The following is a 245,101-nucleotide window of genomic DNA, read 5'->3' as shown; positions in this document are numbered from 1 at the left end:
ATATCGATAAATGAAACTAAATTGCCGAGTAACTTCACACTAAATATATGTAGAGACAAGTAAGTACGAAAGTTTCGAAATTTGCTAATCCAACAACGGCACCAACTCACACTCGCCGATGTTCTTCTGCATTACGATTTATATTAGCTTAAGTAGCGTGAAATGCTGTGAATTATAATTCCCAACCGGTTTCGGAATAAAAATGATGCTGCAATGCAGGGTATTTGCACAGCATTAAAACTGGTATATCCAGAAATCGAGTCGATCCTCCTCACCTTTGACCTCTTGGTTGTCATTTTGGGTCACGTTACGGTTACACGCCAGGAAGACCACGGTATTTTTTTGTACATAAGAAAGTGGAAAAGGAAATGGGGCGAGGCTGTTCATTTTATTGTGTCTAGAATATATATTTGAAGACAAACGTCTGAGCGGTGATTATAACGCTTACCCGTCTCGCCGAAGAAGGGTTTACCGTAAGGCGTGAATTATGTAGGCATATATACGGACGACGGACCGACGGAGCATTTGTCAAGTTATTTCTGACGTCGTGTAGGCACATTATATGTTATGTGTATACATACCGTGGTTCGGCCTTATGGGCAACAGGAAACTGCCCAAGACGTTGGTAGCATGTAAATTGCTGGAGGTGACATAACTCAACCCGCCTCCACGGCATATTTTACACCCATACTTTAAAGGATAAACTTATATCGAAATTGGAAATGAATCGACCTTGAGTTCATCTCGACAGTTTGGTATGCGCAATTTTTGTTTACGTTTGATTTTGCCCGCGCATACCGTAACCGAGGAACTTATGTAATGACCGTAGTTTAAATTATGTAATTTATCATTATTAATGAAGCTTGTAATTTGAGGAATTTTTATTCTGAACGATAATTCATAATACAGCTTACTAGTGATACTTTAATATTTCAACGTGTGATACTTATCGTGCAGAAAGGGCGACGCGAAAATTGACACGGTGCAGTTTGGCAACTTGAACCGCAAGCGTCAATTATTTGATAATAGAGCTGGTGGTGTTGTGCAGATTTATAATGATCTCTCTCATCGTCGACGACGTTTCAGGCATATCCGGTGTTGTTGAACTCCAACACGACAATCAGTGCTACAAGGAGATAGGTAACGTTCAATGAAGGAAACCAGACGGAAACGCGTCATGCGCAATCCTTCGAAAAAAGCTGCATGCACGGAACCCTGGAGATTTATTATGGTAAGTAGATATGAAGTATGGTATCGGTATGACGGTATGACTTTGAAAATTTCAGGTGAAATACATGGTATTGATGTAATACAACAACAATTTTTATTGGTCCAAACTCCATTATTTGCTTGGCTTCCATGTTCCGCGTACTATTTAACGAGTAAGTTAAAATTTGTATGATTATGAACGATTTCAGTTTTACGATGTAATCGAATTACGTATCTTCGACGATTCAAAAATCACAATATATTGTTATCTATTAATGATAAAAATGCGATAATGACAAACGTTGAATGGTGAAAACGTAGAGAATGCGTAAAATTTAATTCGGTGGATCGGTCGATTACTCCTAGAACCGTTTATAATTGCAGATATCAGTATAGATATATTCATAAATAGCCAGGTTACGGGCACATTCCTGAATTTCAATGAGCCGTCGTAAAATTATCAGGAAAAACCGTTGATTTTATTCACGTCTCTGAGATTCATTAATGAAATGAAAAAAAAAGAATCGACAATTTTATAGTCCCACTTACCCACCGAGATGACAAGGTAACAGTAACGAGTGGCGCCTGGATGTTGCACGCGGTGCTACATTTATGTATAACTGGTTGCCGTCATTCTGATCGTACATGCCTCGCACGTTGACTGAAGACACTGAATACTATACCTCGCAATTCGATTCATTAGAAATAAATAATACTTTCGTTAAGACAAGTCATGTTGAACATTTTTTGAAAAATTACATGTGACATGATTGTAAAGAAAATGGAATCATTCTTTAGTTTTCATTTAAATATTGCGAAAATTACAAAAAACCGCCTGTACGGCTACGCTTAATTAATCAACTTCAGAACTATGGGGAAGAGCAGTTTACGCTATTGCCGTGATTACCAAAATCAAACAAATCTCAAAATATAAAATTACTAGCCATTATCGGTTTGGAATTCGATTTATTCTGCTAAATTTCACTATTTTCTGCAAATTTATTTTTTCAATCAGAGCGATTTCAGCGGAAATTGGTGGGAGGTATATTTACGTAACAACCTCTCCCTCCGCGAGTCGGCAGTTCTACCGGTCTTATTGGGAATCAAAGTTTCTTGGTTAGAAAATCATGGCGTTGGTTTCTGCTAGAGCAATTTTCAGTCCAGGTAAGTTGCAAATTTCGAAATGTTGTTAAACATCGTTGACAGCTGATGAAAGTAATTAGCTGGCTGCTGCTGATGAGCCTGGGCGCCGAGTGTCACGAAACTTAACCTCGTCAAACCGTCATTTCGTCAGACGGCCAATTCTTCAGAGGTTATGGCCGTTTCTGTGCCTGATACTCGCGTCTGACTTACAAAGATGACCCTCTAGTTATCAATTAGTACGAACAGTTATTTTTCTTGTGTTACAGTTCTCCGGCTGACGGTGAAACAAATTATCGGGAACCGTCAACTGACCAAATACGTAAGTGTAATTTTGACTGTTCTGCTATGCTTAGTTTGAATTGAATTACTGGCTGTGATTACTGAAAACTCGTTTCATTCTTACCCTCTAATAGCGACATGGCCGGCTCTGTGCAAGACTTTTATTACCCACAGTAACAGCCCAGCGATTTTATGCCGAGAAAAAAGTATTTCTTAGGGACAAGCCGCATTGCAATGTTGGAACCATTGGCCACGTTGATCATGGCAAAACCACACTCACCGCAGCCATCACCAAAGGTCGGAAGATGCGTTTTTGATTGACGAATTTGAACCTCGTAAATTATCACTTGCAATCGAAGTAGTCTAATAATTAGTTAGTTGTAACAAAGTTTGTAAAGTTAGAGAACTTGATGTATTCCAAAAATGGTTGCAGTCTACCTAGCACATGTGTGTTTTTTCAACCGAATGACCCTGCAATATGGATCACTTGTAATATTTGTTTTCCACAGTACTCGCTGAGAAGGAAATGGCCACCGCAAAGGCGTACAATGAGATCGACAATGCGCCGGAGGAAAAGGCACGTGGAATTACTATTAATGTAGCCCACATTGAGTACCAAACTGAGAATCGTCATTATTCACACACGGACTGCCCTGGACACGCCGATTACATAAAAAATATGATCACTGGGACCTCTCAGATGGATGGTGCCATTCTCGTCGTCGCTGCCACCGATGGTGCCATGCCCCAGACAAGGGAACACTTGCTTCTCGCTAAACAAATCGGCATCAACTACATTGTCATTTTTATCAACAAGGTAGGGTTTACATTCCTCATTCAGAGAAGTTCAAAAAAATTTCATTACATATCTGTTTGCTAAAATGTGGCATTGACAATGTTTGAAATGTAGTAGTATCAAACTAACATAATGAAAGTTGTTCTAAAAACACTTAGAATCATAATATAAAACTTCATCGGAATTCCTTGCTAAACAGCTTTGTTCTGTACGATTCGAAGGAATCCTTTTTTCTCTTCAAATATTCAACAATGTTCTTACTTATCAAAGGTTGACGCAGCTGATGAGGAAATGGTTGAGTTGGTGGAGATGGAAATTCGCGAACTCATGACAGAGATGGGATATGACGGAGAAAATGCGCCGATCATAAAGGGAAGCGCACTCTGTGCTCTTGAAGGAAAAAAACCTGAAATTGGGTCTGAATCAATTACAAAGCTCCTCGAGGAAGTAGACAGGTACATTCCTACTCCTGTTCGCGACCTGGATAAGCCATTCCTACTTCCAGTCGAACAAACCTATTCCATACCGGGCCGAGGGACTGTTGTAACAGGTCGATTAGAGCGTGGAGTCCTGAAGAAGGGAAATGAGTGCGAGTTGGTTGGTTATGGTAAAGTTCTTAAAACTGTGGTAACAGGAGTAGAAATGTTCCGACAAATATTGGAAGAGGCTCAGGCGGGAGATCAGCTTGGAGCTCTTATCCGAGGTGTTAAGAGGGATGATGTTAGAAGAGGCATGATACTTGCGAAACCTGGAACCGTCAAAGCACAGGATCAGGTTGAGGCTCAAATTTACGTTCTCAGCAAGGAAGAAGGGGGCAGGGCTAAGCCAGTTCTCAACTTCATGCAATTACAAATGTTTTCAAAAACGTGGGATTGTGCTACCCAAGTGCAAATCCTTGAGAAGGATATGGTCATGCCAGGAGAGGACACAAAGTAAGATTTCACACGTTTCGGTACATGCCACTTTGGGTAAAAACTTTTCATTTATTTTTCCATCTTTTTCCCATATATTTATTATTTTTATCATCCACAGGCTTCTACTGAAACTATTTAAGCCAATGGTATGCGAACAAGGTCAACGGTTTACGATACGAGATGGAATTGTAACTCTGGGAACAGGTGTCATTACAAAAATATTGCCACCTCTGAATGAAACCGAAAGGTTGGCACTTACTGAAGGAAAGAAGGCCCGTGAGAAGAAATTAGCGAAAGCGAATTAATTTAGCAGTAATACCGAACACACATTCACATTGTTATCACTTTAAAGCTCGAAGGCAATCCTAAAGGTAAAGGAGATATTGACCCATCTGCCCGTTTCCATTGTAGTCTGTTGGTGTTGTTAATGATCAGTATAACGATTACCCAACACTCAGTAATAATGTAACAGAAGAGCATCTTTAGCTAATTGATTTCTCTCAAAAGTTCGATCACGATTTTTTAAAGCAAAATTAAACAATACATCAATTAACGACATTAATATGCCTTCTAGTTATACGTTTTACATGCATTTCACTTTAAGGTTTCGTGTTCTGTCAGCGCGTATAACTGATATTCCAAAAAAATGTGATTCTCGAGAGTGACATTCGTACCATTGAACTTTGGAAGAATGGTAAAGCATGACGCCAATTATACCATGAAACATGAACCGAATGTTGTTACTTTGAAGCTCCAGATGTCCAGCCGCTTTTTTTTTTTTTTTTTTTTTACATTTTCTTGTAAGTAAAACCATTTTAATTATCATACCGCTAGTGTAAGTAGTACCTGTAGATATTGTCGTCAATAAAATTGAGAAGAAAATGTTCGGATCGGTTTTCCTCAGCGAATTTTTCATTCAACCACAGCAAGCAACATCTAAATACTGAAATAACAATAAATGGTAAACGAAAATGAAAAACGCAGAAGAATCAGTTTCATTGTTGATTTATTTATTTCACATGTATTAGCGGTGTAATTTTCTCTTCGCATAAATCCTTCTCTATTGATTGATAACGAAAGGAAGAATTGATCGAAATTACAACGTTCAAAAATTCAATACTACTACATAATGTAATGTTTAAAGTGATGTTAACATTGTTACAAAAAGAAGTAATCGAAATTTTCCACACAGTTTGTGAAAAGAAGTCTGTCACACAAATTTTCTATTTACGTTAATCAAAGAAAATAAAAATAAAAAACGAATAGAATAAATTAACTGGTTCGAGTACAGAAGAAAAAAGAACTGTAGGTAATTTTTGTTACAATTTAAATTCAAGCCGAACAAAGCATACATACACTTTCGCTTATAAAAATAGTAAACAGTCCTCAAGAACGTGGAAAGACGCAAACATACTCTGTCCATACGAGTACAATTCATGGAACGATATTACATAGTTTAGTAATTATTTATTAATAATCTACCCTTTCAAGCACACACTCGCAGACAACAGACAATCCCTAAAGTAGCCGGTTACTCCCAATAAATACCATTGTTACTTTTTTTTTTGAACCATTCTTCTTGTAATTTTAAATTCAGTTTAGTTCACAGTGAGCTAACACGCATTCTTATGCAATCGAAGGACTTTTTCTTTGCAAAAGTATCTTTCGTGTATATTACGATTCATGTTATAATTAATCCTTGTCATTAAAAATAAGTCAAGAATTTAACACATGTTTCAGTATACGGTTCTAATTTTGAAAATAAAGCAAAACCATTGATTATTAAATAAGTTAAATGTATTTTAGTATCCACAAATACAACAATTGTAACCAGCATACAAGAAAAAAAATGATTGCAGAAAAAAGTAGACGTTAAAAATTATGCAGTCGATGCATTATTCACAATAAAAAATTTTAAAGTGAACAATCACAAAAATATCCAACTTTAAAACGCGCTAATTTCATAATCGAATAACTACAATGTTATCAGAATACTTAAAAAAAAAAAATTTCTATTTAGTTGGATACTCAAGTAATGCGATATGAATTACAAAGAAAAATGATAAAGGAATTTTCATAAAAGGAAAGTTCCTTCGACCGATATTTATATAATTATTTTATTCGCATTAAACATTTAAGGGCGAGCACATGACGTGCAGTAAGGCGCTCGCCAAGACCTCGCAGTAAGGCCTTCAGCATTGATTGATGGTAATGAAACTAAAGGTCCTCATCGTCTTCCGGGAGCGCTGTCTCCTGAGCTTCTTTGAGATCCTTTTCAATTTGTTGCTGCCATTGTGGGTCCATTGTGACTTCAGGTGGCAGGAGAGCCGGCATAGCGACGAACTCCAAGTTAGGATCTCCGATCAGTTTGCGAGCCAGCCACAAGAACGGTTTCTCAAAGTTGTAATTACTCTTCGCACTGATGTCGTAATACTGTTAAAATCAAATGCAAAATATCAACAAATTGCATTTTTCTACATTTCAAGTATCAAAATTATTTTAAACAGTTTGCACAGATGTTCGAACACAACAGAAGCAGCTATGAGATCGAGGTAGGGAGTCTGCGTAAATTTGCATCAACAGAAAGAACAACATACCTGAAGATTCTTCTTCCTGTGAAATACGATGCTCTTGGCTTTGACTTTTCTGTCCTTGATGTCAACCTTGTTGCCGCATAGTACGATAGGAATGTTTTCGCAGACTCTAACTAAATCTCTGTGCCAGTTTGGTACATTTTTATAGGTGACACGAGATGTTACGTCAAACATGATAACGGCGCATTGTCCCTGGATATAGTAACCGTCTCGAAGACCTCCGAATTTCTCCTGCCCAGCAGTGTCCCAAACGTTGAATCTGATCGGCCCTCTATTCGTGTGAAATATCAAGGGATGGACTTCGACGCCCAGTGTCGCAACGTACTTCTTTTCAAATTCACCCGTCAAGTGCCTCTTGACGAAGGTCGTTTTGCCCGTACCTCCGTCGCCGACGAGGACGCACTTGAAGGTGGGCATATCGGGTTCCTGAGTCATCTTGGCTGATATTGTTCCAACGTTCCTGCCTCACTGTGAACAATATTATCCAAGGATTAAAGGAGGTAAAATACAGGGCGGAAGCGAAGATCCGCGTGGCGAGAAATAACTATAACGAAATATTCGTCTACGTGGGACAATCACGCGCGAGAAACGTGACTTGTTAATCCAACCTCTATATATGTATCATCGGTACAGACAGTGACGCTGACTATGAAGACGGATCGAGGATCGCGATGATGCCTAACCGAAAGCCAAACGCCGGCCTGAACTTTCGGAGTTTATCGCGACACAGAGATGCCGGTCGGTTCGGTTTCCGCCGCGTGCGTTCCACGCCGGCATTAAACGGTCGAGAAATGATCTCGTTAAGCGTAGAAATGGCGCCGCTCGGTTGTATCAAGGGAAATTGATGTTAAAAGACCGGTATCGCCGAGAAGCGGTAACCGACTCAAGTTCAACGTTTTTCGAAATATATCCGTGCTCCGTTGGTGAAAAATGTCGAATATTTCAGAGCGGCAAGGGAATTTCCCGGTATAATACGATGTACGTGAAAATGGGCGATAAAACTCACCGTCTCGCACAGTCGTTATGGTTCACAATGGCGTTCCTCAGGGTAGGCGAACGGCGGTAGAGGACCTCGTCATTCGTCGGACGCGAGGGTCGATAGGTTGTGAATGAAAGTGGTGCGGTTAGAAGCGAAAAAATAAGAAAACAATTATGAACAGGGTGTGTTTGCAAAATAAAAAACGGTACGGTTGTGCTGATGAGAAATAAATCGGCGAAGCGACATCTGACGTGCGCCGTTTTGACGTCAGCTGCGCATGCGCACTAATCGGCGACGGCACTGCAGAAGCAGGCGAATCGCGAGACGTATCGATTTTATGATCGTGTCTCGCGGTTAGTGTGTCCGTTTCCTTAGTTTTTAGTGGCTGTGCATCCTCCTCTTACATGGATAAAATCGTGAATGGGATTATTTACTAGGTGGATTTTGCTCTACGCCCAGTGACTCGCGACACGTGATAAAACATGACCAAGGATAGATTAGCGGCCCTCGTCGCGGTGAGTTTATACACAATTACACGCACCTCGCTCCTGCTGCCGAGCCGCTAGACAACCGTTCACAACCTCGTAACGTGTTACATTACGTACGAATATACGATGCCAGTCGAGATACGCTTGTCACGGCTCGACCCACCCCGATAGTGCGGTTGCCGGATGAAAAACAATGCGTCGAATTGAGCCCGATAGGTTAACGTCGTTTTAAACGTGCAAAAATCGCTCCAGGACACTTATCACCTACGTCCTGGCAACCGCTTCGCCGGTATCCTTAGGTGACAGGTGTCTATGGTCCGCGTCATCGGCCTATTTCAGCTGCTGACTGACTTCTCTCCTTCTCTCTCTCTCTATATATATATATATATCTCCATATATCTCTATGATGCAGCCAGTGAGCTGTCATCTTATCTGCCTATGCCCCACCCCTTTGTCGCTTTCATTACCTGTCAATCTCGTAACAAAAGATATTTTCCTTCTTCCGTTTTTTATTCTCTTCCTCCCACTGTCAAACCGTATTAGGAAACGACGCTTAGTTCTCTCCATATCGAGTCGGCTCTAATCAGATCTCGAATCAGATTCGTCTCTTCTCTTTTTTTTTTGTATTCTTTTGATTGTAGCAATTTCCGGCTAATTCACCGAATCCAATCAATTGGCAGGAAAATGTTCGTAAATATCGTTTACTACGAAAGTACGAACGGTTTTCGTCGTATTGACACAGTGCGCGTACACATCTGTACACAGAGCTGTATTATCTCACATTTGTACACAGTACCGTTGATTACTCAATCGTTCCGTTATTCCGAGTACAATACCTAGTGTCCAGATATTTTTTCACCCCTCCGATTTGTTGAATATCTGTAAAAATTACAAAACAACAACGCTAGATCAGTAGATGAAAAACTTTGCGTCATTTATATCGGTGATTCGCACGGTACTGCAGCGAAGAAACAACTTGTGTACTTTGATTACGCATCGAGAGAAAGAGTCACGATGAAAAACAACCCTGTGCTAACTCGAATGTCAAATCCTCCGAGAAGGCCGTCGGCACATTCTTCCGTCCTTCAAAAGCTGTTCCACATACCCGACGGCGTCACAAATACACAGTAAACTTGTCAGTTTTATCACTGAAACGATAATAGCTCCGGGATATCATTTTATCGTATTATTCGTGCGCATTGGGTTAGAAATATTAGGCATTCGTTTGGCAGGGTTTTCCGAGTATGATTCTCGTATCCTTTTCCGTACGAAAAATGTGAAATCAGTTCTTGACTTGACCGGAAACTGATTATCGGTTGAGAATTCTTATCACCGGTTACTCGGCTGGTTGTTGCGTGAGCGAATCGAGCTTCCTCTTCTTCGCAATACCTTGAAAAATTTTCTCCGCAGAGACGTTGAAGTGACAGTTTTTACGTATTTAAAATGCACGTGTACGTTATGACGATAATTGAAAATTTTTACTTTTTTCACAGGCTCAGTCGGACGATGACGACGTGGCGGACGAGGTGTCCGTCAACGTGGGAGGGCAGGATGATTTCATGACGGAATTCTTCGCGGAGGTGAGTTTGAAAAATTCGCATTAAAGAGGAATGGAAGAGAAATCGACGAATCGAAAGTATACGATTATACACATGAAGCTTTCCGTGACATCTCGATCAAGATTCTACGTCGATGTCTCAGATTGGCTTTGTGATTTTTTTGTGTCTAAATACATGACGAAAAATGCGATCGCAATTTTTTTCAGAATTTTTCGACCCAGAGTATCTCAATTATGATTTAAAAAGTTGAAACGAAAACTCCCGATTTAGACACCTATTAGAAGTTGGAGATTTCATAACTTCAAAAGATAAATGAGAATAATAAAAAATTGTTATTATTCGATTGCATTTTTGATATAAGATTGAACACAAAATTGTGCATTATTAATAATAATAATATAATTTTGAGAATGATAATTTTTTGTCATTTCTTTTACTTATCTTTTGAAATCGTGTCATCTCCAACTTCTACGCTACTGAAATCGACGTAGAATCTTGATCGAGATGTCACAGAATGCCCCATATGTACATATGTGATGAATGAACGCCGATCCACGATTCGCCTTTTCGTCGAGTTGACAATGCCGTAATAAATGTACTTAACTATCTTCAAAACTCTTATCGCAATGATGAGAAAGAATATTTCTATATCATAGGTACAATGATTGTTACACATTCTTGTCGCACACTTATACTATATACCTTTACGTAATTTTTAACCTCTGATTGCACGTAATCGAGGGATATTTTTTTTTTATCAGTTTATTATCACAGATTGCAAATCTACAACCGGCGGTCGGATAATCCGGCGCGTTTACTTACTCGCAGTGTTAAAAAAAAAATCGTAGCAAGACTTGAGAAACGTTATCCCGTATCTACGCGATATATCGAAAAGTTTATGTATACGTGGATAATAATTGAATTACGATAAATTAGTAAACGTATTAAAGGTTGTTGACAAATAACTCTCGTGTTCTAGTTGGTCTAATTTTATTCTTTTATTTGCCGTATGCTTTTTCCTCCTGAACACGATTCAAGCGAAAGTAAAAATAAACACAAGAAAGTTCTGAACCACAACACTCGAAAAAAAAATAATTTTCCAAGCCACGCGGGAAATATCTGCCGATTTTACGCAAAAGCTTTCTTCCCGTATAGAAAGAAAGTTAGGTTTAATTTTAGCGTTATTATACACTTATATGTAGCAATAATTATAGGGCGGTATAGGTATCAGCAGGTGTCGTTACGATTTATTTTCTTCTATAATTACGTATCTGGTTCAGATCGCTGTGCTCGGTATAAAGTATAGAACCTTGTATATATCTGAGCCGACAGTCGGCATATGATAAGAGCTTTTATTGTCGCAAGGTCAGCAATTAAGCATCATGATTCATAACGATAGTGGGACGTATTATATTTTACTCACATATAATAGCCGTTTAATGGACGTGTCTCTTAAAAAAATATCGTGTTATACTCAATAGTATTCATGTTCGCTCGATTATCCGTCAACTTTTTCTTATCTTCGGTCCAATCTACGTAAATATAATTATCGCCGGCAATTGTTGGATGAACGCGTGTTCAGAATACGTCATAATTGATTCGTACGTTAAGGAAAACAAACAGGTCATTCAACCGTCTTAGTCCGTAGAAAATAGACAATTTGTACAGGGTCTGTACCGCTCCTTAAATATCCTTAAATATCGTTAAATCCTGGAATTATCCTGGCAAACAGATATTGCTCCTTAAGTCGTGGAAAAGTTGACGTAATACATTTTTGATTGAAAACCGCGACATTTCATTTTTAATATACGGCCGTGAATGCGTTCAATTTTAGCAGACGGACCATTTGATCGTTAGCAATTTTCTCTCTACATAAACAGCTATATAATTTTCTTTTGATTCAACATGTAACCAGCTAATCTTATCCTTGAAAATTCATTAGAAAAAACAAATTGCGAAAACACAAAAAAAAAAAAGACATATTTTAGCGGTCGGTTCAATGAGACGATAAAACCGCGCAGAAATAACTAGCAAGTATGATGGTAGAAAGTTCGAATAATTTAAATCAAAGTGCGCGATAAAAGAAAATCAAAAAAAAAAAAAAAAGTAAAAAACCGGTGCATTCGACTCGAGGTCCTGGCACTTTGCCACTCCGAAAACATCCCCCCGGTCCTGTGATCCTCGAGCCGGTTTGCAACGGCATCATGGTCGTCCTTTTCCTCCTCCTTCTTTCCAACTATGTGTTACACGGTAGTTAAAACTCCCGGAATCAGCCAGTCTTTTTCCCCCTCACCTTCAACCGCTGTAAGCGGTTGGTTTCGGAGTGAAAAGCGATCAAAGGAAAACTTCCGGGTGAAAAAGAAATTTTCTAAAAGCTTCTGGAGCCGGTTAAATTACTATATGTAGGTATATATATGTATATATATATCACACCTTTTAGCACCGCATATATCGTGTGTGTTTCTTCGCGTTTAATACGCTGTGCAGCCGCAAAACATTGCACCAGGAGCATACAGGTATACTTGAATTGAAGAGCGGAGAGAAAAAGGAAGGATTCATCCGATTTTTATCGTAAATTTTTATCTCACGATTAATTTTTCGCGATTATTATTCCGTTCGCCGAAAAATTTGCCGCATACCGCCGTTATCGATGAAAAAACTTCCCGAATATAAGTATTTATTTTTTTCCATTTTTCTTTCATTAATTTTCATGTTGCTAACGATTGATTTTATATTCGTAGTTAATACGAATACTCTATAGGTACATGGTTCTCTATTGACATTAAATTGCAAAAATTTATTCCATCTTCTAATATTGTTTTCTGTATAAAGATGATTGCATTCTTCAGAATCGTTCAGTCCACACGTAATGCAGCACAGACGTTTCCATGAGTTTTCTTTATCTCTGTACAACACTAAACGTAGGGATTTCTAAAATCTGTGGCAACAAATCGTCCGATAATTACGTTTATTTTAGTACTACTATGGCAGTTGTGGAACTTTCTACGCCGCCAGGTCCCTCCCTCCCTCTCTGCCTGTATCATAGTATCTATTATCGGTTTAACCGACCGTTATCACGTAAAACGAGTTGGGTATGATACTTCATTCGTTAAATATAGCCTGAAACCCCGTGCGGCAACTGCGGACAAAACAGGGTGCAATTTTGCCTCGTATATATCCGGGCGAACGAACCTCTCGTGAATCGTCCCTGCATGAAAGTTGTACGTGTAATATGTATCGCTGGTCCGGAGAAAAACTACGCAACTTGTGTTTCTTTGCTCGTTATTTGTTTGTTTTTTCTTCTCTGTTATTTACCACATATTTACAACCGTTTGGAACCCTTCATTTCTAATCGCAAATTTTCTCATCAATTATTATTGCAACCAAATGATAGCAAGAATGATGAAAACGCGTGTACGTCTGTAGCTTGTTCGTATGTTAAGTTGAAAAACAAATTTATACCGTGTTGAATCATGTTTTAGCTTTTTTACTTAGCTTCGTACACAGCTTTCAAACTTTTTCAATGTCATGCTTAAGTCATCGCTGCACGCGCCTCTTTTTTTATCCATCTATATAGAAAGCAAGCCCATGGCACCATGTCTGTATACCCGTATATAATACATACATACATGTGTATGAATATCGTATGAATATAACGCATTTACGTTTCGAAGGCAAGCGACGATAGTAAAAAAAGCTCTTTTTCACTCGTCACCCTGTGTATGGATTATTTATGACTGAAATTTCACCATTCCAAAATCTCTACATTGAGATTTCAATTTCTCAAGTCCAAGTTTTTCACATTTGTTGCGGATGTCGACAAATTTTATGATACGCATATACTGTTTTTCATTTATATTTATTATACATGTATATGTATATATGTCATATAGTGTTACGGTATTGAAATGGAATTTTATATTTGAGAAAAGAATTTGAACCGAAAAAATTTGGCTGCATCTAAATCACTTAAAACACAATATATATCATCTTTGTGACGAAGATTTATTTTCTTTTATTTCGAAGTATACGTGCAAAAATTTTTCCGATGAGAAAATTGTGATTTCATCCACGGAATATTACATATTTATATACGATGCCACTGAAAAGGGGACAAGGGAAATTACGTCGCACGCTATGTACGCATTTGTACGATTATTATACGTCATGCAAAGGTAATCTGTTCTTGGTAAGATAAGAACGAGCAAAAAAATTAAAAAAAAAACTAACCGATAGAGAGGAAAGGAAAGAACTAAAACGTGTAGTAATATAGTCATAACCGTAATGAATTAGGCGATGATTAAAACAAAAGACAGTACACACCGTGTATGGTGAAGTGAAAATATTGAAGAGGGAATAATAAATGCCCACAAATTTCTATGAAATTCGGTAAAATTCTAGTCAGTCTCTCTATTGTATAGAAGTCGGATCAATCTCCGAGAGAAGAAGGTTATATTTTAGGGTGATGTACTCCGTAATATGCTTACGTCACGTCATGACACCCCGTATATTCATGGCCCATGATTCAGGAATAATCGATCCGTCCTGGAATATATTGTGTAACTGTTGGCGTAAAGTATACTATATACATATATATATATATTATATAATTATGCGGTAACTGGTATCGAATGCTTGATGGAGAGGGAGAGGGATGAAAAACATCTTTACAGTCAACAAGCGTGGTTATTATACAATTTTAATGAAAAGAAATTGAAGAACGAAAGGCGGAAGACAAATTTTCGATACGAATACTACGAATATACAGCAGCGTGTATCTACACAGCAGGGTCATGGTTTTCTTTATAACCTTTTTCTTCTCACGTACCCTTCGAAAAGTTAGCTTTTAGCCTGAAACGAAGCCTCGTGAAAACGGGACTTGGTAGCAATATTCTAAAAGGTAACTCATCCGGTTTGTATTTTTCAAACACTCTAACCGAAATATCTCGAAAACTATACAAATTGGGAAGCTGTTTTTAATTTCATTTTGTAGATAAACAAATTTCCTATAAAAAAAAATTTTAAGACTGCTGTACACCTAAATGTTAATCTTGTATTTGATACGAACTTGCATAAGCATCTTCATTCGTTTAATCAATGCACTCAACTTTAAATGTTCGTATCGAATACAAGATTAACATTTAGGTGTACAGTAGTCTCGGAGTTTTTTTTTTTTTTTTTTTTTTTTAGAGTAATTTTGATTATTTATAAAATGAAACGAAAAACAGCTTCCCAACTTGTACAGTTTTCGAGATATTTCGTTCATAGTGTTTGAAAAATTCAAACCGTTCGAGGCACCTTTTAGAATTTTATCACCGAGTTCCGATTTCGCGAGCCTTCGTTTGAGGCTAAAAACTAAATTTTCGAAGGGTACGTGAGAAGAAAAAAGAAGAAGAGTTGAAAAAAAAAAAACCACCCCAGTATACAGGTACACACGAGCATTGTACATACCTATAATTCTAACACAAGAGGCGTAGCTTATCTCGCGGAACTATCCTACGTATACATGGCGTTGTCAGATGCCGTCGACGTCGAGTCGCTGTAGAGAGAAGTTCATTAGGAGCCAGGAGACAATATGCATGCTCTTTGGTTAACGACGTCAGGAATCCCTGAGAAATTATCAGAGTCATTAGCCAACCGGTGGATGTGATGCGATGCGATGGCGTATCCTATTTATATATATATATATATATATATATATATAAATGCAATTCCAGCCTAGCAGTCGAACCTTTTGTTTTTGCCCTATCGTTCTTCATTCCCTTTCGCAAATTAATCCCGGTTGTAAAATAATAATGATCACGACAATGGTAGTAATGATTTTAATTTACGAGGGCGAAAAACAAGTTTAAAAAAAAATAAATAAATAAATAAAATTAAAGTCCATAACCGTTGTTGTAATGTTCGAAAATTTGGACAAATTTCAAATTGAAAAAAAAAGTACGCTTCACTTTTTATGTATATATATATATATATGTAATACGTCCGTTGTAAATCGTCGTCGTAAAATTTTGCTGCTCGTCGAGAAATCAGGAAACATGTATAAACTTCGCGCCTAGTTCAGGTCTCTCTTCTCCCCCTCTATCTTCCTGGTTCCCCTCTTTCGCCTCCGCCACTCTGCTTCAATCGCACGTCGAGCGAACGGACGGAGGTAATTTGGCAAAGGGTGTATACGCACACAGAGATACCTACCCGATGTAGGTATGTTCGTGACCTAGCGTAACCCTAGACAAATCTGCAACCACGTGGATCCATCCGATCGTACCGGATTTATACCGGCGTAGGCGTAACGCTTGATGATGAATTTGCGTTTGCGCGATGAGAATTAGCTTTATAACTTGAAATATCATTAAATCCTTGCACGTGCCTACAATCATATAATTTACACGTAATTTACACCGTGCGTATTATGGAGTATTATACGCGAAAAGCGGGATCGGTTTTGACCGATGGTCAAGGAACTTGACGTACGGCCGGAATCCCGTTTCCTTCGGTGCCGAATAATTTTTTATTCCTCGCAATTTGCGATTGAAGAAATTACCTTTCGATTATACTCGATTCTCGTTTGAAAATTTTACCTAACGTAATTCAAGTTGTTAACAAAGTGTAGTTTTTTTTTTTTTTTTTTTTTCTTTACTTGTTGTTCGCCGATAATAAATTGTTGAAAAAAAAAAAAAATGTTGCGGGATCTTGTCATCGTAGTGGATGTTTTTAAACTCTATTGTATTAACATTCGTTCTTCGAAGCTCTGGCAACGAAAAACTATTGTTTCCAGAATTTTTTTTTATTTTGAATTATATCCATACGTTGACCCCTCCTTCTGTATAATTCTTGTCACTTCGTGCTACCGTAATTTCGTCATTCGTCTCTTTCTCTCTAATCTCGCACTCTCTCTCTTTCTCTCTCTCTCTCTCTCTTGAGAGCCTCTCGACCTAATTATGCGTGCTTTCTTGCCAATCCTTGTATATAACGTGCATATATCTACCCCGAATCTGGACTAGACTTATACTTTCTACACATGTAAGCTGAAGAGTAAACGTATGCAACCATACATTTATATACATATACACCAACTTTCCCATTTACATACGCTTGGAACTTGTTGAGACTGCTACAGTTAAACCGATCTACTTTAAATATGTATGTTCAGATGAACATGCATGTATAGGTATTCGGCACACCTTGTCATAATTTTTTCTTATCGAGTCATTAGAGTTGAAAGAAAAACTTCCCCTAACGATGTACATACATATGTATGCACATGATATTTACATGTCGTATAAAAATTTCAGATTTTCACTTCGAATTCGTTAATCCGACCTGCTCAATCATTGTTTTTTGGTTGTTCAAAACTTTTCGCATTCCTACGAAATTGAGTTTTGTTTTTGTACTCATTACCTCACAAACATTGTCGTCCGTCTATCGACGAGCAGTTGCTGATAATTCTTCATTCTTCCGATTTTCTTTTTTTAATCGTAATTCCAAGGCATGTGCTTTCAGATTATGCTGCGTCGTCGTTGCAAGTACAGTGTATATTTTGACTTATGAAACAATATTTTCAAAAAATTACAGTTTCGTTCATTTCGGCTGAATATTGTAATTATACAATTTCATTCAATCAAATGACGCGTCGGAGATAAATACACAGAGATATCGATTGCATTGAAATGAATTATGTGTATTAGCTATATACGATATATACGTAAACGGGGACATCGGGAACAGGCAAGATACAGTAGCGGCACAGTTGGTTGGCATTTCTGCGGTAGATTGTCCGGTACCTGAAATAGAATGTAAATTCGTCGTCTGTTTATATACTCGTGTGTACATGTACGTGCATGTAATACCATTCGATATCATGTACCATGTACACGCCATATGCGTCGACACATCGCTGTTACAGGGTGCGGTTGCAACGCTCGCTTCGCGGTTGCGATGACACGATAAATCCTCTTCGTTGATCCTGGATGCATTCCGCCGCATATGCTGCAATAATTACGCGCCTCGCGTAGCAACGGCAATACGAATGAAAGACGGTAGCTGGAGAAAACAATGCTCTTTCATTACGCGCTATTGAAAAGCACACGGGACAATGAAAGAGAAAAGACGGTGTACGACGAAAAATTTTGTTTATTTAGGTGTAAAGATAGAACGCCGGTACGATGATCGCATGCCGATGTGATACAGATTATGTGCTGCAGGTGAAACAATAACTTCATAAAAAAAATGTAGATTTTTGATGAGAGTGTGATCGCTGTGTTGTTTGTTTATTTACTTGTATTCTTTTCTTTTCTTTTTTTTCTCTTCTTCAATATTTTTCACTCATAATCCTTTGAATAAACCATCAATTAACGAAGATGTTCTTTGTATCGGTATTTTTCTGCAGGTACCGATCGTTGTATAAAAAAAAAAAAAAAAGAAGTCAAAATTTTACAGCGTGTGATGGAAAACAAGTTTAAAGAAGTTTTTGGTGAAAATAAAATGAATGTTGAAATAAAAAATTTAAATTCATGGACAATCATGAATATTCGAAACTTCGTTACTATTTTTTATATTGAATACTGCTGTTACATTAACACTTGACACTGAAGGACGAAAATGTGTACTTGCAAAGTTGAAAATTCGCGTACAACGTCTGACAGAGTTTTTATAACACGACGATGAACCGGGACAAGCTTCGCTCGGCTTGAGTCATCCTTCGGTTTCAAGTTTTGTTTAACGAGAGTATAGGAAGGTGTAATCATAGAGTTAGTCATCCATTATTAAGGAAAACGTATAGCACGGCACACGTTTAATTGTAAAATCAGAAGAAGTCACCGTTGCTGTAGGAATTTATTGGAAATCGAGATTGCCTGGTACGAGCATCGTACATTTGGATAACCATCTCGAATCGATCAATTTGGAAAAAGAAAAAGAAACGAAGAAAGTAAAAAAAGTCGATTGAACGAGCGTAGTGACTCTCAATAAGATATCAAATCTCCGAAAACGTAGAACGACATCGTTACACGTCACTCGTAACATGTTCACGTAGATACCCATAACTTTTGAAGCGATCGTCGATACGATATTGCTGCAATTGCAGCCAAGTGAGGCGCAAACGGCGTTACTGGCACGATTTCATTGGCTGTGTTATACGGGGAAAGTGTGAATCGTCTCGTATATATCACACTGTTGGAAAAATTTAACCAGACATAATCTGACAACGAGTCCAATTTATATTTGTGTTACTTGTTACAATTCTGTTAGTGAATATGACACATATTTTTGTGATTTTAACACTTGAATTGTCATATCAACATTTAATTTGTAATTTTCGTTTGCTTTTTTTTTTTTTTTCATGAGCTAAAATGAAAAGAAAAAATCAATCTGTTGCTTGTGAACAATTTTTATACTTACAACTCAATATGGGAACAAAAACACGTACGTTGTATATTAAAACACTTGTATTTCGCAAAACCATAATTTTTACGGCTTAATCGAGTACAGATATCGACGGTATACCTCCGTTCATCCGATAATAATTTTATCCTACATTTGGTTGAAAATATAAATATCGTTCTCAAGTATGAAATTGATTTTCTCAGTCCACCTGAGTTTATGAAAAAAAAATAATAGTAATAATATTAATTAAAAAACATGGAAAGGTACAAAATATTTTAACCGCCCCCCGACACGTGTCAATATTATTCGAAAATTATTATATTTACAGAAGATTTGTTTTTGTTTTCTATACCTAATAAAAATATGTATCCTTGGAGTGTAATCGAAAAATTTCCCCGACGAAAGCAACGGCCACCTTAGCGTGTGGATCCATAATTCTTCTCTATTTGGTCAGTAGCATGAAAAAATATTGGAACCACCCTGTTTTCACAAAGCTTTCCCCTACTTTCAAACCCCTCGGGAGAAATTCCCGTCAGTCGTCAAATGGTGCTTTGGTGGGCGGTTTTGAACGAGGGAAGAAAAAGAGACTCTCATTAGTACCATCGTGTGTCATTTCTCTGCCCACTATCGCCTATCTCTTTGACGGGCATAAATGTGTATAGGCGAATTTCATTTACGTGGACAAGCGCGTATAACTTACACGTCTCTGTGTACACAATGTCTGAACGTATCCACTGTTTGCATAAGTTGAATACGAGATAGTGCGATCGCGATATATACGTGAAAATCTAATGTATCGTACACTTAGTTATCGGGAAGTGAAGCTTGGCTTGGCAATAATTGTGCGAATCAACTTGGCCGATGCACAGAATCAGCGTTACGTGTTTGGGATGACGTGGAAAGCCTGGTTTTGTCACGCTATAAATTTATATATTGAAAATAAAGTCAAATTTGCGGTATTTTACAACATACCGTACCTATTTTAAAACATGGTCTGCGAATAGAACGTTTAACATTTTGATGATGCATGGCGCTGGACAGGATAGCTTTGACGAATGTGTCCGCTGGTATAATACAAGGTTTTTTTTTTTTGTTATCCTCTTTCGGAAGAGAGTTTACGTGCCAACCTTTTTCGGGTAGTGTATGATCGTTCTAAAATGGCGGGTACGGCGATTTATTTTTCTTCTTTTCCAGTCGGGAATATCTTCGTAACGGTCAATCATATCGTTGTTTTCGGCAATTTCTTCTCTCTGACAAATATGAGGATACGATACGATTATGAATGCGTGTATAAATATTAATCGTGCTAATAATCCCGAAAATTCAACTCTGGTACTTTAATATACTAATTATATTGTTATACCCTGCGGTACGTGCACCGTTTGTTAATTGTTGTAGTCTTTTAATCTTAATGATGGTGGTGAGATTGGCGTGAGAACATATGTAATTGAAAGAGTCTCAATTTTTTCGGAATATGATTGAAGCGATTATTTGCAGCGTAATTCTCCGATGTTCCTGCATTAAAATTTTCTACCGCGCTGGAAACGTTGATCTAAGAGTACAGAGCTAATTAGTACTTATCTATGTAGTTAAAACGCCACATTAGGCTTTTAAAGATTCAATTCGAGCATATCGTTGAAACAAAGATATAATTTCTGAGGATTTTAGTCGTACTCTCAAGATAACGAATTTGAATTCATCCGAATAACTCCAAGGAAATTCAGGAAAATTAATGATTATTTATTTCGAATAAAGAATACTCGTAAAGCTTTCAAACGATTAGGAATAATTGGCGAAATCGTTGCTCCGAAGTCTCGTTCGCAGTTTGCTACTCATGGTACGAAACTCCGGATGACGTCGACTTGATGGAAATTCCAGGTGACTCAAATATCATGTAAAAATATATATATTTATACATATGTATGTATAAGATGCCGAGAGTGTTTTGAAACTGAGTGGCGCGATATTAAAGTAAATAAGTAAGATTTCGCCACGAGGTTGAAGTTGGGCGCAGGGTGAATGTCTGCCTCGGCAATTGAGGCGCAATTTGAAACGCGGCTTCCGAGGGTCCCGAGGCTCTCCTCGGTATGCCAATTTAAGAAAATGACCTAGGAATTTTACGCATAATTTAACATTCTTATCTCCCGTCCGCGCCTCCCAGCCTGACTCATCGTCACATCTCGTATCTCTGCATGTACGTTCTTTAGCAACGTAGACGTATGTAAGTAAGGCAAGAAGTACAGCAGTTGTCGACACGTTTATGACACCCGATTAATGACCCGTTTATTTTTCAAAATTATAAATTTACGGCACAATTTGTGAATTTCTCGACGACTAAAACCAATCTCTAGTGGCTTAGACACTGGAAATTTATTCTTTGGTAATTTTAGAAACAAGGATCGAACAGACACAACCAAAACAGGTCAATAACTGGTACGCTTAACTTTTATCCACACTGCACAGCGTGACTGATAGACGATTCGCAATGGCTTCTTGCTAAAAGTGTGAAGATAAAAGTATGCAATTTGGAAGTAAAAAAAAAAAAAAAAGAAAAAAGATTTCTCCGGTTGAATCTTTTGCGTATGCGTGACGTGACGTCACGTCTCTCTTCTACCGTAACTACTGCAGACAACCCCTCGAGTTTAATATAAAATAATTAATTATCGCGACCGGCAGGGGCGGCGAGTAGGTACCTACACCAAACCACCACCTTCTCCTGATAATAAATTAAGGTTTTGAAAAATATCGCTACATTGTAACAGCACGTGCCGTGTTGTATAATTATGTATTGTACATTACGCGCGTATTTTCAAGGCATAACAAGCGATTTATTAAAAAGTATATTAATTCCAGCGTTGTATTATTCGCTGTATAATGGGAAATGAACCCTGCTTTTAATGGTGATTAATTTTTGTGTAAATCAATTTCAGGTATGATGTATAATGAAAAAATTTCGCAATCAAAAATCGTATAATGTTATGTATGCTGAAAATCAGCGAATTAAATTTCGCTGATAAATTATACATAAAAAAAATAATTTACCGAATAAAATTGGCCGGTATTATGCAATGTAACTTTCAGGTTTAACCACCTTTATACCTATCCCAACTTTCACTTCCGGAACCCGGCTTTGGCGATAAATCGCTGAATTTGCTTCTTTCACGTCGAAGCTTTTCGATGAAGGTGATTATAGTTTTCGGTGCAGCCGAGTGTGATACCACATAATAAATTACCCACCCGATACGATACTTTTGTTCTAAGTATATTATATTACATATATGTATATATATATATACGTATAATATAAGTATACATGTGTATCTATACATAGGTATAAGCATGTATACGCTTCGGTAGACTCGCCCTGCAGGACTCGGAGGTTTTTTCTCGTTCCACCTTCCGAAACAAAAAAAGAAATAATTTATTACCCCTCGGAAATATATAATATATACATATATATATTATATATATAATACACACACATGTTCATATATGCTTACACACATATATATATAATGTATATATTGTATATGGGCGTATGTAAGTATCGAATTTCCTTCATCCCCTACATTTATTACTGTATATATACGTACGTATTGTATACCTGTATACGTTATATTTGCGGACTGGACGCGAACGCCCACGAGTACTGTGCAAAGTCAATTTAACGTCTATCCGTTTTCAGCTCTTACAGACTCTCGAGCTTTTCCTGCAGATCCTCGAAACCTTCGCTCAAAGAAACAAACAGCCCTCTGTCAATTTTCCCAATTTTTCTCGGCCGATTTTCATCTCAATTTTATAGCAAACGTATTTTCGACGTTGTTTCTTTTTTAATTGCTCAGATATTACGCAGTTGCGAATCAGCTGTTGAAAGCGTTCCAATTTCTTTTTTTTTTTCATGCCTCGCGACACAATTTCTAGCGAACCTGCAATAGGTATACATCGTGTATTTTGCATGAGAAAATTTTGACAAACATTGAAGAATTTCGCGCGTGCAGCGTGTACCTTATACTTAATGAATTTGCGTAGAAAGATTCGCGCAAAGTTGTATCAGTACTGTATACGTAACATGTTTATAACTCTGCCTCTGCGAGTTTAATTCAGCACTCACCGACTAATTCGCGAGTCACCAGGCTTTTAATTAATCCAAATGACGTTCGTGTAACAACTTGGCAACGTGAACTAAAACACTAATCACATATGTACATATACGTACACAGTTGTAACAAATCTAGGTGCTGCTAATGTAACTCTTTTTCAAACCGACAAATTATTGCTCACATTATTCGTTTAGCTAGTATCCTTCGTACGATTACATAGTCAATTACTATAACCTTCTATTTCAAGAACTTACCGTAATCGTAACTTCGAAAGCTTTCATTTGTTGTAAACCTTGTTTCAAACCGCTTTTCTCTTCCATATATACAAGACATATGGATAATTGAGGAGAAAGTTGAAAAATTCTTTGAACAATATTGTAGGAGGAAACTTGTGAAAATAGAACAAAGAATTTTCATAAATACACTTCGATATTATGTACTTTTTGAATCAAAAAAATACAGTGCAACTTAGATTTGCATCTCCTCGAATGTGAGTTCAGTTCGTTCATATAATTTTGGTTCAATTGACGCGGCGTTCGAATCGATTTTAGATTTCTGATAAGGAATTTACGTACACGTCAAAATCACTTTCCGTGATAATAATTTACCCATACGATACTACAGTATCGGTTACATAGGTGTAAAAATGTCCAAGGTACACATATACGTACGTATCATTGGTATCTATGACGTGATAAATAATTCACAAGGAAATCTCCCCTTCGTGCAACGATTTATTCGCTACAGGTATACATTCTCTGCAGTGTATGCATGTGTGACGTGTCTATCATGCAATATACACGGATGTACATATGCTTAATATCTCGCGGAACGGTGTGAACGACGCGTATGCGTATTGCTCTTATCTTTATTACACGCGGTGGGATCTGCGTAGAAAATTTTGTGTATGTTCGTATCATGAATATAATAAATATCAGTCAACTGTATTAATTTGTCGTCGTTAATTTTTGGCAGTGTAATTGAACCGATAATATATACAACACTTTGATGTACACAGCCCTATAATTAATCACCTTATACGCGACGAGGATATACAAATTATCCGTGGTCATTAAAATATTTATAGAATATGATGATATTTTCATCAAATTTTTCATCGAGTTCCATCAGCATCGGTATCAAATTCTCTTTACCTATTTTGCGTATCCTTGTAGGTATAACTTATGATTTTCAATACTAATACATTAATTCGATCAAATGTCAATAAATAATCGCCCCAACTTCGCTATCGTTATACTAAATTTAAATATACCGAAAGAGACAGGTTTAAATAATAATTCGCACTAGTTTATTCGATTATAAATGTATACGTATTAAAACTCGCAAGTATGCATGCATATGTATATATGTGTAATTTGAAAGGGGCGTAGCGACGCGAACTACACGCGGGACTTTAATTTCATTGAAAGTAATAAATTGACGCTATAAATTCTTACCCCTGTTACTGCTACGTTTTCGGACGCTTTCTCGTTGCTGCGTGTGATAAGCATTATATTACATTGTTTCAATGCGTATACTTGGTATTATTCTCTGATAAAACAAAACAAAACTTCGTTATAGGTACACTGTTTGCACGTGTGTGTATAATTTATATTATATTTCCCCATGATCGATTTAATTTTCTTGCAAATGCGTAAGGATAAGACTCGGTTAATAAATCAAATGTATATATAGCCAGAAATAAAAGAGAATATTGAGAAAGAAAGAAAAAAAGAAAAAAAAACGAAGGAAAATTATGTTTGTAAAATTAATTCTTCTTCCATTTATTTTTTGCGAGCTTTTTATTATCAGTTTTCTTTTTCGGTGGAAAGTAAAAGAACGATATGAAACAGGGAAAGAGAAGGAAAGAGGTGTGTAAGTCGATTTTCTTCATCGCGAGTCGTCGATACCTCGATGTACATACATATGTATGAGTGGATGTATGTATACATATGCATGTATATAGCCGAGGGTTCAGCGATGTTCGACGACGTGTCTAGAGCAGTGCGACGGTGAAATTGAATTTGAACTTTCTTCCTATCAAGTAACTCCGATCAGCATTGGTTTATACCCCTGCATATAATCCATGAGTGTATATTAACAGAAATAACGCCCTCGACTGACTCTCTCTCCTTCTCTCTCTCTCTCTCTGCATTCGGGGGCGTATAATCTCGATCTTTGTCAGGCGATTTACGTATCTCGTTTAACTTTGCGGCTGTGGAAAATAAAATCAACGCTATATCTACTTTATACACTCGAGAGATATTCACGGCGTAATGGAAAATTGCGAATAGGTTGTTTTTTAAAATTTTAATACTCTTTTTAAGTAATATTTTTCAGTTATTTATTATAAATGAAAAAAAAATTTGTTACAGGTGGAGGAAATTCGCGAAATGATAGACAAGATCCAGACGAATGTTGAAGAAGTCAAGAAGAAACACAGCGCCATCCTGTCGGCGCCGCAGACAGATGAAAGTGAGTCTAATGAGCCAAATTTTTGGTCGTTTTAAATAAATCGTCAACTGTTCTTTTCTACTTTTCTCGAAGCTTGAAAATATATTTTACAAAACTCAAAGTATCGAATCATTTGGATGTACGGAAAGAGAACGGAATTGTTAGGTGTTACATGAAAAATACGCTGCAGATGCTGCGGGTTTATAGATATATATATACATCTTTTTTCATTTTCACGTTTTTTATTTTCAACGTGTCAATTTTCGGGACATTGAAATTTCACGTACCTTATCATCTCCACCTACACGTTTCGATAACGTAATCCACATTATATACGGTCTGTTGGATTTTTGTTTGATCGTAGAATAAATGTTGCGTTATTATACGCTATATCACAAGTTGCTATCATTGATGGATTTACGCTTTTTTTTTTTAAAAATTTAACCCTTGTTTATTCTCTTTTTTTTTCTTTAGTTTCTCGGTTCTTACTTTTTAATGCATTACGATACCAGGACATACTTTGCAAATTGGGCAAATTGAACCGATAAAGTTGCGAATTGTTTGCCGAATTTCGTACGTAAAACTGACGTAGTAATTATTGCTATTGTTATTATTATTATTTTCTACAGTAACGTTATAGCCTTGCTTTCGATATTTATGACACACGTTTGAAAAATCAATCGCGAATTTATTCTTAATCAAACTGATGAAATATCGACGAGTGAGAGACGACGTAAGCTCAACGAATAATCGCGTAATCGCTTGTATACGTATACCGACATAAAATTTGGTGAAATGCAAGAAAAATTATGTTTTTTTTTTTTGCGTTCATTTCTCCGGGAATATTGTATAAAATATATATTCTGCGAATAAATACGATAATTCCCATTGTTGCAGTGTCAAATGCGTCGAATTTCTTTTTTACGATTAGCTTTACGTCGCGTCGCTTGCGTGTTAGTAATAAATTGAAAAAATGTAATGAGCGCCTTTGTTACGTTTCTGTTATTTTTATACTGCATGAAAAGAAGAATGAGGGGAAAAAATCGTTAAAAACGATGGGAAATAACCAACGCTGATTATTATGATTCTCAGCAGGAGAAAAACGTACAAAATCGCAAACGATTTTTTCTCATTCCTCTTCTTTTCTTCTCTTCTCTTTCTTTCTCGTTCGTTATCATCGCTATTATCGCGGCAACAGACCATTTCCAATCACTCACCAACACTTTGTACGTACAACATAAGTACCTTCTACATATATCACATATAAATTACAACAGCAGCGTCATTTTTATTTTTTTTTTTTTTTGTATATTTCTCTATATTCGCCTGAACATCTTTCAGTGAATTTTAATTTACCGCTGACGAGATCATTTCAGCTCGATGGAAGAAAATTTGATGTTATCATATATTATTAATTATAATAAGCTCAAATATGTGTAATATTGAGGTTACGAAAATCGTATTTTTAATTGGGAAATATATTTTATATATAAATACATATATACTACTCATCATTGATTCAGACATGAATATTCTTCCACTTCGTATTCTGCACACGCGTTTGTCTCATTTTAAAACGAGGCTGTTTTACAACCACTCTGAAATCAGTTCAAAATTGTAAAATAACATACCAAGCACGAAGTGCAGCGTAAAATGCACGCCGATTTTTCAGCTGATACAGATACCTAGTTTTCAGGTTGGTTTGTTTCATCTAGTTTTTCTCAAAACTCGGTTTCGAATGGTCCGAGGACACTCGCGGTTTGAGAAAAAATTACGAGCCGTCGACGAGGAGCGGGAAAAGCTATAGTTTATCATCGTCCTTGTCCCGGTTAGCCAGCTAGCTCTCTTTTACACCCACATTTTACGTAGGTATGTAACAACAGTAGCTGCTGGATGATGCTTTGAGAGTCGGGGCGGCGGGTGCATTGTTGTCCGGGTTTTGCGATCGACTTTTAACCAACCCTGCAGACTCCTAGTTCTCCCCCTCCCTTACCTCTGCGAAAAAGAGAAAAATAAGGGAGAAATCGTTGGCGAATATACCGCAGGCTTTACAACGAATCACGTGTGCAACTTTGTCGAGCTCTTGTTATTTTCATAGTAGATTTTCATGATCGCTCTGAAACCCTTCCGGTTTTATATCCGTATCCTTAGAACTATATCGTAACCCCGATATAACGACAATCATCGAGACTCACGAACCGCGATTGTTGTCCAAGGATCTGATCGAAGTTGACTCGACTTGTTATGCGTTAACCGTCTTCTCGCCGCAACAGGTTGATTCGATCTGTTATTAATTATTCGATATAAACGCGTCTGTGATAAGAAATCGCGAGTCGTTTCGTAAATTCTTCAACTCACCGCTGCCGATTGTGTGAATAATTTTGTTTTCAGTACGCGTTAGAAAACAAAATCTATTGCCAAGTGAATTTTATCGCTTCTATAATAGTTCAAATGTTATCTAAAGTATACGATCTCAGGGCTCGCACACTCGGGGAAAACTTGGAAAATCGAGATAACTCGGGCAATTTCTTACAGCATGAAAAAGTCAGGGGATTTCGAAAATAAGATTGGAATTTTTAGTCTGTCGAAGAAATAAACTTGTTTTTAAACAAAGTACTATCGATGTAACTGATATCTTAACCGTAACTTATGGTTTTACCAACATTAAATTATCGAAAATTTTTCTCATTGCAGTTTTATTTTCGTGCTCTTTTGCTCGCCGGCGAACTTCTCACCGTACTTTCAATTCCTTGAACTGTATACAATATTAAAATGGTATCATTTTTCCATTTGTTCTATTTCAATCGAATCAATTGATCAGTCGCAATGACCGCGTTCCAATTCACTAATTCTCAATTTTATTTGTTTACTTGTGATCTGAATTTCGCACAGCGGCCTGGAAAAGCTTTAATCATCGCGACATTAATTCTATAAGCTTCCCATCTACAGTAAAACGCGGGCGTTACATGCAACGATTTATGCAAATTACAAAAGTAGAACGCCGACGCCGTGGTTGCCTTGCATATGCATTTTAATAACAATAATTAAACCCCTTTCTTACGTTCCGCATCCGCGTGAATATGCGCTGCAGGTGCGACAAGATTGTGTAATTACGCAACGTCGTTCTTTTTTTCACGTGCGATTGTTCATCACTTATGTACTTTTTTTTTTTCACGTTTCTTTCGTCTTACGGCAGAGATTTTATTTCTTTCACATGCTGCGATTTTTGCAAAACTTGCCTCTAGTTTTGTTTATATATCATTACAATATATGGGTATAAATATCTGGTGGAAATTACATAATTACTTTATAATCCGTGATTTATTCGTACTGTATTGGACGTAATCTATGTAATAATGTGCAGCTTTATAATAATAATAACAACAACAACGATAATAATAATAATCATACCGTGCACCGTGCGATTGTGTCGCGATCTCTCTTACAATCCTTGAGCATGGATCAACAATGAGTTAACAATATACCGTTGTTATATCGCAGCCGATTTTAGGTCATTGACTTTCGTGCACGCGTAAACCTTATTCTTCAGACACGCGATATACGACATAGGATTTAAAATAAAGAGGAATTCAACGCGTTTGATTATTTTTCATCCTCTCTCTTTCCATTTCTCGTAGTTTTAAATAATTCACATTTGCATACTTACCAAGCGTTACATGATATAAATATATCCTGAGCTTATTTTGTTTTTTTTTTTCGTCGCAGGCACACGGATTTCTATATCGGGATTATCTATACGGCCGGAATATTCAATCGATTCGATATTTTTGTAATTTTATATCGCGTCACCCTCACGGATGACGTATATGCGGGGATAAAAGTAAAACCTTGTTCCGACGACCTCTGTACAGTATCACTTTGGTATATTTTATAGGGTGACGGTGTCAGGATTCTGACGTAAGGATTATATATACTCTTCTCCCGTCTTTCAGTATCATTTCCAATTTTTCGCCCCTGTCACTCTCCCTTCTTTATCTTTGCTTTAGCTTCTTCTTCTTCTTCTTCTTCTTCTTCTTCTTTTTCGGCTAACAATAAGCAGAAATTTTTGTACGCGATTCACAAGCTTTGTCAATATGACCAAAAACTCACTTTCTCATAAAAGGAGAAGATGAAGAAGAAGAAGAAGAAGGAAACGCCGCATGCGTGCATATTTCAACTCTTCGCGAATTTTCACCTATACATAAACACGTATCATTGAAAATATCGTGAAATAATTCAAAAACTATTCTTTAGACAATACGCAATCAATTTTTCTCAATATACAAAAAATCTGACAAACAAATCAAAATAAAAAAAAATAGAAAGAAGAAATTTCAGATATTACCGAGTTTCCGTTCGGTGATCTAACACCTACCCATAGTGTGAACATTTGTTACACAACAAACTTTTTTGTAATAATATTTCGATACAAGTTTACATAGTCACAGCATATTCCATATTACGTAACGCGTCGAATTTATCCAGTAAAATTCGAAACCCGTCAACAAAATATAAGTGTGTACCGTAAACGGTAGAAATTCAACGAAAAATTGAAAAAAAAGTAAATAAATAAAAATAAATCGAACATCAGCTCGTCAGAACTCTCGCGCGGTGATTAGAGAAGATCGTTACCATCGCCTGCTGCACATGTGACGTCAACTCTCTCTAAATATGTCATTTATCCAACCACAGCCGCTCTCTCTCTCTCTCTCTCTCTCTCTCCCCCTCTCACCCTCTCGCTCTCTCTCTCTTCCCTGCAGGGACGTCGAAGTCCCGGGGATATATTGATCTTGTACAACGCGACGGGTTGTTATATACCACTTCAGCCTTTACTCTGCGGGTTTTCCACGTTTCATCTCATTTTACTTATAAATTATTAGGTAACAAATATTTGGTGTACGTAAATAGATATAATTTCTGACCGTGTGCGCTAGGGATATGCGTTTCTTCTCATCGACTTATGCACGATGCATATACAGTGTGTGATTATTGTAAAAATATATACATATAACGATGATAGAAAATCTCGCCGTTACTGGAAATTCAATTTTACCGTAGGGGGTTGCATTTTCGCTGTTATACCGCGAAGGGAGGATTAGGTCCTGGAAATCCTCGGTATAGCAGGATATCTACAACTACTAATTGGAAACGTGTCTCTCCCTCTATTCTCGTATATAACTTTGGGAAACTCGGAATCTCGCGTAGATTTCCTGTACGCGGCGAGAAATTACTCATCCTTGTGTTCGGTGGCGCTGCTATTTATTTAATTCTGTACGCAGGATATGTATCCTGCGTTTTATGCGTCCGTTTTTGTACGATACTTATGGTTTAATATTATTATACGCGTAGGTACACTCGGGAGCAATTTATTTCACAATGTTGCATATGTCGTCGACGTTGACTCAGGCAACGTTTGTAATTAACTAACAAAAATATTCGATACAGGTAGATTACATAGAATTACTGTGAGATTGCACGTTTTGCTTTATGCAACTTGATCGTTATCATTTTAATCATCGGTCGTTATACTGAATTTGCGAAAAATTAAGAGGATAGAGAAAGAGATTTTACTACCGCCGTGTGGGGTATAAATCTGTACGTAATACGGATTTTTGAGATTAATGTCGCGGGGAGAATCGAGATGAATTTAAAAAAAGAAACGAAATAATCTCGATTTGTTTATCATACTCTTGATAAAGAGATTTCTTCGTTTAGAGTGTTAGAAAATGAAACTAAATTCAGTGCTTCATCGTCAGTTATATTATAAAATATTGCGCAAGCAATTTTCAAATTTCAAAAAAAAAAAAAATTCCGCGTATGATGTTATACAAATCTTATACACGAATCTCATCGTTTGGAATCACATCTGCTAATATTATCATACATGTATACGAGCATGTATATATATATATATATTAGTACATATATGCATGATAAAAAAGGGAAGTTAATTTTATTACCGTTAAACTTTTTTTTCCTTGCATAACTCGCAATCGGCTGTTGTAATTGCGGCGACGCGACAGAAAAGAAAGAAGAAAAGATGTAATTCCTTATTTAACAAATATGATTTCGACGTAATCGTTCTGCTGCAACTCGATTATATGGTTATGGAGAAATTTAATTTCGCTATTGGATGCGCATGCATGTCGCATACACACACACACACACACATATATATATGTATACGCATAACCTATATCACACACACATGTACTTTGCAGTCTAATTTAGAGGGCGTAGCGTCACAGCTGAGGTAGGCGGTGTCCTGAAGGGGCGGCAGAGCTGATGCAGCCCCCGGGATGCTGGAGGTGCAATTACGCGAGAAATTGAATTTTAACAAATTAATCGCTTTACCGCGGAGGGAAAATTGCGTATACGTCGACGGCGACGACGCCGTGCAAGTTCAACGCCGCGGTTCGTATTATACGTGAATTCTATCGTATAATACACGCTGTTGATGCATATACGCATCGATCACGCACCCTTACCGATATTAATATCATACACACATATGCATATGACCTATTTATGCGTGTAAATCTCCAATTTCATCCTACGATCCAACGGTATCAATACGCGTTGCGATCTCACGTTAATTCGAGTCTAGGCAAAGACGTCCGGAGTGTGAAAAAAAATCTGCCAAGTTATCCAAACCACATCTTGGTTTTTTTGGAAATTAATTGTAAATTCTATAGCGACAAAACGGATCTTATTTTAATGATGTACAAAAATATTTATCTACCATTATTGTCGGTACATTCGTTAACGATTTAAAGCATTTCAAAGAGCAGAAATAGTCTTTCCCACGTTATTTACGTATGATACTTCGTTTACAAAGCCAACTATTTTATCGTTAGAGTTGATGCGGAGAGCTCAAATTTTCAGGGAATTTATTTATTTATTTCATAGCGCTTAAGCCCCCGGGACCATAAAAATTCAAAAACAATCCTGTCGAAGACCACTCTGGTACACACATATGTGAATTACTATTTTTTATAATGGCCCGTTTATTATACGTCATTCCATGTGTATACACGAATCGACGATGCGATGTCGAATTCATCAGGGTGGATGCTGCGGGATATTCATTACTACGTGATCCTTCCTAATTCCGCCTCCTTCTTCTCTTCGTCGACAATCGAAGCCACGTTTTTTCGTCGAAACCGAATAATTCAATCAACTTTGATTGCTTGCCCCGAAATTACATCGAATCGTGGTGAGAGTACGTGCGTGTGCTCTGTAGGCGATATAAACACATTCTGCTGATCAAATTGTACATCTATATATATATATATATATATTATTGTCAACCCGGGCAGGCCGTGACGTCACGCTGTGAAGGATTAGTCTGGTTGAAACGTAATTAATCTCCCTAATATATCCGATTCTTTCGTAATTGCGAAAAACTACTCACGGTTTTGAATAAAACCAAATTGTGCCTTATTCAGAAATTCTAAAGTCTACTTCACTATAACTCGTTACAGTTATCGATTGATCAGAATGAAAGTAGGGGGAAAAAACCAATTGATAAATACCGAATTGTACGTACATATACATGTGTGCAGGATCTAGTTATTTCACGGTGCACGTCGGGTGAAAGTTTCAAGTTCACAACCGGCATAAAAATGCTTTTGGCTTGATTAAAACTATACCGCAGCCAGAAACAGATCACGGAAAATCTCTGTTATATGTATATAGGTAGATATATGCAAAGTTTATATATATTTATACGCATACCTAAAAGGGAAAAATCGTTTCGCTATGCGGCACACGGATTATTGCATATTTATACACATAATATACGTATACATGTATAGGGGATGGCAGGTACGTGCTGTAATACATGGGTCGAGTAGGTGGCTAATACTTGTAAAGTCTACCCTCTAATCTATGAATCGCAAGACACGTAACACGAGATCAACGGCCCTCTTAAGTTTCATAATATCCTCGTCCTATATGTACGGATAAGTATCGGTGTATCACAATAGCTCGAGCTTATGAATAAATTTACTCACCGTTTTCCTTTTCGTTCAATATCCGTATGCATAAATATTATACGTACGCAGTACTTTTTATACAGAGATAAAGCACACGCAAGCACGGTTGCTCTCTCTTTGTCTCTACGATTCGCGTTGTATTAAACAAATTTAGAGTTCCAAAGTTATTCGAATCATTTTTTGGAACTCGAGAATTTTTTTTATTTTTCTCTCTTGTACATTGATTTTTTTGTACGTTTACTTACGTATCTGCATATATACAAGGATCTTTTCTAGATTCGTTTTTAAATTCACACTTGAATTTTTTTTTTTCCTCCGAGAGAAAGCTCTCTTGCCAATCATTCCAAGTCTTTTACTCGGCAAAAATGTCAACCGCATATCACAATTAGATACCTATAACAATGGCCAACAGTGAGATTTTGATGTCAACGACCCTAGGAGCAAGCTTAGTTGTTCTCAAGTGACTGCAGTTACTTATTTTATCGATCCTTTCGTATATGACTCGAAAAAGCAATATTTGTATGAAAAATTAGATTTCAGTTTAACAAAAAAACAAAAATTCTCTTTTCTCAGTTTCTTGAGGTTCCTTTTTTTTAGCATTGCTTTGAAATTTCATCGTTTGAAAATTATTAACTTGAAGTACTTACTGCATGGGACGGGAAGCCGCCTAGTCGTGCACGTTTCGTAAGGTTACGCAATGTTACGCGACACGAACGTGTATAATACAGACGCGTATACACGCAGGCGTAAAATCCCATACGCAGAAAAAAGTGCGTGGATATTTCCTATACCTGTACGAATATACATATATGTACTTTTTTATCTCGAGAAATCAATGCGCGTACCGAATCGAATCACGTCTTCTTACATACCAGCGAATATATTCGCCTCTTGTTCTCTCCCTCTGCGGTATATTTGAAACTCATATTTCGAAGATGTGGGTGAGAAAAAATTTCTTTTCAAATCTGCACTTTCTTCCTTCTCTGTTCTCTTTACGATATAACAATAAATTGGCCTCGTTCTAACTTCCATAAATATGAATATCAGTACGTTATCGCTGACTATATACACAAGGTTCAGAGTGAACGAGATGTGGTTTTGATAATTACGTTATATGCAGAACTAGGTTGCAACGCCATTTAACGATTTAACGATTTAAATTCAAATATTAATTCCGGTTATTGTCTGTAATTTTTGACGTTTTTTTTTTATTTACTTCTTAAACCTTTTGTACCACTTAAATTGCAATATAATCGTGCGTTTAATAACAGTACGTACTGTGAAGTAATGCTGACAACTTTCATGATACAAATTGAACCATAAAAAAACAGAAGCTCGTTCCTCACCTTTTGCCTTCTGCCTTTTACAATTTTTTACTTTTATCTTCTTTACCTTCCATCTTATACAATTGTACGAGCAACTCTTATACCGGTAAAATTGTTGCCTTTCTTGTCACTCGAGTCCTGCTGGGTCTCGTTAACCAAAAATACTTTTGTCTGCAAAGTGACGCTTTTCGCGTCATATTCGTCAACGTCAGCGCTCTAATTACCTGTTCTAACAACCTTCACAAATTGGATCTATCTTTCTACATCCTGTTGTTTTCTATTCTTATTTTTTTTTTTTTTTTTTTTTTTTTTCTCAATTTATTCTTTTCTTGTTGCCGATACTATTATTATTATTATCATCCAGGCGGATTCGGTTTTTTTTTTTTTTTTTTTGCCATAATTTTTTATAGGGCACGTTGACATATTTAATAGCGATTGCAAAGCATTACTTCTAAATACTTGCAAAATTTGAATAAATGCAACACAAAATTGTGAAATTATTTGCAGTATTCGTCTATACAACATACGATAAATCTTTAAACTCTGGGTTTTTATTTTTCGCAACGGCGTTTCAGCGCGTGAAAACCGCGAGATGTGGCTTCTTAACCGTTCAGCGGAAGTTGCCAACTCCAGTTTAATAAGCAGGCCAAACCAGAACTTTTGCATCAATGAAAATAAGAAGAGAAGATGAAATTCCAACCATTTGTCGCTCCGTTGAATGCGAAAAATCTTTACTTATTTATTTCTATTTTTTTCATTTTGACCAGGCGTAAAACTCAATTACTCTACGATATTTTCATTCGTTAGTTTGATTTTCTGATCTAGTCAGTCAATATAGTCTGACAATATAATTCTAAATACGTATTTACGTTTTTCAATCAACGTCAAAGCCGAAAAATGTATCTATGTGTATACAGTGAACAATTTTGGTTTTAGTATCGTAATAGCGACGACATAATCTTACAGGACGACCAGGGTTTGCTCTTATCATCTTTATGGGCGCTTCGCGGGACGCGACGTTAACTATATAAACGATAATAATGTTTTACTCATAGCGTCCAAAAAATTGTTACACATATATAATAGGTAACAAGTTATACCTCCGATGTTAAGTTCTTCGTGTTGAACTATGATAGGTAGTTATATGTACTTTGCGCTTTTCTCGCGCTAATTTTTGACGCGTTAAAAACTATATACTTGAATAAATATTCATTACGTATTCCGACCGAAACGCAGTTTCATGAGACTTTCAATTTAGGTTAGTTCTTGTTCTTTTTTTTTTTTTTTTTTCTCTTTGTGTTTGTTTGTCGACAAACAAACTCTGCGATCTTGTTAAAATTCCAGAATTCAAAATCACGCGAGTCGCAGAGAATGGGATTGAGAAAAATTGTGAGTCTTATTCAATAATACGGGGTTGGAATACGAAGTAGGTACGGTACATACATTTTTTCCAAATATACGCAACTCTATAATATTCCGCTTACTTACCTGCTTATTTTTTTTATTATTTTATCAAGGTAGAAAAAGGTTTATTTGGCATCAGCGCTGCTCGCAATCAGAAAATTCGGAAGGAGCACGTCGAGGGAGGAGAAAGGGGTTATAAAATTAGGGCCTGTAGCCTCCGGCGAGTGAAGAAAGGTTTTTACTGTTCTTTTTATATATATATATATATATGAGCAAAACGAGAGGTGGAAAAGAAATAGGCAGACATTTGGGTATAGGTATAGTAACAGTTGAGGAATTTTGCCTCTACCTTGCCTGGTTGCAATCTTTTAAGAAGAAGAACCCTCGAGGCAATTGTCCCGCGATACGAGATACGAACTCGGCTCTAATATTTGAAAGTTGGACGAACTTGTTATCCGTAATCTTGGTTCCAATATATTTTTTTTCTTTTTTTTTCTTTCTCTTTCTTCACTCTCGTTTTTACGATAATTACTTCACGCTCAATCCGAAAAAAAACCGTTAATCGTATAAAAAATTGTGTTTTCTATTTTTATGATTCTTCTCGTTTCCGTAAGTACGAATTTTTGGTTACAGTATACTTCTCATATCCTATATTTTACGCGTTTAACATCACGTCGCGCTTATTGTCTCTCGGTTTTATTACACCCGCATACCTATGTTTTTTTTTGTCCGTTTTTTTTTTCTCGTTTATATCGCGGCGTCGTATAAGGGCTTACTCCCTTTATAGGGCGGTAATGGTAGGGATTGGTAGCGATTTTCGAGCCGCCATTTTTGATGCCGTCGAGCTACTGCGGTGAGAACAAGTAAGAAAGAGAGAGAGAGGGACATAATTGTTGGAATTACTTCACATTTGTCAACGACTATTTCCGTTCTCCCGTCATACTGTATATATCTACAACCACCTCCAGTTCGTTATAACAATTTTTCCTCCCTCGAGCCACTACGAGTATACGAGTACCTTAAACCGTGCATGGTATACCCGTGTAACACTTATCCATAGTTGAACTGCCTTAGTTTTCCTCCACACACTTGATCGTCCTCTCGTCACCGTCGTCATCGTCGTCATCCTCGTCGATATCGCGTCGAAGCACGAAGGTGCGTGAGGTGTGTTCCTTTTTTTATTTTTATTTTTTCTTCATTCTTCCCTCCCCCCCCCCCCCCCCCCCCATTCTCCGTTCCTTCTTTTCTCTTCTACTCCCCGTTCTCTTCAACGACCATACCAAATTACCTCGGGGCAAGAGACGACTTTGCCGGATGGTTATACGGCCGACGAGGGCGGATCCTCGCATCCCACCCACCCTTATCCACAAGCAACCCTGAAGGAATTTTGGGGGAAACTCTTAGCGAAGTCCTTTTAGGTATTAGGCGCACGGATCCGAGGATCACCACCGTCGTTGATGTAACAAACTTTCGAACTGACTAATTGTTTTTCTTATTACGTGTTGAGCTTTTATACATTTTGTTACACGCAACGCAGTCATGTATATGTCACAAACTCACATCCTGTACACTTGGTACGAGCACTTGTGATATCCATCCCTGCTGGGTAGAATTCTTCACATATTTGAGTATTCTAAAAACGTTGGATGAAAATATTTTTTATGACACAATATACGCTACTCTTTAAATTAACTTTGATTTCTTTTCTCTTTACAGGTGAGTGGATGATTACAAGTTTTGAGAAACCATATGGGGTAATGTATACTCTGCATATACCTGACGAACGTATCGTAGAATGTTATCGCCTTTTCGGGGTGCTCGCAATTGCTCTAGGAAATCAGTTTTTTTTTTTTAAGAAGAAGAAGAATGAAAGAAAAACAGTATAACCGATTTAGTGAATTGATTGTATTCTTTCGCAAACTCTTTTTCAATCTAGTGTATTCGTCTTATTCGTACTGCGAGTGCCCTGAATCAAGGGTGACACGTATTAGGTACATGTTTCAAAATATGATTGTGGAATTTTAATGAAACGTATGAGAGGCAGAGCATCTCTGTGTTTGGTAAATATTTTTCGTACCAATATGCTGTCTGGATTACTTAAAATTGAAAAAGTTTGGGAGCTTCGAAGGTTTCACGGTTCCATGAAAGCTTGAAAAAAGTAACTTGAAAAGTTGGAACGATTTTCGACGTTTTATATTAAAAACGAACGAACGCGCGTAAGTTTCATCGATGATGATTACGATGTCAAGAAAAGGTTTTTGACAAACTATACGGGATACGCTCGGTGTTACCATGAAATAAAAAAGCAGAAGAAGGAAGTCCTTGAGGTCCTGGAAATGTCCTTGAAAGGTTCTGGAAATATCCTTGAATTGTTTGCGTGTCCTGGAAATATTCTATTCTTAAGCTTTGCTGCGAATGATATATTTATTTGTTTTGGCTTGGTAATTGTTTTTAAAAAGTGGGACTCCCACCTCGAATCGCGTTTCTTGGTTTTCCCTACTAACAGGTTGTAGCAGAAATAACGTATTGCGTACAGTGCCGTCTCCATTGGTGTATTTTTATTTATCCTGAATGTTCTTGAATAATCTGAAAATATCCTGGAGACGTCCTCGAATTTTTTACAAATTTTTTACCGAACACCATGGGTTGGCATTTTATCTGAACCTATAGGTGGAGCTGCAAGTTTTAAACATTTATTGAGATCGGAAGTTGAGTCACGAATCGTATCCGTCAGTCATCGTTCAACACGTGTAATTATATATTACACCTACCACTTGAGGTCACGAAATTATGTGGGACCCGCTGCTGCCTCGCCGATTGTACACACAGGCATTGCGCATGTGATTGAAACACAGTGTCGATGATGGGAGAATTTTTATCCAACACAACGCCAGAACCCGGTGAATGACAATTGAAATTTTATGCAGGTACCTCGCGAGGCTCAGAGAATGAATCGATAATTGGCAGACCGACTTGAGGCCGCTTCGATGTCTGCGTGAAAGAGGGTCGAACATTTGTGGAATCGGTACGCTTTAACCTTTTCACGAGGATGAAGATTTCTCTGCAGATGACGAGGTGTTTTAGTTCCCTAGCGTTGGTAGTCAATTTTTATACGGTGAATTTGATTCTGGGTTATCTATTTCGGAAGAAGGATCGCGAGGAGAAAAACGAGTCAACTTCGTTTGTAGTGAAATTTGTCTGCAGATTTTTTATCGGATCATTGGTTTCGAACCGATTACCTTGACTGTTATTCGCAAGTTATTTCGAATGTCCTGAACCGCCTGCGAGAGATATTTAATCTGAAAAGTAGTCGGTAACACCGTCAAAAATAACTTCAACAGAAGTTTGCGATTCGATTGAACAGAGTATAATACATACGATACCAACCGACGAATATTACATATCCTGACGTGAAGTCGATCTTGGAATAAAAAAAAAAAAAAACGAAGCTTTTGTGAAAAGCTACCAAGTTTCGAACCTGTAGTCTATTTTCACAGTGTACAATCAGGAGTGACAGATTGCTCGAAAGGTTCGAGGAGAGGTTAATAATGGCAAGTGTGACCAAATTTAGGATGTCCATTTATAGACTGGCCCGCCGAACAAGCTCACCTAAACCTAAACCTAGCCCAACCTCGGGTTAACCTTAACCTAACCTAAGCCGGGAGGAAAGTCGAGGCATCGGGTGGCAGGATTGAGGAGGATTGAATGGCGAGAGGGTGCGACGTGTCGTGTACGTAGGTAACCAAACTCGTCGACGGGGTTTTGTGACCTTGAGGACGGCCGGGGCTCGCCTTTGGCTGCTGGCTCCTGGCTGCTGGCTGCTCTGTGCTCTGGCTCTGGCGGTCTGGATTTCCCGCTATTGATCCCCGCCGTCGTTGCCGCCCCCGCTGCGTCCGGCCAGGAAGCTACGTACGTCGTTCCGGTTAACCCGCCTCTACCTCCTCCTCTTCCTCTTCCTCTTCCTCTTGCTTTCTTCTCCGTGAATACCTAGGTACCAGTACCATGTTATACCTAAGCGTATAACACACCCGGTGTATTCTTCTTCCACCTCTTCTTCTCAGCAGGTCTGCGTATAAAGAGCAACTTACGAAGATACGAGGTTGACGTACCATTTTTGATCACCTTTAGAAAATCGTCTATTCACTATTTTTATTACAAATCTCTACAATCCTTCGATACGTGACTAAAATCTTTGACTTTGAGCAAATTTTTGGATGCAGGAATTTTGTTCACATCTGGTGTAAAGTTTGTTGGTTGAAAATCAGAGGTCACGTGTCAGATTAAAGTAAGTCTGTGATCACTTGTGGCCACAATCTAAGATTAGACGTAATAAATTTATAACGCGGCCAAAATTGGATCAAACTATGATCGCTGCTGCACGGTAGTTAGGCGACCATGACCGATAAATCTACCCTATCTACCCTTTTGTGTTATCCTTTTGTTTGGCAATTTCTTTGCCTTCTCATGTTCTTCAGGAGTTGTATAATGTACGTGTGCCGAAGTCGATTTCGCGGTGGCGTCAATTGTTGAAGGAAGTGCAACGGACGAACTTTATGATAAAATACGAGTTCTCTTCTCGTTTTCTTTTCTTTACTACAATATTCCGTTTCACTGCTTGATTCTGTTTCCGCTATGCACGTAGGTACCTGAATAGGTATCCGTGATTTCGACTGCGAGGATGGTTACTTCGCGTTTTGCAACGAGCAACACCAGACTCGAGTTTTAATATCCCTGATAATAAATAACCTCGAGCATTGCATTTAGCTGACAAATTATGCAGATGATAATTAAAGTAAGAACGTGATCAACGATTTTCTTCATCTTTTTTCTTATTTCATTCGAAAGAATATTAAAAAGGTACCCGAAACACTAAGAAAGAAAAGAAAGAAAAACCAAATTACCGTCCTCTCTTCAAGCAAAGTTGTAATTTTAGGTACAACATTTACTTGAATAACACTTTGGGTACAATATACGTAGGCAATGATTGGAATTGTTCGCGTCGTCAAAGCGACGCGGTAGATCGTTACAGGGGATCAGAATCCGTGCAGTGGATCGGGGAAATTGCCCTTGCGTTAATTCGGCACCCGATCCTTTTATACCGCGAGCTTAGGTACCTACGTCAAATTGTGGTATGTAACCCAACTCAAACTCTTTGGCGATAAGCCGAGAGCGAGAAAGAGAGAGAGAGAGAGAGAGAGCGCCCTTGGTCGATTAGTATAATCAATGGGGTTTTGCGACATCAATGCGAGGAGGAAGGAGAGGGTATAAAGTTTTAAACACTTTCTAAATTCACCGTGTATAATGGCGGTAGTCGTTTTTAGCTCCTGATCGTTGAACTCAAGTAGAATATTCATTGGGGCTTGAATTTGCGCAGGCATGCCGGGATCTCGGAGCCCCGGGTATAAGTGAAAAATGAGGAGATGAGAGGAGAGGAGAGGCGTCGAGGGGAGAAGCTTTTCGCTCACGGCTCCTCTACTCAACCACCCTGCAATCCTCCTCCCTGTACTCTCTCTCTCTCTCTCTCTCTCTCTCTCTCTCTCTCTCTCTCTCTCTCTCTCTCTCTCTCTCTCTCTCTCTCTCGCTGTAATCTTGCCGCGTAAGCAGTGAATATAAAGCTTTACTAAAGTCGGGCAAAGAATTACCGCGAGCGAGCGACTGGCACGTTTATACGATTTCCATTCTTCCGTTCTTGCTGCCACATTTAGCCGGTCCGTATACTTGAAGAGTCTTCGAGTGTTTTCCTCATTTATAGTTGAATTTCCGAAGAATAAGAAGAAGAAGAAGAAGAAGAATGAATCAAAATTAAATTGCGAACAAAAGTAACAGCTTTTATTTTCTGCCTGTACACAAGAACATTTTTTTCCCCTTTATTGCTCAGTTTCGAATACAATTCATAGGTTCATTATGTTCATTAACTGTAGAAAAAAAATGGCAATGACAGGGAAAGTTTGTCGATGATTCTTTTTCGCATCAGGGTATATTTTTCACTGGAATGGAATATCATAATAATCCACTAATTATACAAGTCGACCCTCGACCTGGAATAAAATAAAACGTGACACCCCGCCGGCTAAAACTCACTTGCACTAGTTTTGTACAATTTTTATAACTATATTCTTGATTTAAATGCCGAAATTATGATAGAACAAAAAATTTTGTCTCTCTATCTCTATCTCTATCTCTCTCTCTCTTGGTCTTCCTCTCTTCTTTCCGAATTATTATTTTTCGAAAATCTTGCAGAGTTCATCCAAAATTGCAGCCTCAAATACTTAATGACGAAAGTCTAAAAACATGACAATTATATAGTTACTGCAATTTTCTTTACCATAGCAGTACAATAAATTTCAGTGAAAAATGCGACCTCATCGACTGATAAAACTACGATGATTGGCTAATCTAAACTGTGCCAAACTGGCATAAGTAAGTACACCAGTCATCGACACGCTTAGACTCAATCATTGACGCCCTTTTATTTTCCAAAATTATAAATTGATGGCACAAATTGTGAATTTTTCGACGACTAAAACCAACTGCTGGAGGATCAGACACTTGAAGTTAATTTTCTTCTTAATTTTAGAACCAAATATCACACAGATGCAACCAAAAAAAGGTCAATAATTGATACAGGGTCAGTAACTGGTACACTCACCTTATACTCTCCATATATTTTTGGTTCCTGTGCGCGATATATCAACAGATGTGAGCCGGCAGAATCGTCGAGGCGTTCTTGTTAATAAACGAGAATATCCCGAAACGTCAAGCCGTCGAAAGCCTCCGGATTTCCTTCCTTTCGCCCGCTCTTCATTCTCTCGATAAACTTGTACCTACTCCGTTCCCCCGCGTCTCGTCTTTTTTCCCTCTCTCACCCCCCTCCCTTCTCTCCGAACCCTCGATTCCACGGTTTTTACTCGTCGCGGTTTCGCTCGAGTGGCGGCAGGTATGCCGGGGGGAATCATTTCGTGAGTGGGATGGTTTAACAGAGTTTTCGAGCCGGATTCGCGAGGACGGATCGCCGCAAAGCCGCCTTGAAAAATCCCCCCCTCATTCATCCTACAGCCCCCGATATAACGCCTCGGGTTTTCCGACCTACCTTTTCGCGAAAACACCGCGACGCCGAGTCCTGCGAGACCTGAGCTCAGGAACTGAATTTCGGGAGGTCGGCTGATAAGGATCAACGCCTGGCTTCCCGGCTTCCCGGCCTCCAGACTTCTCATATTCTCCCGCCGTCATCTCTTCCCTCCTTCTCATCTCTCCTCTTTCTCTTCTCTAATATCACGTATCGCACGGATGTTCGTCAAAGCGAAATGTCAAAAGGACAAAGGAGGGACCGAGGATGCGGATCTAAACCATCTGCGAAATCACCTTGGGATTATAACGGCAAACAGCTAACGCTGCGTTGGCTCCATTTTCGGGACACGTTCCATGCCTAATAGCGATAAGAAATTGCCTCGGGCCGATTAGATTTATCGGGTGCGCAGAAATCAGACCCACGAAACTACCGACGCGACGGTCTGCGGACGGAACGATTTGCGTTTCAGAGTCCCAATTCCATGGGTGGATAATTCCGAGATTATTACATGTTTCGGATAGTCGATGAAATTGTGCCGTTTTTCGTGGGTGTTGGTTTCCCTACGTTGAAATTTAGGAAGTTTCCGAATAAAATACTGCGTAGGTCGTGATTTGGAACGATTATTTGGTCTCTTTTTGATATGTTTGTACATTAAAGCCTGCAGCGAGAGGCGAAATTTGAGGAAAACAAATTTTGCCGATAACGTAAAACATTTTAACCTGCAGGAATGTTGAAATCTGATAGTTTTGCTGAAAATTATCATCTTTGTATCAAAGGTGGAAAATTGACGATGAAATTACCTGTTTTACTACAAGTTGAAAAATGCAGTTTTACTTTTCTTTGCTTCGATTTTACGTATTTTACTTGCTTCGTTTCTCTCGCTGCTACACGGTGAATCCGCGTAAATCACTCTTCGATGATTCTGCATTTGTGCAAACTGTAAGCGTGGACTCAAAAATATCGACTAAGTTTCTCGAGCCAGGAGGCGTATAAATAAGTGAGCGAGGGGCCGACTATCGGATTGGCTCGTCGCTAAGTCAGCGAAATTTCCAACAACCGTATACCTCTTCGAAACCGAACCAATCGCATTAAAGCCGCAATTCCGACATCGTGACAACAATCGGTGAACGTGTCAAGCCTCGACGTTCAGCGTCGGGTGTGGAAATGCAGAGAAACTGCCTGCATCTTAAAACGAAATGCGAATTTTCGCTCACTTCTCTGAACGCTTTTTTTCTTTCCTTCACTTATTTAATAATTTTTTCGTCACTTTCAATAATCATCTTTCGATATTTTGTGAGTTTCACAATATATATGTTCGCTGAGAAGTTACAAAGAAACGGCAAATGTCAGTTTTTCGTAAATTTGTCGACAGCTTTCCAAATTTGAACTATATCCAAAATTTGTCCAATACAATATGTACGCGATTTACGTAAAAAGCTTGTTTTTTCTTTTCCTTATTCTTAATACGTATGATAAAAAAGCGAGATACGATGCTACAGTTTGAGCTGTCGAAAAACGTAGAAGAGTCGGGCAATTTCAAGCTCCATTTTTTTTTTTTTTTTAATCGTAGTATCCTGTTGTTGAAACGTTTAAATGGTGGCCGGTTGCGTAGAGAGAAATAATCAAGAGAGTGCGAAAAGCGGACGGAGAAAAATCCATTTCCTCACGCGAGCTGTGAAGTTGTTACTAGAAATCGTTGTTGCGTCGCAAAAAGCCTCGCATAAGCTTTAAGAGGAGGTAATTTACAACTGAACATCTGGCTCCGAAAGGTTTTCTGCTTACTAGAGCTTTCACTGGGCCTTTCAGTTTCCCTATCCGTATTTTCGACGTCGAACCTTTCCATTATTTTCCCCACCCTATCCGCATCCTAAAAATTGATGAACCTTGTTCCGTCTTTATTTATCCTATCCCACCACTTTGCCTCTCCTTGAATTTCAAACGTGCGTTAGTCGTCCACGCACCTTTAAAGCGAACGTAATCACTCCGGGAATTATTCTATTCTCATAAAATTTCAGCCTATGCTCGTGTAACAATCTACAATCACATCGATATATGCCACATCGTATCAAGTTATTAACTAGCTGAATATGCCTTTATTGTTATTTAACCGCAATGAAATCTCATTAAAATCTAACCACCTACGATCCCTTAATCATACATAGTATTAAAGTTCGAAACCAAATTTTGAATGTTCGGATATTCGGATATTCAGAAAGTGACGTCACCCAAATTTTTTTCTCTCTTGACGTCATCAATCTATAGTAATCGTCGGCGACCAAAATCAGCTAACCGAATTCCTCAGTCTGGAAACAACCGCGCGGTAGAGCGGACGGATGAAAATCGCGCTCCGCAGATTTCGAGTACCAGCGCTCCAAGTCAGCTGCCTGGTGAAACTCGACTTCCAAAACAAGCGCTCCGTAGTTCTGGCTGTCCAGGTCCTCCACCTGGTGGATCTCGACCTCCGGGACAAACGCTCCGTGGTTCCTGAGCTCCAGGTCCACTACCTGGTGAAACTCGTCATCCAAAACAAGCGCTCCGTAGTTCTGGCTGTCCAGGTCCTCCACCTGGTGGATCTCGACCTCCCGAACAAGCGCTCCGTAGTTTCTCTGCTCCAGGTCCACTACCTGGTGAAACTCGACATCCAAAACAAGCGCTCCGTAGTTCTGGCTGTCCAGGTCCTCCACCTGGTGGATCTCGACCTCCGGGACAAACGCTCCGTGGTTCCTGAGCTCCAGGTCCACTACCTGGTGAAACTCGACATCCTTTACCTTGTGGAAACATGTTCACCCGACATCCGAAGCTAACGCAATTCCGAATGAGACTCAAGTTCGTAACGTTAACGTAGCGATACATCCGAAGAAACAATCGTTATTAGGAAATTTTAGGATAAATTTCAAGGATTTGACTTTGCAGAATCAGTGTACATTTTGTTGTTTATAGTAGTTTACCAAGTTTCGGGAAGTCGCAAAGTTGCGAATTTCGCGACTTTTCCTAAACACGCATCGTTACGGTAACGTTACTATAACTTGATGCTCATAATTCCCAAGGGTCGACGTGTACGATCGTTTATATACGCCGTTCCTCGAAACGTGAATGTATTACGTGATGCATGTACCATACCTGACCGCTTTATTTATCGGCATTTTCCTCCGCCGCCGTTAACTTGAATGAATTCATCTTTGGCTGTCAGTGATTCGACGTACGAGCATTCGCGACTTGTATGCACGCCACGCTTCCTCATCCTCCTCCTCCCCGTGTGTCTGTCTATTTCTGTCGAGCCAGCTTTTCTCCCACCGCCGTACCTGTTATACTCACCTCGTTACTTTCCTTACATACAGTTCCTCGTCATGTGCATAATCTACAATGCTGTTCAATATTTATAGACAATATACACATCATGCAGTTTCTGCCGTAGACGATAATAGAAATATCGATATATTCGAGACTATTCTAATCGAACACTTTATGGTTCGTACGTCGATCGTATTCGAAACGTGCGACGTCTCATCGAATGCGTAAAAAACTTATTTCGACTCGAAGCCGTCGTCTTGACGGTGTGAAATGTTTACGTTTTTCTTCATTCGGTTCGACGATTCGAAATTATACGACGAGCGAAAAAGTTCGCCTGTATTTCACCCGGTATAAAATAATAATGCCTGTCGACATAAATCAGAGAGAGAATTTAACTCGTTTCCCTCGACCGAGTTGGTGAAATTTTATTTTATTAAATCCGCGATATTAAATCAGGAAAATTTACATCGATGGATCGAGCAAAGCTGACGGCTGTCTCACTTTTTATTCCACCCCCATAACGCGTTTCGCGTTTGACTGGGATATTTACTCTTGTACATTGTATAATTTCCATTCCCTTATCAATCCCGACATTGCTGTTTAATATCGATAACCTTTTCGCATTCCAAGTAACTTTACCGAACTAATCTCTTGACGTATAATCTGACAGTCATTACGTGATTTTTTAAATATCATTCAAAACTTTACCATCAATTTGTTGTTGTATTTTCGACGATTTTCCTACCCTATTCGGGATACGCGAGCCGGAGTTGGCGATAAATCACAATACATACATGTATACTCATGTACAGGGCGTGCAGACCGCAGACGTCAAAACATCATCGCAATGTTCGCAACAACAGCTGCTGCCACGGGTCACGAACAGCAGCAGCTGGCGCCCGAGGACCGTCCAGGATATTGCATCAAGGGTTGAAAACTGTGGTATTGGTCGGTGGTCCGCTTCCGTTCTCTGTCAATTTGTTCGCTTCCCTATTAGTTTGCTAATTCCGAGGTGACGTAGCATAAAGTCGAACTGTATCGAATTCGTCCCCTTTAATTTGGAATTTCTGCATGGACGTGGAATATTTTTGGCTCGGAGAACGGAAATGCGTTATAGCCGCATATGGCCTTTGAATCAACTAATAGTTTTATCGTGTGCATCGGTTCGTTTTCTTATAGAATTACCGGTACAAAGTGTCGATCGCTTTATCGGCCTGCATGATATCGGAGGGTTCATATTACTATTATTATTATTATTATTATTATTATTATTATTATTATTATTATTATTATTACGTGGTTCTCGGTTATGGCCGTGACATAAAATCGACGTGTGTCACGTACACCGATATATCTGTCCGGAAAATTGACCATTGCATTTTAGTGTACGGTCTGAAGGACTTCGAACCTGATTCAATAACGTTATACGAAAGTTTTAAAGTTCTTACTTTTTGTGAGGATTTTGAAAAGTTCCGCAAATTTTTTTCATCACATTCCGATAGAATCACGATTGAAGTTTCTGATTCTTTTACGGCTTTGAAGATACCCTTTTCCTGCAGAAAATGTTTAAACTTTTTTCTTCTTCGTCGTGAGAGGGTTTAAAGGATAAGAAACTCGGAGTTTTTTCTGTTAAACGTACGAACGAAATCACTTTCTGTACCGGAATATTATCACATTTTAATTTTTTTGACGAATAATGCTTTTTATTATTACAGTTACTGACCGAGGTTATTGTTTTATACACGGTGTAAACTGAGAGAACGTTTCGCGAGTAAATTCTCTCTACCAAATTTTCACGGTAGTTAGACGTTGCCGTACGAGGAAATATTGTCGCCGTACCGGTGAATTTATTGCCATACGTGACACATACTGTTCGGTACATATAACGGAATATTCAAACAATTCCTATTTCCGAAATTCCGTACCAGCAGCCTCACGGCAAACTGTCGTAAATCTGCGTACAGTCGAAGCGTTCCGCTTTGCTCTTACGTGTATTCAGAATATGTAGATTAACGATGCCGTGACCCGAAAACCGTTCGATTTATTGTTCCCACAAATTAGACACAGATTTTTAACTCGCAATCGCTTTCGTTTTTTTTTTTTTTCTCACCCCCTTCAGTAAACCAAATTTGTGTTTTTCACAACTTGTCGTAAGGAATCACGTTGTCAGCCACGAAGCGAGGTTTCGGCCTGAAGAAGATTAATTTTTTAGAGGTATAATAAGTTGATCGGATACCGATAAGTGATAATTGCTTTCGTCAAAAATCATCTTTTCTTATTTCCTTAAATCCTCTAATTCAATTTATCTTCTTGATTACGTAGCCGATAACGATCGTTTGAGAATTGAAATCCTGCTTTTGCGTAATCGCGAAATTTCACGTAGAAAATAGCCGGTCTGCGTATTTTGAAGAAGGAGACGAGAGCCGTACCTTCTATAAACCTTTTTTCCTTTCTTTCCACCCCGCGGCAGAGAGGAAGAAGTTATTGGTATATCATGTATGTATGGAGGATCGACGTACAGTTAGAGAAACGCTACAAACCGAGAGGGATACGGAAATAAGAATTTATATTCGAAACGGTATTGCCGGAGGTTTTTGCTCGCAATACGTGCTGAGATAACGTCGAGAAAACAGAGCGTGTATTATACGTATAGCCGAGGCTTCCTTCCCTCTTCCTTCCCAGGCCTCCGTTTATACACCCATCCATCCCTCCTTTGCGAATCTCTGGGCGTTCACTTCCGTTCAACCGACTAGCAGCTCCTTTTCCCGGGGTTGTACTTGCATTTTATAAGGTACCGATATTATAATACTCGACTCTGTGCAAAGCGTTCGCACGCTTACAGATGCAGCTTGTACATTTATACAAAATCCGAGCTTGCAGCGCGAAGTATATACATTATACATGTAACGGCGACGAAATTTCAAAAGCGCTTTTCCCGTCTCCGTCGAGATGCTGTGTATATAATGTGTATGTACTGCGAAATTCGCTTCGCTGTAGACCTTGTGTATATTTGATCAGTTGAGAGACGAATTTCTCGCCTTCTAACGATCAACTGGAAAATTCACCGAGAAAGTAATGAAGAATTCTCAGTGTCAGTCACCTCTGCAGAGAAACATGATCATCCGTGATTCGGAAGTAACGAGAAGAGGTTCCGTTTTTATCGTTATTATTATCGTTGTATGTGTAATCAAACAGACGGTTTTTTTATTATACATTATTTCAAGGCGGTCACGTACCTGGAAAACCTCAAAAACCTGGAAATATCAAGGAATTTAAAAGAGTTCGCGGAAACCCAGGAATTGTCGGAATTTTTTTTTTGGTCACTGAAGAAACTGAAAATATCATTTTCCCATAATGGGAAATAGAACTGATTTTTTGAAGTGACAAATTCACTTGTCTACAAGCAAACAAAAAAAAAAAAAATTCGCCGAAACCCTACTTTTTTGGACATTATGTATTTTTTATTTCAATTCGAATTGAATTTGAACCGATTACAGAGTCAATAAGCCGTACGATTTAGGTTATTTCAATAACTTACTAGAACTGGGAAGATGTCAGGGAATTTTTTTTCAGATCTCAAAAATAAAAAAAAAAAAAAACGTGTACAATTATACACACATTTACATGTGTGTATCATTATACATTTGCGTGTAAATTGCGAATCGATCCTTATTTCTTATCCTTCCCCGGAAATTTGGCCCCGTTCTTCCGGTCGATTCATCCCTGCCGTCCTAAAGTTACAAGAGCTTCCAGGTTGTTCGGGCTTCAAACGATCCTCCTAGACCGGCGGAATACAAATTGCTCGCCGTATCTACCCTAGCTGTTACTCCAATGGAGCTCAGTCAATTCTGGGGGCGAGGAAACATCCGGCACGTCTGCCAACCGGCTAAGCCATATCAGCCTGCGGTCAGTTTCAATTTTACCCGAATTTCGGAGGACGGACGAGACGCGTGTTTTCTTTAGAAATGTTGCCTCTCTACTTCGCGAGAGCAATTCGACTCGATTATTATCAACGTTCGCGCAACGAGAGTAATTCACGGTTGTGTTACTTGTGTCGAAATAAAATTCGATCCAAGGGTTGTGAGAAAAATGTTTGCATACATGTATTATAGATTTCTTGCAGTTTTTTAGGAAAATAAATCGATTGTAAGAAAAGTTTCTTTTCTCGAATGAAATCATTCGACGCTCCGTTGAATATTCTTGTACGTAGACGCGGTATTTCGTATTCATGCTCGCGCTGCAAGCCGCGGCATATTGTACATATATAATATCTAGTTATAGAATAAAAGTGACCCAATTTACTTTGAGGGAAATAAACTTTTCTTCTGATCGAGTAGCAAGTTTGAGTTGGGCAAATTTTTTACTCTAAAAAATTTAAAAAACATTAATCTTACCCGATTCAACTGCAGATGCAACTGCATAACCTAATTTGTTTGTTACATTCCTCATGAAAATCTACCGTATTATTTTATCAGAATTGTATAAACCAACGCGAGACAGATAAATAAACTGCAAATCCATTTGAACTATAAACTTCGTTAAAATAAACAACGGCTGTTGAGTTTGAAGGGATGTTTTGATTAGTTAGAGAGAGAGAGAGAGAGAGAGAGAGATAAAGGCAAATCCACTTTTCTCTACACAGTTAATATAATCGATTCTTAAATTTTGGTCAACAGCATATTAGCTGTATAATTGTGGCATCCCTGAAAACTGTATAAATCCCCACGTTATATAGACGCAACGAAAGCAAACAGCTTTCACGACGAAAAGTATACAATATAATGTCTATTCATCAAGCTACGCACATACGCGTTAATGTTTTATATCTCGTAACTGTAATAATATACAACTTGTACGTGCCGGCTTAAGGATGTAATGGCCTATATATTCTCAACCAAAAGTGAGCCCCGTCGACAATATTGAATACTTTATGGTAAGACAAAAATCGGAAGAAAATCAACCGCAACAAAAACGATAAGAAAATTGAATTTGAATAACGGTAATGCCCAAATGTTGTCAATAAATCGTTTAAACAAAGCATTGCTTAACAAATTATTGGAGAATTTTTTTTTTTTTTTTTGTCGTGTTAAATGAATTCGTTGATTATTCTGAATACCCAAGAACTTTTAAAGATTTTCAGATTATTTTAAAATTACCGTTTTCGAAAATGAAAGATTTTGATACATGGAGGAAAAATCGTGAGTCTTGGATACGTTTTCGTAAATACAGTCTTTATAAATTTTCAAAAATGGAAATTTGAAAGTAATGAGAAAATTCTTTAAAACTTCTTATGCATTCGGGAAAATGAAAAAATTTATTTCACATAACAAAAAAAAAAATAAATAAATTGCTTAAGAGTTTGATAAACAATACTTTGTTTCAAAAATTTATTGATAACCTTTGGGCATCATCATTATTATTCAAATTTAATTTTCTTATCGCCTTTATTGCGGTTGATTATTTTCAGATTTTTATCTTATCACAAAGTATTCAATATCGCCGACAAGACTCATTTTCGATTGAGAATCTACAGCCAGTACATGCTTTTAACACTTCGAAAAAGTTTAGGTACCTACAACATTGTCGTGATAAATGGGTCACTTTTTACGTAGTGTCATAAATCCTCCAGGATAACAGGTGATGAAAAAAGCTGGGCAATTATCTACCTATCCGTGCAACACGTACTGTATCATGTATGCCTTAGACTTTTTACAACTGGAAAAGTAGCCGCAGTGGTTGACTAGCGAAGAATCGTAAAATGCCCGATTTAGATAAAAACCGTTTCAACGGCTATTCGCGAGAAAATGAACTTTTTCGAGATGGAACAAACCGGTGGAAAATGTGTAACTGGCGGCTACATTTCATTTTCCACATTCGCGCACACACATTCGGAAAATTGTACTTTCAAGTTTCGTCGACGAAACGAGTCGCGCTTTCTACTACCAATCTGCCAGAAGCTCTTACGGTCGCCGTTTCCCTTAATCCCGACGCGACGGGGAAAAACAACGCAAAGTCTCCGTACGTCTCGACGGTTTCTTAATAATTTTCCGATATGGATCCAACGTCCTCTCGAATGTCCGACAACCGGCTGCCGCCAAACCCAAACCAAGGAGCGATGGTCTCCTCGAGGTCTGCGATCTGGAGGGTGGGAAGAAGCTTGGCACCTTTCCACCTCGTATTAACCCAATTTCCCGATTACCGACGTAGACGCGAATAGCAAACTGTGTGTGCCACGCTGTCGATAACCGGATGTCCTTCTACAGTAACCAGTAACAGAATGAAAAAAAAAAAATTAAGAACAAAATTGTTTCTTTTCTATCTATCGGATCGCAGGTACAGCGATATTATTTTCCGCTGCTCTGCATATCCATCCTGTAAAATTCTATCCACCACTCATCCACCATAAAATACGTGGATACATGTACTTGGCGAGCCTTTCTTTTTCCTTCATCTGTCCTTCTGCAGCGGTGAAACGATGCTTCAAACGTTTTTCTTGTCAGTTTTCAATCGGGGTGAAAAAAGGAAGAAGGTAAAATTGTTTTTCTCTGTTTTTTGAACGGTGAAAAAGAAGCGAGGGCCTCGATTCTCGCCCAACACTCAGCTATCAAATAGTTCTTCGATGGTGCAGCACGTTCCTCGGAATCAAGAGGCGCCGTGAAGAGCTACGCAAAGAGGAGGTCGAGAGGTAAAAAATTGTCGAGTGCTGTCTATCGAGATTGATGAAGAAAGAGGACCACGTATAATATACAGAAAGAGAGAGAGGGAGAGAGAAAGTGAGATATATCAATAAAAATAATTATTATTTGGCGCATGAATATTTTTTATGATAAAAACTAAGTCCGACACTTTTTTATGTGATATATCACAAAGAAAAATTTTCATATGGCATTCATATACGTATATTATATCTTTTTAGACTTCGGTTATACTTGGCTATTGCTGGATTTCAATGGGATTTTCAGCCCGGTGTCGAATACGGAAAGGGCCGCGTTCTTTTCTCTTCGCCTCTGGCCCGGTCGACTCATTGTCAATCGATATCAGGAACTGGCTATAGTTTAGCGCCAGACGGAGGGTCGCAAGGTCGCCAGGATGAGCCCCGGGCGGGCGGCTTTCGGATATTCAAATTCATGCCCTAAATACGGGGAATCCATAATTCCACATCTTATTTCTGTCCGATAACTCGTTCAGGGACCGAATCGAATTATCGGTGGGTAACGCGAAGAAGTCGAGCTCTTTATCGAGTAAAACGACTTTGACAAATGAGGGGAAACTGACAGACTCATTGTCCGTCGCGTTGTCGTTATATTTTATAAAGTCGAACGAAATTAGTTACCGCGTGAATCTAAACGTACAAAAATTAGCGATAGAGAGAAAAAAAATCTGTGTTATTATCGTTTCTTTAAATCCATATTTATGAAGAGTCGTTAACTCGAACTGCAGCTTTCATGACTTGAGCGCTTTAACGTTAACGAGCGCTCTGGTTAGTTTGCAATAATGTTCACGCGGAGCAGTAAAATTAGTTTCAACGACTAAAAATAAATTCTCGCTTCACAAATAACCGTAGACATGTGAGAAGCAAAAATTACACATTATAATACGTATATACGTATAACACGGCATATGTTTCGCGAAAAGTTGCGCCATAGCTTAAATTTTTTTGCTTCTACGTATATCATTGCGAAGGCAGCGAAAAGCTCCCCCACCCCATCCCGATGTAAAAGTTGCACAACAGAACACGGAGGGTTGCTCCGGGTGTGCGTGTATCATAGGCGGCCATTAAATTCTGCGTGTATTCCGATAAAATTCCATATATCCGCGGTAGGTATAAAATGTCCGGCTATTATGCCTGGATAAACATCGACCGTTATTAAATTATAAACTGTTGGAAGAGGGTTTGCAGTCTCATACTTTCGGTTTTCACCGCTGCTGCGCGGCTGCGGTAATAACGCCGGAACCTTCGACTACGCTGCACCCTTGTATCCATGCATGCATGTGTATAATGTGCTGAGCCGCCCTCGTCCGGCTCAGTTCGCCAACTCCTTCACCTTGTAGCATCGCCTACTTGCCCCACTGCAGCTTTACTTGTACACTTGCCTCTCGACTTACCCCTGCGAAGAGGAGGAATCCCGCCAGGGAATTGAAAGCTGGCACAATACCCTTCCTCGCCCTGGAAGATATTATAGATGTGTGGATGTGTGTGTGTGTGTGTGTACATATCCACCTTTTCACCCCTCCCTTGAGGGGGTGGGATAATAAGGGTATTTCCTCGATATTATATATACCCTCTGGCAATCTTTCGACGGTGCAACAGAATATTGATCGTTATTGCCGATATTAATATCCGTCGAATGGAACTTCCTCCCCGCATCCCCATCCCTTAGTTTCTTTTTTTTTTTTCTATTTATGCATTATCGTACGGTGATAAAAATTAGATTGAAGAATATTTCCTGTGAATATTAACGATGCCGGCTTATTATCTACACAAGCTTTTATCAAAGACTCTTGAAAGAATAGGTATAACATTTTTCAATGTCGGCATACAATCGATGTTGGGCACTGTTTCTACTGTAATAAAAAAAAAAAGAATTGAATTGAACGACTTTTAAAGCATGACTGTAATAACGATCAATTATAAATGCTGGGTTGTAAAAAAAAAGAATCACGCCATTCGTTATTACTGTTCTTTAATAATATTGCGAGCGAAGGGATGCAGGATTCTTACAAAATAATTGACAAAAAGTTATCCCGTTATTTACGGACAGCTGAATCTCAAAAAAGAAACAGTAGATCGAGCGTAAAGCCGACGTTGTTATTCCCAATCCAATGTAATGAAAAAATTTAAGGTACTTACACGTGTACCGAAATCAAGATAATTGCAAAGAATTGCTGCAGCAGCCGTCTCGTCTCATCTCCCCGATTCGTGACCTGCGGTTGACGAGCGTTCGGGCAAATTAGTAAGGTACTTTAATTACTAATTAGGGTGGGTATCGGAGTCTCCGGAAGACGTCGTCGTCGACGGATTGACGACTATGGTGTGCGAAAGACGAGGAGGGAAGGAGGTCAGAGGGTAAACCTCCGGTAGTTGAGACACGTACCGTGAAACTAATGTAAAGAGCCAATTTATCAGCCCGTTTTCTCTGCCAGTTCGGGTTACAATTCCATACCCTGTGTATACACACGTATGCCTATATATGCATATATATGTGTATGTATATATATAGAGGTGTACACAGACTTGAATTTTCCTTTGTCCTGTTCTTATCTCGGTTCAAAAGTTCCGAATTTCACCCTGAAACCCCTCGACGGTCTCGCTGCTACTGCCCCGTTCAACTTGCGTTTCGAAATCTCTCCCGACCTTCAATACGTCAAAATGTCACCCCAAAAAAAAACTTTTCGAAACTTTTATCTTTTCTTCTCTTCGTTTCCGACTTTGGCTCAACGGGGAGAGGATGAAAAAACAAAGAAAGAGGGAAAAAATTCGAAAAGCAAACTCGATCATTTTTGTTTCACCAATTTTCTCTTCAACCAATATTTATACCGGATCTATAAATCTCTCTCTCTCTCTCTCTCTCTCTCTCTCTCTCTCTCTCTCCATTTATATATATATGTATATTTTTCAGACTGATTAAAATTGCAGATGGTAAAAGGAAAAAGGTGAAACATATGAAAAAGCAGACCTCGTGCCGTGGGTGAAATGGCACTTGTAAAAAATCCACTCGTACATACGAAGTGTAGCTACCCACGACGCACAATGCCCTCTGCACGTTACACACCCGCTATGTACAAGGTATACACGTTTATCCAACCTGACAGAGACGGAGCGGAAGCTTGCTCGTAAATTTGTCACGTGGTAGGCGAGTGTATACGCAAGTGTGTGTGGAAATGCGCGTACGCGTGCGTGCACGTATGTACGTATGTAGAACGCGGCGGAACTCCCAGGCGTGAACCCTGCGCTGCACATCTCGCCCGGGGTTTTCCCCTGACACCCCCTCGTGACGATCTCACTGGTGACCCCGTCATCCGCGCACGCAAGGCTTTGCCCGGTTTCGATAATATATATACACCCTGCATACCGTGCGAGAATTTACGAAATTTTGGTTTATACTCGGTTCTACAGTGCTTTATGCATGTACGCCGGCCATTCCCTGTTAATCGAATGATAAATGGTCGGACGAAAACGCTCGTTTTCATGGACGGAGACTCAGGCGAACCTCTGAGTGAAAAATTTCATTAATTTAAATCACTTTTCAATTTTAGATTACGATTTCTGTTTATGCTTACAGATATATAATATGCGTGTGTGCATGTGTATGTATGGATATATATATTATATATATATATGTGTGTGTGTGTGTACTATATATTTTTCCTTTGAAAGTTATTCGCTGAAAATGGTGGAAAAACGAATTTCCTTAAGAATATTCAAGTCACTCGGATTTCGCTCGCATGAAATTTGTAATATCGTAGGTATACATAAACTTTTTCATCGTCCGTTTGCAGATTAATTGTTTTTTTTTTTTTTTTTTCTTTTTTTCAATGGATTTTCGTATCCTTTCCATTTTTCTCTTTCCCTGCAAACCCTGCAAGTTATAAAAACCAAACAAGCGGGCAGCCGGCCTGAACTTTTTCCTCAACCTGACAGCTGAAAAGAAAATCTGACTCAAAACCATGAATTTGATATCAATACGATGTGTGATAGACATTTTTCTTTCTCCCGTCAAGGTAAATACGAGAGTGCTCTCATCGGTTAAGAAATATCGGAATATTTGAGCGTGGGTGTTGTTTTAATTTTCGGATATACGTGCAAATTATATTTCCACGCATTACGGGTCAGCGATACGCCAAAAGTTTCATGTACGAACGTTTCGAATAAATGGCCAATACTTCGGCTGTGTTTATAATGTATAGGTGATCCCAGATACATGCGAGACTACGTAATGAGGGCAGGATCCTTTGATCCGGGTAATCGGGTAGGTCGCGTGTAATCCCCGAGTTACGATCGTTATTACGGTTTTTTTTCTTTTTTTCTTTTTTGTTTTTTCGCCAAACGCGAGGACGGGCTTAACTCTCGAGTTTCTCTCGTACTACAGCCCGAGTCCATTTCTACAGAATTCTTTTCACCGGGGTGCGAATAATTGCAAAAGTTCGATGTGATCGCTATGCAGGAACGACGACGAGCTAGATTTACTACCGAGATTCAGGGGGCGGAAAAAAAAGGTTGATAGATCAGCAAGTCGTTTTAAACTGGAAGCGCACACTCATTGATCGTTAAACTCAGGTCGCTCTGGGATGTGTGTTCTTCGTTACGTTTAGGTACACTAGAATATTCCAGTAAAGTGGGTATTATTACAACGACGATTCTAATATCGTAAATGTTCATCCAAGTAACTGGTTAGTATAATCGTAGTTGTATTTTCAGTTGAATACGACCTCAACCTCACTTTGTCGTTACAACAACATCGAACCATCGTAATTTTTACAGGAAAATACAGTACGAGTGACTCGTAATCGTCAAACAGAATGGAAAACGGACTATAGATTTTCTGGTTAGAGTTACAACACTCATTTTCAATTTGAATCCAAAACAATATTTTTCGCTTATGGTAAGGAATGAAAATGAGTAAGAATAACGTACGGTAACCACAAACATAGAAATTTCTCTCGGTTACGGTTTAATTTTCACCATTCGTACAGTAAAATAACAATAATAATAATAATAATAAGAAAAACCTGATACAATTTACGAAAAACCGCTGAACCGTATTTGAAATAATTTTTCATTTTCTCAATGTTTACCGAAATGCAAAGTTAACGGAAAAATTGTGGGAAAAAACAACATGCACCGTAAAACACGTGTAGTGCATCGGTGCGGATCCGGAAACAATAGATGAGCACTCTTATATATTTCGACCCAATTCCCTCGCACAACTCGCGGTATATTCAGCGGAGGAACTGAACTGAACTAATCCATAATATAGGTCGTAAAAGGTGTTGCGTCATTTTGGAACCACCCCCGTCCGTATTGAGAATCGTAGCTGGATTGATTTGTGGGGAATAATGAACACTTGATGTAAAGGGAGAGAAATAGAGTGGGGTATAAAAATGGATGAAATGGGTGAAAATGGATGAAAAATAAGCTTCGAAAGCACCGAATGTATGAGTTATTGTTCCATTATTCGCAGTAGGGATCTCGGCCTTGTCCTAAAAGTTCTCCTGCACCGAAGGACTGAATCGATAATCCCTGAGGGTGCAGCAGGGAGACCCCGGGAAGCCGAGGCTATTCCTAGGGATGTTTACGTTTTCTTGAGCCGTTCCTGCGGAGTCGAAGCATCGGTATATTCCCCGAACGAAATCTCTTCCGCAGTTTCGAGCTTCTCCGCGGTTTTTTCCTACCCGCTCTTCTAAACCTCGCTGTTTATCCATACGTGAATTTTACTCTCACTCGTACGAATTTGGATAATTCATCAACAACTTCGCGTTAACAACGGTTCGATATTACCGTTTGAATGCTTAGTGACGAGGTGTTCCGATGAATCCGAATTGAAATCGCAAAGCAATATTCCCGCAGTGCCACGAGGTACAAACAGCTCCTAGTTGATACAGCGTGAAACAAAATTGGCGTCGAGTTGCTACGCGTTGCTTGTAGAAGACAAACGGTGTAGATGTTAATCCCTTAGAGACGCAACTTCCGAAGACCGATTTTCCAATCTCTGACTCCGAATTCACCCGGGATTCGAGAATCGTGTTTACGAGTACCGGTGTGTTTCGTTTTCTTAAGTGCCCTAGGTTGATACTTTGAGCTTTCTTTGCGAACTGTAATCGCTCGCAAGCGGTGTTTACTCTTCGCAATACCTTTTCCCAACTTCGGTTTGGTTGTATATCGATAGATTGAAATCGCTGACCGCCCTCTGATGCACGGACAGAAACCAAGTCCAATCCTCTGCTTTACCTCGACGGATTTCGCCTTTGAACTTGAAATTTTTTCTCTCTTTTATTTTAGACAGTACTTTTCTTAGCGATTGAATAAATTTTGCCGACATGCAAACAGATTCTTAGTAACGGAAAAAACGATAAGCCTGAAAATAATTTTAAAAGTATAGTTGACTGTGAAAATTCTACAGACATTGTTTGTTTCAAGTTACAATTCTCCTGTACTGTTTTTCTTTCTTTTACCAAAGCTTATTAGCTCGACAGATAAGCTCTGGTGTAATTGATATTGGGTAAAAATTAAGTACAGAAATATACGAGAATATAGAATATATAAACGATCAGGCATGGCGAGAGCGACGTGGGGCTTCCGTATACGTATATAATGTAAGTTTATACTTGAAACCATTCAAGATAAATCGATCGAAAAAAGTCCCTTAACGGCGTACGCAATCTGCAAGACGGAAAATACAACAAGTATGGCAAAAGTTGGTATAAGCAATTTTTTAGCTACAAAAATTTTCACGAACAACTTTTTTGTTTCCCTTTTCTTCTAATTCCCTTTTATTTGGCGCCGCGTCGCTAACCAAACGCTTGAATCCTAGTTACGCGTATAATAACTTTTAAGCTCTTGTGTACATATACCGCGGGTGTTTGTAATCGGTACTTAATATTGTTTCGAAATTTATCTGTATATTTTCGTAAGCTTGAAGCCTGCGCCAGGTTTAGAAAACCAACGGCAAAAAAAAAAAAATTAAATAAAAAAATGCTTGAGGATTTGATACGAAATAAAAATTCTTAAACCTTGAACTGTTTTTACCGTTTCCACGATTCCTTCTTCGTATGCATAAGTGTAACGAGTATATCAGACACATTTGTAAAAAATGTTTCAAATCGGTGTCACCCTAATTATACGCGTAAATACGTAGAACCTAAATAGCCGTATGATTGCCTAAACTCAACGAGGTGCAACGATGCGTGAGAGAAACTCACCTGAAAACGCTTTCGGGTTGATTAAATCGGTTGCAACGAATCTTGCGTGATTCCATCAACTTTACAGTTACCTATTTACAATAGTGTTACTTTTACATCGATTGTCACTCTAATTAATTGCGTCACAGAAAGTAATTACACTCGTATCACTAAAATATATTATGTTATTGCCATGTGTGACTCGTTTATATTAAATAACTTTTAAATTCCCCGTATAATTTTGTCAATTTTCGTTCAAGTAAATGTTGAGTGGGTTTTTTTCTGCAATGATTCATCGATGTCTTACACTCCTCCACACGTACGACGATGCGATTAACTTTATCACGTACATACGCCTGTCTAATTATATCCAGGCGTATATTACTTTATCGGCTAATTAATCTCGGTCAACGGATTAACGCAGATACACCGTGTAACATACTGCAATATATTGTTATACGTGCGCAACGTAACAGATAAAAATATTACGGATAAAATTTTATCATTGCTCGTCCTTACTTTCGTTCTTACACCTTTAGTTACCTTTGTGTGTGTGTGTGTTTTTTTTCAAATTTTTTCTTCTACTTTCCAATTCAATTTTACAATTTTTTTTTCTCTCTTGGGGAAAAAAATAGAATCGATCAAACGACCGCGCTGCTTCCGTTTAACCGATATAACACCGCAAACGACGAACAGACGTAGCTATCGAACTGCGGTGTGTCGACATACCTACAATACACACCATTCGCCGTTTGTAGCGCAATGCGGAATTCTTACGTGGCACAAAAGTGGAAATTATATATAAAATACCCTTTCGAAAATTGTTCGGTTTGTCAATTTTTTCAACAGAGAATCAGTATTATGTCATCGCAGCATACAAACAGGTGAATCGGTATCTAAAGAATTTAAATTGGGTAGAATCGCCCTTCCCTTAATACCCCCGAAATTTTAAGTGCGGAGCATTTAAAGCTATCGGGCGATGAAAACCTCGGCGATTACGCTTCAAACACCGTATTAATCCCCATACTTGTTCCTGTACAAAGTAACTGAAAGAGACGGCGATAAGATAATCCTTGTATTTAATTCGCCGGTGGCAGGGATTAGAAAATTAGAACCCGAACCCTGAACTCTACGGCTTCACCGAGAATCTCTCGCGAATGCTCGCGATTTGCGGGCGATGACAAGATAGTTTATACCTATACGGTACAAAGATGACCCGAGGCATCATAATATGCACGTAACGGTGGCACCTAGACGTATGTACTGCAATAAAAAAAATATATATATACCCGCACCAACGGTAATCCGATTTAAAATGTACAAGGTGTGGCAGATGCACGTATACTATTTTTTTTTTTTCTGTTCCGGTTTAAAAAATCTTTTCGACGTTTTATCTCTTAAAAATTATTTGCCGAAGAATATCTATACTTTGATTGTCTTTCTTGATATCTCTTTTCTTTATCTCGCAATTCATCGTATTTATGACGTGTAATCCCGACACGTATATACCGCGGTAATATAATATTTCTATCACGTATTTTTCCATAAATTTAGCGCAGGATATGGGATAGATATATGTGTATATATATTATATATATAGATGTATGTATGAGCGGCATGGGCAGTTTCTTTATATTGGCCTAGCGCGAAAATAGAATCTTGTACATACAACGCAATCCCCCGGAATCCTTTCCGGAACAGAAACCATTTCTTCTTTCTTTCGTCTCTGATTACAGCCCCATCCGCGTCGGTCTTTTGATCCTCTTACATTTATCTCTCTGCAGCGAAAACTCGCGTATGTGTGTGCGTGTGTGTGTATGTATGTGTACAGATGCATGTACAGTATATACATATACATATGGGCTATTCCGCGTCAACCGGATCAGTCATCTCTCAGATATTTTTTTAATTTGGCATGTGGATTGTGTAAGGGGAGTTAGATTTTTGTGCCAAAGCGCGAATCTCATAATGCAAAATTCGATTTTTTATTAACAATAACAAATTAGACTCCCATTTTTTTCAAAAATTCATAACTTCGGCAACAAATTAGATACAATTTTTTTTTTTTTTTCAAATTACGCGGAAAGCTCCATAGAATTTAAAAAAAAATACGAAATGGTAAAAAAAAGTTGTTATCAATTGTTTATTTAACAATTAATTTTTCAAAGATTTTTAAAACAGTGACCGACACGATCAAAAAATTTTTTTAAAATTCTGACATGTTCCTTGAACTGTACTACAACCTGTGAATTAATTCCAGAGGGGTGTTTTTCTTCGTTTTCGAGTAAAAAATCATTAAAGGTGTCGATGCGCATGAAATTGCGGCGCGTCGAGTCTCTACGTAATGGCGGGCGGCCGGTTGCCGTCCACCGCTACCCCGCGGCGGCGTCGCGGCGTTATTTTAGAGTCATTTTCACGATGTAGGACATGATTGAAAAATCTGAAAAAAATACTGTACCTTCACAAGGCCTGCTCAAAGCGATAAGTGAAGTTTCAAGAATGTGTTTTTCACCGTTTTTTTATTACAGAGATTCGAAATTTGTTATGACGCATTATGATTCAAACATGAATTACGAACACAGGTCAAGTGTTGTTCCAGGATATGGAATACCTGCACCTGTGCATGCGTCACCTAAATCCTTCACTATCCAGGTAGTCCAGGTAGGGTCACCACCTCGATTCCGCGAAGGGGTCATTTGGCTAAAGTCAGGTACATTGAATTGCACCTGCATTATGTTAGCCCCATTGGTGGAATTCAAGCAATTAGAAGAGTCGTTGGGTGGGTGAAGCACTATATTCCAGGATATGGAATACGTCCACCTGTGCATGCGTCACCTAAATCCTTCATTATCCAGGTAGTCCGGGTCACCACCTCGATTCCGCGAAGGGGTCATTTGGCTAAAGTCAGGTACATTGAAATGCACCTTCATTATGTTAGCCCCATTGGTGGAATTCAACCAATCAGAAGAGTTGTTGGGTGGGTGAAGCACTATTCTGAACGAGTATAAATTTCGAGCATTTCAAAATGCATAACATTCAATCGAATACCAGTGTAGCGATCAGTGCAATACATCGTCTCATTCTTCACACAAGTAATTCATTTCTGAAAGCAATGTCTACAACAGATGTGAAACGGTGCTGTAATCCTTTCCAAAGAGTTGGCCATAATTGGGTGCGAAATTTGGTAAAGCCAGTGACACCAGCATTACGGAAAAAGTTTCCGGACCTAGGAGAATATGTGTGCATGGATTGTCGAATAAAATTGTACAAATGCAACACAATTACTCCATCTGATAAAAACGAGGTAAGTGATATGAATCATAATTATGCGAGTGGTGACGATCTTGTTTCACCTTCACCAATTAGTGAACAGAGCAGTGTGGAAATGTTTCTTGAGAATGATATCGGGCAAGAATTGTTGTGTGATGTGAAAGAATTGTTTATCAACGCGAAGTGTGTCGCGGACAAAATTAAATATCTCACAATGACTCCTCGTAGTTGGTCCATCAGAGAATTGGAGTTACAATTTGATTGTTCATATAGAATGGCTCGTAAAGCTAAAATATTGCAAAGTGAGCGTGGATTTGGATCCTCCCCAGATCCAAGACCATCTCGCACTCTTTGTGATGATGTTGTCTCTCATGTAGTGGAATTTTACTGTTCTGATGAAATAAGTCGGATCATGCCTGGTCAGAAAGATTTTGTCACTCTTCGCGATGTGGATGGTTCAAAACATCAAGTCCAAAAACGACTTGTTTTGTGTGATCTGAAGGAAGCTTACGCCGCGTTCAAGCAACAGCATCCGAATGATAAAATTGGATTTACAAAATTCGCGGAACTCCGCCCAAAGCAGTGTATTTTAGCTGGACCAACAGGAACACATACAGTTTGTGTTTGCAAAATTCACCAGAATGTGAAACTTATGTTGGTGGCGGTTAGCTCAATTTGTCAGACATTCAAAAGAACGTACCACGATTTGATAAAACAGATATCGTGTGACTCTCCAAATCCTTTGTGCTATCTCGGTGATTGTAGTAGTTGTCCAAGTTTTGATATGGTTACACACGAAATGGAAAGTTTATTCGACGATAATTTCGTAGAAAGTATTAGCTACAAACGGTGGACTCATACGGATCGATCTGTTTTAGAAACGATCACGCAAGAAACGGAAACGTTCCTCGAGACGCTAAAGGAACAGACGATAGCCCTCAAGAAACATGATTTCATTGCTAAACAGCAAAGTGCATATTTGAAAGACAGAAAACATCGTCTACAACCAGGGGAGTTCTTAGTTTTGGGTGACTTTGCTGAAAACTATGCATTTGTTGTTCAAGATGAAATTCAAAGCTTCCACTGGAATAACAATCAAGCTACCATCCATCCTTTTGTTGTGTATTATGTTGAAAATGAGGACTTAAAGCATAAAAGCTTCGTTATCATATCAGAAAATCTACAACATAATACAGTCGCGGTCCATCTGTTTCAGAAGAAACTAATCGGTAAGCTTTTTGAGTTCTTCGGTAGTGAAGTTATCAAGAAAATGATTTATTTTACTGACGGTGCTAGTGCACAATATAAAAATAAAAGCAACTTCATTAATTTGACTCATCATTTTGACGACTTCAATGTCGAGGCTGAATGGCATTTCTTTGCAACGTCACATGGAAAAAGTCCATGTGATGGCATTGGTGGAACTGTGAAAAGATTTGCTGCACGTGCAAGCCTACAGCGGCCCAATGAAAATCTTATTTTGACTCCAAGGCAATTATTCGAATGGAGTGTGAGTGCATTAAAAAATATCGCATTTGACTTCTGCAGCAACAGCGAACACGAAGAACATGAAAAATTATTGAAGCCGCGATTGAACCAAGCAATAACGGTTGAAGGCACTCGACGATTCCATTCATTTTTACCTCTATCTATAAAAACTGTAGAATGTAGGGTTTACTCTTCCTCTGATGAGTCATTTACCCGTAAATCTATGCGCTAAGATAGCCATGTAAGTTATGACGAAAACCTTTGCTCACATTTCTAAGTTTAATGCCCAGTTTGATCAAAGATTAATAGATTGTATCCATAGAATAAGCGATTTATTTGTATGAAATATATAATTGTAAGTGCGTTCATTTCGCAGCTTCCACATATCTTCGGGGGTGATTATAAGTACTAAAATAAGTAGCAAGTTATGTAATTATTATCATTTATGTGCACTCTCATGGTGCGTAACTGTTATTTTGAATCTCTGTAATAAAAAAACGGTGAAAAACACATTCTTGAAACTTCACTTATCGCTTTGAGCAGGCCTTGTGAAGGTACAGTATTTTTTTCAGATTTTTCAATCATGTCCTACATCGTGAAAATGACTCTAAAATAACGCCGCGACGCCGCCGCGGGGTAGCGGTGGACGGCAACCGGCCGCCCGCCATTACGTAGAGACTCGACGCGCCGCAATTTCATGCGCATCGACACCTTTAATGATTTTTGTACTCGAAAACGAAGAAAAACACCCCTCTGGAATTAATTCACAGGTTGTAGTACAGTTCAAGGAACATGTCAGAATTTTAAAAAAATTTTTTGATCGTGTCGGTCACTGTTTTAAAAATCTTTGAAAAATTAATTGTTAAATAAACAATTGATAACAACTTTTTTTTACCATTTCGTATTTTTTTTTAAATTCTATGGAGCTTTCCGCGTAATTTGAAAAAAAAAAAAAAATTGTATCTAATTTGTTGCCGAAGTTATGAATTTTTGAAAAAAATGGGAGTCTAATTTGTTATTGTTAATAAAAAATCGAATTTTGCATTATGAGATTCGCGCTTTGGCACAAAAATCTAACTCCCCTTACACAATCCACATGCCAAATTAAAAAAATATCTGAGAGATGACTGATCCGGTTGACGCGGAATAGCCCATATATATATATATACATATATACATATTGTATTTATTATACATATATACCTAAAGCTTTTCTTTATCGATTCAACGAATGGCGAATATCGGCAATAATTCAACGATTTATACCCACAGTTTTATGGTCTTATTTTTCTGTCCGTTTTGCTTTAAACTCTCATCAGGTGTGCATGAAAAAGCAAGAGCTGCAAAGATTGAAAACTCGAAAATCTCACTGACGATACAATGTGATTATGATATATTTGACAAATATCTTACAAATATCCTTCAATCAGATATCTCTTTCAATCGAATTTCATGCTGATACAGTGTGCAGAAAATCGGGGAAATTCGAGTGGAAAGAAGGCACAGGTTTCGACTAGCTTTACCAAGCTTTACTGGCTTCAGGACTTGATTAACGTCGATCGTCACGTCACGATTAGACGGAACGTCGTTCTCGGATCAATTGACGACGCGCACCATGAACGAAGATAAGAATTTCGATGAAGACGCTGTTGAAAGCTGCTATGTTGAATACGAGGATGAACCGATGCTGTTTAAAACACCGGCCTGCTTTTTCATTCTTATCCGATCGTATCGTGGAGCTTATGAAAATTTTCGTATCATCGATTCTTTGTAATACCTACTTTGTTCTAAAATCGCGGAATATTTCATTTCACGAACAAAAAAAATTTTTTTTTTTTTTTTGTAAGAATACTTTTCCATCACGAAAATGTGATATGTTGTCCTGTCGCTAGTTGGCTCGTTATAATTGATAATATTTATTATTACAAGTTACTACTCAGCTCGTGTATAGTTATTTGGAACGGGTCAATAACTGCTACGGAGATTTTCTATTTCGAATTGAGTAATAGGTAAACCAATAAAGGGTGCCAATTTCGCCGACCCTTCCGTACTCGCGTCTTCTTTCCTTTATTCGTTTCTCCCTTTCGCCCATACTTCGCTTGTTCGTGACGGGCGTTCACCCCCGCAGTAAACTAAATGACCGTAGCTCGTGGTAAACAAACTCGTTGGCCACTTGTGCACCCCATCGATCACGCGAGCGAACTCGCCCTCGGCTCTCTCTCTCTCTCTCTCTCTCTCTCTCACTATCTATTTCTCATTTGCAATTTCGTTAAATTGGATAAAAGCAGACAGAAAATCTTTATGCCTTTCTTTTTCGCTCTCAAAATTACGCAAGTAATGACTGATATTCCCGATCCCCACATACGTACCTGTAACGTGAAACGTAAAAAAAATTCAACAGTTTCATAAATCAAAGTTAGAGATATACGTTATTTTATGTTGAAAATTTTTTTGCCAAACCCTGGAAGAAGGGGAGCTGCTCTTTTACTCCATCTTTAAAATGCGACCGATGTGCTTGGAATCTATATATCATATACAACGAGCCTTATGACGTAGGTAGGTACACTGCGTTATATACCAGCATGTAAGATGCTTCGAGCAATCACATGTCACAAGCATGGGTAAACGTACGAAGAGAACACGTGCTTGCAGCTATGCAAGATTCTATAGACAATATGGAGCATTGTTTTCCTAGATATTCTCAAATTTTAAAGAGCGCGTAGACACTGTGTCCCCTTCGTAAGTTCACAAATTATTGTTTCAAATTTTATTCGCAACGATTTCATTTGATCCAAGTTCAGTTTCTATACACACAGCGTACGCACGAGATGCGCTCCAAGATAAAATATTTATTTAACGGTGACCGATAGCGATATACGGTGGGAAATTAATTTCTCAATGAAAACCGAGATTGGTTTATTTCACATCTGGGCAATTTTCATATTTGAAAGTATTCCGCAGTGTGTCTTTAGGCAAACGTACGCGTATATGTATATGTATATGTGTGTACGTACGTATGTATAACGTATACGTCTATATACCTGCCTAGAAACTCTGCAGAGTTCACAGCATCACGTGCAAGCGAATTAACAACGAACGAGTAATCAAGGCGGCGAGCAATTAAATGCCTTCGCAAATGACAGATACAGGTATACCTGCAGCATCCCTGTCGTGTTAAATTTTCACCACTTTGCTAACTCCGTTACAGTTCTAACGTCGAATAATAAACACTGCCGACTGCACGGACTTCTCCGTCCTATTTTCGATTAAAAAACTCTACGTCTACGACGTGACTTCCATTTTTTCGCCATACCGTCATCGCGTTTGGCAAATTTTTCCAAACCGCGTAACGACGCCGTGTACTTATCGAGGAAGAAGTCGACTGAATTTTCGATTGCGGAAAGATCAAAGAAAGAAAATGATTTTCATTGCAATTGTGCTTCTTTTCTTGGGCTAACTGTGAGAACGAATGACCAAAGGTCAAAAGTTGAACGTTCACGGCGACAGAGGCGTTTCGGGGAGAATTCGAACAGCGCAAGCTTTGTTGAAAGGTAAAATTGCGTGGTAGGTGTCGGAGGAGCTAAACGATGACTGGATGCTTTTACCCCGAGTGAATGCGGTCATAATACTGACCCCTTTTCGTACGATTCGGATATCGAGTGGGCGTTGTGGCAACGAAACAGGGATCCTGCCTGTCCGTCGATGCGGTGACGCTCTAACCTCGAGGTTGATTAATACGTCTGGTTGATGTGGGAGGGAATTTCAGGTGAAAGACACTCGGCGACTCTTTCCGTATAACGAGAGTTGAGGGGAAAACTTGGTCACTTCCGGAATAATATTTTCGCCTCTCTGATGGGGAACTTACGGAGTAATTTATACGGATTTTTGTATCTTCAACGAGTTTTGATCGTTATTTTAATTCCCAAGATGGAAATTTATCAATCGATTTTCCAGCTGGGCAAAGAAGCTTGGCGAGATTGAAATTTTGCTAGAAAACGAATCGAGTCATTCGCAGTCGTTCGTCCGTTACACGTAATAATGATGGCGTGTAACGGAGGTCCGTAATGTTTGAAAAATAACTGTCACGCTGAGTAATGATATCCAGTAACAGCAGAACTATAATGCGTATAGCAACATGTGATGCTGGGTAAGATACGCACGCTGAAAGCATTTTTGCCGTGAGCTTTCGCGATGCAGATATTATTCGTTTATTACACGCTCGGGTAGATAACCGATAAAAATATACCATTCGAATTTCGTCGAAAGTAGTAACTGGGGAAGTATAAGGATTCAAACCTGCTTTCCGCAGGACGTTAACGTTTAAGGGGTGCCGCGTGCTCCCTGAAGTACCTGCTGTAAAATCCTATACCTTACACCGAATACCGGAAATATAATATCCGAGAGTATTGATCCGCAAAAATTTTTCGACGAAATTTCCACTTGGTTCAACATCCATTCGCCCAGTGAGCTTTCTCGTATCGGTTCATTTATTTCTTGTAATCTCTCCGCAAACCAACTATCCTATCGCGATAAAACAAAATTCTCCGAGGAGTATTAATATTGATGGAATAATGATTGGACGATCTTCTAGCTGATTTCATCCTCTAATGGTGAAATAAATTTTTGACCCACTTTAATCACATCACTGAAAGCTCCGGCTATACATTATACAGCGTAACGAATCGATCATGAGAAAAATCTTTGGATTCGTGCTTTGAATGGACTTGCGCGAGCAGTTTGCGATTATTTATCGATTCGCTTTTCATCGCTTTTGTTGCTGTTTTGTTTGAAAAAGGCACACAGGGTTCATTGGTATTCTTTATCACAGCATTCATTTTTTTATTTCAACTATATCTCATGTACGTACATGCCTACATTGTGCATATTATATGTACGATAACGGAAAGAAGCTCTCGGATCGCATTAGCATTTGGAATTAAGCCAAATTGCATTCTTAATTTATACCCAGCTTACACCTTAATTTATGCCCACCTTTTTTTCTCATTGCCGTACTCTTAATCATCCCCTGCATACCTCCGTACCCCGTTAGCCACTCTCATCGGCACCTTTCAAGCAATTTTCAGCTTTGCTTCTCGTTTCTACAAAATTGTAATTACCTTCGTGACACATGGCGAGAAGTTTTTCATGGCGACGAATAATTAATTCGACGATTTCATTTCGAAATTGAAAATTCAATCAACTTAGGTATACGTATATCATATTGTAGGTTATCGATGAAGAATATGAAATCAAATTAATTATTATATAAAAATTTTCATATCTTGGACTCAAGATTACTAATTAACAAATCTCATAGGTTATATAATTCTCGTCGGAACATTGGGTACTCTGAACTTTAATGGGAAGCCCACGAAGAGCCGTAATACCCGACAATATGACATGGAATAATTCCCTCGAGCGAATCACCATTTCACCCTTATATGAGAAATACCAGGAAAATACATACGGCGTGCAGGATTTAAACGAACTTTCTGTATTAAGTATAATATCATCCATTCTATGTATAAAACCGTGTCATTCCTGCGTAACATTGTATACACGTATGAAATGAAAATTGATAAATACGGGAAAACTGTAGATGACTTTTTTCCGAAATTGGCTACCGACGTCTTCTTTTCAAGTGGCGGCAGACCTGTTGTGATGTGAAATGTCCCATATGTTTCTACATGCTCGCAATATTCCGTGCGACACGAGGGGGACGGGCAAAATTTAGGGAATTCCTTGCAGTAGGGAAAAGTCAGGGAATTTCGTAAATAAGATTGGAATTTTGAGTCTGTCGAAGAAGTAAACTCGTTCTTATGCAAAGTACTATCGATCCTGAGAAAAAAATTTCATGTTCCAAAAAAACGTACGAACCTTGGTTTCTTTGTGAAAACTTGCTTTGCCCGTAGTATAATCTCTCAAGTGAAAATTTATAAATAAAAATTGCTCAGTGCCTTAATGCCAATGTTTCTTATTTCCTATTTCAAATGTCATTGGATATATTTTCACGCAGCACGTTGTCCTGAATTTAAATCGAAGTCCTTGCTAGAAACACGAGCACTCCCCCTTTTTTTGTTTATTCATCCTTTTTTTTTTCTCTTTTTTAACCGAGTTCCGTTCCTCGAGTCAGAATTAATCGCGTCCACGTACAACGCGTGGGCCATCTAACGCCCACGGAAAACGTGCTTTGAAAACAGTTTTCATTTCTGTCTTTTCGCCTCTCTCTCCTTCTTGTCCGCAGAATGTGGACCGAAAGGTCGTCGTTACGTGTACAACACGTAAAGAATAAAAATCCGAGCGCACCCTCTTACCTGCGAAAATGCTGCTGCACGTACATACACGCATACGTTTGAAGCTACTCGTCTCATTGTTGGTGCGGAGCTTACACGTCCGAAGGGGTGGGTGACTGTCGTCAACCCCGCGTTGTGTATCGAATATTGACAGCGCGGAGTCAGGGGTGGAAACCTGATGTTAACGGCGAAACGTACCGCAGTAACGGTCAGAGTTCAAACGTGGGCGGCGAACCTCCTTTCATCTACACCAAGTTTACGCCTCTGAAACACCTACGCGATATTAGCGCGTAGATGGCTTATAGAGTACCGTAGAATATCGTAGGTGGTACCGATCCACGATCCTACCGATGTCGAGGTCGAAGGTCAACCATGGCGAACATTCGATCACTCGCATACGAGACTTTAACATCGCCTCGTTAACTTGATGAAATTTCACCCAGATATTCATAGTCCAGTGGAGAGAAAGAGAGAAAACTTTTCTCTTGTAATCGTTCGTGCGTCTCGGTTAGGTACCTAACTGCAAATACAAACGCACTTACCGAAGAACGGATGAACGACGGTCGGTTCGGTTATCTGCGTCGTGGGATTATTGTTATTATAGATCTTTTTTCTCTACTCGGTGATAAATTTTGATGTATGTTTCATCAAGGGCCTTTCGTTACGACCGACCATCTATCTTTGACAAACTTTTTGGTTAGTGGCGATAATTTTCAAGCACGCAACGTTACAAAAACTGGTCGTCGTTTTCTTGAGATAACGCTTAAACTGTCTACCTTGCCAAGTTTCTCAATGCTCGTATCCTCGATGTAGATGTGAGAGAGATTCTGATTAACGCTTAGTCTTCGTACTGAGACAAAGTTTCAATCCCGGTAATCGTCTAAATTAACCGTATTATACGTTACCACTTACCGTTGCATGGCCTTATCGGCTTAGCGTTTATACACAGTACTTGGCTGAATAAGGAGTGTTTTTTCTTCTGACGCAAATTTAATACATCAACATAATAATGCCAAATTTTATTGTATTCGCGTAACTCTGGGATATTCCACGCAACGGGAATTCTCAATCGTGATACAACAAGCCCTTAGCCAATTACTTTCTTTAAATTGATACCAATTAGACAGTCCGGTAATTATTTGTTTTTATCTGTTTCAGAGGTGAAAATGGAACTCGAAGATCTGATGGCTGATATAAAGAAAACTGCCAACAAAGTTCGGGCCAAGTTAAAGGGTGAGTACGATGGCGTATTTATTGATAATCATGCATAGTAGCGGTTATTTGTTCACATGTCATTTCGACGTTTTTTTTTTTTTTTTTTCGATGCACAATAAACTCATAATTATACAAAGCGAGACAACCGACGGAAAGTCGGGACTAGAGATTTTCTGACCGGCATTGGATTTTTAACGGCTTAACGACAATATTCCAGTGATAGAGCAAAACATCGAGCAGGAAGAACATACGAACAAATCGTCGGCAGACCTAAGGATACGCAAGACGCAACATTCGACGTTGTCAAGGAAATTCGTCGAGGTGATGACTGAATACAATCGTACGCAGACCGATTATCGAGAGCGATGTAAGGGAAGGATACAACGGCAGCTTGAAATCAGTAAGTCGTTGTAGAACTCGCTGATATTCGCCCCTGAATCAACACTCTTTAATGTCTTGGAGTGAGAATTCACTCCGATGAAGTTAAAAATCACTAATTGTAAGCGGAGGTCAAAATTGCGCAACTCCAAATCGAGTGAAATTTAGAGTGATTTTATTCGCGCCAAGCGTTTGAAGTGGAAAAATTCACTCTTAAAGAGTGAATATTCTCACTCCGTCATACGAGTCGAGCAGTTTTTGATCCAAGTAAATTTGGAGAGAAGGATTATTATGAAATTACAATCGTCATTTCCAGCGGGGAGAACGACGACTAATGAAGAACTTGAAGAAATGTTGGAACAAGGAAACCCAGCTGTCTTTACGCAGGGGGTAAGTTTCCACTTTATGTTACACATATGTAATAGACGAAAAACTTTGACGAGAGAAAATTTTCATGCTTCCTCGGTAACGAATAATCGGTGTTGTTTCTCTTTGTTTACCACAATACCACGCGTATCCGCAGTGAAGAATCAGATTATAAGATTTAGTTCTGGGCAATCTGGTTTTTTTTTTTTTTTTCAATCTATTCTCGTCTCCGTTTCGAAAGTTGCGTCGCATCGTCACATCGTAACCAGGGTGAAAAGGAAAAAGCAGAGCAATACATAAATTTTCTTATGATCCGTTGCGTCGTGATCATTTAATATTCTCTCCCTCTGAATATTGTTGATGATTGATAAAAATTTCGAACCTCCTAAAATTTTTACGAATGAGTAATGGAAAGGTGTACCAAACTTCGAAAATCTTGAGCCAGATTATACGAGATTTTTGTTTATCCTATCAGTACCTAAGTCGATATTCAGAAGTCTTTTATCTGGAGATATCGAAAATCTCAGTCGAAATATTTTGGGGTCAATACCTAAGGAAAAACTTTTTTCTTCTTTTCCTTGTTTGTCGGCTGTATCTGCCGATCCGCTAATCGCACCGCCTCTAGACTGCGTGAAATCGATTTCTATGACGAAATTACTGCGAAATGGTGCATCAAAGAATTAATTTTAGCATCATTTGAAATCGGCCAAGTTTAGAGCGAAAAAATTAAAAGTTTAAGAAACGATTTGTACGGCCCTAGACTAATCGAGTCCTTAGGAATTGATAAAACACAATCAAAACCTTACGGGATTAATAGATATAGGTTCGATCCGCTGATCGGTATTCCTTGGGAATATCCTTTATCTTTCTAAGTTGAAGATCGGAGATGGTGGTAGCACTAGATGTTTGCCCAGCTCTTTTTTTCACAATGCCTGGTTCTCGCGTTTACCGCACGTATACACAAAATGAAATGTCATCAATCAAATAAACGCTTCTTCCTGGTACAAATTTGCTCAATCAATGATACATCAAACCGTTTCTTTATGTGTATACCGCTAAATTAAACTTATTTGCGATACAGATCATTATGGAGACGCAACAAGCGAAACAGACGCTGGCAGACATCGAAGCTCGACACGCTGACATCATTAAATTAGAAAACTCCATCAGGGAACTCCATGATATGTTCATGGATATGGCTATGTTAGTCGAAAGTCAGGTGAGTCATCTCTTACCGTACGCAATTTACTCAGTATATTCAATCGGTTACTCAAATTTTTTGCGTTCAGGCATCGCGAGATTGGCAAATTAAGTGCAGTAAAGAATGAACCTCACTGTATTATATAAGTTGATTTCAGTATATGATATGAAAATACTTTTTTTCAATGAACATACACTCTGCAAATCGGCTTCTTACTTAAAACTCCAGCTATGGTCGATCTGTGATTTTATTCAGAGTGTCCTTGAATCTTTCAATTTTTGTCAATTCTCCTGGAATCGATCACTTTTCTTTTCCAAACCTAAGATATCATGTAATGCCTGTCCTCTTAAGATTTGAAAAAGACTGAAACGTATTGGAAAATCGTCAAAAAAGTCACCACGCGTCTTGTTAAAAAAGTGTCCATCATTAACGAAGCTACGTATATAATTGCCGAATCTCATTGAAATCGACGCGAAGCTGCCTGGTGTGATTATTCTCCAATACAGTCAGGCATGTAACTGATAATTGTGCGATTGAAATCGTCGCATTGAAATTATTATTCATGATATTACAACGTTCAAGTTGATATCGAAACTGCAATATTCATTTACAGTCGTGAATTCAATTCCACCATACGTTGTTACGAAATTATACTCACACCATTCGTGTGAATGACGCGCATTGAAGTTACGCGTTTTGCATTTGCATCGGAGTTCAGGAGTTTCAGGCAATTTCCATTGAAATTACGTTTCTAAATTACTATTTCAGTTGCCATAATATGTAATAGTGTGACTATTCTCCCCAACAGGTGCTAAAAATTAATTATTTCCCCCTCGCATTTAGAAAGGGAGAGAAATTATTTGAAGTTTGGTAGCAGTGAGCGCTCAACTGGCGTTAAAACAAAAGGGACGGGGGAAGTTTTAATTGCAAATAATATTGACGATTATTATAGCAGCGTGGTAGAGGGTGGTAGCCGGTGATTCTATGCCCGAAACGACGAGGGTTAATTGTATGCGAGAATTAGCCATTTCGTAGAGTGATTGAAGGAGAAGTTGTACGCTTTCTTCGACGATTAAAATCCCTTTCGTAACTCGCTATCGTCGCTGTTTTCATTCCGATCTCGTGTGTCAGACTTTCCTTTATCGTGAGTACAATCGCAGCTCGGTTATATCACGTGTTCACGTCTGATGTTGGAAACGATGAAAATAATCTCACTTTCTCCGAGGGATCCATTCAGCCGGATGAATTTATTTCAGTCTTGTTAATTCGTTCGACATATATAAGCGATAATAACGCGACGCAATTAACCCTTCCTGGTAACTCTTGTATCACTTAATCGTTTAATTCTTAATTTCAAACGGTGATATCTATATTCACGCTAAACTCCTAATTTCCAAAAACATACCAGCTTACGTTGATTCATCTTGTACAGAAAAAAATAGACATGAATATGTACTGGATTTTTGGCATTCGGTAGAATACCACGAATTCCTGAAACAATTCTGACGGTTTATATTTTCGAGTAGTCAACTCGACCCTCCAAGTACTGGTTCAATTTCTGGCTACCCAGATTTAAACAGTATTTTAATTCTCCCTGTTTGACTGAAAAAAATCTACAGTATAACGAATACGTGCAAGATGATGATGACTAGGTTGATAAATCTAACCCATGCTGTTCATACTTTGCACGTTACATTAATTACCATTGTCTGGGATAACATGTAGTTTGAATATCAAATTGCTTTCACCGATGTGTTTCCTCACTCAAATAACTGCGATTTACATTGATTCATTTTTATAAATCCAAAAATTCCTATGATATAATAAAATTGGCGTATCATTGCGATCAAACTGTTGTTGGAAGAAAATGAAATCATCCTTTGAGAGGACAAAACAAGATCGTCGATAATTTCATTCTACGTTTGATTGTACTTTAATATATTCGCCTGCGATTTTGCAGAAGATGCAATCCTGTTACCTCTGCAGTAGACTTCTCGGTACGCATTTTTTTTTTTTTTTGCATTACATTCTGAGTGAGGATACGATCGCAATCATCGAAAGACAATTGGATAATTGTATCTGTTAATAATAAAAAAATCCTAATCCCCACACCTTTTCTTATAATATCGGTCTGTATTGCGGATGCATGAAAAGAAACTGGTTTATTCTAAAACTAACAATATCTTCCCGTTACCGTTGGGTTGCGTCGCGTGCTTTAGGGAGAGATGATAGATCGCATAGAATACCACGTGGAACATGCCGTTGACTACGTTCAGACTGCCACGCAGGACACCAAAAAAGCACTCAAGTATCAAAGCAAAGCTCGACGGGTGAGTCCCTCCCATATTTATAAAAATCACATTCGTGTTCGTACATTTCTAATTGGTCACTTTTTTTTTCTCCTTGTCCGTCTCACCCTTATCCCCATGCGAATCCGTCATTCCCCCGTTTTACGCATCTTCCATTCTCCCGCACCAATTATTCCCACCAACCGTATATTCTTTTTTATTCTCTACACTCCGCATTTCAATACTTAATTAAAAACAACGGATTCTTACCACATTCACTACTCTCGTCGCTTTTTCGTTTCTTCGTTTCATCTTGGGTTTTTTTTTTTTTTTTTTTTTCCCCCACATACTTCACGACTAAACTACTAATCTATATATTATACATTATAATATGTGTGTACGGTGCTTAAAAATGTGACGGTGTTTGTTCTGTTTTTAACATGGGTGTTCTGGTTGTGTCTCTGTCCATTACTGCTCTGACTACTAACTTGAACGCTAACTATACCTATTACCGTACTGCCATCTGTTTATATAAATATACATATACATGTATACCATGTACATATATACGTATGTATGTATATATTTATATATATATCTATATATATGTTACGTAACGACATGCGTATGCGATATAATCATGTATCATCATTGCTGTACTTTATATATCTATATATATAATATGTTTGGTGTTGTATCTATTTGGGGTTGTGTCACATATGTATTATCTCCTCGTCGAGAAAAATTTCACCCATCTTCCTGCTCTTCTTTGGGTTTCCTTTTTCCTCCTTGCTATCCTCTTCCTTTCCCTTTTCGCCTCCCTGCGTACGATGTCGCAGGGTGAATTAGTGGACCGCATTGAATACTGTGTCACGCAAACCGAGGACCACGTTGGTCAAGCACAAGGTCAACTCACCAAAGCAGAAGAATATAGAAGCAAAGCACGTAAGGTAAAATCTGTCAATATAGATAAGTATCAAACCAAAAAGAACGATATCTACGATATGTTTCATATCCCATACATAATTATACGACCGTCAATCATTATACGCAGTTATTTAATAAATCATTTTTATTTTTTTTTTGTTTTCACCCTTCCAATCAGGGTGTATAAGGATAGGGGAGAAAAAGTGAAAGATCGAAGGGGCTTTAGGATTAAGTTTTGTTTGACCAATGCTCAATCGGATCTTCCCTTCTACAAGTATGGTGATGAAAGAAAACAGAATTTCGATTAGTAAATATTACAAGCTATTATTGCTTGATTAATTATTTTTTTTCTTTCTTATCCTATTTGGTTTATTCTACGTAACAGTATTTTAACACGTGCTTTTTGAGTTGTGGCTGATATTTTATCTAGATGCAGTTTATCGAACACGGCTTGAAATTATGTAAGCTATGAATACACGTTATTAATCCATTCTCTAGTTATATAATACACAAAATACTCGCACACGTAACAGTACAATACTGCATAATTACTATTGTTTTTATTACATAACATTTTTTTTTTTTTTCCACTCCGTTATAATCCACACGATTCAAAACTTTGTGACTGGAAAAATAATTCCGTATGCAATTTGATACCGTATTACTTTTTGGTTTGATATATATTATACATATATTTATAAATATTTCATATTCGATTCTACCCTGAGAAAAACCTTTTTATCCAAAATGCCCTAATTTACCCAATCTCTTTAACCGATCCGTGCGTTGTGTGTTTGTACCACTGTGTTAAATCCTATAGTATACATACACAGTGTTATGATATAAAATAAAGAGTAAAATTTGATCTTGACGTTTCCAATTGATTTCACATTTTATTTTCAACAGAAGAAAGTCGAGATTCTCGTATACATGTATTGTGAAATATAGAATAGCTAGTGGTAGTGATATTAAGAAGGGGATGAAGAAGAAAAATGCGAAGAAAAAGAAGACAATTGAACACAAACTGGTTACGAAAATAGGTTGATTGTGAATTCTTACTATTTATCTATACGCTTTTCACTCGTTAATTTTGAAAAATTTTTATTTTAAAAACAATACCTTCACTGACGAGCATAACTGCATTGTAGAAATTTTTGAGAAATTCTTGAGCAAAAAAATAAGTAAATAATTTTTGCATGTATGTAATTAAATATCAATCAGCGCCATTCAGCAGATAAATAAGATATCAACATATGGATTGAATAGTCTAAATTGCACGATTTTCGTTCATCTTTTATCACCCTGACACATTGTTGAAAAAATTTCAATTATCTCTTCTTAATAACATTTCCACAGCCTGGAAAGCATTCCGTCGAAGAAATAAGAAACTGCCACCGACAGTTTTCTCGATTCGTGTAATACGTATGTTATTCCATACTGTATTTAATTTTTTTGTAGCAATGTAGAAACATATATTTTCGAGCACTATTAGGGATTACGTAGCTGCAATGGATAGATGACATGAATCTTCTTTCCTTATCCTCATAAGAGGATCATTGCTTTGATTGTAATATTTTTATTTTTTATTTATTTTTTTTTTTTACTTCTCACTTATGAATTTTTATATACTGTTAGATTTAGTGTGTATGTATACAGGTTTTACAGTGGCACATGTTATGGTAATGAATTTCTTGTACACAAATGCTGTGTCATACAAATAACTCGTAAACGTTACATGTTACACAACATTAAATACTATTAAATTTCCTGGCATTGTCTCAAATAATACTAAACGCAAAACACATAAAACTCAGAACAAAGAATGTATGTAAGTCACCTTTATCCGCAACAAGAGCATGAGCATTAAATCCCCACAGCATCGCACGTCTAGACACACCAATCCTTTAGTTGCAATTCTAAAACACAACTGCAACACCAAACAAATTGCACATCATTATTACACATAACACAGAACACAATCGTCGAGTATAGTATTGCCACAGATAAAACTAAATCCAATGCACATGAAACACAGAACAAACAATTTTTGTAATCAACCTTCTGTACAACAATGACATACGCATAAAAATTTCATAGCACTGCACATTATATATACATTACATTAATACGCTAATTTGCCACAAACACGAATGCCTATACATATGTTATTTTGCCAACGGCACAATCTTCCGAATAATTAGTGCTTCTTAGTTTTGTCATTATTCAAATGCTTTTCACTCATATAAAAATGTATTCCAAGCCATTAAGATTTTAATTATATTTCTAAATATTGGAAAATTAAGTTTAAAGAATGTTTAAAATAGTTGAGCAGAAAAAAAAAATTACATTTCTCATATTGACTATTCGTAATGTGCAATGGAATCGTTTTTGTAAATTCTATTTATTCATTTATTGCCCTTTTGCTCGAAATGTTATGATCAATTATTTATTATATCATAATTCATGCTCAGTAATTAAATTGAACACTATACTTGCAACATTTTATTTAGATTATTATCATTAAACTTTGACGATATAATAACAATTAATTTCTTGATAGGAAACTGACGTCAAAAATTTCTTTTTGTCCACAGAAAATGATCTTCATTATGATCTGCGTGACAATAGCAATCATCATTTTGATTATCATTTTGGTACAAACCATAAAATGAGCGTAACAAATGCACATAAGACATATTTTTTATGTCGTTAGTACTTTATTTAGTAGAAATTTATACGCGATACAAATTTACAGTTAATATTTATATATATATATATATATATATATATATATATATATATATATATATATTTATATATACATATATATATATATATATGTATTATACATAGAGAGAAAGAGAGAGAGAGAGAGAGAGAGATTTGAGGAAGAGTTTCGTCGGGGAAGGTCATTGATTGACACTTGCAAAATTATTTAATTGCAATTTTTTCGACGTTTCGGCTGGGCCCAGCCAGCCATCTTCAGGGTGAAATGATTATCCTAAACGCTTAAGATGTTAGTTGCATGGCGATCGAGAAGGAAGTCATATATATGTATAGAAAGATACAAAGTACAGTACATTCATTTTCGTTATACAATCACTTTGTTTCAGAGTTCTGTAGAAGTTTATTTTGTCGCGTATTATACTGATAACTATAAGATAGGACAAAAAATTATATCCACAAGTCTGGGAAGTTATTCTATTCATGTATGTACGTATTCACCTTGTTTTAAATTTAAACTTGAAATAATGCGGCTTTTACCGTTTAAACTTTAAATCCAACAACATCACGGTACCGGTATTACAGATTCTAAATTCCTATGGAAGTTGATTATTAATCAGCACAATTGTATTGTAAACACGTTTGCGATTTATATAAGTCTTGTGTATACACATGTATTTGGTTACATAAATTACCTAACGATAGCTTAAACGCGATGCATTAATTTTCTCTCGGGTACATATACATATAATTGGGGAGTGCGCAAAGCTTACAATTATGTTTCAATTGGCTATTCTGTCTCAAAATTTCATAGATTTGAACGTTGCTTACACATGGACGTATGATGTTTAAGTAATCGCCCGTGTTTCAATAAAGAACCAGATATTTTCATATCCTTTTACCGAATGATGAAGATTCGGAAATTTTTGTATAAGTAAAAAAAAATGCGACAATTTGTTTCCTTCACAACTATCGATTATCCAAATATCGTAAATCAAAATTATAACAGTGATAATTATTGAATACGAGGGCTTCCAAATTAAAAATTAGAGAAAGGGGGAAAAAGAAACGAAGCAAGTCATTTTGAATCTCTCTTATAACACGTCAAATGTCTGGACTGCGATTTATGGCAAAGCGAATAATCCCAATTCAGCGGGGTTTCAAATAATCAGAGCTATTAACAAAGTTAAGTTCGCGTCACTACGCTTTTCTGTGCAAAATGTGTTGGGTCGCGAAAATCTTGTGATGTTAAAAATATTCGTTACCCTTCTAATAACGCGATGCTCCTAACAATCACGATCGCTATCCTACCTTTCCGTGGCTTAATTCAAAGTCTTCTCAATGTACGACTGCACAGGTATACAAATTTAAACCTTATAGGATACATTGGAAGCAATAAGATTTTCGAACTGACTGTGAAGTGAAAACAAAATCTACTACCGATATACATATGAGGAACGCTTTGACTGGATTTAACGTTTTTGCTTGTTTGCAGAATGACCATCTTCTGTTTTAAATCACGCACGTCCTCGCATCACAATTCTTTATTAAATAGCACACGGATATATTATTATTACTATTGTTCTAATTGTTATGATTATTATAATTAAGTTAATTATTGGCATAACTTCCCAGAAAGTGAGCTTTCAACATAAATCTTTAGTAATTTACTTCGATCCAACATTCTTCAAAATACCAAAGAATGGCATTTACAATTGTATATCTATATGTATATATATAAATATATACAGACATACATGTATTGAGAACAGAAGGAAAAAAAAACCCATAAGAACAACAAAGATACGCATACAAGTAGTTGGCTCAAAATTATCAAGGGGCGGATGATGATGTACTCACCTTTGTGGGTGAAACGCTTTCGGAAATTTTCTTTCTTACGCGAGTAGAAAAATAAATGTTACAAATTGTAAAGCCATCCTTTAATCTAAGATGCGTTACATGTATTTAATTAATACAGAATATCATGAATTTATAGGAATTGTCGAAATATTCGTGCTGATTACAATTACGTACCTCTTTTAATAAATTGCCATTCTTTCGTATACGGTATAGCTATTAGTTTATCGAGAAACGCCTCAAATCTGTCAAGAAACATACTGGACGAAACTTTGGCATTTATCGGACCGCAACTGCATCCTACTTCAACGTAACAACTGCAAGTTCCTTGAATGAAAGAAATAAGGCGCTTCGATCGTAAACATATACATTATTATTATTAAATCCGAATGAAATTATTATTCTTCATCTACGTACGTGTTTCAAAATACTATTATCAATATTAGTCCTAAAACGACAAACAGTCCCATTAATTTTACTTTATATACATACATATATATATATATATATATATAAACCAAGTGGTATTTGATGTAAATGCGAACCTTTCCACGTCGACAAGAAAAATATTGCGATGTATTGTCATTGATTTTTATAGAACCGCAAACTAGTATGTATAAATTTATTGATTCACACGAACAAGAAGTAATTCCACTTCTGAACTACTCTGTACTACGTTCTCTCTATCCAGAAAATATTTTTCAATTTTGTATAGAGCAGGATTTTGGATTTGTAATATTTATATACATATATATATATATATGTATATATACATATATATATTATACTATATGTATTTAGCGATCCGTTTCTTTCACAGTAATAAGGTTCATAATAATTGTCATGCAATACTCTACAAAATTAACAATAATATTAATATTATTGATGATAATAATAACAATAATGATAATAATGATAATAATAATAATAATAACAACAACAACAATAATGATAACGTTAATAATAACCACAAAAATGAATAGATAATTCGTAGTAGTAATAATAATAATAACAATATTGAAGACATTATATGTAGTTGTAATATATAATTAGTGGTTTCTTACATATTTATGAGAATTCAATGTGCTAGAAAATTGAAGAATTATTGTAATTTTCGCAGCTCGATCTTACAATAGTTGCTAATATATATATATATATATATATTAGTATATATTATATATATATGGACAACTTTCTTGGATGTCAGATTGAATTGCAGAAAAATCTGAGTGCAATATATTATACATGTACGTAGTAGGAGCGTGATCGAGATAAATGTAAGTGCGTGTATGTATACAGACGCAAGTGCAGGTGCATATAATCTTGAATATTTATCTAGAAGAAAAGCGAATTTATGAGGCAGCGAAGGACGAAAGAGAGCGAGAGCGAGAGCGAGAGTGAGTGAGAAAGAGAAAGTAGTTGGCAAGTGATTCAAATATGCTATATATTAATATATTGTTGTAAATATCGCGCGCATGAGTCAGGAATTATATATCAAACCGAATGACCCAATTTTTTGCCTATAGGTATGCAGCCTAATATAACGTAGTCCAAAAATATTCATTATACATTATGTGTAACAATTGAGTCCGCTGTATTAAAATGTTTAGCGATTGCGTTTACCTATCTCATAAATTTATCATCATCTTTCAATTCAGTCTGATACGTCTGTTCAAAATTATCCGCGATCGTATAATGTTCTACTTAAAAGGAAGGAGAACAAAAATGACAAAAAAATCAAGAACCCAAAATACTTGACGAAAAAAAATAAATAAAAAATAAAAAAAAGAAAAAAAAAACAAACGTACAAACCAATATTTTAATACTTGTAAAACTGAACTACACTAAATATTATCCGTGCACGAGCTGGTCCATTCGTACGATATCTACGATTAGCCTCTGATAGTTAGGTCTAATTCAGCCTGACAATGAGATAATGTATAATTCATAGAGTTTGCGGATCGAATAAATTCTAATTTCAAATTTTTGCGCGAAGTATGATGCGACTAAATAAATTGGTTACCTTTGCAATTCGATAACGGTATATGCATACCTTCGTCAAGGTATGCACGCGTAACATAGATGCTTGCTATTAATATTTCTGCTATTAATAATAGTGATAAGAATAATAATAATAATAATTAATTAAATGAATAATAATAATAGTGATAATGATAATAATACAAATAATATCACAGAAGGGTACTAATGTCTTAATCCTACAAATCAGCAATTGCTAATAGTTTACGTTTATCTGACGCTGGTTATATGTATACTTACGAATAATTATCGAGGTAAAATCATTCATTCAATCGGATGACCCGGATCTGGGTGACACCGGAGTTGAGCAAAACATCCTGTCCCTAATGTTTCATCAATTCTTAAATGTAATATGAGTCTTAATAGCTTATTTCTACTTTTTCATTAAATATGTAAATTTATTATTACTTTTCATTTCATTTTATCGTATACTTGTTCTTTTTACATCGTCTTTTCTTTTTTAATTTTCTATTCGTATGCACATGTATCAGAAAACTCTCACCGTTCTTATCACTTCACACATCCGCGTATAGAGATGCAATGTAGAACTCCAAGAAAGTCTTCAATATTATGCACTTTGTAGCAGTTGCACATCAATTTCTTTCAAGCAATCTAGTAAGTGAAGACCTATTCAATTTAATTACTTTTTCGTGATTCTACTTTGTTGTCGTTATTACTGTCATTGATGCTGATGTTGTTATTATTGTTACTATTATTATTGTTGTTATTATTATCATTATTATTGTTATTACTATTGTTATTATTATCATTATTATTATTATTGCCGTCGTCGTCTTCATCATCATAATAATCATCATCATCGTCATTTTTGTTGTTGTTGTTGTTATTTCTGGTGTTGTTGTTGTTGTTGTTGTTATTATTATTATTATTATTATTATTATTATTATTATTATTATTATTATTACCGTTATTACTGATTTCTGTAACGAATGTTTGTTATGTCACATAAAATATTATGATTAAGCTTATGCTCATTATGTAAATAAACATTTTTATTTTATAATTTTCGTTTCACTACTTGATTCTGGGACAGTTGAATGTATGTACGTGTCAAGAATATGCTTTATTCTGCTGTACAGTGATTTTGGTGACGATGATAAGGATTGAGAAAATAATACGTTCATAGTTTCTAAACGACAGTTAAAGATAGTTGAATAATTTTAATATTTGTAAGTATCATTTAAGTATGCAAGATACTAGGATTAAAATGTTAGTATATTAAAAACAAAAAAAAAAAGAAAACAATGATATATATGATGGGTATAATAGTTAGTAGTGGACAGAGTGTCACAGAACTGTTGCACCAGACAGAGTTTATAGATAGTTGATCAATCAATATAACTCACAATTTACAAATTTGTTAATGCTGAGAACAGAAGAAGATCATGATTATGATCTGCCTCGCTATCCTCGCGGTCATCGTGGCAACCACCATCGGTGGATACTTTGGGCTGTGAACAACTCTCAGGTAAATTTGTTTATCTTTATTTTTTACTATCACATTGTACAGCTGCTATTCGTATTGTTCCAAACTACATCTCGCGTATCTCTGTGCACACGGTCAAATTTATACAATTCACCACGACGAGTCCAAACGGTTTCTACCTAAGTCAGTATATTTTCATCCTCTGAGGTGTCTCGATGTCGTACGATTTTTTAAACTGAAATAAAAAATAATCCTCCCGTATGAGTATCGGAAAAGTTTTGTCATTTTTTGACACAGAACATGCGCGCGGATGTAGGTACGAGTAGAGATCAAGGAACAACGAAGAAAAATAAATACTCGATTTGTTTCAATTTTGTTTTTTGTTGTTTTTTTTTTCAGAAAAAGCATAGTGCGTCTTAAATGTTTGAGGAGCTGCTGCGTGGATTGTGTTGTAGTCCAAACAAGAGCGACCGTACATTTCGGCGAAGCGTGCATATCAGTATCCCAATACGCCACCGAGACTGCTGAAATCATAATTAATACTAATTTCATTTCATTGCTTATCATTTTTTCAAACACCCGGTCATCACAATGTTATAGAGGGGTAGTATTAGCCTAGTGGTTGTTGAGTTTTGTTGATGATATTTTGTATTGAACGCAGCTTGCAATATTCGGTGGGTCAGCATTTGAGTATATTATAAGTAATAGCGAATTAGTTTATAGGGCACACTTCGTACTATAAAACAATGACGATGAGGCATCGTTACAGCCGGTACTGTTTATACATCGGCCAATCTGATTAACGGCTAGAAAAACATGCCTGAGAGAAAAAATTCCGGGCCGTTATTTAACAATGATGTTTCAGATTTCAATTTTTCTTCGTAATGTAACAGTATACCTCTGTTGATTCAAATTTATTTCTGCAATCATCTTTACTATTTTATTCTCTATACAATGCAAAGAACTTGAATCGATTATTAACATCCTTTCCCTCTGACTTTAAACGTCCGATGATTATTTTTATTATTATTGTTATTAGCTATTGTTGTTACAGATAAATTTCCTGCAAATCCCGAGGAATGATTGAATCTGAAATATGTATACGCGCCGTTGTTTTATCGTGCTGGTCACCATAAATTAAACCTTTTGCTGCAGCAATAATATTATAATATTAGGTGTTATAAATAATATTATTATTAAAGAAAAGAAAAATGAAAAAAAAAAAAAAAATTCAAATGAATGAATAAATATAATAATAATAATAATAATAATAATAATAATCGTATTAACGAGGGAATACAGAGAACTTTTGTGTATTAACTATGATATTCATGTATTAGTTTCTTCAAAAGTTACTGATATATGTGATATCTTACGTATATGATATAGTTACACAGTGATCATTGAAAATCGCAGTGAAATAGAATATCTATTTACCGACGATGATCATAATGATGATGATGATAATAACCAATTTAAACAAATAAAGTGTCATGTTACGTTCTGTTGAGGATATTATATAAACTTTGAGGCGTAATACACTCAAAAAAGAGAGAAGAAGGAAAGAAAAAATAATGATTAATAATTAATAATTAATGATTAATGATTAATAATTAGTAATAATAATTAATAATTAAAAATGATTATGGGTTATTGTTTAAAATTATATAATAATTACAACTATGAAATGATGAAAAATATACGTTATAAATAATTCAATACAATATTATATATCAAGCTCACCTTGCATTGTACAGAAAGTGTAATTGTTAGTCTAGGTAGCTATGTTATTACCTATTATACATATACATGTGTATATATATATATATATGTATATACATATATATGTATATATATATGTATGTGTATGTATACTTATATTCTATCATATGTATTAAATTAAAGTTGAACCACTATCTATCATTACTGTTAGATCAGTCATCACATGAACATAACATATACGGACAGTTCAATACTCCCGGCCGTATAATTCAAATGTTACGTCATGCGAAATTGATAAAGAGAAAATCTGAAAGTTAAATGTGCCGGTAACGTAATATATCTATACAATGGATAATTTTTGGTTAAATGAGTTCAATTTTTCTGTTTTCTACTTAGAACACGTGATCAGGTTCGAAGCACGTAAGCTTCGTGTATACTAGTCATTTTTCTATATGATTGTTTCGTAGGTTCCTTGTAATATTTACACATTTCTTATCCCTCTAAAATTATTGTAATAGTAAAATTTTCAATTGCACCAGAGGCATATTAAAATTTCTATACTAACAAAGAAGCAATTCGTTAAATATATTCTTCGGTGTTCACTATGATATATTATGATATGATATGATGTATAACAACCCATAAGTACAAGTATCTTATTAGCTCTTGAAGGTAAGAATATGCAGTTGCTAGGTCCTAAGAATAAAATAAATATGGAAAGAGCACCGTGATCAGGTCGATTGATACGTTGAAAGGGGAAAAAGTATGAGACGAACCGACAAAGTTTAATAAAATAGAAAGTTCAATCTTGTTCTTCAGTTTTCCGACAGGCTTATAAGTTGTTTTCACACACGTTGATCTTACGGCAGCAGAATTCTCTCAAGGCAGCTTGAGCGAACTCCTTCGTAATCGATTGTGAGATGACAAAGCTCTTTTCCCATTGATTATTTCTTCTGTCAACGTAATTCCGAAATTTTCAAATTCCCGGTGAGTTATCATATATTTTGTGAAATCTAATTAATGCATTATACCTGCCGATTCATAGTGACAAAATATTCAATCTACGGTTATTGAGATAAATTTTCGAATGTGATGAGATCTTACAGGTTAATGCTAAATTTAAAGTTTCAAACTTTGTAAATTTTGAATGTAATTATATTGTATTATTATTCAATTAATAATATTTATTAGAATTCAATGATCATGTTTAGGTAGCGGGCACCAATGGGTATAATAACTCACTTTTATCGAAACTTACCGCAAGAGAATACGTCATTCTGGTTTGTCAGTGATACCTATTTCAAGTGCAGCTGGACAAAAATGTATATTTTCTCATTCTTGCTCGCACACAAATTAAATACGTACCGCGATACACCGCGTGAATTTGAGATTGTTGAAAACAAATATATTTCAACAATTATACGGAATAGAACATTGATGCATAAAATATTTTTGTTGGGACAGACAGACCCAAAAGTTTTTAATAATTTCGGAAGAAACCCAAGAAGTTTTTTCTATACATTAGCAACCAATGGTGCCCTTATACGTATTAAAATACAAATGAAAGGAAGGAAGAAAGAAAGAAAGAAAGAAAGAAAGGCGGAAAGAAAAAATCACATACTAAAAGTTTAGCCAGAGTCCTCTGACAGCCAGAGCTCGAATAGACGGTAAATATATTAGCCTTAATCTCATATATTATAGTTTAGTGTAGTGAAAAATTCATCATATAGGAATTGAGAGAATACGTTACTTTCTTATATCGATAGATAAGTTTACGAGTATAAATATACAATTATTACGTCTATTACATTACATTATCGATGCACAATCACAATTGTGTATTGATGAAAAGTTTGGCCTAAATTTGATTTTTTAAGGTTGATGGTGCGGTGTGTGATTGGGTCGTGAAATTTATTTAGCGTATCGCAGAGTTTAGTCGTAGAATCGGAACTCGAAAATTTTCGCAAGATTAATTCTGCTACCGAACGTTTATCAATCTCAAACCCCTCTTTGTGCGCCGCACGCAATTTTTCATTTCAATCTGATGAATGTTTCCGATTAGTATCTTTTCATTTATAGCTATTGCTCACCTCGTTGTTATTCGCAACTGCAAGATTCTTATCGAATTTCACATCCTTCCATTCTGATGTAATCGTCTAAACGCAATGTATCGGAATCACAAATGTGAATGTTTCTATGACTTCATTGCCCCAACAATACTCCGTGAATAGAACAGGAACAAAATGAAACAACGCTATGTATAGTCTCCAACTGACAGGTGATTTGTCTTCCTTGATCTTATACTTCAGAATGCGTTATAGACGGATAAGTATATCAAATTTTTTTTCTTTTTTTTCTACAAAACCCAATCGTTTTCATCGGATTGTCGTAAACCGAAAAGTGTTTGCAAATGGAAATTAATGCTTAACAATGCCAAGCTGGTAACGAATAAACACAAGAAAATACAAACGAAAATGTAGGTGCAGTCAACCTCTGCACCTCACATTATATTTTATTGCATCATAGTGCATTATGCACTGATACATACGTATTGTTATGTATCGATATAGTGCCGATGCAATACGACCTGTAGTCTCTATTTTAGAAGTGTTTTTTTTTTCTTCTCGGTTACACTCATAGCTACATAAGACAGACGGCTATACATATAATTATTGTAATTGTAAATTAAAGTCGACGTATCCTGATGAGGCCGTCGTGTTTATAACAATAAGTAATCCTACAGTGGTCAAGTCAAAAATGTAAAAAGTGGATCATTTATATATATATATATAAATATATACATATATATATATATATATACACATATATGTTTTATTGCATCCGCACTATTATTCTTGCTATAAAAAGGCTACTTCAATAACCTTATATGCGTGTCAATTCCACTTTCAACTAAAACGTAATTTTTGAAAACGTTAAACAATGAAAATAAAATTTTTAATTAAATTTAAAAGTTAATGAAAAAAAAAGGTTGCATAATACTTTGGTGTTGATGCGACAAAGTGAGATTATTGATTAATTAAAATTTAAAGGGAAACCTAAATTGTAGCATGAAATTAAATAAAAAAAAAATCAAAAAAAAAAAAAAGAATATGAAAAACTTTTTATCGTAGATATTTCATAGATGAATGATTATCAGATGAAAAATAATGATAAAAGAAAATAACAGACGATTTAGAAAATGAAAAAGAGCAAGGAAAATTTCTCAAATAAAAAATACTGTATTAGAAATTACTTCTTAATAATAAATCAATGGTGTTTTCAGCCTAATATATATATTATACATGTACATGTATATATATACATATTATGTCTCGCACCTTCCGGGAGCGAGTATATTATATAAAATTTTTCTCATATAAATCTTTCTTTTCAATGTTATAAATATATATAATATACACTGTACAAAGACGGCAATAATCTTAAAACACTTCCATAATCATTACTTACTTAGGCGATTGATTATGCGCATTCAAAGTAACAATTCTGGTAAATGTCACCCCGTATGACGTCGGCAGATATTACACTTCATATGTAGTCCTCATACGTTTAATACATGTCAAGTATATTATATGTATATCTCTACCCGATACCTCGCGTGCATTACGCAGTCACCGTGTAACACCTCGAATGCTATAATATGTGCATAATTGATAGATTGAAATTACTAGAAACAATTAGGGAAATGTTCGTACAAGAACACCAGGTCAAAGGTGATGATTATGGTAGCTGGTATGTGATCAATTGAATGTGCCCCTTCATCCTGTATCCAGCACAAATTAAAAACCCTGTATGGATAGGTCTCAATTGCCCTGAAACAGGTCGACTGTACTGTAGCTAATGAGATAATACAGCACATTATAGGTATTGAGTTTTTCCTATGGAAATGATAAAATGTCCATCCGTACCTCGTGTAGTTTTCGCAGTCGAAAACGAAAGCGAGCGACCCACGTCTGTTCCACCCCGTCGATCGTCTCAAATTGCTGCACGTTTCGTTGGAACGTAATTTGTCAATTCCATAGAAAAATATTCAATAAATTAGACATCGAAAGACAGAAAATATAAATTTGAAACTCCCAAAATACTATACATACACGAAATAAAGAGATTGTAGAAGTCATTGTAAAATTATATTCTTTTACGTTTCGACTCACTCTTTGCTAGTCACCGTACTATATAATATCTGCTAAATATTTTCCTCTATATACTCGTCATAGATAGAGAAGAACTTACAATTTGAAAGTCTCATTTGATTTTATATAAGTATTGGAAAGTAATTATACAACCGCATTATGGGCGACGTATGAAGGTTTCGGTGCCAGAGTGGCCTCGTCCACATTGTCGATAAGCATAATTTTGAATTAGCTTAGGATAGTTGAAATGAGCCTTATCGGCAATGTGGGTTAGGCTACTCTGGCACTGAACCCTTCACATCTAGACCGCGTTGCATTTACTCGATACGAAGTATGATCTAGCCAAGGGAATTACAAGGGTGCAGTACAGACTATATATACTATATTAATACGGCAGGATGCTGAACGATAATAGTCGAAGCAACGTTGAATCACATCAAAGGCGAAAAAATGTACGACAAATCCAAAGAAACTCATATACGGCGCCTCTGTCTCCTGTCATGACATCCCAGATATTTCATTCGGTATCGAGGCTTCTGCAATGTCTCGTAATTATTGTTTATTATAACTTGACGTAAAGCTTCATCGGGATTCTTTCGGCAAATGATTTCATTTCTGTTTGCAAAATAAAAAACACAACCGCTGCACGAACAAACTGGGCAAGAATGAATAAGATTACGTATGTCATTGAAGAAATTAAAAATTTATCCATACGGTATTATTTCACAGACTTATTACGAGTACGATTCTGAAACGGAGCGACCATGCAGGAGACGAGGTGCCCCTCACTCTGGCGTTGTGACTTGTAGCACATAAGCCCCACATTGCGTACTTTATCTAATTCTTCTTCTTTTTGTGTACTCGGTATGTATTTACGTATGTATGTATGTATATGTACAAATACATACGCGTGTACTTGCGGCAATTGAAAACTTAAAGAAAGGAAAGAAAAGCCAATGAAATCAAAATTAAATATTTGTAATCAATTAGGAAGGGGTATTTTTTACTTCAGAAATTGTAAATTCAACGTAGGTATATATATATGTGTGTGTGTGTGTGTATCTACTGCGAATATTTACGATAAATTGTTTCGAATTTGAATATTGCTTTTGAATTGTAACAAAAATCGTAATATATTTGAAAAGATTTTTGGGTATTCAGAGGAAGATGACGAAAAGTTCACTGTGCTCTGCTGTAACACATATAGTCTTCATATAGTATGCTAATATTAATATGGTTATTACTAACTGTATATACAACAATCACAACAGGCTAATAAACTATATGCAAATCACCACCGATCTATCCATTGAAATCCACGTACTTTGCACGCATATACATTATTTTACCTAATGGTACATAAACACTGAAACATAATTTCCACGAATTGTCAAACCACAATACCCACCACTGGAAGTCAACTGGAAACGCGATATTTTCAAATTGAAATTGCAACGGAAACATAAATGAATGTACACGTTTTGAGAGCTCGCTGGCATTAGTGACAAATGATAATCATGAATTAACTTCCATGCCCATAGCAATTCATATTATTGTTTTGTTTTGAATGTTCGTCATTGAAGTATATATATATATACTTCAGATTAATTTTGACATTAGAATATACATCATATACACATATGTGATCGTCAAATGCTGTATTCGAATCATCAAACGCTCATGATTCTAATACCGTAAAACGAATCCTCATGATCGAGTGTCGAATGAATCAAGTTTGAATGAGTTCAGTTGATCCAAGGCACCTACATGCTATAAATTTATGTAAGAGTTTAAATAGCGAAGTTAGTTGAAGATACTTGTAAATACACAATCTTCAGAATTAGCACATGTCTTCAGCGTTTCGTGAACAATCTCCGTAAAATTGTACTTATTGGATCATTTGCTATTACACTGTCCGTAAGCACCAATTTAATTCAAGATTTGTAGTCTCATGATTGAACTGTATTCCGAGAGTCGAAAGTTGATACATAAAATATACTATACTTCTGTGAAATGTACATTCTGAAATTCGAAGTAAACTCAATCATAATATCTTCGATCAACCGTTTCATCATTTATCCCAAATTACTTTTCATTTCAACCTTGCTGCGCAAAAAACATGCGTCGAAGAAGCGTAATTTTTTATCGCTAACTTTTTAATTCACAATACTAGTTGGGATTCCTTTCCAGGCATTTATTGCTCTTGCTGGATCAACGAAATGTCAGTTTCGACTCAGACCCTGTCTCAACATTTTCAGAAAATCCGAAAGGGTAATCCATACTCTTTGAGCGAAATATTTTCAGTTGCAAGATCGATTTATTGACCCTTTCTAGACTGATAAGACACCACGAAATGCACAAGAGAAATGAATCACAGCAAGGTACCGACGGCAGAGAAATCACCAAGGAATTTCTTCGTTTTTTGGCTGTAACTTTTTATCTGTTACTCCCAGCCCATTGAGACAACGCCCAATCGATTTCTCTCGCAAACTGAAATCATTATACATCATATCATAGCATCATACATCATGCATCTTACATCATATCATACATCATACATGATATTAAAGTTAGAAACCAAACTTTGAATGTTTGGATGTTCGGATGTTCAGAATGTGACGTCACCCAAAATTTTTTTTCTATCGACGTCATCGATCTATATAGACGAAAATCAGCTAGCCGAATTCCTCAGTCTGGAAACAACCGCGCGGTAGTGCGGACGTATGAGAATCGCGCTCCGCAGATTTCGAGTACCGGGTTCTCTACCTCCTGCATCCTGCGCTTCCTGATGAAACTGGACTTCCAGGACAACCGCTCCGTAGTTCCTGCGCTCAACGTCCACTACCTGGTGAAACTTAACTTCCAGGAAAAGCGCTCCGTGGTTCCTGCGCTCCAGGTCCTCTACCCGGCGAAACTCGACTTCAAGAAGAGGACAAAGAGGACCGGGAGGTGGAGAAAGACATGGAGAACAACGAGGACGGGGTGGACGAGGAGGATTTTTCGCGCCAGCCCTAATTCGGTAGCTATCATTGCGCTAATAAAATTTCTATAATTTTTTATAATTTTCTCATAATCTTCTTGGTCAAATCTGTCATTAAAAAAATTATATTTATCCTTACACAATATTTTTCATGTGTTCTAATACTGAAAATATTGAATAGTATTCGAGGTACAACCCGAGGTGGTTACCAGTGGTCTTTGGAGTTGTTTGGTGGTGGTTGTTGGTGATAACGGTGGACGAAGAGGAGGACGAGGACGACGAGGAGAATATGGTGGACGAGGAGGACGAGGATTTGTGAACGGTGAGTAGAAGATTTTCGTAATATTTAATTGCAATTGTTATTATATTTTATCTACAATTTTTCATACTTGTCACGTTTACAATACATCATTTCAATTCATTTTTTACGCAAGCCAGAATTCAGTAGCTCTCAATGCGCTAACAAAATTTCTATAATTTTGATTATTTTCTCGTAATCTTCTTGGTCAAATCTGTCAAGAAAAAATTACATTAATCCTTACACAATATTTTTGATATGTTCTAATATTTAAAATATTTATTAGTATTTGAGGTCTAACCCGAGGTGGGCAGCGGTGGTCATTGGAGGTGGTTGGCAGTGGTTGCAAGTGATCGAGGTGGACGAGCAGGAGGACTAGGAAGAGGAGGACGAGGAAGACGAGAAGAACTAGGTGGACGAGGAGGACGAGGATTTGTGCACGGTGAGTGAAATATTGTTACATTATTGATTGGCAATTGTAATTATATTTTGTCTAAAATTTTTTACACACGTCATGTTTACAATAAATTATTTCAATTCATTTTTCGCGCGAACCAAAATTCAGTCGCTATCAATGCGCTGATAAAATTTCTATAATTTTTTATAATTTTCTCATAATCTTTTTGGTAAAATGTGTCAATCAAAATTTATATTCGTACTAACACAATATTTGTACTGTGTTCTAATTTTTACTGTAAATATTTATCAGGATTCGAGTTGGACCTCGAGTTGGTTAGCGGTCGTCATTGGAGGTGATCGGAGGTGGTTAGGGGTAGCGGACCTGGGCGCGGAAACTATGGAGCGCTTTTCTTGGAAGTTGAGTTTCACTAGGTAGTGGAACTGGAGTGCAGAAACTATGCAGCGCTTGGTCAAGAGTCACCAGATCAAGAACCTGGACAGCCAGAACCACGGACCGCTTGTCCAGGAAGTCGAGTTTCACCAGGTAGCGTACCTGGAGCGTAGGAAGTACTGAGCGCTTGTCCTGGAAAACGAGTTGCACCAAGAAGCCGACCCGGAGTGCAGGATCCAGGAGGAGGAGAACCCGGTACTCGAAATCTGCGAAGCGCGATTCTCATCCGTTCGCTCAACTGCGCCGTTGTTTCCATACTGATGAATTCGGCTAGCTGATATTTCGAGAAAAAAAATTTTGGGTGACGTCACTTTCTAAACAACCGAACTTTGGTTTCGTACTTTAATACTACGTATGATGTATGATGATGTATGATGTATAATGTATGATGTATGATCTATGATGTATGATATGATGTATAATGACTTAGTTTTACCGTTTTGGCCAAGGAATACGCACTTTATCTTTCCTGCCGATTCCAGACTCAAGAGGCTAGGCCCTTCGATGGTCAGCCTTTGACTAAAGACATATTCTTCAGTTAACGGGTTAGCTAATAACGCTGCCGTTCTGCGACAGTTGGATGATAAAAATTTTTGCTTGTACCTATCAAATGTGAATTAAAATACACTCAAAGTTTAAAAAAGCTTCGTTCTATCTCTCCCTATCAAAAAAAAAATCCCAGACAATCACCTTTTTAAGTCTTTAAATCAGGACACTGCGTTGAATACTGTCTCATATGCGGAGCAAAATATTTTGTCTCGGATTCGATTTGCATGACCCTTTCCTGACTAACTGGACCTCCAGGAGCTCAGAAAACGCAGCGAAAAGAGCGTGGGATCAACAGCAGAGAAATGACGAAGGAAAAAGCACCTGCTGAAAAATGTCGAAAATTCAGGTTTTCGTTTTTTGGCCGTAACTTTCGATGCGTTGATCGCAGCGTATTGGGACTGTGCCCAATCGATTTTTCTCGCAAAATTACGTCGGAATAGTGCCTGAGAGAATTGATTCCAGCACTTTTCAAAATCGCGAAAATTTTCGCCAAAAATACAAAGGGGTTAACCTTCCTTTTTTTTTCACCAAAAAATTTTTCGTCTCAGAATTGATTCGTATGACTCTGGCCCGACCAATTGGACCCCAAGGAACTCAGAAAACGCAGCGAAAAGAGCGTGGGATCAACAGCAGAGAAATGACGAAGGAAAAAGCACCTGCTGAAAAATGTCGAAAATTCAGGTTTTCGTTTTTTGGCCGTAACTTTCGATGCGTTGATCGCAGCGTATTGGGACTGTGCCCAATCGATTTTTCTCGCAAAATTACGTCGGAATAGTGCCTGAGAGAATTGATTCCAGCACTTTTCAAAATCGCGAAAATTTTCGCCAAAAATACAAAGGGGTTAACCTTCCTTTTTTTTTCACCAAAAAATTTTTCGTCTCAGAATTGATTCGTATGACTCTGGCCCGACCAATTGGACCCCAAGGAACTCAGAAAACGCAGCGAAAAGAGCGTGGGATCAACAGCAGAGAAATGACGAAGGAAAAAGCACCTGCTGAAAAATGTCGAAAATTCAGGTTTTCGTTTTTTGGCCGTAACTTTCGATGCGTTGATCGCAGCGTATTGGGACTGTGCCCAATCGATTTTTCTCGCAAAATTACGTCGGAATAGTGCCTGAGAGAATTGATTCCAGCACTTTTCAAAATCGCGAAAATTTTCGCCAAAAATACAAAGGGGTTAACCTTCCTTTTTTTTTCACCAAAAAATTTTTCGTCTCAGAATTGATTCGTATGACTCTGGCCCGACCAATTGGACCCCAAGGAACTCAGAAAACGCAGCGAAAAGAGCGTGGGATCAACAGCAGAGAAATGACGAAGGAAAAAGCACCTGCTGAAAAATGTCGAAAATTCAGGTTTTCGTTTTTTGGCCGTAACTTTCGATGCGTTGATCGCAGCGTATTGGGACTGTGCCCAATCGATTTTTCTCGCAAAATTACGTCGGAATAGTGCCTGAGAGAATTGATTCCAGCACTTTTCAAAATCGCGAAAATTTTCGCCAAAAATACAAAGGGGTTAACCTTCCTTTTTTTTTCACCAAAAAATTTTTCGTCTCAGAATTGATTCGTATGACTCTGGCCCGACCAATTGGACCCCAAGGAACTCAGAAAACGCAGCGAAAAGAGCGTGGGATCAACAGCAGAGAAATGACGAAGGAAAAAGCACCTGCTGAAAAATGTCGAAAATTCAGGTTTTCGTTTTTTGGCCGTAACTTTCGATGCGTTGATCGCAGCGTATTGGGACTGTGCCCAATCGATTTTTCTCGCAAAATTACGTCGGAATAGTGCCTGAGAGAATTGATTCCAGCACTTTTCAAAATCGCGAAAATTTTCGCCAAAAATACAAAGGGGTTAACCTTCCTTTTTTTTTCACCAAAAAATTTTTCGTCTCAGAATTGATTCGTATGACTCTGGCCCGACCAATTGGACCCCAAGGAACTCAGAAAACGCAGCGAAAAGAGCGTGGGATCAACAGCAGAGAAATGACGAAGGAAAAAGCACCTGCTGAAAAATGTCGAAAATTCAGGTTTTCGTTTTTTGGCCGTAACTTTCGATGCGTTGATCGCAGCGTATTGGGACTGTGCCCAATCGATTTTTCTCGCAAAATTACGTCGGAATAGTGCCTGAGAGAATTGATTCCAGCACTTTTCAAAATCGCGAAAATTTTCGCCAAAAATACAAAGGGGTTAACCTTCCTTTTTTTTTCACCAAAAAATTTTTCGTCTCAGAATTGATTCGTATGACTCTGGCCCGACCAATTGGACCCCAAGGAACTCAGAAAACGCAGCGAAAAGAGCGTGGGATCAACAGCAGAGAAATGACGAAGGAAAAAGCACCTGCTGAAAAATGTCGAAAATTCAGGTTTTCGTTTTTTGGCCGTAACTTTCGATGCGTTGATCGCAGCGTATTGGGACTGTGCCCAATCGATTTTTCTCGCAAAATTACGTCGGAATAGTGCCTGAGAGAATTGATTCCAGCACTTTTCAAAATCGCGAAAATTTTCGCCAAAAATACAAAGGGGTTAACCTTCCTTTTTTTTTCACCAAAAAATTTTTCGTCTCAGAATTGATTCGTATGACTCTGGCCCGACCAATTGGACCCCAAGGAACTCAGAAAACGCAGCGAAAAGAGCGTGGGATCAACAGCAGAGAAATGACGAAGGAAAAAGCACCTGCTGAAAAATGTCGAAAATTCAGGTTTTCGTTTTTTGGCCGTAACTTTCGATGCGTTGATCGCAGCGTATTGGGACTGTGCCCAATCGATTTTTCTCGCAAAATTACGTCGGAATAGTGCCTGAGAGAATTGATTCCAGCACTTTTCAAAATCGCGAAAATTTTCGCCAAAAATACAAAGGGGTTAACCTTCCTCTTTTTTTCACCAAAAAATTTTTCGTCTCAGAATTGATTCGTATGACTCTGGCCCGACCAATTGGACCCCAAGGAACTCAGAAAACGCAGCGAAAAGAGCGTGGGATCAACAGCAGAGAAATGACGAAGGAAAAAGCACCTGCTGAAAAATGTCGAAAATTCAGGTTTTCGTTTTTTGGCCGTAACTTTCGATGCGTTGATCGCAGCGTATTGGGACTGTGCCCAATCGATTTTTCTCGCAAAATTACGTCGGAATAGTGCCTGAGAGAATTGATTCCAGCACTTTTCAAAATCGCGAAAATTTTCGCCAAAAATACAAAGGGGTTAACCTTCCTTTTTTTTTCACCAAAAAATTTTTCGTCTCAGAATTGATTCGTATGACTCTGGCCCGACCAATTGGACCCCAAGGAACTCAGAAAACGCAGCGAAAAGAGCGTGGGATCAACAGCAGAGAAATGACGAAGGAAAAAGCACCTGCTGAAAAATGTCGAAAATTCAGGTTTTCGTTTTTTGGCCGTAACTTTCGATGCGTTGATCGCAGCGTATTGGGACTGTGCCCAATCGATTTTTCTCGCAAAATTACGTCGCAATAGTGCCTGAAAGAATTGATTCCAGCACTTTTCAAAATCGCGAAAATTTTCGCCAAAAATACAAAGGGGTTAACCTTCCTTTTTTTTTCACCAAAAAATTTTTCGTCTCAGAATTGATTCGTATGACTCTGGCCCGACCAATTGGACCCCAAGGAACTCAGAAAACGCAGCGAAAAGAGCGTGGGATCAACAGCAGAGAAATTACGAAGGAAAAAGCACCTGCTGAAAAATGTCGAAAATTCAGGTTTTCGTTTTTTGGCCGTAACTTTCGATGCGTTGATCGCAGCGTATTGGGACTGTGCCCAATCGATTTTTCTCGCAAAATTACGTCGGAATAGTGCCTGAGAGAATTGATTCCAGCACTTTTCAAAATCGCGAAAATTTTCGCCAAAAATACAAAGGGGTTAACCTTCCTTTTTTTTTCACCAAAAAATTTTTCGTCTCAGAATTGATTCGTATGACTCTGGCCCGACCAATTGGACCCCAAGGAACTCAGAAAACGCAGCGAAAAGAGCGTGGGATCAACAGCAGAGAAATGACGAAGGAAAAAGCACCTGCTGAAAAATGTCGAAAATTCAGGTTTTCGTTTTTTGGCCGTAACTTTCGATGCGTTGATCGCAGCGTATTGGGACTGTGCCCAATCGATTTTTCTCGCAAAATTACGTCGGAATAGTGCCTGAGAGAATTGATTCCAGCACTTTTCAAAATCGCGAAAATTTTCGCCAAAAATACAAAGGGGTTAACCTTCCTTTTTTTTTCACCAAAAAATTTTTCGTCTCAGAATTGATTCGTATGACTCTGGCCCGACCAATTGGACCCCAAGGAACTCAGAAAACGCAGCGAAAAGAGCGTGGGATCAACAGCAGAGAAATGACGAAGGAAAAAGCACCTGCTGAAAAATGTCGAAAATTCAGGTTTTCGTTTTTTGGCCGTAACTTTCGATGCGTTGATCGCAGCGTATTGGGACTGTGCCCAATCGATTTTTCTCGCAAAATTACGTCGGAATAGTGCCTGAGAGAATTGATTCCAGCACTTTTCAAAATCGCGAAAATTTTCGCCAAAAATACAAAGGGGTTAACCTTCCTTTTTTTTTCACCAAAAAATTTTTCGTCTCAGAATTGATTCGTATGACTCTGGCCCGACCAATTGGACCCCAAGGAACTCAGAAAACGCAGCGAAAAGAGCGTGGGATCAACAGCAGAGAAATGACGAAGGAAAAAGCACCTGCTGAAAAATGTCGAAAATTCAGGTTTTCGTTTTTTGGCCGTAACTTTCGATGCGTTGATCGCAGCGTATTGGGACTGTGCCCAATCGATTTTTCTCGCAAAATTACGTCGCAATAGTGCCTGAAAGAATTGATTCCAGCACTTTTCAAAATCGCGAAAATTTTCGCCAAAAATACAAAGGGGTTAACCTTCCTTTTTTTTTCACCAAAAAATTTTTCGTCTCAGAATTGATTCGTATGACTCTGGCCCGACCAATTGGACCCCAAGGAACTCAGAAAACGCAGCGAAAAGAGCGTGGGATCAACAGCAGAGAAATTACGAAGGAAAAAGCACCTGCTGAAAAATGTCGAAAATTCAGGTTTTCGTTTTTTGGCCGTAACTTTCGATGCGTTGATCGCAGCGTATTGGGACTGTGCCCAATCGATTTTTCTCGCAAAATTACGTCGGAATAGTGCCTGAGAGAATTGATTCCAGCACTTTTCAAAATCGCGAAAATTTTCGCCAAAAATACAAAGGGGTTAACCTTCCTCTTTTTTTCACCAAAAAATTTTTCGTCTCAGAATTGATTCGTATGACTCTGGCCCGACCAATTGGACCCCAAGGAACTCAGAAAACGCAGCGAAAAGAGCGTGGGATCAACAGCAGAGAAATGACGAAGGAAAAAGCACCTGCTGAAAAATGTCGAAAATTCAGGTTTTCGTTTTTTGGCCGTAACTTTCGATGCGTTGATCGCAGCGTATTGGGACTGTGCCCAATCGATTTTTCTCGCAAAATTACGTCGGAATAGTGCCTGAGAGAATTGATTCCAGCACTTTTCAAAATCGCGAAAATTTTCGCCAAAAATACAAAGGGGTTAACCTTCCTTTTTTTTTCACCAAAAAATTTTTCGTCTCAGAATTGATTCGTATGACTCTGGCCCGACCAATTGGACCCCAAGGAACTCAGAAAACGCAGCGAAAAGAGCGTGGGATCAACAGCAGAGAAATGACGAAGGAAAAAGCACCTGCTGAAAAATGTCGAAAATTCAGGTTTTCGTTTTTTGGCCGTAACTTTCGATGCGTTGATCGCAGCGTATTGGGACTGTGCCCAATCGATTTTTCTCGCAAAATTACGTCGGAATAGTGCCTGAGAGAATTGATTCCAGCACTTTTCAAAATCGCGAAAATTTTCGCCAAAAATACAAAGGGGTTAACCTTCCTTTTTTTTTCACCAAAAAATTTTTCGTCTCAGAATTGATTCGTATGACTCTGGCCCGACCAATTGGACCCCAAGGAACTCAGAAAACGCAGCGAAAAGAGCGTGGGATCAACAGCAGAGAAATGACGAAGGAAAAAGCACCTGCTGAAAAATGTTGAAAATTCAGGTTTTCGTTTTTTGGCCGTAACTTTCGATGCGTTGATCGCAGCGTATTGGGACTGTGCCCAATCGATTTTTCTCGCAAAATTACGTCGGAATAGTGCCTGAGAGAATTGATTCCAGCACTTTTCAAAATCGCGAAAATTTTCGCCAAAAATACAAAGGGGTTAACCTTCCTTTTTTTTTCACCAAAAAATTTTTCGTCTCAGAATTGATTCGTATGACTCTGGCCCGACCAATTGGACCCCAAGGAACTCAGAAAACGCAGCGAAAAGAGCGTGGGATCAACAGCAGAGAAATGACGAAGGAAAAAGCACCTGCTGAAAAATGTCGAAAATTCAGGTTTTCGTTTTTTGGCCGTAACTTTCGATGCGTTGATCGCAGCGTATTGGGACTGTGCCCAATCGATTTTTCTCGCAAAATTACGTCGGAATAGTGCCTGAGAGAATTGATTCCAGCACTTTTCAAAATCGCGAAAATTTTCGCCAAAAATACAAAGGGGTTAACCTTCCTCTTTTTTTCACCAAAAAATTTTTCGTCTCAGAATTGATTCGTATGACTCTGGCCCGACCAATTGGACCCCAAGGAACTCAGAAAACGCAGCGAAAAGAGCGTGGGATCAACAGCAGAGAAATGACGAAGGAAAAAGCACCTGCTGAAAAATGTCGAAAATTCAGGTTTTCGTTTTTTGGCCGTAACTTTCGATGCGTTGATCGCAGCGTATTGGGACTGTGCCCAATCGATTTTTCTCGCAAAATTACGTCGGAATAGTGCCTGAGAGAATTGATTCCAGCACTTTTCAAAATCGCGAAAATTTTCGCCAAAAATACAAAGGGGTTAACCTTCCTTTTTTTTTCACCAAAAAATTTTTCGTCTCAGAATTGATTCGTATGACTCTGGCCCGACCAATTGGACCCCAAGGAACTCAGAAAACGCAGCGAAAAGAGCGTGGGATCAACAGCAGAGAAATGACGAAGGAAAAAGCACCTGCTGAAAAATGTCGAAAATTCAGGTTTTCGTTTTTTGGCCGTAACTTTCGATGCGTTGATCGCAGCGTATTGGGACTGTGCCCAATCGATTTTTCTCGCAAAATTACGTCGCAATAGTGCCTGAAAGAATTGTTTTCAGCACTTTTCAAAATCGCGAAAATTTTCGCCAAAAATACAAAGGGGTTAACCTTCCTTTTTTTTTTACCTAAAAATTTTTCGTCTCAGAATTGATTCGTATGACTCTGGCCCGACCAATTGGACCCCAAGGAACTCAGAAAACGCAGCGAAAAGAGCGTGGGATCAACAGCAGAGAAATGACGAAGGAAAAAGCACCTGCTGAAAAATGTCGAAAATTCAGGTTTTCGTTTTTTGGCCGTAACTTTCGATCCGTTGATCGCAGCGTATTGGGACTGTGCCCAATCGATTTTTCTCGCAAAATTACGTCGGAATAGTGCCTGAGAGAATTGATTCCAGCACTTTTCAAAATCGCGAAAATTTTCGCCAAAAATACAAAGGGGTTAACCTTCCTTTTTTTTCACCAAAAAATTTTTCGTCTCAGAATTGATTCGTATGACTCTGGCCCGACCAATTGGACCCCAAGGAACTCAGAAAACGCAGCGAAAAGAGCGTGGGATCAACAGCAGAGAAATGACGAAGGAAAAAGCACCTGCTGAAAAATGTCGAAAATTCAGGTTTTCGTTTTTTGGCCGTAACTTTCGATGCGTTGATCGCAGCGTATTGGGACTGTGCCCAATCGATTTTTCTCGCAAAATTACGTCGCAATAGTGCCTGAAAGAATTGATTCCAGCACTTTTCAAAATCGCGAAAATTTTCGCCAAAAATACAAAGGGGTTAACCTTCCTTTTTTTTTCACCAAAAAATTTTTCGTCTCAGAATTGATTCGTATGACTCTGGCCCGACCAATTGGACCCCAAGGAACTCAGAAAACGCAGCGAAAAGAGCGTGGGATCAACAGCAGAGAAATTACGAAGGAAAAAGCACCTGCTGAAAAATGTCGAAAATTCAGGTTTTCGTTTTTTGGCCGTAACTTTCGATGCGTTGATCGCAGCGTATTGGGACTGTGCCCAATCGATTTTTCTCGCAAAATTACGTCGCAATAGTGCCTGAAAGAATTGTTTTCAGCACTTTTCAAAATCGCGAAAATTTTCGCCAAAAATACAAAGGGGTTAACCTTCCTTTTTTTTTCACCAAAAAATTTTTCGTCTCAGAATTGATTCGTATGACTCTGGCCCGACCAATTGGACCCCAAGGAACTCAGAAAACGCAGCGAAAAGAGCGTGGGATCAACAGCAGAGAAATGACGAAGGAAAAAGCACCTGCTGAAAAATGTCGAAAATTCAGGTTTTCGTTTTTTGGCCGTAACTTTCGATGCGTTGATCGCAGCGTATTGGGACTGTGCCCAATCGATTTTTCTCGCAAAATTACGTCGGAATAGTGCCTGAGAGAATTGATTCCAGCACTTTTCAAAATCGCGAAAATTTTCGCCAAAAATACAAAGGGGTTAACCTTCCTTTTTTTTTCACCAAAAAATTTTTCGTCTCAGAATTGATTCGTATGACTCTGGCCCGACCAATTGGACCCCAAGGAACTCAGAAAACGCAGCGAAAAGAGCGTGGGATCAACAGCAGAGAAATGACGAAGGAAAAAGCACCTGCTGAAAAATGTCGAAAATTCAGGTTTTCGTTTTTTGGCCGTAACTTTCGATGCGTTGATCGCAGCGTATTGGGACTGTGCCCAATCGATTTTTCTCGCAAAATTACGTCGGAATAGTGCCTGAGAGAATTGATTCCAGCACTTTTCAAAATCGCGAAAATTTTCGCCAAAAATACAAAGGGGTTAACCTTCCTTTTTTTTTTACCTAAAAATTTTTCGTCTCAGAATTGATTCGTATGACTCTGGCCCGACCAATTGGACCCCAAGGAACTCAGAAAACGCAGCGAAAAGAGCGTGGGATCAACAGCAGAGAAATGACGAAGGAAAAAGCACCTGCTGAAAAATGTCGAAAATTCAGGTTTTCGTTTTTTGGCCGTAACTTTCGATCCGTTGATCGCAGCGTATTGGGACTGTGCCCAATCGATTTTTCTCGCAAAATTACGTCGCAATAGTGCCTGAAAGAATTGATTCCAGCACTTTTCAAAATCGCGAAAATTTTCGCCAAAAATGCAAAGGGGTTAGCCTTTCTTTTTTCTTCATTTTTGGAGCCGAAAATTTGTGGTCTCAGATTCGATTCAAATGACCCTTATTTCCTGACTAATTGGACCCCCAGGAACTCGGAAAAAGCATCAAAAACAGCGTATAGGATCAGCAGCAGAGAAATAATGATGCAAATACAGATAGCAGAAAAATATGAAAAAAGAATTGTTTCGTTTTTCGGCTGTAACTTTAGATATATTGATCGCAGCGTATTGGAACTGCGTCTCATAGATTCCTCTCGGAAAATTACATTTATACAGCGTATCAAAGAATACACTCCAGCATCATTTTAATTATCAAAATTTCAATCAAAATTTAAAAATGCCCATCCCCTAATTCACTGAGCAGGGAATAGACGGTCGAAAAAAGAATTAGTAACAAAGGGAGAACTGTTCCGAATTGACATGAATCATTTATTTTTAACGTCCAAGAGGATACTTTTTAGTGTAAAATCAAAAAAAAATTCTTTATAGGAACATTTTTGAAACGTTTGTAACTAAAAATTATGTAGTTTGCAAAATTTGTTCAAAATATTTGCAGATTAAAGTTGACTTGGTGAAAAACTTTGAAAAAATTCAACTTGAGCGTCTTGGAGATGCTTAATTAGTCGCTTTTTGTTTCCTAACTAGTCGTTTTTTCTCTCTGATATCATAAATATTCGACTCTATGTTGATTTTATTAAAGATTATTTAATGATAATAAGAAAAAAATGAAAATAACTGTTTTCATTTGATTCCTTTTAAATACATGCATAAGTTTGAAAAATTTGTTACGTCACATCAGGGGGAGGGGGTTCTAAAAATGTGACAACCTGTGACAAGGACGGGGGGAGGAGTTTAAAAGTTCTAAAATTCGTGTGACGTAATTTATGGATGGCCCCTTACGCCTAACTTCCAGTAAATTATTTCGACGTGTGTTCGCAATTTGTGAATGTTCAATGTCTGCTTATTTTCAAGCTATCCAAGCTTCCCAAGTTTTTCCATGAAGCATTTCACTCGGTCTGAATTAACCGCGTTTTCCCATTGTCCGTCAGTTTTGAAGTACGTTCCAACGATAACAGCATCTGCTGTAAGGTATTTTTCTAAATTTTCAGTAGTCACACCTGAACCAACGATGACAGGCCCCTTTGCCACCCGCTTCACTTCTGCAATAAAGTATTTCACACAAAATGACAACTCAACACACATCGCAATACGTAGTAGGTATCATCTCATTGACGCTTCCAATTTTGGTTACATTCCATACCCTTTACTTGCGAGGCATCCGCTGGATCACCAGTAGCAGATCCTGTTATGATAACACCATCCGTCAAGAAGAACTCAGCTGCCTTGGCGGTCTCGGATAAAGTTACATCGGATGTAATAGAATGTGCGCTAGAATTAAACTAAAAATATTAGTCATGAAATTCTGATTAGCTAATTGTAATACTCAGCTTTTTACAGTAAGCTGTTATACGTCAAAGAACCTGTACCAACCTATGTTTCTTCTTGATGTCGGAAAATACAAGGATATCTTCGGCGTCTATTTGTTTACGGTATCTCAACAAACTCCCGGCACTAGCGTCCGTGAATCCTTCGTCGGCGATATGCGAGAAAACGAAACCTTCCGCTCTGATAAACTGTAAGTCAGCTGCCTGTGCCACGGCGATTGCCTCTTTATTCGCTCCTGCTAAAACCTTTTTATCATTCGATCGATACGAACATCGTAACGGAGGACCGTTAATCAGATTATAATAAATTGGGGAAGTTTGTTTTCGATACCTGAACCCCACAAGGCACGTGTCGAGGAACAATTTTCCTGACCTCAGAGCAAACTCTCGTCATTAAGGCGGTAGTTTCCGGAAGCAAGTCCTTAGATCGGACGTACGGGATGTCGTGCATATTTTCCACCAGGACGCCATCCTGAAAGACGGATTGATCAAATATTAATAAATGTAAAACGATCATGCACGCCAAGATACTGACCATTTTGCAACTTGCATAAATCGCGGCGTCGTCGAGCGCGTCTGTGATAATTCTCTTAACGCTGCCTCCGTATCGTGGCGTTCCTAAAATAAAATACCGATTGCTTATCGAACGACCTCGAAGTTGGATACCGCGTTAAACTGCATAACGTGCGTTTTTACATTGATTAAACAAACGGCTTGGGAACGAGAAATTTCTAGCATTGTCAATCGCCATTCGAAGTTTTCCCGCCGTCGCCGCGCTGCGCGCACGGCGTCTAAATTACGTCAGACGAGAGCGGAGTGATCGAGGTTAGTTGAATAGCACGTGAAAAAAATCAGTACTCCACCTGGCAATCCGCCCACGTGTATCATCCCTATCGCCGAGCATCCGGTCTTCGTGAATACTTTGCGAAACCTCAACATTTCGGTGAGTCAAAGACGAAAAACACTCTCCGTATTATTTCCCACGTCAATTTGCATCCTCCCACAAATCTGCGTAGGTATATATATATGCATACACGCACGCACGCACCTACATACGTATGTACAACTAATTCGGGATAACTTTAACCCAACCGCCTTCTGTCCGAGACTGTACAATGCACTATTAATATTATAGGGCTTAGCAGGCTTATTTTCTCCCGAAATGCGTGTCGCGTTCGCACTCTTGCAGGTCTATAAACGATGCGAACAGAACTGCTGTCTTCTCCAAATTACACAGCGAAATAAATGTCGTCACGTTCACGTGGTACAGTAATAATTCTTCGACCAGATACGTGGAAACACGATTGAAACGTCAGTAGTTGTTTGCATGTGTGCGTAAGTCGGTTTTGTGGGACTGGACGCCGGCAATCAGACGTTTCAACGGACACGTTAGTGGCTTTCGAATTTATTTCAAAGTTATTAGAAAGCCCAGTCTTCGACTTCACGGTTTATTTAGGCAGTGCAATTTACTTTGTAATGAAAATTTAACGATTTTTTAAATTCCGAATTCTTCAGGGACCAATAAGATATTGGACGATGCCATTTAATGGTAAAAAATTAGTCTCGCTTCAAGAGTAGCATATTTGATGATAAAAGTAATTATTACTTGTAATATTTATTCGCTCCAACTACAATTCCATATCATCAAATAATAGCCAATGACTATAACTAGTTTACTCAGCTAATTATGCTTCTTATTTTTGTGCCTGCACATCGCTTAAACTTGAACGACAAATGTGGCTTGTAAATCTTGTAAGATCTGACGAAGATATTTAATTTATTTCCGCTTGAAAAATCATCGAGTGAACCCAACCGATATTTTTTTAAGTCCTTTCACTCAGTTTCCGTTCTTGCTTTTTTTTTTGTTATTTACCTATAACGAAATTTCAACACAATTATGAATATAATACACTGAGAAAAATAACATGCTTGAGATAGCGATAAGGAATTCAGTAGATGAACAAAGAGATCATTTTAAATCTTTTATTTATGTTTTTATCACATTTTTCATCTCCGCAGAGGAATTTCATTATTTATTATTACAGTCGTACTTTCTTGCGATCTACGAAAAATACAATATATGTATATTACCCTAACACGTATATGAGTTTTTATTCTTATTTTCATTTTTTTCACTTTTCTTTTTTTTTGCATTCATATTCTCCAGTGAGACTATAAGGAGTTAAGTAATTATGTTATTACAATTACGAAAAATGTACAATTATATACGCAAAGTTAATTATAATTCATCATTATATACGATAAATATAATATTAATAATATATCATTCAACTTTTTGTTTGTCTTATTTTTCTTGTTTTCCTTTCCGTTAAACCTTTTGTTATTTAATATTATCGTCATTATTTTAGTTTGTTTTCTTCGTTTAATAATATTTCGCATCTTTTTGTTCACATTATTTCAATCGTTTATTTTTATTCTCTTTAACTTTAAAATAAACTTTGCAATCTGTTGGGCTATGTCACAGCCAGTATATTTTGTTGAATATATGTATGGTACAAACAACATTTTGATACTTGAAAATCAGATCGCTTCTACTACGGACCCGAACGTTATAATATTTTATAATTATTATAATTACAATATACATAATTATTACTTTTGCGAGAATAAATTATTATAATCGATTACATATTTATCGGCTACTTTGTTTACTTATTCGCATGTTTTAATCATTTATATCGCAAATAAATTATACATCTTCTCACAGTTCACACCGATTGCAATGACGTACTTTATACTCGCGTCACAATAATTATAATGTCCAATAATATGTATAATAATAATAATAATAATCTAAGTATATGGTGGCGGAGGAATTAGGGTTGAACACGCTCAGATGGATCGATATATTTATAAAAGATTTTCATTAAATTTTTCGCAATATAAATCTGTGTGCAATCAAATTACGTAATATAATGTACAAATAGTTTTTTCTTGCGCTCTCATCTCTATTCAACCTTTAATAACCTGATTTGATGCAACAAACCTATAATATTTAGTTTTGTCTATAGTCTAGATTTCATTTCTCAATTTACAATCTAAGAACATGTGTATAGTATACATATATATGTATGCACATATTAATTTATTTATTTCACTTATTTTTATTGATTCACAGTCAATCTATCAATCTTAGTATTAGTAGGTAATTAGAGAGCACGAGACAAGTTTCGCTATATAATTTGTCTTCGTTAGTAAGTATTGCTCTTTCAACAATTATTAATGAACTACTTAAGGTGCGTGGTGTGTGTGTGTGTATGTGTGTGTGTGTTTACAATTATAGTTATAACATGTGCACGCCAACTGACATTATTCATATTTCGAACCGTACGGAATTCTTCTCAAACGTGCAAGATAAAACACGCGGTATTTGTTCAACTTATACCACGGTTATATTATACTATTCCACCTTGATGCAACGTGCTTCGTTTTACTTTGAATGACAATTAAAAATAATTTGAATGAAAAAATATATGCATGCTTGTGTACGTTATTGGTAAAATATTCAGCAATTCGTCGAAAAAAGTTTCCAGCTTAATATAGATGTTTATTAAATATATTTTTGACTCGTCAGAATTCATTATTATAACCATGCACAATCATGTAAGGTTTCACAGTAATCGAACGTTGCATTTCCGTTATGTATAGTTGTATCACATTTGAAAATTTATAGTCTAGCTAGCTATTGACTAATTATTAACAAGATGTATCTTATATTATTGAACGAACACAAACTAAGCACAATTTCATTGTGCAACAACATTAAATCGAGCTATGTATGTATCAAATTGATTATAATTCTCTTTATTCTCTTCCTTTGCTTTTTGTTTTTTCACAAACATCAGTGCAAGTATATAAGAATTCATGAGCATACAGTAATTGCTGCGTATCTATGTGATGTATTTAATATACACGTAATTCATTTACTATCAGAATAGTTTATATAATTGAACACGAATGAAGGAAGATCGCACCAGACAAATTGCGAGTGAACAACAAACGGAGAGTTTATGTAATGGGGAAAAAAAAATCGAACTAGAATTTCCTGACTTTATTTATATCAAAACAAAAAAGGGGGCTTTCTCTCCTGAATAAAAATAAGAATGTAACTACATTATTACACGACCCGCGCAAATTAAGAAAAACGCGCAAAAATCGCCATTTACACCAACAATTGTTAATCATGCATCTGCCATTTTTATCCTATCTTCTTATGCTCCGATTCAGGGACGGGTATAAAATAAGCCAATTTATCGGCGTATGAATATATGCATATGCATATCTTGCGCTGAGGTAATTATAAATTTATACACGTACACGAGTGAAAAGAACAAAATTTTTTTAGAGGAACCTGCAATATTTTTCGATAAATAACAATTACGGATAAGATCTATAGATGCAACAGATTAATTATACTATCAATATTTTAGGTAATAGCCGATTTATATTCTTCATTGTCAGATGATTAAAGGGCTCCGCGAAAATACTGCGCTGGTAATGAAAAAATTATTTACCACCGCTGACCATTGTCCGTTTTCATAAATACATTCTTTCAGTTTATTGTTAATATAGCGAGCTAGTATATCCTTTATATCTATTATAGGTTTATGTTACATTTTTATAGGTCTTTTAAACGAGAAAAAGGGAAATCTTTGAATTGGTTCTTTTTCAATTACGGTGAGTACGTCCCTCGCAAAGTATCGAATCCTTCTTTGCTTTATAGTTCAATTGAATGTTAATTCATTTTTAACCTATATTATACGTTCGTCTACAATCCGAATCTCTCAGTTAATAAGTCTGTGTTTATGCGTAATAATTTTCCATCAGATTCGGCTTGTTTAATTGGCAAAGTCGCTCGAAGGAATTGATACAGGCAGTTTTACGGATATGCGGTACGGTGTTTTGCTGTAATGCGAAGTTTTCAGACTGCAAATATACGAAAAGCACCCGCATATCCACATAATGTCATACACGAATTTTCAAGAACCAACAAAAATATCCGCATCTCGCAAAGACTGTGCTCTTACAACTTATGATACAGTACAAATTTTTATCGCAAAATCGATTTGATTCATTCGAATTAAAATTCACTCACGGTAATATCCTCGCATCCATTCTGAGCGTGTTCATCACTTACACACACATGACACAAACCATTATTGGTATGCGTAATGAAAGACTTAATCGTTTACAATATAATGATGAATAATGATTAATAATTAATGAATTCATAAAACTAATAATTAAAAGTTACAATTAGTTGTATAAAATACTTTTATCATTGTTAGGGCCAGGGTGCACACGCTTCTACATACCTACTGTATACCTATATACGTTTCAAACAATGAACAGATATGAGTGAATCGTCAAGCTTTAAACACAAGGTAGATACTTTTTTTTCCTTTCTTTGTCTTTTTCTCAAATTTTCCGTTATCTTTGTGGTCACACACGTTTTTCCTTTCCTGCGAATATTTGCTTCTTTTCTTTTTTTACATCATACACTTTCACATTAGGTATGTATACATGCGTATATATTTATTTTATGCATGAATGTATATATACTCTATGCCGTATATTATATTCCTTTCTAAGACGTGCAGGTTTCATGTTTCTACGTACGACGGCAAAATTTTGAAAAATTATTAATATAAATTTTTTTATTCCACCAAATCAATTTCATTGTCAGTCAACGTTTTCACGAGTTATGTATATTTATTAATAAATATTCCCTGCCTAATGAATCTAACGTGTTTATCCGATGCTTTTTTTTTCATTTCACAAGTTTCACCACAGAAAAAATGCGATACTTGTACGCCGCGAAATTACGTAGATTTCTACGTACGGTATGTTACATATTGTATACACGGATTTTACTTGGGAAGGGTTATAACGGCCTAATCAGTTTTACTGACTTTTTAATTTCTTCTTTCTTTCTTATCTTTCATTCTTTTTCTTCCCCCGGTATTCAGTTATATTATTTTGCAAATAATTATGATTACATCTCCGTTAACACTTGAAGGTTCGTTTCAAAATGCGTACCTTCCGTTAAAAGAAATCTTCCGTAAAATATTATTTACATCAACGATTTGGGGGTGTGGTTAATATTTCAAGATATATTTGCAACTTTGTGCTGTAAATACTCTCTGAAAGTTGGAAAAAAAAAGTGGAAAAAAATGGAAAATTATCTAGTTTGAAACTATTGTAGGAAAACACTTCCCTCGCCGTGAAACAATACGTTGCTATTAGACTATTGAATATTACTGAAATAACAGGGTGATCAAAACCAACCGATCTATACCTAATTATATGTGAAGACGTGATCAGTAATTATAGAGAAAGAAAAGGGTGAGATTATAATTTTTGCGACAGGTAATTGGAAAAGAATCGGACGTTCGTGATACAAGTTAAATCAGTAATCACTGTAATGAAATAAATATTAAATAATCTGTATGAGTAAATATAGTTTGAAAAGAAACGCGCTTTGGAAAAGAAACATAAGAAAGAAAGAAAACTCAACATACCACCTCACAGCAATTTTTCAACACCCTATATATTTCATATATATATATATATATTGCATATATATATCGTATATATAGCTGGCACATTTCCGTGACTCTTCGATTTTCTTTTACTTCTTTTTCCGTTCAAACTATCAATATCGTAATCAGCCGAATACATACGAGCACGGTGAAACACAATAACGGTATAATAAGAATCGTTAATTAAAGTGTAACCAGCCGTAAAAATAATACAGCGATAAAACAAAAGAATGACAATATCCAATAGCGTAACTACCACCACGTGGTCGAGGGGTCAGAGGGCAGGGGAGGATATATATATATCTATATATATATATAGGGGGTTTTGTTGGTGCGAGGGGGGAGGGGGGCTAGAATGCACCCTGGCCTGAGATCAGACGACTAGCACTTGCGATTGTTGTTTGCGCCGCTGTTTTGCTGACGCAGGCGGTCCTGGCGACGGGGACGTTTCCCCTTGCCGCTTGCTACCTCCCTCACCTTGTTGCCACGCTCCATACGGCCACGTTTCAGAACCTGCGCTGCTCGGTTTTCCAGAACCTGGATTCAAACGATTCGATTATTGTTTAAGAAACGATCCTTCCTTCCTTTATTATTATCTTGCTCGAAGTTGAAACCCGCCTGAAAATAGGGACAACCGTGATTTTTGGCACAAATTTTATTCGTTCAATATGAGGAGGTCAGTTTTGTACTCGTTTCAGGGAATGATGTCGGAAATTTGCAAATCAATATTTTATATAATGTTTATAAACTTCGGTCATAATCAACTCGCTATTTTTAGCCATTTTTTTTTTTTTTCAACTACGAACTGGGGAACAGACTTTGTTCACTCGATAATTTCCATCAAATGTAAACGTATGTTTTCGTTTCAAAGACAAGGAATCAAGAATGCACCACAGGTATACGTACTTCAATGATGTGCGGACATAGAGTCGGTGAAATCGGGAAATTTTGGGTAATAGGAGAATGGGAGTGCCTGTAAAATGAAAAATGTAACGAAATTCTAAAATGGTTGTAACGAAATGCGTCTGACGAAAACATACAAAGAAGAGAAGTGCATCGGGAGGCAGAAACTGTTATAGGATTTGGTGTATTACATCGTATGGTAGAGAGGAGCTGGCTAATCGTGAACCCACGACGTCAACGGTTGAAATTCACACAATTAATAGACAAGTATTTGTGAATTTGATACCGACACATTTCACTATTAATTAATATCTTGCTGCATTTGCCATTACAATATCTTTGAAATGGAAAAGCCAAAATTACGAATGTTATGAAAATGTGGATCATAGTTCAGACAGACCATTACCGAGCGATCAAGATTCCAAATGGTGAAAACTCGGAACGTTACGAACCTTCGCAAATACATACGTCATAAAGCGTTTGTCGAAACTGCGAAGAATTGGTAACGTTCGAACTTTTGATCGTTCCGAATTTTGACCGCTTGATCATTCGTCGTCGTAAGAAAAAAAAAAAAAAAAAAAAATGAATAAACGATTTGAAAAAGGCACCTTTTGCGCGATGCGAAGCTGAACAACTCGGGCCTCCTCATCCCTGGCAGGTCTGTGCTCGTGAATGCCGTTCCTGCGTTGCTGATTTTCCTGAATTTGTTCCCCTCGGTTGTGCCTCTGCCTCGGCAAGCTGGAGGCAGGTTCGGCGTCGTTGGGGGGTGTCGGGCTTGGTTCGGACTCCGCTGGGGTGTCGGGCGTCGGCGGGGGAGTCTCCGGGGTAGCCGGGGGAGCCGCTGCCCGATAAACGGACATGCTCGGGTGTTCTATCAGCAGATCCTCGAGCGGCGACGTCTCCACGTGGATGGGGCCCGCCCTCGTGAAACACGCGGGCGGCGTCACGTACCATGACTCCTCAAGCGGCGTTGTGGCCTCAACTGTGTTAAAATGTCATTTCTCGCGTTAGAGATTTACCTTATTTTTCTACTATTTTATCTTAAATAATCCCAACAATTTCCAATCGCCGCCGATCGACGCGGTGCTTATAAGCAATTCGGTTAGCCTCGTACACCGATAAAATTTTCCAATTGCGTAGTTACTTAACAGTACTTAACTACTGTCTTCGTCTCTCACCGTGACTGAATACGATTTTCACAATTCAACCCGAAAAATCTGTAGTATGATGTTACCACCCTTATTCGATACGTAATATCACGTTCTTGCGTACATGAAGTGATGTTCGAAGTCTTGTTTATATATTGAAAAACATGTAGTAATAACCGAAGGGACGTATTAATATGAAATAAAATTTCCTCACAGAACACAATGACCAAGTGCCACATTTCGCAAAATAAAAAGAAAGAGACACCGGGTCGTAAAAAGAAAACAAAAAACACCGCTAACACCGATTCGAACGATGACGCAAGACGATGGACAGCTTTTTTCTGTTTTTTTTTTTTTTTCTTCTTGTTTCACATCTAGCCGCCGTTTATGGTTGTGTATATCAATGAGATAAAACCCGGCGTGCTGCAATATAAATAATGTGCAGAGACGGAGGTTGTGATGACGATAGACTTGAATTAACGCGATGATTAGATGTAGACTAGATAGGATAGCTGACGCTATTTCATCTTGAAATATTGTATCAAACTCTTCGCATCGGTTAATCAGCTAGAAGCTGTCTATCTTCAACGAATCTAGTCTCGTGTTCGTTTGCAAGCAAGTATATGGTGTAGGTATATAATAGAGTAAATTGGCACTGGGGTGTGTCGTCACGACATGTATATGTATATTTACCTAATTGCAAGTAACGAGTGGACGATATCGAAAGCTTTGCTTACCAGCACGGTCAATGAGGATCCAGTCATCGCCCTCAACCTCAACCTCTTTAAGCCTAGTCTCAACGGAGAGCGATACCCCGTTTGGATCATCCTCGTGAACGTCATGAGCGCTAAGACTACCCCCCAGCAGGTAGTTCGCCAAGCTGCTCAGCATTCTGACCTCCTTCCTAGATTACTCGCTGTAAAAATATAAAGAGAAGAAATTGTTGAAACGAATCGGCATCGTCAAACTATCAGCGTCGAATGAGACGATATGCTTTTAAAAAAACCTCAGTCACGTATAAATGAGCACATTTTTTCATCGCTATACACCCGATATAGCACATTATTACACAATTCTCGTATTCGGTATAATGCTGCATTTAGTTGACATGATTTTGGTAACTCTGACATCATTTTGATGTAACAAACAGTCGGTTAACCAAATTAGATTCGTTGCTGTAACCCATTTAGTACCGAGCACGGCACAAGGCACCACGAAAACTGTAGGGAAACATTTCGAACGACGTGTATTATACACTACCTACGTATATTGGATATTTCTGTGTATGGAGGGGACAAAAAAAAAAATACGATCATTTTTTAACGCGGTTCGGTTACACGTACATAACAAATACGCAAACTAAGCTGTCGCTCTTCGGACGAACAAAAAACCTTATACAAACGCCTCGTTTGGCTGGTAGAAAAAACCAACCAGAATGGGGGGGAAAAAAAAACACGTTTGAACCTGCACGGTTCACTTCAATTGCCCGAACAACCTTTGATATGATGTCATCATACTCGCGCTAGCCTGAATGAAATAAAAAACGAAAAAACCGACAAGCAGCGGTTCTCATTCCTGTCTTTCCCATATATTTGTAAGATTTGTTGATATTCTTTTTTCGTGGATACTTTACACCGTCTCTGAAGCGTGTAAACCAGGCCGGTTGCGATTTAATATAAAATTAAAATGGCCTTGCAATGGTCCGAAATTGCGCTTATTTCCCTGCGAGGGAGACGTGAAAGTCAACCTTTCCGCGATACGTTTATAAGTATGTACCGACAGAAAAGTATAAGGAACGAAACGAAGGAGAGATAAATTTCTGTAAAATATATAGAGATTGGAACATCGGTGCTACAAGGTCGCATCCGGTTTTCAGCAGCGGCGCGGGTCGAATCCTCGCGATTAGAATTCAACGTATCACGATGATGTAGACGAGGTGTCAAGGCCTGACGCAGAACAACTACTGCGGCTACAACATTTCGTCGCATCGCTGATATACATTATACATGTATTATATCGTACGCGTACAGGCGCGACGTGTTACGCTACGCATACGTATGCATACGTAAAGTGTATCGTGCGTGTGTGTGTGTGTGTGTATGTATATATATATTTATAGTAACGAATTGACCAATCGAGTATAAAGAAGAGGAGCCGCAGACACGGCAAAGCTGTGTTCGTTCGGTTTAATCGGTGATTAGCTTTCATTATTAGCTCGGTTTTACAGCCGGGGCGCTTGCGCGCAGCAATCAAGAAACGCCCGATCCTCCGTCGCGAATCGTTTTGACCTCGTTGCCGGCCGACTTGACGCTGCAACAGCAGCTCGCCTAATTATAGTATACTACGACACTACTTACAATTCGCCTCTCAATCGATTCTTTATGATACAATTATAATCTGCACATGTCATATTGTTCGAATAAAGCTTCGTTGCAGGTTTATAGGTAAATGGAATAATACACGTGCATCAATTGTTCTGTAACATAAATCGACGTTCGCAACGCAAACGGGTTTACCGAAAATTCAAAGCCATTACACCGTCGATCGACGCGATAAGAAACCTCCTGTGCACTAGGTTACAGTAGGCTTGAATTGCAGAGAGGGAACTGTCAGCGACGCTGCAAGCTGTAAGTTCTATGGTAGTGTATAATAGTGTTACGTAGAGCGCTTCAAGTGGCGCGATTCCGTCCGATTGTAATTGTTGCATTGGCCCGGTTTCGCTGACAGATTTGTTTTTTAATATTGTTATTTTTTCTGTGCAAAGGTGGGGGGGGGGGCTGAATACAAAAAAAAAATACTATTTTATGGCCATACAAGCTGGCTGATGTGAAATTATGTACACCTCAGCGATAATATAGGTGCGTAATATTATTATAATTGAGGTATGAAGAGAGAGAGAGGGAGAGAAAGAGAGAAACGGACAAAATCCTTGAAATTACGTTCAATGTGGTTGACATTGATATAAAAGTGATTTTAGTATTTCGTGGCGTTTACAATATGTGCTATTCCGGCCTGTCGGAGGAGGCATCTTTTTTTTTACTTCACAATTATTAACCACTTTTTATTATCCTACATATTAACCGTTACGCTCTAGTTGCATCTTGCGCAATGTAATTCACGATGTGTCTGTGTGTGTGCGTGTGTAGGTCAGCTGCGTAGGTATACCTTGTACACCTGTATAACTGACTCGATGAAAACAAGGAGAAAATATACCCTGCCATGGATGATGAATTACAGTAACCGACCGTCGGCTGCACCGGTCCACAGAGACTGGCTGTTTACTCATTAAACTTGAGAATTATTCAGCCTCATCAATCCTGCTCCAGCTACGCTCGAAATTTTGCCAATAATACGTACTCGAAATTAGGTCCGCGTCATCGCAACATATAATCATGCACGTATAAACGATGTATACGTATTGTCGGCAGACACTCGCGTAAATTAATTGTTATACAGTTATGCAGAAAACGAAACTGTCGCAATTACAATGCGCGAATGAAACCTGTAATGAGAGAAAATTGTTTCTTTTTTTTTTTCTTTGTCTATATCACATCACTTTACATGCGGTGCATTTTCCCCGCAACGTTTCGCTAGGCAGGCTATAGCCTGTAAATATTACAGTGGGTATAACTTTCGTTTGATAATCGAAACTCGCGAAAACCGACCGCACAAGCGACTCGATTGTTCAGGTAGTGTATCTAATGAGTATCGAAGTGCAGGTTGTCCATATAAATCGTGCGTCGCGTCTCACTGCTGCAGATTTCCCCGCGTTCAAACTAAACGGGCTTCTACATGCATCGGCCGTGTACAGCTGACTCACATCACCTTTCCACCTCGACCGACTGGGCTTCGCCTCGAGTTTTCGCCTCGTCATGCACATTGATTTTAACATTATGAACTCAAGCACCTTCAAGAGCTTGTCGATATCAGCAAAACCACCCGGCGTTTCTGCCGTTTCGTGATGAACCGTTTCCTTGTCAATTAACTCGTTAAAACTGTCGGATCGAATGGCGGTCGTAAACTTATCGCGACGTCGATTCAACCGACAGTCGTTTCAAGATAAATTGGTCAGCGAAATTTTTCAATCAACCTTGCACACCCTCTAAATATGAATCGTTGCGGTTATACTACTGGAAAAATCAGTGAAATGTCATTGAAAAGTTACACCGAATCCGCGATTCATATGCACTGACTTTTTTCCAGTGGTATACCAGCAACTGATTCAAACTTGAAAAGAGTACGCTTAACTCTCGATTGCAGTCTCAACGCAGCAACACAGTTTCGCAAATGTTTTAGCGCGTTGTTGTGCACGGATTCCAAAGCGAACTTGCCGTTGGATGTAAATCCGAACGAAGCGACAGCCAGGTTGCATTCTCGAAGCAAAACACTGTGTTCCTGCTTCCCACGCCTTGCCATTACGGATGTGATGAGTTTGTCTGTAGGGTAGGATCGATTTCGCTAGAAGCGGTGAATGCGTGAAATAGGTACGACAGCTCAATAGAGCACACGGTGTATATGCAAAACGTGCAACGAAAGCTACCAAGAAGGTCACGCGACACGTTAAAAAATGCACTGGGTGCAGTATAACAGATTATAGCGGTAAACGTATGCCGAGATATACATCGAGGACATCGATGTGGCGTCGTGAAATTCACGAGTTTGTAGAACGATCTCGAGCCGTTTGCAGAAATGATGTATCTGCAGGTTATCGCACGATGGGCGTGTATGTGTGGCGATTGAAAATAATTTCCGGTGTTCTCGTTCATTTTTATGTATGTTTATCTTCTTTTTTTCTCCTGTAATTTCGCGTTACGTTTATATTATCGCCGGTGAAGATTTAGCGTTATTCGATAGCTGTACGCGAGTTGTATATATCGACACAATTTGCAGTGACTCGATTTTATGTGGCTTGAGAGCCTGCAAAGTAAATTCAGTTTGCCCGCCGTGTATTTCGCCATAGTTAGAAACGATGTGATATGGAAAAAATTAGGTGACGTCGAAGGACAGGAATCGGTTTCACCTTAGCGGGTTTTCAATTTTCCGGTTTATTCCGAGCGCCAAGCTTTTCACACCGACTGCGCAATGGCTCAACTTTGAAGCTTGCGTAAGTCTATTTATAGATAAATCAAGATGCGGTACAAAGCATACCTGCCTGATATATTATAAACCCCATGTATAACTACACGAAGATATTACAGGACGATAGTAACTACGTCGTAAGATAAATTTCACAACTATCTTTTATCATATCCAAAACACGTCGTTAAATCAAATCCACTCGCAGATACAAGACATGAGTTGCACCTTGCGAATTTGTCTTAAATATATTTCTCCCCCTTTTCTCTCTCTTCTTCGCGTATAAATTTATCGTTCAAGAACCGATAAATCTCCAATTCGCCGATCACCTGATCGAAATCGACAAACGCGCTCTGCGAGGCAGAGAAGGATGGTAAAACGGAAGCCGAATTCTACCGGGTTGATGCGCGAGCCCAAAGACAAGGTCGGGATGCCTGACAAGGCGATCGTGCAGAACTCGCATGGAATTACGTATATACGAGTATGTATAATAGATACCGTTGAAACTGTGCCACTCGGCCGACCAACGACGCACAAATAACAAAGCATAATAGCTGGTGTTCGTTAAATCGCTCGACGAGTTGCGAGCTGCGGTCGGCATATTTTCTACCATTGCGGATAGTGATTAGTTGGAAGGGCACTGTGAGGGAGTAGCGAATATCGCGTGCGCTTCAACGTACATCGCACGCATCGGAAAATTGCGTATTATCTTTCGCCCGCTTGCGTGTCTCGTTGGCGGTTCTAAAGTATCGCGAGGCTTCGACGATTTGAAAATGCGGAAGAGCTAATTCTTTAAAGAGAAATAAATTTGACGGTATAAGGATTTTCTCCGCAAATAATCTTTACGGTACGGCGTATTATTCTTGTTTGCATACGTCACACGTTCGCAAATTACGTGTAGTTTATTTATCGTAAAGCGGTAAAATATTTGTAAAGCGGTAGGAGAATAAACGATTCGTTAGACCGCCGCTTTGAGCTTGCCTACTAACATCTATTCAGGCAACAATCACGAGGAATGAACGTGCGCTAATAATAAAATCCAGACACGCTTCGTTCGGACGATTTTAACGGTAGCCGTAACCGCGGAAGCGTAGAACCTGCACCATGAGGCATTTAACCACAAAGATGGTGTGTGCAGCGTGCCGTTTCAACGACCGTCACACAATCGCTTGTCCGCGTCATTAACAGACCCGGTTGATTTTTCGGTTTATGATAAATTTTAGTACCATACTTTGCCCGCGAAAGAAAAAATTTTGAATAAATTGTTTCGACGACACGCGCTGTGTATAAACGTGTCATTACGGAAGTAGCAAAATTTTCCCATACATACCGGAGAAGGAAAAGTTGAAAAAAAAAATTAAATAAAATAATAAAATAACCAAAGAAAAGCCATTAAAATGCAATCGTCTTATACAGAATTATTTGCGAGACTTCGGTCAGCTTTTTCTTCTTCCATTGACTCACCATGTGTAAAAATTGCGACATATCGCTGCGTTGTAAAGCGAGACGTCTGCCGAACATGTTGATAAACGGTTTTCAATTTTTTTAACACATCCTATTCGGTCTTTAAAAATTTACTCTCCGTAAGAAGATAGAAATTATCTGAAAGAACGGAGTGACGGTGTAGTTGGATTTGACGTAATTAATCATGTCTTTGCGGATGCATAAACGGGTTGTACAATAGAAAAGTGTCGATCGCTTTAGGCGAGCTTGAACTTGAATTTCTGTGTATTAGGTTCGCGTCGAAGCATCGCGGGTATTTAAAACAGGAATAAGTTTAACGCCCGATTACTTCCACTCGGAGGGAAACCCACGAACGACCCGCCGACCCGGCCGAGGGTCCTGCTTATGAATATTCCCGAAACTCTCGATCTCCATTCGTTCGTTATGCATGAGTTTGTTTACTCACGCGTAAGATTTTCGCAGACTTTGCATTACGCCGAGTCACTTTTCAGGTGTAGTAAATACATCCATGCGACGCAACGACGAATGTGCAACACGTCTCGATACACAACTTGACGTGTGACACTGGACGTTGTTTAAATCGATGCATTTTTAAGCATCGAAACAAGGGTTAAAAGTTTTACAGATGCGTAAAGAACTGGCAGTTTTGATATATATGAATTTTAAAACGTTACGATTTCTTGTCGATGTCTGGACCTATAAATTCCGAGACTAAAGCTCCCGAACTTGCGCTAAAAATTGACGAGTCTGCGTAGCCTGCACGGTTTATAAGTATTAAATTGCTTCTGAACCGCGGATCATCTGTTCAAACACACTTGGACCGAGAAACCCTGAGACGCAAAGTGTTGCAAAAGTCATCGATTTGCGGGAGAAATAAACAACATAAATTGCGAAGCGTACGTTTTCTTCCAGATCTCTTCGTACCGGGTGTTTCTTTATTCCCTATTCCGGTATACACGATCGGTATTATTACCTCGCCTAACCGCCATCCCCCGACACAATAACCCATAGCAGGCGTAATAAAATTGATGGATTTCCCGATGTTAACCTCGGCAAAGTGCCAGCCGTTTCCGAAGGTTACACACACGAACACGCGCGGTTGCACTAGACAGGAATTCGCGCCCCCGTCAAAGAAAATTGTTGCTTCAAGTGAATTACCGCGAGTTCCGGGGTAGAAAAAACAAAACATTAATCCAACTACCACGCCTTATATATACTTATCACGCTGCTGCACGAATTATACAAAAAGAAAGCGATGGGATTAATTTCATGATATTTGTACGCTGTATATATTTTTTAACCAAGATCAAAATGTTGCGATGTTGCCAAATAAAAAAAAAAATTAATAAAATAATATAAACAACAACATTGCCACGTACAGCTTATAGTGTAGAATGTATAAACAATTACGATCATTATTATTTTTTATGCATATCAAGTTGAGGAATATATTACAGCTACGATCGACTTGCAATTTGGAATGTATCGGAAAGCTTTATGCATACGAATGCATCATAGAGAGAGCTGCAGATGCATGGGCGTAGCATTGCTAGTACAAGAATTATTGTAATACATCTGTATTTTGCAGGTTCGCTGAAAGCTTAAACTTATATGTATATATACTGTGTGTGTGTGTGTGTGTACATATATATTTATTGCCGAAGAAACGCGTAATCACCGCGTGATCTGCGATACCGATCCTCCGTTAACACGTGACGAGCTCGTGCTTCTCTCGTGTCACCGAAAATCCACCAAAGAACGTCACGCGACTCTCGAACGGTTCTCGGATCGCTTTTCAATCTATACAGAATCACGTTCCCCGATAGAAATTTACAAGTAATCGTAAGCAGTCTCGAATCGATAACGAATTCCTCGCGATTCGATAGCGGTGATAAAGGAGGGCGAACGATCGCATCGAGTTGCAAATAATAGAAAATATTTAAAAAAAAAAAAAGAAGAAATTTTTGGATAAAATGCGGCAACTTGTATCTTGCACAGGTATACATATACATACGATGTATATATGGTGTATGTACAGTAGATGCGAAAAGAACAAGACAATTTCGCAGTGCCAAAATCTTGGTTGTTACCAGAGGCGTGCGGAGTACATTACGATAGTCGGGTAGGTTATAACTTGATAGATCGTAAGAGGGAATAAAGTAGGCGTCGAATCAAGGCGAACGGTGCAAAATCAGGCGGCAATGGCAGCGCCGCGCATCGAGTCCATTCTCGAGGACGTAGAGTCGAAGCGTTGTTGGCCGGATTGTACAGCCTGAACATACCTTATACCTGTACATCGGGTATGCTTAACGAGAGTTTGCCAAACGCTCTATGCCGGGTTTATATTTAAAAGTTGTGTAATTGCTTCCTGGACGCGACGCCGCCGTCAGAGAAACAGAAAGACGTAGGTACACGACGCAGAGCTACACACGAGCTTGCCTTACGTTACACAAAACACGCGCTTTCTGCGTACTTGTTGTACCTGTACGCCCGAGATTGCACGTATGCGAATATGCGTGCATGCTAAATTATTCACCGACATCAACGAGCGCTCGACGAGTCTGTGTCGTCGCATACGCGTATTACATTAACTATATCGGCGTAGCCACGGTAGTCGGAATGATAAAATCTCTCGGTGGAAAGAAAAAATTCCACAAAGTTAGTTATTGAAAATATTGGTTGTTATATAACGCAACGCATACCTTGCGTTATGTAATAATATCGTGGATACAAATGCGTTTCAAGCTTCACGGTCGTTCGGTCGCATCTTTCTTTTTTCCACTCTTCTTTCAAAATCGCCGTGCGAGTTATACTCTGCAATAATTGCGTCCCAGACGCATCTCTGACGTTGTTTATGACACTACTACGAATAGGAACCCTGCCATACCCGTTGAGTATACTTTTTTATACGCATGTGTTACATGTACGCATTATCTTTGAGCGAACGTATTCATTCATTAATTAACCTTATAAATCAAGAGATAAGGTGCGTGTATGCTCTCGCGAGATGCGCGATAACCGGTTACGGAAATAACCGTTGCATAATTTATAGTAGCCGACAAGTGCACATTTGGCCAAATGCATAACGATAAACGTTGTACGAGGAATTTATTACAGAGCGTAAAATTGCATCGGCGTATCGAAACTGACGTACAGAGATATTTTCGGTTGAGGAAAAGTAAGAAAATGGAGAATCTAGAAAAAAAAAAAAAATTAATAAAAATAAATCGTCGATAACGATGAGACAAAATCGCTGCAGATCCAAAAATTATAGTCTGTATATTATATTTCAACCGAAAAACAAAATTTCCTTGCCGATCGCAACTGTTCGTATGAACAATAACAAAAAAATAAATAAATAAATAAATAAACTAAAAATAAATGAGATCCTTTCACGGTGAAGAATAATAACAAAAATTCTTCTCATTTCAAAGTAATTACAAACATATAATGTATACTATGCTCGGTCTGCAGCGACTTGTACAGGATATAACATAACGATCATCGGGCGTAGATTAATAATTTTCACTCGTCTCGCAACCTAACGCAATCTCAATTTCGAACATACTTACCTATAATGTAAAACGATTAAGTTTTTGTAATAGCGGACCAAGGGGCAAGGTAAAGAAAACTGGCCCAGCAGCCAAGCAGCCGTTCCCAATTTGTTTCAAATCTAAGCCGACACGTGTCCCTTATACATGCACACACATATATCTACATGCCGTATAATAAAGGCGCCATCGCATCAAAGCCGCGGGCCTAATATTGTAACATCACACGTACGCACATGTATGTATGTATTACAAGTTTATCGCAACTTGTATAACAAACAGGCCCTTCGTCCATGGTTACAACAGATCCACTCGCGAGAGGCTGACTGAATACGAGTTTGCAGGGCGTCTCGTCTCGTCTTTCTAAGCAGGCAATTAATAATTCCACTGCCGACCTTTATTGCGGTCAGATTTCCCAAGTCCGTCTCTTTGAGACGGCGCCAAACTCGACGGCAGAAGAATGCTTCAAAGATTTAAAACTCATATTCGGATACGTCCGACTACACGTATATTTACGATTTATTTTTCTTCTTTTATTTTTCGCCCCCTACCCCTGCAAGTTTCTCCCATATAAGCGACGCGTAAGCGATTCCGAATTACGTATCAGCATTTTTCACATTTTCTTCCACAAGGAAGATAAAATTGTCCTTCTGTTTTCTATACACTATTCGGTTTCTTTCAAATCTCTAATATATAGTAGAGGTGCAGGGGGTAGAGGGGGAGATTAGCTAAGCAACGTTGTCATTATACGAGGGAGTGCTTATCGCGCGTTGCGCCTATAATATAAGGTTGATGGAGAACAAACACGGTAATTCTTATCAGTTATCTCGGCTGCGAGAACGAGAGAAAAAAAAAATAACGTTTAAAAAATCAAATAAATAATCAAAGCGGAAATAAAAACGCGCCCGTCAGCCCGTCGCTGTCTGGACATCGCGCATCGCAATTTTATCGCTGCGGCGCGGCTGCCGATGAGATTCGATATCAAGTTAAAACTCCGGGTCAAAGATTCGCGTCGTATAATATATTATTCTTATTATATACTATTTCGATATTGTATCGTCGATGAACGCGTTGCAAAGAGAAACGGCAAATTTTTAAATACCTGTAATATTCTGTAGCTAATATTGCAGGTGTGTGTAAGACGGTCAGGGTGTGTTGCAAATCGCTTATACGTAATAATAGTAGTAATCATAATAACAACGATTTGCTTGGACGTGGGACTTTCATTTTCCTTCAAGTATATCTGGGCACACCTTTGACTATCCGGCGCAAAAGTTCTGGTACGTTATATTATTTGACGACTTGCGAATAAAATATTAAAAAATAAAGGTTAGCAAATGACTAAACTTTTCACAGCATATTTACTATTTTCAATCGAGTAAAATTGTTACAAGTATTACACAATTCGAAGCAGTCAATACAAGTTTTTGTAAAATAAAACAGTTTTATTTATATAATAAATCTATGTAACGATCTGTAACGAACTGTACTGTTATAATTCTAAATCGCCCCTCCTTCTGAACAATTAATCGATCCGCTGACCGTGATCCTTGTAATATACACGTACACGATAACCTCGCCTCTGCGATCAATGTCACGCATTTAAGTGGACATTAAACATATGCAATGTAGCTATGCAAATTGTACACTCAATAAAGAAACATAATATATTAATTAATCGATTAACGCGTGTTTCGCCGATTTTAGATGGCCCGATCGATGCATGATGGTACTTTACACCCCTCCCTTCGTTCTCAATTCACTCTTTTGAACTTTGTTTACCGCGCATTTCTTACACGCACGACGATACGAAAGCTCGAACAAAGAGAATTTTGTTAGGTAAAACTTCGTTTCTCTCCACTGATGATATAACGCGACGATGTTGGTTATAATCGCTAAAAACTTGAATAACATATTCACACAAGGGTTGAACGATTACATTCATATTATAATAAATTTACAACATTGTTCCCGTATAATTGTTCGTCAATCCGCGTATCCCTTCCTTTCCGCGGGATATCGAAAATCCCTCCGCAGGACACGAGAGAAACCGGGATGAACGACGCAGGCGCGACGAGCTCTCGCATCCCCGCCAGGCCGGGAGAAAACGGGAAGTAATATCGCCCCGACCCAGGAAGCAAGTCTTCGACCCGCCCCTTCCAGCCCCTCCTTGGCATTCAGCCTGCGGTCAAGGCCGTCCGTGAAACGGGGAACAAAAAAAGGTTTGAAAAAAAAATATAATAAAAAAAACCAAGGACGCGAAACCACTTCGGGTTCGCAATTTCGTTCGGAGTTTCTCTTATGAATTGGATCGTTGCTATATCGTTGTTCGGGGGCTAATCTACGGGAAAAAGGGGGGAGGAAAACGTGGAAACGAAGGAATAAAACGGAGAAAGGTATAAATAAAATGTCTCGAGACGTGTGTAACAAAAAGTTTACCGTCGGTCGAGTAAATCGACGCATAGTTTTCGACGGACAATTTCATTCTCGAAACAATTAATTTGTTTATTATTTGTACTGAAAATTGAGTATGCGCAAACTTGTCAAGTATACTCGTTACGAGAAAGAATAATTCTTTTACCGGAATGGTAATGAATTGTTATTATTATTATTTGTTATTTTTACGACGCAACAAGCTTAATCTCTTTTTAACAACTTTGCCCTTGTCTCCGTTGCATTTTAGACCGTGGTCGAAGGTATTCGAGCTACATGAAAGCCAAGACGATTGTTGGCAAGAGCTGGTATCCCAGTTTACGTCAATCGCAGCGCGAATAATTTTCGGATACGGTTGCGTTTGCATAATTTGTAAAAACATCTGATTATTACAAAATAATTTCGAGCAATTACACGTATCTGTGTATATTCGTAAGCCGTTATACAGCGTCTCGATATATTTATACGCAGTAGAGTAAATGAAAGAACCGAGAGACGCACGAATGCACGAATAAAATCGTCCATACATTAATTGATGATATAATCTGATATGTAAAACGTATGCATGGTATCCACTGAGAGCGGACGAACGGATGTGAGGTGGCTGGTTTGTAATTACGACGGAAAAATGGGATACATGAAAGAAGAAGGAAAAAAAAAAGAAAAAGAAAGAAATAAAACGTAGACAAATAATAATTACGGAAACTAGGACTCTTTTTTTTTACAGGAAGTCGTACAACAGTGACGTTATGGACACTGTATGGTTGAAACGGGACAAGCGCATGGTTCCAGGAAAGTGTTAAGCCTATTTACACCCTCGCCGAGAGTATCTGGCGCGGAACTCTTTCGAATAGATTACGTAGAATAATGGTGAGATAGATAGAGAGCTAAAGAGAGAGAGAGAGAGAGAAAGCCAAGGGATAAAAAACGGGGCTGAGAGGGAAAAAAAGAGAAAAGAAAAAACACTAGACAAAAGAAAACGATTATCTCAATTCGCCGCGTCTAATTCACCATTTCAAACGGCTGCTTTGTAGACGGAAATTCGCGTTTTCATCACTGTCCAACTTACAACGTTCACGGCTGCCGCACATATGCTGTTTTACACCGTCTATAGGATGTTCAGAAAAACACGAAGCGTTTACGGGAAGTTGTCGGAAATAATTTGTAATTGTCATCTCCAACGATTGCAGCGTAGCTCGAGTGATGCTGTACACAAAATTATTTTCACTTTATTTCAGGCCCCTCGATATATCGGTTAATTTCCACTGTTTTCGCAGACTGAACATTGAAGTAATATCACGGTAACAACAATCCAGAGTTAAATATATATATATAAATCGGTCAATCACCATGACATCGACATAATGCATATAATCGTATAAATGTGGCAGGTCGAGTACAAGAAAAGTCGCATCGTCACCTTGTCGCTAATGATTTACCTCCCCGCCTCTCTCTCTCTCTCTCTCTCTCTCTCTCTCTTTCTCTCTCTCTCTCTCTCTCACACATAGCGATCAAGAGGATACAAGGGCGAGAAAATCGATCATTAATTTGTCGTGAAAATCCGCTGACGTAATCGTCAAGCGGCGAAGAATTAACCGTGGATCAAACGAGAGAATGACGTTGCCAAGCGAAGGGATGAAAACCCGATTATATGTACATATCAGACGCGAGAAATTTCAATATCTCGATACTCTGTCGTATATTCATCGTTCTGCACTCCCTTTAAAACTCGCAGCGCCGCATAAATTTAGCGAGAACAAATGGCGTAAAAATTTTCAAACCTCACAAATATATTTCTACGATTGAAAGAAACAAACACAGAGTAACTGAAACGAAATCCGAATGCCCGTAAAAATCGTACAAGAAATACCAACTTTTCTTCTAAAGTGAACGGGAAATCGGATCGGATTAAATCTTCGTCGTTAGTCACGATAAGTAATTGTGGTTAACAGAAGTGGAAAATAAATAAATAAATAAATAAAATCACTCGCCTGAACGTGTGTTGCGTTTGAGGAGCCGCGGCAGCAACTACCCGCAATGACAGCCGTCAGCTGACACTGGCTGACAGTACTCGGAGTGGGAGTAAAGACGGCAAGGTAGGAGAAGCATCAATTACTAGTGGTGGGGATAGAACTCAGCTGGGCGAACAGCTGCTGTCATAGGCGCCGAAGCGCGGGGATCGCAGATTTCACACTTCCGATTTTCGTTCCGACGGAAATTCTCAATTTCTGTTTGCATAACAATTTTACTTTCGGCCATATTTCGGTTTAGTTCGTTGCGTCAACAGCGTGGGTAATAACTGGCAAAAGTAGGCAAATTTTCTCGTTTCGTTGCAATGTTTACTTCTTCTTTTTTTTTCTATCATCATTATTTCTGTGCGCCAAGTTTTTGACCAAGCGTCGAATGTAATCTTCCGGTAACGAACCGTATATAAAAGCGATGATTTCAGATTCTTTTCATTAAACCAGAATTTAAATATCGACAATCTGAATCACCAAGGAAACGATCAATGTAGATACTTTTGGAATCGTTGACGAAGTTACGGTATAAAAATATCCATCTTCACTCGACATTTGTACAATACGAACGAACCTCGAAATCAATCGAGTCATTCGTATTTACACGAAATAATTCGATTTCAAAAAAGACTCGTCTTTCCATACTTGACTCGACTGCATCGTTTCCTTCTACCACCTTAAAATTCCATTTCGACTCAACGATCGATTTGAAAACGAAATATTACATTACTAACACGCCCAGAGTGATTGAGATGGACTCGAGAATCCGGAAGAGCGCACAACTGCATCCTGGAAAGTTTTCGCGCGTCGCAGCGTCGGCGGTCGAACAAGCGAGTCGCCCTGCACGGTTCGCTACGAAATGCCCCCTAGCAACAAGAAGAGCTTGTGGGCAAGCTCTTTGTGTCGGGCGTCGAAAAGGGTGAGGCGACGCCCCTGAGACTCGGCAGCCAGCGGGACGCCTGCGCGTCGAGTTTGTGTCGATACTGGCCTCGACGTCCGACGATTCTCCGGACGGGATCCCCACCCCCCCTCGCAAATGGGGACGCCCGACGTCGTTCCTACTTTTGAAGGAACGCAGCCCCCTCGACGACGTTCTCTTCCTTCCGAAAAATTGCAGGGAGGGTAAAGATAGATAGATAGATAGATAGATAGATAGATAGATAGATAGATAGTTAGATAGAGGGAGCGGGATTGCCAAACTTCTGTAACACTTTTTCCTTCTTGGAAGCGTACAACAACCCGGGAACCAAACAGGACGAGGCGACGTTTCGGAGGAAGGATAATAAACTGATCGGTTTACTCGATCGAGATGAGTGTGTAAACAGCACTCGCTCACGGCTCGAGACTCTCTGCTTTCGGATCCCTGCCTCTGGCTGCATTTATATATATATATACCTGTGTTTACGTATACACGTGACGTAAATCATCGGTGTCCAGAGCACTCGTGAGTTACCGATTTTTTTTTTACCCACCATTTTTCATCCTTTTTTTTTGTTTTTCCAATAAATAATGTATGTAGAGATATCGTCAAGACTGAAAACGATTACGCGAATTCGTAACTAGATAAATTTTTTGTTCTTATTCAATTTTTTTTTTCACGTATGTAGGTATTTTTCAATTGATTTACAGATGTCGAATTTTGATGTAACAAAGAATGTATCTGACGAGAGAGCATCAGCCCTTTTTTGGGGGAGGGATTGGTGGTGGTGGTTAAATCGAGCTTACTGCAGCCTCCTAAATAACGGGGTGTTTTGGCGGTTTTCAACAGACGGTAAATCGGGAATTCTATATGTTACACGGAGTTCAAGGAAAGCTTGGAATTCTGGGGGAAGGTTTAGTCGAAGCTACGTGCGGTAATGTTCGTCAATAGGTTCTCCACTGGAGCGCTATTGTTTGGAATCAAAAAAATGGAACGAGCTTCCTTTTGGATCAAATTTTATGTGCCAATGACCAGCGACGCTAACGGGCAGACCCCTTAATGAACATTACTCATCACCGTACCTGCGCCTTTCTTACCGTACGAAAAATTCTATTACATAAAGAGAGAAAAATATTTGAATATTCGTTAAATTATAGCGTCTCTTTGATCTTGCAACTTTACAACTTTGCATAACAGAGTTATGTAAGAATTCTGCAATTTATAGTTTAGCACAATAAACTTGTAACATTATGATCGGCATTGTTTTCACAATTATATTTATAAGTGGAGTTTAGGAGACGGGTGTGATAAATTTCGAAATTACGCCCGTAAATGTCAGGTTCTATAATCTAGAGCATCGAGACGGGGAGCGGGAGTAAAAATTGTCGAAGGTGACCTTTGCCTTGAATTGCACAGCACGCGAAGTTCAAAATCTGTATATATATACAATATATACATACAGCAAAGCTATTCTAAGATTCTGGCACTGAGAACTTTGACTGGGACTTTGCCGGCGAGGTGATTGAATAAATCCTATTTTAAAAAATAATCTTCCGAGAATCAGGCAGGCAGGCACGAACGTACTTCTGTTCTGTCGTCTCTTCCCTTCTCTTACCTTCGCTCCTCGACTCCTCCCGCTGTCGCTCATTGATCAACGTCCGCGTTAGAATCGACGATAGTTAATTACCTGTCCGTCGTATAAAGACGACGACGTCTCGTTTCTCATTGCTCATATTATCCGCGAAGAAGCGAGAACAACATGGGTATAATGCAAAACATGCAATTAGTACGTCAGGCGCAGGAGAAGGTTGCAGGAGAAGAAAAATTACGTTAAATTAATCAATTAGCAACAATTCTGCACTCGGATCACTGCGCAAACGAGCAATAGCTTCTTTTTTTTTCAATTACAGCTAATACCCGCCGTTCGATTGTATACTCGATTTTTCATTTAATTAGAAAAAAGAAAAGAGATTAAAAAAAAAAAAAAAAAAAAAACACAGTGAACACTGAGCTGAGTTACAGACGTGTTATAATTATTGGCTAGAAAAACTGGTCGCTCAGAAAATAATTGGGTACTTATATAGCGGCAGAAGGTACGGTCAAAAAGGGATTTCGACGTTGATGCGTGTTACGTGCGCATGGCTATCTATACGTATAATATAAAGTATCGAGATATCAGTGTTGACAAAGCGATAACAGTCCAATTTCCGTTTTCTTCTTCGTCGGAAAGCGTATTGTACAATACCGTTTTAACATATATCTATCGTACATATTTAACGACTATTTTCCAAACGGTTTACACATCGTAATTCCGTGCAAAAGTATGAAAAACCGCATCGCCGCGCTCGCTCGCGTGTAAAATTTTTATTGACTTATTAATATAATTTGCAAATTGGCGATCATGCGACCGTCGCGTCGCCATTTCGCGCCATATTGCAAAGTCCCAGCGTAGGTTAACAATAATAGACGCACGGCATGATGCAACGTATAACGTATATAAAGTGTTAACATTCATTAGCGTCCGGCGAAACAAACGAGGGATAAAACGAGAGATAAATTATAACAAGGTTATAATAAGCCGGGAATCGGTGATACGAGTTGTTTTTTTTTCTCCTCTGTCAAAGGATAAGGAGAATTAAAAAGGATTGCAAATGCAATTTCGACAAACGGAAAAACGAAATATTATTTAAAAAGTATGTATGTGCCATGAAAAATGTTGCGTAAAAAATATTTTTAATATCTTTAAACGGTAATTGGAGCCTTTTTTAATTCTCCTGTTCGAATAACCTCGTCTGTGAAAGTAGTATCACTTTATTCTTCGCGTACGCGAAATAATTTCTCTCCTCGCGTCGGGCATCGCGCCAAGTGGTGCAGCAAGGCTGTTTACGTGTATTTAGAAGTATTTAGGCGTCGGTACGCACGAGTGAAGACCGATGATTGTTATTCGACGGTGGCTGTGCAGGCGGTTTGGTTCACGATCATCCGAGAGCGCCGCCGCTCTCCGTTACTTGCGGAGAAAATTACAATATAGGTACGATCTCGGCGTGCTGAGTGCAGTTAAATTTACCTACGAAAATTCCGGACGATCAACGCGTATCTCACATCTGAACAAATTTATAAACGACAAATTACACACTTTACTCAACTGCATAAATTCCCGATAATAATAATCGTGCGAAAATTCACAAAGTTGGTTATAACTTGTAACAACACCGGTGCGATACACGGTTATCGCTTATTTTGAACTGTTGTTGTTGTTGTTGTTGTTGCTGTTGTGAGTATACGAAATTTTTCGACATCTTATCGTGGATCAGTGGATAATTTTTTTCATTGCAAGTCGAATACCAAAAAATAATTATTACTACGTCGGATATTTTCTTCCATCATAATCAACGATGTAGAAATATATCAACCAGGTTAGAGTGAAAAAAAGAAGTTTGTTAATCGTTAGTGACAATCTGCAGAAATGCGTAAACACGACTGTAATATTAACCGATCACCGTCTTAAATTGCTCCTTTTTTTCTTTCCTTTTTCTAAATGTCATATAATTTTCAATCCGGAATTCCGAGATTTCGTTCAGACTAGACGAAAGAAAAATAGTGTAATTCTTTTTATCGCTATATATTGATGCTCAGCAGATCAAGTATATAAGGTATATAAAGATAATACCCCTGTGTGTTGTAGTCACGAGTGCAATGACCATGTATAATATAAATATTACAGATAGGAAGATACGAGAATGACGATGAGCATCATTGTCATTATCGTCAGCTTTATACAAATTCTTTCAGAGTCGTCGATTACCGAAATTAACTTCGTGCTTTCTGGATTTTTCTTTTTTTTTTTGTCAAAGTAATTGCGTAATGGAAAACATGCATCCGTATGTATTTGTATATACCTAATATGCATATATCATATGCGTCGGGTAAAAATAGTACTAGGAAAAAGTCGAAGGAACGAAGTAAACACAGTCCGCGGCAATGCGAATGAACTGACAATCAATACCGGGCGACCCGAGCCCGTTCCGTTCCGTTTCGTTCCGTTCCGTTCCGTTCCCTCCTCGTCCCGCAAAATCCCCGCCGTAATAGGAGCAGCTCCGCGTTTTCCGTATCCCCGTGAAACTTCCCACCGCCGACGACTACAACGGTTATCGACCCCCGCAGAGCCGGAGGACTGGATAACGTCAACGGTTCCTGGACTGCAGCCCGTGCGTTTGACTGCCGAGTTTTCTCTTCGTACACATTACGTATAAATTACGTGAACGAAAACAGTCCGCCTTGTTATTTGGCAAGCAAAGCTGCGCGTTGCACGCTGCAGACTGCACGGCAAAATGATGCACGAGAGTAAAGATTTCAATTCCGTTTATGCGGAGGGCAGGCAGCCCTCAAGTCGACGTCTCGGTTTCCGGTCCGCGGTTCTTTGTTCGGGGAGTTTTAAAAGCTGCCCTGCAAACAAGTGTGGGTACCACGTTTTGTAGGGTCGATAATACTTAAGACTCGACTTTTATTTGCCGGCTGGTCCCGGGAGTTCCAGGATTCCCTTACGCCTCCACCCTAGTTCTTCAAAAACCGACTTCCTACTTCGCGCCGAGACCAATCTGGAGATGGTTGGTTCGTTTACTGGTGCTGCTTCGGCCCTTAAGGGGGTGCCCTGATCGATTTCCACCTTGTCGCGTATATATATCTCCAATTATCGAAGAGCACGTATCTCAAAGGCGAAAAAAGGCTTGTGAAAAAAAAAAGAGGAAGAAAAAGAAATGTTGAAAATGAAGCCAAAAAGCACATCCTGCCTTCTCTTTCACGCATATAAAATACTATACGTTCACGAATCATACACACTTAACGTACAATTGTGCTGTTTAATTTGGCGAACACCGTGCACCGCGTCACTGTATAAAATGATGTTTCAAAAGTAAATTCCAACCATTGCGTAGGTAATGTGCGTGCGTGCGTGTGTGCGTGTGAGAATACACAAGCCGTAATTAGCCAGATCTATTTCCGGATGAAAAGGCGGCTGCAAAAACAAACGCGAACCCTCCGCAGATTTTCCCCGATGTTTATTCGCCTCGTATCATTGCCCGTACGCATATACCTGTTGCGGTTAAAGAATTAAACGATGATTGATGAGAAATTTAAAAATACAACGGATGATAACGTGCGTATAACGGCATACGGAGCTTGCAGAAATTATTTTTACACGGTAATGAATTTTTCCCAAAGGTGATCGATAATAATTATAATTGACGAAGACTTTATCACGGACGAGCCTCTCCGATTTCCTCCCTCCCTTTAAATATTATACTTTCACTCACGGGCCTCTTACGTTTCACCCTCGACCGATCGATGAGCCGCGTATGTACCTACATATACGTATAACGTAGCATTTTATCAACGTCTTATCGCCGCCGGCGCGAGTTTACGCGAGAAGATAAGCCGAGGAAACTCACGCCACCCGTCTTTAATTGCTTTCCCTACTTTTTTCTCCCTACTTCTCTTTCTCTCTCTCTTTCTTTCTTCCATGTACTCGAAAAAGAGAGAAAATACATACAACAGACGTAAAAATAAACCGTGTTACATTAAATGAATAACAAAGCCAACCTGCGAGTATAAGACGATACATGTTCTACAGCCGTATAACGTCAGTAAGTTTTTTACCGGTCGACAGGTTAATACGTAGGCATTTAACGCATAATTTGTATCAACGTGCAACCGGAGATAGACGCGTTGTGTTAGCTCGCACGCACGTCGAAAACACCTCGGAGCATGATCAATAACATGTTATGGATCCGTTAATAACTATCCGAAAAGTTGGAAAGAAAAAATATTGTTATCGTACTAGATGTGACGATGATGACGATGATTGTATCGAAATTCTTGTCGATTTTAACGAACATTGATATTTATTTATTTACGCCGTTTCTTCTTTCTCACATGTACCATTAATAATATACCCCTTATTGTAAAGTCGATTCGACGATAATACCGAGACTTGAGAGAGTATTATTTACGATTTAGCGCATCGATGGCAACAGTATCATGTATACGTATGTACGTATGTGTTTCAAAACTGAACGTTTTCTATAAGTTAGAGGATAAATGAAAACATTATGGAATTCAAAAACAGGAATACCCGTGTTTCTGCGTAATTTTATATGTGTCGTTTAGTGAAAGCTGTTAATTTTAGCAACTGTGTCTAATTGTTGAGATGTAACTAAACGGCGCTGATCTAGGAAAAACGACATACGCGTAATATACATGTTATATTACGTGTAGAAAAAAGAAAGAAACATGAACAAACAAAAAAAATTGTAAAATATCCCGAGTATAGAGATCTGTGAATAAATCGAGTTGACCAGGATTATTGAAGACACAAATTTTGATAACAAAAATCAACCGAACCTTGAAACGATACGTTGCGGCATTACTTAATTCAATTCGATTACAAAATTTTCGTTAACGATTTCGAAATTAAGCAGGCGACGTTATATACGCGTATGTACACACACACATATGATTATGTATATATATATATAATGATCGTTGCCTGGGGTGAAGTTTGTATAAACGATGATTAATGGCGACGCTGAAATGAAGTGCCATCACCTACGCGTACGTACATACAGGAATAGGAGGGCGACGGTGGAGTTGGGAAGAATCGCGGGGTCATTTCACTCTCGATTATCTGCTCCTCTACCGCCACAGCGTGATAATATACCTACAGAGTTAATAGTTGTATTCACATATTCGCTGCAATTATTCCACACTACATGATAAAGTTTTATGTCAAAATTTATTCATCTACACTTGTCAACGGCGCCATCAAAACTTGGCCAATTTCACGGTGTCCACTGGTGAGAGATTTCGAAAAACGATCAGAAACGTCACAGAATTCATCGGTTCATGGTAAAAAAATTAAGGCGGTATGAAAGGAGAAGAATCAAAATTCTAAGAAATACATTTTTCCGCGTATGTACTCGGTTCCAATGACCATTGTCGGTCATGAATGTACTTTTGAATACTTTCATTTATGTACAAAAATACAACATGAATTAGGAATGTTTAAATCAAATTGTAAAACCAGTCATTTTGACTGATCTGGGTAGTTCTAGTGTTAGAAAGGGCATCGTCGTGTGTCTGGAGGTGTTAGGTAAAGGGTGTAGGGTGAAGGGTGAAGGTGTAGGTGCAGGTACTCGGCGCACTGCGCGTTCCGGAAAGAAGAAGGCAGTCGGCCGGTGGTCGCTTAGCTACGAAAGCTGTCCATTGGCCGAGGATCGTCGTTGGTTGTTTTCAAAGGTTAGGTTCAGCGACCTTAGCGCACTGACCCGTACCCGTACAGCGTAGGTAGACCGAGCGTAACTCTAACGTTCCGGTTGTCGACTAATTTCGAGAATGAAATTGACACGACGAGGGAAATACGCTCGGAAAAGATGACATTTTTCTTTCCGTCACATTGAAGTTTAGTAACGCGTTGTCGGAAAAACGGTTATTTCGCGATTTCAGAACTGCCTGAAACTCAGTAAACAGTTGCGGAACAAAACGCACTGATATTTCGAAATCTGATTACGAGTTCCTTAAAAATCCTTGTAAAATTAAGAAAACAGTGATTTTCTCCCCAATGTTTCGTTACGACAATGTTACCAACGTAAAACGAGCTCGCGATCGGATTCTTCTAATCGCGTCGACGTTGTACCGCGAATAAACGAACGCCGTGCAAAGGATTGATTCTGATCGAAACTTTAATACGACAGGAAAGCTCCGACGTTGGCACGATGGCGTGACAAACGAACGAAGTGAATGAAACGAACGAGGCGAGTGGAGTCGAGGATTTCGGATCACCCTGACTCGCGGGCACCGTTACAACGAGTTCAAGGGTCTTTCTTACAGCGAGCATTCATACCGCAAGGATCTCTAGTCTGCACCGAGGCCTTTGTCGCTTACGATCAACGTACCCCGTGTCTCCGCTACGCGTACAAAGTACCGTATAAGTGTATGCATGTATTACGGTAGTACGCGTGGCGATTTCGCAACGACCTTTTGTGTGTAACGAACCGTAGGATACTGTATTATTATAGGGGCAGCGTAGAAGGACACGAGCCTCGACATCGGTGCCTGGATCAGTTGAGATCGTAATATCGAGCAGCGGCGATGATTCAATTTTATTTAACGCGTTGGCGTTCTCCGTTCACGAAAAAAACCGAGGCGACTTTGTTCCTTGACATTTGCGGAGAGACAAAATAATAACAACAACAACAACAACAACAACAACAATAATAATAATAATAATAAAACGACTACGATGTGACTTTCTTCGAATTCGTGAATTATAATGAAATCGACAAAATCAGGTCAAGGGCCACGAGGTTAAAGTCAGTAACGTTATCGTAACGAAACATTGGGGAAAAAATTATTTTCTCAACTTTCAAGTGATTTTTAAAAGACTAAGATGTTTTATTACGGTTTACTGGATTACAGACAATTTCAAAATCGCGAAATGATAGTTTTTATCTCGGCATGAATCGTTACGATGACGTTACTAACTACGATATGATCAAGGAACAAGGATCGTGAAATCGGCGTACCGAGACGAAAAATCATGCAGAGAATGAGGGGTAAAAATGGGGAATTTTTTTTTTTGTCGTGTTTCGGAGTATTCGGTGAACCCGCAGGCAGTTACCATCCGTATAACCAGACTGATTAACGATTCTCGATCAATTCGCTCGAGGTTTGATCGGTAAGCTATGTGTAATGCTATACGATACCAATATTGACTATATTCGCGTCAAGTGAATAATCTCCCTAATCGACAGTGTTTCAACTTTCGATCTCCCAGATTTTGCATTATTATCTTATACCGCAGCGAGTTTGAAATCAAAGTTGAATATCTTATGCGCACCTGCGATATGAGGAAAGAAAGAGAGAAAAAAAAAAAAAAACGTGGACGTTGAGAAATTTGTCATTCGTTCGATTATCCTACGCACATGGTATACCATGTTATACGCGCGTGAATATCTTACCGAACTTCCTCGACGACACGTAAATAGCTCCTCGTCGTTTTTTCCCCGATACGCCACAAGTTTGATAATGCGTACAATTTTTTCCACCTTCGATACGTTAGAAAGAAGAATATGAAGAAGAAAAGAATGCAAGAAAACATGAGACTTAAAGCTATAGTCGTAAACGTCTAGTATATATATATATATTTTCCCAAAAATACGGCAGAAAAGTTTACTCAACCACAATGATAACTTTTCCGACCTGAAAAGCGATAGTAGGAAAGTAAACGTTATGGTTGAGTTGGGAGTCAAGAATAATTTTCGACAGCTCTTGTAAGTCGTTATTTTCAATTGACATTGAAAATAAAAAATGCAAATTAATGTTCGACGACCGTACTACGCGAGTATTTTCTCGTGTTGGATGTCAAAAATATAGTTTACGGTCTAAAAAAAAAAATAAAATTCATGCTAAATGTGTGCTAAAATCGACTGCTCAATTTATTTATGACAAAAATCCAAACGGCTCCTCTTTACACTTGTGCTAAAGTGCCCAATACTTTCGAGGCCTCTTTTTAGACGAGGAGCAAGAATTTTCTTCGTCCGCTCGAACGAAAATCGAAAAGTTTTTTCATTTGAAACACCTTAATAAACATCTTACATATACATATATATATATATATATTCTTACGGTAAAACGTAATGACGCAACTTCAAATCGACGAACTATTCACTGATTATACCAGATACGTAGATATGTACTTATATATGTATATACAAGTTTGATAAACTAGATATGCGCATTATTCGTAAACAAACGTATGTGTACAATAACGCATAATATGCCAGCCCATTGATATTCCGGCTTATCGACGCGTCGTTGATTATTTCTTCATTCATCTATAGTCGTAGATTTGATCAACAGATGCTATATTATAAGGAATCGTCGATTCGTTACGATATCAGTTTTTATACGAGATATATATTATACAGACATAACAGTGACTCAGGTGATGCGCGACGATCGATGTACATACATGGAGTACGAGTATCACACATGTGACTTAATGTCGTTGATTGACGAAAATATGTTTACCAAGAGCGTTGAATTATATTTTATTTTGTTATTTTTTCTATTCAAACATTGAAAATACTACGCATCACCTCTCTCCCTTAAATATCTTAAAATTATACGAGTTATAGCCATCTCAACTTATCGCTGTACAGATACGTAATGTGTTATGTATGCTGCTTTGAAAATATTTATATAATATTTTTCCAAGCGATTCTACGTAGGAAGGTGTATTAATAATACGTATAACATTCGTTGGAACATCTCACCGCATACGTCACTTTAGCGATATTTACGTTACGCGTATTGCGTGTTACAATTATTACGCTTTGCCAAAACATGTGTCACGTATACACACACACACACACACACACACACACACACACATATATAAAGCGAGAGAAAAATCGCGATCAACAAGACTTAATTGGTTTACCTATAAAATGTTGACATTAAATTCGTTGATGAAAAAGGTCCTGTCGCGTGAAAAAGTGTTGAGAAAAGTTAGCATTTTTTTTGTAAACACTTCCGATCGAGATAAGCCCGAATTGTGTTGGGAAATGAATTGATCGCCGCTGTGTAAATACAATGATACTTAATCTGCGTCGTTAAATTGCAACGTATGTACTTGAAATTGGCGGGAAAAACAAGCTCTCGACGCCTGTTAAAACGTTGCGGGCTTGACGGTGTGTATTTTCTGCTATATTAGAAAAATGCAATAGAGAAAAGAAAGAGAAGAAGAAAAATAAAAATCATCGTTACTCGGGCGTATCTGCATCGATGATGCAAATTTTCCACGTTATTCAGTCCTGACTTCGGAATTTTTTGAAAAAATTAGATTACAGTCAAGAGCCGATCGTCGTTACAAGATTGAAATTTCACGAGGCACAACTCTATCTTTCGGTATAAAAACTTTTCATAAATTCATGTAGCGGTTCTATGCATTACTATGTACTTTTATGTATGCATGTATGTACAATAATGTACATGTATTACACTGCATCTGTCATTCCTCGGCTATTACTTACCCTACCACCACTACCGTTAAACAACAACCACTAGCACGGAAAAAATCGCAAATTTCACATGCGACCGGCCGGATTTCCAGCAGTTTAATCGAAAACTATTCAGACGCGTTGGAATCTCGCTGCGGTTTTTCGACAGCTGAGCGCATATCTTTTAATCGCCTCTCGTGCGCTATATGTACAAACATATTTATATAATAATAATAATTAATTACAAGAGTAGAAAATACACAGGCGATTATTTTAGCGATGACGCAACGCTCTCGCAGAAATCAACAAAAATTGTATAATAAAATCTGTACCGCGTATTGCAATACGACGCGATACGATAAAGAAATATGTTGCAGACGATGAAAAAATTTCAAGAAAGAAAAATTGTTTCAGTTTAGATATACGTACGTATCAAGACGATCGAGCGGCACAATTGCAGTGAAGTTTGAAGCGAGTAATCGTCTAGCGTTATAGCGACGCGACGAGCGGATGAGTAAAAACGTGTAAGCTGCAGAAATACCCCGTACTTTTCATCTATCGGACCTTTTGTGTTCACCTTAAAAAATGTTTGCAACAGCAAGCTGTGGTAGATGTATCGCTTGAGAACGGATCCTATACGCACGCGCACCGTTTACTCGTATAAAAATATCACTGTAAGGTAAAACACGTTTCTCTTGTACTAATTCCTAACTGTGATACATTCGTAAATAAAAATTGGCAAAAAAAAAGAAAAAAAAAAAAAAGAAACACGTTTCATTGCGCGTGTGAACAAACGTCTCGTTTCGCAACGCACTTGTTGCACTCGTTATACGCGTGCAACGTACATCGAGTATAGGTATAATTGTATCTGCATATATGCTGCAGCAGGTTCGCCGCGTGAAATGCGTGTGGGTGCCATGTAATATCTTACATATGAACACACGCGTGTAGAGGTATAATGTAATACGTACGAAGTGAATTGGTCGCGTAAATTGCTGCGAGGACATGGTACACGCGGTAGGAACTTCGAGTTGAAGGAGGAATCGATAATCTCTCATTTTATCTTTCCCTTTCTCTCTCTCTCTCTCTCTCTCTCTGGCTCATTGTTTCTATCTTTCTTTCTTTCTTTCTTTCTATTTCGAACGAAGGTCAGTACGCACGTAACGCAATATAATATAATATATGTATAATGTAGGTATAACCTACATACATAAAAGCCACGCATGGGTTTGCGGTTCATGCGAGTGTGAATCACGAAGGATCCGCGTTGCCCGCGACTAATTTCTACGTCCATTAACGGGGTTTCTCTTTATCTCGGTAATATACGTTATAATAACGTAATTACGCTAACTGGGTCAAATCGATTTTACGTGTATATAATATATATATGTACCGTATACACACATATTTTATATATATATATATATATATACATATATACCATTATTCGACGGCCAGACCGCAGCATTTATGCAAATCATCGCGTCCCAGGCGGCTGCAGGTTCGATGATTACACACGTGTGAACCTGTCGTGTAAAAACACGTATGCACGTATATACGTACATATTTATGCGTAACCGTGAAAAATTTAAGACGAGATTATTTATATCGTTGCAAATAATTAATTTTTTCACATTCCTGCAATTTATAATGGCTAGACTTTGTTTTTTCGCTGCACCTTCGACCGCACGAAGGTCTTTTCAATTTTTTTCAAAAATTGCCGAGACGCGATCAGGCTACGAATTTTTTCCCTGCAACTTTACACGCTTGTAACGAGCAGGTATTATAAATAAATATTAATAATATAAATGGCGACGCGTAATTCTGCCGATTTTTTTTCCTGCTATCCATATATTGCAATACATTATAATCCTTTAAAAATAATCTTTCGTTCGTGTATGAATAACAATTATGCATGAAAGATTCGGCTGCGGAAGAGGAAGTTTTTCTTAGCACAATGTTACATGCTCTTGGAATATTCTCATCGCGATTTTATTGCACCGCGCTAATGACAAGGGCGCAAAAAACTTGTTACGTACAGTTCGTTCACAACGACCGATAAGACGGGCGAAAAATTAGTAACAAGAATCGTGAATCACGATGATAAAACGCGTAGACTTGAGATCGAAACGTTATTTCCAAATAATTGGAATAAGATAAAAATTCAACTAAAATAAATATAAATTGCGAAAGATTTTTACTACCGTTTTAAAACCGTCAAAGGAGTTCATCTATTTAAATAGAGTTTGTACAGATATTGGCTAAATCGCAGATGTTCGTTATCCACCCCACTTTCTTCTATCCAACAAAAAATAAAAGAAATTAAAAAAAAAAAATAACAAATAGGAATAAATAAATCACACAACAATTGCACCGCGCGCTTAATTATTACATCGATGACGTTCCTCGTCGCACATGTATACGTACACCCACATCCCATACATACGATACACCAATCGTTTTCCAAACGTGCGGTACAATATGAGAAACAAAGCACTCGTTGACATAAGCCAGCGTATAATGACGCCGTAGGCGTGAAACAAAGGCTAGTTATGACTGAAACTCGTCTTTAGCGGTGTCGGGTTAGAGCGAATAGAAAGAATCGCGCGTGTCTGAGGAACGGAGGGCCGGATAATTAAACAGGTTTCGTCATTGTTGTATTTATTGTCGGTATGTCGTGTTATCGGGTATTGTTTTGTTTACAATATCCAGGTATACGCGTACACACGCATACGCAGGAATTTGCCAACTTATTGTTATGACTGAATATTTTATCACAGCGTATTATCGTATCGCTAATTAATTAGAGAATTAATAAAATCTACGCTGTATACAGTAGCCACACATACGCACGCAAATACAACTCATGTTTTACGTCTATCCTCAACTCGTTATACTCGCTACTCGTATCACAAACGATCCTCGCATTCGTCGTTAATTCCACAGCCTCGGTGACCCAGTGTTACACATATACAACACGTTATATACGCATGATGCGCGTGCGTATGTATAACGTGATAAATAAATTCGCGGTAATCAAGTCTCGCAGGGTTGCACGTGCCTAATATCTTTCTCTTCTATTCCCGCGATTGAAATTAAACGGGAAGATCGTCGCGACTTGAATTATACGAAAGGTATAGAAAATTATTGAATTACATATTGAAGAATATGTATGTATGTATGTTTATACACACGCACACGCACGTATATTTACACTGCGTAAAACGTGTGTTAAACGTATCTGGCTTTGTGTTTCTTTTATCTGGCAGAGAACAAATTCCAGGCGTATATACCCACACATACATTATACGTTTTTACCTACAATACGCGTTATTCGCGAAGCGTTTCGACGTGCAATATAACATTACACGCGCCTTCGCTCGGCATAAAGGGACAAAGAATTTCATTCTTTCAGCGAAATACCTACACTTGTTAAAATTCATTATACGGGTTATACGCGTGCACGTAACGCGCAGCATATTATACGTATAACGCAAGACGATAAAATAGTTGGTGCACACGTGTGAAACCGATTAGAGTTGAACGTTTCTTATTGTTTTTCGTCTCTATACTTTACATCGCTCATTCTCTATTTTATCGACGATGCAAATCGTGCAGCGAGGTTTTAATTTCCATAAAGCCAAAACTTAAACAGTCAGAAATTGAATCTTCTTATTGTCGGAGACAAGTGAGTAAAAATACGTGCTGTAATTAATAATTTCTAAATCAACGTTCCGCACTTTTCTCGACAACGATAAATTCATCACGCGTGTAATACGCGCATGATATATTTATACTCTGCGAAATAGGTAACGATATAAGAGAGGATTCGCGGGTGTAAATTTTTTCTTTTTTTTTTTTTTTTTCTTTCACACACACATCTTCAGTTTCCAATATTTTTATGAGAAGGAAAACGAACAAACAAAATAAAAAATTGATCACCTACCAGGCGGATTACGTTGTATCCAGAATACGTCCGATGCGGTGATAAAAAGCACTCGATTTATCAACACTATGTCTATATATATATATATATATTATTAAAACTCGTCTGTAAGACCGCGAATTTGAACCGCTGTTAGAATTGTCAGTACCTGTAACGTATACCCAACGACAAATCTTGACTCAGGCGTGGATAATAAGCGTAGAGTGTATAGGAGGTACGTTTCAGGTGTGCCTGTGATATCTGTTATCGCAGGGAGAGTAAGAGAGAGAGAGAGAGAGAGAGAGAGTGTAGAATCACTTTTTCACGATGCCCGCGTCCCGTGGGCTGGCAGTACAATTGGCAACTGACGTTACTGACGTTCGGCAGAGTCTCGCTCGGCCGAACCACGCGTATTTCGCTCGGCTGTAACCAATCAGCTGATAACCACGTGCTCGCCTCCACTCCGCAGACTGGGTGTGAGAGAGAGATAGAGAGAAAGAGAGAGAGAGAGAGAGAGAGCTGCTTGTATTTTCCCTCCCTCCTCTCCGCGCCGCGGTGAACCGCTTACTTTTAAGCGAGAAAAACCGATCTCCGCCCGCGGCTTGCAGACCTCTCGATGTTGTCTGAACAAAGAAAAAGCGCCGCGCGGTTGTCATGCGACGTATGACGACGACGACGATGATGATGCAAGTGCCTGTACATAATCTAATACACAGATACGTACGCGGATTATAACAGGATATAATTTCGTCAATTACAGTAGCTGCGACATGTGCAATAGATATTACGTTGCATAGATTATGCTTGGACGAATGTGTGTCGCGTTTTCTTTCTATAAACTTGTACATACTTCCTCGAATCACGATACGTATCTAACTTTTACATGTATGTACATAGTTCATACGGTATAATGCCTGAAAAGCTGACGAAGAAAGAATTTAGAACGCTTATTGTAAATCGTCTATTTTCATTCGGTTTAGCGGAATTGATCAATTCATTCGTAGGAACGACGATCGTGATATTGAAATTTCCAAGTGCTAAAGGAGCGGTTCAAAACTATTACGTTGATACGAAGGTGACGAGAGACTCTGGTGCAGTCTAGCCGTTTGTTTAACTTTGAACTTGAGAAAAAAAAAATCGTCATACATCACTGTTGACCTAGTATTGTACACGTATTACGCGTACTTCACGCGTAACGCTGTCAGTATTTGTGTTTATACATGTACACATGTACATGTCACATGTTAAAAACGTGTATAACTGGTTTAAATGGCATATGTATGTATATATGTATGTGTATATATATATATATATACTTATAGGTACATATAATACTAAATACTTGTAATGGAAAATAAACTTGAGCAACCGCGTGCGTTGAGAATGAAAAAAAATTTTTCTCTTTCATAGAAAACCTCGACAAGAGTCTACCTGTAATAATGTGAAGTAGGTATACCAATTACACGCCACCGAGCCACGGCTTTCTCGTAACCGTTTTCCATTGTACAGTTTTCTCCGAAGTGCGCAAGTATTACAGGTACATGTATAATAGAATGTAGATGCATAATAGATTCGCCGCCCTCAAGGTTGCGCGCTGAACACACAATTCCACGACTGCTTTCACACCGTCGCGAGTGAGCTTTATTCGTATTGTTGTAAAAGTTATATTGTATTATACAAATGGCAGCCTGCGGCACATTTATGTCAGTATGTATACGCAATTATACAATAGGTACATGTAATACACGTGTACTTTGTATTGTGGAAAATTTATGTAATTACAAGATTTACGGATAGATATACAATGGGGCATTCCATGACATCTCTATCAAGATTCTACATCGATTTCTCAGATTGTTTTTATAATTTTTTTTTATTAAAGTACATCACGAAAAATCCAATATCAATTTTTTTTTAGATTTCTTCGACCCAGAATATCTGAAGTATGATTTAAAAACTTGAAACAAGAACCCCCACTTTGTAAAAACTGAAAAATTTCAGAAAACTTATGAAGTATAACAAAATTTTTGACACCTATTAAAATATGGAGATTTTATGACTAATATAATTCATACGTATATATATATATGTGTGTGTGTGTGTGACATATGTGTATACATGGACGTATAAATTAACGCGATGTGGAAAGAGAGAAAAGTTTCGCTGACCTTACCAAATGTGGTAAAAGCATTAATGTCTTTCTTTGATTCAAAGTAATACGTACACATACATACACATATATGATCCATCATTTGACTCAACGTGAACCAGTGATCGAGGGAAAAGGAAAAAATTTCATCGATAAGTGAACTCATATTCGTTTCAATGGAAAAAAAAAATGAACCTGGTAAAAACACATTTCTTTCGCCATATTTGGTAACAGTAACAAAATGCTGTGTGTATTTATTTTCTTTTTCGTAATGGACTTTGACACAGCAGATGACAGAAGATAAAAAAAAAGGTTATCGCGCGTGTACCTACATATTGATAACGAAGCAAATGAGCGGTGAAAAAAATTTGCGATAAAATTCGCGCGCACTGCGTGATTCACCTCCGACATTGCGATATGCATCTATTTATATATATGTATAACGTACGTACATTATTCTAACTGCGAGACGCCCGGTTTGTTGCTGTAAAGATTTCGCAAGCTTCGACGCGCGTGTATAGTGTCGAACACATCGATACACCTGTTGAGAGAGGAAGAAGAGAAGATGGAAAAAACGACCCGCCTGGCAATCGCGGAGGAAAATTTTCAGCTTTTCGACAATAAAAATAAAAATGCAGCTACCCGCATTCGATTTTTTTTGTGTTTAAAAAATGATTAAGTATTTCATATATCGTAAATCATGTTTATTGCCATTTCGTATTTTGGATTCAAGTGAAATTTTGTTTCCTCTCAGGCCGTATTTTCCTTTATATTACACGTTTCATTCGAAACGATTGCTGTTAACGAATTCTCTTGCAGCCTCCTTGTTGTGCCTGTATCATGAATTCCTACCGTTGAACGATAACAAATTGAAAAATGTATAATACGCACGGACTTGCTTATCGACCGCCCCGCAGTCTGCACCGTCACTCACGTTTCCTTCACTTTGGTAATTATTGAGCTTATCAACAGCTGATCGTATCGCGGACGGACTTTTGTATTCGTTATGCAACCGGCGATCCAGAAAAATCGGTACGTAGGTACTTTCGACCGTTATCGTATCGCGTATCGCAACAAAGATGACGAAAGCCGCGATACCTTATCGATTATACGTGTGTGTATGTATACGTGATATTCGCACACCCGTTATAAGAAATTGAAATTTTCCTAAATGTCGTTACTGTTTCTATAATAGTACTCTGCGTATTAGACGACGTTAATTAGGCTGGCCGCAAATTTTGGAGAAAAAACCAATTCCATTACGTTTCCAGGTTTTCCAGGACCTAACGATAAGAAAGTTACTAAAACCTAAATCGTTTAGCCTATTAACTCTGTATTCGGTTGAAATTCAAGTCAAATTCCAAAAAAAAAAAACAAAAAATCCCTGACAATTCTCGGGTTTTCCATGACCGCTTTTAAATTCCCAGACATTTCCAGGTATTCCAGGTGTGTGGGAACCCTGATAACGCTTTTGCGGATTACGAACGGATAATCCCTCTTATTTCATTAATCATCAGGGTGATAAACTTGTGTCTCGCGTTACGAAACCTTTTTTCTTTTTGCACTGTATCTTCGAACCTGAAAGAAAATCCCGATATGTTGCAGTTGATGCATCGAGCTTTGCACTTAATGCATCTATACAATTACAATTGTTATTATAATAATATCAAGAATCGAAAATCTATATCTGACATTATTGCAACTTGTTTCTTTACAGATTTTTTTATTCGTGTCGTAGACACAGACTGTAAGCAATCGCGAACATGATCATCATCATGACCATGACGATGATCCGTAGAATGAAAATAACATCGCGCTTATGATAGATAAAAAAGAACGTTCTGAATGTGAAACAGCCGAAGCATTCTCAAGTCCAACCGCGGTACACAGAGCTTATAAAAATCAATTTTCAAACTGTTCGGGCCGTCGCATATATATATATATATACATTTAGCAACATCGAGTTTACACGCATCCCAAAATAGGTATTTCAGAGATTATAGCCTGCACGCAACGGCCACGTGGCCCAGTTGTATTTACGAAGTGCTGACAAAACGGGAATTGCATATAAATATAAATATACATATACATACCGGCGAACGGAAAACCGAGACCGCTGACGAAAGAAATGGATTAAACGCATCGTCGTGAGTTCGAATAAATTCGGATACGGAAAAAAAGAATTGCACGAAAGAGGCTGACGCGCAAAACGTGCTGCAAAGTATTTTACCTTATTTTAAACGTTAAAAACTGTTTGCTTTAATTAAAGATTCGAAAGTATAATTACACATGCCTCGGGTTAGCTTTAATTAACTCGCCCCTTGGCAATCATTATGCGCAAAGTGATTTGTTTCCAACGAGTACAACGAATTTGAAAATAATCTCGCGATGACCGGCCTTTGAATGTAAAATAAAAGAATTTTGAAACAAAAGATAGGATGTCTGAGCGTTAGGCTTCGAATTTAAAGTCGAATCATCGATATAATTACCAAAAATACGTTATATCGTATTTACAAATAAGTTGGTGAATTTAAATTGAATCGAAATATATGTACGAAAGTAAAAAAATTAATTAGCGTTTCGTGATTAGATGGATGTAATAATTTTAGGATCAAGAACAAAATAATCACTTCCGAATATCTGTTTAAACTTTTATTGAAATAAAAAATTTTATTCGTTCTCGCGATGTAATTAAGTGCGTTTAATCACTTTTTGTCCAATAATAATAAACATACCTATTATGATATATTTATTCTGGAACGGACTTGTTTGTTGTGCAGAATTCTGAAACTTTGATAATGAGAAAATATGCGATAGTATATTTCGATGAAAATTGTAATAAGTTCTCTCCGCCGCAATAAGTGTTATAATTTAGGGCGTCTTGATAAAATACTCAGGGAAACGACATTCGACACGCGTTTCAACTGTACCTACACGTGATAAAAAGCAGCATATGCAGAGGCAGACCCGAGGCTTGTATTACAGGACTGCAGACGTTATCGATTCGGGAACTCGGTTCACTATGAATTATTATGCCCATAATTAGCACAATGTTTATCCGCACGTATATGTATACACAAATACCCAAGCAGAACGAGATAATCGCTGCGTCTCGTATGTATAATTTACATACACAATATATATGTTTATATTTATATCTCTGTATAACGCACGCGCGATAATAACATTTTAAACTGCGTAAATGTGTAAAAAATAGTTGACGATAAGTATAATAATAGTGTGCGCGTGTAACCTTGTGTATAATGAAATTTACATGATATCTGCACCCGCACATTTTTCTCGCGTATCTATCACACATGCATGTAACATACATATGAATACTTTATAACGGGTGTGTATATATGTACACATGTATATGTATATATATATATAAAGTGAGATTACCGGACGTGAGTTAATTGCGGCTATTGCGCATACGACAAGTTACTGATATCAATTATTTTTCACCTACAACAGTAAAAAAAAGAAAACACGTTCCAATTGCAGCAGCCGAGACAAAGAATATTTTGCAGTCGTGTTACGTATACGCTGGGGAGGAAAAGATGCACGGTATAATATAGATTTAAAAGAAAAAAATGTAAGTAAAAACTAAAAGGAAGAAACGTAGACGAGAATAAGAAAAATAAACAAAACGATTTTACATTGCGTGCGTGTATATAATTTGTCAGATACTACTCTGTATATATGTGTGTATGTACAATAGATAAGAGACGAGACGAATTGCAGCTTTTCGCGGATGAACAGTTTCGCCAATATATATAGATCGCGTAAATCGTCTACGTGACGTGCCTTCCCTCCGAGTTTATAAGAAAATGGCTTTACGGTCCGCACAACGCGATGAGACGTAAATTAATGATCCGTCCATTTCTAGTTTGCCGCTCGTTTAGTATCCTAATATTTACCGAAACGAAGTCAACATCGATCCCAATTTTTTTGTCTTTTTTATTTATTTTTTTTTAACTATTCTCTCGTTTAGTCCACGAGCCTACGTGTCGATTGGCACGTAATTTCATTTCGATTGAAAAATAATGTGTAACGTAGTAGCGCAATTTGCGCAAATAATCTATTACGTACGGTAGGTATACACAAGATATATCTACAAACAAGCAAGAAAATTTATACGATATATGACATAAACGGTAATTTCCAGGCTTGTTATATCATGGGCGTATAATTGTACGACTCGACTCTCGTACAAATATACATATATACATTATATATACATATGTATGGATGCATACCAATATATGCACTTGTAGTGTACCAACCGTCGTACGGTTTTCTGATCTGATTTCATCCCGCGTTGAGCCAATTATTCTGCTCGTGTCACAGCTATTGCAATATATTTGCATGTGTGGAATGAAGTGTGAAGAAGAAGAAAAAAAAAAGATACTCAAACCTGACCGAGAATTTCATCATAATTGCAGGCAGCAGATATAGATTTTTCAAAACTCGATGTGTAGAATTTAGTGTAACACAACTGTATTAGATTTTCGAAATTGAGGAAAGAAGTTTCTTAAAAGTATTATATATATTTAAAAAGTGTACAATCAACGAGGTATTGAATATGCCTTTTCATTTCCTTTCTTTCGAACTATAATTGTAAACGGCGAGAGTCAGTCCCTATGATCCTTATTTTTTGACACTCTCCTTTATTACAAATGTATGTACAACTATTATTGTACGTAGCTCCGCTGCATGTATATATTATTATCATCATTATCGTCTCGACACATACATGGGAATGCAGTCCTCAATTGAGATTGAATGAACAATCAACCTGAAACCTTAGAACAATGACAATCGGGTCAGTTTGAAAAAGAACGATCAAACCTTGATTTTTACGTAATTGAACGAACACACTGCAAGCACTTGTATTATATGTATATATATATATATATGTGCAAATATATACTCGAACTCAAGATTATTGATCCTATATGACCTAGTTGTCAGTCGACAAGCAGAGACGAAATTAACGTCTTTCTTATATCACGTATTAATTATTATACGCATTCGTGTGGTGAAAATTTAGTGGCTGTAGTTTCATCTTTTACTTCACGTTGAAAGAGAACAATAATTATTTTTCCATACATTTGCAAGGGAGAGATATAGAGAGATAGCGAGTAAGAATTGTTTGCGAATTTTTGTTCGAATAATACCGCGAAGATTAATATATCCCCTGGGGCAATTAAGATTATAAAAAACGAGGAATCGTGTAACAACGACGTCTTTGAAAAGCTCATTAAAAGGTTAATCACGAGAGAGCAGAACGCGCCCGACGATCGTATTATTTTCTGCTCAACCGAGCACCGATGCACACACGGATGCATCGCGAAGCCCCGGGGTCAGGCCTCGACCCTGGTTTTGCTTTATTTCCACTCTCCACCCCTTCGGGCAGAAAGCTCGCCGGCTTCGTTCGACAATTTTCAACCTCCTCGAGTGTCTTAACTCTTGCCGGAAAATTCAAACGTGTTGTAAGTAGGTATATTACGCATTGTAGAGCGTATACAGCCAGGTATACGCATATAATATACTTGTATAATATATATATCTGTTCGAGGGAAAGTGCAAGGATAAAAAAAAATAGGCACGAAGTCGTATGAAAATGAAAAGAAAATATACGTCCAAGTCGGAGTTGTGCAACAGCAGCAACAGCAGCTGCATCCTCTTTTCGCCAGACTTATATACGCGGGCCAATAACCTCCGCGTCTACCGCGTCTCCGGAGTTCATAGGTACGTAACGTACGTACGAACGTAGTATACATGGGAGGATTATTTATGAGTCTGACAATACGTCGCAATGACGTATTATGTCAACGGAGGTACACGACTAACATCTGCACCCGTGGATTGCACACACACAATGTATAATATATATAATCATACGTGTCACGGATTGGAAGAAGGCACTGCATACTTACATATACGTAGATGCATGCATGTCCGTATTTTGTGCCCGGTGCATCACGGTAAAGAAAAATATCTGACAGCGAATTTTAACAGCAATTTATATATCTTCAACATTTGTGCGGAGAAAAATTTTGTGCAGAGAGATTTGATTTGGCAGAGTTGTGCGAAATGCATCGTCAACTTCTTTACAATGTTCGAAAGAGTTTTTCTTTCTTCTTGTAATATAAGAACAATCGAGCCGCCTCTATTAAATTATAGGATACTTAAACGATGTGTAGCAATTAAGGGTGTAGGTATAACAATTGTGATCGGAACGGCATTCCGATATATATTATATAATTATACCAATATATTTTCTGTGTTTCACTGCATTTAATTCATTATCAAAGAACCCTTTTATTCTCTTGTTACTCGAAGTTACAATATGTATACGTATGTACACATAAAACACACTTTTGTTAAAATAAAAAGTTTTTTTTCGTTCTTACCACCCGAAATGTTAGTGTTTGAAAGAAAAGGATTCGCCCGAAAGATGAGGTCTCCAGCTCAAGTCTAACAGGTCGGTCCTTAAGTTTTCATTTCCTGTTTGTTTAACATGGAAAAGTTTCACTTATCGTTAAAAGTTAAAATATCCGTAAACTATTCATTGTTTTTCAATATCATGCGTAGATCTTTACACCTGATTTTACGAGCTTTCCAAATATCTGTAACGAAGTACAGTTATCATCGTTAGGACACATATTACACGTATTACAGTCATCTAAAAACTACCGATTTTTATCGAAACAGAGAAAATCGGTAGTTTCTTAATGATGATGACTATGCTTTGTTATAGAGGTTTGGAAATTATGAAAAATTAGCTGCAGGAATCTATTCGTGAATTTGAAAAATATTAAATACTTCACGAGTATTTTAACTTTTACGAGAAAGTGAAATTTTCCCATGTTAAATGAATAGGAAATAAAAATTAAAAAGCGACCTGTTAGACTTGAGCTAAAGAGCTCATCCTTCGGGAGGATTTGTTTTTCCATCGAACACTAACATTTCAGGGAGTAAGAGCAAAAAAGACCTTTTTTTAGAACCCGTCCTAAAATATATATTACAGGTACATCGATTTCGTAAAATTTCATTCCGTTTTCACGAAACAAAAATAATCCGTGAAGTCTTCATGGAAACTGAATAGATGAACCATGTAACGTGAAGAAAAAACATTTCACTGCAATTGTGATCCGAATTGTAAAACAAAAAAAATTTCCCTGACATGGAAAATACAACTGCCAAATCTGTATATGTATAATAACGAGATAAATATACGAATAAACATTCGAAGAGAACCTTCATCCAAATATTCGGAACAAATAATTAATGCACGGAGAAAAGAGTTTATTCATTGTTAACAAACGTATATTAGGATATAGCGAAATGAATATTTCGTTATTATTATCAAATTTTATTTCAACCAAATATAATTTGTTAACCGTTAACAAATTTCCACCCATCATTATTGAGCTCGGTGTCAGCTAAAATTTGATAATAACAAAAAAACACTTAGGTATTTCATTATATCCAGATATACGTCTCTTGACAAAAAATAAAATCGTTTCTAATTGATGATAAGTATAAAAGACGCGGTATAAAAACTGTAATAAAGAGGAGTTGAAATACGATACGTACGATTTTCCCAAACATCACTTGCTCCGTACACAATTTTAACAACTCGGCATTACGCAACCCGGCTATGTAATATTCGAACAATTATGCGCAGACTTCAGGTGTGTGATGTTCACACATCCGAAGATTATACCTTACTCATCGTACATATACACATATATATATATATATGTATATATATATATATGTAAGGTCTGCACAATTTATGTATAATTGTATACCTAATTGAACGAATTACAATTCTTACAGACTGCTTGGCAACAGCTACCGTGATAAATTGATTACATATCGCGCCATCACCAGCAGACTTCAATTCTGCGTATTTTTTCACCTGTCAATGGCGCTCGTAAAGCAGCGACAATAATTCACGCCAATTACTGTGTGTATATGTGTATGTTACTTATAAATTATTCCCTCGATATCCCGTAACTTTCAAACTGTCAATATTATACAACAAGTGCATTATTCAAGTGAAGAGACATTTCCTCGCTCGGGATTATTGATCCGCTAGTTGAAAGAAAAAGCGTAATTAATTATTATTATCACGATTGAAAAAGCATAAAACAAAATCGTCAGACTTGATGATTTCATTGATGCCGGAATTATTGTATACGTACAGGAATATAAGGTATGTAAAACGGAACAATGTATGTACAATAGTAGAGGTCGAAAGTTTTTCATACCGCGGGATCGAAGAAGAAAAAAATACATCAGTTCCTGCGCTGAAATCTAAACAACCCGCTCGACAGAAATTTCTGTCGAGAGAGAGAGAGAAAACAGTGGATAAATAAATAGAGAAACGGAAAGGTGACTTGTGGATACCTCGTCCGAGTATAAATATAATACGTAAAGTACGCACGAACCTCGCAACCTTGGCTGAGAAACATAGATTTGGTATTTTTAGTACACAAGTTCAGGTGCAAAGTTAAACTACGAACAAATTAGCTTACGCGATTTTGACACCCACGCTCGCGTCTCGAGACCGCTGTTTAAACTTCAATTTTTACCTTATGCCCGCCTAAATTTAGACACGGATGTATAAAAATGTAAATATGCGTCTAATTTTCGACGTAAAGCGCAATTAGTCGATCCTCCGAGTTCTAATCACGCTATATCGATCTCAGTGGATTCATTATCGATACAAGTGAATTCGAAGATATTCTGATCAATTATTAATTACTATCGCTTTTAATAGTAAGGTTCAATTCAATTTAATTTATAGATTCTAATTAATTCGGAAGGATCTGCGTATACGGACAAATCTTTTAAACATCGTTCGAATGACAAACACGTTCAATCCAATGTACAGTTGAATAAATTCTCTCGTTATTTTAAGATACAAAACAATTATTCAATCTCAATTTCCTTCACAAACGAATAACTTTAATCGAGAAGTTCATCGACCGATTTACTTCTCGCTCTCGATCACTCGTCCGGGTTGAGAAAGCTCGGGGCAATAAATAGGCGAGGCACCTGTTTAATTTGGACTCACAATGAACTCGCTAAATTATTTCCTCGTTAAATGGCGAAAACGAATGACAGCAAAGACTCAGCGAGACGTATTCGCAACCGCGAGAGTGTTAATCTCGGATAGAGTCAATTCCCATTTCCGGTTCCCGGTTACCCTGCAGCTCGTCTCGTCGCGCGGACGGGATGAGAGAAGAGCCGGAGGGCATCGATCCCGGTACTGTAAACACTAAACAAAGGGAAAGGGTCTATCTGCTTCGCAGGATGCGGCAGAAAAGGGCTGCAGGTATGATATGATCGGATAAAGGCACAGTTGCACAGCGCAAAGACGTACCTAAGGCACCGGGTTGAAATTCTGAATTTGAAAAGTTCCGAAAACGCCAAATTCTCAAGTTCTTTGTCGTGAAACTTGACGTAAAGGAATCAAACTTTGAGGAAACATCAAAGTCTCGAATGGTCCGAAACCCGACGCTCAAAGTTCCGAAAGGACAAAATTCCGACAAGTCAAAGTTCCAAAAGTGAGATAATTTGAAAATCTGACAAATCGAAACTCCGAATTATCGAAGATTTTTAGTTCTATAAATTTTTGGTTTGGTAAAAAATTTCACCACTTTGATCTTTCTTTGTTTAGGATTTTCGATATTATTACGTTAGGAATCCTGGTCGTTCTGATTTTTGGTCTCTCCGATTTCTTACACCCACTCGTTGAGTGAACTAATATTGCGAGTATATATTTTAATTTTCTGAATTTCACTCTATCGAAACTTTATTTTTCGGAATCTGGCATTTCAGAACTTTAAGCCGTCGAGTTTCCGACCATTCGAAACTTTGTTGTTTCGTAAAAGTTTGGATTCTTTACTTCAAGCTTCGCCGCCAAATAATTCGGAATTAGGCGCTTTCAAAACTTTTCAAATTCGGAACTTCGGATTTATCGGCACCTATATTGGCCAAGACGCGTACCCGCTATGGACACACTTAAATGCCAGCCTGAGGCGATTTCGGCCGATTTAACACTTTGAACGCCCTAGATTTTGATACCCTTTAATCGATTCAATGAACTGCAGCTCTGAGAAATTATCGAACTTGTGCTTCAAACTGATCGATGAACATTCGGTAGAAGAAATCACTTGGATTTTTTAATTCTGAATCGTGATGAACACATTGTAGTTGAAAATATATTGCGCAGCGAGTGAAAGTGTCGATTGTTTGTGGAAATATAACCCAAGGAAACTAGAAACAATGAATTTGGGTACAAATGTAATAATTGCAACTACACAAAGAACTGCTCACATATTAATAATCTAATAATTAGATGCACCTGAAAAGTATGCACCTGTTATCTCATTATTTATGCGATTTTTAAATGAATTCTTCCACCACGTATTCACGAATAGTTATACATATAATCATTTAACGAGAATTATTTCACAACTATCCGCAAGTAATCTCAAGTGATTAATTGGTCGAAACATTGGAGCGTTAATTAACCGATCAATCTCCGCCAACAGATCGCTTCAAGCACCGTTTTCCTCTGTGCACTTCGATTTTCGTGTTTAAATATTGAAACGCGGTATTAATTTTTGATTTCCGCTCACGCATGACACTTCATTATTACACATGCTTACGAGGCATTCCACCGCAAACTGACCTACCTCTGACTCTCACCATGGGGGATTTTATTTATTTTTAAATATGGTGTAGAGTGTACAAAAAATCACCCTTTACCGAGTTTTAGCTTTTTCGGACCGCGGGCTTGATTTTTACGTAGTTCCCAAAAAAACAAAAACCCAATTTTCGCATGAATAGCCCTAATCGATGGGCGTTGAATTATTCGCATGAATTTTTTGTCGAAAAACGAAATTTCAAGACCAAGATGAAAGTAGGCAAGCTTTTAATTTATAAGCTACAGCCGAAAAAAATAATTTAAAAGTGAGAGAAATCGAATTAGATATAAATTGCAAAAATACAAATTTATACTTCATACGTGCTTTCTCACTATTCATCTGTAGCTTCTAAACCACAAGCTTCCCCATTTTCATGTTGGTCTCAAAATTTTCATATTTTAACAAAGAGAATTAATGAAAAAAAATCAAAGCCAGTCGATTGGGGCTGTTCATTCGAAAATTGGATTTTCGTATTTTTAGGAGCAGTAAAAATCGACCCAGTGAAACATGTTTTTTTCTTTACACTCTACACAATATTTGAAAATAAAACAAATTGCCGATGGCGAGGCTTAAATGTGGAATGCCTGATATACATACCTGCGTTGCTGCGTAAGTATTGGAGAAAAACAGTTTTCCAAAAATATACCATAAAATCGTTGTTATACGATCGTGGATGATATATAGTTATACCTATTGATATCCACATATAACGTGTATGTTTATACGTACGTGTACATAACGACTATACGGTGGACTGAGCGCGGGTCAATGTTCCGAAAGGTCAAGTTTCAGACAGCCATCACACCGAATAGTCGAGCTTTACGAGTTATCAAGAAGAGTACCAATATTGTGCTAGTCACGTGTCGATGATAATTTACAAGTGTTTGCCAGAAAATTATACAAGACGCGGTAAAGATTAGGCTGAAGTTGGTATCGTCATCGGGATGATTCACGTTTCGTCAAAATCGTCATAGACCATAATTTTAGAAATCTATGAAACGCGTTAAATCGTAACAAAACAAAGCGTATTCGTATCTTGAAAAACTTGCCTACATCAAAGTGACTATAAAATGTCTAACTAGTCAACTTTTGCTCGGGTGTTTCGTAACGTTAATGTTATAGTAACCGACAACTTCAGCCTATCAACAAAATGTCTTGCACGCATGACGCATTCATCCCAATTTCCAATGACTGCACTTTTCCAAACGATCAGCTGTAATGTAAAGGCTACGATCTAAATGTTCATTCGCATTTGTTGACAAACATTTTTCAGGACGATTGTGATTTTCCTATCGTTGGGAGACCTGAGCAAGCACATTTCTCGCAATATAAAATAAACTACCAGTTAACCTAGATATAAATTCGTATTTCGCAACGACTTGTAAACTGCGCAGATTTGAGTTGTTCCCACTCCGTGCTCTAGCCCTATTAATATTTCGGTTTTGGAGAGGTCTTATGTAACTGGACATTGGTTGGGAAACGGCCAGGAATAATCTTTGAGAAAATTCGCGCCTGCCAAGCCCGAGAAGGTGATTGGAAACGGCCGATGGCCATTGACCCCGCGTATATTATCGGGAGACATGAATACATAGTATCGATAAATTGTGGTGATTTAGAAACCTTTTTTTATCATAACACGCCTGTATACACAAGATTTCACCAAGTGCTCAGAAAACTATTCGCAAAAGTCAAAGCTGTGGCGGGAATTTTTTTTCTTCGATTGTTTTTTTAAAATGTTTTTTTTTCTAATTTCGTTCGATTTCAGCTTGCCGCTTCGAATTATTATCGGGTCCAATTTCAGCGACGCGCAAACGTTCGAGGGTCGGTGGATTTGAAGTGAAGAGTTCAATTTCCGATGGACGTAATAATTCAACTACCTGTGTCAGAGCGCGCGGATTGAGAATCGAAATGTTTAAAGGTGATCCTAATTGCGAGGCGTATCGTGATTTCGCCAGTAGAAGATTATACCCAGATTCAATCGTTGTGTTGGGCAAGGCGTGGTGAAATTGGGTAGCTAGCGGATTGGGCGTTTTGGAAAAGGAAATGATAGTCGAGGTTGAGTGTGTTACCTGCAAGTATCGGACTGAGAGGGACGAACAACGCTCGTTTTTCAACACGCAAACGACTCTCTAGGTGACGAAATTCGTTACATTCTACAGAAAAGCAGTTTCGACATTTTACCGGAGTATCAAATTCTATACATGTATGTACGCATCGGAGTGTTTCGAAATTTAAAAGAAATCGAATTTCCAATGGGCCACACCTGAAATAATTAGATTGGATGGAAAAAAAGTTCAGCCAAAGGATGAGCATTTTAGGTTGAAAAGGTTATTGAAATTATGAAGAAACAATTTGTGGCGTTTCAATTATTATTCCTTTTTTGAAAATTACATTCAACCCAAAGATCACGATCTGTAAGATGACGACATATCAAACTGGAAAAATCCAAATTAACTTGATAACCTTTTTATGAGTTTGAATTGATAATAAAAAAAAAAAAGTCATCGGATACACTTCTCAAATATAAAATAAAGACTTAATGCTACAAGTGTGGGTCTTCTTTACGACGTAAGTTGATATTCTCATTGATGCGAGCAATAAAAAACATTTTTTTTTATTCAGTAGTCTTCGTAATTTATAAAAAATGTAAAAAATCGCAAAATCCCTATCTTCCCCTATCTTTGATTCAACCTATAACGCTTCTCTTTTGACAGATTTTTTTTTTCTACCTAATTTTTTTATTTTCCAACACCCTAACGTACTACATACACGTTATAATTTCAAAATATTTGCAGGTAAAATCAGTTTCCAACACTGAAAAGCTGAAATTAATCGATCTTACATATTCAAGCAAAAATATCAACGACAGACGACTTCTTAAATAAGAACCGTTTCACTGTTCTGTTTAAATATGAATTATTTCGTGACGTCGTAAGCACTTGTAGCGTTCCTGGACGTTCGACGTTGAAGTAAGGCCGCTGATTTTATTGGCCTGTTCCGTCAGATCCGACCAATGAAATGACTTACAAGTCGAGACAGACTTATTGTGGATAATGAACGAGCTCCTATCGCCTGACAATTTCCTCATCGAATCGCGTCATATTTCCGAAAAGCTGACCGATGGTACAGGTTTACTCGGATTGCGTTTGTGCTTTTATACGCCTCTATCTCCCTGTCGAAAATGAGAGAAATTCTGAAATCGTAGAAGCGTTGAATATTCAACAAGTCGTTAGTTCCGATCAGCCATATTTGATGTGACGTGATTTTACTTATTTCATCATTATTCGTGATAAAAATTATCAGCGATCTACGTTAGCAATTGCTGAGTTAGCGACGTACACTTTTATTCAAACTAAGTTTTAAAAATTTTCCTATTCGGATTCGTACCCCCGTTCTCTCACCATTCGACAAGGAAATTTCCTCGCTTCTGACGTCACGAAATATGTACACACACACACATACATATATATATATATATATATGATACGGAAAGGGATTATCAGGTAAACACACTGCAAAATGGCTTCGAAATAGTGACGAAGGTTGTTTTAAGCGAAGATAACTACTATGCCTTAAAGATTATGGAACCGTGACGAAGAGTGACGGTGGGTTGATCCATCCTCGGGGTTTGAGAAGTAGGGTAAAGCCGGAGAGAGCAGAGAAGAGTCGTGTTCGGTGGTAGCCGGAGTCTCAGATTACCGGCAAGCTTCGAAATTCAAAGCCACCGAACGTGGCCAGACAGATTATACATGAAATACTGTATCAGCGGAGACTATAATATGCCCCGAAATAATAATCAAGAGAAGAAACGATAAAACTATGGATAAAAAGATAGAAATTTAACACGCGACGTTGCAGAAACTCGCGGATTGAGTTAATAAACTGAAAGAAGAATTTAAAAAACACGTTTACGTTTATTTTTCTCGTTAACCACTCTAAGAAGTCGATTCTTTTCTCCCCACAATACTCGACTGGGTATGTATGTACATATTTCTTCTCTCTCTCAAACCCGACACACCGCACAAACCGATTTTTCAACGTCTGTACATGCATACGTAGCTCTATGTATTTGTACAAAGGTGTGATGTGTGCACGGTATCCTGTATATACAAACTTGTAACCCAGACGTTGGTAATAACAGGTCCTAGAGTAAGAAATAGAAGAAGAAGATGAGGAAAAAGAGTAATAAGAAAAAGAAACGGGACGCAGGAAAGTTCAAAGAGGCGAAACGCGATGGGCTTCGAACCTCGAAGGGAATCAGGAATAAGATTAGAAATATCTTGGGTATACCCAAAATATACCTGTAGCGAAGGGTATTAACTAAAACCATCACTGGCGACGTTTTGACCGCGAACCGTTGCTTCGGTGCAGCGTAAAAGGAAATTGGAATTTTGTTATGCGGATGTAGTGACGAAATTTTGCACTGACTCATTGCTGCTGTGAGTGGCTGCGGTGTTACAGGAAAGAAAACAACTTTCCGTCGGATATCCGGTAGTGGAAAGTCCGATATTTTGCTTTTTATTTCTCAATCATATCCGCAATCGTTAACGATAAGTGTAAACCGTAAAATTGCTATATTTAAACGGATGATGTAACAACGAAAAAACTTTACCAAGAGATAAAACTATTGTACAAATGAAAAACATCTACAAACTCACAGCGTGTTGCCGGAATATTGTAATGAAAAAATTCTAGGAGTTTTATTTCGTTTTCTTATGAACTTTTCAGGCCAGGATAAGCTGGTTAGGTGTTAAATCAATAAATTTATATAGCAGTTTATATACAGAGCGAATTGCTAACGACTGCATGGTTCGTCTGCTAAAATTTAACAGTTTCAAGGTAGCGTATTACAAACGAACAAAATGTCGCAGTATTCTGTAAAAACTGTATCATGTCAACTTTATCAGGGTAAATAAAAATATTCCACAATTTTTCCGGGACTTGAGGAGCAATTTTTGTTTTCCAAAATAATTCCAGGATTTGAGGATATTCAAGGAGCTGTACTAATCGTTAGTTTTTAAGGAAACAAACCGAACTGAGACTACACAAGGTAGACGTTCCTTTCTTTTCCCGACGAAACGTAAGATATTTGCCTTATTATATATATTCCACGCGAGGTTTGTACGTCGCAGAATAAATTTGGAATCACGAATCTCTCGCTATTCCAAAATTACCAGACTATTTAAGGAAAATTCGTTTCAACGACGCGTCGGGCCGAATAAAATGGAGGAAGATTTTCTCACCGCGTTGGATTGCAGAGCGTCGGTCACCGAATTTCCTCCGACTTTTGTGTAGTTTCTTTTGGTGGCTGCAGGTCGACAACTCGACCGTTTTCAAACCTGTTTCAGGTTAGTGGACCCAAGGAATCGACTTTCGATACCTCGTTGCATTGTCCGATCGAGCGGCGGTTCTAAATCTGTGACGGTACGTTTTTCCCCTATTGTGCGGGGGCATCGAACACATGCAGGCTCAGAGGCAGACCGACTTATACTGTGGCTCTTCGGTGTTTCGGGAGGGATTTTACCTCCGGAGGACGAGGTCCTTGTCCCGGAACCCGAAGGCAAAGAATTTAGATGCATATCCGTATACCCACGAGCCCAAAGAAATGGAAAATTTCCAGAAAGAGATATACATCTTGCACTAACACCGAACAGATTTCACAGTGGGTACGAAAAAAAAGGACCAACGGATTTCGGAGAGGTAAATTTCCATAAAGAAGTATATCTTACACCAACACCGAACAGTCAAGAAAAGGAAGACCAACGGATTTGGAGGAGTATTTTTCTTCACAGAGTCTGTGAAAAGAGGGGATAGGAAGAAGAAAAACATTCCGTCGAGAGACTGCAGAAGTAGAGATGCAATCAAGAATAAGTAATTTGGGATACGTTTGTTTCTTTTTTTTTCTTCTTCTTATGCTGTAAAATATTATCGAAATTATCGGTCGCACTTCGCAAGGAAAATTCGGATATTTCCGGTGAGGCTAAAAAATTCGAAGGGTCGATATTTTGAATGGCCGATTTATCGAAATTTCAAATATGGGAAAATACAATAACAAAAATCAAGGTTCCGAACAATTCATCTTTCAAATTAGAATCACGCACATTACGTATTATTACTTGCAATAATTACAAAATAAATTTAATTGACTTGAAAATTAATCGAATGAAATGATTTTACAGCGGTTGTAATGCTTTACAAAAAAAAAAAAAAAACCACAATATTCTCTGATAAGTCTAGTATTTTCGTTGTTTGTCTCGAAAAAAGTGAATTTCCACACGATTGCAACTTTAACCTTGAATAACTTTGGAACGAGTTGAGTTATCGAAAAATTGTAAGAGACCTTTTGCGCAGAGCATTCAATTTCCTACAAAAATGTGTATCGTCTATTTACGTACATTACCCTGGTACTCGTGTCAGCTGAAAAATTTAGAATGAAAGCAAAATTATTTCAGGCTCAAAGAAGAATTGAAAAAAATAGTCGGTTTTTTTTTTAACCACATATATATATATATATATACCACAGTCACAGTTTTTATTTTTTTAAACCGTAATCATACGGCATATTTAAGTGAACAATTTACCATCATCTTTTTGCCGATGCAAAAAACGAAAAAACGAAAACAGAAAACAACGTCGACAACGCGCGAGCATGGAAAGTTTTGGGAAGAAAAAATCGTGTGGAACGTACCTAACTTGATTGAAAAAATTAGGAATAAGAAATTTCATACATGCGAATTCTATTATAACTATATATACACGAATAACGACATTTAGATTTGAAACGTTGTCCGCACCTACATATTCCCTAGCCTTGACTCGGTCCCGCAATTTCGTTTATAGGCAGAGGCATACGCGCGTGCATGCACGCATATGCATATATATATATATATATATATATATATATATATATATATATATATATATATATATATATATATATATATATATATATATATATACTATTGTATAAATGTATATTATACCTTATGCATGCATATTCCGCGAGTACGTAAGCGCGGGTTGGCTGGCGATTACCTCATCGCGGTATTAAACGCATGCTGCCGAGGGGGGATGATTACCTACGACGCTTGCCGTCCATTATATCCATTCTCCGTGTCTATGTACGCATGTAGAGCACATTAGGAACACTGCCACCTAATCTCAGTCGACGATGTATGAGTTAATGCCGTTTGAAGATGCAGGAAGCTGCCGCGTAAGCATTTAGCCGCGTACACGTGCATTATGTACGGCTATACCTACTACGTTGTACAACGTTATACGTGGTGCAACACGTGCAACGTAGAAGCAGCCTGAACGTGTGCATTTTGCCTAGTGCATAGTGTGCATCCAATATGTACGTACGTTAATACGATGCGAGGTATACGTGTGTATGTGTACGACAATATGTCGTAGATACGCGATCGCGTTACAATTCCGCAATTACGATTGGATAACGCGAGGCGACGTTGAGTATTTTACGAAGACGAGCCTCTTTGTTGCATCACGTTGCGTCGTCCGCCGTTTGAAGTAAATCGGCGAAAACAAAATTTAAATCGTGTGCAAATAAAGATGTGGGGAAAAGCGGATATTCCGAATGAAGGTGAATATGAGGCTGAAGTTAGTAACGTTAACGTAACGAAACTTCAGGGAGAAAATCATCACTGAACAATTTTAGAATGACTTTCAAGAAGTTGGCTTTGCAAAATGTGAGTCTATTTTATTTGATACGGTTTACTAAAATTCAGAAATTCCTGAAGTTGCGAAGCAACGATTCTTCTTTAAGATGCACTGGATAATCAACGACCGATCAGACCGAGGGATTTGTAAATCACTGTCGAAATGGCGTATATGACAGATATCCGTTTGATAAAAGTCTCCATTGTTACATTTACTTCAAAAATTGCCTTGCGATAATTGCCAAGCGCATCCCAAATATTTTCAAATTTCCTCATTATTTTCAAGAATCCCTAGAAATGTTAAAAAATATCGGAAAATATGTCAAAATCTTTCTGTAATATCTCCAAACATCCAATATTACCTGTCCATTGTACTCTAAAACTCCCGTTCGATACCCCGTCAGATAAGACGTTCCACTTGCACGAGGCTAAAGTTATTAACGTTAATGTATCATTAAACGTTGAAACAAAAATTACTATTTTGCAACTTTAGAATACCTGAAGAAGTTGAATTTACAAAATCCGATTTTGTTGCTGCTGTATTAACAGTTTACTAAATATCAAGTCCAAAGATGCATCTACATTATATACATTTGCTTCCTTGTAAATTTTACCGGAACAATCGTAATTCGCTACCGCATAATAATCATTCTGCGGCTCGTTACGATATATAGGTCATTCTGCAGCGGCGAACAAACCGTGCTGCATATTTCGAATTCGAATTCTCACGCTCCGCACCGCTAGATGCATCTGCGTACAGGAATCTGTTGGGCTAGGCGTATAACGCGATCATGCACGCTGAAGCTGGTGTATAATATACCTACAAGGTTCTCCTCCTCCTCCTACGAGGCTCTGGCACGGACGAAAAGTTCATGACGCGATACTTAAGTTACATGCGTCCATACATGCCTTGGTCGTACATATACACCTGGAAAACGTAGGTATGTACATACGTACGATCTTACGTGCATCAAATCAGGCGAATAACAAGTTTCGAGACGAGAGGACGGACGGATCTAAAAAGAGAGAGAGAGAAACGAGATGAGATCATCGCCATGAGATGCGGCTTACTTGCGGTGCTAAAAAAATATCCAACGACCATTGCGTACATAGTGCAGTTTATTTATATATACATACTGTATCGTACGAATTGTAATTCTTTTTTTGTCCATTCAAACAGCGGTAGGTTTTTCATTCTACCGCACAGCAACAGCTTAATTGCCAGAAAAGACGAGAAGAGAGACCGAAGGAAAATATTCTCTACGATTTTTTATTTTCATATTTTCATTTTCCACCCCGGATAACCCCCACTAATCTCGTTGCCCGTCCGACGCTTTATACACACGTAGTTACGTGCGACGCATACGATACGTGTAAGCAACAGCTGTTATTTACTGTAGAGACCGCGACCAATAGAATCCGTCGGGCAAAGCTCGACCGATCTGCGCACCAACTCTCACGGTTCGTCTATTTACTGCAATGTGTTTGTTTGCCTTCGCCGTCCGTCGGTAGATAAAAGGAGAAAAGAAGGAGAAGCGCTTGTTGATAAACGAAAATTACTTTCCCTTTAGTCGGTGTACAAACCTACGGTCAGCGCGCAAGCGCGGTAAACTCCGTAGTTCATTTGACATTTTTCATATTTCAATGTGTATTCGCAACTTTTTGAAAACTGCCTCGAAAAAGAAACCACCGATATAACGTAAAAATTTGTGTGACTGTAAAATTTTTCGAAATAGGTATGTATGGTACGCGATTGCGTTCGTTCGAAAATTTTTTTCTACCAAATCGTGCAAACAACGTAACGCTCCGCAACGGAATATGAAAGTTATATAATTGTTAGGTTGCGTCGCCGTCATCTGAGCGCCTGCGTCAGCTGACGGGAGTTGTTGTACCTATAACGTACGTAGACGGGATTCATATATCGCAGTGGCGGCACAACACGTGGAAGTTGGTAACGTTACTCTAACCATTTTATTTCACGTGTTTAGAATTGTTTGATATTTGGAAACGGGTCATAAAACAAGTCACACTCATATTTTGATATGTAACAATAAGCATCTTCGAGGGGATTGAAAATTGAAAAATAGTGAATTGATGTCCAATGCTTTGTTACGATAACGTTACAAACTTCAACCTCGTGCGGTAGCAGCACCCAAGTTTGGAAAAACTGTACTCTCTCCTCCCAGGTACGCGCAGAGGAAGCGAATATCCGCACGTAGAGGAGAATAATGATGATTCCATCGTCGATTACAGTAAGCTTTAATGCTCTAACTACGATTAACGATGATAATACCAACGTCGAGTCGCGTTAACGCCTTTTTACAGGAACAGCTGCAGGTGACGTGCAAATTGCTGTAGACAGGATATTACGAGAGGAAAAGAAATTTTCTTTACCTGTAGTGACTTTTGCGGATTATCGAGGAAAATTAACGACCAACCAGCGACTGCAGTAATAAAATTAAACTCGTAAACTGCGTAAACTTTGGCTATGAAAGAAAGTCAATCTCCCCGGATTTATGTAAGACTGTATTATTTTTCAATAGGACCCCCCCTCCTCGACCCAATGAATTTTACAGTTAATTCTGCAGCCATTAAAACGTGGAGTGATTTTTACCGTAGTTTCCGGGAAAATTGACCATAACGAACGCTTCTTGAGGATGTTTTGTGTTTGAAATCGCGAGCAGAAACGTACCCCACGTCATAGCGAGAAGAAGCATATTCGGTCGTTAGGGAGACACGGTTCGTTTGGTCGTTTGTCGTCTCTCGCACAAGAGACGTACGTACCTATGTATGTACATATCAACATGTGCGTATAATTCCGTTCCTGACCGCAGACTTGCTCTCTTTCTATCTCTACCTCCGTATCTCTCCGGGTCTCCCGTAATTGCGGCTATACACCGGCATTCGAGGCCCCCTCGGTGTGTATCTTTTTCCTTCTTTGCCACGGTCACGAACGGCTTAACTGCCCAGAAACAAAGAAGACCTGAGACTAGATGTCTTGGCTGACATCCGCCTCCCCGTTGCATGCACGAAAGCCAGCTATTGCGTATACGGTGCACGAGTGGAACTAACTGCTTCGAGGAAACTAGGAGGGTGGGGGTAAAATTGTAGAAAGATCAAAAACAATGTAGAATTTTTAGAAACGTAAACACTTGGTGTATAGAATTTAAAAAATGATGAAGGTCGAAGTATGGAGAAGTAAAATATTAGAAAGGTCAGAACATTGAATGCCAATGCCAAACTAGAATCGTCGGGATTCCTCTCTATAATATACATAGAATTGTATACAGATTCTCGAGTTTTCTGTACCTTTCTCCATTTTCTCTTTCTGTATTTCGATTTGCTACGTTTTCAATTTTCTGGACTCGAAAGTTCCACGCTCTTAAATTCTACGAATGAGACTTTCGCGTCTGCGAAAATTCGATATTCTTTTCCTTCTATCAATTAGCAATTCCAGTTTTGTACTCCTACCCAACAAGAAATGTAAATAGAGTTAAGAATCTTCAAATATCGAAGTCGATGTACCCCAAATGTAAAAATACTTGAGTACATTTTCATTTGACACAGAAGTAAAGAAGTTGCATGAATTCTACGAATTTTCTATTACGATTTCGTAGAGTCCGCGCAATTTTTCTATTTCTGCGTCAAATGAAAATTCTTTGAAATGTTTTTCTTCAGAATTGCGTATATAATGGGTCTGTTAAGCCCTATTTCACGTTTCGGATACGTGGACTTTGATATTCTCGAAATCGATCAAGGTACCTCCTTAAATAGCAGAGGAATCGAAAAAGAGGAATCGCTTCGTTATTGAAACGTGCACGGACTGGCAACCACAGTTAATATCTACATCATTCACCTCGATAACGTTACGTGACACGGTTATGGTTTACATACGGGATTAGAAATTTTCGGTAGGGACTAATGACATGTCCGAATGACGTCACTGTACCGTAACGTAACGCTACAAGGAAGTGCGAGTATCGGGATGCGGAGAAGTACGTACATACATCCATGGACACAAAAGACGCATTGTCTGTCAATCAAAGGCCGAGGCTCAGCGTCGTAGAGCGAACAGTAATGGTGCCAACGGAGTCAATCGTGCGTTTTTGTTGCAGTCATCACCAGGTACACACAAAGGATTCCGGTTTTGAGGATGGCTGCATAGCCTCGCTCGGCGTTCTCGGTGTACGCACGCACACACGTCGGTATACTTATCCGTAAGGTTTCGAAAGTGTGCGCGGCGCGCACACAAAAATACACTTGCTTACCAAGAACACCACGGCCAAGTTTACGTGTGTTTTTCCACCCAGGACCTGAACGCATACCCTCAGGGGTGTAGTACAAAAATACATGCGAAGGGCCACGGGCCATCTAAGCTTGATGAAACAAAGGACCTTTGCTCGGGCCTTTGTATCCCGGACTTTAAGGGTCCGGGTACCTGGCACGTTGTGTCAGGCCTCTTTTCAAGGCGATTTTAAATTCCGGCGACTGTAACGTGTTTTTTTCTTTTCGAGAAGATTTATCAAACAGATCGAGATACGAGCGCGTTTACGGTAATTCAATCACATACCTCTGTATCGCAGGTGCCAGACGTCGATGAAGAACGGTTGGAACGTAAATGAAAACCTTGGAGTCAGCTGATTGCTCGCTTGATTCACACTTGCACGCGGAATGAGTATTAACGATGACGAAAACAAAGTGGTTTATTGCGTGATACGCGGCGTGACGATTACCTCTATAGGAATTAATGCAGGCGCGATGAGGAACAACGTCTCTTACACTCCGCACAACACAAGGGTCACTAAAAAAAAAAATCGTATCTTATTGCATCTATGTACGATTTTCAACCCCGATCGATCGGTCTCGGATATCGTGAATCACGGCTCGTGAAACGAGGGCGACGATTTCGTTACTTCCTGAATACAGACTTTATCGATTACTTTCGGCAGGAATCATCGATCGCAGAACGATTTGAATGATCCTCGGTTATTTCCCTGTTGATTGACGAATGGTATATCAATCGTCGAATATCTCCGGCATTTCGTTATCTTTTATTATTTCGTCAGCCCGACGGCGAGGATGATCAGTGACGATGATCGGGATTGTTCGATTGTTGATTAGTGACGCGTTGCGTTGCGCCAGGCGACCGACCCTTCGCTTTGCCAGCAAACAGCTGACTGGAATCAGAGTTTCGGCCGCGCTCAGCTGCGGCCTGCATCTCGGCACATGTCGGGGCCTTTCATACTCGTTCGCCTCGCGGCGTTGGTTGAGGTTGCCATGGCAACCCTGCCCATCCGGCCTTATCACCGCCCTCGAACATCTCCCCGAGGGATGCACACTCTCGTTAGTATACCTGTCCCAAGGATCTTACGTCTTGCCGCACTGGACAGGCCTTTGTTAAGGTTTCTGTGGCCTTGGAATTCGTCCCTCTTCCAAATCTTCCATGTCTAAGGTTCATCCGTTATTCATCACCTTGTTGTTATTGTTACAGCGGATGTCAGGGAGAAGATGGCAGGGATTCGCGAGAGCCCTGGCAGCATTCGTCAAATCCTCCAGGACGGTTCAAATAGGAGGAGCTGGTCGGTAGAACGCTTGTGCGATACTGGAATAACGAGATGACCGATTGAATATTTTACTGACTACGCGTTGTTTCAGGAGCGGCAGTCGTAACGACAGGCTATATTTTCCTCGACACAAAGGAAAAGAGGGTGTTCAAATCGTTGATTGGAAGTTCAGTAAGATTCGCTCGCTCGCTTGCGATCGGTTTGGTAATATCAGCTGATTATTGGGTAGCGCCGTTGATGGGAGACGAGGAGAAGGAGATTCATGAAAGATCTGCTCGGCGTATCGTCGACGGCTGTCTGAGCAATGGAGGGCTTTACGTCAAGTTGGGTCAAGGACTCGCTGCCCTTAATCACATATTGCCCAGGGAGTATGTGCGGACGCTCACCGTGCTGCAGGTAACTTTGGCGATCGGTATGTACCGGATTATAAACTATAAACGAAAGTCGACGACGTGGATGTGTTGTTTGTTTTGAAGGACAAATGCCTCACGAGAGAAGCGGACGAGGTTGACCAGGTCTTCCTAGAGGATTTTGGATCAAAGCCAAAAGAAATTTTCAAGGAATTCAACGAGGAACCGATCGCCGCAGCGAGCCTTGCCCAAGTATGAGGAAATATTTGCACTCTGCTATTTTACGCAATTCAGAATTGAAATATTGTAATTTTCACCAGATGTAACCCGTAGGTCTTCAAAGGGGTGACTCATTCTGGAGAAACTGTCGCCGTTAAAGTACAGTACATCGATTTGCAAGACCGTTTCGAGTCCGATATCAAAACGATAGAGTTTCTCCTCAAGATTGTTTCGATAATTCATCCAAAGTTTGATTTTCACTGGGTATTACAGGTAGGCAACTTTGCTTTTGTCTGAAAGGTCTATCGAGCACTTTTCAAATGGTTGACTTTTAAATTCAGGAATTGAAAGAAACGCTGGCTCAAGAGTTGAACTTTATTACGGAAGGAAAGAATTCTGAAAGGTGCGCTAACGATTTAAAGGCTCATAAAGAAGTTCATGTGCCCAAAGTTTATTGGAACTGTTGCACAAAGGTAATCTTTATCAATGTCACGCTACCGTCAATAATTTCTCTTTTGCATAAACAAATGTATTTCACAAACATTTTTTCCCCAGAGAATTTTAACCACCGAATGGATAGATGGCTGCAAAATAAATGATACAGCCTGTCTGAAGCGGCAAGGATTCGACCTGGCCGATGTAGATAAAAAATTATTTGCTATTATGGCTGAGCAGATTTTTCACACCGGTTTTATCCATGCCGACCCACATCCTGGCAACGGTAAGCTAACCTGTGGTTTCTCTCCAATAACGTCTATTGGCGCACATGGAACCAGAATTACGAACGAAAATTTTTTTATTTTACTTTAGTTCTCGTGAGGAAGGGTGCAGATGGCAAAGCTCAGTTGGTCTTACTAGACCACGGATTGTACGAGGTTCTACCGGACAATATTAGACATACTTTGTGCAATTTTTGGGAATCCATAGTACTGAGGAGATACAGTAGCATGAAGAAATACGCACTGGAACTGAACGTCAATGGTAATCAACAAAATCGTGCAAATTATTTACCAAAGTTCTCGTAGCGCGTGACCGCTGGCAAAGTAATCAATTTCCCCACTGTTGCAGATTACATATTGCTTGCCGAAATGATAACTCAATCGCCAATAACTCTGCCAGGGGTCAGCAGAAAACAAGGAAACATGAGCATGGACGAGTACATGCAGCTGCAAGCTAAAGAGAGATTCGATAAAGTCTTGGCTGCATTGAGGGCAATGCCTAGTAGCTTGATGCTGGTGATAAGGTGAATTCTCATTTACACGCTTGACTATCGATTGAAATTCTCACGATCTCTGTGTTTGGTTTTGTAGTATGTTATGTAGAACGGCGTTCATGCATTTCAGAAATTTGAATACTGTTCGAGCTATTGCACGTGAACATGGTGATCCAGTAAACAGATATCGAGCATTGGCTAGGCTAGCCGTGTCTGGCAAACACAGAACAACCAATCAGAAGTTGTGGAAAAGAATATCGGGGACAGCGAGTTCGATTTGGTTTGAAACGAGATTGTGGTAAGAGAAGATCAATACATTTGTTAATCGATCTTTGCACAATGCACCTATTTTACGTCAATATGGTTATATTTGTCCCGTTTCAGGACTCAAAGTTTTCGACTGTGGCTTATCAGTGTTTACGTAAGAATTCTGCGAACAATGGGCTACGACATTCAAAGAGCAATTGACAATGTAATTTACTAGCCGCGATATGTGGAAGAAGTATGTAATTGGTCTATTAAACCAATTACCAGATGGAGCGACGCGGTGACGTGAGAAGATTGCGAATGAAAAAGACTTGCGACGAAACAACCCACGCAGCTTTGCAAATTTTCAACAGTTGAAGACATGTATTGGCACGTTTTTAAAAATGGTCTATTGGTATACAGAAATGTTTTCAACTACAAAAATTATCGGTATTATCGGTGAACAGTATATAGGTAATTATGTATTGATAATGTATATAAATATTTATCCGTTTTTTTCTGAAAGAACATCTGTTAATTTCATTCACTTCGAATGTAAGTCAATATTACGCGAGTATCCAAATATTTGTACAAATAAACGTACCACGTGATGGGCAAAACTTTATAGGTATAGAACAGACTTATAACATATTGAAACATGGACTGACAGGTAAATTTACAGTATCAAAGATGTGCCTTGTAGACAGTTGGGTAATAAAGTTTGTTTTCGTCATTGAGTAAATCGTATCCTCGTAAAGAGAGCTAGGCTTTCACGGGGCTTTGCGGGTCAGAAGAATTGAATTGCAAGCTAACGATGTGTCTGAGAAAAACCGGTCAGTATGCGTTCTGCAGTACCGACTAATATCCTGTCAGGAATATCACGTCTCATTCCATTACTGGTATTTTAAGGCACTGGCTGCGAGTGAAATATATTTAAAAAGCTGAAATTCAATGGTAATTGCGAATCTTAAACTCTTGCGACTCACTTATGCTGTATCGTAACACATTGTTTGTTTAAACTTCGACATCTGATGTGTATCCACTTCGAAATCAACGAATAAACAGAAATAAATTTTATACTTATGTAGGCGTCACTAAATAAATGTTATATTCTTCTGAAAGTCATTGAAAAATTTATACATACTTTGTTCGAAATCACTGGTTAAGTTGACGATTTTTGCGATGACATCATTGATGGTTCCGCTAACGGACAACACGAACGATCACTGTTTACCGCGACAATGTTACGCACGCAAATTGGAGCGAACTGCACTTTGAAATGTACTGGGTTTTGCAATATTCAACGAGACTACATTTTGACTCGAGAACCTGGTACAGGGAATCTAGAGTTGGGTAAAAAATGTATAACTTTACCTTACTTCAGGTCACAACGAATGAAAATTGAATCGGCAGACTTCATTAGCTGAAGCGCTTCGCGGTATTAATTGACAGATTATACGCCGCGTGAATTCCCCATCACGCAAATGATCAAATATACGGGCCGAAATATCCTTGCAAACTTTTTTCATTTTAACAAGGACTGAATATCAAGACGCGAATAGCACGCAAAGTTTCGGCGGTTAAACTGGAGGTAAATTTTCAAGATGGTGACGTCTCGACGATTTACCGATTGGCGATTGTTTATACATACAGCGACGCCACCACTCACTTTCGCAGAATCACGTCAACGAAAAATTGACGATTAGTATGAAAATGGTTCTGGATCTATGTTCAGTACAATACATTTATGGCATGACATAAATAAATATGAATATATTCTACTTTTGTCCAATCAACTCGTACAATGTATTTGTAAATATTTACTCACAACTGTCATTTTAGCGGTGGAAAATTTCCATACTGGTTACTTATATCGCCATGCACTCGATATCATGTAGTGACAATGTAATTATGGCATGATTGTCGCGTACATTTAACCTGACCCGAAGCCTGATCGCTGCTTACGTTGCACTGTTCGGATATTTTGAATTTAAACTTAGACATGATAAATTAATAAATTCAAGTTTCAGAAACATTTATGAGAATATTCAACGTAGATGATTTTGAGATGAATTTATTGGCTAGTAAATACAGATGTGTACATTACCTATAAGAAACGAACGTGAACACTTCATGACATCAATTTAATTCATCTGATTATATATTGCAACTGTTGGAAATTGATTTAGTATAATATTTCTTAGCATTACTTTTACGAATTGCAGTTTGAACAGCGTTTTATTTAAAACCTTGATTATTATTATTATTATTGTAGTAAGGCTATGTACAAGGTGACAAAAGGTACAGTACATAACATACACTCTTTACATTTACGTACGCGGTAAAATTATTGTAAAAGTTCGATTCAGCAGCTCTTTGTATGTATTGAATGTTTTATTTAACTTTTTTTCTATTGAGAATAATAACGTACGTGATAATTTTGGGTTTGTGTTTTCTTTCGCGCTCATTATCACCATAAGTGTGTCTAAGTCGTTTTTGCTCTGATAGCCGCACGCTTTCCAGTCACAGCCTGAAAGCAAAAAACAAATGTCAATACCAACTGTTGTATATTGTCCAGTAGATGAAACGAAAAATTTGTTCATAAATTACCTGGAAACCAGATTTGATGCTAGCGACGGAGCACCTAGACCCACACGATTCACACTGAAGGAAGAATAGCCGAGTATCTTTCTGCAATATGGTGTCAGGGGAGCGACACGTGTGACACGTAACATACTCCTTGATGTATCTCCTTAGTACATTCTCTATCTGCTTTTGCTGGAAGCGACCCTTGATAATAAGCTGACTATTGCCATCAACAGATCCACTGGTTCCCAGTTCAGCCAGTAGGAAGTCCAGTAAGTGCTTCGGCTGTCTGTGCAGTGTTTTACAAATCTGGGAAAGATAATAAAGGGTCCGTTTAATTTTTCAGACAAAAGGGTATTCTGCAGACTATGGCAAATTGTAATTCATTGGTGAGGGCTTCAGGTTTGAATATTTTGCGAGAATATACTTACAATCTATGAAAAAATGAAAGAAGGAAAAAAAAAAAGTCACTTTGTTTCAAATTTTCGCAAGTAGGGTATCGACATATTGATTATTCCCATGCATTTAGTTTTAAAACTATTACATCAAAAAGTTAAACAATTCAATACCTCAGTAAAGTTTGCAAAAGAAGTTTTCTTGGTGCCGATTCGTACGACTTGCGGGGGCCTCATGACAAACTTTTGCTTCTTTCCAGCCACCATGTCAGGATTTTTCTCTCTCATTATTTCAAATACTCTGGCTAGTAGCTCATCATATGTGTAATCTCTGTCTGAACCAAGCCACGACGTGGTGTCCTCGACTGGTACAATGGAAAAGAGTCATCAAAATGTGACTAAAGTGGTAACAAATTTCTTAATAGCATTACCATGAGAAACAAAATATAAATTTAATACTTCCCTATTTTGGTTTACTACTTTGTAGCAAGTACAAACGTGACACGAAAAGGTAAATATTAAACTAAACAGCGAAAGTAGAATTGTGACACAAACGGCTAAGAAAGCATAAAAACAAGCATTTTAGTGCAAAAACAAATACTAGTCGTTATCTAGTCGACCAACGTGTCTTACCAGTTTCTACACTTCGCTCAGATTCAGTGAAGCATGTTAACAGATAGAATACACGATAAGCAACTCGTAGCAAAATAGTTTTTTCAGAGTTTAGTCTCAATACTTACCATTTTCCCTATCTTCTGCTTCCTTCTTTTCCTCTTCAGCTACTAGGTTATCGAGAATGTTCTTCCTTTTCTTCTTCTTTTTGCCCGAGAACTCCATATCCAGGTCAAAGTTACTTTCCGCAGGCCCATCTTCACCGATTGGCTCTGCGCCATCCTTAAGATAATAGGGTAAGTATTCAAAATGTCAAATCACTTCACCAAATGAATCTGCGATCCTGAAGTCACTCAAGAAATCGCAGCTATGTCTTTCGAGATGTATTTCTTGTGTTATGTTTTTATATCTTTAAATCATGTTCCATAAAAACAGCGAACACAAGAATTCAACAATTATAGACTTTCATTTCATCGCTATAATAAAATTCATATAACTTTCAAATCATTCGGCACGTAACACCTACTTCCTTCTTGCTTTCTGGGAGAGCCATATCGAGTTCATCTAGATTGAATGCCTTCTTCTTTTTTTTCTTTTTTTTACCAAAATTTTCTAGATCAAGGCCTTCGTCGTCATCTATCGCTCCCAATTCTGGCTCTTGATTTTCCTTATCACCGATGCCCTCGGTGGCTTCACCACCGCTGCCGCCCTCAGCCATTGCAGCATCGAGATCGAAAGTAGTCTTCTTCTTTTTTTTCTTCTTTATTTTCATAGTAGGATCAAAGATCTGAAAAATTTAAGTTTCATTAACTATCAGTCCCATCTATATGGTGAAAATCACAGGGGAAACGAATCTATAAAATCATACTGTTATTGAGAAAAATATAAGTACCGTCGACGATGAATAAATATAAGCATATTTTTAGCTTGAGAAGCATTGATTATCCTATGAATTATTATCGGTATAAAGTATTACGCAGGAAAAAAATGAATGGATGATACATCATGCAATACGCAAGAAGGGTGTTTATAGTTCTATTTTATCGCTTTATCCAAATTATCACGGATATCAAGAATGATTGTTGTAACTCAGACCACAACCACACAGATCACGTGGACGCATGGAAATCTGCCTGAAAATCCGTGATACGTTGATACAGGATTGAGGTTGTGTTTGCGATGTATTATTAAAAAATTTCTGATTCGAGTCATGTAAACTGGACGTAAAGCCAAGCAATATTCACCACATTCGGGGGAATAAATGGCTACAGAAGCGTGTAATATATGAAAAATGCGTAAATGGGAACACGTTGTGCCATTCAATCTGTGCACTGTTAGTGAACCTTATCCAGTCACAAATATTGGTTCATTAAATACATACCGAATCCTCTTCGGTCATGTTGATAAGAAACAGAGAACTTTTCTTTTTGTACGTAATTTGGTTATTTCGAGAATATATTTAACTGGTTTGTCGGAAGAATGAAAAATACTTTCTGACGTCTATTGCATCAGAATATTCTCTCGGTGCCACATGCAGGTACAAGAGATCAATCGGCGAATCAAAGCACGCAAAATAGCAATACGGTGGGAAGCGAAAGCACCCGATTGGTAGAAACCTCCATCAAAATCCGGTGTCTGACCGACAGCTGCTGCCACGTGCTGAGGGCGCGACAAGTCCGTGAAGCTCTGACGGCTCATCAGAGTGAAGTTCAGGCACGCCTACGTCGTTTCCAGTTAAATTTGACGAGTGAAAACGAGATGCGAGTACTCCTTGCCGGCTAGTTTGAGTACCTACTTTAGTACGCGGCAAAATGCATCTATATTGAGACGAATGATGCTTCGAAAAATGCGTCTCGATTCCTTACGTGAAAATATTATATTTCTCATTTTCAGTACGCGTTGAGAATAATATGGTCGAATTAGAAGGAATTCAGCTTTGCAGTGCATAACTGTATGTCCTCTGGTCGCATCCTGTTCGTAATTAGGGTCAGAAGAATGTGTTATCTCATACATTCAGCTTAAGCGCTAGTCAGTACAGTATGCAGTATCAATAATTTTATTATATTGACAACATCACGACTTTCGATTCCCTGTGATTGTTTTTTTTTTGTTTATTTTCGTCGTTTGAAACGTAATTCCAAACTATATCTTATCCGTATCCGAATAAAATTACTAGTATATCCATACTCCGATTTATAACTACAAATTATATACTGTAATTAAACTTGATAAACTTGAACCACACGATGTTCTAGTCATGTTATACCCAGTTCCCGGAAGTGTAATGTCCGTTAATTTTGAGCGTCTGAGTCGTAGAAAAATCATTGCACGGTCGTGAATATTAGCTCATTCGGTAAATTTGTGCAGACGAATTGATTTCGTCAAATATCGCTGCTGGTTATACGCAGTCACGACTGCAGGAGTTACCTGGGCAATGAGTTTCTTGTTATCGAATTGAACCGACGGCGCCCGCCAGCCGCAGTTGCGCCGTTCGCAAGTCGCTTGCGCAAAGGCGAATAAGTACTTACCAATCGCCAACAGGCGATTTCAATCGCGTTCGAACCGTGAGTTTCGAACTCAAAGCTAAAATCAGAGGAGAAAACAGTTGGTGTTGTTGCCCGCTGCCTTCCGCTGGTTCCTGCGGAGTTAAAGTAGTGCACGCAACCGTACGTCGCGCTACACTATTTGACTATTCCATTTCTATGCACGAATGCGTACATCGTACGACATACGTGTAGTGCCGTATTAGAGTGGGTATTGGATGTACCGAAACTATACGGATATTGCTGCTCGATATGTTTGTCGGGAGCTTAGTTGCACAGCGGCTGAATATTTCTTCGACAATGTGACAGTTGATGACAGTAGGCGGATATATGATACAACGGTCTCATTTTTAACCGCATTTAGTTCGTGCAATATATTTCCTCATTAGAATATAAGGTAAAATATCGCCTATTTGAAAAAAATAAAAAAAAGAAACGTTCCTCGATGCGGAGTGTACGTACATGCATGTTATGGAAAGTTTATTTGAATGCTGTTTGTATGAAAATAAGAAAACTGAAAAAACTGGGCGCTGAATTTTATGATAAAATGTAACCCGATTGTAAAATAATAACACCGAAAAAGTGACTTCTGCTCGCTGCAAACGTTATTATAACGCTAGTTACGTCTTAAATAGAGAGTGTGAAAGGTTCGTGGTGTGACACATCAAATATTACAATTGTTTACAGTGGTGAAATTAACGCGAGAGAGTTTTCCATTATTGGTTATGTTTTGCCTTGCTACATGGGGTATAACAATCGCATGTACTTGCAGTAACTCGCACTTCGATTGATTTTCTAATTTCCCAGTCTTCGATATACTTGTGAATGATTTCAAGGTTAGCTCGAAATTCCGATGTATCGAAAAATATTTACTGGTATTATAAAGGTCGTAAAATTCGTAAACAGAAATTGTTATAGTCACAAGCGTTTCTCATTTGTGTCTTTCATTACCCAAATTCATTTTTAAAACTATCCAGTTTGCTCACATTACTTCAGATTGTTACCAAATTTTTGGCAAGATGAACGGAATACCAGAGATGGAGCAGATCATAAGCCGTTTGGAACGGGGAACAGTGGTTACCAGATTTTTCCTTCGCAAGAGACCTGAGAAGAAGACTCTGTTGATACGTAGAGAAACTAGGCAAATAGTTTGGTCAAGGAGTGCTACGTTCAGACCATTCGAAGGCGCAGGTACGAACCTCAGAAGGGTTTGCTTTCATGTGCGCTTCTGTATTTTGTCATACGTATGTTTTTTCAGTTGAAATAAGGGAGATTAAGGAAGTAAGAATTGGAAAAAATTATGATGAGTTTGACAAGTGGCCGGAGGATTCTAAAAAAATAGAATCCATGAGATGCTTTGTCGTTTACTATGGTTCTGAGTTTCGCCTTAAGACGTTATCTATATCTGGTAAGAAAGACCATTGAAAAATATGTTAATTATGTCAAATTTGGTATACAAATGATATTATACTATATTGTTTCATCTCATACCTCTTACAAGATTCAGATTGTATCTGTTCCTTGTGCTAGTAACCAATTGAATTGATTCTTCAGCAATTAGTGAAACAGAGTGCGAGCTCTGGGTGCGAGGCCTCCGTCATTTGGTTCAAGATACCATTAATGCTCCATATCCGCTGCAAGTTGAAAGATGGCTGAGGAAGGAGTTTTACTCGATGGAGAACACCAGGGAGACGTAAGTTGCAACTAATGAAAGCTTGATATTATCTGTGTCAACTTATTCCATAAGCTTTGCTAAATACTGAAAGTTCAGCTAAAGAAAATATCCGGGATCCAATCTGAACTATTTTATCCTCATGTGGTTTTCCAGTAATAGAAATAGCATTAGAATTCCTAGCCGAATCAATATCAGATAATACGCTGAATTAGTCTACCTGATAAACTGTCTTATCTATCAATAACTATACGCAAGAGAAGCAGAGAAAATCAATAGTCTCCATCTATTGGTCTGTAATGCAAGCGCATTTCACCAGAACACGAAAAGCTTAGTCTTGTAACTTGTAACGCGAGGAATGTGAATGAATGAATATGTCCGTTAGTTCTAAATTCTGCATGATAATTATTTGAAGTAAATGATGAATGATTCAACTGTTTTAACTATAGTTTCATTAATAGGGTTACTCTGAAGGATGTCAAAGCCTTCTTACCAAGAGTGAACTGTAAGATTATGACCAACAAGCTAAGAGAAATGTTTGAAGAAGTCGATACAGGGAACAGAACAGAGTTGGGCTTTGACGACTTTGTTACTCTTTACTACAAGCTGATGTTTGATAATATTGCAAATGTATGTATGGTTGAAATCCTCACTCACGTTTGATTTTATAGCAATCATTCCTATGGTATTTTGTCACTTAGAACTTCCCTGATTGGGATAAATTGGTGGGTTATTCGGAAAGGGGACAAACAGTCACTCTTCAAGCGTTTCGCAACTTCTTACTAATAGAGCAACAGGATTCATTGGGAAATGTGGAACAGGAAGTATCTCGCTTCATAAGAGAATATCTTCAGGATCCCCAAAGGGACATTCAGGAGCCATACTTCACCTTTTCAGAGTTCATCGACTTTTTATACTCTAAACAAAACGAAATTTGGGATGCTAGGAATGATCAAGTCACGCACGACATGACCAAACCCTTGAGCGATTATTGGATTGCGTCGTCTCACAACACGTGAGCCCACCTTTTCCGGTTTACCTTTCTCAATATATCATTTACTGTGTGATGCACTTGGAACAGTTTCATAATTAGTTAAAAATTAAAACAGGTACTTGACTGGTGATCAAATATTCAGTGAAAGTAGCTGTCAAGCATATGTCAGAGCTCTGCGGGCTGGCTGTAGATGTATTGAACTAGATTGCTGGGACGGAGCAGATGGAATGCCGTTTATTTATCATGGACACACTTTCACAACTAAGATCAAGTTTGTGGACGTTATAAAAACGATCAAGGAACACGCCTTTGCTACATCTGAGTAAGATTAACCCTAAAATAATTATTGGTAGAGGAACAATAGTCAAATCCTTACAAAATGTCTCCGCAATTTCTCTTTACAGATTTCCAGTCATTCTTTCGATTGAGGATAACTGTACGTTACCTCAGCAGCGTAAAATGGCAAGTTGGATGCGGGACATATTTGGTGATATGCTGGTAACCCAGCGCGTGGATAAAAACGAAACTGTTCTTCCATCACCGGACGCATTGCGGCGAAGAATTTTACTGAAGCATAAAAAACTTCCAGATGGAGTAGACGAGAATCTGTTCATTTCCCAAAATGATGACAGTAAGCAAGAAATGGATCTTAGGAATACCACCAAAAAGGGCATCCTATACCTTGAAGATCCAATTGATAAAGTGTGGAATCCTCACTTCTTTGTTCTAACCGACCAGAAGTTGTACTATACAGATACAGTTTCGAAACCTCCAGAGGCAAATCACGATGACGAGGAAGAAGGCGTTATTCACAGGCCACCAGAAGTGAGTGCGGATTCGTAAAATTCGATCCATTGGTTGACGTCTAAATTTAATCGCACACGGATAAAAAATGTAATCTAGATTTTACATCTGTCGTGGTGAATATATGGATAGCACTTCCATAGAGACAAATCTACATCAATTTTGATAGATCTATCTAAGGATGTTGTCACTCTTACCATTGGTTTCGTAATTCTTTTTATCAGATTTGTAAATGTTGCCACAATTGCTGTAGATTTAACTCCAAAAAAGTGCTGTTCATGTATTCACGACAGGAGATGTGAAATCTTCAAAATTTTTCTGTCCTTGCACGTAAATTCTATTGATGATATTGATATGAAATTATGAAATGTGATTCCTTTTTGTTTCTCTACTGAAAGGGCGTACCAAACGACGAATTACATTTTGGAGAGAAATGGTTTCATGGAAAGCTGGGAAGAGATAGGGAAGAAGCTGAGGAACTACTCAGACGTTATTCACATTTAGGAGACGGCACGTTCCTAGTCAGGCAAAGTTTCACTTTTGTAGGGGATTATTGTCTCTCATTTTGGAGGCAGGGCACGGTCAATCACGGCCGCATTAAGATCAAGCAACACATGGGTCAAACCAAATTCTACTTGATAGAAACGAACTGTTTCGATAGTCTCTATAGTCTAATTACTCACTACCGTAATCATCCGCTTAGAACTCAGGTAATTATTTTGAACGTTTCTCTTTTGATTTCATATTTTTTAGTATTATGAAGATACTCAAAAATAGGGGACTTGAAGTAACTGAATTTCCTCGGTTTTTACCTCTGTGTAACAAAAAAATTTCGACGGTGATATTTTGAAAGTTGTGTGATTATATTGCATCAACTTTCGTACCATTTTACGGCAAGTGATAAAATACCCTGACTTATCAATTGTCTAATTTCATGGGGTGTAGGAATTTTTGATAACCCTACGAGAGCCAGTTCCTCAGCCAAGTAAACACGAAGAAAAGGAATGGTGGCATGCCGATTGTACTCGTGGCGAAGCGGAAGATATGCTGAGACGAGTATCTGCCGACGGAGTCTTTCTGGTCAGGCCTAGTGAGAAGGAAGTCAATTCATACGCTATTTCCTTTAGGTAAATTTCAAACAATTGTGTTATTCTCACATTTACATTTTTGCGGATGCAGAGATGCCCTGTTTTCTTACCCTTAAGGCCTAATTTTATTGTCACTGGTAACAGATATCGATACTTAGATTTCTAACTTTTGTTCATTCCAGGGCAGAAAGGAAGATCAAGCATTGTAGAATAAAGCAGGATGGTCGTCTTTACACTATTGGAACAGTCCAGTTTGAGAGTTTGGTTGAGCTGATTAGCTACTACGAACGGCATCCGCTCTACAAGAAAATTAAGCTCACCGATCCTGTTAATCAGAATATGTTGCGCAGAGCTGGTCTGGTGAGTATCAATCTTTTTTTTTTTACCATTTTATCTAATATATTGCTTCTATAAATTTCATTGTGTACCTAAAAGTTTTTCGTTTCTTTTCCTCGTATACATGACGGGTTTACCAAAAAATACGACGGTTGTTTGTTTAATCATTTATTCATTCACTCAACTGTTTATTTATTTACTATAAGTAAAATTCAACGGTATACACTGTATATCTTACGTAGTTTGGACTGTACAGTGTGTAAAATCATCAGTCGTTTGAACACAGGTTGTGTGTTGTGGTCGCACTTCGCAAACTATCGCGATTATTATCAAAATTGCACGTGGCACCGACCCATTTACTAAAATCATCACCACCACCGTTAAGTCATCGGTTTCTAAATATTAAAATATGAAATTATGCCCAGATTAGACGAACGCGTGGAGTCATCCACGGCTGAGTAATATACAAGTAAATGAAGTTTCTAAATGTCATTATTTTCTGCGGTTTTATAACTCGAGGCAGCGGTAATTTATTAAAATTAAAATTCAACTCGAAGTATAAATTTCAACTTTATATACGTTATGCCTCGAGGAATCGATATAAGTATATAAGTAACCGGAACGTAAATTATTATGAATAAAAAATGTATATAAATTTCAGTACAATCTTTCGAATGAATATTTAAAAAATACGTACAGTACGTCTAAAAATACTATCGTATTGTGTAAATCACAAATTCATTAATCGTATTACGTATGTAAGGTAAGTATGTATATCGTTGTAATTACGCAGCATTGCGTTGTAGCAAATTCTTCGCAACACTATAAATCTGTTCATTATTACAATAATATCTTCTCTCTATTCCATCAATCACTTTGTCATTTTCTTTTCTTCCTCTTCTTGCACGCTGGCGAAGTAGGGTCTCAACACTTCGTAGGGCACCTTGATGAACCTGCGCTTCCGATCGCCCTGGTTTCCGTTCTCCGCCTGCGGCGAGTATAGGACTATTTCTTCTAGTCCTCCGGAGCTCGCTTGATTCTCATTGGCCAAGTTTCCAGCAAGATTTACGGACTTCTCAACGCCGTCGGACGTTCTGAGCAGATTCGGATTCGGAGAGCCGTTCGGACTCTTATCCGCCGGCTTGTAAAACATTATGCGGTTCTTAAAGGTGAAATTTTTCACGGGGCCTCCCGAAACTTCCGGACTCGGCTTTGCTACCTGAGGGAGACTCGGACTCTCGTCGATTTTTCTAGAAGTCACGGCGACGCGGACCAACGGAGACTGCGGATCCCCTTCCTGGAGATTCGCGGTCTCTGTCCCGATCTTCCCGATCTCTGAGTTGTCGCTCGGAACCTGGAAATTGTTTTTTCCCTCTGTTTGGTCCTTGATCGAAACTGTCTTGGCAGTTCTTTCGCCGGAATATGACGGACAGCCTCCGGATCCGCAAACTTCGTCCCGTGAGTCGACCTCGTCGACGGATTGCTCCTGCGTTTCTTCGCTTCCACGGCGCGAAGAAGGAGGCGTTGTTTTTGTCTTGTCCTGAACTTGAGAGGAGGAAATACGAGGAGGCGGTATTTCCGAAATTATTGCGCCCGTTTTCTCCTCGTCGCAGTCGACGACGTCCGTCGATCCAAGATTTTCATCCACCAGACTCTCGCTGCCCTTCCGCTTTCCTTCGCGTTCTTCCTCCGCCTTTATTTCCTTGGATATAATTTCCCTGATCGCCGCCGCCTGCTCCATCACAATGTCGGACATTTTTCGGGGCGGACCGAGAACGTAGCTTTTCGACGATTTCACTTCCGGCATGTCCGGTTCCGCCTTCTTCCGTCGGTTCTCGTTCATCAACTTCCGCATCTCCTCAGCCGGTATGTCGATCTCCTGGAGTTTTGACGGCGATTTTCCCGCGTGATCCACCTTTATGTGCGCCTTGAATCCGCCGCTCAGGTCCGTCGTGTATTGGACGATTCTCAATTCACCGTTCGGCTCCTCGACGGCGTAGCTTCCCCGTGCGCTTCCACCTTCTCCAGCTTCTTCCTGAGTTTTGTAATCCCCGTGCTCGTCGCGCACGAAGTATTGGAATCGGTACTGCGTTCCAGAGCCCTGCAGGGATGAATCAGATCACAATTTGGAATTCTTTGTTTTCTAACGTATATAAGGTGAATTGAAAAGGAATGGAAATCCAAGTTCTCGTTAGATTTAGCAATATTAGATGCTTTAATTCGACCTCAAGGAATTCTTTCTTGTGCTACTTCGATTCGTAAAAAAAATTCGAATCTTTCCCACCCTTATTGGTTGCAATAAGGGTCTTACAGTTCAAGTAAAAAAAAAAAAAAAAAAACGAGACTGCGCCAAAGTAATAACAGGTTCACTCGCATTTGAGATATGCGACGTATACGTGAATATAAGAATCTGAAATCATATTCCCAGACATGGCGGTGATATATGATTCCGGCTTTAATCGTTCATTTACTTACTTATTTTCATTTTTATTTTCTGTAATTCTACTAAATTATAACTGGATGTTGAACACACACAATTGTACTTATAGACTCACAATAGCATCCCTAGGGATCGAGAGTACAGAGATGTGAGCGAGAGTTGTCCGGTCGCAGAGGAACTCGATTCCTAGGAAGAAGCCGATCTGTGCAGAAGCGAAAAAAACATTAAAATCAGTGAAAGAATTTTTTCTTTCTTCTTGTTAGATATTTTCGCTGGCTTCAAATATCGAATAACAAGGGACAGAGAACTGAAGATCGAAGAACTACGAAGCATGAATTTTTCACCCACTATCCGAGTATGTGCTAATTGATTAATAGATCGCGATCGCAGCCTCTACTCACCAGCCACGATACATCCATTTTCCCGACCGATTTCTGTCGATACACTGTTCTCGAATCGTCCGTGTCTGCAGGTGGATAGATTATGCCGGTTCAGGTACACCACGCCCAACGATCCAACCTCGGTCGCGTCTTTTTACAAACTAACCCCGACTGCATGTCTGGAACGCCTGCTAGGTATAAATGTGTTCCCCTTCCAGAAGCGTCGTCGAAGAAGTAGTAGTTCCAGAGCGTCGGCACCTCAATGCTTTTTTTTTCTACCAATATGTGTGCATATGTATATTTTTCAATCCTTTTTTGTCGATCCAAAAACCATCAGCAGCGATTAAAAATATAGCGACGAATTTTCGCTGCAAGTAAAAGATCAATTACACTCGGAAATTCGGTTTGTCTAATGGAAATATCTGCATGATAAGTTACAAGATGAATGGGGGAACAAGTCGAACAAATCAAAACCTCCGATTTTGTCCACCAGATTCGAGGATGTGGTTGGTTGCTGTATAAACATCGAAAAGAAAAACAAAAATTACAGAGCAATAATATCACGAAATTTTTAGTGGCGATAACTAGTTTGCGAATAGGAAAATGGATCTCATTGCTGGTCTTGCTGTCGCTTTATTTACACTTCGATAATTAACGGTATTGGTAAACAATATATCGGGAATTGGTTGCAGCTACGAATCACGCGTCGTCGAAATTTTTCAAAACAGCGAAGTGCTCTAAATTATAATTGTCAACACACAGAAACAAGAATGGCAATTCATGTTTGCAAAATTTCGCGTGTTTATTATTTTCTATTCACTTTACACGGAACTCGCAGTTCGCATATATTCTTTCATAAATTCCTCCGATAGATGAGTATGCAGCTGCTGCATCAACGACGAGAACGTGACGTGTGTTCGAATAACCACGGACCATTTTCGTCGTCATCGCGGTCGCCGATAGCTTAGTCTTTGACACCGCAGAAGTTGAGCTGACTCGACTTAACGACAAGCGGAAGAATTCACACGGACGAACATACGACGCGTCTGTATTTTACGCACACGACGATATTTATCGTCACTTGAGAAAGGAAAAGGATCGTTCAAGTGGCTGATCTTCGCTCGCGCGTTTCACCAGCTGCTGCTTCTCTTCTACCAGCCTCTGAAATTCAAGGAAGCGAGAAACGAGATCATGTTTAGCAAGAAGCGGCATTTGGCAGTGCGGATACGGTCTTGCGGTCATTTCGCGAGGCGTTCGATTCGAAGCACGTATAACTACGATTGCCGGAGTAATGAGAAAACGGATAAAGAGAATCTCCAGGACAATCAAATATCCCCGACCAAAGGGACGATCGACATGCCTCTGCGAATGCACCTTGCAAACGCTTTCAGAGGTGAGGCGTCTTCTTCCTTTTTTTTCAACACTGCTGGGAAACTAGCTTAAAAATGAGGGTTGAGACTCCGAGACGGTAAAATCATAGACCAGACTTTCTTGCCGCTGCAGGCAGAGATTTTCCGGTGCGCAATCGGTCGCATAATTCTGCATTTGAAAATACTCCCACGGTTCAGAACGCGGTCGAAGGGTCGTCCCTTATTTGAGAAGGTAACAAGTGCGGCCCTGCAGAAGTCAGGAAGCAGAATGCCGTGACTCCGTCCTTTTAAACCTTATCGTCAATCGGGGCAGGTAGCTTTTACAGGATATAATTATTCTAATGGAATAATCTTTCAAATCCGAATCCGAGCTTAGCTTACGGATCATATACAAAGATCGAGGAATTGTATCGTCGACTCTCGGAAAGTTAGTTTAATTTATATTCTGTCTGTATGTAAAACAATATTATAAGGATCGTGCGTAACATGCGGTTGCAGATTAAACTATTTTGCAAAAATCACGCGCGACGCAGTTGCGGTAGGAATAATCTATGCTCGCTGTTTACACTTACAGGATTTTTCCCTTTGCTTCGGAAGTTAAAATTTTCCGTTTCCCTCAGCTAATTGCGGTGGCTTCGAGTGATTAAAATATGGAAAATGAAAACAACTCTACGAGTATACGTATGTATAGTTGGAGCTCCTAGATAATTGCGTGATTCTCTTACGATATTTGTAACTAATTCAAACTCCGTTGTAAGTTAAAATCGGCGTGACAAGTTTTTTAGTATTTTATTTTTCACAAAATTTTTTTTCTTATCGTCCAAGGTGAGAAATTGACTTTCGATCGACGAGGATTGACCTGAGAGCCTGACAATGAGATGGCAATTAGATCTGAATAGCGCGTGAAAATCTTGTACCAAGTATCTAAGATCTCGTCGTTTTCTGACTCAGCACCTTATATTGCGTGATCAACGGATTACCTTCTACACGGAATTCTTTGATCAGTCTTCTTCCCGGCGTCGTTCGTCACTGTTAACGTACCGTACAAATAACTCAACGTGTCTTTTTACACCCTACAGTGATTCTCAATGTCTGGTTTCCTCGATTTCCTTATACAGAGAAATCGTTTCAGCTCGAGCTCGAAACCAGATTTTGTTGTATAAATCACTTTGACCTCCACGAACAGCGAGTAACGGAAAAGAAAAAAAATTTCTAAAAATGGTACGACGAGAAGAAGATCACAGGGAGATAAAATCACGGAGGGATGCACGGTGAACGTGAAAATGATGGCGCAAAATTCGATTTTCATTTTTATGACATGGAAAATTTATACTCGACAGGTGTTACCGAACAAAAGATATTTGACGGGGGCGGCTGCCCTTCTTCTCTTCGTTCCTATAATACCTTTGCCTTTCTCTCCCTTCGGGTGGGTCATAAATTCTTTAAAAAATATCAACCGAGGGGCAAAAAGGTCGCGGAAGGTCCGACTGTACGTATCCACGTGTAGGTAGAAGAATAAGGCACAGGTGAGCCCGTGATGAGGCAGGTTGTCATGTACGGATGACTGTCTCTTCCTATCCCTAGACTATGAGGGGCTTGCACACTACCTGCGGGTTATGTATAAGCGACCTCGCGTGAAAATACCGGTCGAACTGGTAGGATCGCGTAGGTATAACGAGAACAGGGTTTCTCAGGTACAATAGTCGGCGATTATCTGCAATTTTCACCTTTTGCCTGCCTTGAATAATGATCGCTCTTTAGTCTCTGTCTGCGCGTCGGTTATGCGATTTTACATGCAACGATACAATTGTATCTGTGGAACGAGGATGCAGCTGACAGAAAAATTCCCCGTGCGTATTTATGCACACAATTATACGTCTGATGCAGGCTTGATCTACGGTAAATAGTAGATGGATCGAAGATTTTTTTTTTTCTTAACTAAGAGAACAACGTACGGTTTTAATTATTTTCTTCCTTTTTAATACCGTGATTATTATCTCGAATTGCGCGTCATGCTGATTTGATTTATGCAGAAATTTGTTTGCGGAAAACCTTTCTATCTTTTGGTATATTGTTTATCACATTACAGCGTTTATAAATATTGTGCTAAGGTTGTGGAAGCTTCGAAAATACCGGGAATTCATCCTCCTGCAATGTTATAACATTGTTTTGGTATTTTATTTAGATACTGAAAACTTCCTTACTTCTGTCCAATGTATATTCTGCGATTTTATGCAATCGGAGGTATTCCACGTTTTTAAAGAATCTGTATTTCATGAAATCGTTTCTTTGGATTCCAATAGTTTCTGAATGTTACCTACCCGATGGAAACTGTTTAAAAGATTGAGCGTTTGCTGCATATTTCCTGCATCAAAAAACTCAACTTTGAGAACCGGAAGTGCGTATTGCGTTTAATGGCGCATGTGCATAGTATACAAGAGGGGAAAAAAACGTGGATGGAAACGAACTCGTTTACCAATACAACGTAAATATCCATAATCGATTACATAATAGAAACCAATTCCAGTAAGTCAATCAGATGGCATTCTTTATTCATTCGTCCGATAGCCATACCGGATGTAAAAAATTTACAGCAGGTGCGTCAATAAGCTCGTTCCACTTATCGGGAAATAAATTATTGACCTCCGGAGTTTCGTTGATAATTTAACGTGTCCTGAAAGAAAAAGTCGATCAAACAAAAAATAAAAGAGTTTATGCTTTTTTCAGTTTCTTTATAATGATACAAGGATTCGAATATTCTCAACTATATAATCCAACGGAAAGATGTATCTGAAATTTCTTTAGAGGTTTAAAACAACTACTTCTCATCTATCGAAAATACTTTGAACGGAAATTCTTTCACGTTCACAGTGAAGAGAAACGATTACTTGACGTTCATCTACGGTATGTCTACACAGAATCGGAGTTTATACAAGGTACACGTTTCAATGCACGTGCGGATCTGCGGTGTCATGTGAATTGTTTAACTTCGTGTCGAGGCTTGAGACTCTCCTCTTCGCGTTAAAGAGTTCCTCGAAGTATGTAATGGACGCATGTACCTACCGCATTGGTCGACTTGCACCGCGTAATCATTTAATTATATCTATTTCTCTACGTTAGATCAAGATCCATATTTGTTATCTTCCTCTATTTCTAGCCTGCTCTCTTCCGGAGGTGGTTCAAAAAATAGAACTTTCACTTGTGGTACAACCCGTGACGCAAAATTTTATAACGATTATCATTTTTCATAACGTTTGGCAAATCCGTTGATAAAAAAGCGACTAATTATTGCTGTTACTTGATCCAAAGATTCTTTTCCTTCTTAATAACGGACTAGAGGCAATTATTTTATACGTGAAAAAGTGAATTTTCTTTAAAGTGAAACTCTCTGTTCTTGCCGACTTTCGTTTGAGGTGCGATTGTACCTTAACTCGATTGTGGCTCCAACAGTACCTCAATTTTAACAATTTATCATGGAACGGCATTTCTATTCTTCTTACTTTTCGGAGATCGATCATCATTGGATCTCGAGCTCTCCTCTCCGAGTCGACTAATGTATTCGTTTCGTACCAAGAACGACAAAACAACCCCCGCGGAGCCGAGCGAGCTCGTGGTAAAGTACTGTCAGTCCCTAAGTGGTTTACCGAGATCCTATCAGACCCCAAGGCGAGGGTAATGCATTCTCGGTACAGCTCGGGTCCGCGAGTCCCCCTTTATACACCCCTGGATCACCCGGACCCAGGATATCCGATGCGACGCGATGCGCATCTTAAATGGAGCCCAGCTTCTCGGTGCTACGTAGTTTTATTTGCAGGATGTCATGTTTATACGTGAATTTAACGTGTGACGAGTGCCTCTTTCCTTAGGATTATTATTATTATTATTATTATTTGAATTCAAGAAATAGGGAGGAAATCGTAAGTCACGTTAAAAAATTTTTCATCGTCTGTCTTGAGCTAAAAATTATTTATAACTGTTTTTGTTTCTGTTTCAGGAGCCGGATGAAGGAACGGCTTACGGTACATCTGGATACATGGATCCTAGCAGTTTCACATCTCCGGTAAATTACAAAATTAACGGCTTGATATTCATCCCCAAAAAGTATTTCCCCGATCCTTTTAAAATCCTGAAAGGTTCTGCAATTCGCGACTTTTTACCGTAGTTTGCAGAGGTGAAATTAATCAGTCAGTATGGGAGGATTTAAAAACAAATTTTATCAGGTAAATTTGATTCGCCGGGCTATTCAGAGACTTTATATAAATTAAGAAAATCTGTGCTATTGAGAAAAAGTTAATGCATATATAATAAACATTCGATTTAATCTAATAAAATAAAATCAAACACAAAATAATACTCGACATATTCACTGATTAATGGTTTTGCCGCAAACTAATATATATTTTATTTGCTTTATTCTATTAACATCATTTGTCTTATTTAATTTAATCATGTATACATATAATATTATCCGTCTTATTTATGTAGTCACGTAATCTTTGAATTTTCACTTATCGTTATTTTATTTATTGATGATTTCTTTTTGGTATTTGCTTTAATTATCCGTTTCGTTCCAACTTATCTGCAGTATTTATTTGCACGCTGATCATAATTACTACTTTGTTTCATTTTATTTCTTTTGTTAGTATGATCCAGTCCATATGGATTTGTCGATTAATTTATGGCGACAACCTTCGATCGATTTATAACTTTGGGATGTCAACCTTTATGCGATTTCATGAGAGGCCTTTTTTTTGTGTTTTGACGAAAAAAGAATTTTTTCCTTTGTTTCGCTATTTTTATATTTTCATGGAAATTGTGTTCCTCCACGAATAAAAAATTCACGGTTTCTTTAAATTGCCGCCAGTTCGTCCACATTCATCCAATTGCAATGGAAAAACACAATTTTCATGAAAATTTCGAAATGACGAAACAGGTAAATTTTTGTTCTTCGTCAAAACACAAAAATACGTGGGTCACGAAGTCACATGAAGATTAACATGCCAAAGTTGCAGATCGAACGAAGATGGTGGCTATAGAATGACGACGAATCCACATGGGCTGGGCTGTGTATAGAAAAACAAAAAAAAAAAAAATATTGCGTCAAGTTCTGCTGGAAACTGTATCTATATCTGAAAGAAAAATTCAATAAAAAGTGGGAGTTTTTGGAGCAAATCAAAACATTCTCACTGGGATCATATTCACTCTAAGTCAACACGTGATTTACTAGTATATGTATACGTATATACTTTCATAGTTAAGATCTGCGTTAGTGATGATTATTATATTGATTTTAGTTGACAGTGAAAGCTATTTACGACTTTAAAGGAACCAGAGATGACGAATTGACGTTTTCAAAACATGCGATAATCACGAATGTAAATTGCTGTGAAGGAGGCTGGTGGAAAGGAGATTACGGTGGGAAGAAGCAGCAATTATTCCCTGCTATTTACGTGGAGAAATTGGGGTCTCAAGAAAATATAACAGACGTAAACAAAAATAAAAATAATAAAGAAATTGAAAATAATGTGAATGCGACAAGATTATTAATCCGTTTAATTTTATGTACGCCGCAAAAAAGCTTTCTTTTTATGTCTTGCTTTTCATGTCAGAAAAAATTTTATCGTGTTTCCTAAGAAATCGATTACATCAATTCCATGTGTCCATCTCGATATTCTTAGTAATTGGCTTTTAAAATATTACCTAAACGATAAATTTTTTCATAAAGTTATGTAAGATTTACCAGCATTACGAATTAAAGGAGTAGGGCTGGAAAATTGTTGGAAAAAATATCATTTTTGCAAATAGTCAGATACTTGTTGATTTCTGAAATGTCGAGTTTAAAAAATCGGGAGAAATTCATCCTGAAAATGATCTAAGTTATTTTAAAAGTAGTTATATAGATCTATCAAAAGGGACCACTCTATATGCGTTGTAACATCTGTTATTATATCAACATAGTCGTCCGATTCCATGATGCTTGGAAATTTGCAAAAGGGATCACTGGACATTATGGGAGCAGTTGTGGAGTTGGCAGTCAGGGAACGCCCTGTGCTAGATTGGGTTCTTAGAATACAGACTCCGAACACGGGTTCTACGTTTGAAGTTGTTGCTCAATCCAAAGACTCTACTCTGGAATGGATGACGAGCATCAGAGAAGCCGCACAAAATGCTAGTGCTAGGGTGAGTATTCCATGCATAAAGCGATACACTAATCATTATTTTCAATGTATTTTTACGCTGTCTTAAATACTCATAATATCGGCATTCTTTCTTCGTGTAGGAAAATCAGCACAAAAAAATGGAACGTGCATGGCGAATAGCGAAAGAAATGTCTGATCTTACGGTTTATTTCCGTTCAGTTCCTTTCCATATGGAGGGAATCAAGTCCAAGGGATTTGTCTTTTACGAAATGAGCAGTTTCCCAGAAACGAAAGCTGAAAAACTTATTTGCCAACAGGACAATAAGTTCTTCTTGAAATATCACCAGGTAATAAACACCTACCAAACTTATATATGTTATTCAATCAGTATCAGGTCTTACGCAGCTGAAGAATATTATGCATATTTTTCTTCAAAGTGGTCCAGTTTAAATTATTTGCATTTGCAGCATCAGTTCAGCCGGGTGTATCCGAAAGGTCAGCGCATAGATTCATCCAATTACAATCCTATGCCGATGTGGAATTCTGGAAGTCAGATGATAGCTCTGAACTATCAGACAGGTGATAAGCCAATGCAGCTTAACCAGGCAAAGTTCAGAGAAAATGGTAACAGCGGGTATTTACTGAAACCTGAGTTCATGTTCAGAGAAGATTTTAATCCATACGACAAGAACACATTGAATAACGTTGCCGGGATGAAAATTAATTTAAAAATTATTGGTGCGAGGCATTTGAGCAAATCGGGAAGAGGAATCGCTAGTCCGTTTGTCGAAGTTGAAGTTGTCGGGGCGGACTTTGATACTGGAGTAAAATTAAATACCAAAGCAATAAGTAAGATGTAGTTAATAATCTTTTTGAAACAACATTTTTTCTTTACTAGTACTTTATTCTACACCGTATGAACGAATTTTTATTCAACAATTTTTTCGGAAAACATTATGCAAATATTTTACGTTTCTTTCAGCGGATAATGGTTTCAATCCGATGTGGAACGAATCCTGCGAATTTGAAATAGCAAATCCATACTTTGCTCTGTTACGATTTGTTGTACAAGATGAAGACATGTTCGGAGAAAGTAATTTCATCGGGCAAGCTACATTTCCGGTATGCAGTCACACTATTTTTTGATTTACTTAGCAAATCGCTGCAAGCATGTGAAATAAATTTGTGTCTGTAATCTAAACTGAGGAAGATCTAGTCCTTGATTAAACTCGCACCTCCTTGAGAACAGAATTGAGTCGGTTAACTTGCAGATGAGTTCTGTGCTGTAGTTCGAAGATTTGAATTGCAGGTACACGATTTAAATGAAATGAAATTACTTAAGGCGGTATATAATTTTATACATTCTTACAAAAGCGATACAATAATTCATCAAATAAACTGACTATTCTTCTGTTTAGGTCCGATGTTTGAGAACAGGCTATAGAAGTGTGCCACTCAAGAATAGTTTCAGTGAAGATCTTGAACTTGCTTCTCTCTTAGTTCATATTAAAATCGGATCAACATCGGTATGCATATGAGCTTTAGATTCAATATATTCGTTGTGAATTTACTAAAAATCTAGAAAAATTTCGTAATGCATCTGTACATCTATTGCAGGAAGTTGGGCATAATCATGTTCTTAGACATAACTCTGTAATGAGTGGAAGCTCTCCGAATGAGTCGGACACAGATTTTCATATAGGATTTTTATAGTTAGACGAATGATTGTCAATTGAGTTTCATTGACAGTGCTGGGTAAGATATTTATAATTCGGGTATTTTTTTATTTTTTCAATACGACAGTGTATAAACGGAAGTGCAAGATAACTGATGAAAAATTTGTTTCTATTTTTTCATCAATTCCTGATTTTTAACCAACCTTGGAAAACAAGCATCAGAAATCTACACTATTTTGTACATATCAAGAGCACATTCTAAACTGCTAGGATATATTTTAGATTAGATATCGTGAAAAACTTACCGCTATGTTTGGTACTTGATTCTAGCTTTTGGGTAAATATTTTTCGACAGTGAAATCATGTCTAAACATTTTCATACCCAGTAATAAATTTTGTATCAATCAGCAAGTACATTAGCTGATATCCTCCAACTAGTTCAGTTGAACTCTCGGCAAATGTGTGTTGATCTTGCGTAGTAATGAAACGTAAAATGTCATTAGATTGAAACAAGAATATCAGCGAGACATATCATTGAAAAGGAAACATTAGCACTTGTGAAGAAATGAAGTAGCCGACCAACGTAGCTGTTGCTATAAATTTACCAATCATTTCGAACTTCTAGCACGAAATTTTTTCTCTTTCCCTTGGGCACGCCGAAAAGTCTCGTACAGTAATCGAATGTCAATATAAGATGAGTCAATATTTTCTGCAAACATCATGATATTCCTATGAAAAATAATTACCTAGAATAAATGGTATCACAACATATTATATATTTATTCCATTGGTAATGATATAATTAATAAATCTATGTTGAAAAATAAGATTGAGGTAATGGAGGGTAAAGGTTCTAAAAATCTTGTATCTTTAATGTAAAAAGATTTGGTCGTTCCAGAGTTTATGAAAAACAAAATGCTTTTTGTCTCATATTATAATTAGCTCTTACAGGCTGTATTATAAATCTTTATCATCTTGAGGCCACTTGAGAACGTTATTGGAGATATCCTGATCTGATAAATTAATACTTACTTAATAGTCATAAAATAAACAGAATATTTATTAAATTTTCTTAAACAATTCACAATAAACAATCACATACGTAACATTTATGTATATCAGTAACTTCACTATGGGGCTGTAAATGCAATACTTGAGAATTATATTTTTAGATTTTGCGTAGATAGAGGAATCATGCTATCAATATTTCGAACATAGTTGATTCGATTTTTGAGAAACTTGTTACCAATATTATTTGACTAATTATTGGATTATTTATATCCTCCAATTTATAATAGTATGTTTTCGTTTATCAAATAATGTTTGTGTACAGTATGTCAACAAGAATATAGGCTCAACATTTATTGTTCTAGTTGTTGGATGATCACTGATGTCTTATGTACATCAGTTGCTCTGTAATTAGTGTATAATTCAAGTTGCATGCTCAGAACTTGCCTATTGTTATAACGGACCTATATGAAAAGGCTTTGCTCAATGTAACAATCCAACTGCTAAACCATATGTCATCCATTCATTTAGTCTTGAGCTGGATTAACCATTAGTTAAATAAGTATAAATCAATTGGTAACGCAAAAAAAAAGAAAGAAAATTGCAAATTTCCTACAATAAATGATTCAGACGTAAGCTATTGATGTGCATTTAACGTAAATATTGATACAGAGAAAAACTTCAAGGAGAGAGAGGATATACATACATTTAAGTAAGCCTGATAGTTTAAAATACAATGCATTTGTCAATTATATGTAAATGCTTGATTAGCATTAGTAATAAAAATAGTATGAGCAAATTGTGTTCATGCATTTAGCTATACTGCTGCGTTCATATACAATGAATTTATCCAATGTTTCATGAATTGCAGTTTTACGTACAATACATGAACTTAATGACGTGCTCTCCAACAAATTCTTACGACTGAGGTCCACGAGCGAATATATCAATTTACGTAACTAGAACAAATCTATGTATATTCTAAAGAGAGATGTTACGTCGCTAGGACGAGTGCAGTTAAGTGAAATATTTTGTAACTCGTCATGTTATATTATTTTATTATTAACATTGTAATAACGTAAGTAGGTTTAAAATATATACATGCATATCGTGACCAAAATGAATCGAGTTATATTAATTTCATTTACTTACATACATCATTCTTTGTCTTACAGTATATAATACGTAACTTATATGATCAATCTATTAGAAATACTTAGCATTCATATCAACATCAAATCGAAAAATTCAATTCTAAGAAAATATCTCACTGCAACTATTTTTGCAATAGCGTCTTTATAGTTGTTCACATGACATGATGTGTGTAAGAGAAATGAATGTATTTATTTTTATACAATGTATAACGAAAAGGTTCTTTTTTATTTAAGTATTCTTTCAAAGTACATATAGTTTTTCATTATGTGACGTGAGTCTTTTGTATCAATTTCTTTAAAATGTAAAAGGGACAGAAATACGAATAATCAACAGTAAAAAATGTTATTCTGATTTATTAAATTTGCAGATAATTTTATAACATAATTTAATATGGTGTTAAATTTATTCAATCGAAAATCTGGTGTTAATACTCTCTTACATGTAAGACTGTATGCTGTGCAATAGTTTGTAAGAACTACAAGAAACTCATACAACAGTTATATGATTCAGTTACTTTAGTATGGCTAATCATCATTCTTGGTTTCTTCCTCAGTCTCAACTGCTACTCCATCAAACATATTGTACAAATCACTAGGGTATCTAAAAAAATCGAGCACCATGTAGATATTCTCTCCGTTTATACGATATCTACTGTGTGAAAACCAAGTGAATTCATCAGGTGGTGGAATTTGTGCGACCGATCCCTTTTTAAACTCCAGTGTTCTGATCTTAAATGGCCTCCAGTCATTGAAGATAGCCTTATAAATTCCTGTTTCTTTGTCGTGATAGATTCTCACTGGAGCCTTGTACGCCAGAATAGCTGATTTGATATTTAAAAAGTAAAATAAAGTCGCAATCCATATGTTCAAGGCAGCACTCATCGGATCAGGAAAGAAAGTTTCAAAGTCCAATGCTATTTGGCAAAGACCTCCTATTGTTGCTCCAACCGGCATATATGTGAACAAATACTGAGCTGTGGTGTGATATTCATGTGAGGTATAGATAATGTCGTAACTAAGCGGTATACCATCTAAGCCCTGTACTTTTAATGATTTTGAAGACCTTTGTGGCACAAATTTGCACATTTCTCTTGCTAATGATCTATTCATCATTGCTGTTGTAGAGTTCGACGGCATGTCGAACTTCACGTTTGATGCAACTTTCCAGTAACTGGATAGTCTTGATCTGCGCAGCAGAATACTGTAATTCAGTGCTCCAATCATTTTGCGTCTTCACTAGGATCTAAAAATCAGAAAAGAGTAAGCGTATAAGGACTTGACGATAAGTTTGGAAAAATATCCTAGCGTGTAATCGGAATCAATGAATCTCAGTTGTAAGTGAATATTTTTATCTTAGCAGTAAATCTTCTAATGTGATTCAGTGGCGCTATAGAAAATACTCATCTAATTTCACAGAGATACTTTTTTTTAATTTTTCTATTGCTGTGAAATTACAGTCTTCTCACAGGGATATTCGAATTGAATTTAAAAGGGCGGGCGCGAATCGTACGCCGTCTGCCGCCTATTCATAGCATTGTCAAGAAATGCGCCATTGGTGCCGAATGCGCCCGTAACGCGCCGCCATTCGGAAAAGTTTCGAGCTTGCTCGGGTTCAAGATTAGAGCGGCGAGATTGGTGTAGAGAATTTTTGTTAACGCGTGAAAGTTAATTGCGATTTAATTTGTGATGAATAAATTTGTCAAATTGAATACTTCGCTCGACATTATTCCTTTGCAAGGTTCAAGTAATGAGGACAAAAGCAAGAATACAAACAGGCAGAGAATTGATGAACTTCCCAGATCAGTCATGAGGGACCCACTGATGGTTTCAAGAGTCTACGCGGTGAGTTTTACGCCGTAATTTATCAGACTCCTCAGGTGCGTACACGACTAGATGATGAATGTTAAATTGAATCACACCTAACCTGCAATCGGCGTCTCCTTCAAGCTATTTGCACTCCGTGCGCGGCGTAGAGTTCAGCAGAAGTATAGGGATATGGCGAAGCCGTAACTCGCTGCAGAGCACCGCCACGAGCATTCGACGTTCGCCATAATTTGGCGCAATTTTTAAAGTAGTACAGAAAGAACAACGTACGCGTGGCGATGCCGAATGTTGTTTTATTGTTTGTTTGATTTATTTTTCACATGACAAATGTTTTACGACTGTAATTTTGAAACTCGTTATTTCAGTTTTTACTTGACAATGAGGACAAAACTTATATAGATGTGAACGAGATTGCTGATTATTTACAAAAAAGATACCGCGACTATCGCACAAAGAAACGCAGTGCCTTTAGGGCAATGGTACGTAAGGCGTATAATGAGATTGCCGACGGCTTAGCCAAAAAGAATGAATTCAATCCCAATGCACCTTGGCAAGAAGATGAAGATGACGATGATGAAGAGGTTGATTTGGAAGTATGAATTTTTCTCATATGTTAGTTTAAGGCAATTTTTTTGCAGATCATTCAAGTCTTATTTGGGTTATGAAACAATCAACAGTAATTAAATTTTCTTAATTGCTAATTATTTTTCTTCTAACTGTTATTAATTTTCTCTCGTTGTAGCTGGATGCTCCTATTGATTCATTGAACAATCAGCTGCTGAAGATGTATAAAAAGAATTTGGATGGTCAGAATGGAAACTCTAGTGACAAAGAGTTGATAGATATAAGCAGTGACGATGAGCAGGGTAAAATGGAAGCAACATCTTCTGGACATGCAAAGAAGCCCAAGGAATCCCAATTTTCTGAAGAACTCAAAAATTCCAAGAAGCTCAAATTCATCAAAGAGCCCAAGGAGACTGAAGAAAACAAGGGAACAACTGAGCCGAAGGATGTTCATAGAGAGGTGAAGAAAAATCCTATGTATACCAGATCAAGCACTCCTAAACCTTCACCCTTGGAAGTAGATTCCACACTTTCAAAGGGAGTGAGTATTCTGATTTTCCCTGCCATTATAATTTTTACCAGTAACTTGTGATGGAATATACCATGGTTTTTTGTTGCAGCGTGTGTCTGAAATAGTGTTACAATCTCCCCCTCCGGAGAAAGTTGCTAAGAAACGAAAAGTTGAAAGAGACGGTAATTACCCAGTTGGCACAGCAACGCCAGCCAAAAAGAAGCGTGAAGTGACAGAATCTAAAGTTCAATTTGCCGATATTGGTGGGAATACAAAAGTTTTAGAAGAAGTTTGCAAGCTTTTGATTCACATCAAACATCCTGAGATTTTCAAAAAATTGGGTATCTCTCCACCTCGAGGGTTTTTACTCCACGGACCACCAGGATGTGGAAAAACACTGTTGGCACACGCAATTGCTGGGGTAACTTGAATCTATTATTCTCATATAATAGACAATTGTAATAACTGAACGTTGCTAACATTTCCATTGCTACTACGGGTAAATTTTAATACCAATATAATATTTCTTGTTACATTGCCTAGGAATTAGCTGTCCCTCTAATAAAAGTTGCTGCCCCAGAACTTGTCGCAGGTGTTTCTGGAGAGAGTGAATCTCGAATACGTGATTTGTTTGAGCAAGCAGTAGCAGTGGCTCCTTGTGTCTTATTCATAGATGAAGTGGACGCTGTTGCACCACATAGGGCTACAGCTCAACGAGAAATGGAACGACGAATTGTTGCTCAGTTGCTTTCATGTCTTGATGGTAAGTTTGGTGTGCATTCAAAAGAATTTAGATTTATTACTTTAATCTGTTGTTGTTTTGCTGATGCAGATTTGGGCAGCAAAGAGAATGGTGATCGTGTTTTGGTCCTGGGTGCTACAAATAGACCAGATGCGTTGGATCCGGCTCTGAGGCGAGCTGGTCGATTTGATCGTGAAGTATCACTAGGAATTCCCGATAGAGAAGCAAGAGCTGGAATTTTAGCTGTTATTACAACCAAGCTAGCTCTAGCATCAGACGTCAGCTTAACCAGGATAGCTGCACTTACTCCAGGCTTTGTCGGTGCAGATTTGGTTGCATTAATCAGAGAAGCTGCCGTCGCAGCTGTTAATAGGTCATTTTAGAAAACTCGTCAATATTTGTGCATAATTGTCAGACTCATATGTCTTAACTACATCAAGATGAAAATTAACAAATGTTTTGAAACTTTCACAGAATTAGTTGACAATTGCTTTCATTTGTTGTTTCTTTCCCAACAAAAAGTCGATTATAAATTTTACCTATTCAATGTAGAGTATTCGGAGATCTCAAGAAGAAAACTGCCGTTGAAACTAAACCAGTTGAGATCGAGGAGCCGGAAGAAGTTGTCAAAAGTATTCCAGATACTGAAGTTTGTGGTAATGTACAGCCAGATTGCGACAACGTACCAAATGGAACTGAAGGAAGTATCAGCAAAGACAGCATAGTGCCAGAAATCGCGGCAGCAAAGCCGGAAAATACCCCTATGCCAAACGAACTGGAATCACAAAATGTTGATCCAGTTGAAGAAACAAAAAAAATTACCGCTTTTTCAAAGTCATCAGAATTGACTGATTTGATGATGTGGCTCCACGACCAACCGCCACTTTCGGAAGAGTACCTTCAAGGAGTATTTATCGAACATCAAGATTTTGAAGCTGCTCTGTCTGTTGTTCAACCATCTGCAAAGAGAGAAGGATTCGCCACAGTCCCAGATGTTACGTGGGACGATATTGGATCTCTACAAAATATTCGCCAAGAATTGCAAATGTCTATACTGGTGAGTGTGATTCCACGTAAATTCTTGTCTAAAAATAATTACTTAAGTAACTCGTTGAGAGCTTTTATATGTGCAACCATTTCCAGGCACCTGTGAAGCATTCCGAAAAATGTGCAGAGCTGGGCCTTACGACTGCAACTGGAGTCCTGCTGTGCGGTCCTCCTGGTTGTGGCAAGACTTTACTGGCCAAAGCAATCGCCAATGAAGCTGGCATAAACTTTATTTCTGTCAAAGGACCGGAACTATTAAACATGGTAAGTTTATTTTACTGATGTTTTCCGAACCTGCGTCATTTGTGTAAACACAAGATAATCGTTGGACTGCAGCATAATCATTGAGGTCAAGAAAATTAATAAAATATACAACATATATTTACTTTGGAAAAATCTTGTCTTTTCCGTTGTAGTACGTTGGAGAAAGTGAGAAGGCTGTTCGACAATGCTTCATTAGAGCACGAAATTCTGCTCCGTGCGTTATATTCTTCGACGAATTGGATGCCCTGTGTCCAAAGAGATCGGACGGTGATAATTCGGCGACATCCCGTGTGGTGAACCAGATGTTGACGGAAATGGATGGAGTTGAGGGAAGACGCGGAGTTTTTCTTATGGCTGCAAGCAATCGTCCAGATATCATTGACCCTGCTGTTCTGAGACCTGGAAGGCTCGATAGAATCTTGTACGTAGGATTACCAAATCCGACAGATCGTGTTGATATCCTGAGAGCTTTGACGAAGGTAACTTTAGTTAGAAATTACTTATTAAACATGGTGTCACAGCTTACTCTTCTTAACAAATTCAAATTATACGTATTATTCTTTTTTTTTACTCACTGCTATTTGTAATTGAATGTGTGGGTGCTTGAACATCAAACAGTTTACACTGTAATAATTTATTTTTGTCACCAGAATGGAGTAAAACCGAAACTAGCTACTGATGTAGATCTGGCCCAAATAGGATTTAGTGAAAAATGCGATGGATATTCAGGTGCAGATTTGGCTGCCTTAGTTAGAGAGGCAGGGCTTGAGGCGTTGAAAGAGTTAATTAACGGATATCAAGGACCTGTGGAGGTTGCGATGAGGCATATTGGCATTGCTCTTGACAAAATACGACCATCGGTCCAAGAAAACGTATGACAATTCATAACTGGAGGTTTTGTGATGAACTGTAGATACTAACTTTTTAAACTGTATACTTTCCGATTTTCAGGAAATTAAACATTACGAAAAGCTGCGAAAAATTTATTCACCACTGAAAGATGATTTGGATGTTACTCCAATGGAAACTCCGATAGATGCACAGTTGGTTGACACAACAATGGAAGCAATGGAAACGTGAATATTCGTCTATTTGTTGCTGAAGTTTGTTCAACGAACCATTTATCTACGTTAACGCAGCTCTTTACTGAATGTATATGAGATATTGGATTATGACGTTCATTTATTGTGACTGTGGTTCATGATTGTGTATGTAGTGATTAGCGATTAAGAATTCATTGTTTTTTATTATATATATATTCTCATGAACATCCCCGAGGATCTTGTTACGAGAGGGTTTAGAACCGAATCGTTGCATACGCGTCTCACAATACAGCCAAAGATAGTAGGCTAGTGTTGAGTTGTAAGTATTATTCACAATGTGGATAGATTTACATAGCCAATATCATTTCTGTATTGTAATATTTGTAAAATCAAATTATCAGAGCACGAATAATGAATCTAAAAATTTCCAAAATTCATTAATCACTCGTAGGAACTGTGCGTACTTACGTAAGGACATTATCAGTGTGTACATAATTTTGCAAATATATACGGTTCACATCGCCAGCTTCGGCAGGAATATGAAGCAACGCGATGGGAATCATACATTTACCTGTTAGTACGTACGTCAGTGGTTTACCTAGTTTTGGGATCTCCACTCTGAGTAACTTGAGAAACACGAGATTCATATTCAGCATATATTTTTCTCACTATTTTACCACTCGAATTAACATGTGCGCAGCAAGTCGAACTAACAGAGATCTATTGCCGAAATCATCTGTTGTATTTGGTATATAAGCTTCATTCCTGTACTTGTGCTAGTAGGCATGATTCCTATTACTCGGTCTATTTCAGTGCCCTCTGTGAAAGCAAGTATAGCAGGTACCGCCGCGACGTGCAAATAGGTACCATTGATCCATTGCGGGGATAGATGCCCATACTGATAGGTATAAAATACTTTAGCTTTAATTTCAATCGTACGATTATTGTTATCGTTCAAAGTTGGAACTATAGTTTTGACATGATTCAAAAATTTTGATGGACTGTAGGACCGATTTGAGTCTAAATCTTGAATTAGTTTGAAGTCTGTAGAACTTCGAGCATATAACAGCAGCTTGAATTGATCCAATAGATACATTTTGTTTTCGTATTACTATTCACTAGATGTATATTTTAATCTCATCCTTCCGAATGACTGTTTTTGAGCTGTTTTTGTTTAGGTTTTTTGGTAAGAGATCCAAATTATAAAATCATTAGGTAGTTTCATAGCTTTCAACATTCTTACAGAGAGATAATATCGATTATGATATGCGTTATTATATACAAATGCTATGCTATATGTATATAATAGGTATATTGTTGGACAGAAATACTTTCCTCAGCCTTATCGTGGTGTTGTATTCAATTGTTGATCATGCTGCAGAAAAGTTTCCGTTTTCCTCCCAAGTTAATATTTAAATTGTAACTGTGAATATTATAGCCTTGTTAATCATCAGCGAGCAATCTCTGGTGTCCCAAAATCACTCATTTGTATACGACTTTAACATTGAAAAATTAATTGTTCATAGATTTGACAAAGACACGATAATAAAGTCGAATTGATAGTTTTTATTCTTGAATCTCTGAAATCCACAATGATATGAACTGTCTCAAATATGAGAAAACTTATTTTTCTAACTTTGTGTATTCTTTTGCATAGAAATAAATGTCTTATACAGTTTAATCGATTTTAATCAACTAATCATTAGTTTTACAGAATCAATATTAATGAAACATTATAAATAAATATACGCAATGCGTCAACCTTAGAATCTTCATTGATTGTAATTTTAGATCTCTGCTACGGGTGACTACCGATCAGCATAACGTGAAGTTCATGACTTGAACATGTTTACAAACAATTGAAGCGCGAACCGAAAAGAAAACATTTGCCGGCAGTTTCGAGGTGACACATTGTAGGTATGCGATACCCTGATAAGTTTGGAAAGTGATCAGAAGCATCTTGAAGCCGAATGAATTCGGCAGTGTTAGCTGTCGTGTATGGATTCAGGTTTGTACGCGTATCTTTGATTTTCGTGAATGCTGCGAGCCAAGTTCGCTTTTGTGTTTATCGGGTGTTCGGCGTGTTGCAAGTGACAAGTTATAACTTCTGTCGGGATTCGGGGTTAAGCAATAAAATATGAACGGTTGCGTCGTGGCGTTGGAATGTTGTTGAATCGAAATGCCGTTAACAATTGACGATCGTTCTAACGATAAAACGGAAAAAGAAGACTGTGACAGTGAAATCCACAACGAGAAATGGACAACGACCGCTTCATGGAACTTGCAGTGAAGGATTGAGGTAAGTTTCAACTCCATTTTGACCAGTTATACAATTTTGCAAAAACAAACAGCAGTATATACGTACGTGAGCCGTTTCACTGTCCCAAACAATATTTGTACATACAAACAATTGATTGGTGTACGACTTAATTAATATTTTATGAATATCGTCGAGGTATTTTTTTTAATTCTAACAAATGCTTGCTATTGTAAGGTAAGAGAGGACGCAAGAAAATCGAAAAACGTAAATAAGTGTTTATTCGCACTTATCTAGTTTTTCGTCTAATTTTTTCCCTCATTCGCCATTTAATTGACATTAAGACGCGTAGTTTTCTTCCACATGCTTTGTGAAAACTTGCACGAGCGTATTAGCGTGTTGGACGATCTCCTTTAGTTCGTTCGGTGACGGCTCAAATTTTGATCCAAAATCTTCTAGTTCTATGCAGTAAACTAATTGTACTCCAGCTTTTTCCATAGACCAATCGTCGCTGCCACCGGATGCCGGGTCTATGGTATAAGGTTCGATTTATTTTGGTTAAAATTTAAACGTTTTGTAATCAAATTTCGGTTCGTATAGTTTTAAATTTTCTTACATAATAAGTTCGTTGAGGCGCCAACAGCGTACTCCGTGTTGAAGAGCCTTTTCACTTCATCGGCTGCTTTCTTCCCTAATAAATGCTTGAAGGAAATTATCATAATGCGTTAAAGCACACTTGATTAGTTAATCGATATGTTTTTTAATGGTTAAATATGTCAGAGAGGTAGTAGTCGATATCGTTTCTTACCAATTCCGGCCAATTGTCTGGTAGATCAGGGGCGTAGCCCCAGGGGTAAAGGATTAGCTGAAAAAGACGTGAACCGAAAAGCGCAACCAAGAAAGGGATATCACACGTTATTTTTTCAATATGAGATGATAACCAATATAATTTTTACCGTCGAAACTATCCTAGTGATTAAATGAACAGCTTTTTACTTTCGAATTTGATCCTAAGTTCTATCTTGTAGACGAAAATAAATCTGTTTTCAACAATTGAAGTTTGATTGAATTTTTCATCGAGGAACCGAGAAACAAGTATTGGCAAGAATACTCACGCCTCCGTAGCTGTGAAACGTGATGTACATGACAGGCCTCACTGAAGTTATTAGATCTCGTAAAGCCCGTGTTTCGGATTCGGAAAATGGTTCCGGTCCCGAGTACAATTGCGAACAAGGGTCACCCTCGGTTCCGGATTCTTGAAATACGTTCGAATTATTGAATCTTTTGTAGAGTTATACACTTGGTTATAGAGTGTAAGATTGTGCGTCGGGATTGCCTTTTTCTCTTGCCTTTCGTTCATTTGGTTTAAAATTTCAAATCCACGGTTACTATTATCTGCGGTATCAATTGCTGTACCGAACTTGATCTGTTTCTCACAATTTTCAATAGAGCAATTATCGTGCGTATAAATCAGAGCTGATCCAACAATGAGCTTGCACTTGACGCGAAGCTCTCTATAATACAATAGCTGAAAAATTTCGGATACTGATAGTCAACAAAGGCGTCAACATTTATGCTCTCCAAAAGTTATTCAGTGAAAAGCAATCGGATATTGTTCTAAATGATAATTCGAGTGTTTAATTCCGTATACAATGTATATGGAGAATGCTTACAGTGGATGAAACATTCGCTCACTAAAAATCTTACCGTTCCAATGAGAATCAAAATTCCTGTTGCCGTCAACTCCTCGACACTTGGTAAAGGGAGTCTTGGACATTGTCTTTCTCCAGTAGCGGTCTTTCCGTCGGGAATATTCGTAGCCATCAGGATTAAGGAGAGGGATTATGTAAAAGGTCAACTTTTTAATCACTTCGTCGTCGTCGATGAGCTTCTGCAGTATATAGAGAACAGACATCGGTGCGGCCCACTCGCGGCCGTGAATTCCTCCATCTATCAGGATTACCTGTCGTATCATGTATAATAAGCTGTATAAAAAGAGAGACTATTTTTTTTCAAAAATCAAGTCGAAAATATTGTCAGGAGTGACGAAAAAAAGATGCATCTTTTTTCTTTTGTCATTTGTAACAATATTTTCGACTTAATTTTTGACAAAAAATTTGGCGATTTTTTTTATACAGTCTATTCTGTAAACGGAACGACGTAACAAGGTCTTTGATTTTCTCTGACTACATATAATCAGCTCTGGACCGATAGTTGTTCCCTCATTTACTTACCGGATTATTGTCACAAGTCGATAGTTTGACGGCGATCATTTTCCGCCCTTGATAGGTTTGCCCTATCGTGATGACGTTCGCTGTAGATTTTTTAGCAACGACGCCATTAACCAGTCTCAACATATCATTGTATTTTAGATATCGTTCGAATGAAAAATTTTTCCAATCGGGTCGAAGGAACCTACGTCGGGTACCTTTGTTAGATTTTTCCTTTTGACCGTCGCGAAACGTTCCATCTTTTCGCAGATGCTCTGCGACGTTGTTTATGGCGATCTTGAAAGTAAATTCACGTTAATGGTGTCATGTGCGAAACAGTTTTGCAATATTTTCCGACCCTGTCACATTGGGACGTGTTTTTGAAATTAGACAATTTTGCAATTCCTGCACTAAAGGACAATTCAATAAAGACTAACGGTTGTTTGAATCTGCGATGCAGCCATCCGTTTTTCGAATTCGTGCTGCTGCTCCGGTGCTACCATCAAGTGGCTGGTTTTGCGCCCAGGTTCTTGCCAAAAGTCATATCCTGTTACGCTTTCCAAGCTTTTCAATACCGCAATTTTCTCTGATGTGTTCGGGGACAACTGATACACCATGTAGCTGTAAACGTACTTCTATTTGTCACTTAAATCTCGCTGACAATGAGTATCAGGTAGATATGAACTATAGCTGTAGGTGTGAAAGAAGAACGATTTAAAAGTAAAGTGAGGTTTTATTCCGAACCAACCAGCTTGCCGTAATTAATTCTGAATGCACGGATACATTACATGATCATATTTTTCCCATGTAGAAAAACGGTTTTTTCATTAATAGTATATTAATTATAATAGTATAGAATAGTATCGTAGAAAATCGTGAATAACATCTGTTGCGGATTTGAAATTTCTCAATTATAAACGATAATTATCTATCGTTTTAAGAATTATTAAATAAAAGAAGCGGTTCATGTGCAGAACATTTCCTTATACAGGAATATTGGTCAGACCTCCAAGTATGTGAGCATATATTGCGTTACACAAAATACTTTCATATTCGCTGCACATCACCTTACTTTCTGAGTTGTTTATACGATGAAATGGATCATATGGGGAGTAGTGCACGGAGGAAATTTTAAACGTATTATTTTTATTTGAATGGTGATTTTTCAATGGACTTTAAAAACAAAATGAAATTCTGCCAAACGCAAAAAGCGACATTTTGTCGCATATAAATATGAATTTTCAATCATTTAATTAAACACGCGTTCTGTTTTTTATCCAACCAATTGTACATTATTCCTTCGTGATTTCCTTTCACTTTTATCCCACTTTGAGTCATCTGTAAATCAAAAATTCGGTCCTGAGGCCCTTGTCCCTGATTCATCCTTGGAAATTGGGTAGTTTGGGTCACCCCATTATCAGCGTCACATTAAATCAATTAATTACTTAACCTCCGACTAGAATAAATAATGCAATTCAACTATAGGTAGGAAAATAATTAATCAAAGACTTCATATCTATGTTCGATGGAGCGATAATAAGAGAGAAAGAAAAAAAAGAAACGTAGATAATTGAAGCAATAAACAGCCGCTGATCATCCGTACAGACAACTAATTCGCATTCATGTAGTCATTTTAGAGTTGCGCCAACGCATTTGAGACCTTTTTTTATTTGTGCTGTTTTTTTTTTTTGGTTCGGTGACTTGTAGCCAAATTCTTTAAAGCCAAATTTGGAAAATCCAGTCTTCAAAATTTACTTACCCATTGTAATCGCCGGCATGATTGAAGGCGACAAAGAGATTTAAGCAGACGAATGTCGCGTGGAGTATTTTCTGGAACTTCTCCTGCTGTCGGGACATCATTGCACACTGACGCAGACGCTGAGTCGACTGCAGCATCACATGACCGCGGAAGAATGTTCAATTTTAACGGGTTTTTCAATTATGAATGCTAATCGTGCGAGAAACGTTGCTAACCGATATCAACCGTTATCGTCATCTATTTACCTTGACCACCTCGCCGATATATAACGATAATCGTCGAGAGGCAACAAATGCGCACAAATGCAATTTGGCATACCTGTAATGAAAAAATTCACCCGCGTTCGCCAGCTGCTTACGCTCCGTATAATTCATTCCCGATTGTTTACTCGATTATTTGTTGCTGCATAGCCGTCGTATTGTTTATTGGTAAGTCTTTGGTGCAATTGGACTGGAAGAATTCGGTATGGTTTTAGAGCAGGAATGTTTTTATTTTATCGCATAAGACATTCTGTAGCGCCAGAAGCTAACAATTTATTCTTCTTCGGCACGCGCTTGTATACGAGATAAGATTGATCGTTTATCTTTTACGGGGCCATTGTCATTTTATGAAGAACATTCAGTCTGGAGGTTGACTGTATGTTGATATCTTCAACGTCTTTTGATAGAGAAGGCAGTTTGACCACGAAGAATCGTATTAGTGCGTTGTGTTATTACTTGGAGCTAACGAATTTGTTCTCGATGTATTCACCGAAGACACGAATAGCTAAGAAGGTCTCTTGACCAACGAGGACGATCTCAGATGCTGGAAGATCAAATCCAAAATTTCCACCACCCGGCAATTCCAGGGTGTAGGCCAGTTCGACACCGGCAACGCCCTTCACCCAGTCGTCACTTCCGCCGGCAGCAGCATCTGAGACATTCAAATATTTACACTATTTAAAATACTGATTATATAAAGTACGGTTGTATTGCCCAAAAGTTTTTCTTTCAAGTTTTTGGATATCGGAGAAAGATTGGATGACAGCTACTTAATAGTTGAGACAACTTTCCAGCCATTCACACATCGATATAGATATTCGATTTTCTTTGGAGATTGTAAGCTTTTTCGTTATGCCTTAATGACATTAGCTTGTTAATATGTTGAAATTGTAAACTTTTCCCCGTACACAATACGTTGGTGGAAGTTCCAATGGTGTAGCGGGTTCCACGGAGGGTGGAGAGAGCCTCATCAGCGGCCTCAGCGAGAGTCCTCTGCAAAAGGAGCGCGTTGATTTTGTTACAAAGATTCATTGGACTTTCTCGTGGAAATAGTTCGAACGAATTAAAATCGGGGAAAACTTACCAACTCCTCCTCGTTATCAGGCAGTTCCGAGGTGTATCCCCACGGGTAGAGGAAATACTGTAAGAAAACAAGCAATTAAAGTAATGTTTTGCTCTTGCTGAGCATCTTATGTAACAAGTGGCCTAATAGCTTTGGGTATAGGTGATTCTTACGTTTCCGTAAGAATGGAAGGTCAGATATAACTTGATAGTGTCGTTGTTGGCCAGGACAAAGTCACGTAGAGCTTGAGTTTCCAATTCGGAGAATGCTTCGGGTCCAGCGTAAGTATCGCTGCACGAAGCGGAGGAAGCACCGGTCACTGAAAACAAGCATATCGATATTTATTAACTAATTGCGCAGTCACACCTTGTCTAAGTATCCCATTTTCATTGGCTGAGGTAATTCTTACACATCCAGTAGTATCCGAAATTACGGTTGGGGTCGGTACCGCGGCAAAGGTTTCCGGTTATGCTGCTGCGCGTTTTTCTCCACAGACGGTACTGGAACCGAGAATATAAAACTTACCATATAGAAAGTGAGCCCGAAATTTCTAACTCCAAACTTACGGTGGTGTGAGTGTATTCGTAACCGTCGGGGTTCAGGACTGGGAATATGTACCAGTCGACGTTTTCGAATAGATCAGAGTTAGTGGCTTCTTCGATCAGCTGGTTGATGATGTAAGTTACCGTAGCAGGTGCAGCCCATTCACGCGCATGAATACCACCGTCGATCAAAATTGCAGGCTTGCCGGTACCACCCGATGATATTTTCAAACCGTAGATGCTCAGTCCTTCAAAAGAGGTACCGATTTCAACAAGACTGGCCACATCACTGTAGCTCTCCGCGATCCCTGCCAAATAGTCAGCTATCTGCAGGAACATTAATGTTGGTTACGATTCTGCTGATCATGGTTCGAATCCAGAGCGCACTTCATACGGTACATTATTGACGTGCAGGTATAAGATGGAAGGATTTTCAGTGCATTAGAATAGGTTCGCTAGTTTTGACAACGACGGTAGTAACTCGATAGTGGTGGGCTTATTTAAGTTAGAGATGTTGGATGTTTTAAACGGTATTTTCAATGTAATGCTGCAAAACAAATTAAGAGATATAAAGAAGTTCAGGTCGACTTTCATTAGATATTTGTTTAGGTTGAATTCAGTATGTAGAAAACGGCCATTAGTGGAACACGTTAAGATCCTTTCTTTAAGCCAGGTTAAACCCAGTATCAGTTGCTCTTATAAACTTTAAAATCTTACGTCGCCATAACGTTGGTAAGCCTCGAACGAAATACGGCCGTCTAAACGAGCAGTGGATGCAGTGCTTTGACGAGTCGCTTCTTCGTCGACGGCGGCCTGAACGTTTTCAGTCATAACCATGTTGTCGATTTCATTCTCATCTAAGATGGTTTCGAAGGCCTCGACGTTGTCGGCGGTTACCAATAAATGGATCTCGTCTCCAAGAGCGTGACCAGCCTTCAGGATGTCATATCCTTCGTGACCATCGTAAGCAAGGAGTGCTGATAGTTTTTCGTCCGTATCTGCGATCAAACGGTAGACTTTGGCTCTGCAAGGAAAATTTTAATAGATTGGACGAAGTGTTTATACCCTTATTTTTGAGGTGAACTTATTACTGGTTTGTAAGTTTATGAGAACAAAGAATCTGCGTACCCTTCCAGCGAGGGAGCCTGTTCTTCCACAGGGACAGCCACGGCCGCGCCAACAGCGAGGAGTAGAAACAGCAATTGCATCTTGCTGGTGTCTGACTCTGGATGAATTTTCACACATTGTTATATACTCGGCGATATCGTTTTTCGATCTTTACGAATGGCCGCTTATCTGAACTAAACAGTATCGTTGAGAGATTAGCATCTGGAGCAAAACAGAAGTCGATATCAGGGTAGCTCTGAATAATCTTCATCGCAAACATTCGGGTTACAAGTCACTTCCGCTGTTGTTCTTTAACACTTGGCAACTATGAAATACGTCGTAATGCGCAATTACAATACATCGTTGTACGTCCAAAAATTTTCGCAGAATAGTTAGTTCAACTGAAGTATGTAATTGGCAGTAAACGTGAGCTTAGCTCACCGGATTCTCTTTGATTTTAAATGCTTCGAATTCATTATGTTGTGGTAAAATCCTGTGTGTATCTTTTGACGAGAGCGTTGCACCACAGAAGAGACATATTACAGCTGCAATACAATGACCTGTAATATAGGTTATCGTTCCGATAAGGTAATTACAAAATTCATATCGCTGCCTTTGAAGCAACGTTGAAGCAACGTTGCAAGAGACATTGAAGTCCACATTCGATCGCTATCAGCTGCAACGCTCCTGGGTTTTCATAACTCTGCAGCAGTGAAAACGTATGTATGAAATGGGTCAAGTGGTATTACTTTGAAGAAATGACGCTTCGTTAACGGGGAGCCACCCTGCAAACGTACATGTGAGAAATAATAGCCGCCATTCTAACCGATTTTTCAGGTTTAAGGGAAAATGAACTTTCGAAAATCTGAAACGCTAAATTATTTAGATTGGTATACGGAATATACACACCAAATTTTAACCGCTCTCTTCTGCAGGCTTATTTTTTGATCAGTCTTGTCCTTCGCAAATAATAATGGGAATGATTTTAGTACCTGCAGCGTCGTGATGGATATTGAATAGTCAACGTCTTATGTGACGCCATAATTTATGATGAGCTTCCTGCACTTTCGCGTCATTGGTTAAAGAATATTGGACGAGGCTTTGAAGTTGTAATAATTTTAATGCATTCCTTAAAATTTACATAACTTCGTTTGTAATTATGAGCTATTTAGGAGTAAGAACAGGAAGGTGCATGCTTCATAACATATCATGAGGAAATATTGATCGTTAATTGGTTGTGAAGTTATTTTAATTTCATTGCTACATTCATCCCATTCGAGGTCATATTTTCATAAAAACATCATCAACATTTCGTACAGAGTTATGCGGTAATGCGTTTCGTTTTAAATATTCACTTCGAGGAACCGAATTTGCTTTCGATGTATTCACCGAAAACACGGATGGCCAAGAAAGTTTCCTGGCCTACGGGAAGAATTTCAGATACGGGAGGGTCAAAACCCCAAATTCCGCCACCCGGCAATTCCAAAGTGTAGGACAGTTCGACGCCACCGACACCCTTCACCCAGTCATCGCTTCCACCGGCTGCTTCGTCTAAAATTGTCGATAAAACAACGCTGATTATCCATCAGAGATACCGAGTTATCGGCGAGGCGATTCGATCGTTACCGGTTTTCATTGTGATTGCACTAATTAAATGATTCGTGTAAATCTCGGAGGTTCAATTATTTCTTAAGATGTAAAGATAAAATTTGCCCGATCGATGGTGTGTGATTTGTTCCATAGTCGTACAAATATACGCCGCATTTTCACAGCTTGTCCTTGATTGATAAAAGTCCGACAAGTACGCTAAACGTATTCAGTACGTACATAGAACGTTGGTCGAGGTTCCGATGGTATATCGCGTTCCGCGCAAAGTGGAAAGTGCGTCGTCCGCAGCTTCGGCCAGAGTTCTCTGCGAAAGGAAAGCGTCGTGTTTGTGAGAAAGGATGATCGGATTTTGTCGTAGGAACAGAGGACGCGAAGACAAACTAGAAACTCACCAACTCCTCCTCGTTGTCGGGCAATTCCGAGGTGTATCCCCACGGGTAGAGGAAATACTGTAAGAAAGAAGGGAAGTGAGGCTTTGTCTTTGCACCGCATTGATACGGTACTTTGGCTTCAGAGACGAGCAATGATTTCTTACATTTCCGTACGAATGCACGGCCAGGTATAATTTGAGGGTCTCGTTGTTGGCCAGGACAAAGTCTCGCAGAGCCTGTGTTTCCACCTCTGAGAAGGGTTCGGGCCCGGCGAAGACTTCGCTGCACGGAAGGTCGGAAGCGCCGTTCACTGCAATTTAAACAGTTGCATACAGATAATGCGATTGCCACGATCCGAGCAAGATTCTCGTTTCACCGAATGAAAATCCTTACGCATCCAGTAGTATCCGAAGTTACGGTTAGGGTCGACACCGACGCAGCTACTTCCGTCATTTATGCTGCGGGTCTTTCTCCACAGACGGTACTGCAATCAATGATAATTCAAGCAAGAATTCGTCGCACAGAGAGCAAGTAAGAGTGGTGCGTGCGAAAACTTACGCTGGTGTGGGTGAATTCGTAACCGTCAGGGTTCAGGACCGGGAATATGTACCAGTCGACGTTGGCGTAGAGATCGGCGTTGTCGCTATTTTCTACCAATTGGTTGATAATGTAAAGAGCCGTCGGAGGGGTGATCCATTCGCGGGCGTGTAGGGCGGAATCGATTAGAATTGCGGGTTTGCCTGTACCGCCGGAGGATATTTTCAAACCGTAAATGGAGCGGCCTTCGTAAGAGGTACCGATATTCACCAGACTGGCAATACCGCTGTAGTTGGTTGCAAGCCCTTCCAAGTACTCGACGATCTGCAAAGAAAGCGAAACATTTAATTACAGTCGCACTGCATCGCGAAGTCGTTGCGTTGACCCCGCGTTCGTTTCCGTTGTCAGCACCGCAGATTGTTCGGAGTTGTTGAGCATTTTTCAAAAACAACTGGCTCCTTGATTAGAAATTTTTCCTTTTGCACATATTATTCTATAACTGAGGAATCTTACGGTGTCGTAACGCGGATAAGCTTCGAACGAAATCCGGCCGTTCAGACGAGTGATGGACGCGGCTGCGTTCTGACGTGTTGTCTTCTCTTCGTCGATAACTGCCTGGGCGTTTTCAGTTACGATCACGTAGTCGATTTCATATTCCGTCAATTCGGACTCGAAGCCTTCGGTGAAGTCGGCGGTCACCAGCACTCTGATCTCGTCCCCAAGAACGTGACCACGTCTCAAAAAGTCATATCCTTCCTTACCATTGTGAGCGAGGACTGCTGATAGTTTCTCATCCGAGTCTGGTATCAGTCGGTAGACCTTAGCTCTGGTTCGAAAGAAGATCAGGGGGCGATAAAACGATGATTGTTATATTTCAGTAGCATATTCGTACAATGATTCTTTCGTGAGAAAAATTGGACTTTCCAAAGTTGGAGACGTATACATGTGGTTGAAGGGAAGAGGAGGAAGTGAGAAAGAAAAAATAGAGAGAAACACTCGGCTACGTACCCTTCGAGCGAGGGAAGGTCTTCCGCGTTGGAGAAACCGAAAGCTGAGCCAGCTACCAGGAGTACGAGGAGCAACCGCATCTTGCTCAAGTGTTACACTGGACGCATTATCGGTGTAACTGTTATATAGTCGCGATCGATGAATTATCGTTTTTGATCTACGTGCCACTTGATAAATCGCAGCATTTCATCTTATCCAATTTAAGCCCAATAGCATAATTATAGACAGATTGATATCGAAGAAAAATTATACGTCCGCCTTGATCAGTTTCGAGGGCGAAGCGGGATCCCGACTATTTGTGATTACTGAATTATTTGATTGATCAGAGATTAAAGTACAAGTATGTGAGATATAAATGCGGTATAATTATTAATATATATTTATTAAATCATACAGGTTTTCCTGTCGTTCCTTAATGTCGACTTGATATTCACATAAGTGTCAGAAATCGCAGTTTATATTTACAAGAAACTCAGTTAAACCTTTATCTCGTCTCGCGAAAATTAATCATCGCACGTTATGACTTTCATTTGTCTGTGCCAAAGATCGCGCACGTCTTATTCGTTAGCACGGTTAAAAGTTTATTCTCAACGGTCAGGATTCGGAAAAAGAATTAAGACACCTGCGCGTCTTTGAGCGTATTTTTTCGCTTACGTTTCAATATCATACCCAGTCCCGTAACTTTTGGTCGTTTACAACTGATGTGGCATTGTCTTTACACAGCCACTGTGATTATTCGATACGTAGTTACCGGAAATCAATCGTCTCCAATGCCTCCGGGTAGAATTGAATGACATGACGATCATTTCGTTGAACCATATTTCGTCGCAATGTATTCACCGAACACTCGAAGACCAAGGAAAGATTCCTGACCCACAGGGATGATCTCGGAGGCGGGAATATCAAAGCCAAATAATCCTCCACCTTGTAATTCAACGGTGTAGGACAGTTCGACACCACCGCCGGCCTTCACCCAGTCACTACTGCCACCGGCAGCATAATCTACAATTATCGTTGAGTAACAGGTGTTTGGTACAAAAATGGGATAGATACCCAATAATTTATATCTATTCAACGAGTTGATCGTATGTATTATTATTGGGCATACTTATCCAAAGAATGTCATGCATTGAAACACCATTTTCGGATTAAGAAATTTCAGTTTCGCTATGGAAGATCAACTTTCACGAAAATAATTAGCCTCATCGCGCATTGACGACTCGTAGATCATATTAATATCGGATCATTAATACGTACACAAAGCAGTGGCGATTGAGCCAATGATGTAACGTGTTCCGCGTACGGTAGCTTGGGCATCGTCGGCGGCTTGGGCTAGATCACGCTGAGAAAAGCAGAACCGAAGTTAAAAATGGTAGGTAGAGTTTGGTAATAATTTATAGATTGAAATTAAAGATTTTACCAGTTCTTGGTCGTTGTCGGGAAGATCTGTGGTATATCCCCAAGGATAAAGGAAATACTGGGGAAAAAAATAAACCAAAGATCTAAATCACCTTCGAGACGTATTCGTGTGTGAAATAATTTTTAGATTTCAATGCCTCGTGATTTTTTCAAACTGAGTTTCAACTCCTGTACGAGTACTCACATTGCCATAGGAATGATAGGATAGGTACAGCTTGATCGTGTCAGCATTGGCCAAAACGAAGTCGCGGAGAACTTGCGTTTCCACTTCAGAGAAGGCTTCTGGTCCAGCGTACGTATCGGCGCACGGATTTTGGGATGCACCAATTTCTGCAACAAAATCATTTGACATAGTCAGTCATGGTGCAAACATAGCGAGCTTCTCGAACGTGCGGTGTATTCGATTCTATTTATGATTATCAAACAGCCAGGATCTTACCCATCCAGTAATGACCGAAATTTCTGTTACCGTCGACGCCGCGGCAGCTACTGCCTGGATTAACTTTGCGTGTTTTTCTCCAAAGGCGATACTGAAATCACGGTAATCGAAATCAGGCCGGAGTACCTCAGACAAATCCATATTTTACTACTCTTTGAGAATCCACTTACATTGGTGTGAGTGTATTCGTAACCATCGGGGTTCAGCACGGGGATGAAGTACCAGTCGATACTCTGGAACAAGTCAGTGTTGTTGGCGTTCTCTATGAACTCGTTGATAAAGTATGCAACGCTGGAAACTGTGATCCATTCGCGAGAGTGAAGAGCGCCTTCGACAAGTACAGCCGGCTTGTTCGTACCTCCAGAGGAAATTTTCAAACCGTAGATTATCCGGCCCTCTTCCGACAGGCCAAGATTTAGGAGAGTCGCGATGTCACTGCGATCAGAGGCTGCTTGCCTCAAGAAGTCAACGACCTGAAAAGAACAAAGTTTCGACGTCAGGAATGAACTATCCCTCGAATCTGACTTCATAACGGACGATGAGACTTAGGATTGATCTTACGGCGTCGTAACGCGGGTAGGCCGTGAAGGAGAGACGACCATTCGAGCGAATCGCCGAGGCGTTACGCTGACGTGCTGCCTCCTCGTCGACGGCTCGTTGAACGTTGTCAGTTGCGACTGAGTAGCGGATGTTATTTTCCAGCAGAAAGCTTTCGAAAGCGTCGACGTTGTCGGCGGTGACAAAAATGTGAACCTCGTCGCCCAGAACTTGACCGTATTTGAGGATTTCGTATCCTTGTTTCTCACGGTAAGGGATGATCGCCGAAAGTTTATCCTCTGATTCGATCGTCGCGCGGTACACTTTGGCGCTGTAGAATAGATTTTTGGTTAGAGACAGTAAATTATCAATTTCCGAAAAAACTGTGCTACATACCCTTCGAGGGAGGGCAGGTATTCCTGAACTGGATTGGCTAGGGCCAGGCCCGCGAAGAGCAGTACGAGTAGCAAACGCATATTGTCATTGAACTACTGTAGGTGAATTCGCAATTGTTTATATACACCACCGTAGACGCACTAACGATTATCAACCTCCACGCGTGATGATTTGTTATGTTATCTGTCACATCTAATCTCGCGGGGGGCTTAAAGCATCAGTCTGACTATTGTTGCGTCGTCACGAACTATCTGACGTATCAACCGGCTAATCACCCGCGTTCCATCATTCAGCAGACCTAAGGTATGAGCCCATTAACTTCTGAAGTTTCACAACTTTCAAGATTAATTACTACAACAAAAATTGTCACACTATTTGCCAATTGACTTTGATATTGTACTCTGGTGTACAGATGCAGCAGCCATTAGTTAATTAGTATTCAATCCAAATCATCCCTTGGTTACTAATGTCACTCTGTTTCGAGCAATTTACGCTGCATCTATTCGGTGTTGTCTCACTTATCGCTAAGGCACTCCGACGATGTCTCGGTTTGTTTATAAATTTATCCCACGTTCTCAGCGTGAAATCATTTGTTTATTGAGATTATTGAATTTACCGGAATAGTTTCCTCTCGTATACGACACTCGATGTCATCCATATTCAATACTTTGGATTACAGATATACGTCCTTCGGGGAGAGTTTTTCATCTTATCGCACTGTGAAGTTCGACGGTTCATTGATTTTTTCTTTTGTGATTTATTGAATTTTGTCAAAGAAACTTGTTGCGAAACCACGTCGTAATTATTCAATGTACACTGACGATGAGAGGACAATATGATAAAAATAGTCCTTAACTCTTTATTTAGATAATAGTCCATATGAGCCGGCACAAATGTCATGAGTTCGTTCAAAGATATTTGTCACCAGCAGCTGACCTTTCTTATTAATTCAAATACGTATAATAACGCGTACTTTTGAATACTAGGCCGATTGGTAAGCTTCTTTGAAATCACCTGGTGTTAGAGGTATCTCAAAAGTTAGACTGTATTTACCCTATCAACGCAGGTTAAAGGAAAAACTGCGATAGAAATTAGACAAGCAACTCTTCACTTTCAGCGTGTACCCATATTTTTATAGAGAAAACCTACATACTTGTATTTAACAACAGAAATTGCAGCTATAAAAGCTGGGCTTGCGTTATCGGCATCTTACTTTACATTGATTTTTAAAAGCTGTCAATCAAAAGTGTACGAGGTAATGAATCGATTTATTGAGTATTATCATTTCTCATATCTAATCTCATATGTCAATCTGGCTATTCTTTATATCACCTCATAACCTGTCAGACATATCGAACTTACTTTGTAATTATCTTCTGTCTGTCGGCTTCGTCTGGAATTCCTTGGTTTCTATTCTCTGATAAGAAAATGATTAAATCGATAATGGATCCTCTGAAGACTGAGCTGGAGTTTTGATCCATCATGTAGTGATAGAAAAATAGAATGCAGTAAATTTGCTCAATGCTAACGATAGGTTCTCTTTTTCACGTAGCTGACATACTGTATTCTCGTTAAAAACAGTAAACCCGTTAAAGTACCGAGATGACGTTGAATTCCTCGGGAAATCACAATAAATGCTGAACTGTTTTAAGATCTTCAAATAAAACGTTCTCCCAAAGGCGTCACGAGAGCCAGCCGTTGAATCAACCAGTCCGAGGTCATGAGATATCAGACTGGGATTTTCAGGGGATCTGAATTGTGGAGGTGGAAATGGACCATTGGGTTGCTTATGCTAGAATCCAGGCGATGAAGTTTAGGTATAATCGATAGCTGGGTCATGTCCGGACCCGCGGTCCATACATAACACAACAACTTCGCCGACGAGATTCTCTGCATGACTTATCCCTCTAAGTAATCAAGACGGCTGTTCACTATTTCAGTCGAATTGAACCACTTGGTGTATGGTTATAGTATGGCGGTTGGATATTGTGTGAACGTATCCACGTATACACGTACATTGTACATAGATTTACCTGAATTCCTTACGGTAAACTACCTACGGAAGATGCGAATCGGAGATAATTAAAGTCCGGATAACCATCTTTGTCATTTCCGTTTACCGTCATCCGCGCGCAGACGGAGGCAGACGGTATTGGCTCGTTAACGTAAATCCCCTAAATCTTAGTGGATTCGAATACATGCTGTTCGATGAAAAGGAAAGGCGGGGAAAACAGCAAAGCTCCTCTTAAAGTCAAAACTTTATCTCGTAATTAGGTTATCAGGAAAAGCCTAACGACTTTGACGGACTCGTACGAGTCGGATGACAACTTCATTTCGACACTATCAATATACTGTACCATCGCGATTATCAAATCTTTCTCTCACAGCACGTATTCACAAGCACAAGGATTTTGTGTAATTTTTCACTCAATAAATCTCGCGCAAGGCTTGTGAGCTGTATATTCTCGTGTTTGCGGGGATATAAATTAATCAACATTTATTTGCCGCAGGTTTTCAGTTCCTGTTTTTTTAGCCTTGTGTGCAATAATACAACGGAGCACGATGGATTTGAAGGAAAAGTATTCGCAGACGCTGGACACGTATGAAATTAATATGGATTTGCGGTGTCGTTTTTACATTTCGTTAATTTCTGCATGCTCATAAAGTAGCAACTTCCACCGAAGACGGCTGGCGATAATGTCTCCTGAATGGAAAGCGAGTATAACGATATCGAGACTACGGTCAAGTATGATTGGGAAAAAATAACGAAATGAAAGAAAATGATATTGGAAGTGAATCGAATTTAGCCGGAGCGAAACGATTCCTCAGTTTTGTGAGTGTAGCCCTGTACATGTACATACCTAGTTATTGACTCTTTCTTTATCGGATGAATCCTCGATAAAATGTTTTTATTCTCGTGAGGTTTTTCTTTCGCCCTGTTTTCCATTACCTTATTTGCGGGATCATAAAGGAAGTAGAACCCTCTTCGATTACCTAATAATAAACGACCACGCCCTTCTGTCAAGGTGTATATAGCGCTTTGGAAGTATTTCTAGGTGTGGCAGCCAAAACCTAGATGGATGGGATTCATGAGGGAGTCAGTTTCTCTTCTTCTTTTTATCGAAATTAAATTGTCAGAACAAGCTCTCGGAGAGAGAAAGTAGATGGATCGTTGCTCTCCGAGAATTAAGAAGACTGTGCTGTCAAAATTATTCAGGCGGCACAGTTCGAGCAGGTGTTCTTAGATTCGGTGGCCGAAAACTTCGTTGTACATTTGAGAAATACAATTTTATTTCATTCGTAGATTTTGACACAGATACGCTGTTGTAGGTTTCATTTATGCAGCTAGTTATCGCCCGCTTTCCGTGATACTGTTCTTCAACGACTGCATAGGTGAATGCCAACTGATCAATGGCATTAATTTTTCATCGTTATAAAAGTTTTGCCGAATATACGATCACCGCGTACAAAATTATTTAATAAACGATCGACGCGTCGAACCTTTGCGAGGACAAAACACGGTTAGTTACTTAGGAAATTAACTGGCCATCACTCAGACGGACATTGATTAGTTTAATGCATTATGTGCCGGGTTATCAATTCAATTTACTCATTCGTCACATATTCAAATTTAACATAATGTTACTGATAAATATTTCAATATCAGTTCCATGAAGATCCGTTGGCCGATAATTTATTCGTAAAATAAATTTCATAATTTGTCACACATTATCGGTAACATGAAAAAAAAAAATGGTTACGCGGGAGTGAAAAGTTCGAACAGTTTATTTTCAGCCATAAAATTATTGTTCCGTTTTATATCATAATTTTGTACGATACGAGGCTTTTGAATTTTTGCAGAAATTATGAAATTCGGCAATTATTTTGGGATCCGTGGTTATTATACGGTTGAGAAATACTTTTCTTGGACCTCGTTATTTGGGGGAAAGTTTTTAAACACTGAATATCTGTGCAATTTCCTTCGGGCATACTTGCATTGCTTGCCGATACGCCGGTTCTTGGTAAAAAAAAAAAAAAAAACTTTCCTTATCCGGCATCATAGCACCTGAACGAAGACGGCGTGAAACGTGAAGTTGTACGGTTATTGGTGGAAACTCGAGATAACGTTTTTTTTTCTTATTTTCTGTAAATTCGGATTTTTCTTTCCCCATTTCACTGCACAACGCGTGTAGACGAAGGTGGTTGCGAATTTACAGTCATACGACTGAGCATGCGTTTCGCTTTGAGATACCGAGTAGATACTGCATATAATATAGATATACGGGAATATTTATATCGTCCGCAATCTTCCCTGTAAATTTAATAGTATAAACGTTATTTGCCGAAGCGAGGAATGATTTAATTTTCGAAGTTGAGGAATTATACCAAGTCTGTTACCAACTTCAGGATTTCCATCGTTCTCTAAGCTCGTTTGAATGTCGTTGCGCTTTACGCATTGTACCTACCTATACATGCTCGTACGAATAACGCGGAAGCAACATCAATGCTGCTGCCAAACTATACTTATCCGGTTTTAATAGCGTACTACTCTTGGCTCAATGGCGCATTCCGTTTGCTCGCTTCACTGCACAACTTGACTTCAGTCAGTTATTTGCGCTCTTCTTATACTTACCCTGTATATATATTACGATCCAAGAAGAGCTTTTCATAGCTTATTACGCAGGCGTGGTATGCAGTTGCATACTGTTCTTTAGAAGATTCATAATTGGGTCTCGGTCTCTATAACGAAGCTAACATGCTAACGAAATATATCACACGTAATACATATTAGTATAATTTATAACCGTGCAGTAATTCCTTCTGCGGAACTCCCAGTGAATCGCTTTCATCTGTAGAGCTTACTATCGACAAAAATAATAGATGGCTTTTCTCGCGGTAGTTTCGAGCTTGAAAAAGCTTGTTGAAATTTTTAAAACGCACGGAGGTAAACGTACCTGTGACTGACAGACGCCCACGCAGCATTCGTACGGAGAGTGCAGTTTACACGTATGCCGCATTGCCGGAATTTGGTGAAGGGATGCGAAACGCGCGGAGAGCGATTGGTCGTTAATTTAGCAGGAAATGGAAAGGACTCTTACAGTTACTTCGCATTCCCTCTTGTTCAATCGCCAGAGATGAAAGGGAATTATAATTGCTAGCTTTTCGACGAATTATGTACCGCTTGTGGAGCAAGCACCCCGGAAAATTTTGGGACCCCGGCCAATCTTGTATGCGTAACGCACGCCGACTCGTGATTGAACTCCTTTCATTCCCTTTTCAGCTTTCTTCAAGTAAATCACGCCGGGTAGCTGATTAGACGAGGGGCAAAAAATATCGGAATTTGCAACTTTGGCTATTTTGTTGCTTCCTCAACAATTCTGCCACTGTTAAATAGGTATATTCAATTTACATAGTTGAGTTGGACCGCTAATTTTTTATCACGGAAAGTAATTATGCAGGGACTTTCCGCCTCTTCGACGATACGTCTGGTCAGCCTTATAAGGGCAAGGAGTTGAGCCACGCTACGATTAAGAAACTTTCCTCGATACATCATTGATGGCCTCGCTCTCTTGTCTGCTACGTCACGTTTAATAATTGACTTTGATTGATTTTGAGTACGGTTTAGGTTAAGGTAAGTTCATGGAATATTTAACCATCCGCGGATTGTTCCAGATCCACATTTTCACCCGAGCCAGCTCATATTATATTCATTATCAACAATGCTGGATTTTCAATCATCTCACTGTTGGAAATAAATATTTCTGAAATATTGCCCGCCGTCTATAGAGTTATATGTTTCGATGTAGTTGGACGAACACCGTAAAAACACATTTTTTCAACTCGGCGATGAATAGAAAAAATAAAAAATTGCAAATACTGAAATATTATTAGCAAATATTCGCGATTGAAAAATTTTTTGTTACTAGGAAAAAGAATTTTCTCTATTTTAAATATAGACAATTTAAAAAATATTTTCTCTCAATGACGTTGACAACTATATTTCGCCAATAATGAACTCGGTAAATTTTTCGCTAATTTGATGTCACAGGCTTATTTGCACAGTTGGAACTTTCGCGGCACTCTTGATGCTTTACGCGTGTGACCTCGTTTTTTGCATGGTATCTGGAAAAGTTTATCCACTGTGGACCTCGATGAGAACTCTCGCATATTCTCCGAACGAGATATAGAATCTAGGAAAAGCGGAGAGAGAGAGCGGGAAAGGTTGAACGTGAACTCGCAATTTAATATCTTATAATTAATCCCGGTTTCGTCCCCCGTCGTTGAAATAATTGCGCAAATTTCTGAGTGAAACACTTGACGCGCAGCGGTAGCTCGCTTTGTGCGAAAAATGTTAGGATTTCCGTTTCCTGCATACAGTCGCTGCATGCTTCAACTCTCGCAATAATCGAAATGGGGCATCATACTCTTCAGCTTCACGTTTTCAAAGTGCTTTTAACTTCAAGCTCTTTTTTGCCATATTAAAGATTCTATTAAAGGTAACCGTGCGCGGCGAGGAGCCATAAATGAAGCATGTGTCCAATCCTGGTGTTCGGGACTGAACTGCATAATTTGAATGAATTTGAGCCATCCACGGTGAGCAATTAGAGAATAACGAGGCGGAAAGGTTTATCGCACAGTTATTCGCATCGAGATTTCCGAATCGATATTTTAATTATTTATCAAGCTATTTTAACTTCCGTCGAAGAAGAAACGCGCCGTTCTATTATAAGCGAGGAATAGACTATAGAGAAACGTTATCTGCCGAGTTGCTTTGGGCATAACGTTGAATCGTTATGATACGTGATACGTATTCGTAAATTGCCTTGTAATTAATCATCGTTATTCGGTGGTAGAGTGAAATTATAACGGGTTACGACGCTCATAATTCGCGGCTACGCGCAGATCGAAAAAATTTGCTGCTGCTAACTGCGGCCTTTACAATTTTCCATCATCGTTTTAAACTCTTCGGTCGTTTTGTTCCGCAATGCAGATGTCAGTCGGCACGCTGCTTCGCGGTTTATACGAGTATATGATGGTGCAGAACAAAACTCATTAAAGTGAAAGGCCGAATTACCCTCCGACTAGCGATGCTCTGACGTTTTCATTACAACCTGATTCGAAACACGCGAGGGTGAATGACGCCCATGATCTTCTCTATTTTCCCATCGATTCCGTGTTTCGATTCGAAAAAAAGCCATGTTTCCGACACGAGCCGAGTATAAACTTTGAACTTGATCGTAAATCATGGGAAAGTTTATAACTTGGCGATAATTCTCGTCAACGTAAAGTACAACGCGTATACAAAACAGCATTATCTCGAGGAAATCGATAATTATAATTATTGTCATTTTCACTTTGAGCGATGGACAGAAGTTCGATTTGCGTGATCACAACATCACGGAGTTTGCTGAACTTATTATCAAATACTGATTTCACTTTAATCATAAGCTGGAAATGATATGCATTATGTATCTATTATATGCCAATTGAAAAGTTGGAAGCGAGGTATTTTTTCACAAAGTTTGACAGACAGGAAGCGCGTAAATTATGAAACTATCAATTTGTATTAACTTTTCGCAATCTGGCAGATGGAAGAAGTTCAGAACTCTCGGGTTTTCTTCTGGAAATGTTCCATGGGTAATTTATCACAGGGCGAATACCTTAGAATTTACGCAATTCAGGGTACATGTTTTCAGAAACTGAGAGTACATTCTACCGATCGATATTTCTTAACTTTTCGCGAAAAGGTCGAATTTCCACTCTCTACAATTGTTTACCATATAAAAAATGTCAAAGGATAAAATTTATACCCTATGTTATATTGCTCGTGGAAAAATTCCAGAAAATAATCCTACATCCTTTAATTTGAAAATCGATTCTTCTATGGTTGTAAAAGACCTGCAGTCGAAGTTGCAGTTTTCTCTTATTCGTATAATTACGCTTTACCAATTTCCGAATTTCAATCCAAGATCATATTTATGACGTATGTTTTGCAGCACCGAAGGAGGGGGGATAAAAAAAGTTCGATTGCAATGTGAGATGCATAACAAAGTATGAGATTGTTACATGGCGAATGTTTCACAGGTACGTCACGTAATTCGTAACACGTGAAAATATGATACTTTGATTTTCACGCACGTTCAAGTGTCACGGTCTGGTTACAGTTTGCGAATACGAATTGGTACCTTTGGGTTCACCCATCGTAACCGAGATCTCCGTTCATTCCGGGTTTCGGTCGGACAAGAACTGGACCTACGTATTACGTTACTCATGCAGATATGTTTCGGCTCGGAGTTAACCCGCGGTGCAAATCTCGTCGCATGGTTTTACCGTTGTTTTATTTTTTACACGCCGCGCCGCGTGTATTGCCGTAAACTTTGGTGATGTGAGTTTGGTGCCGCGAATCGGGGAACGTCTGTTTTGAAAAATACCGAGGGAATGCGAATAAACCGAGCCGTGACAAAATTGCAAAGTAAAATGCGGAGGAAAAGAAAATACACTCGGAGAATCGTGTCGTGTAATACCATCAAGAGTCTAACAGGTTCTTGAGCCTAACGATAAGCCTGCGGAGCGAGCAACGCGAGCTCGAATCTCTTTGCTCAGTTATACGTAAGCCCACTAACGATATTTCGAACCCCTTTGATCTCACCCTTCATGGATTGGCGCTTCGGTCTTCGGGTAAGAACGAGGGACGAGGAGCGACGTGAGTGACGCACACTCGTTGTACTTGTTGATCAGTTCACAAAGCAGGCTTCTTGCTCTCCCTCCTCCTTTATCTACGTACAACGCGGCGGTATAAAATCCGCACAATTTCCGCGCTTATCAAACATTCACGCTCATACCGCGAAGGATAAAAAATTCACTGGTGGCTGGAGCCTCGAGGGTCCCGAGGAGCAGCGGAACTCGGTGAACTGGACGAGTTTCGGTGCACCAGCCGGCAAGATCCTTGCCCTTGGCGGCTAGACGCAGCCAGCCAGCGCTACGTTTTCCTCCTCGGAACGTCCCGCTGTGTCCTGGTCCCGGATTAAGCGCCCATCCCGTACAGCGCCGGGGGCGGTTCATTATTCAAAGACACGACGACACACTACCTTTTCACCCCCTTTCACCGCCACCCGCCTCAAACGAACTTCCGGTACTCTTATAGGCGCACGCGCCTTGCTGCAACTAATGAGTTTTCTACTTTTTCAATTTAGAATCGACTCTAGTGCGCTAGAAGTGATGGGTGTTTAGAACTGCAACGGGTCATGTGGTATAAAGATTAAGCTACGAACGTCTTGCGATACGAGGCATTGAGTTGTTTAGTGGGAGTCGAGCTTGACGATGACAAAAACGAGACAAATGCCCCGTAGACGCGAGGCTAGCATTTTAAGGACAGTATTTTAAGTGTTTTACTGGGTCTGCACATGACGTGAAAGCCGCATTGGCACTTGACGATGTGCAGCTCGACCCGATTTCACGGAAAAGGGAGAAAGCTGCTTCCCCTTGAATTTCAAAAAGAGACGTCTTTCCTTCGGGAGACGCTTCAGTCGATCAGGAACGACCGGACTAGCCACACTTGTTTCAAATAATTAGCAAAAACGTGACAATTTAAATTTTGAAATCATTTAATTCTACGAACTGTACTACACATTGGACTTATCACATGCGTAGAACTTGGACTTTAATCATTCACTTATATGAAACTGTATTTTACGCCCTATAATTCAACGAACTCAGCTTACGTAAATACTTGAAACGAGTATACTTGTAACCCTGAGAATTTTTAAGCAGAAACTCTTAAAACCTCAGTAGGCATACTTTAGGTGGCAACAATGGGGAAACGAAGGGGGTTAACGTGAGTCCGATCAGTTATTCGTTAATTTGTATTTATTCTCCACTTGGACGTGAGAATTCCTCCGCACCGTCAGACCTTTGGTAGGTAAGTGCTTTTACACGGCGCCATGGCGTAAAAAAGGAGGAAAGTTTATCGTGGCCGAGCGTTGGTCTCGAATTCGGCGAGGGCAAAGTCCGCAAGCCTACACTCGTGATATTTGCCTCCCTCGGATGATAATAATCGGGTCCAGTCGAGTTAGCTCAACGTTAATTGATCCGCTCTGGGGGGAGTTGATTGATGCTGCCGAATCGGAGCGGCGAGGGTGGATATCGCATGTAAGTGGCTGTTTGGCGCAACGGAATTGTCGGGTTCACGGGGAGCTTCCGAAGGATATTGCAGGTGTTGGTTTACGAGCTGCGAGTAATCATTCGCCTCGGTTTCGTCCCTGCCGATGGGCTCGGCCGGCGACCACCGAGCTGGGTTATGGCGCTAACCTGGAAATTAGATACGGTCCGGCGATATCTTCCGCAGTAGGTATAGGATATTTCGCAATTAATTTCACCCGAGCTCTTCGAGGGGCAAATCGCCTAGGACAGGCAAATTTTCCTGCAGCTTTTTGTTAGGTAGATAAGGATAACTCAGAGGCGGGTTGTAACGTTGGGAAGGTTCGCACGATACGCGCACGATATTCCTTTTCGTGTATGGAGTACCTGTAATATTTGCAGATCCCGAAGGTACGTACGTACATCGATATCGCGATTCCGGTTATTCAGCCGGATGTGCAAGGGAGAGTGGAAATTAAAGGAAGCAAGGCAGAGTCGAGACTCGAGGCGTCCCTCACCCTTGCGGACCCTGCAAGCCCTTAGCCTTGGTTGAAAAATTAATGCAGTCATTAGAAAGGGAAATTGATCTTAAGCCAGGTCGTTTGCTCGCGGCTCCATGGTTAACGGTTGGCTTTCGGCTAACGTGGCGGGCATTGCTCGCTCTCGTCGCTTTATCCGCTACTGAAATTCAAATGAAACTCCTTAAATTGCTTCGAAAAAAAGTGGTAGGCACAGATTTTTTTCTCTCCGCCTCTTTTCCGTTACTTCTTTTCCACCCTCTTCCGTTGTTTCCTCCTTTTTTTTTCTTGCTGCCCTTCTCTCTATCTCTCTCTGTTTCCTTATGCAAGATTGTCAATTTGAATCGAGCCCCACTCACCGCGGGCTTATAGAATGAACCACTTTCGTACGCTCGGTCACCTTTAACAAAACTGAATATTTCCTTCCGTCAGAGAGCACGCGGCGCTGTGTTGTCCCGGAGAAAGTTGCCGTCTCGCCACGGGGCGTCATGGGCCGATGAAAGGGTAGCGGTGTAGTTCAACCCCGAGTTTCACATACGGGGAACGAGGCGAACGTCGACCGTTGGTCACTACGTCCCATGGCATCCGCTCTCTCGCAGCCTTTCTATTTTCCTCTCACTTCCGTTTGACGCTGTTGGAGTTGCCTTGACCCGTAACGTTTCGCGACAAGGAGGCACGAAAAAATGTGGCGATCATGAGGCATTTTTCGAAAAATTTCTCGGTTCTGCTTGACTCTTCCTCTGCAATTCAGGCGTACAAATATACCCGGTTCTGTTGATCGACCACCCCTGCAGACGGGTCGTCGCGTTTCTCCTTGGTCACCGCGGGATTGCGGTCTCTTTGGCTTTGTACTTCCACTCGCAGAACCGAAAAGTCGACTCGGGTGGAGCCTCGGCAACATAGACGGACACTCTGGGAAAATTTTGACCCCCGAGGTCCTGTAGACGGTTCTATTCATAAGCAAATTTGAGTTACCGGGTTTGAAAATATCCACGATCAATCGTGTGATTGATTGATTCCACGATTGGCGTCACAATTGCCACGCAGAAGTTGTGAGAAAAAAAATTGGAAAAGGTTGAGCCGAAGTTTGTTTTTTTTTCAACAGAAGCAACATCCGATACCTCAAATATCGATCTTATGCTTTTTTTGTCGGCGTGAAAAACTCTGCTCTTTACTCTTCATCGTCCGACGGAAAATCTTTCGAATTTGTGGGAATATTGGATCGTCGCTGGAATCCTATCGTAAAAAACGAAGGTCCAGCAAAAAAAAATTTCGTTCGCACCACTTTTTCGAGACTCGTGTATCTATACTTCGCTATTTCGAAAGTTGGAAAACTCGTGAGCGGTATCTCGGTATCTGTAATAGATACATACCTACGTATCACGTGGACGTGCTGGGGTAGAAAGAAACTTGTTTAAAATAAATTATTGAGCACGATATTTCCAACGAATATACTGCGCCATCCTTTATCGCACATTTTTTACTGCGGTGAAATTCGGCGCATCTGGGCAACTCGGATTCGACCAGTATTGGATTTCAGGTGCACGGCAATTTCTCGTAGAAACGGATAGGGTTGGCCTCGTGATCCTTATCATACGCCGTTGCGAAATACGTGTGCCAAATACTCATACGGTGCGCAGCTTAAATCATTCAAATGATTTGCAATCTGAACACGTCGGAAGAAAATTTGGTCCAAAGCCCGAATAATATTTGACCGACTCAGTCCATCTCAAGGTGAACAATTTTTCCAGACGTATATTGTAGTTAGTCAAAACTGTCGTCTTTGCTGATACTCCGTCTTGGATCGTTCGAAATTATCGAATTTTTCTTCAACATCCTCTCTTGCAAAAGTTGCGGAAAAATTTTACATTGCGAACGAAAACTTCCCCTACGCATTCAGCAATAATGGGCGACTTTAATAAGCACGCGATCATCAGGATGGACGAGTGGACGTTGCCTGTCGTAAACTCGCGTCGTAAAGATCCTTGAAGTTGTACCGTAGCGTTCGGGTTTCGAGCCAAGTGCCTGGCAGGATTTGGCTTGCGGTTCGGCGACTCTCGGGTCTAGAAGTGATCGGAACGAGCCAGTACTTAGAAAGGATTTAGTAAGCTGATTGCCGGATTAGGACTGCCTTTTAGTCTCAACACTCATGTTGGAACTGAATAGTCCAACCGCCTGCTTTTAGTTTTATCCTCTTTTCCCTCCCTCCGTTTTTTTTTTTATTCCTAGTTTCGTTTATGCTATACCGAGATGGGATTCTCGCGTGATGCGTAATACCTATCACTTTGTCTTCGAAAATCTGAAAGCGGAGTGTACGATTCTGCTTCTTGTACGTAAAACAGTGAGCTTGTGGCAAGTACAGAAACAGTTGCTTTTTTACACACATGACATACATATCAGTGACACGCGAATCATTTCATATATCGACAGTTCATTTTCATCAAACACTTCCAAACGGTTCGCTCCTTGCATTTGATACTTACAAGTGCAACAACAGTGGCTTTCCATTTTGTAAACATTGACACGTCGCGTTGGGGAGAGAAGAGGAAGGCGTGCAGGAACGAGTATTCGGTGGGTATAAAGTGAAGGGAATAAGAGAGCCCATATATCGAGGGCTGCAAGAAATTATTGGAGGATTTATAGTGACAGTGGGTGGGTTGGGTCCCTGGGGTGGGTACCGAGGGTGCGAGGGGGGAGTCTGAACGATATGAGAATTCCTGGCGCGCCGCGTTCACACTTTGAAAGAGACGAGTTCGCCCTTTCGTTCGTCTCCTCTTCGTCCTTCTCTCCCGCAGCGTAGGTTGGACCTTCTATACCTACCCTGATTCGTTCTTCGATGGCGGTGACCGTGGTGGGAAAAGAGGACGATTGCATCTCATCTCCTGCTCTCTCTCCACACGTCGTTCCTCTGTTTCCTCCTATATATCTCTGGTTCGTTTGAGGCTTGAGGATGTGTAAGAGCCTGTCTTACGCGTACCCATTTCGTACCTACGATCCATATGTACGTCCGATGGTTTTCACTTTTCACTGCTTGCCTGTATATTGAGGTGCGACGGGCGGAGGATACCCCTAGTTCCCATATCAGCCCCAGAGAAATTCATATTTAATTTTTATCTACTCGAAACGTGTATGCGTGTGGTATATAGTATACAGAGCCGTGCGTAGGCGAATGTGTCCTACGTACATCAGGCTTGTGTAGGCGAGCGTAAAAGGAACTCTGACATCTTTTACGGAGGGGAACAATTTTCCTTGAATTTCTGATAAACCCGTGCCATCGATGATGTATCGCAGTGTCCTCCGCGAGGCGGACTTTTATACTCTTCTCGGTTCTCGTTTATATCCTGCAGGGGTGGGAAAAAGTAAATAAAAAAACTGTACTTTCTTTTCCTACTTTCATTTATCGCTTCCTCTCCGCACGGAGATCACTATTGTTTGAATCCAACACGCTGCATCTATACCTGCTTTGCAAGGGTTTCTATGTTATATATATATATATGTGCGCCCTTTAAGAGTCAGGAAACCTGAGGGGTTGTCGAAACTCGAAGGGCACGAGGTAGATTGGGTTGAACAAGCCGATACTTGAAAATGTTACGAGTATCCTCGAGTTTTCAGCCTTGCGACTTACAACAGGTGGTTAATTTTCGGGGTCAACGAAGGGTGGGCTACGACAACCCTTTGTGTACTTTAGGCCCTTAACTTGGACCTTTTATTTCGTACGCCCTTTTATCCGTCACAGGAATTAATGCCAGGGGTGATGACGGAATTCAAACTGATGATCGATCACGGACAGGCTTGAGAAGAATACAAGTATATTAAAACAACTTGGGGGGAAAAAGCGCTTCAAACCCATAGCGAAAATTTTCGAAAACATAAAATAGCGACGGATAAAAGTGTTGGGTATAATTGTCCCCGTCAGATTCTCGTTTGATTCGGTTTGTCGAATATACCTATGATAGCTGGTATGATGGATGTCCAGATCCATTCCCATAACGTTGTTTCGCGGGGTAGATGCAATATCGTTGATGCTGCTGCTCGAGCAAAGCTGCGAGACAAATTGATTCGTTAGTATTGACTACACGTCAGAATTCGACAGATTTAGTTTTCCGCTTCGTTCGTGGTCCGATGTAGAAACTTTCGACGTAGAATAACGAAACTGAATATTTTGTCCGTTTAGGCGAACGTTCTACTTGTTCATGCGACGGGTCTTGCTAAGCAGTGATGCAAAAGTCCTTTGTTTATCTCTGAAAAAAATATTTCAGGTAGCGCATTGAATTTCATACCAGTTTTGCACATACTCTGTATTAGTTGGAAGCAGTTGTCTGACGTTGCTGCATTCCTCGATTGCCGCGAGTACGTTTTCGGAAAACTTTTAGGCATCTGAGCTCATTTTTCTAGGACACGACACGCCAGGGGATAAGCCAAACACTACTAGGCGTATCGAACCGATCTTACGGAGTCTTAGGTTCCTGTCGTCGAACTGATAAAGCATGATCGAACGATCTTACATTATTTATGTTGACCGTTTCTTCTTCAGAAACTTTTTGACGACCTTGCGTTACAGCGGAAAAGTGTCTGATCGGAAAGATATTATACATATAATACATATAAGTTGAAAAGTGTTTCGATAAATATAGCTTCTGTTCCTTTTCATAAATTCCGTAATATTTGCACCAACTAATTAATCTACTCGAAAGAATCATACGAAGTGGGAGAAAAAATTCTGCGCGAAGTCGAGGTAAAATTCATCCAATAAATTATCTAATTTCCATAGACAAATGACGGACAGTATTAAACTTACCTTTGGTATTACCTTCTCTCAGCAACTGTAACTCCTGCGACTCTTGGTTTTTCTTCGAACTTGCTGCAGACGCGGGGGACAAACCGACAGAATGCTTTACAAGAATAAAGTAGCAAACCGTCCAGCCTCGCCTCGATTTGTCAGTGACTTGCCGAAAATTAGCACGCTTTTTCTCTACGTGCGGGTGGGATTAAATTGTTAAAATGGTTGCGGCTCAAAGTGCAACTTCGATCCTGAGTCACAGTTGTATACACTTATACGGTGTAAAAATATACATGTACGTATCTTGCATATATATACATGTATATGTATATATCTGAAGGCAAGAGAAGCGAATGAAAAAGTTTGATGTAATTTTTCGCTTATCAAGCTGAGCTTTTAATCGTGTTTTAAATTACATAATGCCAAAATCCTGAAATTTTTGTCCCATCGTTTGCGGGGGATACAAAAGAGCGCGTGTATGCTCATGAAATTATACAGGGTTAATCTTGCTTTGGTTAATTCACTTTCTTCCTCACAGCGCTTCGGGATTGTTCAGTTTTGTGGGTCGGGAGGAGGGGGTGGGAGTTCGTCCCTTTGGGCCAAATATCCTTCCTTTGATACTGTCTTGAACTTATTTTCGTTTGATGAAGCAAGACCATTCTGGATTCATTTTTTCCATTTATTTCCTTAGTTCTGATTCTCGCTGCGTCGGACAACGTGACCTTTAATTTTTTCGCAATGTTCCTGAGATGACTTGCGTTTCAATTTTCATTATTATGGTTATTTTTTTACTTCAAACGCACAAACCTCTCGTCCGCCGAGCCCTCCGCACATGTAATTGCATTCTATTCGTTTACAAAATCCTCCTCCAAACGCAACGAATGCAACTTTAGTTCGAAAAGTATCACGAGCATGAATTTGGCTTATTTTCTTTTGTTGCGGAATTGAACGATCGAATATTAAGTGATAATCAATGGAATGTCCGAGAAGAATTTTGAGCAAAGATACCACGCGCGACTTAATGAATATTCCCCGTCTCTCATCCTAACCCATGTTTTCATTAGCCGAGTAGCCTACCATAGCCATTCGGATCCGATCCGGCTCTGCAGGGCGTCCATTTGCCCCGTCTCATTTATCGAATTGAACTCCAGGAAAGGAAAAGTGGATAACGTAATTAGAGCCGGGTCTCATCGTTGGATATTACTCTCGACATTATCTCCATTTTAATTTCATCATTCGGATAAAATTCCCTCCTTTTGCCGGCGAGTCGCGTTACATTTTACACTTTACCTTCCTCCCACGGTTATAGGTAGGTATACCCTACCTTATACCTCGGCGCGAATCGAGACCCTCAATAAAACGACAGTCAATGACTACGTCACCGTTTGCTAAAAAAAGAAAAAGGGGCGCGGAAGGAGAGAATGGGGGAAAAAACTCGAGACCCATCTCGACGCTGACAAATTCACATTCAAATTGAAATTCGATGCCAATCAGGGAGCAAGGAGGGCTTCTGTATTAGGGGACCCTAAGGGTAACTCGGAGTGAAGGAGAACCAACGGCGTAGAATGGGTTTAAAATTGGATCCTCCCGAATTCCTTGGCTTTACTCACAACGGTATAGCGCACACCGAAAGACGAGCGGAACCTCAGGTGCCTGACAATAATTACCAGTAATTCAACTGACCGTTATCGCCTTCCGGAGTTACGCGATAATTGCACAGCGACGTGTGCACGACGCTGTTTACGATGGTTATTACACAACACGTAGCTATCCGGTTCCAAGCTGCAGGCTCACCCCCGCAACAACAACATCCGCGAATTATTATAGCTTCAGGAAAGTGTATAAGATATATCTATATACACCCGCATCTGCAACAAGGCAGACAGCCTGCATCTCCGGTATATATACTTGCGGAGGCTAATCTACCCACCTATGCAGCAGAAGCTCCTCGGTATTAATGAAATTGTTCGACTAGTTGAATTTGCCTTAATGTATTATAACGTATTCCTACGTAACAGCGTTACACGTTATAGGTCTGAGCATGTTATCATTATACGCACTCCACGTGGTGGCCAGGCAATTCCGTAATTGCAAAATTCTCGGGGGATCTCATGAGAATTAAACTTCAGTCTGTATATGTATAGCTCTATACCGGTGTATATGCATCACTACTAGGCTTTAAGGAGATACCTTGAAAACGCTGCGAATTAGTCGATGTATACATAGGATATACCTTTATCTTCTTTGGACTGAGACAGTTTGACGAGATCTTCATGAACGCGCTACTGTGGTCTTTAAATTTATCTCCGAAGACGGTCAAGTACCCATTCGCCTCGTACAGCTACAGACGAACGATTCTTTCATTACTCAGGACTTACTTTCTGCTAACCGCACCTACACATACCCACATACCTATTCGTAAATTACGCAAGTCTTACGTCAAACGGATTAACACTTGTAAACGCTCAACCTTTATTCTACGCCCTCTTTCATTTTTAATCCAGCTCGATCCTCGGATGACTTTATTTAATTGGTTGAATGGAAACTTTGCCCTTGTTAGCACGAGTGCACATTTCATTAGACTCTTGCATGCCACTGCAGGAGAAACCCTCGTTCTGAGTTTTTTGCAGGCTAGGTAATTGTTCAAAATGTTTGCAGGTGTATTCGTTTTTTTTTCGTCTGTATAGTTCGTATAAAAATTGATTTGACATGAAAGAAAAGAAAAAAACATCTAGGAAACTATGCAAGAACATCTTGGACGTCGGTCACTCAGGACAACCATGTCCTGTACGAACAAACGCGTAGGTAGGATAATATCGAATGGAGAAGAAGAGTGTAGGGGAACCCTGGTTACGAGGCAGTAAGTTGAGGATAAGAAATGAGACGTAAGTTGGGATGTACCTTGCATATTGGTATCTCTGGGGGCCAGTAACTGTCTCTTCGATAACCGCCCTCGTGATGGTAAACCGTGAGCGAGCCTCCGGCGAGGAGGCGATGCTGCTGCTACTGCTGCAGGGTTGTACCTCCTCCACTTAGGTACCTACCTATCTATCCTCGTAAAAATTGACGATCGAAACGGAGGGACGTACGTACCTAAGCCTTTTAGGTTGTCGTTCGCGCATACCAACTGAATATCGACAAGTCGCGAATACTTCTTTTCTCAACTTCCATTTTCCCGTTCTTAGCCGACAAGCGAGAAAAATACTCCAGTGGTTATATCTAAACGAGTCTCTCGAAGATATCTCGATAACCTGATGCTTTTTCAACCGTTCGCCGTACGTAATATGAGATGAGAAATCATCGCGCTGTGATGGAAACCGTATCGGTAACTGGGTATGTACGTAACAGACGTCGTAAACGACACTCCCATACTCGATACAAAAGCTGGGCGTAGGAGCCAGGAAGTATTAAAAGTCGCACTGTCTTACAAGAAAGTCACATCAACCCTTGTACATTTGTGGCCGAAGTTGACACGTTAGTTGGTGGAATCCATTCCGGTATTAGTAAATTTGTCAATGACATGTCGGTTGACGAGGTATGCGAGGTACTTCCTGACGAGAAGAGGTGACGTTAGAAAGTCAGTCATTTGACCCGGGATGAAGCCAGCTACGCACCTCGGACAAGACTCAAACCAGTAACTGTTGTGACGGGTACAAGCAACAAGGAAAAGCCAGGTGCCTAATAGGCTCGGCATTGTATTGCCCGAGGGTGCGGGGTGAGGTTTTACTTGAAAAGCTTGAACGAGGGAAGAGACGAACGGATGAACAGTTGCGCGTCAAAACAAAGCATGGCGAATCAACGTTTGATCAAAGATTGTCGCACAACCACGCCCCCGAACGTCGCTGTTCATTAACCAGCAAACGTATACGCGACGACAAAAGCAGGGAGCCAAGAGGCAGGGAACGGGTTTGCTGGGTAATTGTGCTAGCCAACGGCATCGATACGTCGGTCTGCTACTCGATGGTGATTAAAGCTCGGTCTCTGCGAAGGTTTTATCCACGAATTACGTCGGTCATCTAACGATGAGCTAACGTTTTAGTTTTTTACGAACTTTGCTACGAATGAAATTGCCTTCCGGCACAGTTATTTTTTGTTAGTTTTATGTTGCTGCTGCTGTGTCTGGCACTACAGTGTCAATTTTGATTCCCACAGCGATAAACTTGCCAGTGCCGATACATACGTTACTCACATTCCTGCAGTGTGGTGGGTAAATGGTATAAAACCCATGAAATACTTTTACTCCGATGCACACTCAAAGTTATGTGCTTCTGAAAGCGAATGAACAAATAAAACCCGGCAAAGCGCATCTTCGACCCTCAACGATCGGCTAAAATGTTGGGTCCACATTCTCCCACTTCCGTTAGCGACGAGCAGGTATCTCTCCATCGTCGCTAAAGGTTCTCTGCTCAACACGCGACGCAAGTGACGGCGAGACATAGAAAAAACAGTGAAAGTTAAACCGCAGGATAACTATCCTTGGACAAACCGTGTCTCACCGTGGTAACGATCATTCTTTGATTAATGCCGAAAGTCTGCACTCAGACATCGATTATAATAGGTACAGATGATGAAACGTGTAAGAATCCGAGAGGGAAGCTGCGAAGCTCGAGCTCAACAAGTATATATATTATATAACTCATGCCTGCTGAGCTTTGGCACGAGAACAGTAACGCTTGTGCATCCCGGTGGAAACGAGGGAGCAAAAAGAGGCGAATAAGACGAGCGTAGAAGATGGAAGGCGATGCCGAGTCGAGGCGGATAATTATGATAAGGGTTAATGGCGCGTGAAGAAGATCTCAACTCTCGTTGTAGACATCGCCGCTGACTGGTAGAGAGTCGCCTATTTTGTCGACGCTTCACACCGCGTATGAATTTTACGAGCAACGTCGCGATTGTAACCTTCCAACTTTTGTACCCTTGGACAGACGATCGTGTATACACGTTTTGCGTTCGGTTTGCATCTCGTTTATGCACCCCCGGACGGGTATACATACATTGATAGTGAAATCTTTTTCCACCCCGAGAGGATGCGGGAACTCGCTGGCCGAGAGCTCGTGACGTGATCAATTTAAGCTCTGGTTGCTTGATGGGAATAAATTTCTAGCCTTTCACTCCTCCTTTCTCGTCCAACAGCTTTACGGTTATTTCCCATCAACCCCCGACCCGCGACGCTTTCGAGTAAGAAAGGGCTTCTTCCCCTTTCTCGTATAGTACAAGCAAACACAATGGTACGGAGGAACGCCCTTGAATTGTTGAGTAAATTCTTGACAAATCTTTCCTCGCGCAGCCCTTACTTATTTTTCCACCACCCCGTCGTCCCTTCTCCTCCAATCCTCGATCTCGTTTCTAACTTTCCTCTCCTCTGCTCTCCTTGAGCTAATACTCCCCTCTGTTTATAAAGTTTACGTATATACATTTCGTTGGGTTGGGGGATTGGAAAACCAGGATGACGGGGACGAGGGTGTGGGTTTGGTTGTCGGATGGCGGCGGCGACTGCCTACCGGTCTGGCAAATATCCCCGATTACACGTATTATTAAACACATTTACTAAAGATGTAAGATTTACACCCCATTTTCCACGAGCTATATATACACAATAAAGGGAGTCAAAGTACCCGAGAGGATTGCAAAATAGCTGCGGGTAATGGTTGGCGAAATTGAATGAATTTTTTAACCATCGCATGGAAAGAGGTAGGTAATAAAGGGAGGCTGCCGGAGAAAGGTGTATTTAAATATCAAAATTGTATCGCATCGGTCCATTCGCATAGCTGATGAAAAGTAGTCCACGTATTATTTATTCCCAACAAGCTCATTTCCACTACTCTAGTTACCCTGAACTACTTCACCGCTACTTTACATCCATTATACACTGTATTTCCTTCATTCGTCCCTTGTAAGCTCTTCTCTATTTTTTTCTCCCCCTTGCCGATGAATTATCAACTCGCACCACCGGCTCTAACGGGGGGCAACAATGAGACAGCGAGAAGCGAGGCGCGAAGTAGTTATCGAGTTTAATTCTCCCCGACATCACGGCCCCTCCTTTACTTGACGTAACTTAAGGTCGACTTTACTCAGAAATCCTCAATGCATACCCTGTGCGAGGTAGTGTGCGACGCCGCCTATCATCGCATCCCTGTATCTTATACCTGTGTGGTCCCGTAGAAATAACCTGGGGAAACATTTGCAAACGGATGCTGCGTGCCGCGATACTCGAGCCCCACGCAGTGCGAGACTGCCATCGCTATTCATGACCGTACATCACCGAAATTGTTTCACGTAAAGTGAAAGTTAGGGGCCGAGTGGCGACGAATAAAATTCACCTGCAACTCACCCCCTCGCATATAAGATTATTCCCATCTGCTCGCTCTTGCAGAAGTTGATACCCAGGACGACGTAACGCTGCGGTTTCGGTTACGGTGGCGAGGTGAGTTTACCGAATGTATTTCTCGGCTTTTTGTTGTTTGTTTTTTTTCTTTTAACTTTCTTCAAATAAACTCCCCAATTATAGACACCGGTTTCATCTTATATCCACTCTAAAAGCCAACCCTGTACGGTCTAATTACATTAGTCGCGGTTCGCTACCGTGCATGCTGCAAGCTCATCGGAAACTATTCTGATAAATTTCCGCTCCGAGAGTGCATACTTGTGATTTACGAAGCTTTTAAATAAGTTGTACACGTATAAGAGTATATAAGGTGAGCAGTCTCGTAACTCTCAATTAATCGTTGTACAGCGGTTATTTGTAAGTAGATTTATTGTACTTAGAGCAACGTTCTTGTGGTGAAAGTATAAATTTTTTCTCGATACAGATTCAAGGAGCAAGATCCTTCATTAATTGAATACTCGAATTGATTTTACCAGCATTTTGAAAGACGGTGTTACGGTTGTACGATATGTTTAGAAATATTTTTAGTTATGAATTGAATTTGAAAAAAATTCTTATCTGGTTGTTTTTTCAAATTCCTGACGCAGCTCATAATCAGAGATTCGTCTTATATCGTTAGCACTTCATTTCTCATAGCATGCATCCTCGCTCCGAATTTGCCTCCGGTACATTACGAGACCACAGAGTGTAATGCATATGGTTAACTTCTAAAAGTGACCTCGTCACGCAACCGGTTGGCGATAATAACATTTCCCGGCGGTCCCCTTTCTTGCCAATCAGATCACCCTATAAATCGTGTTTCTCTAGCTACGCAGACCGGTTCCCAGGCAAAGTGCGTGGGTTCCTAGATTTTGTGTATGTGCGTGTGAATCGCAAGCGTGTCTAACATTTATGATGGATCTTTGTAACAGCGAGGTGGGTATAATTTCTCCACGATTATACTACGCTCATGAATTATTTGTAACAGTCATATATATATATATATATCGAGGGAGGGATACGATATTGAGGACGTGTACAAATCGTCAGCGATTTACTTACCGGAAGTCAGTCGGGCTGCGCCCTTATCTACGAGCTCTCGTAATCCTCGGTTCTACGAAGATAAAGAATCCTTAATTTCTCGCTAATTATCGCCAAATTCATAGACTCTGCATAAGTTGTATCGTCGAGTCGATCGAGTCGCTCGCTCGCTTGACGTCGTCGACGTCGGATTTCGAGCCGATTGAGTTGGAATGGCGCGAGGGAAGAAACTATTGCTTTATTATTTAAATGCAATGGAAACTCGACGTTGCGCGTGCACAGCAAGCGTAGGGGTGAGCGAGAATTTCTGAGTTGTAAAAGCTCGGGGTGCGACGAAAGGCGCTGGATGACGAAGAAGGGGATCAACGTTGTCGTGGCGTTTACGGTTTGGCAGAAAATGTACCTGCAGACCTGCTCGACAATTGGTCGACAGATTGGCAACGGCCACTGCTGCGGGGGCGAAGGGAGAGTCTTGCTTTTTGCAATTTCAAGGAAACATGTTCATCACAGTATATTCAACCACGATTAAAGTGTTTGCATTTGCGCGTTGTTGGGTTGATTAAATATTTTCAACATCCGTATTGGGTCTAATGATTCTGACCTAGACGATTCTTCGTTGACTTTGTTGTTTCATGACGCGTGGGTGTTTTTTCGCTATCATTTGTCGCAAAACACTGTGGCTGTAATTGCTGAAACCGGACGTCCATTTCAACGCGCCGACGTATAAAATGACGGTTTGGATTACGATTTTCTA

The 245,101-nt window shown here is 38.8% G+C and overlaps 13 protein-coding genes and 1 long non-coding RNA gene across 37 annotated transcripts; 5 read left to right on the top strand and 9 right to left on the bottom strand.

Annotated features, from left to right (window-relative positions):
* The first annotated feature begins 2,250 nt into the window (after positions 1-2,250).
* On the top strand, positions 2,251-6,335 carry LOC107219680 (elongation factor Tu, mitochondrial). Of its 2 annotated transcripts, XR_001525587.2 has the most exons (7): positions 2,251-2,373; positions 2,619-2,671; positions 2,766-2,928; positions 3,141-3,448; positions 3,698-4,359; positions 4,460-4,712; positions 4,946-6,335. XR_001525587.2 is itself a non-coding variant. In XM_015657987.2 (6 exons), exons 1-6 carry the CDS (start codon positions 2,337-2,339, stop codon positions 4,644-4,646), a joined length of 1,410 nt encoding a protein of 469 aa, XP_015513473.2. In that variant the 5' UTR covers positions 2,251-2,336; the 3' UTR covers positions 4,647-6,335. The 2 variants fall into 2 exon arrangements, 1 of the variants encoding a protein (XP_015513473.2); XM_015657987.2 differs by having other exon boundaries at positions 4,460-6,335.
* On the bottom strand, positions 5,861-8,096 carry LOC107219681 (GTP-binding nuclear protein Ran). 2 transcript variants are annotated; one of them, XM_015657988.2, is made up of 3 exons: positions 7,942-8,096; positions 6,939-7,403; positions 5,861-6,774 (listed from the first exon to the last, which is right to left on the bottom strand). In XM_015657988.2, exons 2-3 carry the CDS (start codon positions 7,368-7,370, stop codon positions 6,559-6,561), a joined length of 648 nt encoding a protein of 215 aa, XP_015513474.1. In that variant the 5' UTR covers positions 7,371-7,403; positions 7,942-8,096; the 3' UTR covers positions 5,861-6,558. The 2 variants fall into 2 exon arrangements, with proteins under 2 accessions (XP_015513474.1, XP_015513475.1); XM_015657989.2 differs by lacking the exon at positions 7,942-8,096 and adding an exon at positions 7,544-7,881.
* A 121-nt stretch (positions 8,097-8,217) lies between these two features.
* LOC107219674 (syntaxin-1A) lies at positions 8,218-96,952 on the top strand. Of its 6 annotated transcripts, XR_006902621.1 has the most exons (12): positions 8,219-8,429; positions 9,896-9,982; positions 25,818-25,917; positions 73,091-73,165; positions 73,365-73,547; positions 73,842-73,915; positions 74,973-75,110; positions 77,312-77,422; positions 94,913-95,267; positions 95,410-95,550; positions 95,813-95,968; positions 96,236-96,952. XR_006902621.1 is itself a non-coding variant. In XM_046730348.1 (10 exons), the coding sequence occupies exons 1-9, from the start codon at positions 8,397-8,399 to the stop codon at positions 86,404-86,406; spliced, it is 882 nt and encodes a 293-aa protein (XP_046586304.1). In that variant the 5' UTR covers positions 8,219-8,396; the 3' UTR covers positions 86,407-86,417; positions 86,775-93,542. The 6 variants fall into 6 exon arrangements, 2 of the variants coding, with proteins under 2 accessions (XP_046586304.1, XP_046586305.1); XR_006902618.1 differs by lacking the exons at positions 77,312-77,422; positions 94,913-95,267; positions 95,410-95,550; positions 95,813-95,968; positions 96,236-96,952 and adding exons at positions 78,220-78,325; positions 80,902-86,417; positions 86,775-93,542 and having other exon boundaries at positions 8,218-8,429; XR_006902620.1 differs by lacking the exons at positions 77,312-77,422; positions 94,913-95,267; positions 95,410-95,550; positions 95,813-95,968; positions 96,236-96,952 and adding exons at positions 78,220-78,330; positions 80,902-86,417; positions 86,775-93,542 and having other exon boundaries at positions 8,218-8,429.
* Positions 96,953-106,362: 9,410 nt separating this feature from the next.
* Positions 106,363-108,886, bottom strand: LOC107225556 (uncharacterized protein F13E9.13, mitochondrial). Its single transcript, XM_015666066.2, has 6 exons — positions 108,455-108,886; positions 108,127-108,209; positions 107,923-108,063; positions 107,638-107,837; positions 107,408-107,535; positions 106,363-107,306 (listed from the first exon to the last, which is right to left on the bottom strand). Exons 1-6 carry the CDS (start codon positions 108,528-108,530, stop codon positions 107,119-107,121), a joined length of 816 nt encoding a protein of 271 aa, XP_015521552.1. The 5' UTR covers positions 108,531-108,886; the 3' UTR covers positions 106,363-107,118.
* Positions 108,410-175,878, top strand: LOC107225557 (uncharacterized aarF domain-containing protein kinase 5). Of its 9 annotated transcripts, none has more exons than XM_015666068.2 (12): positions 168,754-168,945; positions 169,050-169,156; positions 172,701-172,788; positions 172,865-173,169; positions 173,250-173,375; positions 173,457-173,615; positions 173,684-173,815; positions 173,898-174,063; positions 174,153-174,323; positions 174,411-174,585; positions 174,686-174,853; positions 174,940-175,878. In XM_015666068.2, the coding sequence occupies exons 3-12, from the start codon at positions 172,704-172,706 to the stop codon at positions 175,037-175,039; spliced, it is 1,587 nt and encodes a 528-aa protein (XP_015521554.2). In that variant the 5' UTR covers positions 168,754-168,945; positions 169,050-169,156; positions 172,701-172,703; the 3' UTR covers positions 175,040-175,878. The 9 variants fall into 9 exon arrangements, with proteins under 9 accessions (XP_046586299.1, XP_046586295.1, XP_046586293.1 ...); XM_046730342.1 differs by having other exon boundaries at positions 169,050-169,160; XM_046730343.1 differs by lacking the exons at positions 168,754-168,945; positions 169,050-169,156 and adding an exon at positions 108,410-108,534.
* LOC107225559 (tumor protein p53-inducible nuclear protein 2) lies at positions 109,561-171,912 on the bottom strand. Of its 3 annotated transcripts, none has more exons than XM_015666072.2 (4): positions 171,780-171,912; positions 116,943-117,121; positions 115,666-116,039; positions 109,561-114,691 (listed from the first exon to the last, which is right to left on the bottom strand). In XM_015666072.2, exons 2-4 carry the CDS (start codon positions 117,094-117,096, stop codon positions 114,536-114,538), a joined length of 684 nt encoding a protein of 227 aa, XP_015521558.1. In that variant the 5' UTR covers positions 117,097-117,121; positions 171,780-171,912; the 3' UTR covers positions 109,561-114,535. The 3 variants fall into 3 exon arrangements, with proteins under 3 accessions (XP_015521558.1, XP_015521557.1, XP_046586307.1); XM_015666071.2 differs by lacking the exon at positions 171,780-171,912 and adding an exon at positions 146,670-147,021; XM_046730351.1 differs by lacking the exon at positions 171,780-171,912 and adding an exon at positions 146,670-147,026 and having other exon boundaries at positions 114,639-114,772.
* A 981-nt stretch (positions 175,879-176,859) lies between the features above and the next one.
* LOC107225558 (eukaryotic translation initiation factor 2 subunit 2) lies at positions 176,860-179,948 on the bottom strand. 2 transcript variants are annotated; one of them, XM_046730347.1, is made up of 7 exons: positions 179,776-179,948; positions 178,921-179,181; positions 178,523-178,676; positions 178,416-178,448; positions 177,957-178,147; positions 177,412-177,696; positions 176,860-177,331 (listed from the first exon to the last, which is right to left on the bottom strand). In XM_046730347.1, the coding sequence occupies exons 1-7, from the start codon at positions 179,791-179,793 to the stop codon at positions 177,287-177,289; spliced, it is 987 nt and encodes a 328-aa protein (XP_046586303.1). In that variant the 5' UTR covers positions 179,794-179,948; the 3' UTR covers positions 176,860-177,286. The 2 variants fall into 2 exon arrangements, with proteins under 2 accessions (XP_046586303.1, XP_015521555.1); XM_015666069.2 differs by lacking the exon at positions 178,416-178,448 and having other exon boundaries at positions 179,776-179,945.
* A 975-nt stretch (positions 179,949-180,923) lies between these two features.
* LOC107225561 (1-phosphatidylinositol 4,5-bisphosphate phosphodiesterase gamma-1) lies at positions 180,924-200,384 on the top strand. Of its 4 annotated transcripts, XM_046733230.1 has the most exons (20): positions 180,924-181,334; positions 181,934-182,128; positions 182,196-182,345; positions 182,492-182,630; positions 183,071-183,239; positions 183,311-183,624; positions 183,719-183,925; positions 184,008-184,428; positions 184,806-185,117; positions 185,353-185,534; positions 185,678-185,855; positions 194,016-194,081; positions 195,316-195,507; positions 195,980-196,201; positions 196,302-196,508; positions 196,629-197,010; positions 197,144-197,283; positions 197,580-197,687; positions 197,779-197,916; positions 198,054-200,384. In XM_046733230.1, exons 2-19 carry the CDS (start codon positions 181,957-181,959, stop codon positions 197,872-197,874), a joined length of 3,657 nt encoding a protein of 1,218 aa, XP_046589186.1. In that variant the 5' UTR covers positions 180,924-181,334; positions 181,934-181,956; the 3' UTR covers positions 197,875-197,916; positions 198,054-200,384. The 4 variants fall into 4 exon arrangements, with proteins under 4 accessions (XP_046589186.1, XP_015521560.1, XP_046589185.1 ...); XM_015666074.2 differs by having other exon boundaries at positions 180,925-181,334; positions 197,779-200,384; XM_046733229.1 differs by lacking the exon at positions 180,924-181,334 and adding an exon at positions 181,364-181,584 and having other exon boundaries at positions 197,779-200,384.
* On the bottom strand, positions 185,987-189,417 carry LOC107225562. Its single transcript, XM_015666075.2, has 3 exons — positions 188,673-189,417; positions 188,387-188,473; positions 185,987-187,932 (listed from the first exon to the last, which is right to left on the bottom strand). The coding sequence occupies exons 1-3, from the start codon at positions 188,688-188,690 to the stop codon at positions 186,703-186,705; spliced, it is 1,335 nt and encodes a 444-aa protein (XP_015521561.2). The 5' UTR covers positions 188,691-189,417; the 3' UTR covers positions 185,987-186,702.
* Positions 198,689-202,153, bottom strand: LOC107225564. The gene is made up of 2 exons (XR_006903123.1): positions 201,924-202,153; positions 198,689-201,242 (listed from the first exon to the last, which is right to left on the bottom strand). It is a non-coding gene; the product is annotated as an uncharacterized LOC107225564 (long non-coding RNA).
* Positions 201,583-207,571, top strand: LOC107225563 (nuclear valosin-containing protein-like). 3 transcript variants are annotated; one of them, XM_046733231.1, is made up of 11 exons: positions 201,583-201,841; positions 202,189-202,416; positions 202,566-202,847; positions 203,008-203,319; positions 203,442-203,661; positions 203,731-204,013; positions 204,193-204,697; positions 204,784-204,951; positions 205,104-205,430; positions 205,602-205,823; positions 205,903-207,571. In XM_046733231.1, exons 1-11 carry the CDS (start codon positions 201,686-201,688, stop codon positions 206,029-206,031), a joined length of 2,832 nt encoding a protein of 943 aa, XP_046589187.1. In that variant the 5' UTR covers positions 201,583-201,685; the 3' UTR covers positions 206,032-207,571. The 3 variants fall into 3 exon arrangements, with proteins under 3 accessions (XP_046589187.1, XP_015521562.2, XP_046589188.1); XM_015666076.2 differs by having other exon boundaries at positions 202,566-202,928; XM_046733232.1 differs by lacking the exon at positions 202,189-202,416 and having other exon boundaries at positions 202,566-202,928.
* Positions 207,572-208,509: 938 nt separating this feature from the next.
* LOC107225567 (carboxypeptidase B) lies at positions 208,510-212,409 on the bottom strand. Its single transcript, XM_015666080.2, has 8 exons — positions 212,221-212,409; positions 210,899-211,082; positions 210,486-210,758; positions 209,959-210,214; positions 209,367-209,506; positions 209,060-209,116; positions 208,868-208,952; positions 208,510-208,781 (listed from the first exon to the last, which is right to left on the bottom strand). Exons 1-8 carry the CDS (start codon positions 212,355-212,357, stop codon positions 208,591-208,593), a joined length of 1,323 nt encoding a protein of 440 aa, XP_015521566.2. The 5' UTR covers positions 212,358-212,409; the 3' UTR covers positions 208,510-208,590.
* Positions 212,410-212,689: 280 nt separating this feature from the next.
* Positions 212,690-218,848, bottom strand: LOC107225571. Its single transcript, XM_015666084.2, has 16 exons — positions 218,717-218,848; positions 218,222-218,534; positions 217,730-218,032; positions 217,565-217,655; positions 217,336-217,481; positions 217,193-217,249; positions 217,020-217,104; positions 216,547-216,743; positions 215,214-215,317; positions 214,803-215,109; positions 214,110-214,412; positions 213,953-214,043; positions 213,717-213,862; positions 213,565-213,621; positions 213,389-213,473; positions 212,690-213,132 (listed from the first exon to the last, which is right to left on the bottom strand). Exons 1-16 carry the CDS (start codon positions 218,794-218,796, stop codon positions 212,933-212,935), a joined length of 2,565 nt encoding a protein of 854 aa, XP_015521570.2. The 5' UTR covers positions 218,797-218,848; the 3' UTR covers positions 212,690-212,932.
* A 231-nt stretch (positions 218,849-219,079) lies between these two features.
* On the bottom strand, positions 219,080-221,611 carry LOC107225555 (carboxypeptidase B). The gene is made up of 8 exons (XM_015666065.2): positions 221,508-221,611; positions 221,136-221,442; positions 220,745-221,047; positions 220,575-220,665; positions 220,320-220,465; positions 220,137-220,193; positions 219,974-220,058; positions 219,080-219,718 (listed from the first exon to the last, which is right to left on the bottom strand). Exons 1-8 carry the CDS (start codon positions 221,585-221,587, stop codon positions 219,519-219,521), a joined length of 1,269 nt encoding a protein of 422 aa, XP_015521551.1. The 5' UTR covers positions 221,588-221,611; the 3' UTR covers positions 219,080-219,518.
* Between the last annotated feature and the right edge of the window lie 23,490 nt (positions 221,612-245,101).

The sequence above is a fragment of the Neodiprion lecontei genome, chromosome 2 (assembly GCF_021901455.1).
Source record: "Neodiprion lecontei isolate iyNeoLeco1 chromosome 2, iyNeoLeco1.1, whole genome shotgun sequence".
Classification (NCBI taxonomy): domain Eukaryota; kingdom Metazoa; phylum Arthropoda; class Insecta; order Hymenoptera; family Diprionidae; genus Neodiprion; species Neodiprion lecontei.
This window is presented reverse-complemented; position numbering and strand designations above follow the sequence as displayed.

What these genes read in the sequence shown, in the direction of transcription:
- LOC107219681 (XM_015657988.2), bottom strand. Translation starts at nt 7,370, where the DNA reads ATGACTCAGGAACCCGATATGCCCACCTTCAAGTGCGTCCTCGTCGGC. An exon ending in ACAGGAAGAAGAATCTTCAG is followed by an intron (nt 6,775 to 6,938) that starts GTATGTTGTTCT and finishes TGATTTTAACAG; the next exon opens with TATTACGACATCAGTGCGAA.
- LOC107225571 (XM_015666084.2), bottom strand. Translation starts at nt 218,796, where the DNA reads ATGCGGTTGCTCCTCGTACTCCTGGTAGCTGGCTCAGCTTTCGGTTTC. An exon ending in CTTATCCGCGTTACGACACC is followed by an intron (nt 218,033 to 218,221) that starts GTAAGATTCCTC and finishes CTTTCTTTGCAG; the next exon opens with ATCGTCGAGTACTTGGAAGG. An exon ending in CCGTGCATTCGTACGGAAAT is followed by an intron (nt 217,250 to 217,335) that starts GTAAGAAATCAT and finishes TCTTTCTTACAG; the next exon opens with TATTTCCTCTACCCGTGGGG.
- LOC107225555 (XM_015666065.2), bottom strand. Translation starts at nt 221,587, where the DNA reads ATGCGTTTGCTACTCGTACTGCTCTTCGCGGGCCTGGCCCTAGCCAAT. An exon ending in CCTACCCGCGTTACGACGCC is followed by an intron (nt 221,048 to 221,135) that starts GTAAGATCAATC and finishes TGTTCTTTTCAG; the next exon opens with GTCGTTGACTTCTTGAGGCA. An exon ending in CTCAATCGCCACTGCTTTGT is followed by an intron (nt 219,719 to 219,973) that starts GTACGTATTAAT and finishes CGATAATTGTAG; the next exon opens with ATTATGCTGCCGGTGGCAGT.
- LOC107225559 (XM_015666072.2), bottom strand. Translation starts at nt 117,096, where the DNA reads ATGCTGAGCAGCTTGGCGAACTACCTGCTGGGGGGTAGTCTTAGCGCT. An exon ending in GATCCTCATTGACCGTGCTG is followed by an intron (nt 116,040 to 116,942) that starts GTAAGCAAAGCT and finishes ATTTTAACACAG; the next exon opens with TTGAGGCCACAACGCCGCTT. An exon ending in AGCTTCGCATCGCGCAAAAG is followed by an intron (nt 114,692 to 115,665) that starts GTGCCTTTTTCA and finishes GTTTGAATCCAG; the next exon opens with GTTCTGGAAAACCGAGCAGC.
- LOC107219674 (XM_046730348.1), top strand. Translation starts at nt 8,397, where the DNA reads ATGACCAAGGATAGATTAGCGGCCCTCGTCGCG. An exon ending in AGTTCGGGCCAAGTTAAAGG is followed by an intron (nt 73,166 to 73,364) that starts GTGAGTACGATG and finishes ACAATATTCCAG; the next exon opens with TGATAGAGCAAAACATCGAG. An exon ending in ACAACGGCAGCTTGAAATCA is followed by an intron (nt 73,548 to 73,841) that starts GTAAGTCGTTGT and finishes CGTCATTTCCAG; the next exon opens with CGGGGAGAACGACGACTAAT.
- LOC107225558 (XM_046730347.1), bottom strand. An exon ending in AGCAGAAGATAGGGAAAATG is followed by an intron (nt 178,449 to 178,522) that starts GTAAGTATTGAG and finishes ATCTGTTAACAT; the next exon opens with GCTTCACTGAATCTGAGCGA. An exon ending in TGAGCGAAGTGTAGAAACTG is followed by an intron (nt 178,148 to 178,415) that starts GTAAGACACGTT and finishes CCATTGTACCAG; the next exon opens with TCGAGGACACCACGTCGTGG.
- LOC107219680 (XM_015657987.2), top strand. Translation starts at nt 2,337, where the DNA reads ATGGCGTTGGTTTCTGCTAGAGCAATTTTCAGTCCAG. An exon ending in TAGAGCAATTTTCAGTCCAG is followed by an intron (nt 2,374 to 2,618) that starts GTAAGTTGCAAA and finishes CTTGTGTTACAG; the next exon opens with TTCTCCGGCTGACGGTGAAA. An exon ending in ATGCCAGGAGAGGACACAAA is followed by an intron (nt 4,360 to 4,459) that starts GTAAGATTTCAC and finishes TATCATCCACAG; the next exon opens with GCTTCTACTGAAACTATTTA.
- LOC107225557 (XM_015666067.2), top strand. Translation starts at nt 172,436, where the DNA reads ATGTCGGGGCCTTTCATACTCGTTCGCCTCGCGGCGTTGGTTGAGGTT. An exon ending in ACTGGAACTGAACGTCAATG is followed by an intron (nt 174,324 to 174,410) that starts GTAATCAACAAA and finishes CCACTGTTGCAG; the next exon opens with ATTACATATTGCTTGCCGAA. An exon ending in TGGTTTGAAACGAGATTGTG is followed by an intron (nt 174,854 to 174,939) that starts GTAAGAGAAGAT and finishes GTCCCGTTTCAG; the next exon opens with GACTCAAAGTTTTCGACTGT.
- LOC107225562 (XM_015666075.2), bottom strand. An exon ending in CGATCCCTAGGGATGCTATT is followed by an intron (nt 187,933 to 188,386) that starts GTGAGTCTATAA and finishes TCATCCCTGCAG; the next exon opens with GGCTCTGGAACGCAGTACCG.
- LOC107225556 (XM_015666066.2), bottom strand. Translation starts at nt 108,530, where the DNA reads ATGTTGAGGTTTCGCAAAGTATTCACGAAGACCGGATGCTCGGCGATA. An exon ending in ACACGTGGGCGGATTGCCAG is followed by an intron (nt 108,210 to 108,454) that starts GTGGAGTACTGA and finishes ATTTTATTTTAG; the next exon opens with GAACGCCACGATACGGAGGC. An exon ending in GGATGCCTCGCAAGTAAAGG is followed by an intron (nt 107,307 to 107,407) that starts GTATGGAATGTA and finishes ACTTTATTGCAG; the next exon opens with AAGTGAAGCGGGTGGCAAAG.
- LOC107225567 (XM_015666080.2), bottom strand. Translation starts at nt 212,357, where the DNA reads ATGCTGCAGTCGACTCAGCGTCTGCGTCAGTGTGCAATGATGTCCCGA. An exon ending in CATCGCAGATTCAAACAACC is followed by an intron (nt 210,759 to 210,898) that starts GTTAGTCTTTAT and finishes TTTACTTTCAAG; the next exon opens with ATCGCCATAAACAACGTCGC. An exon ending in CGTTTCACAGCTACGGAGGC is followed by an intron (nt 209,117 to 209,366) that starts GTGAGTATTCTT and finishes CGTCTTTTTCAG; the next exon opens with CTAATCCTTTACCCCTGGGG.
- LOC107225563 (XM_015666076.2), top strand. Translation starts at nt 201,686, where the DNA reads ATGAATAAATTTGTCAAATTGAATACTTCGCTCGACATTATTCCTTTG. An exon ending in ATTCCACACTTTCAAAGGGA is followed by an intron (nt 202,929 to 203,007) that starts GTGAGTATTCTG and finishes TTTTTGTTGCAG; the next exon opens with CGTGTGTCTGAAATAGTGTT. An exon ending in GACCATCGGTCCAAGAAAAC is followed by an intron (nt 205,824 to 205,902) that starts GTATGACAATTC and finishes TCCGATTTTCAG; the next exon opens with GAAATTAAACATTACGAAAA.
- LOC107225561 (XM_046733230.1), top strand. Translation starts at nt 181,957, where the DNA reads ATGAACGGAATACCAGAGATGGAGCAGATCATAAGCCGTTTGGAACGG. An exon ending in CAGACCATTCGAAGGCGCAG is followed by an intron (nt 182,129 to 182,195) that starts GTACGAACCTCA and finishes ATGTTTTTTCAG; the next exon opens with TTGAAATAAGGGAGATTAAG. An exon ending in TCGGGCAAGCTACATTTCCG is followed by an intron (nt 197,284 to 197,579) that starts GTATGCAGTCAC and finishes TCTTCTGTTTAG; the next exon opens with GTCCGATGTTTGAGAACAGG.